This window comes from Coloeus monedula, assembly GCF_965178545.1.
Source record: "Coloeus monedula genome assembly, chromosome: 2".
Taxonomy (NCBI): domain Eukaryota; kingdom Metazoa; phylum Chordata; class Aves; order Passeriformes; family Corvidae; genus Coloeus; species Coloeus monedula.
In genome coordinates, this window is record NC_138782.1 from 73,571,117 (window position 1) to 73,859,474 (window position 288,358).

Here is a 288,358-nt window from a genome sequence, read left to right on the forward strand (position 1 = left end):
CCGTCAGGAAAGCTGGAAGTAGCAGTGAAGAAACTGAGGCCCCTTGAAGACAAAAAATATATCAGTCTCATGCAAACTTCTGAGAAGTGTGGGAACGTATTTTCTGCTCATTCAATATTGGCTATTAGAAATTTGTAAAAATACACAGTAGTGATTTAAAACTATTTAAGTGAAACATTCTCAGCAAAGCACCTTCACAGTGAAATTACCTACTTTTGTAGTGAGAAAAGCCTGTTCCTAAAGCATTTTTTTCAGTTTAATTGTTACTGTTGTTATGTTGACTAGATCTACAAAGAACAAGAATCTCCTCATACTCAACAGTTTTGCTCTAAGTGTTGCATAATCATTTGGTTATTTTGTTTAATTAGGTGACAAGATGCTTCTCTTTCTTCAATAAGCAGTAATATTCTTCAGTGACATTGGTAGTGAGGAATAATTATGGCTAGGTAAACTTGCAGCCTTCATTAGGAATGACTGTATGACTACAGGGACTGGACAATTACTTTAATCCTTTTTATTTATGGATAAGGTTGTCCAAATATTTATACAATGATATTTAATGGTGTAACTGTAAACTCTTGTACAAAATTGCTGTTTGTTACTTTTTTCATCCTTTTCTCTTATATTAGCAAAATATTATCCCTGTGGTGATACCTGGTATAAACTGGGTATTGCAAGAAGGTACTTTGGACTTGTGAAGTAGCTTAAATTGTAAAACAGAGGAGGTGTCTACTTTCTGTTGGTTTTGTTTGTTTAGGGTTTTTTTTGTTAGTTTCTTTCTGATTAGTTCTTTAGAGGAAAGTGGATTCAGTGTATGATCAAGATAAAAATTTTGAAACCTCCTTTCTTGTTGCACTAATACTCAGATTACTGTGCTGCTCCCTCCCCCTGGCTCATGTACATTGGAATGGATCATCTCAACACTCACAGAATAACTCCAAGCACATAGGAGTTGCCATGCAAGATAAATCTTAGTTCCTCTAAACATGTACATGGCAATGATCATCTGAGATCTAATAGAACTCCAAGCATGTAGGAGTTGCCATGTGAGTTAAATATAAATTATCAACGCTGGTAATTTTGTTAGCATTTTTAGTCCGGGTTCAGCAATGAGTTCTGGTAGTATTTTTTACCACAGGAGAATCTAGCCCCTTGGGAAGACTACCAATGACTACCAATGACGTTATGGATTATACAAACAGATAAAGTTGCTGTGGTTTTTCAGAAATGTGCAGAAATTGTATTATACCAATCCAAGTTAGGTTTTCTTTTTTAAATCTTGTCTTTGGGACCTTTTATTGTATCTATATATAATATAAAAACGTGTTCTCTTAGTGAATAAACATCAGTATCAGTTTTGTCACCAGTGTGGTATTCTCTCTTGCTTACTGATGCAGAGCATCTCCAGACTATTAGTAGGAACTCGTTATCTACTCTATTATGTGCATAGCCATGTTTCTTGTACTATTGATCTGCAAGTAATATAAATGACATTTGGTGGCTGCTTTAGCTTTTACTTGTTGCATTCAGAAGAATTATTTCAGATTGCATTAAAGGTAGGGGTTTTTTTGAGCAAGCTTTTTACTTTCCTACTTGGTTATTTTCCGGTCTTTTGATAAAGGTTTTGATTGAAGATCTTGCAGAATAACCAAGAATAACCAAGCAGGCTATTATTATTTGAGTGCATCTGTCATTGTGCTATATAGGGTAAGGCAAGGATTTTATTTACGACTTTTGTCTATTATATTTATTGGGGAAAATAGAAATTTAGCTTTTCTTTATTATTTCAAATTTGTTGCTTAGAATTTTAGTGGTATAAAAATATTCTATACTATCATTGAAATCAAGATTTTACTACAGAGAAATATTATTTTTATTAATTTTGCTAGTTTAACTTTTAAAAAGACTATCTGAATTTGTTGTATGAATATTCCCATGAAGTTTTGTATGAATCATAGAATCATTCTGATGGAAAATACCTTTAAGACCATGTAGTCCAATCAATAGCCTTATGCTGCCAAGGCCATCACTAAACCATGTCCCCAGGTGCCACATCTACATGTCTTTTGATCCTCCAAGCCTACATCCTCTTCCCATACACTAAGTGGCTCAGGTATTCTGTGCCATATAACAGCCCATCCTTATGCTGAATCCCATGTTAAATTCCATATCCACTCTTTTTCTTGGATGTCCTCAGATTATATGGGTTCCTGACTGGTGTTTCAATGTACTAATTCCAGACTCCTGGACAGTCTTCTCATCTGTAAGTTAATAAAATAACCGAATCAGTATCCGAAGAGCACCTGACTTGAAACCAAGTCCACAGGTTAATTGAAGTATTCTGAACTTCCTTGACTACACAACTTGTACTTCCCTTGGAAAAGCATACTGTTTCCTGGTTTTAATGATCTTAAATTCAGCTATAATATGTTTTAGTTATGTAAAGCAGGAAAGATAATAAAGCATAAAAGTAGAGTTGGAGAGACAGAATTTTTTAAGGGAAATGGTCAGTGAAGAACACTTCTAAAATGGGAAAAAATTAATATTAATTATTAATATAGAATGGAATTGGCATATTGTCTCTTGTCATCTAAGGAGTGAATTGTACTTAATTTAATGTTAGGGCCAAGGTTGTAAGTAGATTTAAAGTGGAGCTTGATTAGTTTAGCTCAGTTGTACAGCACTGTCTTTTGCATTACATAGGTTTAGATTAATGGTTTAAGCATGACATATCCTACCCAAAATATATACATCACAGATAGTAAAATCTGTTTATTTTCCAAGACTGCTTAATGCTATGTTTATAAATACATTAAGCTCCTCCCTGCCTAATTGAGACATTTAACTTAAGTCACCCACATATGCTTAGAGGTGCTTAATTTGTCTAGGTGTGTGGATAGCCTCCTGAATTCTCTATTATTCCCAGGAGAAGCTTGAAAAGGTGAGCTGGGGATTAGATCTATGACCAATTCCATCTCATCTGAGAGTGGTCATTACTGTCCCTGACTGATCGAACATTTGGTTGGTTATGCCATATTAGACTGTGGGGTATGCCCAGCCCCTGCGAGCTTCTGGCCGCGCGCGAGCGAGGGCAGCACAGGCGCGCAGCCGTGGATGACCAGGACGTGTCCAGCCCTCGCAGTGAACCATGGCCTATCAGCTGTGTAGGAACACCACGCTGGGGAACAACCTTCAGGAGAGTCTGGATGAGCTCATACAGTCACAGCAAATCACACCTCAGTTGGCCCTTCAGGTGCTACTTCAGTTTGATAAAGCTATAAATTCAGCACTGGCACAGCGAGTCAGGAACAGAGTCAGTTTCACAACGTATGGACATTTGTACTGAATGATGTCGAATTTAGGGAGGTCACTGAACTTCTGAAATTGGATAAAGTGAAAATTGTAGCATGTGACGGAAAAAACACTGGTTCCAATACTGCAGAGTGAATAGACCTGTGGTTTGTCTGCAATATTTTCTGTTAATATGCAGCACTTTCTGGAGAGAAGCATGGAAAGGGACTGATCAGACTCAATTCTTGTGATGCAGATGTGAGTTAATCCATACTAGAAAGCATCACAGAATGACAGCAGAAGAAATACCTGTAGCGTTTCTTCAGTTCACCTTATAGGGCATGAATACAATGTTACCTTTTTTTTTAAATTACAAGAGATACTGTTGTCTTTTTTTTTCAAAATAATTTCTGTAATAAACTTTTATTTTAAAACTTAAAAAAAAAAAAACAGAACAAAGCAAACCCAAAATTACTTTGTGTGCAAGAAAGGGGAGGAGAGCCCCAAGTTTAAACTTACAAATCCCGTTTTCTGGTGAGGCTGGCTCCTAGAAAGGTCTGCTGGGGGGATGGTCCAGCAGTTCGATCCTCAGGGACTTCAGTCCTAGGTGGGAGGCGAGGGTCTCGAACTGTCCCCGTCCAAAAGGCCTGCGAAAACGTAGGTCTATCTTCAGAGGAGCAGCACACGAACGGCTGGTTCTGTCTTGGTGATCAAGACGCAGCTCAGGCCAGGTCCGGGGTCCAGGGTCCAAGGCTGTTCGGGCGCCAGTTATTACAGCTGGTAGTGGGGTCCGTGGCTGCGACCCAGGAAGAGGTGACCGGTCCGGGGAGATGGTCCCGAAAGGAATCGCCTTCCCAAGGCCCAGTGTCTTCCCTCAGCTGCTGGCAGGAGGGCCCTTGCAGAGGCTGTCAGCTCTTTAGTGCTTCTCAGCTCGTGATTCCAGCTCAGCTCTGCAGGACAGCCTCCAGGCCAAACCAGACGTGGCTGGTTCCACACGAAGGTAGCTTTATTGTTGGTCCCCTCTGGCGAAGGGGAGAGCCAGGGACGAGAGCTCTCTCTCTGAGTCCCACAGGGGCAGAGGCCTTAGCTTTTATAGGGATACAGGGGATGGGTGAAGGCCAATGGGTTCCAAAGGATCTGCATAGGGTCTCCTAAAGGATTGTGGGTCTGTCTTTTCTCACCTTGACCAAAGAAGTGGTTGCCTTTCCACAGAGTCCTGCTGGGCGATTGCGAAATCTCTTATCTCAGCAGAGATCCCTCCAGGGCAGGGGCTGGGCATACCCCACATTAGACCACTGAAAAATATGGGTACAGCACTCAAGACAGGTGATTTAAACCTATGTCTTCCCCTTTCTAGGGGAGAAAGAGCTAAGTAATAGAGGAAAAAATGCCTTTCAAGCGACCAGGACGTTAAACTTTAAGGACACATATCTAATTTTCTAATCAATAATTCTGAAAATGGTTTTATCTAATGACTACACACACACACATATATATATTTATTTTTAAGTGCATAATTGTTTTCTGAGATTAAGATCTGGGAACTTAGTTCTGCCACTTTCAGCTAATATCCCAGTTTCTGGATAAGATTTGACTTCCTTGTTTGCTTGCTTGGTTTCAAGTGCCTTCACACAAAAGTGTTCTGTGGCTTAACGCTTTTGATTACTGCAGTATGGGAGGCATGAATTCATTCCTCTTAATCTTGTGTCCATCTTTTAATCAGTCTTTCCACTTCTTGAGTGAGTTCTTCAGACATCAGGCTGTTGTTCAGGAAGCAAGAATCTTCCTGACTTTGGTTCCTGTGCTTCAAAGAGGGTAGATAGAGTTAACCTGAAGTACATGGAGGCCTTTTTGATTTCCTGTTTGTTCCAGATGTCCTTGGTTAAAAAAAAAGAAAAAAGTGAATGAAATGGATGGCTCTTTTTAGGCACCTGTGGTTTCTGGCGTTCTGTGGAATCTCCAGCATTGAGCTGGCTATGGTGATTTCCAACTGCTGTCCTCAGAGGCTGCTGAAGCAGCTATGTTGGTGTCTTCACAGACATGTCAATTTCCTATTTTTTGCTGTGCTTGAAACCAGTATTTTGGTGACAGAACCAATATTTGATAAGTAGCATTTTATACAGTTCTGTTCTAATATTGTGTCCTAAATTCTCTGAATTTCTACAGTTAGCAAATCTTAATTGCAAAAGGAATTACTGAAATGATTGAATTCTTATATTATCTACCTTTGAGGCAAACAGGTATCTTTATTACTTGATAATTATATGTACTAGTTCAAAGTCTAACAATTCCAAGCTATCTTGTCAGAGCTCCCTGTAGAGAGAGCTAATCTCATTTCTACATCCCTATGATTTCACTATCTATTCTCCACTAAATATTTGTTAAGAGACAAAGAGCCAGCTTTATTAACTTCCTTACTAGATCTGCCCTTTCTCGTGGCTGGCTGGGCTAATCTTTTTGCTGCATTGTATCAAGAATAAACAGATTTACCTTCTTTTCCTGTTTGTGGTCCCTTCACTCCCTTGAAGGAGCCAACAGAGATCTGCGTTAAGTCAGTGTTTCCGTCATCATAGAGGGTGCTATGATTGTCACACGTAATGGGTCTGAGGATGTTTTCCCTGCAGACTGAGAACACCTTCTTTTCCTGAATAAATAGATACCTGCAGGTTTTTTTGCTCACAGTGCCTTAATCCTGTTGGTGCCATAAGCTGTGTAGGTGTACCTTTACTGTCTATAATAAAGAAGTCTGATGTAAGGTGAATGCACAACTGGAAAGACTGTTCTGACCTGCTGGAGAGAAGTTCCCTGGAAAAGCTTCCAAATGGGACTAGTTTCTCTCTGCTTGAAACTGAGATGGCATCTCCAGTTTGGTGACTGTAGTTTTCATTTGCATGGATTTTGTATTTCCAAGCCCAAATCATAAAGTACAAGGATGTGTGGATTTCAAAATATTCTTCTTTCACATTTGTGCCTTCAGTTATTTAAGCTTGTAACTTTACGTAATGATTGTTTGATGCATAGCACAAAACCAACTTAAAAATTTTAAAAATCAAGTTTCCAAACCTGGAGTCAAGAAAAGAAGGTGAATGCAGTCATTTTTTGTCTGTTTGTCTGATTCCTATTTCATCTCAATATTTTTAAGTGACTGTCAGATTTAGGAGAAACTTCATAGGGAACAGATATTTGAAATGTTGTTGAACTCCTGTACATATTGTTAAAATGTATGTCTTTGCAAATGTTACGGGCAATGGAAAGGTGACAGTGTTAGTTTACATGTAAATAGCTATAGGAAACCAGAGAGGGAAGGAGTTCTGCAGATATCCCAGTTAAGGGAACAGCTTTAGTTAAAGCTCACAATCAACCATGACATGAAAGCCTTGAGAGGACTAGCTTTAATTAGTTCTAATCTTCACAAAAAAAATTAGTTTTCTCGCCAATACTTATTCATTTCCTGGCAAGAATACTTCTCAAACTCGGGCATGGACAGTGGAAGTAAATGCTGGCTATAATTAACTTGAGTGTTTAAACTTAGGGAAAAATACTTATGTAAATATGAGTACTTTAAATCTGCTTACAAAATTACGGAGAAATCTAATTTTGTCTGGAAAATAAGTTTTTCCTTATGAGATATTTTAAGGTGTTTAAATTATGGCTTGCAGAAACTACAGAATATTAAAATTAATTTATTAAAATATAGCACATTTAAAAACCTTCATGCATGTAATCCCTACTTGCTACATAAATTTGCTAAATGAATGCTGATTCTTTTATACAATTTTTCATCAGTGTTATGACAGAAGGGCAAATAGCTCACATTTCTTCTCAATAAATATTGGCATGACTAGTTTCCTTGATTTTCTGTAAAAATTTATTTATTCTTTGGAAGTCATATAAATCAGGCTAATAGAAAAAAACTTCCTATTGCAAGTTCTAAATGTGGTCCTGTAAAGAATCTCATTTCATTTCAGAATAGCTACTTAAAAGACTAGGAGTTTGAGAGTCTGGAGCTCAGACCTCAGCCTTCAAAGGACATCCAAACAAGAAACTTAATTGGGGAAAAAAAATTTGCAAAATTGAAGTTATGCAGGTGCAAATTTAGAGTAGATGGTAGCAACTAATGATGTCATAACTAAGAGCATTCACTGAAACAGAAGATTATTTGTACTGGAGAGGACCTCTAAAGATATTCTAGTTCCACACCTTCCCCTAGACCATGTTTCTCAGAGCTGCATCCAGCTTGCTCTTGAACACTTCCAGGAAAGGGGCATCCACAGCTTCTCTGGGCAACCTGTCCCAGTGCCTTATCACCGTCACAGTGAAGGGTATCTTCCTAGTGTCTAATCTAAACATTAAATATCCCTTTAACTATAACTCTTTCAGTTTAAAGCCATTCTCCCTTCTCCTATCACCACATGCCCTTGTAAAAAGGCCCTCTCCAGCGCTCTTGCAGCCACCTTTAGGTACTGGAAGGTGCTGTGAGGTCTCCCCACAGCTGTCTCTTCTCCAGAGTGAACAACCCCAACTCTCAGCCTGTCTCCATAGGAGAGGGGCTCCAGCCCTCTGATCCACCTCTGTCGTCCTTATCTGGACCCCTCATTTTTTTTTTCCTGCTAAATAAGAGCAGAAATTTATAACTTAGTAAAATTGCTAGCACAGGAAGCATGTGGCATCTATAAATACCTGAATGTTACAAACAATGAGAAATAAGAACTAATATATGTAATCTGAAAGTATAGGGGAACAAAGCTCAGAGGGAAAGAGGGAGAATTGACACATTTTTATGTGTGTGAGATGTAGTTGGTTGTAGAAGAGTTTACGCAAGAAATTACTGGAAATACCCTACTTAAAATGATGATATTTGAATGGAAAAATTATTGTCCCAAATAACACTTCACTGTGTAGAAAACGGGCACCTCTGAGTCCTCCAGTCTTTCCTTAGCAAGTCTTTAACTCACTTCAGTGGGGAGTTTTGTTGTTACACAGAGTGAAGGATGAAATTGCCTCTTTCTAGCCTGCCACAGTATAAATCATTATTAAAATAATATTTATTTTTGTATTTTATATATTATAATAATAGAAATCATTATTAAATCATCATCAGTGTTTCTGGACTGTGGAATATTTAATAACATTTCAGTTCAAAAGTAAACAACTTCTCTGTAAATGCTAATACCTTTTTCCTCCAGCACGGCTCTTCAAACATGTTAAGTAATATAAATGGCGGTAGACAGGGAAAAATGTTGTTTCTGTGCACTGGTATTTTTTGCAACAAATCCTCTTCTCAGGAATTTCATTGTTCACAAGGGGGGGAAAATTCATCTACAAAGAAGCTCATCTAGTAATAATAAGATGATTATTACACATCTATATATCCCACTTGGTAGTTGGTATATCTTAGTTCTTTCTTTAAAACTGTGAAAAAGAAAGTCAAACCCAATAATCTGTGTGTTGTAATGCTAGGTTTAGTTTAGTAGGCTGCAGCTTTCCTGAGAGCTCAGTGGGGCTGCTTAGGGCAGTATGACCATGGTCACCCTCCCGTAGTCCATTTCGGATGGCCCCGCGGTTTTGCTCTGGCAGCTGTCAGCCCTACAACCAGTGATGGCAAAGGAGGCGAGAAGGGTCTCTCCATGAGGGTTTGAGAGGACTTTTAATAGTTACACCTTGTCTCAGCAACCCTCAGAGGCAGAGACCTTGTGATCCGGGTACAGGAGCCAATAGGGAGAGCCCGAGGGAATGGCCAGGGCTAGGGGCAAGGAACAGGGCGGGAACAATGTGGGATAGGAAAAGCAATGGGTAAACAGATCACCACAGTCTGTCATTTGTGTGTTTGGTATCCAAGCATAAAATGCATTTAGGCACTTGGTGTCATAGCATACAGTGCAGGGAAGATTTCATTCTTAAATACATGACTCATCCGTGGCTCTTGCACTTTAACATCACTTCTTCAAATCTCTAATAATGTTTTGAGGCACGAAAAGCTGTTGATAGTAATTGTTAACACCTGTTACCTAGTTTAGTAAGGGAGTACTAGTTAATACAGTGTGTATCACTGCTGAATTAATGTACAGGAACTGCATAAGTAGCTCCTGCATTGTGTGATGTTTCTTAGTCACAGCCCTCTGTACATTGGTCTGATTACTACTGTAGATTCCCAACATCATTTATTATTTGATTAATATGCAATTTCCTTCTTAGATTCATTGATGAGATCAACACAACGCCCAGACTCTTGTATTCCCCTTCCTTTCTTTCCTCACCAATGCACAGCAACTCATTTCTTTCATTTTTGGTACAACCTAATTTAATATTTACCCGTTGTAGCTTGGTACCAAAGGAATAATTATTTCCTAATCACTTTGCCTTCAGGGGGTTCTCCACTTGTGTCTGGGGAAGAAGGGCAGTTTGGTCACCAGGAGGGAGCGTGTCTGTGTTTCCTTTGTAAGGACAGCCCTGTTGTTAGGGCAGGGCACTGTGTGTTGAATTCTAATGCCTTGGTGCAAGAGCCAGCCTGTTTGGAAGGGCCGGCGTGGGAGGTGTTGGCTGCGATCAGCAGAGCCCCAGCCCGGGGGCTCCCTCGGAGTGCGGAGCCCTGGAAGTTGTCGGGGATGGGAAACGCAGCCATTCAGTGCAGTAGCCAGGGTGAAACACCTCATCCCCCCAGTACCTACCAGGCTGCTTTTCTTAGCAGCCGGGAAGTTCAGGTACCTTTTCTTTAAATATTTATAATTTGCTGCCACGAAATATTGTTCATTCAAAAGCAGGTTGTTGTATCTGTGCAACAGAAGTATATTGGCATTGATTTTTATGTGCATGTGGTAGATTCTGTAAGATTGTTATAAAATTCACGTGTGCTTGTAATAGGTCTTATCCTGGATTGGCAAAGGACTATGTAGCAAAGGTAACTGTTAATGCATGGAATATTTATTTTCAAGGAAAATGGTAGAAAATTTTCAAAGGCAGCTTGTTATGATAAGATATACTTAAACCACAGAAACTGTACCTTTAGTTCTGGTACTAAGGTTTTGATTTTAAATTAACACTGGATTAGTTATCTGTCTCTGTCAAGACTATAATAAAGAGCTTTTGTTGCAATCCATCATAGGGCTTTTGTGTTATACACTATACATAGAAACTGTTAACAGGAAGACTAGATTAATGCAGAGAGAAAAAATGTCATCAGATAAAACATAGGTCTCAAAAAGCAATTTCAAGTTCCATACTATGTTATGCATTAATACATTTTTAGCCTTTGGGGTAAAGAGGAAAACTTGTAATCAAAAATTAATTTGAGCATTCTTGGCTGTACCTAAATTAGAACCCAGGATACTTCCAAAATTGTTATTAATCAAATGACCTGACAGGAGCTCTCTAGGAGAAAATTAATGAGTACAGGCTATTCTGAATAATATTTAGTAATGCTGCTAAGAAATTTTGCTGTTCTTTTTCTAATTGTACATGTAATAATTTAAAATATTTCTATTTTGAGGTAGCCATATGTGTCTGTACATATATGTTATGCAAATATATTGTACATATGCTTTATATTTTTTAAATTAACTTCTTCAGGAAGCTTAATAGAAATACAAGTGCAAGAAGTCACTATTTTTTCTTGATTACTATCTTAACAATGAAGTAAGATGTGATTCCATATGACTTAAATATTTCTCCATTAATATATGGATACATTTGTTTAATTTCATTAATTTTTTTAAAAAACTTTTTTAGTAAACTATCATTGCAACTTGTGCCTGTTTGGGTATAATGATTTTCATCTTTTCTGTGAACTATTTACAAGACTGATTTTGTAAGTCTTCACTGTAATTTAGTGCTGTATTGGAAGAAAAGAAATTGGTGATTAGTATTTTGTGCCTTTAGGATTTGGATTTGAGAAATGCAATTCTATTCTCTTCTGATTCTGATTATTTACTGTTTTGTAAATTTAAAATATGACAGGTCATGAAGGGATTGGGTCATCATACATGTAATAAAAGTTTTAGTTTCAAGATACTAAGAAGTAGAATTATAAGGAAAACCAAGCCTAAATACCAATTAATTTGCATCTAACATCTGGAAATCCTTAGTGTTGTTATTTTATTTTTTAATAGACCTAGGAGAGTTTCTTTAATCAGAAATTTTAGTATATGTATGTTCTGTTTTTTTATATTACATGTATTTCAGAAGTAAACTATTGTACAAAAAAAGATCATTATAATTTTCTTATTTCTATTTTTGCTTAACATACTTAATGTGAAGGAAAGTTGTAAGTCTAAATGTTTCTTGCTGTAGACATGCTAAACAGTGTCACGTGTAGCTTTGTTCATTGAATTTTGTCTATAAGCCAGAAGTGTAACTGGCTTAGTGCCTTATTGCCCCCAGCAGTCCTGCTGTTCAGGGAAGGTAGTGTTGAACCTGATTTGTTTCTAATGTTTTTGGTTTTTTTTCCAAGAGCAATTTGATTTAAATAGCTGCTTTATTAAGATGAACAGAGATATTTTTACAGTTATTAGCAAGACAAATAACTGCAGTAATGATGGCTGGATTTTTTTTTCTTTTTGCTTTTGCTGCAAATTTGTTAAATTTGACATGAATGACTTTAAAAGACACCATAGTAAGATGGAAGCTGTTGGAAAGGTAGTGGGAAATGAAGGAAGTACCATCTGATGCTTAAGAAATTGACAAATCAGTAGGTACTTGTTTATATTCTGGAAAATCATAGGCAAAACCATAGGAAAACAAAGGGAAAACTTCATTTATGTGAAATCAAGCTGAGTTTAACCTTGTAAAAAGAACCTATCTTAAAAAGCCAGTTAGTAAGCTGCTTCACTCTGAATTGTTTATGTTTGAATTCCATTTCATTAGTAGGAATTCTGCTTAATAATATGGATGAGATTTGCAAAATCCACGTGCTGTTTATTTAACCCTGTTGCATTTTGCACTTGTATTGATAAAAAGAAACTAATATTGACCTGAATATTCTCCCCTTGTATTTAGGATATCTTATGTTTTTGCTCTGTGCGTGTAATTGGAGTGAAAGGAGAGGGGAGAGGAGAGGGTGACAGCCTCTCTCACCTGTATACTGGGACAAGAGGGGCCAGAGGCAGCCTGAACAAAACACAGGTGGGAGGAATTCCAGACAAGTGGGGACACTGAGGAAAGCCCAAAGTTAAAGAGCAGGTTGTAGCCAGAGTTGGACGGTAAATGATTCTCCCCAGCAGAATGGGAAATGGTGTGGAAGCCCTAAGGGCTGGGCTCTCAGGGTGGAGAGTGGTTGCTGCATGCTATGATGCTGTATTTTGTTACACAGAGCTCATTGACTTGACCCAGACTGCAGTTTCACTCTGAAAATACACTGGTGTTTCCTCTCAAATTTGAGGTAGCCCTATAGTTATGAACTGATATGTTGACTTTCTCCCCTGATATGTTGCTGCTGTTTCTGTCAGTGAGGTTGTACTTCTTCCATTGCTGCTGAGGAGTCGTATTTTGCACTGTTGCCCATACTGAGAACTCTGCTCTCACTGCCATCACCAGAGTTATCTCAGTGACAGTAGCTATTTAAAATTTATTTGAAAAGCTAATTTATCACAGATAAAGCTCTTAAAAGTCAGCATACAAATTATTAATCACTCAATTTCTTCCCACCCATAGCTTGCCAAAATTGCCTTCACTTTTACGATAGTAATTCATGATAGTCACAAGCTACATAGGGCTTAAAAGACAGCTTTTTCTTTTCCAATGTAAAAAATTATTGCCCTTTTTTTTCCATTTGTTTAGCTGAATAAATATTAAACTTATAAATTTTGACAAAGAAGTAGAAATGGCTGTGGTTCGTGTCTGTAATCAAATCCAAATTGATTTTCAAATATTTTTTCATGTGCTTTAAAGATGAGTGTGTGGGTTTGTGTGCAGGTGTGCATACAGGTGTGGGGGGGGGAGACTGTAGTCTTGTGATACACATCTGAGAGAAAATTGGCTGGATGGTAGCAGCTGAAAAAAAATTTTTTAACACTGTCTGTAATTATGCCTTAGAGATTGAGTAGAACTCAAGTCCTACCCATATTTGTGACTGTGCTGTCTTTTCTGCTTATCTGATGTGACAGATGTGCTGAAATGATTACAGATTGTTCTACAGGAGGAAAATACTAATTGCCACAGACAATTTAAACAATACAGAAGTCAGTCAATATTAAATACAGAATAAATATTACAAATTAATTTTAAATCTATTTTATAGTTATATGAGGGATATTGGTTTTCACAATCTGTTAATTACTGTCTTGCTAATCAAATGCTTTCCTATACAAAGTTATTGAGATAGAGCCTTCAGTGACCCATTGACATATTAATCTATCCCTGAATAATCTTACCTTCAGTTCAGCAACAGCATATTTAGAAAATGTTTTGAGAGACTGTTGTTGGTATTACTTGGGGAACAGTATTTTTGTATTTGTGACTACAAATAAAATATGAAGTATTTTAGTAGTGACTCTGTGGTTTAATTAAGAAATAAATTATCAACTTCCTTTCTATGCCCTATATAGGAATTGCTCCTTAGGTTGATCAAACTCTTGTGACCAGTGACAGGACTCGAGGAAACAGCATGAAGCTGAGTCAGGGAAGGTTTAGATGGGATATTAGGAAAAGGTTCTTCACCCAGAGCATGGTTGGGTGCTGGAACAGGCTCCCTGGGGAAATGGTTATGTCACCAGCTTGATTTCAAGAAGTGTTTGGACAACACCTTCAGGCGCATGGTGTGATCCTTGGGCTGTCTTGTGCAGGGCCTGGAGTTGGACTCAATCATCCTGATGGATTTCTTCCAGCTCAGGATATTCTAGGATTCTGTAACTGTTTAACAACTTTTTGGAACAGACAGTCTAGTATAGGAGGTCTTAAGATGCAAACGATTCATTTTGCACTCGTTCATAAAGAGCAGTGATGTCAACATCATGTTCTAGTAATATATTCGGCATTTATTTTCTTGCACATTTTTTTAGTTACAATAAAGTCTTTTCCTAGTTAGTTGCAGTTAGAAAAAATTTTTGAAAGCAAGTTGCAGAAGACTGAGATTTGAGGGAAATGTTCCAAGGAGAAGGTTTTCCATTCTGTGACATGGTTCACAACAGAAAGGATTTCAAAACTGTAATTTTAACACATTTCTGTTGAATTGCCAATTTAAGATGTCAGTTGTCATCTTGTCAGTTCTAAGATGTATCCTTTAAGGGATGTTAATTGCCTTTAGAGTTTTAAAATCGTTATGTTGACTCAGCAGTAGGTGGTTGTGGCCTAATTTGTTGAAGGACACCACACTGTAGGTGTCTGTTCCTTCTTAAGCTTATACCTGATCTTGATCTTGCAGTGAGAGCTGCAGAAAAACAAGGAAGATGAATTCTTTGCACATTTGCCTTTCATAGTAGAGGTGGACATTATAAGAACTTCATGTTTGGATTTTTTGCAACTGATATGATTTATAATGTCTTGTAATATAATTAAAAGAAAATTTGCCAGGTGAATGAGCTTGGTTTTTTAACTTATGCAATTCTGATTTTACCAGATTTGTTAACACATTTAAGGGTTTTTTTTATTAGCTTGTGTATAGCGTAGGTGCAGTTAGTACACGATTACGTAAGCAAATATAAAACTTATTATATATTCTATTTGTATTTCTAAGGGTGGGTGGGGGAAGTGTTAAATTGATTGTTGCATTTGAAACTGTGGTCTGTTCTGCCAGCAGCTGGAACGTGATCAATTAAATGGGGCATATGAAAGGCATTGCTGTTGCACATTGTTAAAGGAAAATTACAAGTAGTATTGTAATACTGAAGTCTAAAGATATACTCTAGAAATGGCCGGTTAATTTAATTCCATCAAAGCAAGAGCATTCAGTCCTGCGTTATTGGCATGTTATAGAATATCTTTTGTTAATGCTACGAAAATAATGACAATTTTAGTAAGGGTGAAATGTAACCTAATCAGAAGTAAACTTTCATTAATAAAACCATGTGATTGTGAAATTTTATTAGTCTCCTGAAAATGAAACTGTAGTTTAATTTCTAGTTAAACTGTTGGGCAGGTGAGTTCATTTTCCCCACCTTATTGTTGTGCTTTCATTCCTACCTGTCTTACTGTACTCGTTAGAAAATCTGAATCATTACTGTGACTACTGACATTTCAGATTTTTCACAAGCTTCTTGTAAGTCATGTAACATTTCTCCACACATCTTGCAATTCTGAAATTTTTCTACAGGAGGGTGTTGAAGGGGAAGTGGTAGCTTGTTTCCTACCCCAGTGCTCCCCAGGACCTTCTCTGAGCACCAGCAGCGGGGAACATTGTCCTGCTCAGAGCCAGGGGCTGTGGGCGTGAGGGGCAGGTGCCCTGAGAAGGTTTCTCAGCTGCTGCCAGCAGTGCTTGAGAAGTATGAGACAAAGAGTTTCACTCACCCCCTAAGACCCCTAAGAGCTGAAGAGGACTGCAACACACTCAACAACTTGCTTTTTTGAAAAGAAGTGCGGTCGAATCTCATTAAGGCTGTTCTTCTGAAAACATTTTAATTAGCTCTCATTAGTGCCGTTGTTTTGCTGGTTTTTTTAAGTAATAGGAATTAATTGAAAAGCAACTTGAGCATTTTACCTAATTCCTGAAAAATCACATATGGAAACATGGTAGCTTAACAAAAACATTAGGCAGGCATTATGTACACACAGTCGTATTCTGTACTCATACTTGAAGCATATGTGAGGGGGATGAGTTTGTGCCAGCCATTGTGCAACTGAAGTAGTAAAGGGTTTTGCGAAGAAGATTAGAGTTGGCTTCTCAAGTGGATTCAGAGTGCTTCAAAGGATGTATAGGAAGTGGGGCAGAAGAGTTTTCAATAGTAGCTCTACAAAAGGCATCCACATCTCTTTGTAGAGAGAAGTTTCATTTTAAGATCACTGTGGAGTAAAGTACTTGCAGTTAACTGAGTGTAAACTAGTGCCGCTTCATTTCAGAAGAACTGCCTCAAAAGATTTGCATGGAATTGCAGGGAGGAGGAGGTAGTTGTGTTTCAGGATTGCCTTGCCTTCCTGAGTTTTGAGCCAGGAAGCAGCAGAGCTGAGGGGAGGGAGACCTGTGTGACAGGAGGAAAGCTGTAAACCTCTGAGGAGGTGTCATGTAACCTCTCAGCCGAGGGATCCTCTTATGCACTGACAAGCTGCTTCTCTCTTCTGCCTGGCTGGGGTTATGAACACTTTCCAGGGCTTACTTTGGAGTGACATGGTAACAGGATTTCATGATGTAGGAATGAATTTTTCCTTTTCTGCCCCAGTGGCTTGGGTAATGCATGGTTTGGGAGCTGGGGAGAGGGGGTGTGTATATATTTTTTTGCGTTTTGCCTAAAGGATATAATAGATCGTAACAATTCCTTTTTTGTTTTTTTCCTCTTTCACAGCTCTAAAGCTACATAATAAACATAGCGGTCTCAGATTTTTTCAGCTTTCTTGTTATGAACTACGTTAGGAAAAACGTCTTTTATAGGAGTGAAGAAATTGTGTGGGTACAGTAAAGTTCCATTTGCTGTTGCACACCTGTTGCTCCCTGTGTTGGGATCACTAGTTACAATCGGGGAGGAATCATCAAGACCTTCTAGTCATTGCAACAAACTGCTAAGAATATGAGGTCTATAGTGGACAAATTACCAGCAGGTACTTTTGTTGTATAGAGCATTCTGTGGCAGTTAGTTCCCGAACTTATTAAACATTATGTGAAATGCCTTTTCCCTTGTTTTAAGCATGTTTAAGTGATATTTTCCTTTGTTGCCTCCCTTGTTTTGTTTCTGTGGGAATCTGGTAAATATCCTCTGTTCAGGTTTTGCATAGTTTTCAAATATGAGGCATGATTTTGAAGGTGTCAATTATATCTTCTGTCTTTTGTTTCCCTTCCAAGTTTATTATTTGAAAACTACACCTTTTAGCATACTTACTGTTCCTACTGCTACCTTTTCTTGTTATACGATGTGTTTGTGTAGGACAGCCACAACAGCATTATTCAGATATTAGAAAATGTTGAAAGTGTGAAATTTTTCTGTGAAAATGTTTTTTTACATACTTGTTTGGACCATCTTTAAAAGAGTTGTCTGCTTGATGTTTATACAACACTGTCATTAAAGCAGTAATCAAGAAAGGGCTCAACTTTGGAATTAATATTTAATTGCTTCTGTAGAACATTGCTCACATATCATTTGTTCTGTTTCTTTGACAGTGACAGAATGGTTTCCTTATTTTCTGTTGGGGACCCATGATAACAAACCTGTAGTTAAGGGTTTATAGACTCTTTTTCATTGTTTCTATCTGAGACAGTGTTCAGATTTGCACTTTTTATTTTATTTAGTTTGTGTGTAAAGGCTAGCTTTTCAGTACTTAGGGGCTGGAAAGATTTGGGATATTTTGAGAAAATAAAAGCAAATAAAAAGCATAGAGTATTTCTGATTGTTCAGTCAAGAAAATAAGGGTGGTAGACATGATGTTAAAATGCAATGAATGAGATGCAATCAGATCCTGGAAACACGGAGATGTTTCTCAGGTCCTTGTAAGGATCCCATCTGGGTCCTTCAGCTATGAGCCCTGGCTTCAGTGAAAGAATATACTCCCAGGAAACATGGCAAGGAGAAATCTAAGCAGCCTGAGAGGTGAAAGTACTCCTTTACAGTCACCTTTGCCTCTTCTAATTCACTGTGCCATTCTAGATCAGCGAAATTTCAGCTCTACCTTATGCTATTATGCAAAAACACCTTCTCTTGGTTTTGACCAAGTAAGGTTAACAGTGGCTAAATATATACTGTAGGGAAAGTGCATTCTGTGGCACAACACAAAGCCCTGACTGCATCCCAAGAACATTTTGGGGTAAAACTTTTGAGCAGAGGACAAATGAAGCAGGCAGGCTGGATGGTTGAAGAACTAGGACTGCGTATGGGTTGCATTGGAAAACCTGTTTGCCTTTCAGTCTGGATAAAGTGTAACCTCTTCTGCAGTGGAAAAGGAGACTAAGTTATACCAATATTAAATGTATCCATTCTCTGTGTATCAAGTGTGAATTTTGCATTGGTCATTCAGAGTGTTACATGACAAATGGTGGAAAAAATACATAATTTTAGGGAATCAGTTTTTCATGAAGAAAAATTTTAGTAGACTGATCTTAATAAGAAGCACTGATAAGATGAGGGATGTAACTTGCCCTTTGGGAAACTCCTTCCAATCAGTGTCATGGGTGCAGAAAATTACAAACCTGGGATTCACAGCCTGAGATGATTCTTATGCTGCCTGTAGAACTAGTAAAGACTCTTGCTGTATTTATCATTTGAATTTGGAAAAGTGTGAAGGGGTAGGATTTCTGAGTCCTGGAGGATATTGTACAACAAGTTTACTGTGGAGATTTTCATATTTGGAAGATGCATTGTTGGCTGAATTTATTGTCAGTAACAGTGTAGGGGGAAGGGCAACATCTTCTCTTTTCTTACCATAACTGGGTACGATTTAGAAGTGATGTTCAGATTAGAAGGGTGACTCCTGCTGGTGACATGAGATAATGAATGAATCATATCTACCTTTCGAGTGTAATAGATGACTAGTTTGACTTTGACCTCATAATAAAAATAATTTTTTGTTGGACTTTGCTTGCCCCAAATAAGGAAGTAGTCCATCAAGAACACAATTTTTCTCTAATGGTTTTGTACTGCAAAGATTTTCCTGTCTTTTTTGGGGGGGGTGGGAGGTTTAGATAAAAACAAGAACTGTAAAAAATTATTTGTCACTTCACTGGAATCTGAATCAGGTAAAAATTTAAAGAGAGAGAATGAAATAATCTTTCTTTGGTTAAAGAAGAAAATATTTAGGTACTCACAGAGCAATGAATTCCATCAGTACTATGGAGCTATTTTTATCTGTTAGGATTAGTCGATTTAACTTCAGACATAACCTGAATTTAAAATATTTACAATTAAACTTATAACAGTACTGTGTCTATTTTCTTTGCAGGTTTGCTGGTCCTCTGGTACATTTCAGGATGCCGCTGGTAAAAAGGAACATAGACCCCAGGCACTTGTGCCACACAGCTCTTCCCCGAGGTATCAAGAATGAATTGGAATGTGTCACCAATATCTCCTTGGCGAATATAATCAGACAACTGAGTAGCCTAAGTAAGTACATGGTCTTAATAGCTGTATTTAGAACTGATATATTTTACAGTTACAGTGTTTGAAGTATGAACACCTTTTCAAATTCTCAGTAGAAAATTGTCACTGGGTCTGGAATGTGCTGCTTTTGTGGATAGTGTCTAGCATGGACTTCTGTGAAAGAAAGCTAGGAATTTTTCTAGCAGCATGTCTTAAAACACTTAATCCATGTATTTCTGTTACCAGTGGAACGTGACAGGAAAAGATAGCTGGTAGTTAATGAAGTCAGTAATTGCTAACCTTAGAGCAATTCTTGAGAGGGAGTATGACTTAATGAGAAATATATCACTGGTTGCTTAATTCTCTCAACTTAAACTCTTGGTCATTCAGAAAAAAAGAGGAGTTACCTTTTGAAGTAATAAACCCAGAAATGTGATTATTATGTGGTATTTAAAATAGGTAAAGATTTTTCTTCCTACTTCTCGCTCTGTCAACAATTGTACCCTTGGTGCACTTGAGAGGAGTGAATACTTCTCGAGCTCTGGAACTCTGAAGGAGTTTTGCTGAAAAGGCTGATATCTGGCTTATTTTTTCTTTAAGTTACAGCAACTCAGTAAGTTGTCAGGTGAACCAGCATGATAACATTGTGGATTTCCAATACTACAAGTGTTTTTTAACCACTAGGACATTAGTAAAACTACCAACACATTAAATATTTAAATGTGCATGTATATACATCTACAATGTGAAAAGTCAGCTCCATAATTTTCTTAGTCATAGGTGAAGTAGCCTAATTTGTTGATTTAATTATTGGTTTGATGATATGCTGTATGGTGAGTGTGTTGTGGCAGCCTATCAAAGCTGTTAGACTGCCATTAGGTGGAAGACTTAATTGAGGACACTGAATTATGCAATTGAGACAGGAATGCTTTACAGCACATAAATATGAACATTATTGATATAGCTGCAGCAGCAAAGGAAAGTAACTATTTGAGTACTTTCAGTGAACCAAGAGCATATCGTATTAGGATGCAGTGTATGATCACCATCTGTGGTTTTGCTTCATTCTGCCAAAAGCCCTTCCCAGACTAGCTGCTTATGTACTTCTCATGTACTGCTCATGAAGCCTCCACTTCCAAGTCCAACTTATTAATATTGTATTATTTTAGTTTAGTTTGCTTGCATTTACTTTTGTAGGTAGCATGCCAAATTTATATTTGGCGTTTTCATTTGGAAGCATTATTTGACCTTAAAAAACCCAACAGTAACTTCTAACTCAACATCATGGTCTCAGATTGACCTGTTGAGATTCAGCTGCCTTTGCTATGTTTTCTTGGTATACAGAGCTTAAATCTAACATTGCTTGTACTGCTGCTTAGGAGGAGGTCAGGATGAAGCAATACTAGAACAGAAAGAAGTCAATTAAGGAAGAAAAAAGAAATTAAGAATATCCACTGAATGCTCCCACATTTTTTACATGGTTTGCTGAGGATATAGCACAGAGAAACACTTGCAAGGGAATGTAACCGTAACTGTGTGTAACTCGTTTTTGGAAAAGCAATGTGGTTCTTCCCTGAAACATGCATACATGTGTTTATACCAAGTTTTTATCTGATACTGTGTATGTTTTCAACAAAAAAAAACCCAACAAACTTTTTTTCCTACAATTAAAATAGAATGTTTTACAAAATAGTACTTATTTCTCAGTACTGCTAAAGACTGTTCTTTAAAAATAGGGATCGTGTTACAAAGGTTTGAGTACTTGTGAAAGTATTTTGTTCCAGAATTCTTTTAGCTTTTCTGCCTGCTTATGCTAGGAGTAATACAGATTAAAAAATATTTGGGAGTTCTGGAATAGGAATTTTGTGTCTCATGCTTAAACCCGAATAACCAGACTTCACTTGGTGTGTCACTGTTAGGGGTGTACAGTGAGGTCTGCTGGCATGCAGATAAATTTTAGTAGTTGCCTGTGAGTCACAGCCAGCAGGCATGGTTTCACAGCAGTCCCCTGGCAACCAGCTTCTCTGCACTCCGTCCCTTTTTGTTTTCTGTGAATAACGTATATGTTTGAGAATCAGCCTTTAAGCTGTAGACAAAATGAGGCTTTACTCTGACAGTTGAAACTGAGAGTTCTGGTAGGGTTTCGTTTCCTTTAAACTAAAGCTGCTTTTGCTTTTGCTGGTAAAGTTATGCAAATCTAAATGATTAGCAATCAGTTATCTCTGCCTCTAAGATTTTTCATTTACTGGCCCTCAAATAGAGGATCAATCTTCTGCCATTATGGTTGTGATTTTCATGACCAGCCAGTTTTAACCTTTCTTTTGACGTGATATGGAGAAAGAGTGCTGTTATGGAATTGGAGCCTCCAGTACTTTAAATGATAAGGTCATTTGTGAGGAAAAATAAGCATAGAGTTTTGTCATGTAGGTCATTAGATCTCCATTCTTGGATATATTAACAGCTCACCAGGATTAGTCAAGCAGCTGTATCTAACTGGATCTGCTTTGCACAGGGTGTTGGACTGGGTCACTTCTGGAGGTCTTTTCAACCTGAACAGGATTGTGTTTCTACGATCTTGGATACAACCTTTAAATAGGATATACATGCAGCAACAATATCTATGAAATGACAGGAATTCTGTTTTCCTGTGTTTCAGTATAAAATTAAAAGGGCTTTACATCATTATGTCAGTGGTATCTACTATGTGTCTCCATACAAATTATCAATCCTTTCATAGCTTACTTGATGTGCTCTTTTAATTGTTCAGTTTGAGAAATTTTCTGACCTTTAAAAGTAGAGATGAAAGGATGAAATACTTATTTCTGCTTTGAGTGATAGTCCTTGCCTTTATCCCTGGAGCATGAAAACACATCAGTCTGTCTTGATACAACATAGAGAATTGCCAGTAAGTAATTTTTTCCCCCTGTCTATTCCCAGTCTTCTCTTACTTCATAAAAGGATCTGTTTTCTAACAGCTTTTCTTAGCGTTGTGGCAGAACAGAAACTCTCTGGACAACAGCAACAGCTGTCTTAGTTTCCTAGCCATTCTTCCCTGTATTTCTTGCTTTCTAACAGCATCTGCTTTGAGGAAGTGCTTACCTAATTTTTTCAGCAATATTGCACATACATTAGTGCTCCAATTCTCTATACGTTGGTGTAAGTCAGGCCATAACATTCTCGCATACATGAAACACAACTGATAGCATTGTGCAGCTGTGCCATTGTTAGAAGGCGAATAAATAGCTGTCTTGTGTGAATGTAGCCTCCTCATTTTATTCACAGCTACTGACCAATCTTGTTTTTCCTTTTATTCAGCTGTTCTGGACACAGAATCTCGGTACGACATAACAAACCCAACTGTCGGGGTTCGTTCTCAGCCCTGGTCTCTGACACCTCCATCTAGGGAGGAGAACATTTCTTCTTTTGAGTATGTGCCTTTAATAAATATTTGTATTGCAGGCATTCAGACTAGACCTTTTATTCAGTCATAACAAGATGCATTTTTTCTTTTACCTCTGCATAACCAAAGAGAATGCTGCCTAATTCTGCTAAGCTGGAGTCCCTTTTATGTTAGTGGAAACAATTTTCACTTAACATTGAACCTTTTGTTGCCTTTTCCCTGTTTCTAGCTTTTCTATGTACTGTATCTATTTTTACCATGTTCCTCTAATTCTTTCTTTTCCTTGCCCCTTATTTGTTAGTTTTCAGGAATGAAAGCCTGACTTTGGAGCAAATTATTTCTCCCCCTTATTTTTTCTTCTCAGACATGCTTAGCTTTTCTTTCTTATTTTTTGCTTACCATGCCCTCCCCGAGAGGGTTCATCTTGTGAGAAACACTTTTCTCTCATCTTGTGAGAAACACTTTTTCAGCTCAGGAAAATCTTCAGTTTGTCTTGGCTTAAGTAATTCAGTAAGTGGGAAATGTTTCTCCAGAAATACTTACCAGTGAGGTGTCAGCACTGCAACTAATCTTTAGAACCAGGCCTCTTGAGCTCAAAGATCAGCCTCTCTCTTCACCCTGTGTGGACAACATCTTCAGCACATGGTAAGGTTCCTGCATGCTGCATGGTTGGAAGTAAGTCTCTGCAGATGTGCAGCTAGAGCTTCAGTCAGTATTCCAGAAACAGGAGAACCCCTGTGGCACATCCTGCACTGCCCATCCTCCTTCTCAGTGTATTCAAGAGGACATTCAGTATTTGTTGTGAATTTTCTTCATTAGTCACTCCTCTTAATTTATTATTACTACAATTGCCTGGGAACACAAGAGAAAGTGTTCTTGTGCATATGGAGTAAGCAAACTGATGGACTTGAAAACTAAAGGCTAACTCAGCTTGAGAGAACCCCATCCTCTCAAAATCTTCCGTCTGATTTCTTGATGTTGTCTTTGCAGCAGTGGCGATGTGACGCTGTTTTGTGTCCATCCGGAATGGTAATGAGAGGATAAGCAAAGGGTCAATAAAGTTTCATTGGAAGCAATTATGTGTTAGCAGAAAAAAGTCCCACCTGCCATTAATTCCTTGCCTACATAAAGCAGTGAATTGAGGTTGTGTTAGAAGTAAAAGGAAGAGCAAGACTTCCCTTTGAAATGATCATTAGCACTGCTACTTTCAACATAAAGTTCAGCTCCCAGCAGTCTCTTTCACAGATTTCTGAATACATAGTGGTAATCTCAGCTAGTTTACTTGACAGTGTCCTCAGTGGGAGGTAACAATGATATCTCAAGACTTCCATGGCTGAAGATTTTTGAAGGCTGACGACTTCTTTTTGGGTGTCAACAAGAAGCGTCAGACCTGCTCTAATAAGGTCTTTAACAAAGTTTATTTGATACTTTCGATGCCCTGGTCAGGTTGTCTGATAAATGTCTGGTTCAGTTTTCCTGGCTGAAGGAATCAAGTTCTCTCTTCAGTACTCTGATACTCCTATTATAATCCTTAAGTCCAGTCCTTGTGGACTGCCCTCACACTTTCATAATGAAAGTTCCTAATTAGCACCCGTGCTATGTATTTAGTACATCATTTTTCAGAGCTTGCTTAGCCATAACCAATGAAGTTCTCAAGGATCTGCCAAGGTTCTTATCTCCAAGTTCAGTCTCCTAGCTTTTAGTCTGTTTCCTAGTCACTGAGCTGTGAGATTTAAATGATCCTGGTGAGAAATAAACCCAGACTTTCAAACTCAGATATATCTCTTTTTTTTCTAAAAATTAATTTATGTAGTGAAGATCTGAAGCTGAATCAACAGGCAATGGATAGGTTAAATTATATGTCAGAAATAATGGAGGAGGAAAAATGTATTAGTAGACTTAGTATATCTTTCTTGTTTTGCTTTATAAAGGAACCTTGGTTATATATTGTTAGTGGCTTATGTAGTAACTAATTATCCTGAGAGAATATTTTCTAATAAATACACTATATTGTGTAGAAAGGAACTATTCAGTAGTGGATAATGTAATCTTGCATAGTGTAAGTATATTGGGAAGGGATTGTGCAGTGGGACATGACAGGTTTTACAGTTGCTCTTGTTCTGTGCCTTTATTTTTTAGAAAATGCAGTGGACAAAAATACTGTATAGTGTGTGAACAGGAATGAAATAATAGAAATCAAGGAATGATAGTGTATACGTGGGTCACAGACTTGAATGCTAAGCTTATTCTTTCAGATGTTTTATCAATTTCTACATATTTCTTTTAAATTGCCAAACTCATATTTTTAAACTAATATTATTTTGGGGTTTGTGTAGTTCAATATATCAACATATTTACTATTTTAATATCAAATAGTATTTATTAATATTAATTTTAGTGACATAACCCTTCACTATACTGTGCACTTAATAATGTCACCACATATTTAATATATTATGTATTTTTATAATTTAATTCAGTGATAAATGTCTTGGATTAGATTTTGGGTTTGTAAATGTTAAAACATGCTCACACACACCACTGAGCCCCAGGAGTCTGGCAGATTACTTAAGGCTAAATTAATTAAGATTAATACTTCTGGCAAGATTGAACAATTGTCTTATTTTGATTGTCCTACTTGCTGCATCTTACATTGGCCTGAGTTTTACTAGTCATCCTCTTGAATTTCAAAAAATGATGCTGGTTTATGGCACTGAGCACTGTGTGTGGTCAATGTGTTTATCCAGGTAGCTACGTCAAATTCAGACCATGTTTCACAAAGGCTGCCAGTGCCATAACTGATCTGCAGGATGCTGCTTCAGGTTGGGATGCAGTTGAGCAGTTTGGAACTCTTTTTCTTTAACAGTGCAGAAGGGTAGTAAAGAAGTGACTTCTTCCACAAGTCCTGGTTCAGGACTCATGTCCCACTCCATGTCTGAGAGCCTGTAACTAAATCTGTTGGTAACTGATCTAGTATAGCAAAATGATTAATTTAAATGGCCTTTCCTTAGGGTTTGCCAACAGATACAGCATTGAGAATGCTGGAGTTCAGGTGGGTTTAAGGACTGGAGTTTTGAGGGGACTGCTAATGTATGCCCTGATCCCTAGTGTGGTTGTAAGAATTTGTACAACACAATATGAAATCTTTGAAGACATCTCGTTGTCACACTTTATTTAATTAGCCTGAAGTACTGTCCAGAACCCGATGTGGTGGTCGTGGTTGACTTCATCTGATACACACCCAGTTCCCCAGAACAAGACAAAAAACCCCGATTTCTTTTACCTTAGTATGTCTTCATTTTAGTCTGTTGGATTGTTAGCAGTTACTCATTTGTGGATAGAAGCCAGGGAGGCTGGATAAAAGCTTAAGAAATTATGGAGGGAGATTAGGAGATAAAACAAATTAGAAGGAACATTTAGTGAAAGCAAAGCACTATAAAATATACAAAAAGTACTGATCAGTATTTTTTGACATTTTATAAACCATTGTACACTTATTGCCATGGTAATGAATGGAAATGGAGTGGATAATAAATGTTTTGGTGGTTTTAGTTTTAAAAAAATGAGGAAGGCAGTAAGCAGTATAATTTTTATTCTATTTTCAATTAGTAGCTCCTAGCTACGGTTTTGTTTTCAGCTCGTAGGTCTGTTTTAAAAGTCAGAAAAATAATTGTTCAAAATGCCATCAAAGTACCTGTATGTTATTGAGGGGAGGAAGGACAGAACATTGTTTCCAAGACATTTTATTTGTCTGTCACAAAAAAGGATACTGACTGACATCAGAGAGAGCTGCATTCCTGTATCCCTTTCTAACTGAAGGTTTAATTGTGATCAGAGCCCTTTGATACACAAGGAAAAGTTATGAAAAGAATAAGAAGGTGAATAATGAATTCCTTAATTAAAACTAAATAATAATGTATCCTCTTATTTAATTTTTTTTAAGTTCTCTGTGAATAAAAATAAATGCCAAGCAGGTTTTTCAAATACAGTAAAATAAGCTTTTCACAGACATTGAATTAATTTAATTGCAGTAGTCTCTATTGTCATTTAATTTAGTAGGCAAACAAGACCAGTGATCTTTCTGATCTGGTATTACGTATCCAACTGTGAGCAGGATCCTAAGGTGTTAATATTTTAATGGTCATAGTGAACTGTAATTCTCTTTATTGTACTGCCTGAAACAAGAGTAGAGCTTTTCAGCAGGCCCATAATATTGTAAATTTTCTGAAGTGTTAATGGTACTTTGGAATATTTGGATAATTTGGATAATTTTGCATTCTTACTCTTCTGACATATTACCTATAAATTATGTGGAATGAGATCAGCTTTGTTTATTAATGTGTTTTATTCTCACACTTTCTTTCACTTACTTGAGTTTGTGACACTTCGTTCAGTATTATCACCTGTGATTGTGTCCTTTGTAATCCATTCAAAATTGAAGATACATTCCTATAGAATACACACAGAGATGGCAACTCGAATACCGGATTACATGTGTTATGTACTTATTTATGCATTCACGTACAGTATTCTTTGGAATGGTAGTTGTACCTTTCACAAAAAGCAAACATTTTGCTTTGCTAGAGGAAGCATTTGGTTAAATATACCTCTGGCTAAATAAAGAGACCACCAACAGACAGGTAGGTGGAGACATTATGGTTGGCATACCACTTCAAAGACAACAGGTTGTTTGTAATGTATTTCCCATCTGAGGATTAATGTTCATGAGCATGGGCAAATTATTCCTCGCTGTATGTTTGTGGTTGTATGCAACATAATGAAAAGATTTCCAAGACAGATTATTTGCAGTTGGAGCTCATTAATGAGGTAGATGAATTGTAAGCCTGATGAAATGATACAGATAAAAATTTAGCCTTAAAATACACCTATGAAAGGGAAGTTACTGGATTTTGAAGCCCTGCCTGTATATTAATTTTTTATTCTATACATGAAAATTTGTATATTATTTTAATTTTAGTTTGTATGTCTCTGAATATTATGTGAGTTATCTAATGAAAATTAATATTTGTGAATATATTATCTGAAATACATTACATTTTTAGTATCTGTGTATTTAAACTTTAACAATCTTGTTCTTAGTGGATCACATTTTTAAGTAATTTCTCTTGCTTCAGGTACGTGTTAAAGAACATAAACTTTTCAGAGTTTCAAGACATATATTAGGTCTTATGTTAGGTGAGTTGCCAGCTGAGAAGACTTTTACTAACTTTCCACCTATATTTTTCTGTGGACTTGTGCTACAAGACAAAGGTTCTTCGAATGGGAGTGCCTTTGGTCTGCTTCTCACTGGGGCTATTAGCAGTTGCTCCAAGAATGAGAGCAAGACAGCATGTAGGATATTCCTACTAACCTCCCTGCTTCCAGCCCTTTTCAGCCTGGAAGCCTCTCCAACTAGCTGAGGTTTGTCTGTATTTCCTAATGCTCAGTGTGTTTCTTTTTCATGACTTTGTATCATTGGCAAACTTTATTGTCATTTTTTTTCAAGTAATTTACACATATCTTAAATAGCATGGATCCCAGCATAGAAATGTAGTAAAACTCACCTTTCTCGACTGTGAAGACTGGTGATTTACTCCTATGTCCTGTTTTCTACCTTTTGAGGAATTGTTTACCTGTGTCATTTCTTTTGTATGCCCCATCTGTTAAGTTTTCCCCAAACCGTTTGATTAAGGACTTTCTAAACTCTCTTGGAAATCTCAGTAGATCATAGCTCTCTATCCATGTGCTTCTAAACCATTCAGAGATTTCACTTTACAAAAGCTGTGTTGCCTCTTCTGTCACGAGTCATCCAGATGTCTGCTAATTCAGTTCTTCATAATGACCTATACCAATTTGTATGGATGTCAGGCTTATGGGTCTGTAGCTCTCAAGATGTTCCATGAAAAAATTTTTGAACCTTACTGTAGTGTGTTTCAGTGTGTGTAAGGAGATTTACAATTGTTCCTAATATTTGCTGATCATTTTGTTGATTTAGTTTTGTAATTTTTATATAGTTCCTTCAGTTTCTTTGAGCCTCCCACAGTGCATTCTCGCATCAGGGTCTCTCCAGTTCCCTTCACTGAACACCAGTAGAAAGTGTTAAATTAGCTTGTCCACAGGGGTCTTGTCTTCTCTGTATTCCTTTATATTTTCATTGCCAGTCAGCTCTGCAGACTCCCTGGCAGGCTTTCTTATTCCTCATGTCTTTGAAGGAATATTTATTGTTAGTTTGCTAGTTGTTCCTCTTCTATTTTCTTATTCTGCACATTTCTTCTGATTTCCTCTTATATTCCGTTGTTTATAGTCATGCTGCTTTTCTATTGCAGTTACCTAAGTCTTAATAAATGGTATGTGCTGGCCTTGTGCGTACTACACAGCATCTTTAAGTAGTTTCCACAGTACCTGCAGGGATTTAATTTTTGTTCTTTTGATGTGTTTATATAAAAATGTCCTCGTTTTTATGTATACTTCCAGATGTACTGCTCACCAAAGGCAGAATTTCCACAGCTATCCTTTCCTTTTATACCTGTCACAACTTGAGTGCAAAGCAGGTAGTTAGAAATTTATGAGATTTATACTTCCAAAACCAACGTAAGAGCACAAACAGTACATGAATTACATATGCACAGGATCATTGAAGGTTTTGAAAGCTATCACATTGTATTTCAGAAGTGTGGCTACACATTTTGCTGGGTAGTCTGGTGGGGTTTTTTCAGTGACATTGGCAGACTACTCAAATGGAGTTTTGAGAGCATTAGAAGCAGTATGTGGAGTACTCTGTAGAAGAAAAACTCATTACTGATCCTTTTCTCATAATATTTGAATGCCCTGCTCTTTTGTGCAAAACGTATGATGTACACTGATGAGAACAAAGGAGTTTTGTTGATTGGTTGGGGTTTTTTTACTTCAGTGTAAACGGGTCAGTTACTAGAATTTTGATCCTTCGAAGAAGAATTTATTATTTTAGTGTGTATTTTTGAATAGGCTTGTTCTAATTCACCTTGATGTGAATATCTGATCTTCCTTTTTGAAGCTATGCTTCATTTTGAGAAAACTGTTGAGGTAAATTTAAAGATAAGTTATCACTCAGACAGGAGCAGCTTCAGATGCTGGAAGTTGTCCTTTTAGACATATCCAAGAAACTGTGCAGTCTAGTTCCATGCGTATCAGCATAGTGAAATAATTTTATAGCAGCTGAATATCTGTCCTGTAATGTATTAAATAATTTAATTTCTGATAAATTAAGTTGCATATTATGTATTTAACTTCGACTTGCTTTTCTTAAGGATTCTTAACGGGCTCAGTAAGTATAGGTTGTTATGAGTGATACTCATGCATCTTAGAATTACTTAATTAAAATAGTAAGAAATAATTTGCCTGTTTCGTGGTATGCTTGAATTTTATTTTTTTTTCCCATGTTTCAGGTAAATATGCTGAAGATATATTTGGTGAACTTTTCAATGAAGCACACAGTTTCTCATTTAGAGTCAACTCCTTACAAGAACGTGTAGATCGCTTATCTGTCAGTGTTACACAACTCGATCCAAAGGAAGAGGAATGTAAGTTACCTCCTGCATGGAGGATTTCTTATTTTGTCACTCAGACAGCACTGACAGGTGAAATGGAAATAATACTTTAATAGTTTAAATCATAAGAACACAGAGCAAAGCATCATACGAAAGGTCCATTTCTGTTTCTGCTACAGGTTTCTTTTGTAGCCTTGAGCAGCTTTCTGAACTCAGTGTTTTCATGGTTACTGAATGATACTGTTACTAATGAATTTACTTAAAAATGGCTACAGGAGTATCTGTCACTTCCGTAGTGTTATGTATTAGGAATATTAATAATACTATGTAATGTTATGTGAACGCTTGGAGATAAATCTATACACCTTTTTAAACCTTTCTACTAATTCTCATGGAATGTAAACATTTGTTCAAGTAGGATTTTTGCATTTAACTTGTACCATCTTAATTTCTGTATGACGTTATAGTTGTATAGCTTCATTTGTTGATGCTGTATAACCTCTTGGATTCTTCCTAAATAGCTTTAAGTATTATAAATATTGGTTAGCACTGAGAAAACAAGTACTCTCAAAAGTCATCAGCTCATGCCCATAAGACAAAATCTGTATGGAATTTTAAAAGGTGCCTAGGCTTTGTGATGAGTACAGAAACATTGACCACCTAATGTGTAAATGCCGTGAAGCTCTTTTGCTTTCCTCAATATCTGTTGGATGCAGGTGGAACTGTGAAAAATCTTGTAACCCCAAACATTTTAGGGTATTCTAAACTATGTGCTTAAGACCTAGAAAGTAGAGGAACATCCCATCATGAAAAATAACTTCAGATTGCTTGTGGTATCCAATTTTAAACTATAGAAAGCTGTTTCAGTTCTGAATGTCTAGATATAATAATTGTGTATTATTACATTGTGGGACCATAATTGTGTACACAGAAAAAATGAAGTGTCAAACCAGGAGCGTGGTCTTCAGGCTGTCTTTGGTTATAGATGTCAAAATTTCACTAGTAGCAAATTTAAGCTAAGGGAAGTTTTGATTCTGTATTTCGCGTGACATTAATTTTAGAACAGGTTTTGAAAGACAGCTGTTCACAGCTAGTAGCAGATTTTCCACAAAATCATGACTTGCCTAGGGGAATTCTTACATTAATGGGATTTTCCAAGTCTCTTGATAACTGAGCATAAATCACACCCATACACCACTTTTTCCAATTGTTGTGGTTTAACCTGGCAGGCAGTTAAACACTACACATCCCCTTGCTTACCCCTGCTCCACAGTGGGAGGAGGGAGATAATTGGGGGGGGGGGGAAAAAAAAGGTAAAATCTGTGGGTTGAGATAAAGTCAGTTTAATAGGACAGAAAAGGAAGGGAAAACATCAATAATATTAGAATATACAGAACAAGTGATGCACAATGCAATTGCTCACCACCTGCTGACTGATGCCCAGCCAGTTCCTGAGCAGCAGCCCATCCCCCAGACACCTTTTCCCCTGGGTTTATATACTGAGCATGACACCATATGGTGTGGAAGGTCTCTTTGGCCAGTTTGGGTCACCTGTCCTGGCTGTGTCTCTTCCCAGGTTCTTGTGCCCCTCCCTCCCCCCCCATCCTGCTCGCTGATAAGGTGGGGTTAGAAGCTGAGAGTCCTTGACCACTGCTCAGCAACAACTAAAACATCAGTGTGTTATCAGTATTATTCTCATCCTGAATCCCAAATGCAGCACTATACCAGATACTAGGAAAAAATGAAATCTCTCCCTGCCCAAACCAGGATCGGATTTCCTATGATCGGATAATGATAAAAAGTCCTTTTCATGTACCATAATAAATTGTCAGCAGTTGTAATCTTGAAAGAACTGTAACACTCCACTGTTAATGGCATTTCCTCATTTACTCTTGACAGCCTAGTTTTGGTTTAAATCAGAGGGACATGTATGTTGATACATCATATCTAGTATGTTAATCATTCACATTTCCAGAAAATGGAGAGACCGTTTTAAGCCACTGAGTTAAAGCATCCAGGGATGTTACAGGATAGCAAGATGGAAAATTGTATTATCCTGTGTAAAAGGCCTTTGACAAGTTTGGCTCTAGGTTTCAGGACCAAAAATCCATAACTCTTTGATATTAGAGAATTGCTAGAAGTATTTTTAAATAGTGTGTAGTCCCCAATGCACCATACCAACACATTTTCACAGAACTGTGCATGCTGTAGTGTTTGCTAAACTGTATAGCTAAAGAAAGGTACAGACACTGCAGTTAAAGGAAACAGGGCTGGGAATAGGTCTACCCAATGAAGTCCAGCATGGCTCAGTGTGACTCGAACCTGGTCCCCTGAATTTGTGTCTCACACCATAGAATAGCAGTGGCTGCTAGTACTTCAGAGGGACACGTGCAGTCCTCAGTGTCAGGAGCTGTTAAATGACTGCTTTTTTTAACCTAAGAATATCCAGTCCCTGAGCTGTACCCAGTGCTCCTTATTCACAAGTGTCTGCCTGGAATGAGTCACCACATGAGGACAAAGGAGATGGGAAGACATTTGATATTACTTAAAAGTTAGGGGTTGGGAAACTTTTTTCCTTCAGTATACTGTTTTGGGCTTGACTTTAGAAATTGATCACAAATAGTTTAGTCCTAGTGTGGACTAGAAATGCTAAAGGATGTTAATGCATGAAGGGGAGGGCAGGGGAGAATATTTGAATTTATCTTTTTTAACCCTCTATTCAAGAATTAAGCAACTTTCAGTACTTCTACTCAGCTAACAGCATGAGTAAAATGGGATGTACTTGTGAAATGAGTCTCATCTGCTCTTTGCCAGGAGGCAGTAATAGAAGATTTAATGGGTTCCTTTGGGCCCATGCTATTACACAAGAGAAAGAAATTAAGATTCATTTAAAGCTAAGTGGCACGAACGAAAACAGCCCAAGTCAGCTTCACTAAACAAGATGCAGATACTTGACAAGATGTTTCTGATAGAGTCAGAGTAATGAAAGTGTTTGAACAGTCTGTGTGTTTTCTCATTTTGAATTATTACAGTATCTCTGTGAAAGAATAAAGCCAAGGTTAAGATTGTATCTTTAAGAGCCATAATCCTTGTGCACAATTTTTCTGTCATAGAAGAGTTGCTATGAACTTGGTTTGGTTTGAATTATTACACATTTTCAAATTCTTGATTTCTCAGTGTTGTTAATTTCATATTTTAATAGATTTTTAAAAATACTTTATTCTTTTCATATGCATGTGGATTTTTTCCCCTCAGAAGATACCCAACTTGTATGCAGACAAAAAGAAATCCTCTGCTTTCCATCAGTAAACTCAACTTTATTTCAATTGTATGGGAAACAAGCCCATACGTATCCAAGCGTAATAATATCTGGGGTCCTTTTAGGACTGAGAAAACACATTCTTGCTATAAAGCTGAACTAAGGTTGACAGCATCACTAGCCCTGCAATATAAGGTGTCCTCATAGGTGAGAAAATAAATCCTGAGTATAGTTTCTTTGCAACCATTTTTACCTTCAGTATTTACTTTATAGGTAACATTACTAACTGTCCATATATATGCAAATTGTATAAGTAAAATAATATTTTTCTTAATTGATCACATTTTTGTGAATTTAACTGTGCCTTTTAAGTGTGAAGTACTGCTAAAGTGAATAATGTCATACTTACAGAAATCTGACAGTTTTGAAAAGAATATTCATTTTAGCACTTATGTGGTTCTTTTTTGAAATGCTGATACATGGTACAGCGCTGATGTACAGTGTCATGAGGTATTGGAAAATAGTTTTGTATCACTCAGAAATAAATAACATCAGGCCAGAATGAAAATTCATAAACTCAAAGTTTATCAGAATATTTTGGTATTAATTTAGTGGATCTTTCAATGTGTGCTGCCTAATTATATTTAAATCTCAAACCAGAGTGGATCTCAAAGGCATTGTATCAAATTCTTGATTTCTATAGCTTATCTGTTACAACAAGCAACTTAAATAAACCTAATGACAGAAGTGCTGTGGGTGAGCAGCCTGACACACTTCAGGAAAGGAATCAAACAGTGTTGTGGATTTGTTTCAGTGGACTTCTGGCTTTGAATACATGTGCTTATTGTTTTTCTAAACATTCTATAAATATTGCCCTGTCATTAAAACAATAGTAGTTCAGAAGTTTGGCTGAACTAATGCCAAAAAGAGATTTGATGTTTTGCTGTGGGGAAAAAAAGGTGGAATTTGGTGGGGAGAAATGTAAAAATCATGACAGATAATTGTGGTCTGTATACTTCTGAAAATGGGAAACTTGGTCAACTTTAAAGTCTGGATAGTCAGCCCCTTGTGAGACTTAGAAGGAAGGGGTAGTAAATCCCAGTTTAAGGGGCCACTCGCTGTCTCTAGCCTCTGAAGAGGATTTTCCTGAGTATAAAAGTGTATAAATGTAATCAAAATTAAGAACAGAGAGCACGTGAAAATTGGGTTATGGTCTCCGCATGTACTATGTTAAGTGGTGAATAACTCTTTTGTCATTTCATTCTTTAGAAATTTTACCTTCAAAGGCAAATAAAGGCTGTTAAATTATATAGTAGGTCACTTTTTCTTGCACATTTCTACTTAAAGAAAGTTGGATTTGAGTGTGTCTCCCTCTCAAGATTCTGAGCAGGTAGGCTGGGCTCCAACTGCTCTCCAGGTTTTTTCTCCAATTTTCTTAGGCCCTTGATTAAATTTATGGGTTATTTAGTAAGTAAATCAGTTTTAAATTAGTGTGTCCAAGGCTTAATAGTTCCATGGTAAGACCATGATATTGCATATTTTCTGTGTAAAAAGAGGGATCTGGACAAAATACGGTTTTCTAAACAATGTGGTGGTTTTGTTGAGACTCACCAGCAGATTCAGTGCTCGATGCCCTTGGGTAATTTACATCTTAATGGGGCTTCCTGGTTCTACACGCTTCATTTAAAGCAGCTTCTGAGTCCTCTTAAAATGATTGCTCTAACATTTACATCTTCTTTTTGTTTACCCATAGTAGTTAAGCTACATACATTTCAAAGAGTTCTTGAGCTTTCAGAAAATTTCTATTTCTTGTGTGGGGGACAAGCCCAAAAGAGAGTAATATCTGATCTACAGAAGTAATCTCTCTCCTTAGCAACTATCCAACCCACAGTCAGAGTATGCTGATGGCTGAGAAACCTAATGTGTGTGCATTCTGGTAATTGTTTAAGTGGATAATCATTACAAATATAAAATAAATAAGGTAGAAATCAGACTTTAAAATTGCAGTGTCTCGAGGAACTGAGTCACACAAATCTTTACCTTAAGAGAATTTTCAACAGCACGACTCCCTACCAGTTAATTACCTTTAATGGGAAATTTACGACTAAGTTATTTATTCGTGAGTGTCGTTCTTTCCTCTCTGCACTTTTCAAATTGCTGGGTGAGATTTTGAACAGGAAAAGGGAATTGTGGGCAACTGAGGCCATTGATTTTTATAAAATTTCTCCATGTCATTTAGTTCTACAGGAGGTCACAGTTGTGGCATTCAAGAGTTTCCAGTCTTGAAAGTTGTCAGGATGAAATTCTGCAGAAAGTGTTAAGAGAGTGAGCTTTTGAAAGGAATATATGTGGTGTATTTATTTACTGTCTTTAGGAGAATGGTATTTTTTGGCCTAGAACTTAATCATAAATTGTGTATTTGAATGAGTGTGAAAGAATAAAAATAAATCTAATAACTTTTTTCTCTTCTGATGAAGTACAATGTAGTATTTAATGTATTTGAAAAGTTAAAAGTAGCTACTTTCTGTCAGTACACTGGTGTGCTCTATACCTGACTTTTAATACAAATTGGGGATTGCAGTTTAATGAGACACTTGCCAAGAGATAAAACATTGTTTAGTATGCAGATTACAGATGTGCTTTTATTTAATTTGTACTTCACCTCAAAAGAAACACAGTTATTGTATCTCATCAGGGGCAATTTAAATACCCTTCCCCCCCCCCCCCCCCCCCCAGTTTGTTGTTGATTACAAGTAAAAATGGACTGGCACCTCTTTTTCAAAACCAAATGTACGAAAGGTTGGCTGTTTAGCTTTCTGACAGACAATTTTTACTTCTGTGGAAAATATTGTTGTGTGCAGAGGGTTAGATTGGCTAATATAATACATCTTTTCATACAATCCAAGCAACAGACACAATAAAGACAAACAGGCATTTGTTTAGGTTGTTGAACAAATCTTCAAATTAACTTGTGAATATCTCAACATTTAAGGAAATTATTTAAGACCCCATTTTTTGTTAATTGCAGTGAACACAAGTGGTGTAGTAGGTGGACTTTCAGAAAAATATACCGATATAAAATTTAGGATCTTGGGCTATACAAAAAGTTCTGGTGTTAGTTAGGAATTAAGCAACTGAAAGCATAAATTTAACAGCATCAAGTCAAATGCCTGCAGCTGTTCCAACTCCTCCTTCAGCCACTCTCTCTTCTCACACCTGAATTCATACGTCCAATTTGTCTGACCTGTCCCCTTGCTGTGCCAGTTTGTCAATCAGCCAAAGCCAAGTGGCTGTGGGACCAGCCAGGTTTTCACGTGTTCCCCCCGCTGAGGCTGTAAACCACGCAGGGCTTTTGTCTCTTGGCCAGCTGGCAAGCTGAACAAGTGGCTTTGTACGCCAAGCCATGCACAGCCCAGGATTACGCTGGCTGTGTGACGTAGGATTTACCTGATCCTCTGTGTAGGCGAGTTATATCCATGGCATGGTTCTCTGTATTTTGTGTGCCACATCCCTTCGTTTCCTGAGTAATGTTGTCCTGATATTGTTGTTTGGAATAATGGTGTGCTTTTCAGGGAGTGCCTCTTACTGGGTATCAGCATAGGAAATGCTGCTTGAAATTGTACAGTGTATGTTTTTCCATGAAGACCTCTGCTGTGTATCTCAGGTTTAGAGAGAAAACAATTACACTTATTGCTGGGGATTGATTGATTGATTTTCCTCAGGTGTGTTATCCCCCTGTATATGTGTACAAAAAGTGGAGTTTTAAGCAAGAAAAGGGAAGTTATGAATTAGACTAATTATTAGACATAATTAGAATTATGAATTAGTTATGAATTATTTGCTCATTGAAGAGATGGAATGCTAATAAGTTTATAGAACAGTGTCAATAATATGGTGTCACATACTCTGTGAGCATTTTAATATTAAACCAAAGTACTGTGTTTATTTATTAGAATAAATTGACTTAGTTCATTGTCTTTAGAATGTACACAGGTTCAAAGAGAAGTATACTGAGTTTTACTTTTGTTGGAAATGTCTCAAATAAATGACAGACAGAAATCTTGCAGGATTGCCAAGCAACTCTGAACAAGTACATTGGGTGTTATTTGTATAACCAACAATCCAAAGGAAAAGCAGCTGAAGTATAAAAAGATCTAAGACTTAAGTTTTTAGATGAGGTAAACCTCAGTTATTCTAACTGAACTTTTGCCAGCTGTACTTCATGACAGGTACAAAATATATAGGGTTATTTATGACTGCAAAAATACCTACAGAAATTGAGACTCCTAGCTGACATTCAGACATTATAATACTTCATTCACATACTTAAAAAGGCTTCTGAGGAGCTAATTAAAGGTATTAAAAAGAATAAAAGACACTGTGATGAATTAGAACCTAAGGGTAAAAAGAAGGAAACTTCTCCAGGAGAACACAACCTTGCCAAGTGTAATAAACTTCAAAAGCCAAGCTGAAAATCAAATAAATCCCATCTTTAGCCTCACAAAGGATGTTGCCAATATGCTTAGGTAAGAAGACAGAACATTCCAGGAACTGCAAGCCTTCTGGAAAAAATCCCACCTTCCACCCCTTTGTGATCACACAGTAGAAATCCAGCTTGGTGTATGTACATGTGTATGTGTACACTTGTATGTGTTACAGGAACCCAAGTGAAAATACAGTTTTCAGCTTAAACAGGTTTTTCTTTAAATTGATGCCAAAGGCCCTAGTGATAGGGGGACACGAGTAGAGTTGTCCTCTCATCTTGCATAAAGGGGCATTACTATCAACCTGTTTCTATAAAATAGATATAATTATTTATAGATAAAATGCATGTGCTGAGAATACTCTCTTTGCTACTATGTCTGAAGACTGGTTTCAGTATTGGTTTGTGATTTTAGGAAAAGAGCCCAAACTAACGAAAAAATTTGCTGCTTTATCTAATGGAAGTCTAATGCTGGTTGCAGAGATAGCCTTGAGAGACACCTGGACTTCACAGGTGCCGTAACTGAAGATCAGGGAGGGAGAGAAATATGAGACTAAATAAGTATACTGTTTCCAGAATTAAAAGTGCAAAGCTTATCAGTTGTGGTCACTTTACCATTAATCTTTATCTATATTTTAATGAAATAGAAAAAACTCTTTGGAAATCGAGAAAGATAAGGCTTTACCAGGAGTGGGTAAAAATAGTTGAAATCACTGTTTAATGTGTTGTGTTCATGTAGTACTGTTTTCATTTGGATCTTACATAAAGGTAATTGATTATTCCTAACTACTGTGCTTAAAAGTCAAGGTGGCTCTAAATTAGACAGAGAAGGCTCATGTTGATTAAACAGATTAAAAAGCATTTGACTAGTTTCATGTGTTGGAACATAGAATCACCTCCCATCCAAGCCCATTGATCTCAGTAGCATAAGCTTAAGCGATTTGCTGGTTTGGCATGTCAGTGGGCCTTCAGTGGAACTGCTGCCTTACATGCAAGGAATGCAAAGTTTGGCTTGCTCATGCCATAAAGGTAAAATCTATACCTCAAGACAGAGAGTAGATTTTAGTAGCAAAAGGATTGTGTAATGGAGCTGGTAGATGTTATTAGGTATTTCTGAACTACTGAATGATATTTTACAGCTACAGTAAGCAATTTGTTGAACTGCTTAGGACAGACAGAGTTCTGATATCTATCTAGGTGAGAAAAATTTCCTGTGAAGCTAAATAGAGGATAATGTGCTAGAACATTACAGACATGATTTTCACATAGTCTGACAATATCTTGCCATGGCAATAGTGCTAGATGAATCTGTATTTGCTGTAGAATGCCTAAGATGCAAGCAGTGGTGCTTTATATTTTAACCAACATTAGGTAATTCCAGACTAATCCAAATAAAATTTATTTGGTGAGGTTTTTAAAATGGCAATATTCCCTTTCAGTGTCACTGCAGGACATTACAATGAGAAAAGCTTTCCGGAGTTCCACAATTCAAGACCAACAGCTGTTTGACCGCAAAACTCTGCCAATTCCTTTGCAAGAAACTTACGACATTTGTGAACAGCCTCCTCCACTTAACATTCTCACCCCTTACAGGTTAGTAAAATAAAATTAATCAAGAACAATTTCTAGCTTATTTTGTGTAATAGAGAGGATATATCCAGGCACCTTGCTCATGTTGAGTAGCTCTTGAATATTTAAGGAGCCAGACTAGAAAACTGTGAAGCTGCTGGAGGAATAAAAGCAGCAGAAGACATTATAAGCATTAAAACTTTACTCCATTGTACTGAAATTTTAACTCCGTGTAAAATGGTAGGAAAAAGTAATTTTTATTATCTGTATTTATTAAACCATATAATGTACTTGAATGTGAAGAAATTAAACAGGTAAGTGTGTAGAAAGAAGGATCTTCAATGGAAATGAATTGAAATGTTTGCTGTCCCAGAGTCAGTTTGAATCAGTAGCTGAACATGAGCAGCCACACAAATTTGCTCAATGTTTTAACAGCAAGATTGGAGTTATTGGAGTGGGAGTTCTCTGATTTATGACACTCCTTTTTTGTCTGGAGCTTGTGTTAAAGTTATCTTTCTAAAATTAGGACCTTGAATGCCAGGAAAGACAGTAAAAACTGATGATGCAGGAGGTCAATGATCATCTCTTTTATGTTCCTCAGTAAAACATTTCAGAGTCTGAGATACCCTGTGTTTCTTAATATGCCCTTCCTTTGTCTTAATGTTTGGATTCATGTCTTGTCAAATAAATAGTATGCCCTGTTTGTGTCACTGTATTTCAGGGATGATGGAAAAGAGGGTTTGAAGTTCTATACCAATCCTTCATATTTCTTTGATCTGTGGAAGGAAAAAATGTTGCAGGACACTGAGGACAAAAGAAAAGAAAAGAGGAAGCAGAAGGTACATATGTTAACTCTATATAGCTTCTCCTTGTTTTTTCCTAGAAAGGGTTTGCAAATATGCTACTTTAATAGCAATCCAAACTTGACAGAGTCATCTTTATTCAACTAAAACTACTTGTATTCATTCAGGTCCATCAACTTTAACAATTAAATAATAATAATAGTAGTAGTAAAATGATATAGAAGGACCTAAAGCTTTCATGCTGTCTTAATGTAACCAACATCAGATTTGCCAAAATTTTTGAGTATTCTAGCAATGACTTGGAAAGGAGGAATACAGCAGGAATAAAGAATTTAACTTGAACACTTACTTGTAAGACAAACTTTTGACAATCTTACAGGTGGGAAAGCTTGAATGACATTCTAATAGATAGAGTTAAACTAGAAAGAAATTAGTAGGAATATAAAACTTTGCTTGTATGTTCTTAAAATTAAACAAGCACTTTTGCAAAAGGTAATGCTTTTTTTGTTTGACCATTATTCTGTATATTTCATACATAGTAGAGAGAGTAAATATGAGTGTCAGATTCATAATTTGATTTCAGACTTAGAATAAAAAGCTACTTAAACAGCTACTTTTCTCTGTACTATTCAGCTACTTATCCACTAAAGTTTCTGGCTCTTACAAGTCTTTCTGGTTTACATAGTATGTTTAGCCTGAAAGTAAATTTTTCTTGCATTTGAAATGGGATTGTTTTTCATAATTTTGTGGCTGATGTTTACATGCAACTAATTAAAATCACTGTCTCAGCTGTCAGTTTTGTTTGCACAACTCTCCTACAGCAGAAAAATCTAGATCGCCCTCATGAACCAGAGAAAGTGCCAAGGGCGCCTCATGACAGACGGAGAGAGTGGCAGAAGTTAGCCCAAGGTCCAGAGCTCGCAGAAGATGATGCTAACCTCTTACATAAGCACATTGAAGTTGCTAATGGCCCAGCTTCACATTTTGAATCAAGGTTCCTTTATGTTTTTTCTATCCTTTATTGAGTGTATTTGTACTGCGTAGTGAACACGCATGAGAAATGGTTGATGACAAGAGGCTACTGCTCCCCTTGAAATGCACTGGAAATCACTGATTTAGCTTAATCAAAACTCAGTTTTAAAATAGTGTGTCCTTGAAGGAGTAGTTACTATGTTGCTATTTTTAAGGGTAGTGTGTATTCTCATTGTATCCTTATTGTATCCTTAAGGATGTTGTTGTCCTCTACAGCTTGATGAAGGTGTAGTGTCACTGCTGCAAGCTCGCACCCAGGTGTGCCACTACATTCCAGTCCTGACCTACAAAATCCCTATTATTCCAGCCTCTTGATTTTTCTTAAGCAGACACTGCCAAGACTATATGGTGTGTGTGATGTGAATGAACGTCCACTTGGAACTCAGATGAGAATGCTGAGCTGCTCTTTACTCTTGAACAAATCCCTGATTTGATTGACATTTCTGGTTATAGCCTATTACAAAATCCAACCTGTTGAATTCTCATTTCACAGCACGTGTTTGCTGGTGGCTAAAAGTAGCATTTCACACGGTAAACACCTGCTGTGCTTATGCTTCTGGTCTTTGTGCAAGATCAAGTGCATTTAACCAGCCAAGAAACATCTGATAGCAAAGAGGGCTGACAAGTAATTTTAGGACATTTGGGGGTATATTTTTGGTTTGTGGGTTTTAGGTGTTTTGTTTTGTTGGGGTTTTTTTTAATTAAAAAGCATTCATTGTCTTTCCAAAAAATAGTTAATTTTTTCCCCGTCTTTGTGTGGTCAAAAACACACCATAAGAGAGTATTTTGTTTAGCTTTGTAAGGCCTTCAAACAAGCTCAGTAGTGATGGTGAGTAATTATGACAGCTGTAGGAGAGAGTGTTTGCTGCCTGAAAAATAGAAAAACCTGCTTATGGAAAACTTAGCTCAATTCAGAATGTGAAAATGCTCTCAGTGCATTTCACTCAGTGGGGTACAAGTTAAGTTACGGTGATTAGCATTTTTCTAGGAACAGCTTTGTAGTACCTCTGTAAACTGCTGTATCAAGTCATTGGCAGAAACATCTGCTTTCCTGCTGTCGTTTTGTTGTGTTGTACGTTGGGTTCCGCTTTAGACGTGCTTGTTGCAGGTATCCTTTTATATCCAGGACCCTGGCCTAAACCTTGATTATCTCAGTACTAGTAATGCAATTATTAGTAATGCTGAAGTGCTTGGGAGCACTGCATGTGCAGAGCACATTGTTCGGATACAGAACAGCACCATGCTTTGGAATAAACGAAGATTTTTGCCCCTGACAAATTTAATAGGTTTAGATACTACAGTGGTGGCAGTATGTGGAAATGTAGTGTTGCTTTACTTGTTGGGAAGTGTTCTACAAACACTTTTGCTCTGAATTTAATACAGCTTTTTAAAAATAAAAATCTGTATTGAATAGTTAATTAAAATTTACTAACTGATCAGGTCCTTGAGGTGTGTCTGAAGTTGTCATGAACAAGTAAGCTGAATCGTCTTTATTTAGTGCTACTACTCAATAATAGATATTTATCAAGTCCTGTGTCTGTCTATTAAAGTAGCAAGTTCTCTGTATATATTGGAATAAAGATCCTCTGACAGAAATTCAGCTAAATTATTCGGTTGTAAATTCTACCATTCTAACATCGATGGATGTTTCATGAATGATATAAAAGAAGAGTAGTCTGATTTTATTGCTATGTTTACTTAACTCAAAATAATGTGACTAATAAACACTAAGGTCACACACATACTGTAGAAACTATCAGATATACCTGTCAAAATCAAACCCTTGAGCTGCTAGAAGTAATAACAGGGAAAGTGGGATAAATTACTGAAAAGCCACACTGTCTAATATGCAGCACTAGTGAAGATACTTGTATTCAGAAGTCAGACTGAAGCATAGAACAGTAGCTGAGGGCACTAATACTTACTCCTACTAAAGGCGAAGTTGGATCATTTCTCCCTGTTTTTCTACAGATCTCAAGCATACGTGGACCACATCGATGGATCGTATTCCCTCTCTGCGTTACCCTATAGCCAGATGTCTGAGCTCCTGAACAGAGCTGAGGAGCGCGTGCTGGTCAGGCCCCATGAGCCGCCGCCGCCGCCTCCGATGCACGGAGCCACCGAAGTGAAACCTGTGCCTCCCTGTGTTAGGTACGAGCCAGAAAAGCCACGTGCAGATCTGTTGGGGTGGTTTGCTACCACCCCACCAATAGCTGTTAGCATTATTTCCATGCTGCCCAGGCAGTACAGGCATCCCAGGGGCTGTGGCAGCCTAAGGCCCCAGCGTGCCTGCAGGAACAGGGCTGCCAGGAACTGGTCAGGAAGGCCGGTGTCTAAATCCCGTAGAGTGCTCTGGTGGAGACCCACCTCACCTTGCCATTAATACTGCAACCATGCTGCCTTCTGAGTTAAATGGCAAGACAAATAACTGTATGGAAAATGTTTCTCTGAAATATGTTGGAATTTCAGGATGTAGCTTTGGAGTTTTGGAAATTAGTACAACTGAGCTGTGTTTCAGCCCACATGAAAGGAAGAATTTATCACAGTAAGACAGTTGTCAAAACTATGTATTCATCGCATTTGCTAAATTGCAAGTGCTTCCCTCTCCCAAATGCTTTTATTTTCTATTTCTTTGTATGTTTTCAGAAGTGGATACATACATAGAATGTTCTCTAGAGGTGAAAATTTTGTTGTCACTCCCCTATTTTTTTATACCAAAAGTCTTCCTTTATGGTTTGGTATATACAACTTAGAATAGAGGACAGTTCATTCGGATGGGGTTGTTACATCAGCAAGATGGTAGTCTCTCGAAAAGAGTGATTTTTTTACTGCTTAGGGGATCATACGCAAAAATGCATAACTCTTTAGATTAATTTTCCACAACAGCTAAAGAAATCCTCTAGTGGTCTTTCAGGAAAATAAGTTTACTCTTCTCTCTTGTTTTCTTCAATTCACCTATTCATTGCCCTATAATGAGTATCTAGCATATAACTATACCTCTCTGTACATAGCATTGATGACCTTTGATATTAGTCTCACTCATTTTGTCATCACACCTGAAATACGTGTTTCAAATTAACTTGCCCTCATTGTTTGCATTGTTTTGTTTTGGTTTTAAAGTTCTGTGAATCAAAGCAGCTAATCAACTGCTAGTTCCCTTACTTCAGAAAAATAATTTGGATTTACTTAGGGACAACAGGGAAGAATTATACTAGTATAGGAAGCCTTTGATAGAGATGCAGGTACATTGTATAAGAACATAAATTTGGTTAGTAGCTGAATTTGAGCAGAAAAATTGGAAACCTGATCCATGCTCCATACTGAAAATTAGATTTCCTTGTTTATGAGGTGTGAACAAACACCCTGAAATCATCATAGTACATAATGATCTCTAATGCCCAGGTTTCAATGTTCTTAAGTTGCAGAAGGGAATCTATTACTATTTTTTCCACTCTCTAGCTCTAATAACTTTGTTCTGTTATTGGATATTGCAGTTCTACTCCTGGCTTGGTAGAAAATCGTCCTCAGTCACCAGCAACAGGCAGAACACCGGTGTTTGTGAGCCCCACTCCTCCTCCACCACCACCACCACCTCTTCCGTCTGCTTTGTCGACTTCATCATTAAGAGCTGCAATGACTTCCACCCCTCCACCCCCAGTCCCACCCCCACCACCCCCTCCCACAGCTGCTCTGCAGGCCCCAGCTGTGCCACCTCCACCAGCTCCTCTCCAGATAGCTCCTGGAGTTCTTCATCCAGCTCCACCTCCAGTTGCTCCTCCCCTAGCACAACCCTCTCCCCCTGTCACTAGAGCCGCCCAGGTGTGCGAAGCTGTACCTGTTCACCCAGTTCCTCCACAAGCTGAAGTACAGGGACTTCCTCCACCACCCCCACCTCCTCCCCTGCCACCTCCTGGCATTCGACCCTCCTCCCCTGTCACAGTTGCAAACCTTTCCCACCCTGCTCCTGTTCTGCACCCTCCTCCCACAACCATTGTCCCCAGCCCTCATGCACCCATAATGCCTCCATCTCCACCATCCCAAGTGATTCCTGCTCCAGAGCCCAAACGCCATCCTTCAACTCTTCCTGTCATCAGTGATGCTAGAAGCGTTCTGCTGGAAGCAATACGGAAAGGTAATATTGGCTATTAAGCAGCAAAAAGAATAATCTCAGAAACCTGCTAAACACACGTGACCTTTGAGAGAGGGAATATTTCACATGTGTAAGAAGTTAGAGGAATGCATCTTAAGTCTGCTTCTGTTTTCTATCCTCTACAGTGTATGCATTGCCAAGTAGACAGGTTTTTTTCAATTTGTAATTGCACTTATCAGGTGTTTAGTTTGGATGGCAAAACTGGTTCTCTGTGGAAGTTAGATTACAGAAGAAAGTACATGTGTTTGTAGATGATCTGTGGAGATTATCTTTCCACTTCTAGTTACCTGCAAATGTAGCTATTTCTGATAATCTACAGATTGTGTAGAAAACAAAAACATTGGTTTTCACAGACTATTAGATAAAAGCAAAACAGATCAATTGGTATTGGTATTTTGATCATCTCTCACTGTATTACAACAAGATATAAGTGACGTCCAGAAATCATTGCTGAAGACTTCAAGCTGTAAAGTACCTGATCTGGGCACATCTCAGCACAGTAGTGGAGCACCCTTTGCATTGCAAGGTGCCCATGGCAGAGTGCAAGGGAAGGGCAGAGCTGCAGGACAGTGTTTTCCTGATGATCTCACAAGGAGCTGTGTGCAAGCTGTACCTTTCAGCTTATTGTGCCCATGGCCAGGAAAATCCCCGCTGCGCTGTGCACGCTGCTGTTTGACGGTGGGGTATCTTTCAGTAGTGAAGCTCTCTCAAATGTTTCAAGTCCTACGTTCTTCTACTCTTCCCCTGCACAGCAGCACAGCACAGAATTTGTATGGTACTGTAATATCAGCAGATAGGCTATAGCAATAATTCAAAATATTTTTGCACATCTACGTGCACATGAATTGATAACATCATTGAGTCTAAAGAAATGTTGACAAGAGTTGAGTACCAGAGAGGTGCATGAACATGCATAGAGAATGTCAGCACAAATAAGGAAGTAGAGCCTGCTGGTATAATCTAGGTGATTGCTGAAAACACTTTTGACCAAGTCATGCCCAAGAAACAAAGGCTCGAGTTACCACAGCTTAAATTCTGCCTAAGGTCCTGTGCTTGGGTTGCCTGTCAGCTGACAGCGAAGAATATTAAGTACAAGATGTAGGTCATTCTTAGTCTGTGTCGGTCTGGGATATCGTGAGTATAAAACCAAAATATATAATCTCTGTCATGTTTTTAACTAAGTTGCTGGATTTAACTTTTTCATACCTTTGGTATGTGTTATTTCTCCTTTGTATTTGATCTCCAAGTAATACTTTATCCCAAACCAGATCATTATATGATAAAAAACAGGGTTACAAGAGGTCCTGTCTTGTTAGGATACTCAAATAGCTATAAACTTCCATTAAAATCATGAATAGTGAATATGGAAAATGTCTGGAAATGCAAATAGCAAAATGGCTTTTAATCACTCACGGTGGTACTAAAAATGTATTTTTAATGGGAAATTAGAACCAGGATGTTACAGTAGAAGGACTCATGATCTAGTCTGCCACTGCAGTTCTGACATTCCTCTCTTTAAAAACGTGACAAAAAAATTTCTACCTGAGCAGGACAGCATCCTCTGTCTTCACTTTTGCTTGCGAAGCATTTCGTGAATCGTGGGCTAGATACATTTACAGTGGGGAAGGAGGAGAGTGACGTGTTTGTGGTCTGATGTTCTCCAGGTATTCAGCTCCGCAAAGTTGAAGAGCAGCGGGAACAAGAAGCTAAACACGAGCGCATTGAGAATGATGTTGCCACTATCCTGTCCCGTCGCATTGCTGTGGAATACAGTGATTCAGAAGATGATTCAGAATTTGATGAAGTAGATTGGCTAGAGTAAAATTACTACATTGCTGTACACTGCAAAATCGAATGCTAATGTCCATTGTGGTGCTTGTTCTTTGAAAGTTTGATGGTCATTTCTAGTGTTTTTTGTATTCTTTTCTTAACATAATTAATCCATGTTTTTCTACTTTTCAGTTTACAAAGAGCTCCTAGTGCATCTTCAAAACTAAATGTTTTACAGTGGCTTTTCTTACACATCTCTTTTGAAAGAACATACTTTGTTCCAATAGACCACTAAGTATTAAGCATGGGCAGCTGTTGGTAGAGTAGCAGTTTCAATTTTTTGGCATATCTTAACTGTGCACTTTGTGAATTTTAAGTTGATGAAGGCAACTGAGATTGACATTCCAAGGGCAGCTGTATGTACTAATGAGCCTTATTCTACTTCTGATAGTGTTTTAAAACATTAAACCTAGCTGTCAAAATATCACTGCCTCGATTACACCTGTACACTAAAAGTACATATAGTTAGCAGCACTGAACACACTGAAAAGCAAATGGATCTTCGGGGGGGTTATTATTGTTTTATTGTTGTTTTTAAATAATTATGGCCTTATTTGAATGTTTAGAGATTCCCCTTCCCTTCTTCCCTCCCAGGTACATATTGTGTGGTACTATTTTTGCCTGCATAATAGAAGTTTAAAGTTTTTTTTTTCCTTGTGAAATCTTTTGACTTAAACATGCTGTGTAACTTATGTAACTGTTAAAATAACAGTTTGATTTAATAAATGGTTCATTTTAAATGTTCCTGGGTGTTGCTTTTTCAATGAAGCCTGCTTTTCACTGGTATATCTGAGAGATCCTTGGATTTCAAGTATTTAATCTGTGGTAAATATTCTGTACCTGATCTAATGAGAAACTATCATTAAATGATATCTATATGCATATCTACTGAGAAAAAAAAAACCAGCTGAAATCTTATCGTGACCTTAGTTTAAAAAAAAATACACAGAATTTGGAGCTTGTAGCTAATTGGCTTTAGGGTTGTTTTGGTTTTTTTTAAAAAAAAACCACTTTACCATCAGTGTGTCTTGAGGAGAAGCCGCAGTTAAAATCATGGTTGATGAGAGATGACTTTTTAAGTGCTGTCTAGCAGCATAGTGCATGTTTTACACAGTTTTTGTGGTTTTCTTCCCTGGAATAACTCCTTCAAGTCAAAAGCCTGTTGAGAAGGGAAGCATGAGAGAGAGTGCAAGAGCTCTCTTACCCTGTGATCTCATTCCTGGAAGAAAGGATTGTATAGTAGAGGGAAATAAGTCTTGAAAGTCAGAATGAGATTTCTGAAGGGGGTACATTAAATGTTGTGTGTGTTATGGACCAGTTTGCAGGGACGTGGTTGTTAGCCTTGTCTTGCAGCTGGGCAAAACTCCCAAGGTATAGGCTGGGGTAGGAATAGTGTACAGCAACCCTTCCAACTCCACTGTGACCATCTCAGCCTCCACTGTAATTTTGCACATGGCCTACTGTACTCAAGACTTTTTCAACTTCAACAGTAATGCCTCTGTTGGTTTTGCAGAAGAAAAATTATTGTCACAATTTGTGAATCTCCATCCTTGTAACTACGGCTGCAGATCTCTGCACTGCTCTCTTTGATCGTTTCTTCACAGTATATCACCATCTGGTTTGTTCTGCCGTTCTCAGCCAGCTTCCAAAGTGCATGTCCTTCTTAATCCCTCATTGTAATGGTAAAGAAAGGATGTCAGAGGCACTGCTGCATGAATATTTGATACTGTTTCCTTGGATCTCAGTAATCCTAACTCAGCAAACCTAAGTAACTCACCCAGTAACTAAATGTAAGAGATCCTATTTATTCAGCTGTAAAGATTTGAGATCTTTAAGCAAAGTGCATTGTATGCAGCTGCAGCTCCCCTTTGACCAGGGACCCAGATCTGCACTCCAGACAGCTGAAAGAAGAGCTTGTCCCTAAATTCTGCATGTAGGTAGTTCTGCCATTCACGAAATTGCATTTCAACTGATGTTTATACCTGTTCCTTGCTCAAGTCTCTATAAAATCCTGATTTTTCTAGTGGATATTATGGAGAGCAGCCTACATTGTCACTTAAATGGAGCAGCAGCATTTCTGTGCCCAGGCTGTAACTGTTCAAATTAGAGCATCTCACTATCGTGCCCGCATTTGTAGATGTGCTCTGAGTGTGTCCAGGAGCTGTGACCTGGGTACAACTTAGCTAAAGTGAAGAAATCAAAGCAAAAAAAGGCCTGCAGGTATCACATAGCAGACTTGAAGTTATAAAAAATGATTGTTATTGACCTGCTTTGCTGTCCTGCTGATTAAGAGTATCCCTTCCAAGCTGGTACCCAGGGCAGACAAAGCACTCATTTAATATGACACAGTCACACAAAGTAATGAACCTTGTCTGAGAAAAGTCAAGAGTTAAATTCAGTTAACATTTCAAAGGCAGGATTCTTGGCCTTCTGCCACTGCTACAGCTTTCTGCCATAGCAACTCGTCTCCAGATAGCAATAGCATGATTCACTAGTTGCAAGAGGTGATTGTTGAATTTGAATATTTGTGTTTGTAGATCGACTCCAAGCCATGCATTTGCAATCTCAGTGATTTGTGTCCCTCTTACCGTGGTCTCCATCCGCCTTTCTCGTTTGGTGGAATGCTGTGCAGAGGGCTGCTGGGCTCTTCATGCCTGTGATTAGATGTGTAATAGATTATTGATTGCTTTGTCTTGTAAGGTACTAAATCAAGTCTTCTGTATTGAACTGTTTACAGAGTCTGTTGTTTACCTCTGTACATTTGCAGCAGCTGGTTAAAACCAAGGCTCGAAGTCTGGCACAAACTAATGTGTCAGTAATCTTTCATATAAATGAAGGGAAACCTTTGTTCGTCTTCACCCTTTTCTCAAACTGTAATCTGGGACAGTTAAAAATTAGCTACCTCTCCTACTGAGAATTGGGGGAGGGGGGGGAACAGAACAATATAAAAAGCATAGAAAGAAGAAACAAAAGCTACTTGGCAGAAGACTAGGGAGGTGCAGAATTTGTCACTCAGGGGTTTTATCAAAAGATAAAACAGTAACGATGCAGCCATCATGGACAAACCAAAAACAAATCAGTAAATGGAAGAGAACAAGGACTGAACGAACAAGAACTAAAAAGAGACATAAATCTGGGGGGATTTTTAGTGGTGTGATATGAACAGTAACCATTAAATACCAGATATTATTGAGGGAGTATGTTATCTTTCAGTAAATTGGGATTTAAAAAGCAGGAGGCATATTAAAAGACCTTTAGTTGATAAAATTATTCTTTTCTGCATGTTGCACAGGGGTGCACTCCTCAGCATCTAGGTGGACACTGACACACCATTGCCCAACTAATGTTCCTCAAAATGTGCCAAGGGACCCGAGTGTGCCAACAGGTACCCACAGTCCCCGAGGCATTGCAACAGACTCTTCAGGATGATGGGGCCGTCTCGGCTTGGATGCAGCTGCCACCCCGGCAGTGCACCCGCACGTGATTTACCTGGAGGCTGTGAGCCTTTGTCTGCCTGGAGGATGCAGATGGAACAGCCTCTGCCGTGGGCTGCCACATCTCAGTCTCCCCAGCCCGTGCATCCCCACGGGGAGGGGGCTCAGGGCATGGTGCAGAAGCCCCTGCTTGACAGGCAGTGCAGGGTTATGGCAGCAGCCAGAGCCCCGAAACTCAGCATTTCCACAAACCGCAGCAGTTCCAAGAGGAGACTCGAAGGCAGAGCCTCAGCACAGGCTCTGCCACCCAGGGCTGCATCAGCAAAGGATCTGACAGAAATTCGACTCGAGCTCCATCAAGTGTCCACTCTGTCTCCTCAGCTACAGGCCAGAATGAGTTTTACTCTCCCCGACTCTTTTGCAAGTGGGGACATTAAACACCAGGAGAGGAATCACAACCAGAGACCACGGGCAGCAACAGTGATCTCCCTTTTTGGACCCTCTGCCAATTCTCCTCTCTCCTTTCCCCTCCTGGCTACTTTTCACACTTGAACGATTCTCGGGGGTGGTAGTCTGCCCACTGGAGACTTTTCACGCGCTATTTGTGGCTGCAGCTGGGAGAGACCTCCCTGATTCCCAAACTGCTTCTTGAGTACATCACCAGCCCTCGGTAGACATGAGTTCCCTCCGTCTGTCCTTTGAGCTGCTTGGGACAGCTCTCCCTTGCCTTGTTCAACCCTAATGAGCTGGGTCGGGTTTAAGTGCTTAAAAAGCAGGTTCCTGGAAACTCGGGGACGTTCTTTTTGCCAGCATGTGTGCAGAGAGTGCTCCCACGAGCGAGTGACTTGGCTGTCAGCTCTGAGGGTTTAATGAATGCCTGGCAGCACACCACCAGGCAGCTGCAGAGGAGCAGGCAGGGGATGGGGACCTCATCCCCATCCCTGCTGCTGCTAGAAGAGGACACATGGACAAACCTCAGGAAATGGGCACTGGGGTACAGGGCAGATGCGGTGAGGCTGGAGCTGTTCGCCCCATTCTGTTGCCATGGGACTGATAGATCTGATACTGCACAGCCTGTGCTTTTTCTTTGATCTCTGCCCTCTGCAAGCAGACATCTTTCCCCCCTGCTAATTCCTGTTCCTGGAGAATGGGTTCTGCCACATTAGTCATCGCTCATGCTCCTCAACTGCCAGCAACCCTTGACAGCAGCATCAGTAACAGCCTCTAAAGAAAATTGCATCCATCCCATTTCTTCTAAATTCTTATTTTTGCCACATTTGCAGGCTTGAGCAATTGCTCCAGCTACGTTCCTTTTGGCAACTGGAACTGTCTGGATACAAATCAGAGAAGTCATCAAGCATCTCTCACCAAACTGGGCAGATTATTCCCCTTTTTATGTTTCTTTATCCGATGGTTCGATAACTTCACTTTCAGATGCAAGAGAGCTGAGGGCCCCCTACAGACAGGTCATTTTCTTTTTCCACCTCCCCCAGTTTAATGCCTTTAATGTCGGAGTGTTATTTATTGCAAAACTTGTGACATTTTCTCACAGCTTCATGGCAGTATCAGTCCAAGAAAAGCTTAAAAATATACGTCCCTTTCATGAGATCTTACACCGTGTTTTAGCCACTTCTACTCCTCTGCAAGGCACTTCCTTCACCACAATTTTAAAACCTCAGAGCAGGTCTCCTTCCCAACCCACCCCAGTGCCTGCTGTGGAGCAGCATCCACACTCAGTGACATATTATCACAGCTTGATTTTGCACTTCAGTACCAGCCAGAAATATCTCCAGAAACTGCCCAAGACTTCTAACCTTGTGAGAAAGCAGTTCACAACCCAGGTCTTGGCATGCTGGTGTAGTTTAGAAATTCCCCTTCATGCCAAGCAAATGCTGGAGGCTGGATTTTTCCCAGTTGCATTTTGGCAAAGCCAAACCAGCTTGTAAGCATCACCAGCAGGACACAGAACCAACACAACCCCGTGCAGGAATGTAGGAGGCCATCAAGTGGCCTGGGCTGGGGGCTGCTCCCCCACACTGCACCCCAGAGAGGGCTGCATCTTCTGGATTTTAAAAGTACAAAGAAGTTAGCAATGCTCCCAAACAGGACAGGTGTTCCCCACAGGCCAGCATTGTTTGCAGGTCAGTAGGAATCCTGGCAGAAATTCAGCTGTGGTTAGTGAGAGGAAAACATTAGGATAACTCCTTTGCTTCTGTAGACTTTGCACGATGGCTGTGGACCAGCACCTGCCAGGAGAAGTTTCAGTGCCAATGATTACCTTTGGATGAATCAGAGGTAGAAAGCAGCAACTCAGTCCCTGCTCCCACAGCAGAGAGAGCCCAGCTCTAGGAGCAGCCAAGTATATCAGGGCTTCCCAGACAGCTCCTGCAACTCACTCTCTGTAGATCTCTCTAATGGAGACCTCTAAGGTCACGTGGAAAAGTTACCATCCTAAATCCCAGAAATTTTAAGGCCAGGCTTTGATGCCTCCTTGGATTTTGAAACTTTCCACTGACTTGCCACATCTCTGCAGCTTGCAAAATCCCAGGATGTGAGGTTCTCCTGAAGAACCTGCAGTTGGGGGTGTAGCCAGCCCTACCCCCACAATGTCCCCACAATGATGATTTCACATCCCTTGAAAGCAGGAGGCATTTTTGGAAACATGTGGGCTGAAGCTCTGCCCCAGCAGTGGCCCCTATGGCCTCTGCCACAAGGCCTGAGAAGATCCCACAAGGGCAAGGCAAAGGGGCTCTCATGGCTGCAGCCCCATGTGACCATCACCCTGCATTCAGACTACCCAAGTTCCTGCTGGAGCACCCTGCTGTCAGCCACAGCAGCTCCCAGTGTTGGCTAGTCAGTGACACCTGTAAAAAGTGTTTAGCAGAGGTCTGCTGGCAAAATGTCATCCCCTCCCAACACACATGGGAGCAATTACTTTTTCAGGTTTTTAGTCTGTTTTTTATGAGTAGTCCTCATATTCTCCATAAATTTCATTAGCTGGATTTATGTGGTCACTAAACTGCATGATAAAGTATTATAGGCACAGCAGGAAATTATTTGCTATTCTGGTGAAAACGAGTATTTCCTAGTTTTGTCAGTGAAGGGAATTAAATTATCAGGGAAATAATAACCAGCTGAACTGAAGGAGGGTTTGATTCATGGTAATTACTGATTATATGCAGATTACTTTATGGCTTTAATTCTTTGGTCTCCCACTGTTTGCTTGCTAAACCTCTAAAAAAAAAAAAAAGGGAGTGGGTAGATGAGAGTCTTGTTTGTAAGGCAAATTACAGAACCTAATTTGTTGATTACATGAAAGGAAGCAGAGCTCTGCACAGACCAGGACAGCGGTGGGAAGGAGCCAGCAGAGAGCTGTGCTTGCATCCATCCTTGGCTGCAGCCACTACTGTGCTGCTCTTCAGCACCCAGTTCACGTTCCCAAGATTGCCACTCTAACCTGTGCTTGTAGCTGCTTTTACTGGGGCCACAGCAGGGCTGAAGGTGGTCTGTGCCCTTTGTCTTTCAAGCTGTTCATCAGGTGGAGATAAGAGGATGTATCAATCCACTTGTGCTCAATATGCACCTAAAAACATTTCTTCCAATTCAGTGCAACAACCAGGCCCTTGCAAACCTGCAGTTTTAACTAGAACTATGCTTTAAGGCATCAGAAGCTGGTTAGCAAACTACAGGCTGCTTTTGACAGAAAGCTATCCAAAAATAGAGCAAAGCATCACCACTGCTTCTCAGACACTCCTCCCTTTCCAAAACAGCTTTTCCCTTACTTCCTACAGCAAACCTTCAGCAGACTTGCAATCCCCAGGGATGAAACTAGCCTTTTGATCTCGTACATTATTCTTAACATTGCTGGAGCAAAATTTCAGACCATGTTCTCTCTGCAAGGGAGAGATGAGCGAGACCCTGCTCCTACTGCCTCTGGCTACCTCCCTGACTGGGAAGCGTCTTCACTCCCATTGTGCCTAGGGCAGCATGCTGATTGCATACAGCATTTATTCTTAAAATACATAGCTACACCCTCTTAAGTAAAAAGCAAGTGCTGGGGTTTGCATCAAAAAGTATCACCCTGTGCCAAAACAGGCTCAGAAGCACGGTCGGGTGCTCCATAGAGTCTGGGTGTGTTGTCTGCAGCCGCTTCGGCACACGTGCCAGCTGGGATCTTTCAGCTGCCAGCACTTTATCTAATAGATGAAAGGGAGAAAGATGGAAAGCACTGTAATTGCCAGCCCAAAAGAAAGCCCCCTGTCAGGCATGCCTGCCTGCACCCCTGGGGGTGTCAGTGCAGAGGAGCAGGGGTGAGTAGCACCTGCTGAATCCATCAAGATTGGATAGCACTTGCAGTCCATGTGAGCTCTGTTCTCATCATGACATGGTGCAGGATCAAATCCAGGCTCTGGGATGAAAGGTTGGCACCACCAGCATCGCCTTGGGAGCCTCCAGAAAAGCACCCTGTCCCCTTGATTGGTACCAGCCATGATGGCTCCCCTCGCCCAAATAGGGGGCAATGCTGTTCCTTCATAGAATGATAGAACAAGAGTGGTTAGGGTTGGAAGGAACCTTAAAGTTCATCTAGTTCCAGTGCCCCTGTCACGGGCAGGGACAGCTTCCACTAGACCAGATTGCTCAAGGTCCCATCCAACCTGACCTTGAACGCTGCCAGAGATGGGGCATCTGCAGCTCCTCTGGGCAACCTGTTCCAGTGTCTCATCACCCCCACAGTGGAGAATTTCTTCTTTATATCTAGTCTATACCTACCCTCTTTCACTTTAAAGCCATTAACCTTTGTCCTAAGTCCACATTACCATTGTCCCCGAGTCTACATTATTCCCTTTGCTAGTAAAGAGTCCCTTCTGGATGCAAAATTGTATCCTTGGCTGTTCCTAAGTGTCCCAGCAGATGAAGCATCCTGACTCTGTGCCCCACACGCTGCAATGCAGAACCCCACTGAAGGGACAGTGTCTTCAGAAGTGGTCATCATTCCTGCCATAATGTCCACAGGCGTGTTTTAGCCTTTCTGTTTTGGGCAGGTGGATCCACCAGCAGACTTTTATCTGCCTGTGCAGGATGGCCACCCTTAGGAATTCTGAACCTTCCGTTCTGCCTTTGCAGGTCATATGTCTTTGGAAGAAAGATACATGCCACTTTATGCTGACCAGTAAGAGCTATTCATCACCACATTTCTCCTCGCATTTTTCTTATTTCAGTGCAAGAATAATAGTTAAATGGTAATTATAATGAAAGAGATACAATTTAAAGTGAAATATTTTCCTTTTGGTTGTTTGCTGTGGAAAGGCTGCTTCTTCCTCTGCTGTTTCACTAACACCCACGATCAGATAACATTTGATGAACCACCACAAATTAGGATGCAGCTGACGTCTCGTTTCTGTGCTGTTTGTGCCTGGAGGCGGTGTGTGCGGTTTTGCTCTATCATCGAGCTGGCTGCCCCCGGGGCTAACCACAAACCACTTCAGGCCGTGCCGAAAACAGCCCAAGTGTCGGCGTTTCACGCGCACCCGACAAGCCCCCTGCTTCCTGCCGGGAGGAGCCGGCTCCGGGGCCTCGCCAGGGATGCGCATCGGGAGGTGGCAGCATTTCACCGCTGCGCCGAGCCCGGCCCGGGGGGAGAACAGCCCCTTGCCCGGCCACGGTGCTCTGCTCGAGAGAAAATCAGCAGACTTTAATCCTTTTGCTTTCAAGGCTTAAGTCTGCCATACTTTACATTTGCTGCTTATTCCTTTTGCAGATCTCCCCTTCTACCTTTACTCCACTCCCCCCCCCTTTTTTTTTTCCTTTATTTCTTTGTTTTAAGAGAGGCAAGGAGTTAAAAGAGGCAGCAAAAGGCAGCAAACCACCTGCAGCACCGGGAGCAACACTCGAGGGTCCTGAGCGTTGCTGGTCACCCCAGTCCTAGCGAGGATGGGCATCAAAGGAAAGCACTCCCAGGTTACCCGTGTCACCCATGGGAAGCTTGCTGCACGACCAGGGCCTCTACCTGCTCAGAGGAATGGGGATTGTGGTGGGGGCGCCCCCAGCCTCCTGCTTACTGGGAAAAAGTCCCACAGAAGCCTCCCGAGTGATTGAGAAAACCTTCTCCTCTGGTCACCTCGGGAAGAGAGATGGCACTGCTATGGCTCTGAAAGCAGCTCTGCACCACGTGAGGCACGGAGCCCAGGGGACCCCCCTGAGGAGGGACCTGCAGCGGGCTCAGCACATCAACCTGACTCGCACCGGCCCCTCCGTGCCCCCAGAGGGCAGAGGCAGGGGTCACAGCTCCACCATCCTCATCTCCTCAACCACTGGGAACGCCATAAACCACAGGAAAACAGCAAAAACAGGTATCTGGCCTGGTTGCTGTAGCAAGAGATCTGCAACACCTTCCTTTACAGCAGGCAGCCCGACACAGGAGCAATGCCTGTCTGCTCCTCCCTGATGCAGAGCTATTTCTCCTCTGGGTGATTTGACCAACCAGCCCATGTCTTATCAGCTGCACAAAGTTCTCCTAAACCCCAAAGCATTTCCTTGCCTCGATGTGCCAGGTTCAGCCTCCTGCAGACCACAGATCAATTCAAATCCAAGGGAGTTCGAGAGCTCTCTAATAAAAAAGCACCCAGATGACTTTGGATAAACCCTGAGTTCTCTTTTCCAAAAGAATCCACAGTGCTTCAGAGCCCAGGCGGTCACTTGGAAGTGCGTGTGTCAGTTCTGCCAGTGGGACAGAGCTGGTTCCAGAATATATCCCCTTGTTTGCAGAAAGTTCCTGCAACACCTTCCTTTAGAGCAGGCAGCCCGATGCAGGAGCATCGCTGGGCTGCCACAACTGTCTCCCAAAGCACACCCAGGTCTGGGGAGGAGCAATGTGCACAGAGTGGCCCTTTCTACCCCTGGGAAGGAGAGGAGGAAGGCAGGGACAACACTAAGAGCTCTCTGTCTCATGTTCCCAGCGCAAGTCTCAACTTCCATCCAAGGAAAGCTGCTTGCCTGTGGAGAATGGCTCACAGAGGCGCTTCTCCACAGGGAGCAGGCAGAACAAGCATTTCACAAAAAGAAACCAGTGAACATGTATAAATTCAGAGCCTGCTGCCTCACAAGAGCACCCATGTGTGCCTGGGGTGGTGTTGCTCCCTGGTTTGTGCCTGTCTTGCTCCTTTCAGTGACCCTGGACAAGTGGAGCAGGGCTGAGCTGCGGGACAAGCCAGCATGGCTTCAGCCAAGGGGCCAGACTGCTCAGAAATAAATGTGGTTGGCAAGGCAAACAGCCCCCTGAGTCACTTTAAATTAAGTAACTGATCCCCCTCTCATAAAGGTTTTTGTGCAAACAGTGTGGCTGCACCTTTATTAGTGACCGGATATTGAGGTATCAGTGCCCGTGACTTCGGCAGATCTTGTTTAAGAGCAGATTTTCCTTTTACAGACTGCATTAAATAAGGCTGATGATGCTGGCTAAACTATTAGTTTTCCTTTGGCTGGTTATGTGCAGATTAGACTTTCCCTCTTGCTGATATCCACACCTATTGCTGTGTCACATACCTTTCTAACAGGAAGATTTTTTAATAGTAGAGAAAGAAAATGCTGTAATGTCTCCTCTTCTCCTCAAGGCAAAACTGACATGAAGAACCACCTAAAATACAATATTAACTCTTACTGCAGTCACGTGGCTGTGCTAAATGTCTGTATTCACCTGATGTTCACACAAAAGTAAGTGCTCTGAGAGGATATCAACAAGGGTAACGTTTTATTTGGCAGTGGATCCCACATGTCTCCTATGTGTTTTGCTATGACCATTTTAAAGGTGGTTACCAGCAGCCTTGGGTGTACTCAGCAGAGAGAATACAGAGACAGTGTTACAGGTGTGTGCTGCCAAAAATGAAAGACCAATGAGCAGTGAGCTTGCTCTGTAACACAGATTTTCAAAGTCATATAAAGGTTTTCTGGCAACAAGTGCTAAGGGTAGTGAGTGAGTAGGTTTCTGCACAGGGTGATCAGTACAGTTTTTTGGGTGTTGGATAGCATCTGGCCCCTGATCCTTATTCTGTCCTGTCAGCATCCCTGAGTGAGTCCAGAAAACTGGATTCTTGTCTTTTTCTTTTTTTTTAAATCTAACAAAGTTTGACTAATTCAAACTCAGCAGCATTATTGCCTGAACAGATTACCTCCCCCAGGTTTTATACAAGATTCTTTGTAGAAAGTTACTGTAATTTAGATAAATGTTGGCTGTCATCACCGAGCCTGTTGGGGCCTTCCCCCTGCCATGTAGCCCTGGGAGAGTTTCCCTGTCCCTGCTCAGCCTCATTCCCCACTGGTTGTTTTGTGTTCCCCTGCGCGGGCAAGGACCCTCGGGTCCCGTGATTGAGCAGTTCCTCGGCAGAGCTCCGGCCGTGCAGCTGGAGAAATAAACATCTCTGAAAATATCTACCAAGAATTGGTCCATATTTATTTCTTTCCGTGGGCCTCGTTGTCTGATACATCGTGTTGCAGTACCTGCACTGTAACACAAGCCTATAACTTTGACAAAGGCAGCTATTGATTTTGTCTGATGTGATCTGTCCCATATGAACACATGCAGCTTCTCACGCATCATCTTATCTGCTATATTACTACTTATTGATTCCCTTATTTGCTTTTATTTACCTGCTGTAGAAGGTGGTGCAGTTGTTTGGCAATTATGGGGACTGATTTTCAAGAAGATGCTTTGCTTTGCTTCAACTTTCTCAGCAAAACTTGACCAAAGTTTGTCAGAGGGATGGCATTATTTTCTGCTACTTTCCATAGGTTCCCTGAATGGCCTGAGCAGGACAGAAACCAGGTGATCCCTTAGGATGCCTCCTATCCTGACCTTTCTGTCAAAGCCATAAGGTCTATCCTCTGAGGTTGCATATGCACGTGAGCACCTACCTTCGTTCTGCTGTCAGACACCATTAATTCTGTCAGTTACCATTAATTATAATTAATGTCTGTGTCCTAATGACATGGACTAGGATTTAGCCCCATTTGCTTGTCCACATTGTTATGATTTAGTTTCCAGTCTCTGTAGTGCTACAGAGCACATACAGCAGACATGAGCATCTGCAGGAGATTTTCTTCCACCCCCTGATATTTCAGGTAGCACCAGCCCCTGCTCACTGGGGGCCCTTCACTCTGCCCAGCGAGCAGTTGCTCATACATTAAAATGAGGAGGGCTCAGGTCTGGGGCTGGCAGTCTGGTAATAGGAGCTTGCAGTGATTCAATAACCCTTCCCTCACATTGTTTGTCGGTAACCTGGAATAAAGAACATTTCCATAGAAAACACATTACCTGAGACATTTTTCCTAAACTGTTATTTTTTTGCCATTTCCAAACCCAGCTTTAGTTAAAGAGGAAAGTTTATTTACTCCATAATATTTTTGCATGGTATCTCAATGAAATAGAATGCTTTGACTGGTACCTGCAGGTACAGAAGTCCTCAGACTCCAGTCATTTCTCTTTAAAAACCTGGAGGTCAGCTGGGTGCAGTAATTATAGAAAGCGTACAAAAGCACCTCCAGTGGTGAGGGATGATTTGTAGCACTCTCTCCTGGCAATGGGCTTGCACAAAAGGAAGTCCAACAAAAGAAAAGCTGATTTAAAAAGATGTATATATACATACACACAGGCAACCCTGAGGTTCAATGCTTGATTAAGAAGATGCTGATGCTCTGCAGGAAATATTTTGGGGGGAAAGCCTGCCATATTTATTCATAATCAATTCTGCTTCCATGGGTTCCATTCTGGTGTCTAGACATTGTATGAATTGGAAAGCAATAACAAAGTCTGGACTAAAGAGAAGGCAGAGAACTGTGGCATTTGTAACACCTGACTACCCACTACTCAAACTGCAAATTAAAGAGGTATATGTGACTGTAAGAGTGACAAACCAAAACAGCTCGGGTAGAGACTGCACAAGTTTATTCAACCTGTTACTCTCTCTGGAGACAGGATCATTCTCTCTGTGCTGTTTCAGGTGGATCTTTGCAACTTGCTTTGAGAGATTTCCAGTGATGAAATCTCCATAACCTCCCTACACAGATTGTTCCAGTGCTCCTTTGTTTCTGGCAGTTTTCCAGTGTCAAGCCTGACTCTTCCTTGCTGCCATTAAAGCTCATCATTCATTGTTCTACAAACCATGGATTTTAGATGCACAAGATTTCTTCTCTTTTGTACATCAGCTTTCACATACTGGAGTTCCCCTGAGCCTTCACAAATGGTGAGGAGAAGCTGCTGACCAAGCTCAGCTCATGATACTCTTCTGTGTGTTTGCTACGTGGCTGTTCACACCCCATCTGGATTTCCACTGCTGATTTTCCCACTGAGTTGCTGTGCTTGCCTCTAACAAAATGTCTTTCGTTTTTTTTCCAGAAACTTTTTCAGACTTGATAAGATCATGTTGAATACCAAGTCAATCCTCTGAGGTAACTGCAGCCCCTCCCCAATGTCTGACAGATGCCCACTGAATAAGTATTGTCCCTGCTCCATCACCTAAGCAATTTATGAAAAAACTGAATCACACTTTGGGTGAGACAGACACCTGTGACTCAGTACATCCTCCTGCTCTGACAGCACACCCCCAGTGAGCACTCTCACAGGGGGCTTTACACAGAAATTTCACCCAAATGAAGCTCTCCTCCCTTGCTTTTGAGAGGTTACACAGAAGAAGTGGGGGTTGTGTCAGGCTTTCTTCCTTCACTGTAGCTGTGAAAGATATTTTCACAAAGCAGCTGTCATATTTGCAGAAAGAAAAATAAACACAAACAAGGCACAAAATAAAATAAAAAAGGAATAATAAGGCTCCCAGGCTCTGTAGATTCCTCAGTCATGCCGCTTCTATTAGCTTCAGGTAAGACCTTAGCAATTAAAGCCAGAAAAATAAGAAATAATAATGAATAATACAAACCATAGAGGGTTTTCCTCCCTCTACAAAGACACTATTTCAAAAGTTAGAAACCTTCACCTTTGGGTCATGGCATAAAGGAGCTTGCAGAAAGACAACAACTGTGACAGATGGAGTGTGCAAGCAGCTCTTGGGAAATACAGCTTGATGGCAAACGGAGCAGAGCAATAGCTCTTCTCTCGCCTCTGCTGGGGTGAAGCGGGGCTATGGACCTGGCAAACCACAGCACAGCGAGCACATCACAGCCAATCGATAGCCCCAAGTGCTGGAACAGCCGAGAAATTGTTGCTATGGATTTATATAGGGTTATGCATTTTAAAGGGAGGCCACCTGAGAGTAATCTTAAGAAGCAGGAACAGCCTCTGTGTGGAAGCAAAGAGAGGTGATACCAGGACAGACAAAGTTATAAACATCATATTAAGGCATTTGGGAGTTGAGCAAAGGCAAGATGATGTAAAAGCTGCCTTAGGTTGTTTAAAAGATATTTTTATTGCCTGTGGATGATATGCTCAAGAACATAAATGTGTATTTCTCAGCCTCAGTTTGTGACTAAAAATGCCAGCTGACTCCAGACCCTGACTGGAGCCTCTCTGAGAGGCAGGAAAGCAGACTGGGGAGGAAGGTTTCCGAGCAGCACAGCACCACCCTCTGCCCCAGACTTGCGGTTTGTGTGTCCCAGCTAGGAGAGAAAAGACACCCTCTTCCCTGAGGGAGTCACAGAGGGGCTTGTGGTGGAGCTGACAGCTGCAGATCCCCTGAGCTTGGTTGCCCTCCCCATCTTGCCCATTTTGATCCCTCCCCTCTGCTTCCTGCTTGCAGGGCAGCCAGGCTTGTGCGTCCATATCAAACGGGAGCCACCACTAGAAGCCAGACAAGGCCACTTGCTGCAGGGTGAGAGCGTTTACCTCCACCAAAGGGTCTGGTTGACCTCTCTGATATGTGTAAAAGCAGCTGTGGGGTGTCTTTAGACCAACCTGAGTGTACCTGCATATTGGCTGTGCTCTGTCAGTGGGACTACACTGCTATACCCACATTTACCTGTTCTGCTCCTACCCTGGTGCGTGGAATAAATGAACCACAGGGCATTGCACTGCTTATTTCACCCCAAAGGCTGGTCTTGAAGATGTCCTTCAGGTAGCCCAATAGCATGAGAGGCCCTTCAGAATTATCCTGGCCATAAAACAGCACATAGTGGTGAGGTAGTCTAAGCCTTCAGTGCTCACTCTGAAGCCCTTAGGACTGTAATACACTGGATCTCCTGAAAAATACCACTCCTGTTGTGTCTTTTCACCTCTGGTGGTAGGTGACTTTCAAAAAGCAGGGAATAAACTCCACCAGTCACTTACAGGTGCTTCTAAGGAGCACTGTGAGAGCTTGCAAGCGAGTTGCAGGTCTGATAGATGCAGTCATTTTTGCTTGCCTCTCTGCCAGACCAGCCCACAGACCTTTCTTTTTTTTTATTTTCCCAGATGTAGCAAGAGCAAAAGTGGCACAGAAGTAACACTGTTCCCCTTGGAGCAGTCCTCTCTGAGGGAGGAGCCTTGTAGAAAGAAAAGCAAAATCCACCGAACTCCTCACATGCTAAACCACTCTGACGGAAGCAGCAGTGATGCCATCTGAAAAGAAAGGGTAACGGAGACATGGTTGAGGAAAGGCAGTTCATGCCACTAGCAGGAAACATACCATTGTCACAGGGCCTTGAGGGAACACAGAAGAAAAAGCCACCTTTGGGGAAGAAAGGGACACAAAAGGAGTGTCAGGGTAAGAGACAGATAAATAGGAATAACAGAAGCAGATAGATGTTGCCAAAATGGGAACAGAAGGCAGGCATCCTATCTGTGCTTTGCATGCAGATACCTTTTTCCAGGAGGAAAAAGACTTTTCTGATGTTCTTTGATAGCTCTCAGGCAACTTTCACTGCTACCTCATCTTCCCATATCATAATTTTCTGCCCTGCAGAAGAGGAGAATCACAAAGCACTGGTTTCCACACAGGCATCCAGCTCTCTCTCACCTATTACTACACAGAGCAATATCAGACAACTTGCATGCCTTGCACTGTCCAGCGGTGTGCTGTACTCATGAGAAGTGAGGAGCCCCCTCAGCACTGAGCGCTACCAACACACTCCTTGTTTTGTGGCAGGGATAAAATGGGGAGGGGGTGTCAGGGGGCTCATGCCCTGCTCAGCGCTGGCTGAGGCCTAGGGGAATCACTGGAGAGGTGGGAACAGCCACGTAGCTTGGCAGACAAATGGGATAATCAAATGGTTGGGCAATAAACCTGTTCTGCTGTCTGCATTAAAGAGGAGCTTGACTGACATTGCCAGGTCAAGTATCAGACACATTCAACATGTTTCTGTCTGCTCAGACGAAGTAACAACTGCTCATTTCAGACAAACATGGCAGGATGGGAGGGTATTAATAGGAAGATTTTGTGGGTCTGACCAACGCTGTGAACACTATGGCCAGGCAAAAGGTCCCAGTTTTAATGACAATGAAGGCAGAGACAGAGCCTTTTCCAATTTCTAAAAATGTCTTATGAAAGACAAAAATGTTCTGGTTGACACAATAAGAGCTGCATGCTGCTAACACTGCTGTGGGTTTCAGCAGACGAGACAGCAGCAGGGTATTTACCTCAGCATGACTGGGAGAGTTGTGGGGCTCCGCAGAGCCTTTATTTCCCACAAACACATCTCATGTGGAACTAACGCCGTGACAGCAAATACAGCAAAGTGTTCTAATCTTCCCAATTTCATTCAAAATGAAAATAATGCAATTAGCTGTTCTTGTTCATGAATAGGCAGTATCTGATTACTCTTAGAGCTCACTATTCCAGTGTTACAAGTGAGGCCTCATACAATGGGTTGCTCTGCAAATGCCTGTCTCCCATGTGACGGCCTTTGACTGCCACGGGGCAGCTGAGATTCCCTGGGATGAAGGAGTCCATCATTAGCCATGTCCAAGTAGGGGAGCCACTCAAAGTCTTGGGGTTATGTTTGGTGCACAGATCACACCCCATACCCAAACTCTCCATGCAAAAGGTCTTCTGATTAATTTATTTCAGCAGTATAATTCAATACAATTAATTATTTTCTTTGAGACATTTATAGAACAGCAAGAACAAAAAGAGGGAAGCCTTAACTCATTTATCTCCCATTTTCCTTATTTGCCACTGGACGATGAAGTTTAAAACAAAATACACCCCTGCTTGGGAAAATCAGATAAACTCTAGGAAAATCCAGCTTCCTATTTACTAACAAAAATTTGCCACACCAAAAGTCAGACTGATATTGGAATGCAGCATGGTCCCCATATTTACTGGCACATTTATTTTCCATCAGAAGAGATTTCTTTTGACAGCATCTTAATACTATCTAGATGTACTTCTTTCTATAAAAAGCAGCAACAACTAGAAGTGACAAATTATATCTGCCTGCAGGTATACAATCACATTATCTCTCTGTGATGCAAAGGTGCTGATTAAAAAAAAAATAACTCAGTCATTCAAAGAGTGTCATAGATCTAATTACATTTTATAGGAGAGTAAACCTTTATTTAAACTATCTACCTCTAGGAGAATATTTCCAGAACCACTCTTTCTGCCTTGGTTTTAAATATAATTATTAATATGTATACCATCTTCTTGGTGGTGATAAAATGAGTGCTGATCCACACAAAATATGCCTTAGCTCAAAAAAGACAGAAGGTTCAAGCTAATTTTCAAGCTAATTTTCAAAACCTTTTCCAATTCTTTCCTGAAAAATCTCAGTCTTTCAATTAAGATACAAAGTGAAACAACTGCACAACAAGCAGCTTGCTGGGAGAAAACCTTCCCTGGCAAAACAACATTGTTTTAAACCAACCAGGAGCTAGACAGTGAGTAGCATGGAAAAAGAGAACCAAAACTTTAAAATACTCCCCCAGTCCAGAATTTTTTTCCTTCCCCAGCAGTCAATTTGCCTTCTCCTGATCCCATCCATTTCCTCTGCCTGAAGCATAGCAAGCCGTTTGTCCCTGCTAGAGAAACAATTGTTCCCAACAGCGCTGATAAACCTCCACTGCATAAAAACACCCCCATCTGCCAATGTCCTGGGCTCAGTCCCTTTCCCTGCTGGAGTGACTTAAGTGCATGGAAGTGTTGGACAGCACAGAGACAAAAAACCTGGATAGTTTTCATCCTATGTGGTATTCGCATGCTCTCCTACCAAATGAAGCCATGCAGAAAACACAGATGTACAGACACCTCAATCCCCACCCAGTGTAGTGGGAAAAGGCAGCTTCCAGGCTGCTTGTGTTGCTTGGGCAAAGCACTCTGTGCACGTGCTGCTGTCTGGCTATAAGGGCATGGAGGACACAGGCAGCTGACTGATTTGGTACTCACATGTCCTGTCAGCAAGCAAGATTGCTGAGAGGCCCACCTTGAGGACTATGGTTGCTTAAATCCTTTTCCTAATTCTGATCCTAAGCATCTAATTCTTACTTTAAAGTGCCGACAAATCCTTAAAAATGTGTCATTGTAAGGATCTAACTCCAGTCTTGCACAGGTGGAGAGAGAGCCTGTGCCACAGAGGAAAGTGCAAGGGACAGTGCAAAGATGTTCTACCCCAGCACCTTGTGTCAGGGGCACAGACAGCAGCAGGGGATGGAAAATATGGTGTCTTGTAGGTGATTGCCAAATCTGAGTTTGCAGCTAGAAGTTTGATTGTGTCCAAAAGCAGGACAAAAGCTGGACTACACTTCTCCCTTCACTGGCTGAATGGTAGGTTGGGCAGCTCTAGAGATCTGCCTGCACTTGCAGTTTTCAGCTCAGGAGGTCTAGGATTGAGGATAACTCAAACAATGCTGCAGTGAAGAAATATTTTTGGTCTTTTGTCTTGTGTGTGCCCCCCAACCCATTGCTGGAAGGGAACACCGCAGCCAGCTGATGTATCCGAGGTACCTGCTGGAGAAGCTGTTCCCACACCATGAGTCATACTGTGAACCACTGCACTCTTTCCCTAACCAGATATGAGCACATTCTTCTTTTCTCTTGCTCTTTCTCTCCCGCCACTTGTATTGTGATGCTAGCAAAGTAAATTCATTAGAAAAATGGATGGGAATCTGCTGGAAAATGCCCTTTACTGCAAGACTTTGCTGCAACATGTGGAGCCTTCACAGAGATCTGACCATTGCTTCACCTCCCGCTGCCTTCTGTCACTTCTTTGCAGCAGACAGAGCTGACACGAGCAGACCTGCCTCCGCTGAACCGGCTGCCACCTCTACTGTCAGCACTGAGTCAGCGCTTACCGTTCTCCAGCTGCCCCAGTAGCAGCTGGGTTATTTCCAGGACACTGGAGTTACTGCCCTCAATAAATGGAACTGCCACTGGGGGAATGTAGTCAGAGGAAACAGCTTAAACATCAAGAGGGCAGGGAAAGGTGTAGTGGTTTTCTACCCAGGGGATCTTTGTCAGGCACTCCTGAGCAAAATGCATCAGCCCCGGAGCTGCCTGCTGTGAGCTTTCAAGGGAGGAGCTCACTCGAGGAGGACCAGGTGATGTGGAGACACCTCACAACACAGACTGTCCCCCAAACAAGCAAATCCAGCCGGTGTTAAGGTGAGATCCAGATGTGCTCCTTCTCCAAGCAGAGCTGAATCTCACCTGCTTGGTCACTCCTTCCAAGTCACACGTCTCCATCATAAAGCAGTAAGAAGAGAAAACATTTTGTTTATTTCCCTTTGTCTTTTTTTCTTTTTAATAATGACTGCTACAACAGCTAGCTGAAATGCTGAGGAGCAGCTGCAATATCAGAAATTATTTTCACCTCATTATAAAAATTTATCCTTTTTAGAGTGAGAGAGGCAGAATGGAGATTAGAGTTTCTAGTGCTTTGTCAGATGTTACTTAGTACCTGTGGATCATTACATTGATAAAAATATGTACAGAGTCACTTTTCAGGTTTAAAAGTGTTTTGTCCTTTTGTTTGCTTAGCTAAATAAAGAGGTTTTGTTTGACCTGTGATTTTGAATCCAGCTGGCTTTTTAATATCAGTGACTCATACAAAGCAGCCTGCAGAGTCAGTCTCTTTTCCACTGTTCTACTGCTGATTTAGGCAGAAGCCCCACAGAAAATCAAGCAGTGTGTGGGGCTTTCTGCCCCGACTGGCTCCCAACCAGGTCTTCCTCACCAGAGCTGTGCTCTTGTTCTGTAATTGCTCCTGCTGAAACAAGGGAGCTCATCACAGCGAGAGGTACTCCAAGCAAGCCAAATTACTGCAAGTCCTGTAAGATTTTCAAGGTTGGTAATAAACCATTAGTTTCCAATGAAAATTGGAGCTGAGGACAAGGACTGACTCCCTCAAAATGGTAACTTTTTTGTCATGAGATACTGACATTTTCTTGGCTGAAGTGCAATAGAGCATCACTGGTTTCAGTTGGAACAGGCCGGGAGTCCTTTAGACCAAGCCTGACATCATTTTACCTACATTAGAATAAGGCAAAGATTTTTAAGAGTGGTAAAGCAGGAAATCTCATTTCCATTTCCAGCAAAGGCTACAAAGAATACACCATTACCAAACACTGCACCTTATCCTTGCACCTCACTCAGTGTATGTTTTCTCCCCTCCCAGACTGCACCATTGACATGAGCACATAAAAACCATTGAGCCCATGGGCCTGCAGGGACAAGGAAATAGTAATGGCAATTGCTATTGCAGTTGTGGTCTCTGTGCAGGCAAAGTTGCCCATGGACTTTTGGAAACAGAAGATCAGACACAGTCCCCCTTGAGCAGACACGTGATTGTCCCCTGGGCTGGCTTCCTGTTGGGGCTGCATGAGGGCCACAGCCCTGCCCTGCCCAGTGACTGGAAATGGGGCTCCAGGAATTTTTGTCTCCCCAAATAATTTCATGATCAAGGTAAAAGTGCCATTATCTGATAACAGGAGGAGTCTGTGAGTCCAGGTACTGCAAATATAACACCATTTTCTCAAATAAATGTTCGCTGAGAAAAAACTCAGAAAGGAAAATACATGTGTAATGCTATACACAAGTCCTGGACTTCGTCCATCATCTAAAATGAGATGTTATTTGGGGAGAGTAGAAATTAGGTAGCCTCCTTTATGTTATTCCACTCAGGTATTCCTGCTGATCTGGATTCATTTTGAAAATTAAAGGCTGTATTTTACTGCAGTGGGTAGATGTCAACTCCACTGTCAGGGCTAACCAAAACCTATCAAAATACTCTCTTCTCTTTTACCTTGGGTTTTCCTAGAAATTATGAGTCAGCATATCTTTCTAACTGTGGCATGTAGAAAAAACTCTTGCATTTATTTTGTCCCAGGAAAATGAATGGCTAAGATCACTGTAACCAGAATTTTCTTCCTGGAAGAGAAGAATGCTTGGGGAAACACTTTTAAAGTGTCACATTTTAACAGGAGGGATCCAGATTTATTTTTTAGATAAAGTGAATCATAGGGGGTAACTGAAAATGTGATAATATAACAAAAAAGAAACAAAGTTTCATTTAAAGCAACATGGACAAGAATTGGAAGAGTAACTCACCTAAATCCTTTGCACTTCTCAGTTAACTGGTTTATTACTGAAGTAGGATTCTATTCAGCTAAGTTCTTTATCTAATTTTTATACAGGTTGTCAGTGTGCAATGAATTCATGGCGAGAATCCTCTGATGCCAGACAGGGTTAAAGAAGGGAGGTTGCATTAGAGGTGATCAGTGGCAGATTCTGCCCCCCTGAGGACTAAGAGTAAGGATAAGAAGTTTCTCCTAGGGGTTCAGAGCCCGTATAGGGCTTCCAGAAGTCTGCTCAGGTCCTACTCAACATCTCTGGGTGCAGAGTCAAGGCCAGAGTGTGAGGATCTGCACTCAGCAACCCTCTCCCGTGGTTTTATTGCAGTCAACTCAGGAATGACAAGGTTTATGAGACTAAAGCCTAGCAGATGGCATGTCTTCTAGTTTTACCAGCAAGTTTTGCCATGTTTCACCTGTCTGAGGCACTCACTGGTCTTTTCTCTGAGCAGTTACTGTTGCAGGCGTTGCGGCACCTTTGGCAGAGTCTCTGAAGGTCACTAGAACACAGTGAGGATGCTTCAGCCAGTGGTTTAGTCCTTGGCTTTGCAAGGGGAAGGGAGCTTAAGCATGGCCTGTGCCACCCAGCCACAGGGCTAGAGGGAAGGCCCGCTTTTATTTGCTGGATTAGATATAGTATATGAGATGTGGGCTTAAAAAGAGGGCAAAAAAATCTTTTTTACCAGCAACTTGAGAGTTCTTAATTTGAGCAGTATGTTATATATACATAATAAAATCTGGTTTTAATTGTATTTGTAGCACCACTGCAACAGTTCTCTGATGAACTGCATGCCTGAAGGTAGTCATCAATTACAATGTCACATTTGTGATTATTAGAATTGATAAAAATAGTGGAACTAACAAAGTCTGGAATACCGATTTTCTTTTAAATGAAATCTCTTTGTATTATCAATGAAATGATGCTGGGTTCCATAATGCTTGCACATAATACAGTGTTAGTGATTCACAGCCTCTCTGAGGTTTGTTGGATCCTTGTGGACCCAACTGCTTTAGCAGGCAAATGTTTGATCCATTGCCCAGCCATAAACTGGGAAAAGTACTAGTCCAAACTTTTTATATGGCACCATGCATATAAAAGCAATCGGTTTCAGCCCTTAAATACAAATAGAAATGGTAGTGATTAACATAACCAAGATGTAAATGTAGCATTACTACAACAGCAACATGGCTTCTGAAATCTGCTGAATGTGCTATTGTTCTGAATAAATCAGTTGCTGGTGGTTTCGAACCTGAGTGAAGGAGTGTTCCAAACTCTGAACAACATTGACCCCTGATGGACTCTTTGAAGCCACTAAGCCATGGGATTGTCAGAAGACTGTATACTGCCCTGAGACAGGCAGACAGCAAAGATGCACTTAAATTATTTTTCTACAGCATACAGTCCAAAAACAAGGAAGCAGAGAAACAATTCAGATTCCCCTCAGAACTGGGGATGATAAGGAAAGTCTGCATATTGTGGCATTTTACAGGCCTTTAGGAAAGAATACTGTGCCTCTTTTTTTCCTTTTTGCTTTTTTCCCTTTTGCCATTAGACTAAAACAGGAAAAAAGAGCCCAGCTTAGAGAATGACTTTCCCCCCCAGATAATTTTTAAATGGGTCATTACTGTAAAGGGCTCATTTATAACTTGAAAATTAAAGCTACTGGGAACCTGTTGAATAACTGTAATAAGCAGCCTATTTGACCAGGCTATTTGTTTCTTTGGTTTCTAGAGGTAAAAAAAAAAAAAAAAAAAAAAAAAAAAAAAAAAAAGGAGCTTGTGCTCTTCGTTACTCTTTGCCAGACTAAAGAAGAGAACAAACAAACAAGCAGGAAGGTACCTTTCTTGGTCCAGTATTTCATCTCCATAGTAAATGATGATCTCTTTAGGCAGAATTACATGGGGAGCCTTCAAAAGTAAACAAGGGACTTTGCTCAACTGGCAAATTTACCAACACTCTTCTTTCTAAAAGCATCTAAACGCACAAACTTATATCATATTTTATATGTTTTTATTTGTATACAAAATGTTATAATTTATCAGTGTTGTGCAGCAAAGTACAGACAGACACATAGACCACATACATACACCCCAACCCCCTTCCCTCCCCCAACACACACACTTACAAATACAACAAGAACACAACTTCCTTTCTCTCTGCCCTTCAGGAAGGCAACACTGTTTTGGCAGGTCAGCAGCTAGAAATAAGGTGCTATAGTTAAGCGGTACCGGAATGTCTTCACTTCACAAATGTGATGTGCAAATTTATATACAAACACATTGTTATTTTTTTTTCAGGGAACCCGAAACTCCACACCCTGAACCACTCTCCGAGATACAAATATGTATAAAGTGCTAATACTTAAGCATGTTTCCAATGACTTCACAAAGTAGTTTGAAGTTTAGAACAGGCACTGTAATAGTTCACTGGGTAGATTGTCACTCGGTGCAGTTTGACAGAGAAGTCACTCAGACATCGCTGGGGGACCGGGAGCGAAAGGACACTTTAGCCTGAAAGCAGCCACAGAAGAGCACCCACATGGACCTCTGGATTTCCTGGTTTCTGTAGGCATAAATGATGGGGTTGATCATGGAGTTGTAGGTAGCAGGTAAGAGCGTGGCATACGTGTACACAGAAGGGTAGTCAGGATCCCCCACCACACAGTAGATGGCAAAAGGCAGCCAGCTGGCTCCGAAAGTCCCAAGGATGATAGCCAGGGTAGAGACTCCTTTTTTGGTGGTGACATAGTGTGAAGCAGTCAGAAAGTGCTGCTGGAGAGCTATCTGGTGGGCATGCCTGCAGACGATCTTGCAGATCTCGATATAGAGATGGAGCATGATGAGGAAAATGAGAAAGAAAGAGGCAGACAGCAGCGTCACGTTACTCTTGGTCAAGGGTCTGACGACGCTGCAGGCGGTGCGGTCGTGAAGGCAGTTCCAGCCCAGGACGGGCAGCAGCCCCAGGCACAGGGAGACCCCCCAGGCACCCGCCAGCATGGTGTGAATGCAGAGCACCGTCCTCTCCGAGTAGTAGGTGAGGGCATTGTAGAGGGAGAGGTAGCGATCGACCGTGATGGCCAGCAAGCTACTCACGGAGGCGGCGAAGGAGGCGACGAGGAAGCCCACCGTCAGCAGGCTGACCGTCTCCGAGCGGATCACGTACTGGAAAACGAAGTTGAGGATGAGGCCGAGGCCGGCCAGAAGGTCAGCCGTGGCCAGGCTGCCCACCAGCACGAACATGGGGGTGCGCAGGGCAGGCGAGTAGCAGATGATGGCAACCACCAGGGCGTTCTCGCAGGCGATGGCGGTGCCGGACACGCAGAGCATCACATCCCAGGGGTTGAGGGCGGCGGGCGCGGGGGGCCGCGACGAGAGCTCCAGCGAGGCGTTGCCGCCGCCGGCCGGCAGCCGCGGGGCCGCCGCTCCGCTCTCGTTCAGGGCTGCCTCCATCGCCGCCCGGGCGTCCGGGGCTGTGCGGGGACCGCGGCGGTGCGGCGGTGGGCAGATGGGGCGGCGATGGGGAGGCGATGGGGCGGCGATGGAGCAGCAATGGGGCGGCGGTCGGGCGGCGGTGGGGCGGCGGGGCGCGCATGCCGGGCGGCAGCACCGCGCCCGCCCTGTCTGTGGTGCTGAACCCGCAGAAGTTTCCCGCCGGCCCGGCCGCCCCCGCGCCCCGCCCCGCGCACACGTCAGGGGCGGGCCGGGCAGGGGCGGGGGCGCGGGGTGGGCTCCGCGGTGCCGCGGCAGCAGGGTCAGCACCGGCCCGCTCTCCCCGCCCGACTCCGGGCCCGGGAGGGTTTGGTCGGGGGCACCGGGCAGCGAAGTGGGCGCACACACACAAGGAGCCACTTCTCCCACGGCTGCTTTCCCCCAGCTCCGCAGCCGGTTCTCCCGCGGTGGGTGCCGTCCGTGCTGCGCTTGCTGTAAGCGCTCAGAGCCCAGAGGGAGCTCCGTGCTCCGCCGGATGGAAATGTGTCCGAATAGCGCTCGAAACAGCTGTGAAAAAGCCTGTTCCACAGTTACCCTGTCTGAACAATATATACTCTGGGGTTAGCAGTCTGTTCACCGCCAAAAGCATCCGCACTGTTTTCTGAGGTCTCCAAACTAGTAAGGTCAAATCGTAGAAGACTCAGTCTCACGGGCATAAAAGATATCAACTCTCTCCTTGTCTCACCTTTTGTGTCTCACAGTGAAGCAGCAGCCAGCACGTTTCCGCTCTAAAGCATGAATAGATGAAACAGAATCACAGAATCAGGAAGGCTGGAAGGGATCTCTGGAGATCATGCAGTCCAACCCCCCTGCCAAGGCAGGGTCAGTCTAGAGGCCGTGACACAGGAACACGTCCAGGTGTGTTAGAATGTCTTCAGAGAGGGAGACTCCACAACCTCCATGGGCAGCCTATTCCAGTGGTCTGCCACCCTCCATGTAAATAAGTTCTTCCTCAGGTTGAGGTAGAATTTCTTGCATTTTAGTTTACAGCCACTGCTCCTCATCCTGCCACTGGGCACTACCAAAAAGAGCCTAGCACAATACTCTTGACACCTGCCTTTAAGATATTTATATGTACTGATACAGTCAAAGGATAACATTCTCATGCCCATTGCTGGCAAAACCAGTATCAAACAAACGTGGGCAGTGGGTAGGTTCCCTCTGCAGCAACACAGTTTTCCTAGGGGACAAGCCAAAATGTGCCCCCACTCCAGTGTGGGAGACAGTGTTTGTTTTGTGACTGATGATCAAAAGAATGTGGAAATAAAATAACCTCTTAGCTATGGGAACATCATGCAAACCATCAAGACACAATTTTGAAAAATACATTAGAAGAAAATGTGTTTACTGTCTTGAGCAGTCCAAATGAAGAAAGCATGCAGGCTGTGCAACAGTAAAAGGTGGGCACATTCAAAGAGAATTAGTGTCAGCACTCATTACATCCACCCCCATCAATGTCCTCCTGCAGGCTAAACACTATCATCAAGACAAGCTGTGGACACTCTGTACCTCTGTAAACAACTGAAGACATCGCTGCCCAGGAATTCTGAAACACAGATCTCAAAATAGTTTAATTTGGAAGGGACCAGTGGAGGTCAGGTCTGGCGCATCTCTCCTGTCTCATCACCTGCTCAGGGCAGGGACAGCACTAACTGTGCAAAAGTTTTCCTCAGGGTTTCATTCAATCAAGTCCGAATATCCCCAGGAAGAAGATTGTACAGCCTCTCTGGGCAACCTGCGGCTCTGCTTCACCCTCAACTGTAAAGATTTTTCCTTTTTATTTAGTAATCACCTTCACTGCAACCTGTGTCCACAGCCCCTGTGTGGTGTCCTGCTGTCTATATAATTTTCCCTTGCTTATCCAGGTGTTACAGCACCATTAGTAACTGCAGCAAAATCAGTTTCAAGCAGTTTAGAAGTCTCCACAACTCAAGCACTTGGTCAAGTACCCCTACCGTAGTTCAGAACACAGCAGTTACCCTGTTCTCTTTGCCAACTGGAGAACAGGTATGGCCAATGTAAACTTGGATTAAGATTAATACTGAAATCACAAGAATCCCAGTGCAGAAAGAGCTGCTACAGAGCAAGGCAACAGAAAGCAAGGTAAAATCTGAGGTAAAGTTAAATTTTGGATTTGCCCAGAGGAAATCCTCCAATCTACCCCTCAAACAGAGGTGATTAGTTTCAACATTAATTAAAATTACTGTGGCAGAATAAATTATTCCAAACATCCTTCAAAATTGATTAAAAATGCTGCCATTCAAACTTAGCTAGTCAGGTTTGCAAACATGAACCAGCTGGGGTCCACTGAAGCTGTAAGATTTGCAGTATTTTTATGGCATCTATGAAGCAGAGAGAGAAATGTAATTTATCTGGTTTTCAGTAGTGAGATGTGGTGTGAAAAGTCTTGGTTGTGGGTGATTTGTCACATCTTTGACCAACCTGTTACTGCTGGGAAACAAGTGTGCAGCAAGTCTTGGCTACAATAGTATGTATATCATAGGGCAGTGTCTGCTTTTTATATAATGGATTTTAAACACTTTTCCTTAACTGAAAACATTAAGAGCCCATGCTGCCAAGACAGAAGTCATTTAATGTGTGCTGAAACCTTGTGAGAGTGTTAGGATCTAAGAGTGAGATGTAGGAAGAGTTTTTTAGCCTGAGAGCAGGCTAGTCTCACACCCCTTGCCTGTGGTCACATATTTGACTCTGAGAAAGAATTGCTCAACCACCGTAGTGTGTCTCAGAAAGGGAGATGCACGTGTCCATCTTGTCTTTGCTCCTTCCATTGGGTTTTCTTCAGAGTTCTTCTGGCTCTTTACTTCCCTCATTTCCCTAGACTTTTACCCTTTCAAGAGGAGGATGTCCTTACAGTCCTTGTCAGGTTCTTACAGAGCCCAGAAAGCGGTGCTGTGCATCTTCCTCATCTCCCTCACATTGCCAGCTATTGATTGGCAGGGTTACGGACCAGCTCCACGCTTATTAAAATGGTTGCACCTCCTTGGGAACTGTTTATATTTCCAGAGCTGTCATTAAAGGCCTTTTATCTTCTTAGTACAGCTTCTTGCATCAGTCATTCCAACAAAAGGTGAGCCATCTGGATTGCTCTTAATTTTAACTGGTTGTGGGGACAAAGAGGATTCAAAGGGTAGATATAAAGCTGGTGCCTAAGAGCCACCACATTTCCCACAGCACCATAAGGAGCAGCAGAGAGAGAAGTCTGGTCAGACCTCTTGCACTGTCATCAAGATGTTTTCATCTTGCCCTCCTAGCTGAGGCTGGATCCTCAGATCTCACTGGAGAATATAAATATAAAAAGCTATGTTCCAGCAGTGCGTACCTAAGCATAGCATGTGATATAACTCAGTAATTATCTTAGTGAGTTTCTGAAAATTAAGCAGCAACAAAATTAAAAAGTTGCTGAAACAAATGATTTAAAAACCTCACTGCTTGACTTCTCCATCTGTTCTGAGAGCTGAGCCGTATTGTTGTGTAATTTTAATATGTGCTTTCTTAATTTCAGTTAACTATGGATTATTTTGCTAGCTGGTATTCTTTAATGATTAATAAGCAGGCTGAGTAAATGTTAAGTATTTTTAAATGTGCTTTACATAGCAAGAGTTGGAACCAACAAAAATTTCACTTCAAAATTTATCTTTCCAATAACATGCTGAAAATATTGAAGAGTCATTTATCTTCTGGCAACACAAAGAAGCCTTAAAATAAAGACAGGAGGAGGGGAAGAGAGGGGGGGATAACACAGATGGTGAGCTAACCAGCGCTGGCATTTCAGAGATGTCTATGCAGCTGGTGTGAAAAGATGTTTTAAGCCCTTAGCAATCCATTTAGGCACTTCTTCAAGTTCGTAATTTTCCTGACTTGGTGAACTCAGCTGAGTTGCCTGGTGACACCAATTACTAGGTCTTTACTAATGATACCCTCTGCTTGATCCTTCAGATTTGGACAGGAGTCCACATGCAAACATGCCATCTTGCAAAACCTGCTGGTGACAGAAACCTCAGAGGGGTTCAGACACCATTTAGAGTTTCAATCTCATCCTCCACAGTCCTGTTTCTCCACCACAAATCATGTTTCCCTCATGTCCTTGACTGTGCTTCTTGATGGACTACTCACAGTGCCACCACTCCTTTTTGATAAGTTTCCAGCTGCTTGGCTGCTCTGCCCCTCATAAAACTCCATTCCAGAAAACATGTCTGTAAAATCTGTTTCACTTGCACAGTAAGGCTACATGGGGCTGCATAAACACAAGAAAACAACTATCACACTTTTTCTAGCACATACTTGGGCTGAAAATCCTGGTTTACTCTGTTGCATTCATAAAGGTGCATTTCTCCAATGGATTTTATGGCTGCTTTGGGAAATGGTACTGTGTCTTATGTGGTCTCTGAATCACTAGCAAAAAGTACAGAGACAAACTTCACATAAGCAGGTGAAAATCTGCTTTCAGTAGTGTAACAAACTATTGTTTGATGTACCAGTCATCAGGAATGGATTCAGGCTGAACCTTAGGTTGAATTTCTGGTTTTGGGATAGAGTTTCCACCCAACCTCCCCATGTCCTACCCCACTCACAGTTTCAGCAGCTGCTGGTTCTGCCCTTGGCTGACAGTGGCAAGGTTCCAGGCTTTGATCCCTCCTCCTCCTACCACTCCCACTTCAGACAGGATGAGTTTTGGGTGCAGCTTTGGCCTCTTAAGCTTAGTCAGACAGAGATGCCTTTTCTGAGTGTTCACCACCCAGAGAGGTTTATTTTTTTTTAGTGCTTGAGCTTTCATATCATCGTTTAGAAAGGGCTCAGATACTATGAGAGCTATCAACACATGTGTTTAGCAATCTCCACATCTGTCAGCCCCCTGCCACCAGCCAGCCAGGCTAAGCCAGAGGAGCTGGCTTACCTTCCAAAGGAGTAACTTACACCATCAACTCCTGGATGTGGAAAGAGCTGCACATGGGTTTGTATGGTCATTGCTTACCCTTATTGGAAAAGTTAGCCTCTGATCCACTCTGTTTATTTCTAGAGATTAGTGATAAATATAGTGAAGCTAAATACACATATTTTGCAACCTTTCCTTCCTTGCCCTGCTTGTTCTGTTGATGGAAAGAAAGCAGCAGCAACAAAGGTCATTCATCACTAGATGTGTCGTCAAGTGCAGTGGAACAAGGTCTTTTATTGTTCTTATTCTTTTAAACTTTTTCAAAACCTTTTTGATCAAGTTTTTAAAAGGCTTCAAACTAGCCTTTAAATTGTTCCAGAGCTTTTCTGCACATCTAAGAGAGCGAGTCCAGAGTTCACCTAACAAATGTAATTTTGCAGCTTTGTAAAAAGAAACTGCAAATTTATTTCACTAAAATAAGTAAAAACACTGGCACTGGTTTCTGTTGTTTCATGTGATCCTATAAGCTGATGAACAGTAGCTACACAGTAGGGTGTAGATAGATTTTTTTCATTTAAGATAATAGTGAATTTGAGAGCAATTTTTCCAGATACTAGAATGCAAGCTAAAAATAAATTTCATTGTGGAAAAGCACTATGCCCATCTTCCTCTCTGAAACTGCTTTCTTAGAAATTGCAAGGAGACAGCCCCATCATCACCCATGAGTAATTTCCCTGCCTGCAGCACAGAACTGGCTCTGTGGGCCAGTCCCTATAAAGGGCTTGGGGAAAAACAGTAAGGTATGTGCTTCCCCAAAATGGGAAAAAATCCATTTCTAAGCCAGGAATCCCAATGCTGAGATTCCATTGAGCAGGTAGAGCTCAGGATAGGATCCAAATGGAAAATGGAAGAAGCTCAGCCTTGATCTTCGTGGAGCTGGCCAGAGGGATGTGCTGAGATAGCAGATCTGCACCAAGATCTGCCCAACAAGGATCTACCCTAGAACCCTTTCCCAAAAGTTGGTACTCATGTCTTTGTTTTTAGAGACCTGAGCAGAACTTACTCACTCATTTTTTAAAATCTAGGAGGGAACGTTTTCCCAGACACAGCCCTTTAGGTACTCACATACTGACTGAACAAGTCCCTTTGGAAATGGTGAAGGAGGTCTGATTCTCTGCCCCACATCTCTCACAGGAATGAATTAACTATATCCCCTACCAAAAATTTGGGCCAACAACCATATTAAGGAGCCACTGCATGTAATACAGAAATATCCAGTTTGAGACAGGACCAAATCTCCATCTTTTCTCACCTTGTAAGCCTGTACTCAGGCTTTCTTTCCTGTGATTGCTCTGGTACATCTCCATGCAGCGTCAGTACAAAATGAACTGTACTGAAGCTATCCCCTGTAGCTGGTTTTCCAATTTGCCCTTTAAAAAACCCCTTAAAATTGCCCTTAAAATTTCAGTGATTGAGTTGGTCTGATCTCCATAGGCAATTTCTCCTAGTGCTCAACTAATGTCCCTGATTACAAGGTGGAAGCCAAGAAACACTGGGTGGCCTTGAGTCACTAAATTGTAAGAAATCCCAGACATTTGAGAAGATTGCATCCTAAAAAGACATAGTAGAACAGGTGGGATGCTTTCTGTTAATGGCAGGAAAGTGGACAAAGAGCTACTGCTCTCTTCTTCAGAGAGGAAGGCTGTGCCTTCAGCAGTGGGGCACATTAAGGGGAAAAAGCAAGGTCCCTGCCCACCAGTGGGAATGTTGTCCTGGCGTGCTTGGCTTGGGAGTTTGACATGATAGGCACAAATCCATACATCCCAGCCAAATATATTATATGTCAAATAAGCTATTACAGAGACACTAATAACTCAGGTGTAAACCAATAGCGTCTATGTATATATATACCCTTGTTATTAAAAGTTTAGTACTTAACATATTTTGTATGAGTCTTCCAGATACAAATATAGTTTCATATTTCTTTACATGTCAGCTTGGCAAGCCTTAGAGAAGATATTTCCTCTAAGAGAACAAATTAAAGCAACTCTAAAACAAGCCAGTTACTGCTCAACAGCCTGGGTGCCTGCCAGCAAGAAACAAATTGATGAATATTTAGCTGTGTCAGTAACAGAGAATTGCAAATTCTCAGAAAACTTTTTGTTTGTTTGTTTGCTTGTTTTTTTTCCCCTGGTGATGTCAGCTTTACAATAGTAAAACCAAAGGTAGAGCTGGCAAGGCTGAAGTTATTAGAATTGCAGGGTGCTTACAGGGCAGAGCATAGGGGCTGGGATGATTACATCTCCCAAGGCAGCAGGAAAGGCTGGGAAAAATCCACAGACAAAGCAACACATCCAACCTGCATCTCTCCTCCTCATCCCACAGGTGAACCCATGCTCAGCTTGGCATCACCAAATGCAGGGACCCAGTGGTGTAATCTCCATAGCCCTGGAGTCCTCCAAAAAAATGCTCATGCTGATGTAGATCGCAAATGAGTAATTTTCCAGGCAGAAGGATGATTGTTTCACCTCTGTAATCCCTGCAGAAGGGCCTGCTTCTTGACATGAGCACTAGAAGGACCTTCTATGTCAAGTTTTCACTGTTATTTCCAAAAAGCCTTATGAGGTAGAAATACTGGTTTGAAATACAGTGCTAGCATATGGAGAGCTTTAAACTCAAAATTATGAGTTGGGTCACTAGTTAGAAGTTAACAAAAAAATGAGGGATTTTGAAGAGCTGAAGGTAGCAATGTGCTCTATGTAGGGAGGGAAAGAGCAAAACCCAAGTTAAGCATCAATACTTCACTGTTGATATATGTGCTAATTGGTAGCATCCACTTTTTATCTAATCAAGGAAGTGTGTATATGTGCCATAGAAAATAAAAATTGACTGCTCCCTTCTGTGGCCACAAACACTGTGGCACTGCGTGCAGTGGTTGAGCTCAGCCTTCAGTTCCTCTTCTTGGGAATACTGGAGTAGGGGGTCACTGTCCCGAAGAGAAGGCTTCTCTCATGAACATCCATGTTTTGACAAGGAGAAAATGCAGCAAACATCACTTGCCACCATTAATAAAGGCTCTCAGTGTCTTAAAATAGCAAGAAGACCTTTTTTAATCCATAAAGTGCTATATTCAGCTGGAGATAATTTGATGGTAAAGTACACTCTGACAAAGAAGAGTTAATCACTGACCTCAAAATTAGCTGTTGCCTTGGTACTGCTGCTCAGGCTGTGTTGACATTTATGTTGTACAAACAGAATGCGATACCAATCACTCAGATGTATATTTAGGACTTTAAAAGTGGCCAGTTTTCCAAAGTGTAATGTGGTGCCTGGGACTGTGATTTTAATGGTGGAAATGTTGATGCCAACTGGTTATAATTCAGATCATTCTATGGGAGCTCCTGCATGTGGTTCCAGAAATGCTGTAAAAAGATCCACAAAAACCCCCAACAAACAACTAAACCAAAAACCCAAAACCAAAAATAAAACCCCCTCCACAACATGTTTTGTTGAGGATAAGCCATCCTGGTTAAAAAAAAGATGTGCAGATAGCTTTAGCAGCTAAGAATCATACACTGGAAACCTAAGTAATGTTGTTAGCATGGCTTCTCAGAAGACAAACCACTCTAGGTAACTTTTCTTTCCCTCTGTTGTGGGATCAGACATGTCTCTGGGATGGGACCAACACCTCTGTGCAGAAAAATGCACTTGGATTTCTCCAAAGTGTGTGATTTGGTACTGTGGGACACCAGGGATTTTTGTGATGTGGTGTTAACAAGGTGTACGGGGTCAAAAACTGACTGGCTGCCAGATCACAGCAAGTGGCTGTAGGGGGGAATCAAAACTCATGCCTTCACTGATGTATCCTAACTATTATTATTATTGTTGTTGTTGTTGTCGTTGTTGTTGTTGCCATTTTCTAATAACCTGGCAGGCAGTGGTGGTGGTCAAAGCAGAGGGTTCCTCACCACCAGACCTTTCATACCATGACACCTTCAAAATCGTGCCCGTTGGTTGTGTGCCCCTTTGCCATCCAGCGAAGGGACTCTGATTTGAAAGCACGGACAGTTCAGGAGCAAACCCTGCCTGGCATTGGGGAGCATTATCTTGGGATCCTTAGCTGCCCTGCAAGCCTTTGCTCCTTGGGTGGGTCTGGGGGCCTGGGATTTTTCTCCCTCAGGCCAATGGATCACTGGGAGGTGTTGAAGGAACGATGCTCAGCACTGCCTGCTCCTTCCACCCTGTCAGCCCACTGCTCATCTCCTTGGGAACCAGCCCCAGGCACAGGCTGATGTGCCAGATGGGGCTTGCTAATATTAGGTGTGAAGATTGGTTCATTTGCAAGCTGGGAAAAGATCGACAATTCCTGATTCACACTTCCCAGCCTCAGGAGCTCCAGCTGAATATTTTTGCAGTCTACTTTGGAAAAAAACCCCCAAAGTTTTAGAAGATAAACCCAAAGGTCTGCTCTGATATTGTCCACAGCACATACCTTTGCTGCACATGCTTGAGGCAAGAGTGTGTGTTCCCATAGCAACAGGAAGAATTAATTTAAAGGCATTATTAGGCTTTATTTACATGCATGCACACACACTCACACACCTGCATGCTGTGCACACACAGAAAAGGAGAATGAGTGAGCCCTACTCTTCAGGAATATCCCCATGAGAAATCAGTCCAGTAGTTGAGGTTCACAGTGACTGCAAGATCCTGGTTTTCACTTTCCAGGCACAAACCCAAAAGCTGACTGACCAGCCAAAACAAATTCAGCAGCACAGCCCCAAAACAATGGGGTCCAACCTCATGGCAGTGATACAGCTGGGAGTGAGGACACCATCAGTGGAGGCTGGAAGACCCCCGTCTCATTGCCCACCCCTCAGTGCCACCCCTCACCAGGCAGGTGGTGCCAGAAAGGATGCAGAGCCCCTCTCCATGTGTGCTCCCTGCAGAGGAGTGGATTAGTAGCAACATTTCTGTCCCATCCACATTTCCTTTGCACTGTGGGAGGATGCTACACACCAAACTTCACTGTGTTTTGCCTGCTTCATCCTAGACCTGGTGGCTTTTGGACAACTTCTGCATCATCAAATATGAGTCAGCGATTTCCATAAGCCCTGAAGCTCTTCTTGTTTATTGACCTTCTGCTATTTGCAGTTACACATTAGCCAAATAAACTTCAGATAGAACCTCGCCTCTCTTTGCATTTTAAAACACTGGCACTTTACATTAATGTATCTCACAAAAATATGTTAATTGAGGGAAAGGACAACACCACAGATACCATTCTCTGAGCAAATTGTTTGGTTACTTTGGTATTTAAACTAAATATTTCAGAAAACCTTGTTGTGAATTCCTTGTGGGAGTCAAAAGATGTAAAAACCCAGTTACTTTGTAAGAGATCTTCAAAAATGATGCTTCCCTATCTTTTTGACATTTAAAATGCTAATTTGTCTTTTGCTTGTGTTTATTATCTTGAGGCGTAGAAATATTTATTTTTAAATGCTCAAAGGGTTAATCTCTTGTTAAAGAAATTTTGTAGATCATCAAGATCAGACAGCTTTCTAAACTATTTTGGATTCTCAAGGTGAAAAAAAAATTAATCTTAATTTATCTGGAAGTACCCAGTACAACTTTAGAGATAAGCCAGTCCTGCATTCCCACACATCCCCATGGCATGACCAGCTGCTGCCCTGCTCTGTGAGCAGGGGAAGATTTCAGGTCTGTCTTGAAAAAGACAGAAAGCTGATTTTCAGAGAAGCATCACCAGTTAGTGTATTTGTAATCATGTCCTTTTTGCTGGTTTTGAGTTCATGTGCAGTGTCAAAAGCAAGCACAAGCCTTTTTTCGTGCACAGATAGGCTTCTAATGGTGTTTCCTTGGTTGGCTCTGTCTCACCTTCCTCTAACAATAGTCACAGTTTTTTTACTCTAACCATAAGTGATCGAATCGATCTAATCTGTAATAGTGAGGATACACACCTCTGGTATGCACCTGAACATTATCAGAGTTGCCAGTCCAATGATGCTCTACTGGGTTGCTTTAGATGCCTCCATTTCTAACCACACAACTTCATTTTTATTCCTTTCCTGGGCAGCACCGTGGTCTTTTAAAAAAGCCTGGAAGTGAACAGCTGAGTGACTGTAGAGGAAAATACAGTTGATAAGCAAGGGGAAGAACGTGATGCAGAGGTGACTGGCATAGAAACACCTTCTGTTTCCTTGGGCACATGGCTTTTTACCCTATTGGACCTCTCCAAATTCAGGAGCTGCTTCTTGACAGCCTGTTGTGAATGGATAACCAGTGCACCCCTGTGCAGGGATTTAATCCTTCCCTCATAACCCACTGCTCTTGTTCTTACCAGAGGAGAGAAAGAGTGACAGGAGCCACTGGCTCTTCCCCACCACTCTCACTGTGGTGAGAGGGGAGCCTGTGCTGTGCTGCCCCTGCGTTTCCAAGGCATTGCCTGAAATTCCAGTATTGGGATAACTTGATTCCCATCTGGGCAGCAGATGCCAAGAGACAGCAAATCTCCATACATGCTCTTCTAGGGACTGCTCCCAGACCTCACATGGCTCCTTTGTGCCACCAAGTTCCCAAAGATCCCACCTCAGCCTTTTGCAAAGCTCTGCAGAAAATCAAGATCTGAAAGCTTTACTACTTAAGAAATCAAAATTATTTCTGATCATACTGTGGGGAAGGAAGCAGAGATGTGGAATTTGTTTGAGCAAGGGACTTGATCAAGGGACTTCATAAAATAACTCTGCTGTACCAGTAGGCCCCACAAAGGTACCATCGCCTTAATCACACTGTGGAGGTGTGGACTCCCAACCTCTAAATCACTTAGGGTTTTAAAACTTCAAGCCCCAGATTGCAAACCCAGAAGCATTAATAAACTCTTTGTTTGTTCTGGGTGAGTGAAAATAATGGCCTTCTATATATTTTTAGACACAGAAATAGACACAGGCTCATCAGTCTTGCAGGTCTGCACCATGGCTGCCACCTATCCAAGCAGCTACACAGAGGTATGTGGAACAGAGATTTTGGGTCATAGCTATCCCAGGACAGGGTTTTCAGCGGGTTTTAGTCTTGTTGCATGACATGGTCACTGAGTAGGGCAGCACTGGCTGCACCAGGAGGGGAACTGCAAATCCTCACTCAAGAGCACATGAGAAAAACCAGCTTGTCCCAGCCATGGCTGCAACACCCTCATCTCCTGAGGGCAGCGAGTCAAGATACTGAGGCAGAAAAGAAGGAACCCTCTTCATCAGAGCAGCAGATATAAATTTGCCTTTATTTTGGTCACCTCCATAACCTGCTGTTATGTTTTGTCCTGTCTAAACTGAGATTTCGTACTTAGAATTCATCCATGCTCCAAAAATATCCAGATACAAAGCAAAAGGCACTGGGTGAGTCACGAAAGATCCAAGCTAAAGAATTTAGGAATGCATTTTAATTACAGTTAGCGTTAATTTAATGCTAACTACAATGCCTTTCATTACACAGTCATTTATTTTTAGCACCAAAACACACAAAATACTCTTTTGGAGTACTTGACTGCTAGCATTTCAAAATTCAAAAGGAAGACTCAACTGTAACCATCATGGTGTAGTTTATGATACTATCAATTCCTAAATATGTTCGAGTGTCACAAAGTCACAGGTGGGGCACCTGAAAAACCTAGAAAATTAATTTGCTGGACATCAGAATTGAGGACTTCAGTGCTCAGAAATGAACTCAGTTCCTGGTGAATATGAGGCAGCGTATTGTGAAAAGGCAAAGCTGCTGAGTTTTAAAGAGCTGTTTGCAGGTCACTTTTAAAAAACAGCCCTGGTCATGCCTATTTCCAAAAAATCTACTTTTGAACTTGATGGCTTAGCAAATAATAATCTCATATCAAATATCCCTTTCAAAGCCCTAATGCTGGAACATGCAGTGCTGATATGGCTCAATATAAGCACTTAAATAAAGGTTATTATTTCCGAGTCTAAGGTATAAACCAATTGCATCAATAGGGCAGCTGAGTTCAAAAGATGCTGAATAAACTTATTAGATGCTGATTCTGGTAATCTTTTCCCTTCTATTAGATTGCTGCAAGCCTGTTAATCCCTCCCTGCTGTAACACTGCTGACAGCACCTTCCTCAACAGCCCTTCAGGGGTAACCATGCCTCATTTCCAGGGATGCCAGTGCACCCCCTTCTCTTACAATGCAAGGGCAGTGCTTTAAGAACCGGGTTTCAAAATCCATTCACACAGTTGCCTGGAAAAATCAGTTGTTTGTGGTCTAGCACATCACTCCAATGCAGGTGAAATTTTGATCAGTTGCTTGATCCCCTGTTAAGAAATAAAAAATTAAGGAGTATCCTTGGGATATTGTCCTTTCATGTATTTGCTGCAGTCAGCAGCAGCTGCAGAGGTTTTCTTTGATGCTTCCATCCTTTGAAGCTCTCATTGCACACTGTGCATTGCATTAAGTGCCTTTGAGGTCTGCACCTGGGAGTGCTCCTGCCTCTTTATCTGGAAAATCACCCCCAGAAGTACATGCATGGTGTTCGGGGGACCCAAGCCATGCCAAATGCAGCCTCTGTGTGGCCTGGACATTTCTTCTAAAGGTCGAAATAGTCAAATTCCCTTCTTCCATTTGAAAAGGATTCAAAGCAGGGTATGAAGAAAATGATACACTCACTGGCCTGGCCATCAGGACCATGGTGTAGATCTTTGGAGTTCAGGTGGATTTTGGCCTTCTCTGTAGTCATCTTCAAGTTACTTCCAGTCAGTTTGTGAGCATGTACACTGATTTCAGTCATGGCTGCAGTCTGCTGAATTTAGGTCAAAGAGCAGCCTATGCCATTGAAATCAGTGTAACTGCTAGGACATAAAGGTGGTCAGAGGAGGGTAACGGAGATAGAAGTCCCCCTTTAAGGTATTCCCATTGCTGGTTTGGTTTCATTCTCTCCCCTCCCTTGAATTTTTAAAAATAGTTATGACTGAAGGACATAGCTGAGTTCTTTCCCTCCCAGCACTGTGCCTTGCAGGGAGGAGAGGGAGAGGGCTCAGCCCAGGAGGCTGCCAAGTGCTCTGGCTCTCCATCAACAAAGCACTTAAGGGGTGCTTGTTTATAGGTATTTAGGCAGCACCATTGACAGAAATACCCATAGTACAGAGCCCTCAGGATCCAAATCAAGGCTAAATGACACGTGTGAAATCTTAAAATGCCTTTTTTTTCTTTTCCAGCAATGATGCAGGACTCGCCCAAATGAACAAACAGAGCTCTCCTATTGAAAGACTGCCCATCTGGCTCCTCTCCTAGGAGTGCTAGGGCAAACCACACAGCTTATCTAGTTTGGGTTATAATTATATAAACACATTTAAAAACATATTATATTGCAGAATACTGCAGGACAGTGTACAGCATAAATATAATATCTAGTATGTATATTATATCATGCATCTAATACATATATAAAGGGTGGACCCTGTCTTCCTCATTGCAGACAGTAACATACACTGAAGCAACAACATGAAAACAACAGCAACTCTTGAATTTCTTGCTGTCCTGCCATAAAAAAATTCAGCCCAAAGAGAGAAATTCAGCAAAGGCGTAGCAACCAAAATCAGGATTCTGGAAATGGGCAGGGAAGCATAATGGATGTCACTGCCACCTACGCTACTGCTGAGAAGACAGCTGGAAACACAACCACAGTCTGAGATGCATGTGCCTCTGAGTGTTTCATAAATCTGCACAATCCTGGGATATGTTTCAGAGGAAGATGCACAGGGACTGTGACAGGTTGTATGCTCTGGAAATTATAATGGCTGTGTGCACAGTGTACAGTGGATGATGGATAGTGTGTCATAGATTCTGCAGGATAAACACTCTAAAATAAGTACATTTTCAGCTCAAAATAAGTGAAAGATAAGCCAAACCACTCAAAATTCAAACCAAATGCAGGTCAATATTTTCCTGTTGTGTAATCTTAAAAATAGATGCCATTTCTGTCATTAACTCTTGATGATTCATCCTTAACCTGGACTATTTCCTCCTGGGCTCTACTGACATTTTCCACAGTGGTGGGTTGACCCTGTCTGGACACCAGTTGCCCACCAAAGCCACTCTATCACCCCCCTCCTCAGGTGGACAGGGGAGAGAGAATATACCAAAGAGCTCATGAGTTGAGATAAGGACAGGGATAGATCACTCACCAGTTACTATGAAGGGCAAGAAAGACTTGATTTGGGGAAGATTAATTTGTTACCAAACAAATCAGAGTAAGATAATGAGAAATAAAAGAACAAATCTCAAACACCTTTTCCCCCCTTCCCCCTCTTCTTTCCAGACTCCATTACTTCTCAATTTCTCTACCTCCTCCCCCACAGCAATATAGGGGGACAGGGAATGGGGTCTGTGGTCAGTTCATCCCACATTGTCCCTGCTGCTGCTTTCTCCTCAGGGAACAGACTCCTCACACTCTTGCCCTGTTCTTGTGTGGCCTCCCTCCCACAGGAGACAGTCCTCCATGAACTCCAGCGTGAGTCCTTCCCACAGGCTGCAGTTCTTCAGGAGCTGCTCCAGCATGGATCCCTTCCATTTCTCTTGCAAACCCATCCAGGAGTCTCCATCAATCCACAAGCCTTCAGCAATATTCATCTAAATCTAAACCACATAACTACAAGCCAGAGACCACTGGTGTCCTCTCCCTATGGCCTCTTTCAGAGCCCAGATACATCAGTGCAGCATACCCCAGGGACACATGGGGCCAGCACTGCTTGACAGGGAGATAGAGAACAGCAGGGAGATATTAGGACAAAAGAGTATAAATATGTGAGTGAAAGCAAATGAGTTTTAATACCAGGCAGATGAGAAGAAGCCATGGTGAAAAAAGGAAGGGGAGAACAATTATACCACATTCCTGCTGGAATCTGAACCCCCCACGCCCCTCTTCCAGAACTGGTGCCCCTGTGTCAGAGGATGTCGGGGAAACATGTATTTCACACTCTCCTTGTGTTAGGTGGTGCAGAAGGTCACATCCTGCAGCACTGTTGGTTGCTGTGTGGTCTGAAGCCATAAAGAGCAGGGCCATGGATCCACTGACAGTATTGGCCATGGACCACCTGAGCAGTCTCTAAAAAATTACAGTTTGAAAGCCAACAAAACTGTCAATTGTCAGTTGAAGGAGAACATGAGGCTTCCTTTCACCCTGCTGTGAAAGGCAGTGCCTGCAGACACAGCACCAGGACTCTGGGCAATTGCTTTTGCTTCCTTCTGGCTCCCACATGGGCTTCCTTCCCTGCCTACATCCCCACCTAGGAATGGTGGCTTTGGTATCTAGCCACTGTGCTCTGCCCAGGTGAGCACAGAAAAGAAATCATTTTCAGATGGCAAGGTAGGCAGAGAAGAACAAGGTGAGAAAGCAAAGTACAGAGAAAGCAATGACTGGAAAGCTGTGAGTCTGGTCAGGGAAGAGGCCACTTCTTCTAAAAATACCTTTCTGATGGAGACTGATTTTATTGGTTGCATTTCCTAGGAAACTAAGTAAATGAAAGATAGGTTTTGCAATGTATTCTTTCAGTTATTCTTGCCTAATATAGGTTGAAAACAACACTTTTACTGCCAGCAAAAGACATCTATAGTCCACAGAATCTTCAGAGTGTCACTGTAATGATTCCCCTGGTTAAACTGTAACCTTGCTGCTGTTAAACTGTAACCTCGCTGCTGGACAATGTGAGGAAAATACTGCGCCTATACAGTATGGCATAATTCTACCCATGTATCACAGGTTGTAGGAAATTTTTATGCTCACATTTTAAGCCTGATGCTATTCCCACCACTCAAAGCAATATTCCCACAAAGCTCCATGTGAGAAAGACTTGGCACTAGATATCAATGTCCTTACAAGTGAGTTGTTCTTGATGAGGCAAAGTGATGGGTGCACTTTCCTTCTGCCATCAGGTTTCCAGAGTTAAAAACTCCACCATAGCCTTTGTAGCTGCAACCTCCCTTTGTGTTGGTGTCATTTGAAATGATGAAATGTTCTGCCCAGACTGAAGTGAGAGCAACAGTTTTTAGGCACATTAAAGCAAGTAGCAAGTCTCCAAACCCCTCTTGAGGTTATTGGAAGACTATCTGAAAGGGAGACCATGGAGTGTAGCATGCCAGCATGAACAAACTACAAAGCAGAGGAGGGAAAAGGGAATAGGGAGCAAAGAAGGGAGCGTGAGTGTGAGGAAGCTTAACAGCCGTATTGGCAAAAAGCAGACTGTCAGCAAAGAGGATGTTTACAGTCTTGAAGTCAGGATTCAAAGAGCAAGTAGCTGGCATGAATCTGCACTACAGCCCCTTGAATTGGGTAAGGCTGAAAATACAGAAGACCAGGACCAGTTCTCAGCATAGATGAGAACTGGAGACCTCCTGCTTGTGCTCCTGCTCATGCAATTGTTGAGTTACAAACAGGACAATGTGCAAAATGTCCCTAAGCTGAGTGCAAATATGTTCTAAATACTTTCTAAATATGTTCTAAAATTACAGCACTGAAAAGCATTGGCAAATATTTCTTCTTTTTTTCTTTATCAGTAACAAAAAAAAGGAACTAAGAAATAGAGAAATATTCATTAAATACAAATATCAAAGCTCATTAATTTCTTTATAGGGGTGTTGTGATTGCTCCATAATTAGAAGCTGAAAAACATCTAATGCTTATGAGGAATGCATGGATATCCTTCGCAGAGTCACAGCACTTACACTGAGGATAAACATTTTCCAGGGGATTTACAGACTAAGCTAATAATCAGCTCAAGGTAAACAGTTCCTTTGAAAAAATTCTTTCTGTACCAAACACTTTGTAATACTGACAGGGCTTTAATGATACTTTTATTTTTCACTGGAAAACTTATGCTCTAACAGAAAATAAAACAGTTCAGGGAATTCTATGGGAAAAGTGATGCTCTTTCAAAATGCCTCCCACCTCCTGCTGTGACCAAACACAAGGTGGCCCATCCCTGCTGCCTGTCCCTGTGTGCTGATGTGCAGCTGTGCAGAGATGCTCAGCCTGGAACACGCTCATATCATTGGGTGTGGGAATGTTTTCCATCATCTGCAGGACAGGACAAGCTGGCTCCCTGCATGTGCACAGGGGTGAAGAGCTGTCAGAGGTTTCAGGGGACAATAGGAGAGAGCTGACACAATTGTGAGAGACAAGCCTTTGATAAAGCTCAAGGGAAAAAGAGACACTTTGTGTTTATGTCTCCTCAGTGTTTTTCTGAAGAGCCTTTCCTCTTATAAGGAAGTGATGAAGTGGCCCTAGAAGGGTATTTTGGGACCACACCCTCAGCACTTGGACCTTGCTGCAAGTTCAGTCAGTGACAACCTGAAAGCATGGAAAAGATTTTAGCTGCCTTTATGAACTGCAACCTCTATTTCTACAAGCACAGCTAATAGCCAAATCACTGAAAAAGAAAAAAAAAAAATAAGGAAAATATCAGGGGATATAATCAGAGACATCTAGTTCCAAATGTGCAGTCCAGAAATAACAATGAAGGAACAAATTAATGCCTACAAGAAGAATTAGCAAGAAACACATCCTTGACTAAACTTTTCAGCTTCACATTTGCAAGAAGCTGGAAGGTGAAGGGACGTTTTGTGATTGATCAGAGCAGGAACTGTGACCCTGTGCTCAGACTCATGATACTGAAGATGTGCAAAAAGATTGATAAAATCAACAATGGCAATGATATGCAGAATGAAAGCAGGCAAAAATCCTTGTCCATAAGTTATAAGAAAAGAAATTTAAAGGGGCCATCAATGCAGTATTTGTGCCATCACTGTACGCTCTGCCTTTAATAGATGGGAGTATAATAATTCACCAACATCTAATAAATGGGAGCATGGAGGAGTTGAGTGGTGATGATTAAAACAAACCAGTAGATTCAGTGATCTTGGGACACTCAGTACTGAACACCCAAAAGTAGGATACATGAGATAGATGAGGGTGAGATAGTATTCATGTGGCAGATAAGTGAAGATTCTTAATTGTGACCAATTACTTCTGATCAAAGAGGCAGGTAACTCATCTTCAGGTTGTGGACACTTTCCCATGCTTTGGGCAGAGTGAAGGTCTCCCAGGAACTTCCCCATGACACTTTTCCTCAGCAGGCTGCAGTGCAAACACTCTCCAAAACCAGCATTTGAGGGGAAAGCATTTATTGAGTGGGAAGTGGATAATTCTGTGGACTCTCTAATGGTATAAATGTTACTGGAGAAGCCATTCCATAACATAACATTCATCAGAGATTCAAGCCAAGGCAGCAGATGGAGAACATGCTGCCATCAGGCAGAGGAGAAACAGAGCTAAGCTTTGTGAGTCCCAGGGGAGCCAGGGAGAGCTGGTCCCTGCATGAGGCTCCTGACATGGGTAGAGAGGTCACCATGACCCATCAGCAATGGAGACACAGACAAAATCCTGTTTTGTTCAAAATGAGTGATGATTGACAAGGTCCTCTAACCCTGAGCAGCCCGTTCTCTGCCCCGGCTGATGATAGAAGTCCCATCTACCCCTGACAACACAGGGTAGCCCTGAGGTGGCACATGCCCTTATTTTAGAGAAGCACTGTACCAGAAGTGTAGCTGGCTGTGTCTGGAGTAGATGAGACAGAGGTTAAAGCCATAAAATCCTTTTGTAAAGGACCCTATAGTGTAGCTGTTTATTTATTTCTCACAGCTCTGCCAAGTTTTATAAAGGCTATCAAGGGACTCATCTAATTTTATTTTTTTAAGTGCAGGTGTTTTGGCTAAGTTATTTGTGTGTGTTCCTCTGAGGAGGCACAATGGGGAGAAATAAGCTCCTGCAGATGGGTAACACTTTCCCCCCTGAGAATGGTGATCTGACTCACCTCTGGAAGCCCTCTTCTCTGTTCATAGCCTACCTGGCTTTGATGCCACTGCCATCAGGTAAGGTGGAACTCAGGTGGTGCTACAAACCAGCCTACACTTCCAGAAAGCTGCTCTATAGGTTTCATGCAACACTTATCAGGACATGCCTGCTAGGTCAAAATCTGATCCCCTACATAGTGTGTCCAGGACACAGGCTCCAGGCCCCTCTCCTACAACACCCCGTAAATGGAGAGCAGCGAGATGAGCCCAAAGCCTTGGGGGAAGCCCTGTGTGCATGACTTGGTTACAACAGCATGTCTTGAGGACATCGCACAGGGCCAGCTGGAGACACTTGTTAATGAGAATTCTGGTACATAGAGAATGACAAATGTGACCTTTGGAAATTCAAATCAGGCTTGGCACATGTGTCTTCCAAATGACTGCTGTGACTCCCGTCAGGGCTCATGTGGATACAGGATAAGTCTCAATGGCAGGCTTGCTGCTTGTTTTCCACGTGCTGTGACCCAGCCTCCTCCCAGCCACAGCAGCATGAGCCCTTTGCTCCACGTGTCCCTGAGCGTGTTGGGCCATGCTCACACACTGAGCTGGGCTCTGTGACTCCGTGAGCGGCGGCTCCGCACCCTCAACCTGCCCACCTGGCCGACAATGTGAGAGCGAGCGCCGTGCGTGTGCCCAGGCGCATGATGAGCTCTTCGGCAGTTCCTAGCAACTAAATTGCAGCCTCCCTGCCAATCTACTCTTCCCTGTACATCAGCTTGCTTATTCAAATACACCTCACTGGCGTCCAACCCTCTCCTTTCACCCAGACGGCTCCAGCTCTTCCCTTTATTTGCCCTTTTCCTTTGCCTCTAGATGCCTGAGATGCATCTCAGCTCTTGCTCACCCCTGGTATTAAGCCCACTGTAAAGGACCATGATTTATGCGGAAAGAAGGGAGACCAGAAGGAAAAATACCTAAAAATCTCCTTTAGGACTTACAATAGAAAGGTTATGAGAGCATCTGGGGAAAAGGATTTTCTACTAGGTAACAGGTCTAACTCTTCCTTAAAATCCTGCCTCTCTTGCTTCTCTTAGGAAAGGTTTTACTGAGCAGTCTCTCTAAGAAGTGAATTCATGAGCCTACAAAATACCCTTGCAAGCTGTGGAAGAGAAAAATAAAAGATGCCTCAAAATATAGTGTAGAACCTTAAACCCAGCATCAGATTTCATAGCTTGGACTTGTGATCATCTGAGTCAATTATCCAATAGTCTGATCTGTGGAAAACCCAGGAAGAGGGTGGCACAGAGTATTTAATTTTATTATGGGAGAAGTTATTATGGGATTTCCAGCCTGTGGAGAATGTCTGCATGCAAGGTTTAAGCTTGACTGAGAGTCAAAATCTTACCAGTTTCTTTAGTTTCTCCATTTATTTTCTCCTCCTTACATAATCCACATGGTATTTCCAGGGAAAAGTTAAACTGTCTTATTGATGGAAACATGGAATACATAAGTAATAAAACAAGCAAGACAGTGTATTAGAACTACAGAGTTTTGCTTCAAGAAGTGAAGACTCCAAAAGGAGGAGATGGATGTAGTGGGAAAACTACAACTTGTGGCACAGTTACATGTGAGAAAACGGATTCTGAACAACAGATGCTGAAAAAATCAAACACATGACCAAAAAATCAGAAGAAAAAGAAGGGAAATAAACAAAAGATAACCCCTATGAAAAAAGAAAGAGTACCTGAGGTGTCAGGGAATACAAAACAACAAACCTATTTTAGGGTCACACCTGAATCTCTCTGGAAAATGAGAGGTGGCTATTGGAATGAGTGAAAACCACACTGGGCTTTAGTGCTGGCAGCACAACTCACCTAGGATGGGGAGATGCAAATGGAGCATCAGAGATGGTTCATATCATGCTGTTGCCTATCTTGATTACACTATCTTTCTATTCTACAAAGATGAATATATTAAAAAAAAAGGAATATGAATGTTCTAGTCAAACCTTGGGTCATGCAAAGTGCATGTCTTTCTGGAGGAGAAATACGTAACACTAAACATTGTTTTTCATGCCTTTTCTCAGCACTCTCTTGCTTGGTTCCAGTGGACAGATCAGCTGCAATGGTAGTCTTTGCAGCAGGTAGATTTCAGAACTGCTGAAGGGAACTGGTTATTGATATCTGCAAGGGATGTAATTTCAATGCATGATTTTTTAATTAATATTTTGCAACTTACTGCACTAGTTCCACATTACTTTTAAATCACCACCAAAAATGACAACTTTAATTAGATTTTTAAATATATACAAGACAGAGGGAGGCATTTGGAAGCCAAGCACATTGTATTCTTCCCCATCAGCCTCTAGGCAATCACTTGGATTGAAACTATGCCAGCAAATGGAACACTCCTGTGTACATACCTCAGTTTTATCCTTGGTGAACTGGCCTTGTCCGTATAATTACTGATAGGGTGAAACCCCCATGGAGAATTAAATGATTTCCTGAGTGAAGATGGTATTTCCTCTGACTGTAAAACATGACTATTCAACAGGGCATGTGCTTTGGAGTTTATACAAGTGAAGGCTAGCCTGAGTCTCTGAAAGCCAAGGGAACCTTCCTGGATGATGCAGAAGGATCTCAAAGAGTCAGTAACAAAAGAAAGACCTGCCACAAGTGTCACCCCAGAGTTATACACAGCTCTTTTGCTTCGCCCCCTGGTAGCTGGCAGCTGTGTGAGCATTGAAAGGGTCCAATTTCAGGACCACAGCTGAGTCCCTCTGAAAATGAGAGGAAGAGAACAAAAAAGTAGTGGGCTTTGCAAGTGGACACAAGACTCACAAGGAGGGGAAACTACTAATGAAAATAGTGGAAAAGAACTGCTCCTGCAATCACAGCACAAAGCTTAAGATGTTGGATTGGCATCAAAATCCATTGGCACACTAATGGCACAGAAATGACCAAATCAGTCCTATTCCAGTATTTGTGCTTCATGATTTGACAGGAAAAGAACCCAAAGTAATTATTTTCCAGGTGTCCATTTTGTGATTGTATTGCAATGTTAACCTTCAAATACACTGAAACAAACTAAACATATTTTGGAGAAAAATGAAGATATTTCTCAAATATTTCTTTTGTCCATATAGTTTAAAGTTACAGGTATTTATTAGCACTTTAAAGTGAAAAAGAGCACCACGTTACCCTTCAGAGCCAACACAGCCCACTCTTTTTGTGTTTATTCTTATTTTATGCACTTTTTCCTCAGCTTCTGACGGGGAAATAAATGCATCTATCAAGGACTTCTAACACTCTTGAGAACTGAACCTTATTATCACAAGAATAGGATAGAGTAGGTGGATGCAGAGGTAGTACCTTGGGAGTCCTTCATCTGACTGAACTTGTTAGATGGGTGATTGAGTGTATTTCTTTTTTAAATAACCATTTACATGCATTACGCAGCAGGTCCACTTAGACTGTTGAGTTCACTCAGGGTAAAGCTGGGAGTCTTGCTTCGTGCATTGGCCTTTTTTTCTTTTTTTTAAACAAATCTACTGAAAGTTGACATTGGCATCCTGAAGTATTCTGAACAGCTGCTAAGAGTATGCTGATGGTAGATCACACAAGCCATCACTGAGATGTCATTCAGCTCTCTGAACTGTAAACCAATCTCCTTTAATCCCCTTCTTCAAGGAGTGTCTGAATTGCTGAGGGCTGAACATATTTTCTCCTAGAGCTGTAAAATTATTACAGTCCCTAAATTTTGCAACAACACTGCACACTGGTTGTTGAAAAAAGGAGTTTCATCTTTTGAGTTATCTGTGGGTAAGTGGTAGGCTGTCAAGGCTAACTTTTATGAACTACCAGTATCTGTGAACAACAGCAGTAGGGTCTGTGATAGTCTAGAAAACATTCCTTGCAATGGTTTAAGAACAATAAGGAAAGTGTGCATTTGTCTCATTAAGACACAAACTCCAGCTTTACAATTTTTTCAAAGCAAGCATTTATTCCTTCTAATTATTTTCATATTGGGCAAAATAATTCAGTATAGGTTTATTTTTCCAGAGGAAAAAAACACTGACAGTTGCAATGAAGTATTATCTAAAGTGACAATTCATTCTTGCATCTCCTAAAATACAACCATTTGGCTCAAAACAATTAACAAAAGAGAATGGACACCAAAGTGCTTTGGTAGCTCAAGGTGCCATGTTCTCACTCTGATGCATGCAAGTCCTTCCCTGAGACACACAAACTTCTATCACAAGAAACCTTTTTTTTCCTTTACCCACCACATCTTTTCTTATATTGAGTTACTGACAGACGTGCAACTTACTGCATAAAATATTCAAAGATATGCAAACATGTTTGCAGTGAGCAGCCACGAATCTGCAGTAGCTGCCTGAAAAGCAATTTACTGTGAACACAAACATGTTCTCCACATCTGTTACATGCAGTTGGCTACATCCCTAAAACAGTTATTCTGCTATTCCAGAAAATTCTGAAACATGATCTGTTCAAGCTTGTGGAACAAAATGTTTTGTCAAGGATGCTGGTGATACTGTCAGTATTCTTCAAGGCAAAGGGCTACAAAGTGTTGGGAATTTTAGCCTGCAATTGCAAATAGTAGGCTTCCTCCCCTCCTTTTTTTTTTTTTTCCCTAAATTTGAGAAATGTTTGACTTAAAACCCCAAAAGAACCTATTTAGACACCTGCTGCTTCTTCACTTCTTACCCAGCACAGGATGTGATATTCAGTCTTGCCTAACCCAACTACTGCTTCCTCTTGCATGATCACCCCAGCTGGTCTGGTCACTTACTGACACCCCTTGCCGGGGAGGCTCTAGGCTTGGACCTGAAGGTATCTCACAGGAGCAAATTTACAGGGATGGGAAGAGTATGCTTCAACAAAAGTAATGCCTGTCATACAGAAAAATGACAGGATGGTTTGGCACTCTCTAGGTGTCCAAACACAGTAACATGAAGAGCATTCCCTCATTTGCAGATGAAGTCATTATGGGGTTCTCCTCAGACTCCTACTAGAAGCCTGTGATAATTAGTCACAAGCCATCTTCACCCCGCAGTATGTGGCACAGATTCTGCAGCTACCAGCACCAGTGAGATTAGTTTTGATGCATATTAGGGTTACAAAGTTTATTAGTGTTGATGCAAATTTTGATTTTGACATAAGCCACATATTTTTCACTTTTGCTTAAGAAAGCAGCAAATTGCAAGCAGTCATTCTAGCACTCACTTGGCTAAAAACCTCAAGAAATATCAGAAAATAATCTGCTGTAAAAAAAAGATTGTTTTCTGTCATGGAACAAAGAGGAAGAAAACTCTTCTCTTCTGATTCTTTTGTACAAATCACTTCAGTTTTATTAGCAAAGATAACAATGTAAGAAATTAATATAAAAAACTAAAGATGCCATATTTTCTTTGCCATAAATTGCTACATACTCTCTAGTGACTCTGGGTGCTCTGATTATTCACTTAGTCTCTTAAGATACTTTCAGCTAAAAAGATATTAAATAACCTTTTAAATCAGATATTAAATCACCTTTTTCCCTAAAGCACAATACAACAAATGGATAACAGTAAAGAATAATAAATAGAAAAGTTAGTAATAAATTCATTACTGCAAAAAAACATAACTAGATTTCCTTTCTAAAATTATTTTTATGACTTATCAGTACAGTAGATTTTGCAGGAGAATCCAGCTTGGATTTACATGTATCTGTTTCGAATGTACTCTCTGTACATGAGGAAGTCATCTTTTCCCAGGGGCTGCATGTTCCCTCTTCCAGCCTGAATGTGTGCATGGAAAATCTCTATCGATTTCCTATCAGCTCTTGGAGGCTGGACTTCGTAAATATTGTCTTGAGAAAAGGAGGAGATGGGTATTCTGGAAAAAAAAAACAAACATGCAGAATACTTGGAGCTTTAGGTAAAAATTTTCCACAGAGAGAGGAGTACTTCTTTTCCTTGAAATATACCCGAGAGTCAATGAGAGGGCAAGTTCCTAGTAGATAATTCCTTTACCTAGATTTTTAATCACTAATGCAGACCTGATAAGAGCCAGTTTTCCAAGTAGGGTAATTAGGTAAGTTGTCATTAATCCCATTACAGAACACCTTCTCACTTCCTTTTGCCCTGCCCTCATTTCTTCATCCTTCCTCAGATCTGCCATGGTCAGTAAGTTCCCCAGCTAAAGTAGATCTGTGCCATGCACTACAGCAGATAAAAGAAAAACTTCATTGAGCTATCCACTTAGTAGCAATTATAACAAGTGATTATACTCTGAGCCAACAGAGTATAAAAGATTAATTAGGTAAGAAATTTCCATCTAATTATCAGGAAACAGACAATTTATTATCAGCAACAGCACTCAGATATTTTATGGAAATATTTTTTTAATCATCTTCATACAACAAATACCACATTTAAATCCTAATATACATATCTTCTCAGGTAAGAAAGTAAAGTGGAAACTTACTGTCAGAGCTCACTATTTCGTAAAGCCAACATCAAACTGCCCAAATGCAATGAAGATTCAGATATTAGCATTATTGCCATATTCTACAGAAGCCACAGTCGTGACTCACTATCTGGGTGCTTTTCAAGAGACAAGAAGTTATTTTTATGTGTAGAATCTCCTCTTTTAAAGGTAAAAAAAAGTAAGAACTGGAACACTTAGGCAAAGGGAAAGTCCTTCTATAAATAAAATCCCCTAATGAACTTCTAGCTGCATTACAGGCACAAACTAATGTTTGACACTGTTTCTAAATGAGGATCTCCATTAAAACTGCCCAAACCCCACCCCTTTCTCCCTCATTTTGCAGCCTTTTATTTTAGTAAAATATATTGTATTTTGGATGTTTCATCATATGACAGTTCATTAGTCTTAAAAAATTACTGCAGCATGTCATGTAGGATACACTGTGCCTAATATTCCACTACAACTGAATATGGTATATAAACCAGAAAGGTTTCCAGATTAAAGTAATACTTTTCAATTTCATATTTCAACTCTGCATAGCCATACTTTCATTTGATTATACTTTGTCTGCAATAACAGAATTACTAATACAAGTATACTGCTGAACTTGAGACAATAAAATCACCAGTCACCCACAGAGTTTGGCCGCATACTCTAAAACTTAATATTTTTTTTCTCAACAATGTCATAGTTTCTTCTCATTATCATTTCTGGTTTATTTAAGGTGGGTGTTTTCAGAACTGGCAAAAAGAATTAGTCTATCTAACTTTATATCCAGATGCCTTAAAAGTAGATTGCTTTTCAAAGCATCCATAGCTTCTGCAGATACTTATTTAACCAGAGTAAAGCATCCAAGATGCGACTCTAGCAATGGCATGACACTAGCACACTGTACTAACTTAACAATGTCACTGTCTAACAACAAAAGATGTCACTTACTCAAATATAACTTGTCTGTCGGATCCACTAGCAAGTGGACAATTAAGTAAAAGAGCAAAACAGAGCCATAACACTAAATTGACGCCTTCTTTATTGATTGGTTTCTAAAGACATGACATTTCTGAAGCACTAACGACACAAAAATCCTTTCCTTAGGCACAATGGAAGCTGGGCAGCAAACTGCATTTCATTTTGAGCATTTAAAAACTAAATCTCAATTTTCCACCTACTTGCATCAACATGATAAAAATATATTGAAAGAACCACATGTTCATGCATGCCAACTTTGATTAATAACCCTGTATTAAGCTGTAACTATTTGTAGAGTGCTTGTATTATCCAGTCATTTAATTAAAAGTCATTTCTCTAACATATTCATGTAAAAATCTATTCTACTTAATAAGTTTAATATCTTACAATAGTCATGAAGGAGAGCACGTTATTTATGACTTGGCTATCAGATTGCCCTAGAGACATGTACTTTTATGGCCTCCCAGTGAAAATTACATAGATAGGAATATAAACATTATGTCATGAAGAACAGCACCCTTGACATGCAATTTTCAATTGTTTTCATCCCACTTGTGAGTAGGCTTTCTGGTGTTATGGTTTCACCAAGAGTATCATTGTCTCTACAGTAAAGATACAGTTAAAACCTTCAGTTACAATGAGGATGTTCCATACTTCCACGGAGAAGTGCATGGTGATGTGGATGAGCTCTCAGACACACAGCAGTCACCAGAAAGCCACTGCATTTTTTCCAACACTGATTAGCTCTCCTCAAGTCTCTAATGTATATCTAAAAAGGAAACAAAATGCACTCTTTTGCCTTGTTTGAATCCTAAGCAAATACCCATGAAGATGATCAGAGGGCTGGAGCACCTCTTCTATGAAGACAGCCTGACAGAGCTGGGGTTATTCAGCCTGGACAAGAGAAGGCTCTGGGGAGACCTTACAGCACCTTCCAGTACCTAAAGCAGGCTGCAAGAGAGCTGGAGAGAGACTTTTTGCAAGGGCATGAAGTGATGGGACAAGGGGAGTGGCTTTAAGCTGAAAAGAAGGCAGGTTTAATTTAGGCAGTAGGAGAAAATCCTTTACTGTGAGGGCAGTGAGGCACTGGAACAGGTCACCAAAGCTGTGTTTGCCCCATCCCCGGGAGTGTTCAAGGCCAGGCTGGATGGGGCTTTGAGCAATCTGGTCTAGTGGAAAGTGTCCCTGCCCATGGCAGGGGGTTGGAACCAGATGGTCTTTGAAAGTCCTTCCAAGCCAAAACATTCTATGTTTTATGTTCATATTTATGACCTGAAGCACAGGCACTGAAGACAGCTTGGACCCTGAGGTATGCACCAGCCATGCTTTGGTATAAGGATGTTGGAGTGTGTCCACACTCTTCTTTCGTGCTACAGTGAATCAAAACACGCAATTCCCTTTTCAGGAGGGAATAAAATTTCTTGTACTCCTAGATAAATGTATGAAGTACATTTGAAAAGGTTTTGGGAGTATATTTTTACAACAGTATTATTTATATCATACCAAAATGAATACCAGGGAATTAGGGAATTAGGAACAGGTGCACTGTGTCAGCCAACAGTAATTACACTACAGTACTTAAAGTCTCTCTTCATATACATTATAATAGATTGTGCTAAAAGTAGTTCAGTTCTGTTTAGCTCTATTTAGCTCTAAGTAAAATTCTATCATTTTTTCCTTCATGGAATTTCTAAGAACAAAAAGAAGAATTTCAATATCCTTCCACATCCTCCACTCAACTTCAGTATTATTTTACTGCATCACTTCGGTCCCTGTTCAAGTCTCCATTTTTTTTTCTAGTCTATACTTAGAATTTCTAAATTTAAGCCAGAACCTTCTCTTCAGTATCTATACAATTCATATTTGAATCACTGCAGTGGCATTATAAAAATAAGAAATATTTCTTCTTTTGTAGTGGCTTCATGTATTTGATTAAAATGGTCAAGTGTTTTAAAGTTGTGAGATGTGGAGTTATTAAAAGAGATTTTCTTGAAAAGTGTGGAAAGACAGTAACTAACCTAAGCCTAAATTATATCTCACTGCTGATAAGAAACCAAAATTTTGGACTGAGTATATAATTTTACTATGAAAAGAGCTAGGGTTTAATTGCATTTGTATCATATATGAAGGAACTACTGGAGAATTAAATTTGTCAGATTTTTTTTCAATTTAAAATGCATCTAACATCCAATTAATATGAGCTAGTATAATTTTTCAATTTCTTCAAGAGCTCCTCGAGAAACAAGTGCAAGCTGTGCCTCAGCTGCTGTTACTGAAAACCCTCCATCTCTTCCTAATCTTGAATACACTTATGTTCACTCTATTTTATCTCTAAAAAGTTAGTATTCTCCAAGGAAATTCCTGATTCAGAGCAGCAATTCAAATGCAGTAAGAGAAGGCTTCCTTGTTTCAGAATTGAACAACATGCCTTTAAAGAATGGCTACATTTATGACTTTAACGGACAGAACAATCTGTCACCATCCAAACAGTATTTAAAAATTTAAAAAAAGTTACAGAACAAAGCACAAAGAAAATTTTTAAGCTGTCTAGGGATATACTGTCATAAAAAAGAAATTACCAACTCTAAGATAACCTATTTCCTCTCTGATCTGCAGACAGGAGCATGTTTGGAAGAACTGGCAGGGAGAGATGACTTCATGACTTCAAGAGGAGGAGTGACAGGAGGCACAGATTTGTGTGCCCTATGACTTTTACACTTCTACTATTCAGAAACACACAGAAATTACACCTGGGAAAAGGGAAAAATTAACATCTGACTACCCCAAAGCCACCGAAGTTCTGTGTATAGACTCTCTTTAATGTGTTCATTTTACAGCAGCTGAGCATTGGGAAAAAAATTTACTCTACATTTCAAGGGGTAAGAAAGGTATTAATAAATGCCCTAGGGTATATCACCGTGTCATGCAGCTGTAGGGAGAAGGAGAGAAGATCCAGCAGGCAGGAATTGTGCAGCAAGATTGATTTATTTAATTATTTTACAAACTCTTTTATAGACTTTTTCTTCATAGTTTAATCGGACAAGGATCAGCCACCCCTTGGGGTGATTGGCTAAAATCCTAAGACATCCATTGTGAAAATATTTTTCTACTGTACCATAAACAAGACTTTTCAAGGCTGCAGGTGTTTGGTTGTTTACATAACTCTGTTACCTCTTCTGTGAGAGAGAAAAGTCTCTCATGGACTTAGAAAATAGCAAGAAAATCCTTGCTAGCAGCATTTTGTATCCACAGAAAGGAATGATTGTCTCCTACACTGTCTTATATGCTGGAAGATTTTGCAATTACCAGAAAGAAATTGCCTTCATTCATAGCAAAAATATTCTTTTGCTTACAAAATATTTTCTTAATAAACATGTCCATTTAAAACATTCAGGCACTTGTTCCCTCATACTGAAAAACAGTTTTAGTTTGCCAATCTAATTTACTACTTTAATACCCATTAGACATGATTTATAATAAAACTATAGGCTCATTTACCTACAAATGTGGCATCATCATTTTAAATGTAGCTAATACCAAGCGACTAAACACTGCTATTAGACAGTAGTGTCTCACACTGCATTACATCTGTTTCATGTCATTCTACTCTCAGCCCAGCTGAGACTCACCCAGTCTCTCTCCCTACTTAGGTATAAATGCTAATGTTCAAGGTTCCCTCACTTCATCAGCACAGAGGGGTGGACAAGAGGCACTGCAGGAAAAAAAGTTGAGGTTTCTGCAAAACAATGGATTGCAGTAAAGCTCTTGCAGCTCTAAGAAGTGGCCACGCTGTTGGTTAAAGGATCATGTACCCCAGAGACAGAAGTACATAAAAATCTGCCTTGCCTTGGTGAAAGCTGTCTACAGTACAGGAAGATGTCAACTGGGAAAGTAATACTTGATCATCTAAATTCTAAGACCTGGTTCAATATTACTATGACATTTGGATAATAGCATGACTCCTTTTTTACACTAGTACAAAGAAGATTCATATGCAACTTTGAATGCTTTTTAACGAAGAATATGCAAGTCAACCGATCTTTCAAACTGCCTCTTTCAAAAGTAATCACAGCAAGAAGAAATTGCCCTTTGAACTTGGTGGATTCAGCACTTTGTTATTTCAGGATTGCTAAGACTTTTGAATACAAACCCCTTGATACTACAAAAACTAAAAAATGGAACAAAAAACCAACACCCCCCAAAAGAACACAAACAAAACCCAAACCCCCCAAACCCCAAAACCCCAGTTCTTCATGCAGTGCATTGAATCTCTATGCAGTAAAAGAATGGAAGTGTGACTCTCAAGCAATTTAACATCAAATTTACCTGATGCTTTTTCACATCTAATGACAAAAGCAAAATCAGGCTAAAAGGAAAAAGAAAAAGAATACTTACAAATTTATAACCTTATCCAATGGGTGTTTTGAACAAAATTGCTGGCTCCCCTTGTCTTGTTTATGCTGACTCTGTCCCAGCTGAACAAACCTGTGAAAAGCAGTTGGTTGGAGAATAAATAAAAAAAATAAAAGAACTATCCCCCAAAAATCATCAAGCAAAAGAAAATGACATTAAGAAATGAGATTTTGAGTCATGCTATGTAAGTCACTGATCATGATGTACCTCTCTGGTGAACAAGAGAGATTCTTAAAAGTTCAAAGAGGGTGCATGCACGAACTCAGAACCTCCTTTGAAAAAAGATTCACTTATCAATTGGTGTCACCTAGTATGTCATGGGAGAGAAACAGACCTCCCCTAAGAAACAGGCAGCCCTCTACAGTCAACTTCCTATGTCTTTTTCAAAGCAATCAGTCAGAGGAATAGCCTCTGGAAAAATCAGCAAAAGACACAAAGTCTCTCAAGTTTCAGATTTAAGTTAGTCCTCTGCTGAATTCAATCTAGTTTATTCATCTGAAACACTGTGAGTCCAGATCACTTATTTACAAGCACAACCTTTTGGGACAATTTCGCCATCTCCAAATATTTGGTGGAAGACACTGCCAATGGAAAATACTGTCATGGTTTTTTTTTTTCTTGGCAATGAATTGGAACAAATTCTTTTGAAAAGTAGTTTATCACTAATCTTAGTAAATCAGAATAGAAGGAAAAGTCAGACAGTTTCAAATGTAAATACATGCAGCTATCTTGCACTCAATTTGTTCACTCTCCAACTGAAAAGACACTGAAAAGACAAGTAAATGGTAGTTGTGATTTACTAGTTTAATTTTCTGAGGCAGAGGGTTTTTCTTAACAGTGAGCTTCCATTTAGCTTAAGAAGTCTTACTGGTCTACTTCAGGAATATTTACTATGTTTTAACAAGCAACTATTACCAGTGCAAAACCAATTGCATGAAAGAGTGTACAGAAGTCAAATGTCCAACGTGTTCCTAAACAAGTTATTGCAGCTTTTCCTTCTGCTCCATGCAGATCCTATACTGTAGGAACAAAAGCCTCAGAGACATAACTTCGGACGTTAAAAGGAATAAATACTTACAATTTCTAAATAAGAGAATTTTAAGTGGAAATCAAAATAATTAAGATCTCCCAGTGCAGGAGCTTGCTATTGAAACCAACTTAAAAAAACCAAAGGCAAAGTAATTGCTTAAGTATATTAATTTACTTCTTCAAATTATTCAATATTTTGAAAGTAACAAGACCTAAATGCACACAAGCAAGGTACCCCGTGTCAGTAAGATACCATGCACAGTTGATCTGCAGCACACATCTTCAAATTACTTGAGGGACCTCGTGTCCCTTCCACCCTCAGCCAATCTGTGCTTCTGTGATTTCTGTTTTGACGAGAATTATCTCAGCCATCAGTGAAAATGGTCTGATAGATTCAAATTACTTTTAATTTGCATTTGCAAATAGGCTTAATATAGATCAGTTGATGTAAAGTAACTTAACCTGAAGTACTTTGAGTCTGCAACACCCTAATCCTCCTAACAATGAAAAAACATGTAACATGTCCAGCAATGTCACGTGAAGTCAGGATCTTACATCCCCATCTCCCTTATTCCAATAATAGAAAAAGGCTTGATGTGAGAACTGTAAGCATACTGTGAAAGAAATTGCTGCTATTCTCAAGTGATGTACATTTTGGAAAGTATAGATTTTACTGACATCCTTTATTACATAAATCAGCACACCAGACCAGAAATAGCACTACGTCTTGTTAGCTAAAAGAGATAAAGAATTTGTAATTTATTCTATTTTTAAAACCTGCATTGCTTGAAGGAAATGAAATAAATGCAAGGTTTGTTTTTTTTTTCTTAAAAAGGATATGAATAGGGAGCTTCAAAGCCTCCAAGGGGTTTACAGTTTTACATGAACAATAGTTTGAATGTTAGTCCAGCCTGAAGAAATTATAAAATTGGAAATAGCTGCAATTCTGGATGTTAACACAGAGTTGTTCATCTGAACAGAGAGACTCACAGTAGACACCAGCTCACATGGGACCATTTGCAGAACTACAATAACTACCTGCTATATCAAAGGATAGTTGTCAAATTTGCATCGATTTTCTAGTGGTTAAAATTAAAAATAAACAAAGGTAGAGGCATAGAGAAAGTTTAAAATTTCAGAGACAATGAGAAACATCCTCCTTAACACTATTCAAGTGTAGTATCTTCAAATGACTCCACATGCAGGAAATAGGGAGAAATGGGAATTTTAGAGAACAAAAGAGTAGTAGCTAAGTGGCTAAGAGCAGTAGCCAGAGAAGTAGCTAAACCTAAAGTAACAGAAAAAGATTTTTAAATAAAAAGAAAAAATGCTTTGAGTGTATTAATGAACTAAGTCAGGATGCAATACCACATATCACCAAATTAGAAGAGATCACAGTGAATTAAAATTTCCCTTAAAAATTGAGAAGGTTTCAAATATAACAAGGTAGTTACTGCTATTACACATTAGAAAATGAAAACAAATGCACACAAGGCCATTTCAATGCATGTCTCACCAGTACTCACTTCAATATACACACAGTGCTTTTCTGAGATGAGGTGTAGATTTCTTACACCCTTTTTCTCAAACATCATTAATTCTGCATTCTAAACAGATGTTTGAAACATTGGTTTCCTAAGAAAATCTCATAGATTTGCACTCCCAATATCTTGCATGAGAAGGTCTCTTGGCAACAGCATTTAAAGACTTTTGGAACTAGGAGGGTCTTCAATTTGGACCTAAATTTCTCCAACTGATTCCCAGTAATTAGTTGCCATGATTCTGACTAGTTTTCGAGGAAAAATACTGCAGTTCAGGAAAGAACCTCCTCCACCAGGGAATTAAATGAGTAACTTTTTGGTTAAGCTCTAGTTCATCTATAACTGAAATTATTCTATTCACTTCTGGTTCAAGTTAAACAGAAAAAAACCTCAAAATGTTCAAAATAATTTCTGGTTTAAGAAATAAAGGAAAATTTGAACCAGTTTTTCTTTGGCATCAGCATTGTTCTGTGATATTGAAGAGAGAACTTGAGAACAATAGCATAACTACACATTTTTTTAACAAGAACAACATGTAACCAGTGCTGTGTAAGGGGTTACGGGAATTCCGAACAGCGTTCCTGATTGCTTTTGGGGGGAAGACAGTTCGTGGCTCCTGCAGGAATGGTGACACCTGTCTTCTAGAGGATAACAGTCCAAGCTACCCTCAAATAAAAGAAGAAACTTTTCTTTAATTGGTGACCCCTTGGTGCTTGCCCACCAATGCAAGTGGGAACTTGCTGGACCACCTAAGGAGCTGAATTTTGTCTTGGACTACACTGTGTCTTACTCATCTCCTGTATGTATGGTTTGAATCCATAAAACCCTTCATTAAGAACAAGTGGCAGTAAGATGCTGATCCAAATGCAGTGTGCAAGGGAACATTATTACACACACTGTGCTCAGGGATATACACATGCACATGAACCCACAGACTACATATACTTGCATGCCACTGTTTCATGGAACTCCAACAATGGCAAGGGCCAAGCTGATTTCTCCCTCTTCTAAACTGACCCGACAAATATCTGTCACTTAGATATCTGTGCTTCTACAGTGTGAGTTGTTCTGACAGCTTTCCTCAACTCTTCTCACAGTCTATACCAGATTTAGTAACGGTCTCAAGGTCTCCCTGTAATATCCACAAGCTTTTATTTCAAGCTCAAAAGACCAGGATGTTTCAAAAAAAAAGGAGGAATATGAATCAGAAATTTCCTTCTAAAGTCATGCAGTGTTTCCTTCAAAAAGTCACACAACTATTTCAATTTGAGTAAAAGTTAACTGTTAACACATATCTCTATATAATATTATGTTAAAAAAGAAGACAATTTCTATTACTTTATGTGAGTTTTTACAGAATGAGTTATTTCATTATGATTGACTGGAGTAATTGGAGTAATTCAACACTTGAAAAATGCAAACACCACAGATTACAAAGCTTACAATCATGGAACCATTCCTGTGGAATTTACTTATCAATGGAACATGGACTTCCTTTGAATTTACTTCTAAATTTCTAGGACTATATTAAGTGACATGTATTTCTTTTAAAGCATCTTTCATTTGATTTAAGCTCCAAGTTTTGCTTTCAGAGACATCTGTATAGCTTCCACTGAAATTAGAGTTGACACAGACAGCTGAAAACAGTTTGATTTGGAAAAAGAGATAGCATATATAGGCAAATTTCTTTAAAACTTATCATTTAAATAAGTTTAATCAAAGGAAGCACTTTGACAAAGTGCACTTAACTAGCTCGAATTATCTTTTATTGACTACCACTGGAAATTCATCTCACCTTGCATATATTGCAAGATCATCTTCTGAAGGGATATCTGAAAGATTGACCCCATACACATCTTTTGTTGATTGCACTACATTCTGGAACATAAGAAAGATTCAGACTAAGAATACCATAACAACATCCAAAGAAAGTTTGCTCTTAAGAAAGAACTTCTTTAAAAACTAAAATATAATTTCAAAAGTGCAGACAGAAACAAACAGGTCTCTCACATCCACAGCAATATTAGCTTACACATATTTTTAAAAAAAAATAATTTATTAAAAATATTAACACATTTATTCAACAAGTAAAGAATTCTTGAAAGATAACATCAGATAAAACAACATATTAGGAGAATAAATTATATTAATAGACCATAATGGTGTAGTTATTAAATTCTGTTCTGTGTTGAAACTTAATACAGAATAAATCATATTCGTTCAGAACATGCTCCCACATTTGCTTTCACATTTCCTGCTGCCAATTCTGCAATAATTACAAACATCAGGTTGAACAAAACTATTTTTATTTTATACATTATGCAATCATGTCAGTCAACTATAACAAGGAATCAATGCACATGCAATAGTTCACTAACTGTGCCTAGTGATTCAGTGCTAAACTGAGGGGGGCTTTCTGACACGACACATATGACTGTGAGTCAAATATAAACATAGTTTCTTTTAGTTCAAAAAGATTCAAAGTCAAAGAACTTCAGAAAGGTATGTCCTGACCAGAAGTATAAATGCATTTTTTACTAACTTCTCAGAGATGTGAACAGAAAGGAACTAGCTTTTTTGGTTCCCCCAATAATAAGGACTGCCATGAATGAACAAGGCAAATTATGACTAAAATTCGATGTAGGAAAAGGTGCTAATTAATTGGAATATATTTCTTCATATCATTACTAAAAAGTCAGAATAGCTCACCCAATTTTAAGCCATTGAAATTCAAAAATGTTTCAAATCATACTTTGTGTTTACATGCATCTTTCATTTAAGCATCTTAAAAATATAAAAAAGGTATTTTAGATCTGAGTGCTGAAGTGTGCTCAAAACAGAGGGAAAATCTGATGTGAGACAAATTATGCAATAGTATGAATTAAGAATAACATTTCAACTTGGATTTTTGTTTAAAAAATCTAGAAACAATCTGATTTGCTGGAGAACAGGTACTCTGTTATTCAGAGATAATGGAAAACTTTCAGATAAAATATCTTGCATAAACACAAATAAATAAATGTGCTTGTACTGACTTAGGAAGAAGACACGATTGTACTATTGAAGGCTGAAAATCCATTATTTGAGAACACAGAACCCTAGGCTAAAGACTGGATAGAATCAAAATCTGAATTGTGGCAAAGAAAAAAAAAAAGGCAGTTTAATTGTTTGTTGCCTATCAGGCACTACATTTTATGCTAAGGTCATAAATACTCCATTTTCTTTGGAAGTGATAATATGCACAATACTGTAACAATTTAAATTAGCTGTGACTTTAAAAAAAAAAAAAATCAACCCCCCCCAGACAACGTAAGTATTTTCCAAATATCTATCATTTCCATTAGCATAACCTTTTGCTAAGACATTTTCAATGGTATCTAAAATGGATATCTACAAGAAAGAATTTGAAGAACTATTACATGAACTAATAAAATAGATACTTCCATAGCTCTTTATACAACTCATTATTTTCATTAAATAAACACCCAAGGGATTAAAAAAAACGGGAGTTATGCTAGCAAAAAAGATTAATAACCCACAACTGAAAATATACATTCTTTCCACCTGACTGGGCAAATGCAATTTAGTTCACTCTTTTATTCACTGCCATTATCTTCAACCTTAGTAGCACTAACAGCACAGGACCTATGCGATAACATTATCATGCACATTTTTGAAGTTGGTTAATTTTTTTTTTAAATGCCAGACCATATAATTATGGAACAGCAATTTAAAAGTGTTCACATAAACCACGTTAAAACTTAGACAGAATGAACATTAATTTACAGTTAATCAACCTAAGCAAGCAGCATCGTCCAAAAGGGATTGCTTTGTAATTCCAAGAGGTGGTTCTCAGGACCTCAGGTTCATAGTATGTGTCTTCCAGGGGCTTTGCTCCAGATTAACTCCCATGGACTAAATGTTAAGTAGGTAGATCAGGTACATTCCTGGAGAAAAGGAATCTCATTTGCATGCTCGAAGGCCACCTCATGATGTCTGCCAGAGCATGGTAAGGGACAATAATCAGAAGTGCACTACTGCTCTGAATTAACACACTAATATAGGTGCATTTTACATTATGTAATGACCCAAATACCTTTCAAATACCATAGTTTTCTGACAGTATTTTTTTAATGCTATTTTCCTTTGTGTTTCACTATTACATGACAAGAAGAACAGAAAAGGTTTACCAGAGGTTGTACTGCAGTTATGCTAATATCTACATTAAAAAAATTACACGGGAGACCATTTCCACTAAATTTCTCAGTGCTTTACTTCTGACTGTTCTAGAACATTTTTTTAAGGGAATGTGAATTTTAAGCCTTCTTGCCTAACACAGTAATTTCTTACCTCTGTAATTTTTGTATTGTCTCCTGTATCAGTCACCTTTACTGGAGTTGAACGTTGAGAGACAGCACCTTCATCTTCTTTATCTGTCCCAGAATCATCTTCAGAACTACTCGACACTGCTTCCTCGCTTGGGGGTGGAGGAGCACTAGCAGCTGTTTTGCGCTGCAGCACAGCTTCTTCTCTATTATTTTTGTTCCTATTAGGAAAGGCAGTGTGTATTTATGAAATCAGCAAGATATTAGCAATGAATATTTAAAACTCTTAATCTTGGTTACAATCGTTCTGGCGAAATAAGTTTTAACCTCTGGGGAAACTTTTTGCTCATCTTCACAATCCCCGTTGATTCCTCTTCTTCAATCTCTTCTTATTCCACAGCATTTAAAGACAGCCCAAAGGATTCTGTCAGTTTTTCTTCACTGATTCTCTGATTCTTTACTTAAATCCCTCCCCACAACTGAATAAATAAAAAGGAATAAAAATTACTTGAGACATAACATCTTTGGTTTTGATCTTGGAAAAAAGTTTCACTTTCTGATTAATAACAGTATCCACTCCTATAGCTTTCTTAATCTTGGCTCCAAATCTTAATGGTAATGTCACTTTTTTTTCTTTACTTTCCATACCTCTCCCCTCAATTCAGTTCTTTAATCAGCAACATTTCTTTATCCAGTATGTATTTCTCACTCAAGAAATTCTGGTCAATATAAAGAGGTGCCTTATTTGTAAGATACAGCATTTCTGTGTAAGCAGGCTAACACTGGATTTAACTGTATGCACTCTGAAAGGTGCACATTACTTCACCCATCAGGAATTATACCAGCCTTATGTCCTCTGAATCCTGTCCTGCTGGCCACAGAAGGGTATTTAGTTGCAATTTCCTCTCAGACACTGTCACAATCTTTCAGGGAAGGCAGTTAATGAATAGACATTAACTAATGAATACACAGTTTATCGACAAATCCCTGGAAATAGGGAAGGAACATCTCTTCCTTGCTGCAGTGACTGTCCCATGTATCACTGACACTGTGTGTGACTCACTCTAAAGAAAGACAGCAGCATGCTAAGAGGCTGTGAAAACAGCACATAGATTGATGCAAATGCTATTTGGAGATGCAGGTCTAGTGCTCTCATCAGCATCACTCGAGCCCTAGTGGAGCACATCATGACTCCTTATAGAGTGCTGCCTCTTCAAGTCAAACTCACACAGCAGTTTATCCCTGTACGGAATTAGCTACACTTTATATGCTCAAGGAACATGTACAAACAAGCAGGGAAGTCCTTCCAAAGGCTCTGATCTGAGAGCATACCCCACCCCTGAGGATATTATCGTATCAGAAGAAATCTTAGAGCTGGAACAAAATGCCTTGGGAAAAATAACACCATGGGTAAGTTTGATTTCTGCCTCAGCAGAACCTGACATTTCCTTGGACTGAAATTTACAGAAAGTTATGAAGACATAAGCAATCTTTTCAGGGAAAATTAAGGGTTTTTTTCCCTACTTTTCTAAATGAGGTGAAGGTCACAAGAAAAGCAGTCCTTTCTGAAAGCTGAGGAGCTGAGCAAGTAGCCAAACACTAGTAAAAGTGTTATCCTCACCTCACTCCCAACATGTACTCAGCCAAGATCTAAGTGTCCTTGGGACCCAAACACTTACAGAAAAAAAGAGATCACCAAACCCTTCAGAAATGTCTTTGATCAAAATGTGATGACAAATGTGCAAGGCAAAGGTACCACCTTTTGCAAGGCTAAATAGGGTTGAGGTGCAAGAGTGAAGCCACGTTTTACCCTACAACACAGCCAACGAAGCGGAAGCCTTATAAGTGATACACAGGGAGTCCTGGAAAGCAGCTTTGATGGAGCTGATTCTCTGTCTCACATCAACCCCTAAAAATCACAGTGAAGAGCTTGAATAAAAGTGCCTGAGGAAACTATATAATGGTCAAGAATTTAATGGAGTATCTGGAGACAAATTAGTTAGTCCAAAATCTGACATTATATCAAAGTAGAAGAATAAAGCTTATCCTCAAAATACTCATAAACTCACAATTCTTAGCAGAGATAAACTGTGTAACAGTTGAACAGCCTTCCTGTTTATTCCCAGTAGGATGAAATGAGATTCTATTGGTGATAAGCATAGTCTGCTCTCAACATTTATTGACAATGAGACCCTGAGGATCAGAGCACATGAGACAGTCGAATGTTCTAGTGTTTAACAGAAGGGCGAGTTTTCAGAGGAATTGATAATGTTGTGACAGCGCAGTAACTACTGACAAAATGTTTCCTTAATATGAGGTATCAAAGAGAGACTGAATTCAGGAAGATTCTGCATAGCCCTTCTGTGACACAGCAATCAAGACAGCAGTGGAATAAATAGGGTAACAAAGCAGGTCCAGGATGCAAAAGCAGCTAAATGAAGCATTCATTTGTCCCAGTAACTGCTGCTGATTGTTTTATAAAATTTTATCAATAAATATTTTAGTAACTTTTTTTATCAAAGACTATGCTGAAATTGGCATTTATTTCTGTTTCAGAATATGTACTGTTTATGAAAAATTTATCATTTTTTTAAAGACAACAAGAAAATATGCACTGCTGTCAACTCCAATAGAGAGTAGAGTTGCCACTAGGATGAAGAGATGATCAAATTTTAATAACTTCTGTATATTATAGATAAAATCTTCTCATGAGTTTCACTTTGAGGAATAAGAGAAAACAAGTTGGAATTAAGAATTCCTAGTGTCAAATAAAAATCTCAAATCAGATGTGATTTTGAAAGTGTACAATGAATTTTTTATTTCCCATAACATAGAATATGCTTCACAGACACACATGTAAGAGTTTATATATTTTCATTACAATTTCATTACTATTAAACTAGAACAAAATTTCTGATTTCAGACTTACCCCAACACAGATTTTCCAGTTTCATCAGGTTTACGAACAGTAAATGGACTTGGATCAATTCCCACATTCTTAGGCATAAAATCTCTGCCAAAACAGAAAGGAAAAAGTGTTCATTAACACAGTTCAACACATAAAATTTTTAAATTTTCTGGAAGAACCACCTCTAACATCTATCTGTGAATTAAAAAAAAAAAATCATCATAAAAAGAGATATCAAGTTGTAACTTTATCATTACAAGTTGATGTATATATAACCTAGGTACTTAAAAAGCTTTAAGTTGCATTATTTAGTCCCACAAAACAGCTCCAAGTATCACCACTTGCCAAAGATGCTAAAACATTGTGCTCCATTCCTGTGCTAAAGAAACCCTGTAACTCAGGGTTTTGTACATTGTTTTCAAAATGCTGCCAACACTCAAATTGTGTCAAACAGCTACATGAAACATAATCTGCCTGGAAATCTTTAGCCAAACCATGATTCAGATTATACTCAGAATATCCAGCTCATTGCTGCCAACAAAAAAAAAGACCCAAAAATATCTGGCCAGCTGTGAGAACTGGATGAACTGAAGAAAACAACTGCAAAACAAGAGCAGAACAACAAGAAAACAATTGTGTTGAAAGCAGCCTCTGTGATCTGAGTCAACAGAGAAAAGTTCATCTCTCTGCCATCAAGTGCCCAGACATTAGGCACTCCATAATAAAAAATAACTGGAAATCTAATTGCTATTTTAACAGACTTTTTTTAGAGTAACATTTCCATGTAACATTGTGATTTAGTTTCAAGAACTTCGCTAAATTTGAAATTACACATATTTAACAAATAAATCAAATGCATATTTAATTCACACTAAATCAACTCCCAGTCGAGGATTTAGAGCCACAAAACATCCCAATATACCGTGTAGAATTGGTCATTGCCAAGCAGAAAGTCTCATCAAAACTGCTCAACTCATATGGCCTAAAAAACTCATTGTGGATATCAATTTCCTCTTCGTATTTGTGGAATTTCTTCACTGTCAACTTGCGTCTGTTTTCAGCACATGTCACTGAGGGGGGAGAAAAAAAAAAATCTTTTACTAGCAATTACTGACTCCTGCAAAAATCTAATCAAACAGTAGCCTGCTCACCTAGCCACCATACCAGGCAATTTTTCCTACAGTCATATCCCCTCTGAGACAAGGAAATATGACATGAAGAAGATGCATTGCACATCTTTAATAAATATGTATTATCAACCACTATAATTTGATTTCATTTCACGATGAAAATTCCTAATAAAACATGCTCCACAGTACCCCAGAGAAATAAGACACACTAGCTATATTGTATCTTCTGCAACAGGAATAGAACCACCAGCACAGATTATAAATATATGCTAACAGACAAGAAAAAAAGAAAAAATAATTAAGTGTGCCCTGGCTCATAAACATATGAAGGTCAAGTTTTAGCCACTTAGGTAGCTCTTGCAACCTGCAACTGAAAAATCGTATCTCCTTGGTGGGGGTGGGGAGGGGACAGGGAAGTATTTAGAAACCATTATGGAAACGCTTTTTTTTCAGATTTGGGATCTAAAACAGTCAAAAAGCATTTGTAAATAAAATGTCTTTTTCAAGATACTCTGCAAGGCAAGGAGCAAATATGGGTCCTACCTTCATCAAAAGGAAGAGGTAAATGCTTTAGCACACCTGTGGTCCACCAGTAAGTATAGCTGTACAGGAAAAACAGAACTGCAATCAATACAGGAGATGGGATCTTGTATTCAGCCTATGCAGTCTGCACGTAACATTCACCCATCCATACAGTATCACTTCAGCATTGTTGAATTGGCTGGTGGAGTTCAACAGGCCCCTTTCCAACTACTTTGCTCTCAAATCAGAAAATTTAAACAAATGAAGCTCAATACCAATAGTTATGGACAGAAGAGTGGCTTTGTTCCATTAAAAAAACGTGTTTCAGGTGCCTACCTCTACAGCACTGAAAATTAAAGTCTTAGTACATATCAAAAGTATTGATGTATTTCTCTTGTTCTGGTCGTTGGAGGAGTGGGGGGAAGGCATCCCCTCCCACATGTTATTCAGATCCCAAAATTTAGGAAAAAGGTATGAAGAAATGAAGGTCAATGATAATAAAATCGGATGATTGTCAAAGCAGCTGACTTCTACACAAAGAAATACATTTTGATGTAACAGGTGTCATAAGCCTGAGAACTGTTGGCATAACTAACAGCAAAATTTAAGCCCTGCTGGAAGCTTATTCAGGATTTCTGTAAAACAACAAAGGAAGTCAAGCAACATTCATAAAACAAAGCATGTTTTATCTTTCATTCATGTTTACACAGCTTTACTCTTCTCAAATATACTTTAATTTCTTTTCTTCTTTTTTCTGATATTTCTTCTATTTCATTACATGGAATGAAAACACAGTTGTCTTCATTGATTTTTATTTCCAATACACGTGTATTCACAATACTGTGAGGGCTGTAATCAGAGTATTTATGTGATTGTCTCCTACTCCTGTCAATGTAGCCATCTGGAGCAGACACAGTGGGTATATTCCCACAGCCAGGGATAGACTTATTAGTGGGATTTAGGAGATGGTACAGAACAGGCAGGAAAACACACTTCAGTTCCAAGAACTGTGTATATCCTAGACAGTAAGGAATGAGTTATGCCTGATGGTCCTGCCTCTTCTCAAAGTCCTGTATCAGGCCATGCTAGTAAGCTACTTTCTCCAGTGCCTTCAGAAACTATGCAGATATACCCAGTTTTGTTGCCTGCATAAATGATAAGTAACATGGCAACACAAAGTCTCCTTTTCCATATTCACCATCCTTTCACGTGAATCATAAATTATATAGAAGTAAGATATGAACATTATTAAATATCTTCCTCCTGATGAGGAGGCAATTACAATATAGGAAAAGCACAGATAGTCAAAAGAAGTTTCAATGACAGGAAACATCATCTTCTATCTCCTGTATCCTTGATTTCATTATGAGTGTCATTATTTCTTTGTTGTTGTGCCCAAGGAATCCAAAAGAGACACTACACACACAGGCAGGAAAAAGTTACACAAAGAACTTCTCCAACTGTTTGGTAGAACCAAAAAATTACTTAAAGGAGTTTTTTTTCATGTATTTATTTCACCTAGTTATTACATGAAGGTGTCATTTTGTTCACATAATAAACATCTTGACTGTATATTATAACTACTCAGAAGAAATTCTGGTTAGAATGAAAGGTAAAACTAATTAACAAGTAAATGAAGAGTACCAACATTTCTTTTTAATATTCCACCTCATTTGAGAACAGTATCTGTGACGAATAAGAGATAGCTGTTTTAACAGAGTAACAGATGAAAGGGAGACTAGAACATTTGCATATTTGCAATATATCAGCTGAATTAATTTTAGACATACAATGATGTTCAGAACGAGTAGTCAAGAAAATTAATATTGCATGTTTAATGTATGCCTGAAGTAGCATTTGGTTGTATGGCTCATATAAGCTACCTTTTAGAAACGCCTCAGGAGACAATACAAGAGGACTGAAATTTAGAAAGAGCTGTATCATGTGCCAGCTGCTGTGACAGGTTAACAGAATAAGCAGCCAACAGGGACTGATCACACTGTTGAAACACTTGCAGTTTTCCCCAACCAAAAATCTAAATGCAGATATTCAGATCTACCATTTGTACTAAAGAGCTTTAAGGCTCACAGAATGATCAAAGATAAAACCAGCCAAAATCCTAAGAGATTATTTAGTTGACAAGTTGAGTACTGTCCTTTTTGTTAAAAGGGATTTTTTTTTTATGCACAATATTCATATTCTTCAACAAAATCATTTCCCTCTGTGAAGCAATCAAATTACTTTAAAATTTTTATACTTTACTACTTCCGTACATTACCATGCAACTACAGTGGAATGCAAATGAAGAAAAATAGTCTTCAAAAAAGGCTAGACATAGACTGAAAGGAATATAGAAAATCATGGATTTCTTGGTATGCACAGCTGCAGACTAAGTGCAGTACACAGGAAAATAAATGCTATCCTCATAAAATAATCTCAAACTCAACCATTAATAAATCTGACAATCAAGAATGCACCTGTATATTGCTTAGTGGAATGTTACTACATTCATACATAACTGTACTGCAGTAAAATGGTGAAATATTTTACACAGAAAGATAGAATTTCATATGAAATTAGACTTCTTTTTAAGTACAACAGGAAAATAACATACTAAAGAATATCCTTTGAAACACCAAGGCTCAGCATTTTTTGGTAATCTCTTGAAGGTGTTTTTTTTAAGCTTTTGTATAAACATAAAAAACAGTAAGCAAGTTTTTGACAGGCTGACCTGATTATTTGATTAGCAACGTGTATGTATTAAAATTTATTAGAGCAATACCAAACAAAATAAAAAACAGAACAGCAAAATACCTTTGCCTGGTCTGTGACAGACCAAGGGTGTTCTTGTGATGCAAATAAAAATCAGTGGGAAGCTCCCAGAGATGTGGCTTTCCTTCTGCAGGCTTGAATACTCCCAGAAAAAGATTGATAGAATCTTGCCTGTCCGCATCTGTTAGACAAGAGGCACACTCAACACCAGGAGCACTGCACAGCTCAAGCCCACTCAGACACTGCTTCTCTCTGCTCCTCAGAGTGTCCTACGACTGCTGCAGGGCCCTCTGGGCTTCAAGCAGCACAATGGAACCTCATTTAGAGCAACCTTCTGTCACACTGCAGGGCACAGGGGCTGGTACCAATGCTGCCTCTTCCCTTGGCTTCTCCTTCAGGAGCCCAGGCTTGGCAGAAGTCAGACCTCCCGCGGCAGCTCTGTCTCCCACCGCTGCCTATTCGTGTGTGCATGAAGCACATGCACGGATTTAGGCAAGTTTCAGGAAATCTGACACACCTTAGTGAATTTACTGCAGCCTAAATAACTGAAGAATGATTTAATGAAATTAAACAATATCCATACAACACACGTTTCCAACAAAACATACAAATGATGAATTCTTTGGGATTTTCTTACCAAAACATAGTAAAATGATTACATTTCACAAACACCTTTTAATAATTTGGACTTGTTTCCTGTGGTTTAAATCATCAGTTTAGCTTGTCATATTCTAAGCTCCACCAAATTATTACTTGATGTGTCTTACTTTTTCTCACCCGTACAGCTTAATTAATAGTAATTATCCTAAGAGCTTTGAGGTCAACAGATGAAAATATTTTCTTATAAGAGTAGATTATTTTTAGATTCATGTATTTTTAATGACAGACAAACAGTACATGTGTAGCTAAGAGATTTATTTAGGAGGCAGTGATAGCACGCCTCTTGTAATCCTGCTCTGAATCTTATATACTGTATGACTTCAAGCAAATCACTAAAATTTTCTGAGTCTGTTTAATTCAAGCACATAAAATACATAAGCATTAAAAAAAAGTTTCTCGTTTCAGAAACAAAAAGAAATACTGATTCATGAACTGGCTAGCCCTCAGATTTTTATTTGCATTTTAAAGGACATATTATGGATAGTAATAATAATAATTACTATTATTATTATTATTATGGATAGTAATAATAATAATAATTATTATTATAAATGCAGTACAGAAAATCAGAATCTTGTTCTAAAACTGTTTCCTTTTTCTCTGCTTTCTTAGAAAACTTAAAGAACAAAATGATCTCTCTCAATGTGCCACATTAACAAGCTAGCTGTTGCCAACTGAACAGGCAGCGTTGGACAGTGTAAACCTTTAAATTTCATTGAAACAAATATTTTAAAACTCCAAAATAAACATGAAACAAAGTAAATATGACATTGAATGCCACATTGCAACAATGTCATCTTCAAGCACAAAAAATGCCTAAAGCGTCAAAAATAATTGCCTCAAATGGGATCAAATACCAAAATTATAAGTAAATTGAGGAAAGTGTGCAGCACCCTTTAAGAAAACTTCATTCAAAGACAGTATTGACTTCAGTAAAGACTAGTGTCTGTTTGTGTACTTTGCTGCAAGTTCATTCAGATGACCCGATGGACGTTTTTATTTCTACAGTTTTCTTTTTTTTGTAACATCTTTTTTACAACAAATTCTTTTATTACTAGAAGACATGCATATCATGACTATCCTTGCAAACAGACCACAACTCCAAATGTGGACCTAGAACTCTGCTCAGGCTTCCACCTAACCATTTCAGTGGCTGGCATAAAAGTGAACAGCTCAGAGATTCGTTCCATCTTCTACATCACAGTACAGGGGACACTGCAAGGGTGCTACCTTTGGCTCATAAGAATTGATGAAGCCAGACCTTATTGCCAGTGCAAATAATAAGAGACCATATGACTGAAATAAACAAGTTCTCTGTTTCCCATTTAATTTGGGCAAATATGATACACGAATTACATGATTTACATTCAGAAAAGTTACTCTGAATTGTGTGCTCTCAACATTGTTATACACACAGAAGCAATAATTTTAGCCAAAGAAGTCAGAGATTACTGAAGTATTTCTAGCCATTGCCCAACTCACTGTTTCAAAGTTCACACAGTCTATAAATAATTGCGGTCTACTACAAAGAAGAAAAAATATAGGTACTTCTACGCCTGCCTGTGCAAGTCTTGTGAAAAAGAGTAATAGAGGACTGACACAATATTTATAACATGGTAACACGGTTTGGCCTTCTGACATGTCTTAGACTGCCCTTTGATCATTCTTTCAGGTCTTTTTCAAGACTTCTAAACACCCAACACTTTTTTTTGTTATTTTGCAAAAGATAAGGCTCAGCATTTTTCAAAGAGGTTTTCCCTTAGCAATGTTGCCCAGAAGAAAGTAGAACACTCAGTGTTCTACCAGTGAGTGATATGAGCTAGTAAAGGAGTAAGTTAACATTTTACAGTTTATTTAATGAAAAAAAATAGCTCATTTACTTGAGTTTTGAATTTAATTTTGTCTTTTCTACCACAGATTTAACCATTTGTAGCTCCTATTCACACAAAACAATTATATGCACTACAGCTTGCTTTGTTTTGAGCTCTCAGAAACATCACTAGAAATACTCCACATGAAGCTTTCTACTCATGTTTAGATTTACCGGTTTCCTTATATTTGCTGAAGACATTCTGTCCAACATTTTAACACTCTGTAACACCTATCTGCTTCTCTATTGATCTACAAATGTCACTGACAGATGCAGTGCTACATGTATGCATTTTCTAAATAAAGGTCTGCATGCTACAACATAGGATAAATCACTGTCTCATCAAATCAGAATACCTATTTGAGAATTACCTATTTGAGAAATACCTATTACTGAATTACCTGGAAATTATAGTATAGAGGAACTCTGTCACAAGATCATAGTGCAGATTACTGAAACATCATGAGTAAGATGCTTTGTAAACAATAGCTTAAATGAAAGCACTTAAATTTACCTGAGAAAGCATTACTGTAATATCTTGAGAGTGTTTGCATAATATCTTTGGAATGCTGGGTCCATGGAGCAATCTTTCTATAAGTTTTCACTCTGTGCACAAGCTGAGAGCCTCCATACTGCAGAGAAAGCGTGTCTCCATGATCTTCATATAATTCTTCAAATAATCTGAAGGAAAAGCAAAATGTGTCATCTATCAAACTTCTGAATAGAATTTTTAAAGAGAAAATATAATAAAGTCTTTCTGCATATTTTCTGCATATGCAATACAGTTTCTTCTCCTTTATTCAGATAAATATGTGGAAATTTTATTCAGACATAATAATTACTAAGAAGATTTAGACTTTGAGATTTTCATTACTTTTTAATATAACAGAAGAGGTTCACACAAACAGAGCAAGCAGTTGTATAGATTCAGGAAGAAGATTAACATGTCGTACTACTTAATGGGGAGAAAACAAACAATATATCTTCACTAACCAAGGCATGTTTCATACACTAGAAGGGACAGAACATATCAATATCTCAAGGCTACATTTTCTGTTAAGTACACCAGGAATGAAGTTAGCATAACCTTCCAGAAAGCTCCCTAGTTACAATAATGATGGCTCAAAGGTACAAAATGAATAAACATGACTTGTAAGAGAAGTGTATGGCAGTCAGGTAACATTTGCTGGAGCTGGAAAACCTTGGTGTAAGCAGAAGGCAAAAAGAATTGGTTAAGAATTGACTTGAACAAGGAGAGCTGGCAAAAAAGTGAAGAAGTCCTCTGGCATCAAGAAGGTGACAGCATTCAAACTGGGAGCAGTCCAAAGAGCAAAAATTAAACAAGCTTTTTATCAATGACAAAAACAAGACAACAGTCTCAGAAAAAGAGGCTATCTTAAGGAGATGGCACTCAGTCTAAAAGATAACATTCAAAAGTGCTTCTCAGAAATGCCTTGCTTGAGCAAGACAATGACAAGGATGATATTTTGCTAAAAGAGACTAGAAGTTTAGTTGAGAGACAAAACCCCCAAAACAGAACAAAACAAACCCCAGCCTCCCCAAAACTAAAAAGCAAACCCAACCACTAAACCTGTGGGAACATGTTTCACATCAGTATAGGAAGACAAAGTAACTCGGGCATCTACATGTAATACCTGTAGAAGAAAGAAGTCCTTCAGGACTGAAAAGGAAGACAGAAACAAACAACAAAACAAAATTAAAACCAAAATGCACCAAAACAAGACAACAAAAGCATTCCCCTAAGAAAGTTTCCAACAAAGACACAGTATTGCATAGGTAACCTAGCAACCATCTGACCAAAGCTCTCCTCAAAGGGATCTGGATGAAGAACACTTATCTGAGCATCAAATCAATTTCTGTAGAAACTAAAGAGCTGTCCATCAAATCTTCTGTACAAGGTCAAGTACAGTAAGATCAATTAGGAGGAAACATCTGCTAAGTAACTTTAAATAAACAAAAGAAAAACCCCAAAACAACAGACAAAAAACCCCCCAAAGAAATAACTCAAACCCCACTTGCCTACACACCAATCATTCAGAGTTCATGACACCGTGTATTAGAATCTCATTTACTTCTTTGGGTTTGTTTTTGTTTGACCAGTAGCCCCAGGAGGCTGCACAGCAACTGGTATTGGCAGCAGAAATTATTTGTTCCCAGAGGTAAACATACAGCTCCCAGCAGCTGGGACATGGTGGATGAGAGGCACTGCTAGCACACCCAGGAAGCCACCAGTGGGTGCTCTCCGTGGCCACCAGGCAGAGGCCAGGAGCCACCACTTGCACAGTGAACCAACGTGCTGCAGGTGAGGCTGTTTCTGCAGCACATACCGGCTCCAGGCCCCAGGCAAGCACAGGAAACTAACAGAAAAAAAGAGGAGGAGCTGAAGGTATGTCCCAAGTAAAGGGGAGGGAAGCCCAACTACTTGTGTTTTCTGAATACAAGTTAGGTCTCCGTGCTCTAAAGCTATCAAACCACTAGTTAAAATCATCAATGAAGCCGTAAGTTTCAGTGACGACAACAGTTTAAAGGAATAAAACCACAGCACCTTAAAGACTCCTACATTAATTTCTGAAGCATATTTACAAGTAGCTTAGTTTACCCTGACCCCCAAAACATTTCAATACAAATGCAGGGTTTTCATGAAGTGTTTGAGGATGCTTGTATAAGTACCATTGACACTTCATATGCAAGAAGAATTTTGCTGGAAAGCTTTTCTTCAATAAATCAAAACCCATGAAATTTTTCCAAAGAAAAAGGAGGGAAGAGCAAGGTAAGATGTACTTCTATACAGTCTGGCATTCTCCATGAAAGTATGTATTTATTTCAGTTTTCACCTTCAGTCAGCATTTTGCCTCAAGCAATTGAAACAAGTGTAAAAGGCTGGGGTGGAGGTTTTCTTAAATTTATTTCAAAGGAAAACACTTCTCTTTAAGTTTAGGCATATAAAAAGAATAAAGACAAGGTATTATCTCATAAGAAGACTGATTAACATACTTTTCCAGAAGATCAAACTTTCAGCATGACTGGATTTTCTCAAGATTTCAAGTATGGAAGATTTTTTAATCTTGGGATGAATAAACATTAAATCATTCCAGTAGCAATAACTGTATGCTTCTTCTGCATGGACATAATTCTCCATAATCTCTTGACTCAAAAATTAAAACTACGACACACTCGATTAATCTATCTTACCTTACAGCATCTGTATCAAATTGTAAATTTGGTTTATCAATCAATCCCAATGAATACAGCTGGTAGGCCAAAGCACATTTCCCCACCATAAACTGGGCTGTGTTAGTGCGGTCTAAACAGTCCACACAATTCGTTCGGAGAACTCCAGTCTGGTAAAGCAATCCAAATAAAAGATTTATCTTAATCAACAAATTACAACACTCATGATTATTACTTTTTTACTACTAGCTAAGTCTTATCAAATCATGTCTTCATGATTTGATGTCTTATCAAATTATGTCTTCACAAAAATTTGAGGAAAGGCATTTCTAATAAAAGTTAAAAACCAATTAATCTCGAGCAAGCTACGTCAGACTGCTGTCATGCCTACTTTCAAAATATTCTTGCTTTTATCATCACACCTACTGCATGTTCCCTCAACTCACAAACAGCCTTGAAGAAGTCACAATTTGGATGTCACTCACAAGATGTCTAGTCAGCGACGCACTGTGATCTGAATGCTTACATGTAAGTCACTGGTGACTCTCAAATCATTAAAGATAAAATAATCACTTTCCTACTACAGGTAAACCTGTTAAGGCTAACATAAAAAAAACTAACTAGGGTTGATTTTTTTTTAAGGGATCAAATTCTATCTGCTCTGCTGTTTATCTGCCCTCAACAAACACATCCCAGTGATCAGCTAGTACAGAATGGTCACATGCTCTCTAACTTACAGGAAGTACAAAATTATGAATGGCAAGTCAAAGCAACTAATGCTTCTTAAGAATATGCACTGTGTTCAGAGTATAAAAGCATAACATTCAGGTATATATTTGATACTGTATGGTTTGCATTTCAGTCAGTACTTTTCTGACCTTAAAGGAAGATGTGTTTCTAGTTTTATTTTCTTTTAGTGATGGAAACTGTAACAATGTACAGAAAAATTCAGCACTGGTGAAAATGTCAGTAACCCATGTTCACGCGTGTCAGTATGTTATCAGGGTTAAGTATGCTTATTCCTCACTTCTTCTGTATAGCATTTTATGAGATGTAGTTTGCTAAAATGCTGCTGATTTAACTTTCACTGCACTGGTAACATTACAGACTAAACTGTAATGGAAACTAGTTTAAAATACAAGCATTTCTCAGACTAAGTCCAGCAAAGATACAGTTCCAATACCATAAGGTTTTGGGGTACCATGCAAGAACTTTAGGCCCTAATTCCCAATTAAATTTCTGGGAAGGACAGCAGTAATAATGTGTACTATAAATACTGATTTAAGAGCAGTCTGTGAGTCACCAATCAGGTATTTAAGGGAAATTGTTCACTGTTCTTTGGGAGTGTTGATCTACATCACTATAATTATGAACTAATAAAGCATATTTTAGTACCTGCAAACGACCAGTGGAAACAACACAACCTCCCAGTTCGTTCCACCTGGAAGACAAACAAAACAGAATGACTTTCAAATAAGTTTATAAAATAACAGATCATATCAGTGACAAATAGTTACTTCTGGATTTGCAGGAACTCGAGAGACTTCATCTGCAGAAGTCTAAACAAATACAGTTTCTATATTTAAAAAACATTTTAAACTTTTTACTTTTAATACCATAAAATCCACTGATCAACAACAGACTCAGTAACATTTAGATGGCAATTATCTTATTGGTATGCCTCAAAAGAAGTCATTCAGTGATTTCCAAATTAGTAAGTCTTAAAATAAGAAGTATCTTAATAAACAGCTTTCTAAGGAATAAGTGCTATTCATTATGCATCAAATAAATTAGAGGTACTTTTCATCTGGACGCAAGATACTGCAGTAGGAATCAGGTCGATTTACAAAAAATCCAGTCTTCTTTACTACACTTTCTGCAATCACATTCAGTCTGTCAAGGACATTGCAAAGTTTGCTGAGGAGAAGGGGAAAAAAAAACAAAACAAGAGACAGTCAAGATACATTAATACTAAAAAAAATTTCACTACTTGAAAAGTGTTTCCATAACAAAAATGATTTAAAAACAGGCCCATATCACAGCTTTATTCATCCAACAGTAATTATGTCTATATTTTTCTTAGATTTTACAGGAAAGAGAGACTGACTGTATCTGAGCAATTTTACTTCTTTTTGATAAAAATGTTACATAAACTAGAAGCAGAAGACATAAAAAACCTAAAACTCCTTGATATTTACATCACACTAATTTTTCTCTACCAAACTTTCTGTGATTCAAAAATATGAATGAGGCAGAAAAGGATGTATGATCACAAAAGGAATGTATGATTACAGAAAAGGATGTAAGCTGAATCACAGTCCCTTGTTTTGTTTGCAAGGTGCTGTTTTGTTCAGTAACATTTGCTTCCATCTGTGCATGGCAGCTACAAGCACTGGTACAGAAAGGATTTTTTCTACCTTTTAGTGTACTTGGCCATATCCCAGGGTATATATATAATTGCATGTTCTGGGGGTAAGAACTGGTTGAGATATGTCACAGCAGCAACAAGTTCTTCACTGAGAATCCTTTCATGCTTTCTTTTTTCACGTTCCTTCAGCAAAAAGAAAAGGAATTTAACATCACAATTTTCATTAACAAATGCATATAACCCATACACAGGCACACATACATGCATGTATACATACTGGAAATCGAAAGTGGAAGCTGTAACAACAGCAGGCAGTTCTTCATAAATAGTACAATTAAATTAAGAACAGAAAAGATAGAAAAATCTGAACATTTTAGGTTTTTGACAATTTATCTGTATTTGTAATAAAAGTGACCTGTTTCAACTGTGCATAATCATTGGCTAGAAAATGGAATGCTGTAAGAGCAAAGAACACACAGAAACAAAAGTGGCAATGTAGATGAAATGAAGAATGACAAAAGAGAAGCAAAATGACAGGCAGAAAGAGAAACATCACATTCAGTTCTGAGTACAAGAGGACAAAGAGAAATTCTTCTCCATTAGAGGCAGGAGATGGGGAACAACAGCTCCCATCTCCCAGTCTTGCAATAATTTCTAAAAATTAGAATTCTGTTGCCATTGCCTGAATACAACATATGTTTTCATAGAACCATAGAATGGTTTGGGTTAGGAGAGACCACAAGATCATCTAGTTTCAACCCTCTATCATAGTCAGGGATGCCTCTCACTACTTCATGTTGCTCAGGGCAACATCAAACCTCGCCTTGAAGCAGGCACTCTATATTAGTATGGTTTGCCTCTCACTCCACCCAAACTAAACCCTATCCTGAACCTAAGCTATAAAAACTGCTTTATCTATGTTAACAGCAGTCTTAGACAAACCCTAGGGAAGCCTAATAAATTAATTACTAATTAACAAGCTTCTAGATTAGACAGATACAAGAGGACATAAACCTCATCAACATTTAAGAAATCAAGTGCTTGAGAGAGAAGCCCTCAGCACTAGTGTAAAAGCAACAGATACATCCAAAAAAAAAAGGTGTTCAGGTTAGAGGCCTTAGCCCTCCTTGCCCTTTTTTTTTTTTAATGTTTTCAAGGTACACAGAGTAATAAATGAAAATGAATTCTACCATCTTAATATTTAACATCTACAGAGAGGGAAAGAAGGGGAGGCAATGTCAGTCACTGCATCAAAAGCCTTGTGACTCAAAGCATTTAATTATTCACATGTCAAGGTCACGTGAGCCCAGATTCACACAATCACCATGGCTCTTAAAAGCTATGGATGCAAGAGACATTTTCTTGTCAACAAACGCTATTCTACGTTGATCCTACAGGCTCCTGGACAGTCTTAAAAGCACTCCTACACAAAGCAGAGTCATGGAAGCAAACAACAGAAGGTAAGTCTTGGCCATAATATTTTCAAATATTTCAAACTCTACTACCTGCCAAGAAGCCTACAAACCTCACTTTGCATGGAACCATACTATTTTAGTAGTTTTGAGTGCTAAATTAAATTCAGTGGTTAACTTATTCGGACTTACAGCTAAAGGGTAATAGCAAAAACCTGAAAAGAACAGTGAAAGGTTACTGTAAGAAGTCTCTAAACATGGGAATTTTTTTTTTTTTGAAGAGCTGTAGTGGAAGCAGAGTTATGTACTATACCCTGTAGGATGAGATTTATGAAGAAAATATTCTACTTATAAGCTAATACTAGTTTAGAACATAACCAAGATTACACAGAGACTCTACAGAAAGAAGCATAATATTAAACATTTAACACATAGAACATATTAAAAATATTGTACCTTCACAAGGTTCAATATAATAATGGGAGAGCCAAATCTTTGAAGCATTTGGTCAAAGTGAAGAGCAGCAACATGTGCATAAGGATCTGCTTGGTCCACTGAAACAAACATATATTCAAGATGATAATAAGTGAGCTGTAGAATTTTCCCTTAATAGTACTCTTCACAAAAGACGTATTAATTCTCTGGTAGTAATGACATCATGCAAAAGCTGTTAAAAAAATATTCCCTTTGCCAAATTGCAGGCAACTTCTTAAATTTTCATGAAATGCTTATGAGGAATCATTATTCTGGCCCCATTAATTTCAACCCAGACATTTTCCACCATTTTCAACAGGTTTAATATTTTACCCACAATACTAAGAGAAATGCAGCTAACTTCATACACAAAGTAAGTACAAAGAAAGTTTTTCAAACAGAAACTCTTGCTATTTAATTTCTGAATGTGAAGTCTAAGATGGAAGTTTTTTTCTCAATTTTTTAACCTTAAATGATGGCTTCCCAGAGCACAAGTGCCTAGACAACTTGGTTTTTTTTGCAAATTCAGTTTTCACTTATTCTCTCAGATGTTCCTTTAGGATACAGCACTAACCATAATCTATCACAAAAAATAATTTGTACACACGTGTTATGGGTGGCTTAGGCATCATAGTTGAAATATCTTGAGACCAGTACAGAGGGACAGACCCTCGAACCTGAACATAGGAAGAATAACTCCCCGCAGAAAATGACATAACTGAAGCATCATAAAGTATTTGTTCAGTTTCCACTTCATTAGCAACATCTCCCTAAACCAAACAAAAATACACAAGTGATGTAGATATGACATTCAAAGTCGCATACAGTACAGAGTATTGATCATTACAAACAGAGCACAAAGAAACTGTGAGACATTGAACCACAGCAGTGAGAACAACACTGAAGGTTATATTCCCACTTGTCCCTAATGTATATTACCATATTTTTATTTTTTTCCCCTCAGTTTGGGAAATAACAGCATCTCTAAGTGTAAAAAACCAAAACAAGTGCCAATTTAGAACTATTAAATTTATTATTTTAAGAACAACTTTATTATGCCAATGAAAAATGCAATGATACATGTGATAAAATTATCTAATAGCATAATATATAGCCAAAACCGTAAACTCCTCTAAACCAGCTCTTCAGTCAGTCAAGTTCAAGCTTTCATACTGGGGAGGGGCAGGAGGAAAGAACCCCTAAAATCGTATTTTATTTACCTCACAGTTTGATCCTCGTTTCAGAAAACGTGTTCCAGCAAATTTGCTTGATCTTCTGGCTATCAGAGTGACATATATAGGGCGACCATATATTAACAGCTCTTGAAAGGAAAGTTAAGGTATACACGTCACATGCAATTTTTTGTTCACTTACCTTATGCACACCAAAATAAGTTCTAACAAAGGTGTATGAAACTGAAATAATCTGATTTACTAAAATCACCTTAACAGTGATGAGCATCACTTCCAAACTTATTTTGCAGCTGGAAGAGAACATTGCCCTTTCCAACAATCGGTTTTAAGAACTTTGAAAAGAGACTCTACATTGCAATACATCACCCACTTTTCAGAACATACAGAAGAGAAGCAACATTTCTATTTTATGAAATGACAGTGGAGGTGAAATAGATACAAGATATACCTAGCATTGCAAATGCTGCTTTTGTGAATACTGGAATTAAAACTTGGGAGCTTCATTTTCAGATGAAGTATATTCGTCACCCTGTAATTATTGGTTTAGAAAAATAGATCAATTTGCAACTACTTAAGCAACAACAACTGAAAGCCAGAGGCAAACAGGCTACAGTCTTTATATTTTACTAAAAATAAGCTGATAGTCACACTAGGCATCTGATTCTATCACTGTTTCCTCAGTGTGAGGGAGACACAAGAAAGAGGAAAGAAGACATTTGCTCACACACTAAGCAGCTGCAGGCATAATGTTGGTGGTCAGATCCAGCTTTGATCAAGTAAGACCACAAATGAAACAGTGGTATGTGAAAACAGATCGAGCTTTTTGTCTGGGGACTAAGCCAATGACCAACAGTCTTACAATTGTAAAAAAGCAAAATTAAATTTTGCAGACACCACTAACCTTAACTTCATAATTGTATTTGCTTCCCCAGAAATTTTGAACTAACATGATACTGTTGAGGAATAAATTACAGTGTCTTCATAACACACTAAATTCTTATCACATAACACAACATTTCTTTGGACTGTGGTATGCATTTGGACTTTTGCTCCTCCTGCTACAGTGTACATAGACCCATTTAACTATTTAAAACAGTATATAGTCAAGAAAAGAGACTTTAACATGTACCTCTTCACACAGCAGGGCTGAAGTTCTATCATCGTCTTCAACAGAAGGACAGTAAATACAAGAATTTCTGCAAATCTCAGTTATTAAAAAATGTTTTAGAGAAGATTAGTAAGAGAGCATTTCTCTGTCAGTGTCATGGTTTAAACGCAGCTGAAACCAGATCAGTCAGCAATTCAGTTCTGCTTAGCTTCTCTCCCTTTCCTCAAACATCTATGAAAAAATGCAGCTGAGCCTAAAAATCCTCTCAAGTTCTTTACTACTAAACCCCATGCTTATAAAAGACCCTTAATGAAAATGCAGTCTACCTGTGTTAGGGCCCTCTTACAATAACTATATTTCTTATTTAGCATAATACCTAGAAAAGTAAAGAAAACGAAAGCCAAACAATAATTATAAAATTGAATGGTATTTATATGACAAAGAAATAATTCAATGTTCAAACTCGTTTTTTTTTTTTTTTTAATTGATAAATCGAAATTCATTACAACAGTAGAAGGATACTTGATTGCCCACAGAATCCATGAATAATATACAGCAGCCAGTCACGATGAACAGCAGTTCTTACTGCTTCCAGAAGCTTGGCATTCCACACATACTTTTCGTAAGGTTTACTGCAAATCCCAAATACACCTAGGAAGTTGTTACAATGAAAATGCATTAGCAATTAAGAAACAAGCTCACCTGCATTGGACTGCTTTAAAATCCAGGACACTGGATTTTCATTTTGATTTTCCCTTGACTGCAATTCAGTGTATCATTTACTCACATCCTCGAGGCTGGCAATCACATATAATTCCAGGCACATGCTGAAGTCCAGCATTTATGAGGATCTGCAGTTTTTTATAGCTGCCAGTCACTGTTGTGATTGAGTGCCTTCATGCAGAAGTTACTGATATACTTCAGTACTGAAAAGAGATCTCTGCATAGTAGCACCAAGAGATTTGATAACAAGGGAAAACAAGCTGTGAATTCCAGTTAAGGCAAAAATGCTCTTACAGGAGAACTTTATAAGCTTCTCAGTTCTGGGTCACCTCTAATTACCTGCTAGGTTATGGAAGATCATGCACATCAATCCTTTTTCACAGAATTCAACACAGTTTCCCTAATTTGCACTAACACCGAGAAGCACACCTATTGTAGACCTGCAAATTAAAATTCTGTTTCTAATATATCTGGAATCTGAGTCTTTGTTTGTTCCAAATACAAGGACCAAGATGACAACTGCCACTGAAAAGTGGTAGAGGGAATTGAATGAATCTGAAACTTAAAACAGAAGAAAGAGGACAAGAATACTATTTCCTATAGTTTTGCACACTTTTTTCAAATGAAGTTTCTGACAGGACAAATTATATCGTAGCAGTATGAATGCCAATTATAGCAGAGAACTGCAGCAGTCAAATGTTCTGCTGGAGGGAAAAGATGAGTTCTCCTTACAGACAACAGGTGAAAATGCAGCTGTTGAAAAAACTATTGGTACCTAGACCCAAATTACTGTAAACCCAGGGAAAATTCATGTAACCAAAGTATTTTTGCGAGTTTACACACTCAGCAGAAGCTGGTCACAAGCACTTAGCCAGCAATTTTTCCCTTTTTCTTACTCCTAGCAGCATTTCTTTGGTGACAATTTATTCTTAAATGACAGGTGGCTATTTGTTACACATATTCTATGAATATATATGTGACTAGCACACACTGCTGATGGAGTCAAGGTTAGGGCATCTTCATTTCCTATTGTTTTTACAAAGACATAAGAGAGACAGTGCCTTTGTAAGGATTCCTGAGGGACGTTGCAGATATGAGTCTTTCCAGAAGAGGAATTATTGCTCTCTTTACTCCTTACAGTCCTTTCTGATATTGTAGCATTTAAGAACCAGTTTCTGGTATCTTGATATATATGATCATGTTACTAATATCTTTTTCTTGGGGGGATGGGAGTTTCATTCAATAGAATAAAATCCAACATTAAGAATTTCAGGGGAAAGTTTCTCTGTACATGTGTGTGTGGGGGCATGCAAAGTAAATGGGAGAGAAAACAGTTTTTCTGTCTGGCTGCTCATCTTTATACTCTTATGAGTATGTTAGACCCAAACTAAAGGCTGAAGTTTTGAACTGAAATGAGTAATTTTTCTTAGACTTCTTGACAGGGGTTGCTACAGCAAGATGACACTAACTTTGTACAGTTCCTCTGTTGTCAGTATTCTCCAATCTAAAACGAAGAAATGTATTGGTACTTAATCGGTTACTGCTTCCCACTCTCTTTATAACTCACTCCTGTTAGGAGACTCAGAAGTCAGTTGAGTAATCAATTGCTGAAAAATGTCAGCATGCTCAGTCATCTCCCTGAGTTGCAATGTAATTTAAAACAATGACTACACACCTCTAGAAATCGCACTGTTCAAATTGAAATGTCTGTAAGTGACACTTTACAAAACCTTTTATTAACTCACAACTGTTAGGAGACTACTGAACAACAACAGAAGGCCTGAATGTTTCTCAAAAGTAAACCTAAGTGGAACAAATTTAAAATACACTCAATGCACTTAAAATGACCAACAACATCAGTTCAATTAGATGTGCTTTCTTACCGCTTCCCCCTTGTGTTGAAAGTCCTTCATCTTCAAATATATCAAAGCTCTCTTGTCGGGTCTGGGTTGTTTCAGTTTTTAATGTCTCAAGTGGCATTCTCAGGACAGTAAGATTATACTGAAGGGAGTGAGATAGATCATAGCTGTAACTGATAGACAGTTAAGATTTATTAGTAATTGTAGATGCAGAAGAATTTTCTGAAAGCCCTTACTCTCCATCTGTACTTATATTTAACACACTACTATTTTTTCCAATAGAAAAGACTTCTGAACAAGATATACAGATTTTGATTCTGTAATGGCAAATCATACAAATAATTTCCAAAAGAAACTTTGCAAACATAGAAACTGTTCACAGTTTACAAAGGCTGAAAATGTGTTTATGTTCTTCTTTTAACTGAAAATTAAACATGCCTTTTGAATGAAGCATATCAAGAAGCTTAATTCACTATGAAGCATTCCAGAAGTTTTAAGATAGCTATTCCACCAGAAATATCCATATACATTGACAACCTCTTTTTCTGAGATTTAAGCGCTGCTACTTTCTAATTGCTACCTGAACTCAAAACAGCCAAAAGCCTGGTCCAAAAAAATTGTATTTGTCCCCAAATTTATGATTGCAGCACAGATGCATCTTAAGACAGTGGCTGCTGAATAAAGAAAAGGGTTTTTTTTATTAGTTCCATAAGAGTTACAAATTTTCCATCTCATGTCTCTTTTAATAACACTCCATACTAATTGCTAAATTTTTAAAGCAACTAGGCTTCTTCCCAAAGAGAAACCAAATGCACACTACACTTACATCACAAATACTCATAGATTTCCATTTTAATCTAAGACAGCATCAATGATTACTGGTCCTCATGTAAGTTCTGGATATTCATTAAAGATCTAAAAAGTTATTTAAACATTAGACATTTAGATTTATCACTAATGATAATAAAGTGTAACCCATGCATCCACCATACTTCCATAACAATGTCCTAACCCATCTGTTTGGGAAAAAAAGGTCTGTAACATGCTCTGTTTGCATATAACAGAATCTTTAAATAGTGTCCCAGGAAGAGACATGTAAAGGCTGTTTCCCCCACTCTCCAAATGTTTTCTTATAACTGATTTCTAACTTTCCTCAGCATTTATATGAAAATCATGCAGAAAAATGTGTTAGGCTTTCAGCAAAGAACAATTTCAATGAAGCTGATCAATTTAAAAGATTCTAAACAATAAGAAAGAATACTAGTAACATCCTATGTTTCTCCTTTTGAAAGTGAAAATCAAGCTAAATATGCAGTTAAAACACAGAGCACAAAAACATTTTATGATAACAATTCTTGTAATGAAAAATAAAACATAATCAGTAAATTATCTGCCAGTAGGAAAGTTTTCATTTATGCCACACAGGATTTGTGCCAAAAACATACTTTTGTATAAGTCACCTACTCGTTTTTTTTTCTGTACAAGAAATTTGAAATATGTAGTTTATCTTAATTCTCCAGTTTCAGCTTGGAGAAGTCTTCAGTAAGACCTCACTATGGCCTTCCAGTAATTAAAGCAGGCTTATAAAAAGGAGGGAGAGCAACTCTTTACATGGGTAGATGGTGATTAGACAAGGGGGAATGGTTTCAAACTAAAACTGGAGAGATTTAAGAGGAAATTCTGTACTGTGACACTGGAACAGGTTGCCCTGAGAAGCTGTGGATTCCACATCCCTGGAAGTCTTCCAAACCATTCTGGATGGGGCTTTGAGCCACCTGGTCTAGAGGGAGATGTCTCTATCCATTGCAGCAGGGTTGGAACTGGATGATCTGTAAGGTCCCTTCCAGCCCAAACCATTCTGTGATTCATTTTATGATAAATGTGTTTACTAAAGTCATGTAAGAATCTTCTCCTTCCCCTTCTATGTACAACCATAGAAACAGTACAAATTTGTCATCTCCAAGCAAAGGTGGTAGGAGTGGGGGAAGTTGTATAGTATTAGGGCTGGGAGACAAAGCATGGAAGAAAAACTCAGGTTTTATACTGCAAAAAATCTTTCACATGCAAAAACATGAAACACACATAAAACTTGGGTAGGTTTTATCTTCACAGATCCAGCTGTGACAGAAAGTCTTCATTCTCCAAGAGGAAGCATCTTCTAGACTAATATACCTTTTGGTAATTGCAAGAGGGATTATTTTACCTTTTTTTTTTTTTTTTTTTTTTTTAAGTCATCCAGTCTTCTAACTATTACTGCCAGGTTTATCACCACATTTCTCCCATTTTTGTGCTGTCCCGAAAATTTCACATAATAGTAGCTGGGACACAGAAAATTGTCTTAGGTATGGCATTTATGAAACAATAAGCAAGAGAACTGCAATGCCTAGAAGGCCCTATGAAAGACATACCCCATAGAGGGTGTATCTTAAATCAGGACCTATTTCTCTACCTTTGCTCCTGAATCAAGGCAAAGTTTTATTTATGGAAAATGAGACCAATAAAGAGAAAATAACAAGACAAGCAACCCCCCCAAAATATAATACTTTTCCAAAGAGAGAACTTCAGCATAATCTGACAAGGCTGAAGAGTCAGTGGAAACAGTAGCTTCAGTGCCTGTTTTTTTCCATGCCATTAACAGTTTTATATTTTTTAACCTAATGGAGACTAAGTTCCTAACCAATTGGTTGAAGGAGAAAGCAGGTTCAAAATACACAGATGAAAATGGACCAGCAGCATGATCATGCGTCTTAGTTCTGCAGAATATCAACCTAAAAGTCTTGGGTATCAAAAACAAAACCTATAATCTTGTACCAAGTGTAAGTGCACATTTTTTTTAAAGGAATAGTAACTAATACCTACCTAAAATAGAAGTTGCTAGAAAGGTCCACATTTTGAAAGATTCTCAGATACCTGGCAAAATAATTCAAGTTGTAGAAAAAATTATTATTTTAACCAGACAGACCATAAGAAGTCACTCAGAGGATCAAAGAAAAGAAACTACACATAAATATTGATTCTTGCCCTATGTTCCCCTCCTATCTTACTGTAATTGTTTTGACAGGTAATTACACTAGAATGCCAGCATATGGATTAAATAAATCAAATAGCCTTTTTTAAAAAAAAGCCCAACTAGTGTCTACTCATATACATACTCTGTTTCTTTAGGCAGCTGTAAAGTTGTGGTTCTATTTTCCACATATGCACATCAAAATTTTCAGGATTTAAACAACCAAACTCTCAAAAATACTATAAAAGAAATAAAATTTTTCAGTTACTCTCAAATAAATGAACAAGAAAAGAAATATCTCGTACAATCTGTCATAGCCTTAGCAAATTCCCAAAAGAAACTGTAACACTGTCTATGAATGATAAAATGGCTGACACCATAAATATGTAGGTTAGATACCATGATCTGCTGCACACTAAGAGGAGAGACTGATGTCTATGATCAATCCCACCTTAAAGTGGAAGCTTTTTAAATATTTACCATTGGCTTGGTTCATTACCTGACATCAGTTTATCATAAACCATTGCTTTTTGACTATTCACACACAATACAGACTGAAAAGCAGTTTATCAATACCAGTTGCCTGCTATTTCATAGAAGCAAAGTAACCCTACCCTGATAAAAACATAAAGGCTCAAATTTCTGTCTTCATAAAAAAGTTCCCAAAAAGAAAGAAGCAGTTAAACTTACCAGTGAATCATTTCACCACCCTTTACAACTGCAACATTCACAAGATTCTGATAGCACAGAATCATTTAATAATCTATTCAGCACTTTGAAGGGCACAAAAGATCTCTTCTAGTGAGATTAACATCATGAAAGAGCTACTAAAAAAAGATCAGTGCTCCAAACAGTACATACCAGTATTAGCATTACTTTGCCCTTGTAGGAACAATGTTTATATTTCATACTTCTTGGTGCAGATTTGCTCAACTTAACTGTGACATGGAGATGTGGACAATAAACTCTAGAAGACTATGACAGTTGAATTTACTCTCCAGGTTAGAGGCCACGTAACTTGTAGCCTATTTTGCATCCAATGAGATAAAATGGCTTGAATGACATACTAATACAAAAGAATCCATGACTGAAATTTCTAGTAGCAGTCCAACATTGCTTAGAAAATATTCAAAAAGTACAGACTGATTACCAGCATTATTTACCTGGCCTCATCAGGATGACTGACTCTTACAGAGTCATTTGGAATGTAGATCATATTTGTATCTTCTATTTTATATATTGCATGACCACCAATATCTGCCATTTTTCTTCTTTTTGTTATTAACACAATGTAGTAGCCTTCTAAGAACCTGACAAAACCTTTTAAAAAAAGCATTAAAGTGCTTTTAGTTGCATGTTTGTGTCTATTTGATAAAACACATTTAGCAAAACAGTATCAGAATCATTTCAAGACTTCGAAGAATTTTTGTTTGTTCTTAATATTATATGCATATATATATATATATATACACACACACACAGTCTTAAAATTCACTCCCATTGACCAATGAAATACCTAGGCTACTTATTTCCCCTCCCACTGTGGGTATTTTTAACACTAGGCAGCAGAGTTAGGACACTGAAAATTTGGAGTATGTTTCTGTCTACCAATATACTTGTATTTGCTTTCTATAGGACTCTCATTGTTCAGAGTGAGGCATACTCTATTTACTTCAAATACCAAAAGGTTAATTTTCCAGGGCAAGGAAGAATCCCAGTCTCCAATTTTCTTTTCAGGTTCATGTATTCTCTGCTGAGGAGGGACACAAAACAGCAAAAGGAGTTGTGGGTACAACAACACTTTTGTGTCCCCTCTCCTTAACAGCAGAGAACTGAATTCCTTGACTAAAGCAGCATCTATCTCCCCCACATCAGCCATTCAGAGTATCAGGGGTACTCCTTTTTTTTCCTGTTTTCTCTCTCAGATATCAACATTTGACCCATTTGACCCTGCTGAAGAGCAGAAGGCTAAGAAGGTAGAACAGGCAGTATCTGTCTTTACTGCCTATAAAAAGATGGCTTCTGAAGCCTCCACCCACATTCCTTGCAGGGCATAGCCATGCTTCTTCATGGAGTGCCCTCTTTGGATACCTCTATTATATATGATTAGGGAAAAGTGTAACAAACCTTTAAATACAACACAAATGTAGAAATTCAAATGAAAAATAGAAATACATAACCAGCTCTGAACTCAAATGTGTAAATATAGTATAGTACAGCAATAATATGCTTTAATAAGTAATAAATTATATTAATTAGCTTTTGGAGGTAGCTGCTTTGATAGGTGGCTGAGAGCTTGAAACTCACTCACTATTGCACTCTCAAAAAATTAATTTGGAAATGGAGGTGATGATGATGATGACATGATACAAACAGACCCTCACAATTCATATTTTCACTTGTATTTATATTCAGTTCTTTCAGCTTTGCATTACAAAGTAAAGAAGAAGGATGAGGAGAGAACACATCTTCCTCCCTGTCACTGCTGGAGGCTGCAACGTGATCGAATGAACAGCAATCATTTCTTCCACCTTATTAGCCCCCCTTGGAAAAATGCTCTCACCTGCACAAAGACAGGAGGCCCTGCTGACAATAAGAAACAAACCCTCCATTTGAAGCAGTCAGACTATTGAATTTCAGTTGTTAAATAGTAGTCACAGCTCTTCCTGTATCCTCCAGGTATTGAAATCACTTATGTGAACAGCCTCCATCCTTTGAATTTCACCAAACATTATACCAAAGTCTGATAAACAATGGAGCCTTTCTCCTTGGCCTGGTTCTCTCCCTTTAAAAGTAATTTCTACTTTTAAACACTACACAGTAACTCAGCCTATCAGCACCCCATTCTGAGTGCACTGAATGCGCAGCATCTGGTTAATGAAATAACTAGAGGACAGAACAAAGCTGTTCTTTGCAATTTTACAAAAAATAGCCTTGTTCTTATGACCTGAGTCAGGAGGCAAAAATAAACAACCAGATGCATTTCCTCAAATTACATGTTTATACAGATATAGCCTAAATCATATAATTTGGAAGTATATAATCTGATAGAGAGTCTGTTACTTCTAAAAGTCATCTAGAAATAAATATACTGTATCTGTTAACCAATACATTTGTGCAGCTACAGAATAGAAACTCTCCTGTGAGGAACAGTTCATATAAACAGTCATACAATTGGGATGCAAAATTTTAATTGATCACAACCACTTTCCAACCTAACGTATTATCACATAATTAGATAATGAGCACTTGTGGCTTGTGCAAAAAAAACCAAACCAAATGATGCAAGGCTGTTAGAAGCTCCTTTAGGTTTACCCATATTATGAATACTCTTAATCCAGTAAGGAACATAAACACCATCTGATGAATTTTCAAAAAGCTGGATGCATTGATAAGTTCCAAAATGCTTCACAGGCAAAAAGAATGAAGAAGAAAGTCTGCTTAATTTGCCACTTTAGATTAGAATAGAATTGTATTATGTTTTGATTGTTACCCAAAATTCAGGGGCATTCTTTAAAGTAATTGCATTCTCCACTTTCTCTGCAGCTTTGGCTTTAGATGTCCAGGTGTATATTGACTCTAATAAACCACAAGGTATTCTTGGGAGCTGTCACAGCACACATTAACATTTACTTCAGAGACATCAGCCATCAATACACTGACCTCAGTATCAGACAATAGGCAGGAAAGTAGTGACTTTCAGATGAAGTTAGAAGCTATTAAATCCCTGAAGCAGTGCTTGAGGATTATGGACAGCTGAGCAGCATTTTAAAATTCAGCTGACATACCAGTCAGTTATACTTGTTCAAACACAAAAAAGAAATCTTTAAATATGTCACTGCAAAAAGTTAACCAAAAAGAAAAGTCATCTTTCTGAATAGTGTGTGATAAAGAAATACAGCCTAATAAAGAATGTCAACTTTCATTTTCTTTTTAAAAAGCATTCTGTGAGCTCTGGAATTCAGGAGCCAGGTTCCACATGATTTGTATTCAGAGATCAGCTGAGTTTGGTGAGATCTTCAACCAGTTTCTAGAGTTTGGCTATTTCCTAGATCTGTTCCTTAGTGACAAAGAAAAGATTGGTTACAGCACAACTTTCACCCCTGTACTGGCCACTTGTTTTCACAAAATACACAGAAACTTACTTATTTTTGAGCATGAAAAATTTCTCAATCCTCTTTAGTTTTTTAAATAAATAAAATCAGGGGGAGACAGAAAGATATACAGCATGACAAAATAAGCCTAATCTCCTAAGAAAACAAAAGATTTTATAAAATCCATCAAAACACTTACCTACTATACCAAAAGCAGAGACAGCTCGAGATAACCCAGAAGAGCCCTTCTGCCCCATCTTTGTTCTGTTTCCCAGATCTAAACGGCCAAGTAGTTCCCTCACCTCTTGTTGTGTATAAACATGCTTCAAAATAAAAAGTCACAGAAGTTACTGTTTTGGTTGTTAAATGTTATTTCATGTCAGAGAATAGAAGAATTTGCTTAATCTGTGAAATATACAATAAACCAAAGGCCTGCTCTACATTCTTTGTTTCCCATTTCAGTGCTACCAACAAGTAGCCAGTATTATTTGGAACAAGTGAGAAAAAAGCCCAGCAACTCAATATAGAGGCACTTACCTTATCATCAATAATAACCAAGTCCTTTGGTTCAGTGCGATCTATTTTCAAAACACGGTATTTGGTTTCTGCAGGATTACTTCCAACTAGAAAATACCGCTACATAAAAGAAAACCAACAAAACAAATCAGAATATTACACAAGATAAAGGAACCAAAGCAATGCCATTTACATATTGTCTAGACTAGCTCCATTCCTACTAACATCAAATATGCAATATTCCATATGGACTGTTAATAAACTGTTTTAGACACCAGTATCTTAGGTAGGTATATTTGTATGCAATCAACCTTTACAACTTGAAAGACCTCTTTCTCTCCTTTGTACAAGGAGGAAAAAAAAATTAAAATCAAAGGTTAAAACCTGTTTAGAGAAGATAAACTTAACTTACACCATGAACTGTCCAACCACACCCTGCCCCAGCCATTACCATCTTCCCATTTACTTTGTAAAATTTAGCAGAAGCTTATACATGAGTTTTTAACTTCTCATGATCTAAAACTTCTGCTGCTATATTGTACTCCTTTGCTATTTATGTCAACTAATCTTTCCTGATCCATACTAAACACTGAAAAATTGTAACTACTTCAGTACTGCAAGTTTTCTTCTATTTTTATTTATATTTGCTATGATAGTCTTCTCAACAATGTTGTTCCACAGTACCAAAATTTTCTGATTAACAATACTACTGTTTAAGAAAATAAGCACTTTATTTTATTTCACATTTAAAATATGAAAGAATGACCACAGATAAACATACAGTATATCTATTTTTCATGTAAGGAGATCAAACTATAAATTAATTTCTACATTTAGAGGAATTAACAATAAGCACAGGTTGCAGAACTGACTTGCTAAAAGTAGCTCTCATTTTTCTAATTCATTTAACCAGTGTGGTGCTAGCACAGCAAGGTAGAACTCATTAATAATGCTCAGCCTAGTAGGAAAGCATGGCAAATTCATGTGGATCCATGCAGACAGCTCCTAACTTTAAGAGTCACATGGATTTAAGATGTGGGAAAGGAAATCAATAATAGTATTCATACAAACCTCACAATTCCACAATTTATACCAATTAGTTGTTAAGCAACATCTTTACTCTCAAAATATTTAAGGTGAAAGAAGAACTTCAAGCCCTCTCCAGCTTCCTTGAATTCACAAACCATCTAGTCAGTAAGCTCTAAATAGGAAAATAAAATACTTAACTTTAAAAGCCATAAAAAGAAACACCACCAACTTCTGGCTCCACCTTGTACACTAACATTATAGTGCTAACTGAGTGGTAAGTTTGGCTGTTTACTCCCAAATGACAGTAAGAAGGCCCTTCAAAGCCATATGCCATCACAACACTTGCTCACTGAAGTCTTTGAGGCAGCATTTTGGCACAAGAAAGTGTTTCCTACAGTTTTTTTCCAGCAGTGCTGCTGTGCACGGCCCAAGCTCCCCAGCCCGCCCTCCTCAGAGCAGCCTCTGCAGGAGATCCCTTAGTGCCAAGCTCTTGCTTCCCAGGAGGGAAATCGTAAGGACAGTGCCTGGCACCGAATGGTACAGCTCTTCTGCTGGTATCACCCACTACCAGCAAGAAACACCAAACAACCAAGACAGACACTTGCTTTGACCATGCCATTATACCACCTTTTTCTTCATGCAGCAGAAAGTGAATGGGCAGAGGGACACATATTCATTTTTAATACACAGATGATAAGTTAGTATGCATTTCAAGAGTGCAGCTTCTTCATTTGCAGAAAACTGTTAGTTAATTAAAGCTAAACAATTTTAAGTATTCCATAATACTCCAATACAGCTCAGTGATGTCCCACTATGTCCAGCCTGCTAAATGAGTGCATTTTTTTCCCAAAGTGACACCTATGGTTACCAACAAATAACACTGAATAAAAATATAAGAGCACCACTCTAAGATGCTTGTCCTAATGGCAGTTTGGACCGAAGAACACATTTAAAATTGGAACGCACATGACACACAGGGAGAAAGAGAGAGAGATGGATAGAGTTGCAAATGCTATTACTAAGGAAGTTCAGCTGGATACTTCCCCATTTCCATTTTAATTAACCAATAAAACATAAAGAAGTGCTATGAGGAATGCATCACTCCCATCACCCTGGCAGCTGCAACAGAGGGCTATGCACAGCTACAGGGCCAGCTTTAGGTGCTGCTGCTGCTGCTTAGAACAGCAACAGAGTTAGATTAGATGAGGAGTAATTGTACCTGCAGACCATGGAAGCAACCACCATAATGAATGGTACTTAACAGGCTCTCTGAACTCATTTAAAGACTAATTTACGGGGTTTAAGCTAGAGACCCAGACTGTATAATGTATTAAGGAAGGTCACTTGAGAGCAGCATCAAAACTGAGCATCAATGGACTTAAAATAAGGCAGGCAACGAGAAATCTCTCTTTAGCAAATGGAAATTTTAACCACTGCATGTCAGAGGATATTCTGGTGGAAGTAATAAAGGAAATATCTGCAAAAACTTTTGAATTTGGGTTAGTGTTCAAAACTAGGAACCCAAAATTAGACTTCCACTTGTTAAGTTTTCAGGACTGGCTAACAACCCCAGAATTACTTGAAAAACAGCATGACATGCCAACTCATATTCAACCTTCAAGATCTGAAAGAAAAACAAAGATTGTATGAAAACTAACAATACAAAAAAATACACAAAAAAGACACTTCAGCATTAGCTGTTTCTGCTACCTAATTTATGCATCTAATGAATAAATAAGTCTGTCTTTCTGGATGACACAGAGCACAAATAAAACCATATCAGTGACATGTGCTGCAATTATATTCCCCATCACATGAATGCTAAGAAATTATAAAGAAAAATACCAAATCAACACAACACTGAGCATGTAACAGCTAATAAATTTCTATGGTTGTAATATAATTGTAAAATTAATCAAAGCTAAAACGTGTTGTACTGTTTACAACTCTTTTGATTAACAGAAATTATTACAGTAAAAAAAAAAGAAAAAGCTACGGAAACCTTTCTGGGAGTACTTATCCTTATCACCTCATTCTGTTTATTACTAAGTTGAACTGAATAAATTGAAGCATTTCCCAAGTGTCTCGAACAATTCCACTCCACAGCACAGCCAGTGCATTTAGATAAACAGGTAACCTTGACCAACAAAGTACTTTTTCCAGAGAACAGTATTCCAGAAGAAACTGTGCAGGCTCCCCCACCCTGCTTGGGCCAGAGACCCTCCAACCATACCTGAGATGACCCATGCTGCTTCCAGGTTTACTCTGCCCCTGGCCTTTGCTGAAATTTGTTAACAAGCACACTTTACCAACCATGGCATCACACCAGGCAGCTACAAGAGCTGGACTGAAGCTTAATTTATTGCACAGTTATCACTAAGCAACCACAAGATTGGAACAGTCATTAGTCACTTCCACCTGGGACTGAATTTTAACCAAAGCAATCTAATTGAAAGGCTTTGCACTATCTTTTATCAATCTTTTGATTCGGCCAAACCAAACAAAATGGCTTCTTCTAAAAGGAGTCTAAACAAAATAAAAAACTTCTTACTGCCATTTGTTGTTTTTTAATGGCAGGATAATAGTTCTGAAATCAAACATTCTGCTCACTTCTTTTTTTTTTCCTTTTCTTTAAGATTACTTCTTAGAACTCCTGGTCTAAAACTATGATTTGCTTCTTTTTATAGACTAATTATCATTAAGAAATGTTAGCACAGCAAAAAACTTTTTCAATCCTCAGTTAAAAAGCTACAAACAGCTTAATCAGCAGGAGAAAAAAAAAGCAAAAATATACTAGTAGTTGAAAAATAGGCAGTACACTAATACCGACAATTTTGAAATCTGCAAAAAGCATAAAGAAAACACTTATGATCTTAGACAAAAAGCTTGCAAACAATACCTGTTAAGACCATGGATATGTCTAAAAACACAAAGCCCTGAAGAAGTGGCTTCACCTTGACCATCTGCCGGACCTGTACCCAGCCGCTCTCTCACTCCCCCTCTTCAACAGGACAGGCACAGAAAATAAGATGGAAAAGTAGATCAAGTTTCTCTACTTTGTACCCAAATATCTGGCAGTATATTAAGACAGCTAAGGCAGAAACAGTGTTTTCTTGAGCTGCACAAAACTCCTCCTCTCGTCCCAATTCCATCCTCTGCTCCACGACATCACCACCACTCCTAGAATGCCAATACACAGGGAACAGGACAGTCAGCTGAAAGGAGCTGTCTTCTGCTAATGAAACTATTCCAGAGACCACATTTCACAGCCACTTCTAGCTAGAAAATTATGATAGCTAATGGTTGCCCAGTAGGCTGTTCACTACTTTCAACATTTTTAAACGTGTCAGATATCGATCCATATAAATCAGTGTGCTTCATAATTCAGTAAATATTCTATAGCTTTTTCTGTGAAATCATATTCTATTGAATATAATCATTAAAGTTTCTCCAATTTGACCACAGATTAACTTCAACATTAAATATGCAACCTTGGAGTTTTTTAATATAAAAATGTTTACATTTTTATTATTAGAAAAAAACACATTTAAAATACAACAACCAGTTTTCCCTGGTGAATAAAGGGCAGAAGTAGCTACAGGTAATTATGCCAGTCACATTACTTAATAAGCTTGTGTGAGTCATTTGGATACTGTGGAGATAGAGGCTGTAAAAGAACCTGATTAGAATAAAATACTATTAATTAAGCCTCATCATATCCTGAAAGATAGGCAAGTGATATGCCTTTATAGAGACAACATAAATTGTCTTGTTCAATGTCACGTTGCCTCAGGGGAATGACAATTTCCAGTGAACTAACATACAGCTTTCAGGTGGGCATCATCAGGGGGAAACACAAAAGTTCCATCTTCTCCTGGAGAGGAAAATATCTTTTGTCTTTTATTACTCATAGTGCTCGAATATCTTTAGTGCCCTCTGGTGTACACTTCAGTAATCAATATATGCATAAAACAAAAGATAATCGGCATTGATCTGAATAAAACCTTCAGTTCATCTTTCTGACTACTTCTAAACAAGCTTTCAACTCTGTCATACATAAAATCCCTATTTGTGCTTGGTCTTTGCATATTAAGTGCTTTAAGTAATTAATTTTGAGTTAATTATTTTAAATTGAATGTTACAATTAACCCATCAGCCCAGGTACAAAAATCCAGTTCCATTATCAGTGTTTCCATTTGTTTAAAGTTTATTAATAGAGTTGCACCCTTCCCAGTTAAAATTTTCCTAGTTAAAAATCACAAACTTGCCCCTTCTCAAACTTCAAACCACCTATACACCATAAGAGTTACCTTTCCTGTGTTTACTGTATACTTTTACAAGTGTTTTGAGGTGTGTTGGATGTATTTTAATACTTTTTGTAGGTGTTTCACTTGCATTTTGATTCCAAGGCCAAAACCCCCACCCAGTCTTAATAGCCAGCAGCTATTTTTAGCCACGGCCATTACTCTGCAGGCAAGTTCCATGGCAACCTGAATACCTGAATTTTAATGAAGGTATTGTTTTCCCTTATCTCTAACTGATACCACCCCCCTTGACAACGATGAGCCATTGGTGGACAGAGATGATCCATCAAAGGGAAAGCACCAATCGCCTTGGACCGAAGGGGCGGGCTGGGGGCGGACTGGGGGCGGAGCAAAAACTATAAAAAGGACGACGCTGAGAGGCGGGCTCTCTTCTCTCTTCCCCTCTTGCTTTCTCCAGAGCAGCTGTGGGAGACGTCGGTACTGGGGCATTCAAAGCCTTACCCCTTTTAAGGGGCTTTTAGTAATTTTTTTAAGTCAACCCAGCACTGCAAGTTCTTTTTCTCTACCTGAGGTCTAGTGCTGTCTGAGCCAGAAGATCTCAAATCCCTGCGCTCCTGGGGCATACCATCTACCAAGCCATAGGATCCCAAATTTTTATATTTTTCTGATTTCTGTAATTTTTCAATTTTTCTGTTTTCAATAAATTAATCTTTTTAAGAGTTGTCTCATTTCTCACAAACTCCTAGGACAAGGAGGAGATACAGTAAACATCTCCATGCATTTATTGACCCAAAGCATCATTGAAAAGATAGGTTTCAGCAACTACTCTAAATATAAGCATTAATAGAAAATATAATTTTTGCTCTCTGTTAATTCAATTGACACCATGAATTCAGTTCTCCTCACCTCTTGCAGTCTCTCATTTGACTCTAATAACACTACCAGAACCTACCCTCTTTGACTTGAATAATATTACTGTATTTTTATCTAAAAAGAAATCCAAACAAAGAAACCCTCTGTATACCATTTCCACTTTTTCCACTTTCTCAACCATTTCATCTCTTCCTGCTTTAACACAGACGGGCTTGACAGGAATAAGCTATATGACCAGTGTAAACGTCACTGTTTCTCTCACTGCTGACAACTCAAATCATCCCTTCTTGCACCAGCAATCTTAGGACACAGTCTCATGTTAGCCTGTATCTGATACAACTCCAAATCCCACATGCTGGATCTAGCAAGCCTATGGCCTTAGGGAAACCCAAAGAGCAACCTGAACCAGGAGAAAGCTGTTCATTTTTATTTTTGGGTGATGCTTATGCTGTACCAGTGACTGTCACAGCTGGCAACTGCATGATTGTGAGACCTTATGCAAAGGAGACACCTCCAGGAAAAGCTGTTTGTCAGCAGCACAACATGACACTGAATGAGCTGTAACAGAGACTGATCAAACCAGAAGTCCACAATTTTGAGCTCCCCAGTATAAGATAGACACTGATATACCAGAGTGATTCCAGCAGAGAGTTAACCAGATGATCCACAGGACAGAGCACATGATGCACTGGGAGAGGCTGAGAGAACTGGGTTTAGGTTTTTTCAGCCTTCAGAAAGCTTTGGCAGCATCTTGCTGCTGTCTAAAACCATGTATCAGGAAGGTGTAGATAAGAGAGACAAACTCTTTCAAGTGGTCTGCGGAGGTTGTAAAATCTATGTACTTGAAGGTATTCAAAACTCAGCTGCACACAGCCCTGAGCAATATGCTCTTGTTGAAGCTGCTTTGAGCAGGGGGCTAGACTTGGTGATCTCCAGAAGTCCCTTCTAACATCCCTTAGTCTATGCATTTATTAAGTGCATCAAGTCTTTTCAAATAATCATACCAACATGATTCCTATTGAATTTTTTCTTTTGAAAAAAATTACTAGAATTTGAATATCAAACCACAAAGCGCTTCAACATGTACTTTTTTAAAGCAAAAACAAAACCTTACTCAGGGAAAAAATTCCATTTTCATCACTCACAAGAAGTGACTGAAGTAAAAGCTTTGAGATGCCCTTGCTCAGCTGAGGCATTTCAAACTGCACACGCTCATCCGTGAACCACTGCCTTTCACAGCTGATGAAAACCATCTTACCCCCTGGAGTGATCAGGATTACTGGACCTGCCCCTAACCAAATGCTGAACAAAGCACAGCATGGACAAACCCAGCCATTCAGGCAGGTACTGCCAGCTACCACTGGCCAGATGTAAAAGACTGTGGTTACTGAAATAACAAGATCAACTGGAGAGGCCTAGAGAATGGCAGATAGCCGACAGAACTCCAAAGCACAACACTGGCTCTGCACACAGCATGTTGTCTCTCAGCAACTGAGCCTCACAGCTCAGAGAGAAGTAGGCCAGGTATCCACACATGCCTGTCACAAAAGGCCAAATCTCAGCTGAGAAGTAGCATGAGTTGTGAGCCAAGAACAACTAAACTGAGTAATACAAGACCTGATTCAGAACTCACATTACCCCGGACCCCTATGCACATGTAACAATAATTTAGCTGAAAATAGAACAAAAAATAGCCTTTACCAGCAACAGTGAGAAAGATAAATAAGGTAGCCTTCAAAACTCATTTAGGCATAGGTAAAAAAGTTAACACTTTGGAAAGACTTTCTGGAATGTAACCTTAATTTTTAAAATTTACTTGTAACAATAACTCTGCATTAATTAATCCTTCTCTGTTTCATAGGCTGTTCAGTGGGGAATTATCACAAAAGCACAAACCTGCTTCTGACAGAAAAAAAGCTGGAAGTCAGATTCCTATTTATACTGAGATCATTCTTGCATCTGTGACATTTTGGGAAGTTTCCAAGGGGCTTCAGTGTATATATTATCTTTTTGTTATCAGTACAGGTAACATCTGAACTTGGAACTAGACCCAACTGTTGCATTTGAAGCCGAGGTACCTAACCCTATCCAAAACTACCTCAAATGAAGAAAATCAACATACTATGAAACAAGGGGAAACCAGCACACTATGAAACATGAAGAAATTTGATTGGGAGCTAAGAAATGGTAAACACAGTGGTATTTACACCAAGAATTAGTGTCTAACTCACACGGTGCTCATCACATGACTAAAGCAGCAATTACCACTCCAACCTCCAATCCCCTTTGTCCATGACAAAAAATTACTCTGAGTAACACATGCCTACAATTTCTACACCAGGGCATAAGGAATGCTGAAAATCTTCAAGAGCTTACTTCCAGAGGTCAGAATGAAAACTCTGGAAGCTCTTTCGCCAGCCATTTAGACAATGAGGACTGAAATGTGTCATAAGCAGCAAACACGTCGGTGCGGGTGGTAACCACTTGAGCCATTCTTAATTCAAATATTCATTTTGGACACATTCAGCTGTCCAGTTTTAACTCTCCCTGGAACGGGGGAGCACTGTTCTCCGGGCTGCATGACAGCAGCCACACGACAGAACAAGCAGGGGCCCAACCTTCATTCCCACCCTGGCAGCACCCAGACCGGAGGGTCCTGCGCTGACCTGCCTGCCAGAGGCCATTCCTTCGCTTAAGCCACGAGGCCGACACACAGTGAAAACAAGAACTTTAAAAACTTTTTTTTTTTTTAAGTTGTTGAGCTGTTTTGAATGTGTGACCAAAAAGAACCAGATCCCAACACGCGAAAAGAAAGGTAAGGCGTAGTTTTTGACAAGCTGCAGGAAGCAGCCGAGGCAGCAGCTGCGGGCAGGGCCGAGCCAACACGCCGGGGGGGGCAGGGACACACCCCCGCGCTGTGCGGCGGCCACAGCCCCGGGACCTGCGACGGCGGCGGGAGGGACGCTACTTACAGCCCTGGTCTCGTACAGCACCAGCTTCTGCACGGAGCTGATCAGGGGGGCGGCGGCCGCCACCGGCATGGCAGCCCCGAGGCGCGGCGGGGGCTGCCCGGGAGCAGCCCAGGAGCAGCCCGGGAGCAGCGGGAGCCGGGGGAAGAACACGGCGCGGCTGAGCGGAGAACCACGGCCGGCACCGAGGGAACCCGGAAGTGCCGTGCACCAACGCGCAGGCGCGCCCACGGGAGGCCGCGAGAGCGCGCCTGCGTCGCGGAGCGCGTCAGGCGCCGCCCCTCGGCAACGGCGGCTCCGGGCGCGGCGGCAGCAGCGGGGCACCGGGGGGGGCGGGGCGGGGCGGGGCGGGGCGGGGCGGCGGCACCGCATCCGCATTGGCTTTCACTTTCCCTGCTCCCGCCGGGAACCGCTCCCCGCGAGGTGAGCACGGTCAGCACCAAGAACAGCTCCGCAGCCCCGCCCACGCCCCGCCGCCCCTCCTGAGCGGGGCGGGGCCAAGAGCAGGGGGCAGGGCTCGGCCGTTGCCGGGGCGGCGAAGGCGCGCAAGGCCGTGGCGGCAGCGGCGGCGCGCACGACGGGTCTCCCACCGGGAGGGGGGTTCCCACCGGGTGTGTGTGGAGGGGTGTGTGTTCATGGTTTAATTCTTTGCTTTGGTTGTGGTGGGTTTTGTGAATTACGAAATTGACCCTTGGGAGGGTTTGGGGAGGAGTGAGACTGCTGGGAGCGGCAGGTAAAGCTCAGCCGGTGAGTTTTCTGTCGGGGCAGTGGGCGGTTGGTTCGCATGTGGAGGCTTTTTTCTTTTTTTAATATTAAAGTGCTTACTGCAAAAGTGCCTGAACATTTGGATTTGATGTTTCAAGACCAACGTTTTCAGATTCTCATCCTGAAGTAGATTCTTTTAGTTGAAGTTTTTATTTTAGTTTAAAACTGACTGGGAGTTGTGGGGCTGTGCTGGGTTGAGTGGTTGCATGTGGGTTTTGCTGGGACTGTGAGATTGAAGTGGCCCTCTGAAGACAGCGAGGTTTTGTTTCCGCTTTTCCAAACAAACTTCAGCGAACTCGTCACGTTTGGCCTCCATTTTGTTTGAAAGCTCCACGCAAATTTTCCTCCAACTTACCTTAGTTAGAAACTTCTTTCGGTTTTAATTTGTTGTGTAGCACTGGACTTGCAACCACCCGCATTCCTGGAAGAGCTGGGATATGTGAGAGGATGACAGAAGAGATCACGAACTGTGGTTTAATTCTGTTATTCGTGTGCCTGCCTGTGTGGACAAAGAGAGTAGTTCCATTGACCACGATGGGGCCGTTCTGTGTCTGAAGCACAAAACCAAAGGTCTTGACAGGCCCATGGTCCATTTCAGAGACCAGAGGGAAGTTACAATCGTGTGGTAATTGGAGCAGGAAGGAAAAATCATCAAAACAACTAAAAAAGAGCAACAAGCAATATGAGAGTAAAGAAAAAGTCATATCAGCAGTCGGTGATCAGGGATTGTTCTGACAGTCCTTTGTTTTTCAGAAGTGGGGTTTCTGTCTTTGATGGTTGCATTGTGTATGTTCTCTAAATGCTCTTTCTTCTTCTAAAAGCTGCCTTTTTTACAAATCCATTCACCTTGTAATTCAATTCCATTTTAAGGTCATTTTACACACATGTAACTACTGTACTTTATAACAAACTCTTTTTTTCCTTCTAGCCTTAGCAAACACATGGCTTCACAAGAGGGAAAACAAGCTGAGCCCTTTACGGACATCTTTGATGAAGATGAAGCTGAACAATCCTTTCTGTTGTCCAAGCCCACTTGCTTTATTGTCTTTGGAAAGCCAGTAAGATGTCTGATAGAAGTTTTTTCTTCAGATATTCTGCTAACAATTTTACTTTTCTTTTCAAAACATTAGTTTAACAGGGCTACCAAAAGGGTCAAATACCTACTTTTTTACCTTTGCCTCTCTTCAAATCCTGCAGAGGATGGTAAAAATTCTGGTCTCATTTAATGAGACTAATTTTTGCCTTCAGTGACCAGTCAATTGCAATTAAAAATGTTATTATTGTACTAAAAGTTACATGTTGCTCAAAACGTTTCTTCTCTTTTGGCATTGACATCTGGATTGTTTATATTTTTGTGGTGGTTTAACCCCAGCCAGCAAGCAAACCCCATGCAGCCTCGTGCTTACTCACCCTGGTGGGGTGAGACAGAGAATCAGAAGGGTAAAGATGACAAAATGCATGGGTTGACAAAAGCCATGCGCACGAGCAAAGCAAAACAAGGAATTCATTCACCTCTTCCTATGGGCAGGCAGATGTTCAGCCATCCCCAGGAAAGCAGGGCTCCATCGCACTTAATGGTGACTTGGGAAGACAAACACCATCACTCCAAAAATACTTCCCTTTCCTCCTTCTTCCCCAGCTTCCTATACTGAACATGACACCATATGCTCTGGAATATCTGTGTGTGTCAGTCAGTGTTCCCTCCCAGCTGTGTTCCCTCCCAGTTCCCCATCCACCCTCACTCTCCTCGCCAGTGTGGCAGTATGGAAATCAGGAAATGCCTTGGCTCTGTGTAAGCCCTGCTCAGCAGTAACAGAAGCATCTCTGTATTATCAACACTTTTTTTTCAGCAGAAATCCAAGACACAGCCCCACACTAGCTACTGTGAAGAAAATTAACTCTACCCCAGCCAAAACCAGAACAATGCTATTAAAATATTTTAATTTTTAATGAACTTGACAGGTTAAAGATAAATTGGTGTAAAAGAATGTTCAGGTTAATGTAATGACTTACAGACGTGCAATGAGATATTACAGATCTTTGTATTTGGAAACATTCAAAATCCACCAAGTCTTGATAAAAGGATCTGCACTACATTTTAACTGTAATTCAAGGTCTCTCTTTTTCTAAAATAATTTGTGGCCTCCTTAACTTAGAAAACTTTGATGGTTTTTAATCCTAAACTTTTCAGATTGTTTTTTTTTCCAGATGTGGGGTTGCATTAGTGCCTCAGTTTACTGAAGGGAGTTCTTTTTTTTTGGTACAAGTTTGTCTTATAACATGTCTTATGGTTATATGCACTTGTTAAAGTGCCCTCAGCTCAGTAGAAAACTACAGTGAACTAACTCATCTAGTTTTAAATGAACATCAAATTTTTAACCTTACATGAAAAAGGTAACTTTATGTTTTATAGACCAAACCACCATAAAATTCTCACCGAAAGACATTACAAAAAAATTCTCATATTCTCAACCATTGCCTTCAGTAGACGTTTGACATTAATATATAATAAAGGGTTGAAATCGTACAGGCTTTGCCAGGAAAGCAGGGAATTAAATAGTTTATTTTTATGATAATATTTTTTATATATATGACTGATGTGCAGAGCACCTATCCTATTTGAGATAGTGCCATTAAAGCAAAGCCAAATACATTCTCCTCATATCTGTAGGATATAAGGTCTGAGTAGGCTGGAGTGTTTGTTGATACACTCCTAACTGAGAATGTAATTTATTTGTGGGGTTTTGCTATTTTTTCTCACAAAATTTATCAAGGACAAACAAACTGTCAAAACGGGTCTTCTTATATGCCCTTCTGAAAAAAGGGCACAATCCTAAGGGTGGAAGATGGTGAGTTCTGCAAAATCCCATTCAGATAATCACTCTTGGAGGCCTCAGCTCTCAGTTATGTTGGTTCCTCTGGATTCATGTAAATGATAAAGATTTTGTCAGTATCAAACCAGATATGTGGACTAACAAGGACAGTTTTTAAGCGTTTGTTGTTTTAGTGAAAAAATATTGTTCCTATGTATCCCACTCAGGGTTGAGCAGGTTTGCATCATAATTTGCTTTGAGGCTAAAGATAATAAATTTTAGTCCTAAGGAATTTCTCATAGGAATTTGTGGTCAAATCATAGCTGAGTTTTAGATAGAGTTACTCTGAAACAAACAGTCTAATTACTTTGGAGATAATTAGCTACAAGAGGCAGTAGCAGTATATTAGCAATGCTGGGTAATACAAAGTAGAGGATGGTATTAAGAAGAGTGTTTTGTGTTTGGCCAGTGCATAACTCTGAGGCCCTAATCCCAATTGTAGATTTCCATTGTTTTTATCATGTGAAAATATGTTCTTTGCGTTATGTGTTTGGTTTTGTTCTGTCTGTTTTTCTTTTAAAAGTGTATTTTTCATTTTAAGGGTTCTGGAAAGAAAACATTAGCTGGAAAACTAGCACAGAGATGGAACTGCATTTTCATAGAAGGTAAATGCTATATTTGGAACATTGCTTTGGCTTCACAATAGCTTTTGGTTTAGAATACCCTCACTGTTCCCTGTAATTCAAAGGGCATGTTTCTGATTGCAGCAAACACTTCTGATAAGGACTAAGTAACCATTTTACCACGAATAAAATTGCTGATAGTGGCCTTTTAGTTATTGAAAGGCTTAGAAAAATCACTGTGGGTTTTTTTTCATCATAATCAAATTCTATTCCCAATCACGTAAGGGGATCCATGTGATATGGGGGCAACTCATTCAACTTCAAAGAGCACAGATATTTTCCAGTGCAGACCATGAAAAAATAGGAGGGTCTTTCCATTCTGTTTGTGCAGTGTCCAGTACAAGGGAATGTACTCCAGGAAGCAGAGTTATTTATCAAATGAAATATCTTTATCTTCTTTTGAAGATTTGGAATTGTAACATGGTAAAATTCACTTTTAATAAAGTTCTTTTTTGACTTAGGTACGTGTAGAATTTTTAATTCATAGTATTGTATAACAAGGAAAAAAACTAATACCTGGTCCAAAAAATAGATCATACCAAAATCAGAAAGGACCTTAGGAATGTACTTAAGCCAATCCACTCTGTTTGAATGTATTTAATCCAGTACTGACAAATGTTCATCAAATTTGTTTTAAAAAATTTCTAGGCGGTCTATCTCTGTAACACACTCTTTGCCATTAGAAAGCTTTTCTTAGCAACTGATCTAAATCTTGATTACTGCATTTGTAAGCCTTGTTTCTAGTACATTCAGGGAATTACTCTATTCTTATTTTGTTCATGGTGCTTCTTTTAATCTTCTTTTAGCTAATGAACCCACACGTGTGTACACACTCATTGTTTCAACTTATGCTACTAAATTTTTTTCATCAGAAAAGAAAGAAACAAAGAAATTCAACATACATAAACATGAACAATTTAGTTCAGAAAGGACCTCCAGAGGTGACGGAGTCCAACATTCCTGTCAAAGCAGAGTCAACTAGAGGGCTGCTTAGTTCAGTCTGGAATATCTCCAAGGACAGAGACTCCACCTCTTCTCAGAGAAACACTTTGCAATGTTTGACTACCTTCTTGATGAAAAATTGCTTCCTAATTACCCCATTCGAATTTCTCATGTTCCTATTCATGTCTGTTGCCTCCTGTCCTAACTGCACTTTTGTGCAGACTGTGGTTCTGTCTTTGTGACCTCCTAGTAAATAGTTTTAGATAGCAGTAAGAGCTGTCTGGTTTTTGCCAGGGTGAACAAGGCCAGTTCTTTTGGCCTCTCCTCTTCTTTAGGCTGTTCAACTCTTCTGATGGTTTTGGTGTCGTCCACTGAACTTGCTCCAGCGTATCAACATCTGTCCTGTGCTGTGTTAAAAATAAACCAAGACAGAAAATTATTCTCAATGTTTTAAATGTTCTCAATCTTTTAAATGATGAAATACTTTCTATTAATTTATCCGATGAATGGGTCAATACTCATAAGTAAAACAGGGCCAGTGTGCACACAGATTGCTGAATTTCAGTTGCCTATATTGTTTATTAGTACATTCCCTGTCTCTGTTTTGGCCCATGGCAAATATTGTTCTCCCAAACACCTATCCATAGTATGAAAGGTAAGATGTGCAACAGTCATCATTCCTAGTAGTTGGAAAACAGCCACTGTGTTTTGAGAAGAAAGATTATGGCTGTATAGGCATGAGTCACCTGGCTTAAGGACCTTTCCCTGGCCTGGTTTATTAGTAATATAAATGTAGCCTTAAGAATCATTCTTTAAAACTTTTGTTAAATGTCTGATTATTTAATTCATACAGTAGTGTGAACAACTTCCAGGGTCGTTCTAGTATGATGTCACTGTCCATAGAGACATAGGGCAGTCTTTGAATTTGATGGATGTCACTTTTCTAAAAGGAGATGATTTTGTGTGATTTTGTGTGTCTAAACAGTTTTTCTAAATCTTGGTTTTTAATTTAAAAAGTGATTGAGCTCAAATACTCATCTCTGAATTGCAAGATAGTAATGCTGATTTAATTTATATCAGTCGTTCAGATAATCTTGCAGAGCTGCTGTTGTGCATTTTTGTGTAGTATATACAGGGTTAAATTATAGGGAGAAACTCCTACCGAGACCTTGCCATAAGGCAGCAGGTTCTGGATGGGCGAACTATAATAACGGCCCTAAATATAATGGCTGTTCATTCAGAAATAGTCTGGTTGCTTGGAGCACACATATATCTTCCTCTGTGTGGATGTGGATGTAAGTATGTATCTGCATGTACAGGTCTGTTTGGAAAATATTTTGTATAAATTAATTTAATTTTCTTATGTTTGATATGCTTCCTTAGCTTCAGAAGTAATTCAAATGAATATTCAACAAGAAACAGAATATGGACTTAAGGTAAAGATCTAATCTTGTAAGTTTTGTCACATTTTTAACAAACACATGCTATATAAGACTATGTTCTGCATTTTATCCTAGTGTCAAGAATTGCTTTGTCAAGGTCAAAGTATTCCTGAGGAATGGGTTACAGAAATGATTCTGCAAAAGATTGAGTCGCCAGAAGTTGCTCATTTTGGTAAGTATATTTATAGCCTAAATTTCTTAGAATGTGCTAGCTATAATTTTACATCCATTTTCCATCCATTGGTGCTCAAATATAATTCTAGCCTTTTCTTGTGCTCTTCAGGTTGTGGAATATCAATAAACTGAAAGTGTGTTTAGGGATTAACTTGCCAGTATGGGAGATCAGAAAGTGTCATGCTGGTCCTATGTTGTGTTAATTTTGAGAAAATGATTTTCCCAAAATTTTAAGTGTGGATATGACTCTTATTTGACAATATTATCTGTCTAGAAGAATTTTAGGATTTAAAACACAGACATTTTATTCTTCAATACTTCTAAAACAACAACATAACAAAAACCCATCAGCAAAAACATTTTAAACATTTTAAATAATGAAAAATAAGGAAAACAGATTATTGAAAATGCAAAGTTATACAGCTTTTTTTCCTCTTACAGTGTTATTTATTCCCTTTGCATTTTGTGACACAGAGTAAGATGGATGAGAATAGTAATGATAGTGGCTACAATTCTTCTATTTGAGGAAAGATTATGTTAATTGAGGCTGTCAAGACAAGTGCTGCAAATCTTGCTAGTGTCTGAACCTGCTTCCCTGATGAGAAAACAAATATACTGCTAAGAGGAAAGGAAGTAAAAAAGGAAATGTAGTTTCTTTTTCTTGTTTTGACTTTTATTTGAAATTTCCATTGTAGGAGAGAGACAGGTGTAGTGCCAAGAAAATGTTAGTTTCTATTGCTCTAAAAATTAGCCTGCTTTTTTTAAGCTTTCAGTTGCAATGGGTTTTATTCCTTCTCTAGTACAAGACTCAACAGTTTTGCAAAATATGCAGCCTTACCTGGTGAAACCAGGCTTTTAAAACAGTATAAAAAAGACAGAGAGATAGGGAAGAAATTAAAAAAAAAAAAAAGGGACACAAGAAACTGCTGGAAGAGGTAGCAGCAGAAATGCCAGTCTCTTAATCCTTATGTTAGGACTTCGGTAAAGGCATGAAGAGGCTTCTCTGTTACTGGAGTTCCCCTCCTTGAGTCAATCTGAAGATGTGTGTATCACAGAGGAGCACAGAGGTCCTGGAGACTGTAAACATGACTGTAAAGTTTGGTTCTTTTAGCCAAGACACCTTCTGCATTACAGATGCCCCAAGGCAGGAAAGAACAGAATAACCAACATCTTCACTATTTTTCCTACCAACTAGAACTGACCTCCAAAACCAATTTTTGTTTAGTATTTTCTAGTTCTAATAACTTTTTGTTTATCAACTACTATCTTAATGAATCCTTGGGAACCTTAAGTAGGTTTTCAGCAGGAACTAATCAGTTAATTCACTGTAAATTATTCATTAAAGGTTTTAGAAACTGTATGAAAGGTTGGGTTTTTTACTTTTAGTGTTTGTAAAATACAAGTTTATAAACAGTGCACACAATAAACAATAAACGTCTCGAAAGCTTCTTGCTAATCCCCTGGTTACTTTTTGATCGAGTTGATAGTTGCCTTAGGTATGATTTTTAGTCTCCCCACATACTGATTTGGGGGCAAGCACTCTCTCAGAGAGTGGTTTCCCACGTTACACTCCCATTCCCCCCACATCAGCTGTTGTTATCTGGGATGTATTGATAAGCAGAGGCTGTGCACCATCTTCACACCTCAGTACCAGTTAGAATTCTCTAAAAGTATCAACAATTTAGAATCCAGGATTTTACTTTCCTAGAGGAATGACTATATATTATGCTCTCCCTTGTTTATCCTCTTCTTCTTTTGCACCTATGGGTAGTAGCTTCCCAAAGAAGTAAGAGTCTTCACTCCTAACACCTCTTGCAAACACTGCTGCTACCTTTTTGTGCTGCTCAGACTTGCATTTAAATGTTATTACATAAAATTCTAAGCATGTACTGTTCCTTTAAGGGAATATTCTTATTATTTGGCTAAAACCATCCACCTGATTTTTGTTTAGTCTCTCATTCTGACCTTATGAATATTGATTCTGTTGCTATTCAGTAGTTCTTACTGCATGCATGCAGCCATCAGTATAGTACTGTCCTAGGAACTTGAAGCCACAAGTTCATCTGTGAGGCTGAGCACTGTAATACTAGGAAAAAGATGTTATTACTGCTCTGCTTGTCATATCTAGCCAACGTTTTTTTGCCAGACAGGTCTCAGCATTGGGAGTCCTGAGTGAACAAATGCTTACCAAATTATCCATGTGCATATAGAGTGCATAGTGTCTCCTTTTGAAAGGCAGGAGAGTGGTTCAGACTTTCTTCATTGTCCATGGAAGCCAGAACATTTAAAGGATGTATAAAAAGCTTAGACTCCTAGTTTAAATGCTTTAAATCAAAGAGTGGCTATTTTTTGCACTGCCTTTTATTAAGTCTTAGTGGCAAAAATGGTCACTGAAAGCTTGTTACTTTTTAGGCACTGCAGTGTCTGAGCTAGGCACTTAAAGCAGGTGGTCTGAGTATGATCTTTCATATCTACATGTTTTTTATTGAGTTAACAAATGTTGAGAGGACTCTATAAAGCTGGAAACAACACACTTTTTTGTCTGTATTTCATCTGCAGCAGACATGGGTGCACAGGTTTTTTAGCAGTTTTATGTCATGTACATGGTTTAAAATTGTACCACTACATGTATTGTTTGAAGGAGATGAGTATAACTAGCTCTGTAATTGACAAACCCTCTAAAAATATGTTCAATAAAATGTATTTGGCAGGTTATGTTCTCACTGGATTTCCTTCTCTCTCGGAGGAATACATGACTGTTCCACAGCAAATAGAGAAAATAATGAATCTAAAATTAAAACCGGATGTCCTGATTAACATTAAGGTAATGTCATCTTCAGTAACTTCCTAGTATTTTTTGTAATTATTAGTTGACTCATATGCTATGTATGCCAAATATATTATTTTTCTCTGTATACTTGAGTATAGAATTTATTGAGGAATGATAAATTCTTCTCTTTTATATTGGAATAGAATTTCACTGGTTTGTTCCATTATAAGCGTTGCTCAAGTAAAATAGTGAACATGTCCTAAAACTTCAGCAGCAGTTGCAGTCTTTGCACCTCTACCAATTAGAAGATACAGGTTTTCAAGAAAAGGAAACTTTGAATTACATGATTATTATGGGATTTTGGACACATGTACATCTGCCACTTGTGTAATGCAGGAAGAAACTTCTCACATATGGAAGTTAAAAAGCAAATAGTTTTATTTTTCTGTCACTAATTGTGAAACTGCTTCATTTTTAATTCATCTTGTTCACAAATCTCAATTTCTTCATGAGCAGTGATATGTCATGCCAGATATTTTACAAAGGTGACTCTGGTATAACCAGAGAAAAAAAAAAATCATTGTTAGTGTGGGATTTAGAGGACTTTCTCAATGTAACTTAAAAGAATGGACTTGCTTGCTATGTCCACATTATAAACAAAACAAGGCAAGAGGGACTCTGCAGACATCAGGCCAACTGCTTTGGCCAAACACTGCTAAGCTGTCTTGTTAGTCAGAATGGGGTGGCAGTGCCCAAACTGCCCACAGGGAAAGGCCCGAGCCCTGTGCCGTTCTCCAGATTGTGCCCAGCTATTCACTGGGGAGGGTTCTGGCTGGCCCACACTGAACTGCGCCAGACTCCGTGCAGACAAAATAACCGTACCTATGGTCACGAACACGCTTTCAGGCCCTTCCTCTAGCAGTGTTTTATTTATAATCAACTAGATCATTTTTGTCTTCTTTGAATGTGCAGAGTGAGCTGCTGAGACAGCTCTGAATAGTCAGCGTCTGGTGATGTGCTACATTCTCATTGGGATTTTGATTCTAGTTGGCATCTCTGTGTGTTTTGTCAGATGCTAAGCCTCAGGGTATGGACCTACTCTATCACTTTTCAGATTTAACTCAGTGTTTGTTTTAATCCCATACTTTTAAGACTGAATTTGCTTGAACATGCATAATGAAAATTGGTGAATGCCTACTTCAAACCTTTTTTCTGTGGTCTCAGAGAGATCCTAAAACATCAAAGAAACATATTTTTGTGCTGCTTTTCAGGCAAATTTGATTTTTTCAGAAAGTCAATCTTTGTTTTAATACTAGGTAGTGAGCAATCCCTGTTGTTGAGAGTATTCATGAGTAACAATACAAATAGAAGAGTGATACTAACTACACTAGAAAGAAAAATGAAATTCTTGATTTCATGTAGTAACATGATCTCCTCCAAGAAAAGGACTGAGACTAAATGTACATTAAAATCCTTGCCCCAAAGTCAAAGAAATAAGTTTGCCTTTGGTTTCAATGGATTGAAGCTGTTTTCACAGATATGTCAGAGTTGTAACTATTTTCATTAGGTCAAAAAGAAAGGAAGAAGGAAGATTGTAGATAACTGTGGCAATAATGAAATACTGTTATTAGTAGACCAATTTAGAGAAATTTTGTCTCTCCAAGAAAAAGATGTTATAGCAGTACAATAAGCACATGATTTCCTTTTAATTTTTCCTTGCTAGTGTCCAGATTATGATTTATGCCGAAGAATATCAGGACTAAGGCAAAATCCTGATTCAGGGGAGATATATCAGAGGAGCCAGTGGGATCCTAAAGTTACTGACAAGCATAAGAAAGAGAAAGATCAGGATGAAGAAGAGGATGAAGAAGAAGATGAGGAGCAGGAAGAAGACAGAGAAGAAGAGGTAAACATTGCTAATTTCTAAGCAGTGCAAAATACTACAATGTACTTTAGACAAAGCAGAAGAAATCCTGATCTTCTAAAATATCACCATACTATGTTACGAATTTATTTTGCTCAAATTTATTCTTAATTCCATTTCTTTCCTACTTTAAGAGATGTGGGATAACACATGAGCAGTAGGTTTAAATGACAGCAAATGTTAATCATTGCATAGCGTAACCTGGACTCAGTCTTTGACTCAAAAGTCACTGATCTGTTTCTTGCCATAAGTTAAAAGTGTGTATCAGGAGGAGAAGGGTGGCTCTACACTGCCTGTTTCTTGATCTAGATAAATAAAGGAGTTCTTAATTTTTGTTTATTGTAGCAACTTCTTACTAGTATTTTCAGGACACTAGCTTATTTTCTAGTTTTGGTGTTACAGTACTACAAATGGATTTTCTTTTTTGTTTTTTTTCTTCATGAAGGTATTACTTTTCAATTCAGGTCAAATTTTTATAATAGGGGCCAGAGACTTATCAATGTAAGTTCTAGGCACATTGCTCTCAGTTCATAGAAACTACACTTCATCAGGATAGGATCATGGTCAGCAATCACTGGACTAATACTCATCGCAATACTCTCCAAAGCTACTTTATTTAAATTTGAGTGAAGACAAAAATTACTTTAATACTTTATTTCTGTATTTTGAAATTTTGTTTTGCAGACTGCAGAAGATCCACGAAAGAAATTAGCATCCTTTAATCAATTAGTGCAGAGGCCTGAAGATTTTCTTGAGAATGCAGAGAAAAGAATTGGAATATACAAGGATATAATGCATCAACCTTTAGAAGTAAGAAAAAGCCAAGTAGTATGATTATGCATAACAAACGATTCTTAAAATATCTTACACTGTTTTTATTGGGGTTTTTTGTTTGAGATTTGTTGTATTGAGGTGTGGTCATGCTTCAACATATCCCCAAATTCTGAAATTTATTCTGAAATCAGTGATACAAAGTTGTCATCTGTAGGTGTTGTTTACACTCTGCAGTCAAGATAAAGTAATCCACTTTGACTTTTTAAAGTGAAACCATACCTGCCACCACAGATGCTTTCTAAATCTAGTAAGTGAAATATTTGAAGACTCCAGTGTTTCATCACCATTACCAGAGTCCACTCCAGAATGCAATCCCATAAGTAATCTGCATCCATTGTCTTCCATTCCAATAGATTCCCTTCCTTACCTGCTTCATTGCCTGCAGATTTATATACACAGTAATTAGCCCATTAGTTTGTTTTACCACTTTAGTTTCTGCTGCAATTACGTTTTCTTTCCCTGTTGTGTTCAGGAAGGTGGATTTACTGTATGCCTCTTCTCTCTTCCCCTCTTTCCCACCCCCCCCAAAAAAAAAAAAAAAGCCAGAGGTCCAAAGGAATAGTCTGGTTTTTTTTTTTTTTTTTTGGGGGGGGGGGGGGTGGGTGGTGGTGTTGTTTTGGTGGTTTTGTTTTTAATCTCTTGGTTCAAGCAACTGCAAATCCTCATTTTTGATGCCTGCTTGACAGTTACAGTTTATACCTTTCAATTTCTCTATGGATTAGTTAAACCTATAGATAAAATTGTGTAGAAGTGCTATAATGTTCTTTGCTAGAGTAACAAACTTGTTACTGCTGTGAAGGGGAAAGACAAGTGGTACCTTTGATCATTACACAATAACACACGGATTTCTTATAAGTGAACTAATGGAAAGTTGTTTAGATTAAATTACTTTACCATTTTAAGGTAAATGGTCTTTACCTTAAAAGAACACAGGGTTTTATCATTGCCCCAGGCAGAATTTGAGATGATGAAATTGAAATGGAAACAAAAATATTGTAAGATGTGCAGTTTGCACTGATAGGGAGAGAGGTGGAATGAACTTTGGAGAATGCACTTTGATTTCTTGATAAATTGTTGGGATTAAGTGGACTAGAAATAAATGTGAAATACTACAGTGAGGAAGGAAACCTAATGAACAACAACGTGAAAAAATTGGCTAGACTTCAGTACTTCAGACAGTCTGCAATCTGTGGGGATTTAGTCAAAACTGAGTCAATAAATGAGATGCTATTGTTTGAACTCAAATATTATGGATGTACTAATAAGACTGTAAGACCATTGTATATAAGAGAAAGTACAAACTATTATCCTCTCTTTAGAAGAGTATTAGAAAGAAATAGTTATTATCTATTTCTACCACAGATAGGGCAGATGATTTAATTTACATTATAGAAGACAGACTAGATGAAGTAAGCCAGGAAATGAGCTCTGACCATAAATGTAGCGAAGAACTGGAATTGATTACCTTCAAAGTTGTAAAGTCACCTTCAATAGGCATTTTTAGGCCTGAGGTGAGACCAGCATTTGTCAGGAATGGAATGAGTGTTCTCAGTCCTCAGAGAGAGGCATTAACAACTGACATGGGATGTTTATTTTAGTCTAAGACCTTATGTTCTAGCATGAAAATTTAAAATAAGAAAAATAAAATACATGGTCCAAATTTTAAAGGAATTGGGATTCAGGACCAAAATTAAAACATTGGTTTCATGATTGGCATTTCCAAGAAATGTATTAATTGACATTGTCATCATTTTCCAGCAAAGAATTAAGGTGGAATTAGACAATTAAAAGTTGAATTCATACACAAAATGTTACTGTATCTTGATATCTTTTAGCTCTCTTGCATCTGAACTAAGACATCTAAGTTATCTTCTGAACCCATTGTAACCCCAACTTTGGAATTATCACTATATTTATCTGTCATCAAATCAAAGTTCCTCTCCAGAAGATTTTATAAGCCATTAATGCAATGAATTTTGATTTTGCTGAAGCCCCCAGGAGTCCAGCCTTTGATATGTGTAGGAACAGAATGAGTTTCAGTGTCATTATCTGGTTAACCATACTCAGTTGACAGTTATGTCTTTGTTCTTAAACAGGAATTCTTGACTGACCAGGATTGTCGATATCTTATTGAAGTGGATGGAAGTCAGCAACCAGATCGTGTCTTTGTGGTAAATAAACTATGCACCAGCTAAGTTAACCTCCACTAGAAAATAATTTCTCAATTCTGTGGATTGTTTTCCTGTTGGCAAAATTTTAAGTCGTGTTTAAAACGCATTCATTTACTATTAGAAAACATGACTTTTGAAATACTTGCTTTCCTTCCTCTATTAGTTGTAGGATTCACTGCTCTGTCCCCAGGCTTACATATATGTTGCATGAGAATATTTTCAGGCAGGCTACAAACTTTTGTATTATCTCCATCAGGTTTCAGTGCTTTTTCTGATCTGTATTAATGTAAAATATAATGAGAAATTAAAACATTTTCAGTATGATATATTTACAATACTGTTTTATTTGATGCTTGTATCTAAAACTAGATATATATTATATAATGGATTATAATTTTTATTAATTTTGCTATTTTTTGCAAGGTAATAGAAGACTCCTGATTCTTGTAAGAATTCTGCTGAGTGCTTGTGTCTAGATTTTTAGCTTGTGACAGAGCAACTTGTTCTCTCTGTTAAAAAACCTACAATGGTAAATTTTACAATGGTAAATTTTGAAGATAAATAATCTTATCCTCTGCCTCACAACTAAAAGTTCCTCCAAATCAGAACCTAGAATATGGGGTTGAGAATGAAGTAGGAGATTGTCTTTGACAAGGTAGGAAGTGAGCTTCTCCTGCATTTTCTCCTCTGTTTGAAACAAATTGTATTGTAATTCTGTAAGTTAATTATTTCATTTTATACTTAATGTTACTACTAAGAGTGGTCCTATGGGAAAAAATCCAGTAATTTTGCAGTGTTAGAACATATGATTTCCTCATTTATGATCTGTTTGTGAACATTACAACACAAAATTTATAGTAAATGCAATCAAGTTATGTTATGATTCCAACTATTTTACCTACAAGTTAGGCAAAGACCTATTATAAAACTAGACCAAACATGACACAGTTTGCTTTTTCATTTCAAGAATAATTGCATTCAATCAAAATTACATTCAGGAAATACTTGAAATAAATTTAATATCATCTGATTCTCATTGGTAGACATTTGGCTTAAATACCATTTAAAATAAACTACTCAAAGTTGTATTGCTTCTGAATGTGTGTAATCTGATTTCCCAAAGAGATTTGCCTCTTTTTCAGATTGGAGCTCATCAGAGTATTTGCACTGCCTTGGGGGAAACCTTCACAGTCTAGTCCTTTAGTAGGCTTGGGATTCACAGCATACTGAGATAGAAAGGCTGTGATTTGGCATTTTGCACTTCCTGTATCTACCGAATAGCTTGTTAAAACCCAACTCAATAACTAGCATGAGTCTGAGGTAGAAACTGGGCCTTAGTGTTTATGTAGCCATTATATAAACAATAAGTTACAGTTTTAAATACACTTCAGGGGCCCTTCAGATGACAAAAGCAGTGATTGGTACTGAATCCAGACTTATTTTCTCTTCAGGCGGTGGTAGGCCGGCTTCAGTCTACGGACATTCAAAATGCAGCTCCTATAACCAGACTTAAAAGTGAACAGGAAGAAGAAACGCTGGAGGGAAAGCAAAATGTAAGTGTGCTTTTCTAAAGTGTGATTGACTGTAATAACTAGAATTATTTTTCTTTTCTGCTGTAAGCTTATACTAGAGCATCTTTGTTTCACAACAACCAGGTTTTTTTACCATGCAATAAGGGCATTTTTTAAGCATTGACCTTTCAGAAATGAGAATTTAAGGTAATTCTGGGGCTGAAATCCACTTAAAAAGTATGAAAATAAAAAAAATTTGTCATTTCCCAAAAAAAGGGTAATGATTATAATAAAGCTTTGAAAAAAATGTTTGTTTTAGCAATAGAGGAAAACTTAATTCCTTCCAAGGAAATAAAGAAACTTTCGCCAAAGGATAACAATCTCAGCAACTGACTCTTAGCTCAGTCTACTCTTTTCCTGAATAAGAAACAAGATGCTAATCCAAATCTAGCAGCATTCTCCATAACTGAGATCACATTCATTCTATTTTCCTGTAATTAATTAGAAACATGACAAATGAGTGCTGAATTTTGTTGAATCATAGCAACTATAATTTGTGTCCCTTCTAAATAAAACTGAAAACCAGAAGTCTTTGCATGAATGTTGTTGCCTTTATTCAGTTGCAATCATCTTTCCTATTTTTTAAACAAAACTTTGAATATATGAACAGAACTGTAATGAGGAGACCCCACATTTTCAGAGAAATACCCCTCCCTTCACTTTTCTGTATTCTCAGTTCTTAACAAATTCACAAGTGAAAGACTTTCTGTGTCAGAGGTCATCAGTATTTATTAGTTAGTTAGTTAGTGTGTCTGTTTTAGTTTGTGTGTAAGGTTTTAGTAACCACAGTATTCAGGGCAAAGAGTTCTGCATCTTAACTGAACTTTAGGTACAGAATTGCTTCCCTTTGTGTTGAACTTGCAATGTCCTCCAGTTTATATGCAGAAGTCACTGCATCGTTTGGTTCTCTACATCTACCCTCTAATAACTCATGATTTCAGACTTCTGTCCTGCTCTTATGTAGCTATACGGAAGAATTCCCATCTGTATAATTTTATTCCTTCTTACATGACAATCTTTTTGTGGAATTGATCAGTTATATTACCTTTTTTCTGAAACTTACCCAGTTTTACTGTGTACTTTCTGAGATTAGAGCAGCAGGAGGCACATTGCAGTAAAGATGAGGGCAATATTTAAACAATTAAAACATAAACCTTTATCATTTATTCTCTCCTTGCTCAACATTCCTAACATTCAAGTTGGTTTTCTGACTGCTCTTGGGCATTGACAACATGTTTTCACAGAGGGATCTATTTTTGAGTAGTGACAGTCAGTGAAAATCCGTGATTTTCTGTGTAGAACTGCTATTTTAATGCCTGGCTTTGTAGGTTCTGAAAGTTCTTCTGCAGTTCTTCACAGCCAGCACTTGTCTGTACTATTCCGAATTTAGAGTCACCATGACTTTAGGATTCACTCACTGTAAAAAGGCTATTAAACTTATTCCTATCATATGATATTTCTGCATGCCTAAAATAGATATTTTAACATTGCTATTCCCTGACACAGATCATGGTCCTTTTTTTGTACCCTTTAGAATAAATCTTAGCCTTTTTCTGTTGTCTTCAATAAGTGGCTCTTTATAATTTTAAACTTCTAAAAATGGTAAGTAAAGCCTACAGGAGCTATTTAAAATACTATTTCTTTTAAATAAATCTGAAAAATGAAGTAATTTCTCTTTAAAATTGTCCTACAATTCTGAAATATCTAAAAAAATAGTTCTAAAAAGCATAGTGTGGTTTTCTTTTTAAGTTTGCTTATTTTCCATCAAAAGGTTTCAAAAAAGTCTAATAAAGAGGCATATGTAACTTCAGAGAAAAATTACATTTGCTGTTATTGCTATTTTAATAAACAGGATGAACTTTTCCGAGCTCTGTCATCTTACAAGCTGATAGCACCCAGATACCGATGGCGTAGGAGCCGGTGGGGACAAGTGTGTCCCGTGGCTCTAAAGGAAGGGGACATTGTAATGGGAAACCCAGAGTTTGCTGTCAGGTTAGTGGAATTTGACACTCTTAATTTTCATATCTGTTTTATGAGATAACTGTCTATATCTGTTAGCTTCTCTTCTGTTTTAAGTTTTCTAGGTAAAATTTATGTACTGTCATCCCAAGAGGCATTGAAAAAATTTATGTTGAATCCACGGCCTTACCTCTTACCTCCAATGCCAGTTTCTCCTTGTAAAGTATTTGTATTTGGTCCTCCATTCTCTGGAAGAACGACTATTTGTAATGTAATTGCACACAATTATAAAGGAAAGGTAGGTTCATAAATATCTTAGGTAGCAAAGTATCAGCTGGGGTTTGGGAATCAGTTAAGCACATTCTTGTTGTGTTATTCACATTACAAATATAGGGATTACAGAGGAAACAGGATTTTAGTGAAATTCATTTTTATAAAAGTAGCTACAGATCAAAAATACTTTTATATACCTGCTTACATTGCAGTTATTTGTCTTAGCATTAGAATATTATGAATAACTTTTGTATCTAGGATAATTAAATAGAAATGCAAATTTAAAATAATTTCTTTTTCAAAAAAAAACCCCAGCCCTGCACTTGAATTAGATGTATTATTTTCTGAAATTTGCAGAGCTTTTCCAAAATAATTTCATTTTATAGAAATTGGATCAGATGCTATATTTGTCATCTGTGATATTTGCATTTTTTCAAATAATTTCACTAGGTTCTTGATATGGACAAACTCATGAAAAAATATAAAGAATCAAGAGAAAAAAACATTGAGGAATTGCGAAAGGATGCAGTAGAAAAGGCTATAGCAGCAGTGAAAAATAGATTGGAGTCAGAAGAACAATCAGAAGAATCAGGTGAATAAACTGTTCCATGGTCTTTGAAGCTGTCTTATTTGCATTATGTTATTTAACTGAAGCAGTTGCTGTCACTTTGACTTAGAAAAAGTTGCAGAAGTTGTTATGATTGCTGTGCATTAAATATGAACTAAAATAACATGGCAGTGAAAGGAATAGCTTAGTAAAATTCAGTATTTTTTACATATATATATATATATATATATAAATCCTTTGAATTTGAGGACCATGTAAAAAAGAGTTTTCTAAACTCTGAGCTGAAAGAAGAAATTGGTTCTGACTGATAATGGTTAAAAACATTCCATTTTAATGACTTTCTGACAAGTTAAATCTCTGCAAAAATGAAATACTCCTCAAGAAAGCAGCTTGTCAGCTGGACTGATATGAATCCACAATCAAGAAATTTTTCACTTTGGAGCAGCCTTCCAAGTATGCTGTCACAGATGGCACGTTTGTAAGTCGCTCCAGCTCTGGTCACATTTTGACTTCTTAAGCTGCCTAGGTTTCTGCAGCTTGAAGAATTCAATAAATATTTTGAAAAGGTCGAAATAATATGTTGTTTTAGTATCTTTTAAACAAAGTCTGATTTTTTACCAAGGAATTTTAATGGAGGCTTTTCAAAATAATTTCTTTTGAAATGAAAACACTCCATTGAATTAGATTTGCCTTTTTATAGTTAGCTCTAGTTATGGTTCCAATGGACAATCAGACCATTTTGCCTTATTCACCTAAGAAAGGAATCATGTTTGACTTTCTCATGGGTAGATACATCTAACAAGAGGTTGGTGTATTCTTCTAGTGCTGCAAAACAGGTGCTGACAGTGATGAAAAATCATTGGCATTGCAGTAAGAATAATAGTGAGCTATAAGAATAATAGTGAGCTATGAGACCAAAATTGAAACAGTTAAACAGTGTTTAAACAGTTAAACAGCCAGATTCCTGGCTATGTAAATACTTTTGAGGACAGGGGTATGAAATCCTATTAGGATTAATGAGAAATTAATCCTAATTAAAAACTTTGGAGAGCTCAAGCAATTTTATTGCAAAACTGAACTGCAAACAGAGGATGTATTTTCCCTTACATATCTTTTTATAGCATAAGATTGTTTCAGAATTTTTTAATAGATAAGGAGATGTTTGGGTTTGGGCTGCATTGATGTTTTTTGCAGAATGGAAGTTATTAAGATGCTACCCCTTTTCCAGGGACCCTGTAACTTGGCAAAAGTAACCTGATAAATGTGTACATTTGTGCATGCTAAAAGTATCAATACAATCATTGAAAAATCTTCACATAATTACAAAAAGTAAATGTGGCATTTTTTCTAAATTATACTGATACTGCAGTTGGCTAAAACAGTTCTTCACCAAATTTTATCAAATTAGCATGTTAACTGTGAGTGTTTCTTAAAATCTTTTAAGTAATTACAGTTGTTTTGCCAGCAATTAATAATAAAATGTGGATCCATTATGAATGTTTTGAGCCTCACAGGGAATGCAGGCTTCTTGTTTGTTAAAAATACACTGCCTTGATCTAAGATTTGTATTGATTTAAAAATTAGTCTGGTCAGCCTTTTGATTTAGGAATCAAAGAGAAATCAAATCAAATCAAAGGAAATTCTTGCATGTTGCAAGTGCCTGATTGTTCTAGTACATAAATGTCATTCTGTTCATACTGAAACAATATTTAACTTAGAGGTAGAAAATACTGTACAGTTAAAAAGGTTGAGTTTTTTATACTGAGAGAGCAAACCAAGATCTTAGAACTTATGTTTATGAAACACTCTCTAGACCTGCATTCAGAACTGGTGTTTTTTTCTTTCTCAGTGCAATTGTGTAGTATTGCTTAAAATGACTGCTGTGCTGGAGTTATGCTTTAATGCTTTATTTGTTTCCCAATTTCTAATTTCTTTGTGAAGTGCTTTTAAAAACTCTATATTGTTAGGAATACCAGAGATAACTGCTGACCACCCAGAAGTTCAAGCTATGGTAGAAGAAGCCATGAAAAGTGCATCAGTCTCTGAAGTTACAATGTCATCTCAAATACATGCTGAAGTACTGGAGGGAGCTATTGCAGAGGTGAGACTGCAAGTACTATGAAGGAAAGTACTTTTTTTCCTAAGAGCAACTTGTAACAGTTTATATATTATCCATATATGTTCTTAATTTTTCCATTTGAGAGATCAGTTTAGTTTAAGTAACATAGCCTGAACGCTTACATAGGATTGAGGCGAAACTGAGGAAGATCATGAAAGGCAAATCTATTGAGGACTACCTTATAGTCCCCTATATATAATAAATATATATATGTGTGTGTGTGTTTGTGTGTATATATGTATTCACACACATATACAGAAATTATTTCTGTCTTGCAAATTACCTGAGCTACAAATTGTTAAAGGCTGGGAGAATTATCTGAAGGATCATTGTATGCTTACTCTGGTCTTATATTCTTAGTCACTATTAAAGAGGTGAACACCAGATGGAAGAGTTTGAAAATAATTGTTTGAAGGTTTATCCAAGAATCTTGAATTGTTTTAAATTTGTTCAATGGGATGTAGCTATTGAAACTGGAGTGTAAATTCTTTATTGGCAAGCTTAAAAATCACTATCATATTAGTCTCTTTTTGTTTAAAATGTTTTTAATTTCATTCAGACATATAAAGTTATAAATATCATACTTTTTATTGACCTGAAATGACAATAAGGAACAATCATAACATCTAGAAAGTAATTTTGTATTGTGCAGTCTTTTTTTGTACAGCTGATAGACTTCAGTCTTTTTATATTCCTGAATGTGACATTTTATAATAGCTTATGAAGACGAACAAAGACAGGTTTCCTGGTGCTTCAGAAAAAGGAGGGTGGGTAGTGGAAAACTACCCTCTGTCAGCAGATCACTGGTCAGCTTTATCAGAGAAAGGACTTCTGCCTGACACTGTTGTCTGTCTGAAGGATACACAAAAAGATGGTTAGTAAATGCACACTAATGCAACTTAATATTTTCTTCTTTTTTTCTGTGTTGATATCTGTATATAAAACAATACTTATGAGAAGAACTAGTAGTTATGTCCCATTTATAAAGCTTCAAGGGTCTAGAGAAGAAATAATCCAGTCAATCAACAAGAGTACCACAATTTCTTACAATTTGGAGTAAGGGAATTACACAGAACTGAAAACAGGAATCCTTTGCTATAACAGTAAAGGAAATTCCTCCTCTATTTTTAATCAGTTTTCAATTTTCTCCTATTTACAACCAGCAGCAAATACCAGTGGACTCTAGCTTCAGATTTTTGCATTCTTTGGCTGGCTGGCCACCACCTTGCAATGTGGCTGTCGGTCAAATTTCTCTGCCTTGGTTTTTCCATTTGCAAAATCAGGTTAGAGGTATGAAATTTCTCAGCTTGAGAGAAAAGGCAGGGGGAGAAATACTTGTATGCAGGTGTATCGTGTTCTGCATTCTGGGATCAAAAAAAATAGTAACTTCCTACCCAGATTGATACAATAGCATAGTATCCATGAATTCATAGTAAGGGATTTTTACTTTATTTCAAGCCGGAAGGAAGGTTGGCACCAGGCATGAATAACTGAACAGATTCATATATTGTTAAGTTTGTCTGTCAAATCATATCTTCATGAATTATATCTGTTTGATTCATTCCACACCACAAGTTTAATTGACCTTTGGCAATTTTTGATCATTACGTGTTCAACCCAGTCCATTATCAAAAGGTCTTTCAGTGGCAGAAACTTCCATTCAAGAAAGGCAGGATGAGTCTGTTCTGAAAGAAAGCTCAGTAGATGCCCAGCATTGGAATCAGTCCAGAGAACTTTTCAAACCCTTGTCCCTGAATATAAAAATCAGCCTGAGAAAATCAAGGTTGCACAGTTTACTCAGAACAGATTTCTTATTAAAAAAACCCCAAACTTTTGAGAGGTATGTCAGCTTATCAGCAAATCATCCTCAAAACTCGGGTATAGTACCTAAACTACTTAGTCACATAGCTTTGTGAAATTTTGTAATTAAAAGAGTTTCACTGTGGCCAGAGCTCATACACAGACTAAATACTGGCTGAACATTTCTATGAGAAAGTTCTAGATCCAGTGTTTGTCAGAAAATCATATTTGCAGAACCTGTTGTTCAAGGCTTCATCTCAGATGCTTTCGGAAAAAACCTAGGGGCAAATTGCATTTCCATGCCTTATCTTTGTTTCCCAGACATTCCAAGCTTATTGAAATGTTCATGAATCTAGTTTCTGGGACACAGTGCAGTGTCCTTTCATACAACCACAAAAAGCATCCTCTTCATGGCATATGGTAATGAAATGTCAATACTGTGTACTAAATAGCAAACATCAGGAGTCTACCTCTAGCCTGTACTGCAGGGAGAGCACTGAGGTGGGAGAGGTGCTTTCAGAATTATATTAAATTTCTCTTCACTTCTCAGAATTTAACAAATTAGTGAATTAATTGGATAGAAGAAAAGGTTGTCTTATCATCCCTGAAAGGTTTTAATCTAGATCAGACATTTTGGAAACAGATAATTCTTCATGACAACCATGTTGAAAACTGATCAGTAACTGCTCCTTTTTTTTTTTTTTTAATTTTGTGAAGGGAAGAATTTAGGAATTTGTAGCAGAGGCTTTCAAATTAAGGCCTCTCTAGAGCCTTCTAATTATGTTTTTCCTTCCTGCAATATACACCACTCTGCCATTTCCACTAGTTCTCAAAACCTAGGTCTCAATTGCTTGCTCTAATCTGAAGAATTTATTTTATACTCTTGGTAGTATAAAAATTTGGCTAAAAAAAATGTAGCTTTTTTGCTTATGGATACATTTCCTTGAATTTAGCTATTTTGTTTCACTTTATTCTTTTTATTTGCACACTTGTGTTTGCTCTTTACTTCATTCCCACTCATTTCCGTCATGTATATAATGTATATGTAGTCGTGGAGTTTACATTTTCACAGCATTTGAGTCACTATTTTGTAAGCTGTTCCCTGACCTAGTCTAAACTCTCATAAGTCCACTGATGAAAATGGGTTTAAGCCACACAGCCATATATATATATATATGTATATATACATATATATAATATATATATATATTATATATATATATGTATATATATATATACATATATATATACATATATATAAAAATATATTTGTCAAAGTAAATAAGTCAGTAGAGTTCCTATTAGGAACAGCACATTCTTCATTTCTGTCAACCAGCTGTAGTAGTAGAGGTATGCACATTATTTATATTTTTATTTGAATGTTTTTAATTTGTTTCTTCATAGCTTTCTTTGTACACTTGCAAATAAAATAAATGCCAGAGTAACACATGACATATGAAAGTATAAGATAAATCCCTTCAGTTCTGTCTCCCTTTATAGCCTTCATAATCTTCCAATATCCCAGATTCAGTTTATTATATTCTTTAAATTGAAAAAAAAAGCTCTCAACCTGTAGAAATCAACAGTATAATAACATTTCAGTGGTGTTATATATGCTTTTTGTTGACTTCAAAAAAGTTGTCAATAATTTATTAAATGGTATTCCTAACCCAATAACTTTAGTTTTATACAGATGCATTAAAGTCATTACTGTCATGTAATTGTACTGCAGGAGCCTGTATACTACGCAGAGCATACCTAGCAAGCAGGAATGAAAATAATTCCGAGATTTTGGAAAGACCAACAGATGAAGCATTAGAAAAGAAAGAAGATGATGCAAGGTAAAATACTCCAATTATCTGAACGTGTAAAATGAGCACAAGAAAATTCTAGCCTAACTTTGTGTTAAAGGTATCAGTGGATTTATCACACAAATTAACTAAAGCAGTACTCTAAGACTAGTTGTGATATATAGGAAATAGTCCAGTATCTGTTATCTTTGAGGAATATTACATTTATATCAGTACATATGGTGGCAGAAAAATCTCTTTCTAAATGCTTTTTCATTAGCTTTTTTTGTTAGTCCAACCTTCTAATGCAATGAGAAAATAACATTTTAGATAATAAAACATATATTATTTTTATTTTTTACAACCCAAATTATATTTCCACATCATTACTTTTAATAAATCTGCAACTTTCTTTGGTTATATCTATAAAGGTCTTAAGATAAATGAACTTTTATTTACAGAGAAGAAATGGAAGAAACACTGACATCAGAGGAAGATCAGTCTCCAGCTTCTGCTGAGGAGAATGGTGAAAGTGTGTATCATTTGACTTCTATTTTATCTAATTATGTGTTTCAATCATTTAGTGATTTGGTATTTATGCAGATTTTCCAGTTTTGATTTCCTTTTTACATTCACCATCTAGAAAAATGACTTTTTGTTACTATCTTCACTGATTCAGGCACTCATTTCTGTGTGTCGTTCCTCATGTATGTGACAGAATAGCGATAGTTCTCATTAAATCAGCCACCACTATTGCAGTTTTCAATAAATCCAAAGGATGGGACTCTGTCTTCTCTAGTAACTTTTCTGAGTGGTTTGTTAACTATCTTGAAACTACTAATCAAAAAATCTGTACCTCTTTAAAAGTTACAAAACATTGCTGGAACTTAGTCAATAGTTAATGAGAAAATCACAAAACTGTCTGATTTTCTGGTCTTCCTCCAGTAAGCTCAGCCTGAAGTAATTAAAAGGATGGAAATCAGTTCAGGAATGGCTCTCTTAACATGCATTAAGGGTTGCTCAATCTGATAGCAACACAGATGAATTGCTGAATCCACAAGCCCAGTAGAGGTGAGGCTGCTGCAGCTCCATGTCCCCAGGACCATGCAATGAGTCTGAGCATATATTCCCATTTCCCCTTTCATCCTCTTCGTACTCTGTTATCCATGCTAGTTCCTCTCCAATCCACTTTGATCCTTCCTTCTCCTTGCCTTTGGTCCTTCTCAGAAAAGCTTCCTCATCTTATAAATCTCCCACAATCCCAAAGTGCTTTTCCCTAGGCGTCCCCTAATGAATCTCACGCCCTCTAGGCAGTAATACACCTCAGCCAGAGAGAGCTTCTTGGGGTGACCCATATCAATAGATTTAACACCCAGACTGCTTTCATCATCATCTTCTAATGGCCCTGAGGGGTGTCAAGTCAAGGTTATATTTGGTCTGATTAAGTTTTGGGAGATTCACCCATCTGTCATTGTTGCTCCTCTCTTTTGTGCTTATGGAGATTGGTCTTTAACAACAGAAACTAACACCATAAAAAAAAAATGGAATTCTGTGTATTACATGAGGTCTCCCTTCTGATAACAATATTAATAAAACATTTTGGGTAAAGATGTTCTTACTTTATTGCTTTCTCTATTGACAGAACTGCATATTTTCTTGTTTCCTTTAAAGATCCTACTGTTACATCAGAACTGTGTTATACTTAGTTTCCAGCAGAGAAAATGTAATTGTCCTGGGTAGAAGTGAATAATCCGTGAGGAGTGAGATTTTGGCAGCAGGCCAGCTGTCACAAATAGGCTGGATTTTTGCACCTCACATTCTGAGAGTTGGATTGAGGTTTAGAATTATTCCCAGTTGGTTTCAGTGGTTTGAACCTCAGTAGTCCAAAAAGCTGCAGGGTTTTAACTTCCCTTTTACCTTCTTTAACCACTGCCTAGTTTCTTAGAAGAATGTTTCTGTCTTAGTTGGATCTGCTGTCAAGAGGAATTACCATGCACAAATATCTGTCTCTATGCTAGGAACTAGGTTGGGGACTTTGGAGTATTTTCTTTCTCTACTATTCAGTCTCAAGATTTCCCATTCATAGCCTAAATTATTACCCAAGGCCTGGAGATGAAATTAAAAATTGAAGTGCATTAATTCCCAGTTTTGTGGGCTTTTTCCCTCATCAAGGGCCTAGCCTGCTATTACTGTCTTTCTTTCAAACATAACATACTGGTTTCTGTACAAGATTACTGTGGCCAAGCTTAAATTCTGTTCTGCCAGTATATGTCACATACATTTTCATTCATGACCTAGTCTGGCATTTATTTTACATTTATATAACAAGGCCTAAGTTGTAAAGACAGACTGAATAAAATAACATGTTTTTAATTTTTAATGAGGTAACTTTTCACCTACTCTGTGAAAAAAATACTCTAGCTTTCTAGGGTTCTTTAAATTACATGTATGCTTTTTAAAAAATCCACATTATAACTTTTTATAGTTTCTAATAAAATACACAGCTCTTCTCCAAAGTGAACAAATCCTATAATATTAAATATAAAGGCTTCTACAAAGATACTCTGTCATCTGCGTCTCAAACAACAAAGTTCATCTTAGTTTTGAATATCTAACTAATTTTGATCTGAGTACATCAAAACAACATTTATTAATGATAGCAGTAATAATGTCATGTATACACTTGTTCTCTTAAGATGTGTTAAGTCCTTGTTCAAAGAAAATCATGTTTTCCTACACCTACATTTTATTTCAATAATCAAATACTGACTCAACCAAAACACTTCAGTCATGCTGCTCTTAGCCTGACATCATTTTATTTCACATGTAGTGCCATCAGTACATTGACTTCAGCTTTTCTCCCATGTGACATGTCTTTACAACAATGTAAATGAATAATATATTTTATCATATATATATTTTTTTATAATATATAACAGTTGTAATATAAAAATGATAGCTCAGAAAAATACTCCAGAGCCCAAATCATACTGTTTCGGTCTCTCATATATGGTATCCTATAGGAATGGCTCAAAGCTGCACCAGGAGAGGCTTAGACTGGACATTGGGAAGTGTTTCTTTACCGAGAAGGTGGTCAAACACCAGAACAGGATTCATGGAGAGGTGATTGGTGTCCCAAACCTGTCAGCATTTAAGAAGCATTTAGGAAATGCCATTAATAAAATACTCTAACTTTTGATCAGGCCTGAATTGCTCAGACAGTTGATGAGCAGTAGATGATCGTTGTAGGTCCCTTCCAACTGAAACAGTTCTGTTCTATTCTGTTCTATATAAACAGATGCACATTTTAATAATCACAATTTTTGTAACCTCAGTGGAATCTGGGATTGCTTCAGCACTGAACATATTCAAGTTTATAATATTGTCTGTGTTTAAAAGGCAAAAATGGTTCCAGTAATGAACAAGGTACTTAAACGTGTCGTAATGAGAGTAAAAGTAACTGGAGAAGGAGACTTCATGTAAATCTAACAAATGTATTTAAGTGAGTTAAGAAGCTAAGTTCAATGCTGAAATGTCTGCTAAAGATGTAGAAATCAATTTATGTGGTAACTCTTGCTTGTAATGTCTAGCTGAAAATTATAGCCTCACATATTTTTTTCATGTCCTTTGACACAATTACTCGGAGGGGTTTTTTCCAGGAGTTTCTTACTTTATTTAAGCATTTTTGCAGAAGCTTTGCATGAGTATGACTTTATTTATACTAGGAGACAGCTATATCAATTCATGAGAATATCTTTCAGGTGTTGTAGAAGAGTTATCAGCTTCAAGCAGATCTGTGGGTTCACTCCAATCTTCCTGAAGTAATACTTGGCATATTCTTTTCCTGCCACATTTCTGCCAGAGATTACTTCCTTTCTACAGCAAACTCAACTGGAGCACACATGCTTATGCCTGAGTAGCTCAAGCTGGTGTGTTTGTACAACCCCATCTTCACTGATGTCTCTTCTGCTGCTCTTGCTATTTGGGTAGAAGTTCTTGGCACAAATAAATTGGTAGCTGGGCTGATAGTTCCAGCTGTCACCTCTCATGCTTGTGCTTCACAGCTGTTAAGATCAGTATTAGTTATAAACTCTTTAATATTGAATCCCAACTCTTTAATATTGATCTCCTTTCTCATTAGAGATGGTGGAGGGTTGAATCAACACCCATCTCTTATTTTATTTTTGATATCTTTTATTCTATGTTCTTGCTTTTTTATTTTTATCATCATGTTAAATTCAGTAAGATATTTGAAACAACAACAGCAAAAAATAATTAAACCTGCTCATGTTAGTACATTTCCTATTTAGTCTTTGAAGATAAATACTTTTTGGAATCTATTGTAATTATAACATTTACAAGGCAGATGATGTGTGGTCAGTCCTACAGCCTCTACATATATTTCCTTTGTTTTTCTTGACTGGCTTGCATCCTGATTTGTACTTTCCCCTACCTTTAACTGGAGGCTTTCCAGTGAGAGAGTTTGGACAAGGACAGTTTATTGAACTTCAGATGAGAGATTGCAAATTACTTGTACTGCAAACTTCAAAGCAAGCTCTAGTGATATTACCTTCACCGTCTGTTCGGTCTTTGAGCAAACCTGCATGATCTTCAAAGCCACTTTCTGCTGTCCTTCATATGTCAGATGTGATAATTGCATTTTAATACCTGTAATCTGAGCACTTTAGGCAGAGAAATTTCAAAATTTGAAACAGAAAGTTTAAGAACAGGTTCCTCAATTAAATCCAAAATACCTTCAGTTCTTAAATTCTTTTAGTCTCTCATTCAGAGAAATAAAGACTAAGGAATATTGGTGGAGTACAACTGTGTGATGTTTTGCAGAAGAAAAAAGAACAAAAGCCTATGATTAGAGCTTTCAGTCTTTCTGAAAGCTCTTGTCACTTTCTGAACATAATAAGAAAAAGGACATCCTCTTAATTTACTTTGCTTAATGTCTGTCCATATGTCCTCATTGACCCTATCCAGTAGCAGTCTTGTAAATGAAATAGAGCCATGAGCTAATGAAAAGATACATGAAATCCTTTAACAGCTTTCTCTCAAAAAACACTTTGAAGGCAATTCATCTTTAATGGAGATGGTCTGCTTTTGTTTTTAAAATATACAGTTTAGCTTTTATCTCCTAGAAGTTTTAGACTATTTTAAAGAACAAACCAGAAATAAATCAAATATAAACCATTTTAATTTAATAGGAAGTTGTTAAATATACACATTTTTATGCATTAGAAAGGATCAACTTAATCTGTAAATCAAAGTTGTTTTTCCAAATAAAAAAATTGGTACATACAATATAAGTTTGTCTAGTGAGTACATTTCCCTGAAACATGCTGAAGATTATCTGGCAGTATATATTTATAAGTAAGAAATGAACATTCTGTATAAACAAACTACAGTCTGTTTCAAAAAGACAACTGAAAATACATTCATAATGAAATACAGATCAGCTCCAAGAAATTGAAATCCAAGGAAGTGTCATTGTTATCGTATATTTTGCCTTTCTGTTTATTTTGATAGTTAAGCTCTAATGAAGAAGACATGCTGGCTTCTGGTGTGTCTCTGTCAGCTTTGGCAGTGTTTCAATGGGGAGGAAAGAAGGACTTTTTAATCTTTTTTATTGCTGAATGTGGACTGAGGGAAGAAAAAGTCAGAGATACTAAGATATTAAAGGCTCTCCTTCCCCAACAATTCATTTAGAGAATGTGGGGGTAGAAAGCCCTTGAGCATTGTTTGTCTCTATGGTAACTATGCTCAGTAAAAGCAAAAAAGATGCAGAGCAAAAGAATATGAGAGATTGGCATATAGGCAATCCCTGCCAAAGGCCAAGATTTAAGGCTGGGGAAGATTGTTTCCTATCACTGCTGTGACAAGTAAATTAAATTAAGAACAGCACTATTAGGTAGAAGGCCACCTCCTCAGAAAGAAAGTTGTTTTCATTTTTATATAATTTATTTTTAAAACATTGTGTCTTTTCATGTATTTTTCTTGACTATGTTTTTAATTTTTTAAAAAATGTCTTCTCACCATAAATAACCTCTCCAAGCAGAGTTATTATAATTTGTATCTAATGGTAAAAGTTCAGCTGCCTTACTTGGTCCTTGAGAGTAAGTCTGAAACAAACTAAATGCCAGGTAGGCAACATTTTTGTCACAGTAAAATTCAAATAACCGAACCAAAACCAAATGAGGTTTGGGTTGTCTGATTTTTGGGCTGTCTCTTTTCACTAGGAGTGTACACCTTTTTTCTTTTGTTACTTCTCCCCTCTTTCCAGGGGAAAGTTTCTTCAATACACTTAGACCTGGGTAATCTATTTAAAAATTCTGTAAGTATGCAATAATTGCTGCTGGATATGTTTCCTTAAGCAACAAAACCTTCTGGATGGAGGTATTCTGTTGGAATTATGTCCCTAGAGCTGGAACACATGCTGGTCCACCATTGGCTAAATACAGCTTATCAGGAGAGGTAACATGAATTGTAAGTGCATCTGAGATAAAGGGGATGGGAATGACTCTATTAAGTGGATTCATTGACATGTTCAATACTCTGTCTCAGATTATTCCAAATATTCATTTGAATCTCTTGTTCTGCCTGTATATTTCCAAAGTGTCATGACCTGCTCAGAACTGAGAGGTTTTTAAAGGGCTGGACTATAAGATGATCTTTTGAAAGCCAGATCCAGCCAGCCCTCATCCCCTCTTCCATGTGTTCCTGCTGTGAGTAGGGCTGTGGTTCACAAGGCAGCACATGTGATTTCTGCAGTGGGACTGTGCCGGGGATAACACGTGCAAGCAGCAGTTAGAGTAACCTAGTTAGTAATGTATCCTTTCCTTCTGTTCTTAAAATCTGTGTTCCTAAGCGAGTCATCATTACATATTGCATTATGAGCTGCCCAAATTTAAGCAGGTTTTACCTGGCTGAATCTCTGTCTCATTTGGAATGTATCACTGCAGAACGCAACATAATTAAGGGTACCATTTGCACAACATCTTTTAATGTACATAAAAAGGTATTTTTATGTTCTTATTTAGAAGCATGGCAAGAGGCAAAAGTGTAATTGCAGGGAATAAGTAATGTAATGCCATATATAGAATGAATGTCTAGTTTACTAAAATGCAGATGTTTGTAAACATTTTCAAGAGAAAACATATTTCTAATTCAAGATAAAACTATCTGAAATCTGCAACGTGTTTCTGCTTAATGATATGCCCTTTTGCACTTTGATTTAGGTTTAGACTAGTAATCAGATAAGAGGAAGGTTAGCCACTGAGGTGTCAGTCTAATAGTTGCATTGTTCAAAACTGTAAAAAAACCAGGGGGAAGTGTATTAAGTATTGGTTGTTATCAAAGATCACAAAAATACTTGTCAAAATGCTTATCTGTTGATAGTTTTGCAGTTCACCTTGGCTCTGCAACAGTATTGCTGGAGCAGGGGCTGACAGCCCTGAGGGCTGACATGGGGTCCTGGGCTGTGAGCAGGTGGGGGGAGCCCCAGGGGCTGGCTGGGGACAGCCAGGCCCAGGGGTGCCCTCAAGTCCCTGAGCCAGCACCTGAATTGCTGTAGAGAGCCCAACTTGCTCCAAATGTCAGTTAATCATGTATATAGTTGAGAGAAATAGTGGTATTGAGAGAATAAAAGTTTCAGCCTCAAAAGTAGAAGAATAAAATTATTAAAAGCACCTAAATATTTAGAAATTTAGTGTATTTCTAGAGGTATACACATTGTGACACAGACCCCTAAGAAGATGTAGACATTGCAGTACCCCAAACTCCCATACTACCTTTAAAGTGCCTGACTTCATGTGTGGACTAAAGGGTTGTAGAAATAAGCACAAGCAGCAAACTAGCAAGGGACCAACGTTAGTGGGCCATGAAGGAATTTCAAAGGAAGGTGTGTTAGATGTGTTCTTTGTTCTGCAGGCACTCACATGTCCCAGCTGATATTGACACTTCGAGGTGATGCTTTAGTTGGTAGAATATTAGACAAAAATTAGGCAGCATCTCTACTCTGACTGTTACGTTTCGATCTGTTTCCTGCCAAATCTTCCTGGTACCTAATCACGGAAATTCAGCTACATTATACACTTTTTGCCTTTTGGCTCTATTTTGGAAAATTAAATGTGTAATTTGCAAATTTCTTTGACAGTCCATATGAGGAGATTGAGAAATGCTTGGTTCTGGAGGAAATATGTTTTCTTAATGAAGAAAACTGTAACAGGGCAATCTAACCTTTCAAAAAAATTGTTTGGATTTTTCAGATTGCGACAAACTCAAAATGAATGTTACAGTGCTGCAATTTGACATAGGGAGCACTGGCCAAAAAGCATTGGGGTTTTCATGTTTCGAGGTTTTGTATTTTTGAGAAAGTAGTCAAAGCTTTTTACATACAAGGCATTACATAAGACTTTCATTTTTAGTAATACCTCTCTTTTGTACATGTAGGAAGTTACATAAGGAAGAACAGTAGTAATGGTCCTTTTTATGTAAAAATTCAGTAGAAGTTCATTGGAATAGGCAGAGCATGTTGTTACTTGTGTCAAAATTTCTTCTTGCTCTTTCAAACTAAATACAAGACAGGAACAACAAGAGAAGGGGAAAATTTTAGTGAAGTAGAAAATCATTCCATTCACTGATAACTTTTTTTTCTTGCATCTTCATTTCTGGCCAGAAAAAGCCACAACATGTGCTCTAAGTCCAAGCAAACTTATAGTAATATCAGACCATTTAAGTCACTGCTCTCAACTGCTTTTCTGTCTGTTAGCTGATGTCACTTATTAACAGAACACAAAAGAAAAATTGTAAGAAAGAAAAGAAAATCAGAGTTGAAAATTACATGAGTGCAGGGAATGGGAACAACAGCAACAACACCACATTGCTGCTGCCAGTGACAAGGTCTTTATGGTGCTATATAGGCACTTGGGTATTATCTTCTAGCTGAGATAGAACTTTGTCTTAGGACTTTCAGGGTCTAACAATGTATGAATGGATAGTAATTGCAGCCCTATCTAGCTCCTAATTAGAACCTTTTTTAATGTGTCAATATGAAGTTTTTAATTCAATATCAGCTTTCAATATCAAGTTCTTAATTCCATCTGGCTTCTTCAGCAAGATGTTGTGGTGCAAGAAAGTAACCCTTTGTTTATTTGCTCACAGAGTATGACAACAGATTTGGTATGGTTTTGTCATGTTTACAATGTGTAGTACCTGTGACTTTCTTATTTATATTAATGCATCCTTTCAGTCTCTAACTTCTGCCTGCTTTCTGTGAGACAGTGTTAGCAAACAGGCTTGGACTGATCTTAAACAACAGACACTACAAATTTCTGCACATTTCTTAGGAGATTAAAGTATTCTCTCTCTCTCTTAATTACTAAACAAGTGGTTATATGCAGACATGGCTTTATTAAAGCCAGAATTTCCTGTGAGAGTTTCCCGGTTCCAGTATTTACAGAGGGAAGTCATGATAAGACTTTTTTACTTTATTTTCATTTATTTATTCATTCAAAGTTTTCCTGTACTGGCATGAGACATGACCATATGGCTATTCTGTCAAAAGCTGTTCATCATTAAATCATAGTTTTTAGATTAATGTATTCTATATTATATTTCTTTGCAGAAAAGGGTAATATTTATTTTGAGTGCTGATTTAAATAACCATATGCAAATATAGTTCAGCAATTTGACCTCATTTATTTTCCTGGAGAAGCCTCAATATATACAGTATCAACATAATTAAACTGGGAATTTACAAACTGTCTTTGTAAACTACTAATATAATAATTCATAATTATGAGGAGGAAGAAGCATTAAAAATATGCCACCATACTTGAGCAATATAAAAATAGTCCTAAAGCATAATGATAGCTTTTAAACGTAAAAAATTTTAGAGGAGCATTGCCTATTATACATGATTTTATTTTCAGAAATCATGCAACCCGAGTTTGCAGAGCATGGTTTTCCAGATACAAAAGAAATGAAAACAATTAAAAAGAAGATTGACCTTTTCAGGAATGATTGGAAAACACTGGAATCAGCAATCAAGAAGTCATCTCAAGTTCAGGTTGTTGTTTTAGAGATTGCTGAGCAAACACCAGAAAGTCTGCTAAATCAAATCCTGCTGGTTATGGAAAGTAAGTAACACTGTTTATGTGATTGGCACTTAAACTATCAAGAGGGATTTTGGATAGCTTATGTGATGAGCATATTGGGGAGTAGGTTATACTCAGTTTGATATTACTAATATGAAGAGGGTCACATTGTGTTCTCTGGGTCTGCTGAAAAGCACAATAGCAGCCTTTAAGACATCGAAGAGTGGGAAATATATATGTATTTGAAATATATATATATAATATGGCTATGCAGATAGGTGCATAATAGCTCCCTAAACATTCTGAAAGCACATTTCCTCAGTTACTTGTCCTATCTATGCATGCCAGGATACTGGTTTGAGAAGTGGACAGATAGTGAAGGTTCACTAATGTACAATACTCATTGGGTTAATGAGGCTTTCAGGGTGTGTAATAATCTAAGCTAACCACCTGCAGAGACTGTATTTCAAAACTGAATTTTACATTCATTTTCCTACATTGCTACCTTTTGACAAATTACATTTCTTCCTTTGTGTGGTCTCCTAGAATTTTGAGCACTGGATAAATAATACTACATTTTTCCTATCATTACTACAAATCAAGTGTTTTATTAACCAAAACACCTATTGTGCTGGCTCTATAATAAAATAAAATTTGAGTGATGATTCTTCCCAATGAGTAACAAGAAAAAAATCCTGGTGCAAACAGTAATGGTACTTTCTGCATGTGTTTGTATAATACTTTTGTAATACAAGTTCCCATTGAAAATACCAATTCACTTCAACCAAAAACGACCTGTAGAATTTCAATTTTTGGAGGAGACAATGTACTAATTTCTACATCTGAGGAGAACATTTTGTTCTGTGAGTAGAAGAAATGCAGGATACAGCTGGCATTATTTTCTCCCACATATGCACTTACTTTTATGGACAAAGAGAATATATTCTATAACTATTGAAACACCAAAAAAAAAAAAATCTAACCTTTTCAGGACCTTTTCAATATTATGGTTGGAAATTATCTGATGAAGATTTAGAGGAGGAAGCACAAGATCTGGCTGCTGAAGGGGAAAATGAGCAAGAGGAAGAGGAAGATGAAGAAGAGGAAGTTGAAGAAGAGGAAGAAGAGGAAGAAGTAAGCATGCCAGTTTTATCCATTTATGCTTTTACTTTAATTCCTTTATTTTCGGTTTGAACATAACCTCAGAGAAGGCAGATTTTGCTTGATCCTGATTTTGTTTGAACCAGCTGAAGCCTTCTTACAGAATAAATATTAGCATATACTTCAGGAACACTCACTATACTTCTGTGTTTTGGACAACAGTAGTTGTACTACAGCAAGAGGCTCAAATACCCCCATGCTAACAGAGAGACTCACCTTACCTAGTTTTGCCAGGTGGCAAAGAGGGGTTTTATTAAAGAAACAAATGTGAACTTTGATTTCTGTCAGCTAACAATGATTCTGTGAGCCATCATGTAAACATCAGAAGATGCAGAGTTGTAATGGGAAATCCTCTGTTCCATCTCAGCTATTGATAATTTTCGCATGCCCACTTTAATGAAATTAGAGGTCTAGCTTTGCCTTTCTATTTTCATCCTATATTGGAAGATTCCCATCCCCAAATTTATCAGTATAGAATATCCATAGACCGTACTAGAGCAGTATTGAATTGATTTTTTAGAAATTAACTTTACTGGATAAGTAATCTGACTTCATAACACCAGCTCTCGTTGTATTTTCTGAAGAGGTCTACATTTAAACAGAAAATCAGTTTCAAGAACACAGTAGGAAAAGATTTTATCATAGATACTTCTACCCTAATTTTGGTTCTCAATGGCTAACTACAATATTCATGATATTTCAAATTTAATTCTTTTCTCAGTAATTCTCTTGGACAGTTTGTTTTCTGACTCAGAATCTAAAAAGTGTGTATTTTCATAGACATATTTTCAGCTTACAAAATGTTTTGAGAATACCATCCTCATTCAATCCTCAGTTAATGTATTTGGCATTATTTAATCTGATCTACTTAATCTAAGTAAACTCCTGAATTCTAAGAGTTTTTAAAAATTTTCATATTTCAAGGATGAAGAAACAACTAAGCAAAAGAAAAGGCACATGGGAGACACAAAACACTTTTGTCCAGTCAGTCTGAAAGAGAACTTTGTCCTCTACCCTGGACTCCAGGAACATGCAGCTAAATATAAAGAAAAGATTTATTACTTTTCAACTGCTGAGTACAGAGATAAATTTTTGAAGAACCCTGATGAGTATGTGGCTCACAAGGAACCACTACAAGTGAGAATCTTAAAAATTACTTAAAGCAGATAATACAGATTAAAATAACTATTTTCCATTCCCATTTAGATTTGTTTATATTTGCTGGTTTTTTTCTAGGTAACAATATATTAGGCAAGTCCTTGAAGCAAATAAAACACATGGCTTCCCTAGTGATTTTTTAATGTAAATTTAAATTAGCACATTGACTTACTGATGCAAATACAGCAGAAAAGAGAGGAAGATTGTAAAGGCTTACAATAATCTTAAAATGTGTTTAACAAATGACCATATTGGGGTTTTTGTGGGTTTTTTGTAAGTGGAAAAAGGGTAAAAGAACTGAAGACTTATCCGAATTGTCTAATGAAGTTTCATTTTTACCTGCTGATAGTAGGGTAGTAGATTTGTTTGGTGTTTCCAGGGAGCAGGTAGTTTAGTTAGAACAGCAATAGAAAGTCCGTAAAAATTAAAATACAAAATTATGTGACTGTTTTTTATAGAATTTTTATAATGATATTTTTGAAGTGAAAAACAGTAGGGGGTGCACTGTACACTTCAAAATGTTACAGAATATTCCTTTTTTTTTTCCTATAGGCTCCTCCTTTACGGGTGTGTTTACTTGGGATTCATGGAGCAGGTAAAAGTACTTGTGCACGACAGATAGCAGACAAATTAGGCATTTTCCATATTCAGTTTGAAGAATATCTACAGGAATTGATTTTACCCAAAACTAAAAAGAAAGTTGGGCCCTCTTTTGATGAAGATCGCGAAGATGACAATAAAATACCAGAGGAACTGGAAGATTTCTCTCGGACCATGACTAAAACTGAAAAAACCAAACAGGTAATAATAATCTTTTTTACATCCATACACAAAATAATCATTTTCAGGCCAGAATAGGAATTTCCTATAAAATTGTAAAAATTATAAAATTATGTTAAATTAAATACTTGATGAAATTTGGAAATAATAGTTCTTGACAATGTTTTCTTACAAATATCACAAACATTCTTCAAAACATTTTCAAGATTTATATACAGTTTTTTTCTAAATAGTAGAGACAGATGCTAAGTGGCCAATGGAAGACCAGCTGAGGGGCAAAAAAATGGTTAAGGTCAGAATAATAATGGGAAGGTATGGTTTCCTTTGAGTGTTTACAATATGCAGGTTCAGTCAAGTGCATGTGTTCCAATTGCACAGGACTTTAAAAATGTTCACTAGCTGTGCTCTTTGCATTCTCTTGGGGCAAAAGGATAGAATGCCTCTACCAGCCCTTAGGTCTGATCATCCCTCAGAAAAAACCACAAATATTCAGCATTAATAACAGGGTAAGCTAGTATTTTTTTAATGCAATAGGTTTCATAACCTGGATTTTAGTGTTTCTTTGCCTATTGGCAGCAGTTTCAAACCAGAAAAATAAAACAATTCTTGAGTAGCATAAAATATGCCTTGTAGCTTAGCTAAAAAACTGTTTCAAATAGCTGTATATTCATGATACTTGTAGAATAATTAATGAATGATAACTTCCGGAAAATCAGTTCTTTTTCTTAATCAGATTGACTACTGGTTTGAAATCCTTACAAATACACATTCTAGATCCTATTTCTTACAGGATGCAATTTCTTGGAAGAAGAAACTTTTACATAAATGTTTATTGGGGAGAGTATTTTCTGTTTTCTTTTATTCGGCAGTGACATGTTGGGAGAAAAAAAAATCCACAAGGTTTTAATGCAAATGAATTCTTTAGATAGCAATGGATATGCTAAAATCCTTCATTGTGTGGAGAAGTCTCAACACAGGTACACAGCATATGAATCTTTCAAAAATACGTAGTACAAAGAAACCGAAAATCTACCTCTTGCACAATAGAAATAAGGATTTATCCAATACTCAAAGGTTCAGGAAGAAATAAGTTTCTGCATCATATTTTAAGAGCCTTTTTTTTAGTGTGTGCTCCTGATACCTGCCAAGTTCCTTCAAGTTACTAGTCATCAAAGATCTTCAAGCACTTCCTACTACAGGATTTAAGGAAGCATGCAGGAGAGGCAGCAGGCTGCAGAGCAGGAGGCATACAGAAACAACACTCAGGCACAGCATTAGGAAGATGAGCACTCAACAGAGGTGGAAACTAGTGAGGGATCTGAAGGGTTGCAAGAAGAATTTATGCAGTGCAACAGCAGCAAAAGATCTAGAAAATATGAGTCTGACCCTGAAACATGGTCTTTGCAAGTACAGTCTAATCTGTGGCCTAGAGGGCTCTGTGTCTAATAGGAAAGCCTGGGTAAAAAATGGTACTACTCAAAACAGGATCAAATTTGAGATCATTTATGTAAACTGGACACATATATGCCAATGGGGTGCACTTGCAGGAGCTGATGAAGCTGCCAAAGGTGCATTCAAGGCCACTCTACTCTCTTGAGAAGTGGAACAGGTCCCTGATAACTGGAAGGTAGTGTTCTGATGAAATAATACAAGAGCAGGTAATACTGGAAGCAAATGCTTCAACACAGATGGAGTACAGATCAAAATCATGGATGTCAGAACAAAAATCCAGGTTTTCATCAAAATCAAAGAGGGGGTTATTTTGGCTGGTCAAACAATGTGGTCATCACAACCAAAAATATGGCAAGTGTTTCTGGCACTGATGGCTATGGCTGGCTCTCACTCAATTTTTTTTTTTTTTTTTTGCATCAATACATGTCTTACACCAAAGCATTTCTGTTAGTATTTTTTCTTTGTCATCTTTATATCTGCTGGGAAACAATCTTCTACTTAGTATTTTTTTTCTCATATTTCTTATAAAGTACTTTATCTGATGGCATGACCTAAGCACAGCTTACAATTTCAGTTCAGTTTAGAAACCCATTCACTGGTCCACGCACAAAACTCTAGAGGATAATTTCCAAGGTTGTAGACCTAGAAATTCAGGCATTTCTCTGAATATGACTACCACTGGACTGTCTGATTATCCTGTTTTTCACTGACCCACCACCTCTCCAAAATTTCATTAAATTCCGTTTGTATAATTTTCTTTCACTTTGGCACAAGACAGTAGAAGTGTATCTATCAGAGCTTAAGGTCAGCTATAATGTTCAAAGCAAAACCACTAAAGGCAAACAAAAACATACCATGCAGTCTGGGAAGTTCAGCAAAAAGATACCATCCTGGTTGTTTTAGTGTCAGCCAAGGCCTTCACATCATTGGCAGGTCTGGGGAGCAGCCTTTTCCTTGAAATCACTGCTTTGTGGGGTGTTCTCTTTTCTCTACCTGGAATATACATCTCATGCTTCTTTTCTTTTATCAGATACAAATGTCATTCCTACATCTCTTTGGCAGTGGTAATGTCAGTGACACACTTTTATATGTGTTTTACTGTTTTCTCCCACTTCACACATTTCTTTCAAGATGCTTCTGTGTTACAAATCTGGCTACCACTTTGTCTACTTAGGTATCTTCTGTCATACAAACATCTTTTAATATATATACTGTGTCAGGCACTAGAGAAAATATTACACACTACATTAGACCTGTGACTTCCAGCATATTCTCAAGTTATTTTGGCTACATTATCAGAATAGATGGCAGGCATAGAAATTCTTATTCAGACACGGCCTTTGGATATCAGACATGTTCTGATTTTTGATATATGAATTATGTAAACCAATTCAGAGCCACCAATGTATATCGTCTTTTCATTATTTTTTACCACAGTCTGTGTCAAGAAGCCATTCTATGAGAAGTGCATCCTCAACCATATCAGTCTTACAGAATTATATATTCTGGAAAAAAGCCCAACAGTTTTCCACAAGAATTTAGTAGTTTGATTTGGTATTTGAATACTCTGCATTTGACTAATCATTAATACTGCTTGATTGTTCTTTAGAACAATCCTCTATGTCTGGTATCTGTTCTTATGCCTATACCAAATAACCTTACATATCCTTTTTTAACTTTTTTTTTTTTTATTCCATCCAAATATAATAGTTGCTTTTAAAAAATGAAAAAACATTCTGATGTAGTACAGGTAATCTTCCAGCATGGGAACAGGTATAGCCAAGGGGAAAACTGCTTGTAGGCAATTAGGAGAAACTCTGCTCATTTCAGTTTCTATTCCTCTGAATTGAGCATATGTATAATTAAATACTTAACAGTTGTGCTTGATTTTAGGTTTCATTAAAAATCATACAGCAGCAGTTGCCCTAAGTTTAGGGAACTACCTAAAATATATAATGTATTATGATGCAATATGGTGGCAAATGAGTTTGTTTCTGCTGGTTTAAGTCAAATGAAGATGGTACCTTAGCTAAAAAAACAATAGATGTGTCAAGTAGATACTTCTTTCTGGTTTTGGTTGGTTGGTTTGTTTTGTTTTTTGGTTGGATTTTTTTTCATTTTTGGTGGATTTTCTTTACATAAAGGAAGTGGAATTAACTGATGAGGAAGAGGCAATCAAAGCAAATCTAATGGATAACATGGAACTGCCTCGAAAAGTTCTTGATAAGATTGTTCCTGACTGGTGGAAGAAAGAGCCATTCCGGTAACTGTAATTAGATTCTCTCTCTCTTTAATTAATCTCAGGAAGTATATCATCCATTGTGTCCGCAATTGTAAACAACTATTGCAGAGATTATTTCAATGCTCATGTACTTTTTATGAGTAATGACCTACCTGTCAGTCTTGGTTTTGTTGTACTATTTTGATTGATAATTTGACAGTAATATCATGTTTCATATGCTGCACACAGGATTGGACAAAAGTACTTGGCACACCTGAATAGAATTAAATCTTTTAAACAGCTGGGTAGTTTTCACGGTCTTACAGGATAGATACGTAAACAAACTTTTCTGGTTTTATGTAATTTCTGTCCTGACTACAGATAGGGGACAATGGTTCTCTACACAGTGTGAAAACAGCTCCCTGTTTTAGGAAAAAAAGAATGCACCAAAATTTCCCAGCATTACACATGATGTTGTAATATATTGTATTATATTATATCACATTACAATACATTACACTACTAAACTATACTATGTTACACTCTTCTTCCCCACAGCCTCCAGGGCTATCTGTTCTTCCCTCCACTCCCACTTCTTGCAGCTTCTTTGGTTTTCTGCAATTTTACAATGTATCCTATTAAAGTCTAAAGTAATAGAAATAAATATTAACTTCTTATCAACACAACACTCAGCCTAACATAACTACTCACCTTATTTGAAACTGTAAGAGCTCTAATAAGCCAGAGAGCTTACCAGGTATAACTGACTTGTTTTTAACATCTGCAGGAAGAAAAATATAAGTCATGCTGAGTGGCAAATTTCTCAACCTATAATAGAGAAGAAACATAAGTTTTCAGACACAAGCTTTCTTTGGCAGTCATTACCAGAAAAGTGTTTGGGACACCTTCTATTTTTTGAGAGCAGTGCTTAAGAAGTATTGTTTTTAGAGTCACACAAACAAGTCTGAGGACATGATTTATTTTGGGTTTTTTAAGTTCTTTTAAAATATTTAAGCATTGCACATTAAAACCTCAGAAGAAATTAATTTGTAAGTACACTAATAAAAATACATCGTGAAATATCAGTTTTGCAATGTTAAAAGATACCAGCTGAAAGAATATTTTTTAATTTTACTCCTAACATGCATTTAATATGGGAGGGTTTGTGGGTTTTTTTCCAAATAATTACATGTTCACTGTGTTGCACTTTAAACTACACTGTGTAATGATAAATGTCTTATTTTCCAATTAGGTCCACAGGCTTTATACTGGATGGCTTCCCTCGTACTTCAGATGAAGCCAGATATTTGGCAGAACGAGGACTCTGTCCTGATGTTGCAGTTTATATTCAAGTAGAAGAAGATGACATTCTTGACCGTCTTTTGCCTCTACGTCTGAAAAAATGGAAAGACAGACGGCGTAAAAAAAAGGAATATAAAAAGAAGCTGAAGCAACTAAAAGCAAAAAAAAGGGTAAGTTTTCAGCCCTTCATAGGTTTTTTTGTTGTTTCTACAGGAGAGGTATAAACACAGATTCTGAAACTCCCAAAGCTGTGAAGAGCACACAGAGTAACAGATATCTGAGCCAGGAGCCACAGTCCTATGCATTCACAGCATTCCTAGGCTTACCAGAGGAACCAAAATAATTTAGGGCTCCTTTCCTCTTGTAGGCAATTAATTTATGCAGGAGTTTGGGCATCTCGCAGCCCAAGATAAGCAGCTGTGCTGCCAGAGAAGTGGCAGTCTGACAGAATCTGGGAAGTCCAGGAAAAAGGCAGCTAGATGGAGGGAGTGAATATGGTGATAAAAAAGTCCAATAGACAGTTCATGCACTGTAATGTTGTTGCATCCCAGATTCCCTGAGCATGTGCTGTTGAGTTGATCAGCATCTCCCGTAGGCTGACTTCACTACTGTACGGGGGGTGTGTCTGTGTTCCCAACTCTGGTACTCTGCGCAGGAATGTCGGAACTCTAAGCCACATTCTCAGTGCTGTTGCAGCTGCTCTGTATCCCATTCAAATGAAGCTGTGCCTACTACTGAACAGGTTACAAATTGGTTGAGGTAACCCGAAGCCTCTATGCAGACGTTTGCAATTGGCACATGTAATATATTCAAGGCTCCTAACTTTCTGTAAAAGTGAGATAAAGTACTTCACATGTAAGATCAGAAAAGGTCTGAGCATAATTACTACAGAGCAGCTGACACACAGGAATTTAGGACAGCAGAATTTGGGCCAGGACTCATACAATACCATTAATATCCTTAAACAGTCAAAGGGAACACCACACATTTGCTACCATACTCAGTCACCCCTTTGCTAAATGGCAAAAAAATCACCTATAAATTTAGAAACTCTGTAGTTTACCAATAAACCTATTACTTTATTTTCAGTGTGGTAAGAATCAGTCTTTCTTTTTCCTCTAATCTCAATGTCAGAATCTGCAAAATTACCTTTACTAAAGTATACTTACATGTTTGCCTAGTAGAGACATATATCTGGTCAGCAACATTTCAAACTCTAGGTAGTATTTTTTAACATTAGAACCAACTGGAAACAGAATTTTAAGGTGGAAAGAACAGTGTTAATTATAGGTTACGTTACCAATTTTCAGAGCGGAGCTTTTATTAGGAAGTATCATCAGTCTTCTTACATCTTTTTTTTATTAACAGAATGAGAAGATTGCCAGAAGAAGGGAAGAACTTTTAGCAGAGCGACAAAAAAAGAAGCAAGAGGTAAGAAAATAACCTAATAAGAAAGTTTTAAAATTGAAGTGTTTGCATTCATACCATAGAAATTTCTAGAGCTTTTAGTCACAGACTTCAGGACAATTTAGAACAGTAAAATTATGATAGACTGTGAGAAACTTCTACTTTCAAAAATAATTTTATATTATGTTTGAATTGCTTTAGAAACTATCGATTCATGAAGACTAAAAATGATTTTAAAAGAATTCTCAATATGTGCTTCAATTCAGGAAAATACTTATGAATGTGTTTAATGTATCTAATTTGTAAGCATAAGGGTAGCCCCACTAACTGAAATTAGGCATGTGCCTTTAAGTATACTGTCAAATCCATGGTTAATCCAGAATAGGACTGTACCAGGATTTCTGCCCAAAGTCAATTACATAATATATTTATAAATGCATTCAGGTACTACTTGACTGCTCATGATATCCTGTCAGCTGCACTTTCATCAAACATGACAAAGTCCTGTCCAACTACAATACTGTGTATGAAAAAACCCTCCTCTTAGCAAAGCTGCAGTGTAGCTCCTCAGGCTTTTAAAGTATTCTTGGAACTGATAACAATGGTTCATTGTATGCACTATGCAATACTTCTGTATTTTCTTCTGAAATAAGATTCTAGTATTTACTAGATTTTTGCTTATGATAAAGGATATCCCAAAATGAGGTTTTGTTGAATTAATGGCTTTTCTAATTAAAAAAGAGACAAGAATACCATATGTTCCATATGTTCTGTTTCATAGACATGAAACAACAAAATATTTTGTCTTTATAGGCTTTAGCAAATAAGGAGAATGATGAAGCTACTGAGGAGGAGGAGGAGAATGAAGATATTGAAGCTATACTTGCAGAAGAGTTTGAAGAAGAAGATGATGAAGAGGAAGAACCAGAAGAAGAAGAAAATGAAGAAGATGCTGTTGAGCGCATGCAAAATGAAATTTCAGAAAAGTTTGAATCAGAAGTAGAGATATTACAAAGTGTGCAGGTACTGATACCACTGCTTGTTTTGTTAAATTATATGATCACATGAAGAATTTCCATATTTATTGGTCACATTTAAAAATTATAGTGCTTAAATAACCGTGCTGCTTTATTCATTATCTAAGTATGTGAACAAGATGAAGACTGTACTGAGAAGGTATAGACTTTAAAGAGTATATAATTTGTATGACTAATATGGTAGAGAAAAAAAAAAGGAAGCTTTTGGGTAGACCTGTCCAGTCTTGGTGTCATTTTGTTTTTGATAAGTCAGTTGACACAGGCAACCAAACTAGAGAGTTGTTAAATGTATGAACAGTATCTAAAAATAATTTTTGAGGCAAAATTCTTACTAGATGGCTCTATTTTTTTAATTCAGTTCCTAGTTGTTGGTGATGAAACCAAATGTAAAGAAAAAAATCCAAATCTAATCTTGGTTAAGATGCCAGGTGTTTGGCACCGTTCCCACACCTAGTAACAATTTTCTTGAAATCAGTGCAGTTGCCTATGGCGAGGTAACCTCATCTAACACTAGATATCTGCTATGCTAATGCCACATCTAAGGCAGTAGGTAGATTGGTGGCATTTGTTTATTATCTACTAAGTATCTCACTTCAGAAATACACTAATAATGATTTAGAAGAAGCTCTATCCACTGACCAGAGAGAAGGTTTACAAAACCAGATAATAATATAAAATTGTAGCAGTGTGACACTTAATATAGAAGTTTAAACTTCAGTGAGCAGGAAGAACAATTCCCATCTCAAACCAAATTTTGCTGATTTATTTTGACTGAGAACATGCTTAGGAAATCCTTGATAGTTCACAGAAAATCTTGCCATCAGTCTTTATTAAAAATCTGATTGCATTTATGATTCTAATATTTCATTATGTTTTCATAACCAGGAAGAACTTGAGAAGTTATTAATACCACCAGTTGAGATCAATGGAGGACGGAAGCCTCACGTTGTGTGCTACCAAATATACAGGAAGCTGAAATCTCTAGTGGAAAACCGCAGAAGCATTTTTGAGAAATGTTACCCAATAAGTTTGCCACTTGCACAGAAGATGCTAGTTTTCTCATATAAATTACTAAGTTCTTTTGGTCAGTGGGATCCAGTCAAGGTAATGTTCTTAAATGGCTCAAGAATGTTTTCAAGAGTTGGGACTTTTTAAAAATGTATTTCACATTAAAAAGATGTTACCAAACAGTAGCCACTAATACCAGAAATATTTGATGAAAATTACATTACTGAATCAAAATGACACCACGGAATATACACAAATGACAGCAAGCATTGGCAATAAAAGGTGTTGATCTTTTCAGTGTTGCAGCTAATTTAAGGCTGAGAGGCATTTAGTGAAATTTGTTAGGCTTTCATTGGTGACATGATTAAAGGTGGCATTGAATCAGAAAGAAATGCCTAACTCTTAATGATACACAGGACAACAGAGAAGGTCTTAAAGCCTTCTAGTAGTAATGAGAACAAACTGAAAGGATTTGGAGTATGAATTTTTAAGAAGCCCCACACACAAGGGGCCACCAAACCTAGTAGTGGCAAAAAAATGTTAGATGTATGTAATTCATCAGCAATAATTCTTGTCAAAATTTACAAATCTTGAAGAGCAACAAATCTATTTCCATGGTATTTTACTAGACATCTGGAAAGTTGAGATCAGAAAGTACTCACCTCTATCCCCAAAAGTGGGCTGATACAATCTTTCAGGTAGGAAGTTAAATGTTCACAGGTAATTCTTTTGGTTTAAAGCTAGAAATAAAAGCATATTGGCTTGTGAATAAATAAAAAATAAAAAGGAGGATTCATTAACAAAAAGTCCAGTGAACAACAACAGAAAGCAGGAAGGCCCTGAAAGAAACATACTTTGGCCTTCATTTTACTATGCCAATTAATCAAACTATTTTATTCCATTTTGTATAGCATTATGTTGGGTCTTCACCTGTTCTAGATCACATTTGTCTCTGTTTAACCTTAGGATCAAAATCTTCATTCTTTTCCATGGCTGCATCAATTGCATCTAATAATCTAGGGACATACTAATAGAAGTACCTATGTCTACACTTAAGTCATTTCCAACTACTGAACCACAGTTTATATGCTTAATTGCAATTAGTCTCTACACTCGAGTCCTTGCACTTTGTTCTGTCAGATTTCACTACATTTTTGTATTCTATTTCTCCAATCCACTCCTTTATTCTATACAGTGGTTTTTACCAATCAAAAAGTACAATTCAGTTAGAAGAAAGAAATTATAGGAAGCTACTGGATAGAAGAGTGGTGTGCCAACAGTGAAAATGTACAAGATGATAAAAATGGAAGGGAAATAGGATAATTTTGAGGGCATTTTAGGATAATAATAGAAATTATAAAATTGATTACAGACTGGAAGTTTTGGGGTAGAAAAGCAGATTGAATATATGAGAGTTACTTTCAGATTAAATTTGGGGGTGGAGGGGAAGTAGTTGTGCAACTGATTAGATAATCAGAGAATAAACATTATGAGCTGTGGGAGGAATGGAAGCAGATATGCAGTAGAACAGACTCATGAAATCCCATAAATTGTGGGCAAGCACCCTGAAATGACTTGATGTCAGAATAGGAACCTAAGGATGTGATAAGAATCTGGCAGGACAATGCCACACAGTAGAACAGTCCCATCTCTAGCTGTAATAACCAGACCAAACTTACTGACTCTTTTGAAGAGTACTAATAGATTTTTGAGTATGGTTTTCCTTGACAAGAAGCTGAGTTGGCTCTTCCCCATTATTTGATACATATGCATTAAACTACTGGGGTTTTTTCCTTAATATATTTCAGTGTGCTTAATACAGAGTCAGATTTACTGGACTATTTTTGCCAGGTTCTACCCTGGAGGAAAAATCTTTTTAAAAAATGGTAATTTTCTCCACCTTCCCTTTTTTTGTTGAAGGAAGGCCAATATTACACATTACTCAGTAAGAATTACACTTCTGAGTCCCTTCAGAACAGCAAGGTGAATGCCATCTGGTCTGGACAATTTTTTCTACGTATGTTGATATTTTGTTTTAAAGCATCTTTTATTGGCACTTTAAGGCAGTTCTTCCAAGAAGGGCTGCAAGAGGGACATGACTAAGTTCTTCCTTAGAGAAGAGTGGTGCAAGGAATTAATATGGCATGACTCCAGTGACTATTTCTGCCAATTGCATCTCTTGTATGCCAATGATCCATCAACACTGCAGAGTTCTTAGTGGGCTGTCTGATGTGTTTGAAAAGATTTCATCAGCAGTGCATGTATTTTTCCATTAGCTTTTTTGGCTTACCTTGTTGTGGTTTTTCACTCGACCATAATGTAAGTATTGATATTCTTTTACTTTTATTGATATTCTTCTTCATTTGTACATGACTTCTGGTGAATACAAAATTCTCAGTGTATTTTCTACTGTCAGGCAGGTAGGTGGGTTTAATTCAGTGAGAAATAAAATTATTCTCTTTATTCTTTGAAAATTCATAAAAGTACTATGGTAAACTTCTCTGACTATACTATCTAGACAGACATAAAGTGTTATGGTACCACCTACTGGAAATAACGAGTATTCTTTCTGTCTTCAATGTTTATTTCATCTTTTTGAACAAAAGTGCAGGTATGGAAGTTTCTCAGACTTGAACAAAATATTATATCCATATGTATAAATTTCAGAATGCTTTGATGGTTTGTCTCATATGGTTGGTACTCCTCTACCTGCCTGTAAAGCCACTTCTCTTGGATGGAGGAAGAAGAAGCTTTGTCAAACCTAATTAACTGATTCTCATTTTGTATATTCTACAGCTTAGCAAAGGAGATGTGATCAAGCCACAACAAAGGCATGGAAATGCAGTCTTTCCAGTAATCCATCGGCAATATATTTATTTCTTGTCAAGTAAAGAAAATAAAGAAACATTTATGGCAAATCCAGTCAGGTATATTTGTCAGCCGAAACCTAAGCAATCTGTGCCAGTAAAAATTGCAATTGTGGGACCTCCAAAATCTGGAAAGACTACAGGTATGTGCAGTTATCTATAAAGCAAAACATTATTTAATGACTGAAGGTGTATCTGTCCTTACTGTTATTAAAAAAATCATAAACCATTAATACTGCTGCTTTTTTTGCTGAACACAGATTCTTTTAGTTACATTCTCTAGTGTCTCATTTGACAGTCTGATACTTATGCACTGTCCATCTGAATTTTATCCCAGGTCCTTAAGATGTTAGTGACCTGGACTTGCACTTGGAAAAACTGGACTTAACACTATTTATACCCCTTGTAATATTTATTATTATTTTCTAATTGTTTTTTATTTTTTTCAGTCAATATGAGCTAATGTAGAAAGGAGAAATACTCCTAGGATCAAGGACGAAGACCCCAAACTCCCCACTCCCCAGTCTGTTTCCAAATTTCTAGATTAAAAAAACTCCCTAGATTTCCATCCTTCTCCCCTCCCCTTCCTCCTCCATGACTCTGTCAATCCACATGTATCTGCCTTTTACTGGAGGAGGAAATTAATTTTAAACCATAGTTTAATGATTAAAATAGGATGTTAGGAAGAAAAGAGACAGGTTCAAATTATCTCATATTTAGGATGAAATTTTGCCGTATTTCCCATTTCCTGGATAAATGATGTCACTGATGGGCTGTTCTGTAAAAGGAGCAGCAGTGGAAGCATTTTTTCTAACACACTGTAATAATATTGACTGTATCTGCTGAGGTTTGTGCTAAACTGAATAGTGTTGGTGCACTGGACATGCCCTGTGCATATGCCAGATTGTGATGTTGCTAACCTTAAAAGTTGTGACTTGAAATCAAAATATTTTGCAGTTGCCCAGAAACTTGTGAGTGTTTATGGATTCCTGCGCCTGTCCTTAGGAGATGCCATCCGGTTTGTGATAAACAACCAGCCAGAGAGCGAGCTGGCTCTTAAGGTAAAGTCCCACCTTCTCCAAGGACTCACCGTACCTGATGAATTGGCTATCCAGGCTCTAGATGTGGCTCTGCTAAATCACATGGACAATGCTAGTGGGTAAGAATCTTCTTGGGGTTTGGGGGTTTTCTGCAAGACATGCCAGTCCCTTCACAGGCATGGATTCCCATGTTATTGCTGTAAAACAATTTCACTAAAACACACCAGTGGTTTCTGCATTAAGAAAATAATCTGTACAAAAGGAGATTTTTTACTCTTGCTCTGGGAAATGAGACTGAAGCATAATTTGCTGCAATTTTCAAGTAACCATATTCCAGTAAATCCAAGTAATATACTTTATGACAGTTACTTTTATTTCAGTCAATAAGCCAGTATCTTCTACTATCCTTTGAGAACCACCATTTGGTCTCTTTCTCACCAACTCCAGAACCAACCTGGACACACCTGATTCTCTCTGATCATGGAAGCTGGTTCAAGTTTTTTCTGGTTTTGTTAACAACTGAAGTTATTAAGGAGGAATTGAAACCAGTGGGTCTTTCCACCTCATTCATATGTGATCCTAGGCTCTTTCTCCACCACTCAAACACCTTTGAAACTGGGCAGACTTACAAAGCTTTATCATCAGTATTTCAGGACATTCAACTCCTCTCCCCAAAAAGGAGAATTGTTACAGAGAATGGCAATTCTGCAATAATATCTGAAAATTATTTGTGCTTGAGATCAGAATTCTTTCATCTTCTCTTTCATGTTAAATCCTGGAATATTGTTTCCGTATATTTTGTTCCAGTATTGCCTAATATGTGAAAAGCATTTCTTCTTCAATATGATTTTAAAAACTCTTCAAATACTGTAGTAAATCATTTTACTTACCACTTTAAAAAATGCTCCTCCCAATCTACATGGAGACTTCTCAAAGTAAAAATGATATTTCTGAATGATTGATGTGTCAGAATTTTAAAGTACACCCTTTGTTTAAGTCACAGCCATCAACTTATCTTTTGCCCTTTGTGCATTTCCTTTTCTCATTACTATTTCTTATTCTACCTACTTGATTTTTTAAAATTTGGTTCTAAATTCTTAGAAGTGAAGACTGTGCCTATCATGTGAGAGCAGTGATAACTTCATGGCATGGGTGTAGACTTTTGTCTCCGTGGAAAATGTACTAGAAATATACTTACTGGTTGATTGGAAACTCACTTCTTAGGAAAACTTTTTTTCTGTTTCTGTTTGTGTGCAGAGTTGTAATTGATGGATATCCTCTAACAAGACAACACGTAAATCTCTTGGAATCAACCAAGATAATCCCACTGAAAATCTTTGAATTAGACATGGATGCAAAGGCAGTGTTCAGAAGAGCACTGCTGGATAAGGAAAGCACAAACCGGTAGTGATACTCCCTGACAGAATTTGGTTGCTTCTACACGATACTGTAATATCTCTATTTGTGTGCCTCAGTGCTATACCCAGCTGTCTCTGAACTCCACATATGACAGACATGGGAACCAGTCCCTCTCCTTTCTAATGCTTTGATTTCCGTAGACCAGAAACAGGGATGTAAGGTGTTTGTGGCATGCTCTGGCCAGATCCCTCAATTGTATGACTGAGATCACAAATGTGCAATGCTGTGCATCCACTGCTTAGTTTAACTGCTTTAATGAAACTGTACATCACAAATGTTGCCAGTTCTCTCTGCTGCTGAAATTTATTTTCCATCAATTCAATTATTATCATAAAAGAAATTGATACTTCATCTAATAAGCTCTCTTTTAAGACTTAGACTTCTTTTAAAAATATGGAAATAATCCATATTTAGTAATGTACAGAATTCAGGAGTTCTAAGCCTTTAAATTCAGTTCATTCCCTTCTTTGTTTTTCTGAGAAGATAAATATTCTGTTTAAAGAGCTGTGGGTTGTTTCTGAGGAAGAACAGTAAGTAGTTTATAAGCAGACAGAGAATGAAAAAGAACAGAACATTCACCTTAAAATTAAATTGTGTAAGAACCTGGTTCTCATTAAAGGAAGTGTTTCTAAGAAGTTCCAGATAGCTTGGAGTATTATTGCATGCCTCTTTCATTTTGTCCTTTTCTTTTTGTCTCTTTTCTTTTTATCAAGTAATCAGTACAATGTTAAATTGTTTACTGAAAGACTAAAGACAATTTGCATTGCAAAAAATTAAATCAATGATGTGTTTTTGAAAGTATTTACTTTAAACTTCCTTTTAAATACCAAACTAATTATATTTCATAGGCTTGAGTACAAATCAAATGTGCAATATCAGGGTACCATTTAATGGTGTATTTGTAGTGTGTGTTAGGTAATCTGTGCTGATACATCTAAATCCTTTGCAAAATAATTATTGAGTTGTATTTGGCACATAAACAGAAAAAGGTTTGTTCTTTGTTTTTGAACAGAACTGATCGTAAGTACACTGCTTTTCACATGTAGCTGGTAATATTCTCAATAAGAAATTTGTATTTCTCAAATATGTTCTACAGTGTCAAATAAGCAGAATTTTGTAAAAAGAATTTATAGTGCTCTAGAACTTAGACCTGAAATTAAATGAAATTATCTAATCTTGAGATTTAACTCAGTTATTTTTCATTGTCTTTAGACCTCCCTATCCTGAACATGACAGCTCACAGATTCTAGCTATTAAAAATTCCTGCTATAAACAGGACATTGATGATATTAGAACTTACTATATGAAGGAACATCAGAACTGGTGTGTGATTGACGCTGAACATAGCAAGTGGAAGGTCTGGAACAAAGTTCAGCAGGAAGTTCAAGTGGTTGTTAAACAAATCCAGATATACCTGGAAAGAATAAGAGAAGGTAAAAGAAAAACAAAGTTTCCCAGAATATTTGTTTCTTTAAAAAGCAGGGTACTATGTGCATGACAACTTCACCTTTCTTTGGATGAGGCTAATTCTTGGGCACATACCTACCCTTAAATTCTTCAGTCTCATCTGCAGAGATCTTGAAGAGATCTCTTGAAAAGAGTGAAGACAAAGCCAACTGCAGGGCAGTCTGAGGCCATCCTCCAGAGAACAGGGTAACAGAAATCTGCCAAAGGAAGTCAGAGTCCTTGGTCCATGGTAGATTTGGCAACACGGGGTGGTAAATCACAAAGAGTACCCCAAAGTATACAAGGGCAACTCTAACTTGCAACTTCACTTTAGTGTTAGTGAAGGAAGAGGAAGGAAGAGGGAAGATGTTAATTTAAAATCCAGAAATAAGCTTAATTATGCCATCTGAGTTAATTTCTGTGCTTTGGGAAGAAAACCACTTTATTCTAAAATGGCACAGTTCCCACTTGACCTTTTGTGTGTCAGCATTGGTCAGGATTAAATATACTTTTTAAACATATCTGTACTATTTAACTAGAATTCCTCTGAAGGGCAAACAAACTTCCTTATCTTATATCCACCTTTTGGATTTAACTTTTACAGCTCTGTGGCTGCACCCATCTTAAAAATCGGAGTCATAATCAAAAATAATAAAATACATTTAACTTTTTCACATCAAGCTTGAAAAGCATGCTTTTTAAGTAATTCAGGTTTGAGATGACATTTTATTCAAGATTTTGAATATATTTCCTCCAGATAGACTGTAGCATTTGCAAAATATGGATAAATAAAGGGGAGGCTTTCAACACACCTTGTACTCTTTTTCACCAATGAAAAGAAATAAAATAATAGCTGAAATGTTCCTTAGTAACACAAAGGAGTGAAACAGTAAATCATAAATAAGAAGAACATAGACTAATAAGCTGAGCATGCAGAGTATCCCACATCATTATTAATTATTATATTTCTTAAATGCTACAAAAATGTTATTAGAATTAATTAGTAAAATGACTTGCAACTTCATTTTATTATCAAATTGCTGTTTTAGTTCTCATTATCTCATATAATTTTCCAAGTATGAATTACCTTCTAAACTGTAGCATTCCTGAGTAGAATTGTTTGATGTTTCTATGTCTCTCATAAATAAAACATTATCATTAATTGCTCTCATTAACAGGAAAAGCAGCCAACATTGCTGACTTATGCATCACTCCCAAGGAGCTGCAGGATCGGCTGGGGGAGTGTGGACAGTACTGTCCCGTCAGCCTTGCAGAGAAAGGTGAACTGGTTGACTGCTCTGTGAGTTCCTCGCTGGAGTTTGCTGCAGAATTTCAAGGGCACTATTACAAAATGGCTTCACAGGAAGAACTGGAAGTAGGTGTTAAAAAGCAGGTCAAAAAGGACGGGATTATAGGAAGAGGGCACATTGTTGCTTAGATTCTTTGATTCCATACAGAAATAGGTAATATGCAACTTGAATTAGACCACTGTTGTTAGCATTCAAGCTTTTGTTCTGCAAACTTCTGCTGTCAAACATCTCGGCAGACAAAATGCAGCACAGACACCATTAAACTAAAGCTCATCTTACCAATTGTCACAGATCAAACATTAGTTTGAAAACAATAACTTTCTCCTTTCTCCATCTGTTTTGGGGGACTGGGTTAGAAAGTGGCTTATGACAGCAGTGGATAGTGATGGATGGTGGGTGGATAGTGACTATTTCAACTGAGAGTAGGTTGAAAAAGAAATTACCCAAGAGCAGCAGCAGTGCCAACACATTGTTGCATTGTACAAAAACCAGGTCTCTAAATTGTGTGAACCAGTCCTCTGGAGTCTGACTAACAGTCCTACAGTGCTTCTTTCATGATAAAAATATCTCTTTTTCTACAGAAATTCTTGAGCAGACCAGAGGTTTATGTGTCATCACTAGCATCTCACCCTCTCCCACCCCCACATATGCTACCAAAGAAACTGACTGTGGCAGAAGTGAAGGCCTTATTCCCTGTAAAGGCTGAAATGCAGGGATACTGTCCAGTCACTTACCTAGATGGAAAACAGAGGTATGTCACTAGTTTTCATAATCTGAATTACAGACTATGTGTCCTATATTAATACATTAATGAGGAAACATTTTCGAAGTACTTTTTAGTAGTGTTTAGTGTTTGGACAGGAAAAGCAATTACAGTTCTCTGTATTGTGCCTGTGGCTTTGGAAATCAATATAAAATCACCTTTTAATACTTCCATGGCTACAGGTTCTACAAGGATCTGTGTTAGCTTGGTGTCTTTCATGATGAATATGGACAGATATAGTTTGAATTCTCTATCATAAGACTTTAAAGGTTCAAAGAAATCTCATAAATCCCTAGTAGCTGCAAAACTAGCTATTATGATTTTTGTAGAAGATCCATAAAGCTCCACCATAAAGTCATACAGATTTCCTCAGTGTGCAAGAATTTCTCATCAGAGGAGAACCATAATAGCTAATTCTATGTTATCCCTTCTTAATCTCCTGAACAACTATGATTGGCATTTTAAAAGGAGGTCTAAAGAAGCACTGTAGAAGTTCCTTAATAAGCAGATTTTGAGGCAGAGATTCTATCAGATTTTGAACCTTGTACTGTCAATCATGTAGTGGAAACTTGGATGATCCAATTGCTGTTTTTTTGTAGTTGCCACACTTGTTAAATTACCAGAAGCCTGCCAGTATCTCATGAATTTACACCACACAAACTATGTTTTACGTTTTCTGTGAATGAATAATTCTTGCTCCATCTCTTCAGATATGAAGCTTTGGTGCCTGGCAACATTGAGTATGCAGCAAAATACCAAAATAAGGTATATATTTTTGAAAGTGAAGAAAAACTTCAGAAGTTTATGAGGTGACTACACTAACTGCATTTTAATCTTTAATCATGTCACTGTTTCTACATCTTAAAAGTGCTTACTGCTTACTTTTTATCTGGTTAGATTACCAGAGAAGTACTGGAACCTGAAGCTTCCCCATAAACTTCCTCCAAAACAAGAGCCAATGCTACTAACTACACTTCCTTTAGCTGGATACCTTGAACAGGCCAGTTTTTGCTTTTCTATTTTAAAATATGATTTTGTGACATATAGCATATCCCACTCAGCTTTTTAAATTTTTAATGCATTTGAGTCTTATGTTTATTAATGGAATTATATTAAATTGAAAATTTTGTAGTTACAATTGAGAGAAATTTTTTAAAAGCCTTAAAATAATAGATATTTGTAGCTTTAATGGAAAAAATACAAGACTGTAAGGGGGGATAATAAGCTGCATTATTATATGATAGATTTTCTGACTTAGTTGTTTATCATATCTTGTAAGAGTACATTTGGGTTGGATTTTTAACACCAGCAGAGACACAAGCTTACCTGGAAAAATTTAGGAGTAGTTTGTAACACTTTGACACATGAATAAATAAAAAAATTATTCATGGTCACAGCCCTCCTATTTTATGCTAATTTGTTATCTTCTACTATTCACCAGCTTAGGGTATCATCCTGTATTGTTAGATCTTCGTTACAACAGGATAAGGCATTGTTCCAGATTTCTGTAATGGTCTTTTAAACCTGTTTTATTTCTTTAGGGAGTAGCAACTTCTCTAATAAAAGCTCTCCATGAAGTCGGCAGCCTTAAGCCAAAGTATCCATTCCTAAGTGTGAAAGAAACTGCTCTGCTTTTTGTCTCCTTCCACTTAAAAGGTAATGTATAAAATAGCATGCTTTAAAAATAACTACAGAAATGATGTAAGTCCTCTGATACAATATAGATAGCCAACTGGTGTTCATCTTTGCTATTTCTTAGAATTTCTGTTTGAGTTTTTTTCAGCTGGAGATATCAATTGCAGATAATAGCCTTTAATAGTTTGCAATCAGTTTAACTAGTGCCAGCTTTCTCAATTTCAATATCCTTGTTTGCAGCTTTGCTATAGCTTTGGGCTGGTTTCCAGTACTGCTGGAGATTTCGGGAGCAAGACTGCCATTTCTTTCAACCCTCCAGTTTTGTCTTTTATAAACCAACCTCTTCACTTGGTGAATTTCACCTGGCCTTTCATATTTTACATTTTTACTTATTCTTTTAGATAATACCAATCTTAATTGCTTTTTTTTAAGTTCTTCACATCCTGTGTTTCCTCATGTAATTTCCAGAGCTCTTCAGAATTTTCTTGAACTACCACAGATTTTTTTGCAAGCATAGCTTTGTTAAGGAAGACTATTGAACAGGGCAGGCACATAGTAAGCCCCTGTATAAATGTACAGTTCCTAAGCCACCAAACTGCTTTTATACTGTAGTTTGCTTCATTCACAAAGGCTGTTTCATTCTCTTGTTAGCACAGCTTTGCTAACATAAGGATGCCCATGCTAAGAGTGTATTGCTCATATATTGCAACATTAAATCACTATTAGCAGTGGATGATGAACCAGAAAGGTTATGCAAGTGAAGAAATCTCTTCTCCTCATGCAGCCCCAAACAGTTCGACCATAGGAATCCAGGAAAACAAGTTATCTTCTTCTAGCACTGGGTAGGACTGCTTCCAGCTTTAAGATACAGCATTCCTGTACACTGACAAATCACTTGAACATGAGGAAGAACTCTTTTCATGTGACCAAGCACTGGAACACATTGCCCAGAGAAGTTGTGCAGTCTTCATCACTGGAAATATTCTGGACACAATCCTGTGCCCTGTGCTCTGGGATGACCCTGCTTGAGCAGGGAGGTTGGACCAGACGATCCACTGTGGTCCCCTACCAGCCTGACCCATCCTGTGATTCTGTGATTTGCTGCAAATACAGCATTATTTATTACTGTGCATCTCTTCAGAGTAGTCACGCTATTCTTGATCAAAAAATTTGATCAAAGTGCTTCATGTTGTAATCCCGTGGAAATTTATTTAATCCTATTTCTATGTGAAGTTAAACCTTCTCATCTTCAATTTACATCATTCTCTAATCTCATAAATAGGGGAGAAGAAGCAGTGGTTTAGTTCCTCCTTCAGCTTTTCTCACAACACTGGATTGCTTTCAGTATCTGAGAAGATACAGGTGATCAAGCATAAATGCAGAGGGGTTTGTTCCTAGAGTGACTGAGTGTCCTTCACGCTAGACTCCTGTAAGAGCTCTGTATACCACTATGCTTGAAAAATCTCTCAGAACTGTTAAATGTAACTGTCTACAGTTTAAAGCTAGTGGGCTGAAGTGTCTCATAGCATAGTTCTTCATGCTGTCCAGTTTTTTTTAATGAGATATAAAATACTGTCCATAGGGGGAAAAAAAAGGTTATGATTTGGCTCAGTCCTTCCCCTTTGCCTCAGGGTAGGAATTAAAATAATAAACTGTACTCTGAGGACTCGCACTCAATACTTATGTATGCCAAAATAGGGCTTAGGGCAGAGAGAAACCAACCTTCCTCCTCCGAACTACTGGTCAGCTCTTCACAGAATCATGGAATCACAGAATAAGCTGTGTTGGAAGGGACCCACAAGGATCATTGAGTCCAATTCCTGGCCCTGCACAGGACCATCCCCAGGAGTCACCATGTCCTGGAGGGCATTTGTCCAAACGCTTCTTGAACTCTGTCAGGCTTGGTGCTGTGACCACTTCCCTGGGGGGCCTGTGCCAGTACCCAGTACTGTGGGCACTCAGCGCAGTGAAGAACCTTTTCCTGATATCCAACCTAACCCTCCCCTGACACAACTTCAGGTCATTGCCTCACGTCCTGTCACTGGTCTCCACAGGGAAGAGATCAGTGCCTGCCCCTCTTCTTCCCCTGAGGAGGGCATTGAAGACTGCAGTGAGGTCTCATCTCAGTTTCTTACAGGCTGAACAGACCAAGTGCCCTCAGCTGCTCCTCGTACGGCTTCCCCTCAAGGCCCTTCACCTTTGGACACTCTCCAATAGCTTAATGTCTTTCTTACATTGTGGCACCCCAAACTGCCCCCAGCACTGGAAGTGAGGCCGCCCCAGTGCAGAGCAGAGCGGGACAATCCCCTCCCTTGCCTGGCTGGTGATGCTGTGCCTGATGCCCCCCAGGACATTGTTGGCCCTCCTGGCTGCCAGGGCACTGCTGACTCATGTTCAACTTGCCATTGACCAGGAGCCCCAGGTCCCTTTCCACAGCACTGCTTTCCAGCCTCTCATTCCCCAGTCTGTCCATACATCCAGCATTGTCCCATCCTGGATGCAGAATCCAGCACTTTCCCTTGTTGAATCTGACATGGTTGGTGATTGCCCAGTCCTCTAACTTGCCAAGGTCTCTCTGCAGGGCCTCCCAGCCCTCAAGGGAGTCCACAGCTCCTCCCAGTTTTGTATCATCTGTGGCCTTGCTTAGTTTCCCTTCCAGTCCTACATCCAAGTCATTTATGAAGATGTTCAAGAGCACAGGACTGAGAATGGAGTCCTGTGGGAACCCCATCAGTAACAGGTCACCAGTCTGATGTCACCACATTCCCTGTAAGCCTTTGTGTCTGACTGGTGAGCCAGTTGCTCTCCCATGTGTTTATCCAGCTCTGTGCCTGACATTTTGTCCAGAAGGATCCTGTGAAAGAGTTTGAAAGCTTTACTGAAATTCAAAAAGATTACATCAGCTCACTTCCCTTGGTCAACTAGGTGGGTTATTTCCTTGTCATACAAGGAAGTCAGGTTTGATAAGCAGGACTTTTCCTCTCATGAAGCCATGTTGGTCACAGTCCTGCTTATCAAACCTGACTTCCTTGTATGACATATGCCCTTGTATGGGCAAAGCATTTAGGTTATGGAACAGCTGTGCCAAGGACACAGCAGCCCAGCGCCAGTCATGCCAGGCCTGGGCTATCCTCAGGCTGTGCCACTTCAGGTTGTGTGCCACACTGCCTAAATTTGTCACTGCCTGGAGTTTCACCAGCATCTCACAGTCTGAGAAATGGGAAGTTGACAGCAGCTGAGTATGTTGTTGTGTCTTCTTTTACAAAAGCCCGATCTTTCTGATTATGACTCCTCTGGAGTCAGAAAGTTTCTGAAATACCAGACTTTATCTTTTTGGCTTGGCACCAACAGGTAAGGTGTTTATCTGTACCACGGGTAATGCTAACAGGGGTAGACTTGGTCCCTTTGAAAATTTCTGTAATGTAATTCCACAAAGTTTACAGGAGACACTAACATGCTGCTTAACTTCTTGCAGCACACAACCCCCGGAGCTCGGAGCCAGTGCGGCAGATGTACAGAAAGAAGCTGTTGCAGTTCATGGAGCACTGCCAACTCATCCCTTACCTGGGGGCTGCCATGATGGGCCCCTATAAGGACCCAAGAGATCGGCCTCTTGGCCTTGATGACAGACTGCAGGTTTTTCTTTCCCTGAAAGGCACCCGCCCCACTTTTGTATGAACCCTGTATTTCCACTGATTAACACGTGGAGTGTTGCCGTCAGGCACCAGCATAGCTGCAATGTGGCCCGTGAACATCACACTTTCTCAGGCCAGTTTTTTAACCATGAAATCTTAGAAATAAAATATTTTGTCTGAATTTGAGAGATACAAAGCTACTAGAGAGCGTCCAAAGGAAGGCTGTGATGAGAGTGAAGGGCCTTGAGGGAAAGCTGTGTAAGGAGCAGCTAAGGTCACTTGGTCTGTTCAGCCTGGAAGAAACTGAGAGGAAACCTCATTGCAGTCTTCAATTCCTCGTGAGGGGAAGAGGAGGGGCAGGCACTGATCTCTTCCATGTGGAGACCAGTGAGAGGACCCAAGGGAATGCCTTAAGTTGTGTCAGGGGAGGATTAGTTTAGGTATTAGGAAAAGGTTCCTCACCCAGAGGGTGGTTGGGCACTAGAACAGGCTCTCCAGGGAAGTGGTCACAGCACCAGCCTGAGAGAGTTAAGAGAAGCGTTTGGCAACATGGTGTGATTTTGGGAGCTGTCCTGGGGTGGGCCGGGAGCTAGAAAGGGATCCCTTCCAGCCCAGGACGTTCTATGATTCCGTGGCTCCAAGTCCCGCCCGTGTGGCGCTCATTGCGGCAGCGCAGGCGCGGCGCGAGCCCCCGCCCGGAAGTGCAGCGGCGGCGTAGCGGGGCCGGCGGTGAGCGGTGAGTGCTGGGGCAGGGCGGGCGGCAGCCAGGCCGGGGCACCCGGGCCCGCGGCTCTCGTGGGGCAGCGCCCCCTCCCTGCCCCGCGAGAGACGAGCGGCCTTCCCCGAGGGGCGGCCCGAACCGAGCTCGGGGCTCACACGGTGCGCGGGGGGCGGCGACCCGCGCGGTGCCCTTGGCCGTGCCCGTGTCGCGGCCCAGCCCCGGGCCGTGCGCTGCCCCCCTCGGCAGCTCCTGAGCCCTTCCACGGCTGGACCGGAGTGTGTATCCGAACGCACGGCCGGCAGCGTGGGGCCTCCTGCTTGAGTACTGCCTCGCTCTATAATGGTGAGGTTTTTTTAGGGAAGGCGGCTGTTGTGGATTTTGCAGTCAAAATAGTTATGCTGTGAGCTCCTGGTTAAACACCGAAGTCCTTTCTATGATCAGAGCTCACAAAATACCCACTGTCTTGTCCTTAACACGTGTGGATCCTAGGGGATGCCTGCAGGCAGAGTTGACAGCAGCTTTTCAGGAATTCTTGTAATGCACGATAAGGCAGATTGGATCACACCTGCAGCTGTGCTTTAAGGTGCTGCAGCAACAAACATCAGGCTCACATGCTCCCGAAATTAAAGCTCCCAAATAAAACAATTTGTCCCTGTCGTGAACTATTTGGTAGATGATGAGGGCTAAAGAATCCCTTTTTCACCACCTCAGTAGCATTTAGGTGTCATCTGTAGGTAGTATCTGTTGTTTCATGGAACATTTGTTCAGGTGATTGAAGCTGTTGCAGTAACTAAATACAAACATGCTAATTTATATGTGTTTAGTATGACACTTGTATAAAATAGGATAACAGGTAGCTAATCTGTTTTATCTTTGGCTCAGTTGTAAATGGGACATTTTGGACATTTCACTTCCATAATATTTGGTGGATTCTTCTGAAATTGCTGGATTTTTTTTCTGTTTGTTATTAATTTTTCCAAATTTACTATTGAAGAAGCTTAGCAAGTCAAATTGATCATTAATAGATACCTTAATGAACCCTATATTAGACAGAACCCTTCAAAACACTGCTGTTTTTCTGTTTGTATTGCCTACCTTCTTAGGCTGAAGGTTAGTAAGGTAAAATGTTACAAAAGAGACATTTTCAGAAGGATAGATGGTGATAAAAGAAGTCATGAAGTCCTGCCACATTGATATCAGTGAAGTTTTGTCATTTATTACAAAATTTCCTAGCCTTGTCCCTGAATAATCTGCACTGATCAAACTGCAGTTGACCTTTTTGTTTCCAGTGTGGTGGGTTGATGCTGGCTGGACACCAGGTGCCCACCAGAGCCACTCCATCACTCCCTTCCTCAGGTGGACAGGGGACAGAGAATATAGTAAAAGCTCATGGGTTGAGATAAGGACAGAGAGAGATCATTCAGCAGTTTCCAGCCGAGGCAAAACAGACTTGACTTGAGGAAATTACTTTTTACCCATGAGATAACTGTTGGATAGTGAGAAATAAACCTGAATCTTCAAACAGCTCACCCCACCTCTCCCTGCTTTCCAGGCTCAGCTTTAGTCCCAGTTTTCTCTACCTCCTCCTCCCAGCAGTGCAGGATGGAGAATGGGGGCTGCAGTCAGTTCATGGCACATTGTCTTGGATGCTTCTTTGATTCCTGTCACTCTTCACCTGCTCCAGTGTGGGGTCACTTCCACAGGAGACAGTCCTTCCTCCATGAACTCCTGTAGCCTGAGCCCTTCCCATGGGCTGCAGTTCTTCACAAAATGTTCCAGCTTGGATCCCTTCTACAGGTGCAGTCCTTCAGGACCAGTCTGCTCCAGTGTGGGTCCTCCCTGGGGTCACAAGTCCTGCCAGCAGACCCATTTCAGTGTGGGCTCCTTTCTCCATGAGGCCATAGGTCCTGCCAGGAGCCTGCCCCAGCACAGGCTTCCCACAGGCTCCCAGCCTCTTTTGGGCATCATCCACCTGCTCTGGTGTGGGGTCCTCCAGGGCTGCAGGTGCATCTGTGCTCCACCGTGGGCCTCCGTGGGCTCCAGGGGCACAGCTGCCTCACCATGGTCTGCACCAGGAGCTGCAGGGGAGTCTCTGCTCTGGCACCTGGAGCACCTCCTCCCCTCCTTCTCCACTGACCTTGGTGTCTGCAGGGCTGCTGTTCCCATGTATTCTCACTCCTCTCTCCAGGTGCAGTTGTGCAGGTTTCTTTTCCCCTTCTTAAATCTGTTATCCCAGCGGTACTACCACCATTGGCTGATGGGCTCAGCCTTGGCCAGTGGTGGGTCTGTCTTGGAGCCGGCTGGTGTCAGCTCTGTAGGACATGGGGGCAGCTTCTGGCAGCTTCTCACAGAAGCCACCCCTGTAGCTGCCCCACTACCAAAACCTTGCCATGCAAATCCACTGCTGTACTGGAGCTGTGAATAAGGAGTTCTTTTTGTCTGATTGTTTTAGTTTCAGAAGACAGGGTAGCAATTTTTTTAGATAATGCAGAGTTCACAGTACATCAGAGATGAAAAAAGGGTAGACAGTTATTCTGATCTAAGAAATTATCTGTAACCATTTCATAGGCTTTAAAAATACTTCTTGAAGAAATTCTCTGTCAGCAGTAGTGTTGATTTTTCAGAAGTTCGGAGGATTCAGAATTGCTTCAGAAACTCTTGAACTCTGTTACTGGTATAACAAATGATACATGGTGTCTTATAATGCTGACTGTTAAAATAATTCTTTACTAAAGCTATTCTGTTTTTCTAGGCACCTCCTTTAATATTCATCATTAAAATGGAAAGAACAACTGATCCTTCTGAGAAACTGGTCATCATCCACTCCAAAGCTCACAAAGATACCATTTTGGCTAATTTTGAGGAACAAAGGAAAAAGGATTTTCTTTGTGACATTACTCTGATAGTGGAGAATGTGCAATTCAGAGCCCATAAAGCTTTGCTGGCTGCTAGCAGCGAATACTTCTCAATGATGTTTGTAAATGAGGGTGAAATAGGGCAGTCAATCTACATGTTGGAGGGAATGGTTGCAGACACCTTTGGAGTTCTGCTAGAATTTATCTACACTGGTTGTCTCTGTGCCAGTGAGAAAAGCACAGAACAAATCCTGGCTACTGCACAGCTGCTGAAAGTGACTGACTTGGTATGGGCCTGCACAGACTACCTGGAAAGCCGCAGCCCAGGTAGTGCATTGCCAGCTCCAGCTGACAGTGGAGCCTCTGTTGCAAGTGACAGGAAAAACAATGATCCACCGAAGCGAAAACGGGGGCGACCAAGGAAAATCAAGGTCGTCCAAGAAGAAGAAGAATCAGGAGCAAATTCTGCCGAAGATGGGCAGCTGAGAGAGAACAACTCCGTGCAAAATAAGCAAAATTTTATGAAAAAAGACACTGAATTAGAAGAAACAGTTGCCAGTGAACAGGCTTCAGTGAGAAAAGATGGAGAAGAAACTGAACCTGCTTGTGGCTCTGAGGCTGCTGTTGATCTGTCAGCTGAGAAAGATGAAAATTATGATCCCAAATCTGAAGGAATACAGGGCACTCAGAGCCGTTACAGCAAACGTAGAATAAGGAGATCAATCAAACTAAAAGATTATAAACTTCTTGGGGATGAGGATGAGAAAGGACTGGCAAAGAGAACTGATGGAAAAAGAAAACGTGCAGGTTCTGAAGCTCGCTGTAAAGACTGTGGCAAAGTATTTAAGTATAATCACTTCTTGGCTATTCACCAGCGAAGTCATACAGGTAGGCCTTCAGAGGCTGCTGCTTTTGGGTTAGGGTTTAGTGATGTTGCCAAATGCAAGTGACTGTTGAATTGGTGGTTGTTGACTACAGCAAGAATATCCAAAATAGCATGCTGATCCAAATTACAGTGTGTCTTCTGTGCTTGCTGTTTTATTCTTGTCAGCAGATCTCAGAACTTCTATGTCTCACCTTGATTTCAGTAATTAATAATTTCACTGTTTAAGCACTGAATTATATAGAAAATAGTTATATAGTAACAGTAGCTAAAGAATTATTTTATTCCTGTGTGAAGCTTGTCTCTTTACCACTAATCAAGAGTAACTTTTTCAGTAGCTACAACACTGCAGTGCATCTCACTATCAGCTTAGAATATCTAGTGAGAAATGATGCATTTATGCCTAAAAATGCCATCTTTTGCTTTCAGGGGAGCGCCCTTTTAAGTGCAGTGAGTGTGGCAAAGGCTTTTCCCAGAAGCATTCTCTTCAAGTCCATGAGCGGATGCACACTGGGGAACGGCCGTACACGTGCACTGTCTGCAGTAAGGCTCTGACAACAAAGCATTCCCTTCTGGAGCACATGAGCCTACATTCAGGTAAATACTTCAAGGCAAATGTAGCACTCTGCTCCAAGAATTTGCCTTTCTGAGAAAAAGGTACTTCTGCTCTGTCTGGTGTGGGCTGGCTTGTGTATTTTATTTATTTCCTTACACTTGTTTTGGACGTGGCTTATGTTTTAATAAGTGATTTTCTCTACAGGGCAGAAGGCTTTTACGTGTGATCAGTGTGGGAAGTACTTCAGCCAAAAGAGACAGCTCAAGAGCCACTATCGAGTACACACAGGTATAAGAAGTTTGGGTTGAGGACCTGGCTTACAGTCCATGCTGATTTGCCTTCCTAAAGATTGACTTAGGCTGGAAGTTCTTCCTCAGTGATGTATTTAGTCTCTGCTACCTTGATGTGTCCTATCTTGATGTAACAGTGGATAGGGTGAAAAAAACAACATGGTGTATAGTAAATGGAATATGTAGAAAAATATTTAATTGAGAAGAGCTCTTATGATGATTAAAAATTAGTTACACTGTATTTGACATACAACGTGATTATTTTAGCCCTGCTGTCAATGCTACATAGAAGCTGGGAATTGTATAAATGGTTGTGTCTGCTGCCTGGTGTGCAAATTGCATTGTAGTTGTCTACTAGTTTGGACTAGTAATGGCAAACAAGCTTTAGGAAGTGTCCTCCTCACTTCTGGAACAGGATGGAGCTACAGACAGAGGACGTGGTGGAGAAAATCGGAATTTACAAAGCTTTAAGAGAAGGTGTTTTTGGGCAGGAGCAGGTGTCAGTCCCCTCTTTTCCTGTGGTAATACTAAATTGAGAGATAGGAGTGTGACAGTTAAGATAGTGAGGAGGCAGTGAATCACCTTTTGTTTTATCTCTATATTATATCAAAGTGGTTATTTTACAGGAAAGTGCTTTAACAAAGATCACTGAAGAGATAGAGGGGATCACTTATGCACTGACACTTTTTTTGTTATTGCGACAAGGCCGTTCACTGCCGGAGTGTAACCAGTGTCGTCGCAAATTCATGGATGCAGCTCAGCTAAAGAAACATCTAAGAACACATACAGGTAATGTTGTACTTTGGGTTTTGTGGGCTTTGTGGTTTGTTTTTTCTTGAAGTTACATGGACAAAACAATGTTAGGCAAATTACATTTGTCTCTGTGGAATGAAGTTCTGCTCTACTTGTATGTAATGATGCCTGTGTTGGTAACGAAGAGATTTGACATCAAGAATGCAGGAGCACAAAAGAGCTTGTGTTACAGCAGCACATAAGCAGTGCCTGTTACAGGAAGAGGGCTTTTTTCCCCAGTTTTATAAAACCTGCTCAGAAAATGCCAGTTAGCTTTCCTGTGATAGAATCCTGGACTGGGAATTCAGGAATGTCGGGAGAGCTGTATCCAGCACGTATCTGGCTCGCAGTGAGCTGACAAGTAACAGAAAGTGTGTCTCCTAAATGAGTTGGACACCTCTGTGAGGGATGGGTGCTTATGAAAAGTGCTGTGACCAGAAAAATAATTATTTCCATTTATCTTTTTATTGTGCAGTCATAAACCAGATGTTGAGAGGAGATGGGCTGAGAGGGATGACTTAATGCAAGTGTGTCAGAGAGTGTTTTAAGAGATTTAGAGGGCAAGCTGGTAATGAATCACTGGATAACAGAGATAAAAATGTTGATCTATCCTCTCATAATAACAAGGCATAAACTTTGTAAAATACTTTCCTTTGAAGGGTAAGTTCATAAGGTGACATGTGAATAATTTTGTCTTTGACTGTAACTAGAAACATTGTTTCCTCATAAAATTGTTTCCTCACAAAATTGAATTATTCTTAAACATGTTGCTTGCAATTGTAATACATTACTCAGTCTCGAGTATACTTTATATTGTTCATTCCCTCTTCTCAGTGAAAATAACACAGCTTTAAATTTTCTGGGATATGCTAAGGTCAAAACTTGTGCTTCTGGGAGTTTTTGGTTATCCAGAATCGTGTTAGCTTGTAATACTTACATGGTTTTGTATTGAGGAGAACACAGTGTTGACACACACGAGTTTTGTATCTGAAGCTGATACAGCTCTCTAAATGTAGTGGGAAAGAGTTTGGTTTGGGAAATGAGAAGAGGAAACTTACTAAGAAGGTAAGTTGCAAAAATATATGAGCTAAGCTGAGTTTAGCAGAAACTGGCTTGCAATATATTTTACTTCTAGAAAAGACAGGCAAGATACCAATATTAATTATGTAGAAATAATAATTGATCTGTCCCATCTCAAAAGCAAAGTAAAATTCCAAGGCATGTGGGGGACAGGTGTTAACATGGATAAAACTGTTCTCCTTTGGCAGCAGCAGCAGTTTGGTAACACTGTGTAATAAAAATACAGTCTACTTGGTAAGTTACTCCTGTTTTCAGTAGCAGGCTGGGACTGGATGATCAGAGGTCCCTTCTGACAAATGTTTCTTGTTCTCTCATCCTTTATCCATGCCCTCCAAAGCCACACGAAGGCTGGTAAGCATTGCAGTTCTATGCTAAATGTGAAGCTTCCTTGGAAACTGGCTGCTGCCCAATCCCTGGGTTTGATGTGCTTTGATGGTGTGAATTACCACAGTGGCGATCTGAATTCTTGTGTCTGGTGTCTTAAAGAACCTCAATGCAACAAGGATTTGTTATGGTGTGAATTAGGATTTGCTTTGGTTGGGTAGTATCTGCTTCTTGTCAACCTTCTTATCATTTAATTTGGCCTCTCTGCTTCTACTCAATTAGACATCAAAATTCCAAATGCACTAAAAAAAATCCCCAACAAATAAACAAAAAATCCCCAAACAAACTTACATTTTATTTTTCTAACTGGTGTTCCCAGAATATGATAGGCCTAGTGTCATGGAGCTTTGTAGAAAGCCAGGCAAGTTGTTAAGACAATGGATTCATTTTCCAGCTTTGGAAGTTTGGGCTTACTCATCTGCATGGTGCTGCACGTGAACCTGGCATTAATGCCAGGGTTCAGGGACAGCCTTTTTCAAAGCATTTCTGTTCCATGTGGAACACCCACATCTGTGCCATAGGTACAGCTTTTTGTTGCTTTGGGGGCTTGGATCACCTAATTCTTCATCTTCAAAGGGGAGAAATGCTAGAGGTGTACATTTAAAATGTTATACCCTCATTTTGACTAGTGAGTTCATTCCGTTTTGGATATCTGTGCTGACCCATGGCAGAAGCGTGAGGAGCCAACAGTGCACACTTGATACTGTGTATGGTAAAACACAAAATGTTTTTAATGTATTGATGAAAAGTGCTATTTAAAAAGTGAAGTCCCATTTCTTCTTGATAGGTGAGAAGCCCTTCACTTGTGAGATTTGTGGCAAATCATTTACAGCTAAAAGTTCACTTCAAACCCACATTAGAATTCACAGGTAAAGTATGTCTTATTTTCATTACATTCTTTAAAAATGTAACTTCTAATTTTATAACCTGCATGTAGTGCTTGTTCAATTATAGAATGGTCAGGACTTGTTTGCAGTTTGAATGATAGTTAAAAACTTAACATTTTTGCTTAATCTATGTAAGCAAAAAGTTGGTAGTGGAAAGGACTGAAATGCTAAATACTCATGTGCCAAGATATTGTAAGAGTCTTCTTTGGAGTTTTGTGTCTGTTCACTGACAATGTACTTACTGCTGCATTATTTTTGTGAAAATTTTACTGTAAGTTTGAGAGCAGAACAGTAGCCATGGTGTATCAGGGTCATCAGAGCAGTGTCCTGTTACCCTGTGAGCCATCCTGTCTCTGTAATAGCATTAGTTGTCTTTTACCCCTGTCAGTGCAATGCATTGTGTAAAGACATGTTAGATTTTACATCACTGGAAAACTGTTGTCTAAGAAAACATTTCCAGTAACGCTTCTTGTCCTTTTGATGCAGGCAGCAAGTTAGGATTTGGACACTTCTTTTTGTTTTAAAGCCCGCACTGTTAATAAATGTTCTTAAAATGGTCAGTGCTTAGAATTATGCAGAGTTGTTGCATTCTTGTCAAGGCCTAGCAGCACGGAGCTTGTACCTCTGGTTTTATGAGAGGAAGGCAGTTATCTCTGTAGCTCTGGACTATATACTAATTGTACTGTTTGTGAAGTCAAATAGAAATAATCAGGAGGTCAAATAGAGGATGTTTTTAATGCCACTACATTTTAAGTACTTAAATTTAGAAAAACAAAGTAATCATTTAAGTATTTTATTAAAGAGTAAGTTTCAGAAAGCAGCATTGTCAAAGTGAATATTTTAACGAGATCAAATTCTTTCCTTTTGCAGAGGAGAAAAGCCATACTCTTGTGGTATATGTGGAAAATCCTTCTCTGATTCCAGTGCTAAGAGAAGACACTGTATCTTACACACAGGCAAAAAGCCTTTCTCCTGCCCAGAATGTAGTTTGCAGTTTGCCCGTCTGGACAACCTGAAGTCTCATTTGAAAATTCACAGCAAGGAAAAGCAGTTTCAGGAAGCCAGTGCTGCCCCGAGCACCAACGCTCATCCGGAAGAACTGAGAAACATTCTCCAGCTGCAGCAGTACCAACTTGCCACCTCCGGAGGGCAGGAAATTCAGCTGCTGGTTACGGATGCAGTTCACAACATCAACTTCATGCCCAGCCACAATCAAGGCATCAGTATTGTGACTGCAGAAAATGCCCCCAGCATGACGACAGAGCAGGCTGCGAACCTCGCGCTGCTCGCGCAGCCACCACAGCAGCTGCAAAACTTGTTGCTTTCAGCTCAGCAGGAGCAGACAGAACAAATCCAAAGTATCAATATGATTGCAAACCAAATAGAGGCTGCCCAACCTGAACAAATGCATGTCATCACTCTTTCCAAGGAAGCACTAGAACATCTCCATGCTCATCAGGGACAAAATGAACAAATCCACTTAGCGGGATCTTCACATCCAGCTCAGCACGTGCAGCTGGCTCAGGAATCAAGTCAGCAATCTCACGCCAGCCAAGATACAGTTCCTTCCCATCAAGTCAGGGAAGAACAGAATCAAAGTGTACCTGTTTCTGAATCCCATCAGCAGCCTCTATCAGTAAATGAGTCATCTCATGAGCATCCTATCCAAGGACAGGCTTTCTGAAATGCTTGTCAGCAGAGGGCTAGGCCAGAGAATGCTTCTCATCCAAGCAGGGATTACATTGCATCACACTTCTTTTTTGCAACATAAGCTATCCAAAGATGCATTTCTTGGTGATTTTAGACGAGTGACTCAGTTTTCTTAACCATATTTATTTTAGACTATTTTGTTTTTCCGGATTGGTATTTCTTTACCACTTAGTCCATACCTCACGAGCAGTTAATGTGGGTGTTTGTGCCTCATACACATCTCTGCCTACTGAGGAGATATTTAGCCCTTATTTGCATTTCTGTGTGACTCTCCAGAAAAGTTCACCTTGCTGGTAGGAGAACAAAGTTTAGGACATCTGCTGAACAGGAAGTAACCACTTCTCTGACAAACTTAACATACTTGAGCTACTGTCAAGCTTAAGACAACCAATACTTTTTGCAAAGCTAACACCATATGTCTTACATTTAATGAGCTTTCTCTCTGCAGGTTAATGTATCATTCTCTATGTAATCATTCCCTGAAGTGCATTATGAGTTACTGACTACCAAATTCCTTTGGTTTGGGTTGAAACTGTCGCAGCCTTTAACCGCCCTGAATCTTCCCTTCTGTTTACTGTGTGCTGTACAAGTTTTGCTCCTCATAAATGTTTAAGCGATTGCACTTGAATAGTGGCAATGAGATGTGATGGTTACACTGGAGAACTGAAACCCCCGAATTCTGCTCTGTTAGTTCTACCACTCACTTTCTGTGTGACTGTGGGCGAGGTAGTTGACCTCTGTGCCTTTTTTCATCATCTAGTAAGTGGGGATAGTGTTCACACACTCTGCCAAGCACTTTGAAGAGCTCTTGTTGTTGAAGGCACTGTCTATTGAAGTGCAAAACTCTCTTCCTGACAGGATTCTGTCTAAGCTTAGGAGCCACTGTATATTTAAAGTGTTATTTTTTGTACTTTTGAGAGAAGAACATAATCTTACTTTAATATATGTTAAAACTGGTAATTGTTTATGTGAGGATTTAAACAATGACAAGCATCAGTTCAGAGCAAAATGAGTTACACAAATGGGGCACATCGCTTAAAGCTGTACAACTATTTTTGTTGACTAAATTAGATGTGTACAGATTGTTTTCAATGACAGACTGCTAACAAAAAAGATTTGACATCATAATAAAATGCCTTGCCAAAATACATGCTTAGTATTTTCAGGTTTGATTACTGGTAACACTTTGCATGGTTAGACTGGTGTGTTAAAATCCAGATAAAATGCCACTGTTACTTAAAAGAATGTTCTCAGTTGTCACTTCAGCTTTAAAATGTCATACTTGTGATTTACATTGATGTTTTATGTTATAACAAATGAAAAATCTAGAAAATGCGGCGAATTTAAAAGCAGAATTATCCACATTTTTTTATAATATCCCTTGTTCCAAGTCCGGACTACTTGTCCTGCTCCTGACTGCATGCTGCAGAAGTTTGGCTAAGTATCTCCATGCCTTCAAAGTACTGGATCACTTTTATATAAATGCATTGTGATAAGGGTAGACAGTGGGAATAAATCAATGCAAAAAAGACCAAATCCAAAAAGCAACAAGCCATCCCACAGCAAAGCTGTTTAGGCTTTTCACCTTTCCTCTCAGAATGGAGAAATAAAATTTGCATACTTTCTGCCACAAAAGTAAACCAGCGTATTCTGCAGTTCTGCCTGAGAAGCTTGAAGTCTTGATGCTGTAAGAGCAGATAAATAAATACAGTAAAGCCTGTTACAACACTTAGACAATCTTGCTGAATAATTGTATAAGCTTAGAGTAAATATTCTGGCAGTTTCATCCTAGAACTTCTGCTGTTATCTAAAACACTCTACAGTGCAGCCAGACCGCACTGGTCATAAGTTTGGAGGAACTTGCACTGAATTTATTCTCTGCCATATATTTACAAATTCTGAAATGCTTCAAAATGGGTTACAAGCTAAATTCTGAGGCTATCAGTAAAGTAACTATTCAATACTTTCCTTCTTTTTTGAACTTTGTTTTGTTCATTATGCAGCATTGAGTTCCTTGCTGCAGTTTCGCACAAGACACTATCACATAGTGATTTCTCAGTGCTTTCTTAAAACTAAAAAATCTGAAGTTTTGTGTTTGGAATTCTGTTGTGCTTTTCTGCAAACTGCCAGTGAGGAAGCGAGCTGCTGTGAATAGCGTGGCAATGACTAATCCTGCACCCTGTGTTGCTTAAGCTGTCAGCACATACTGTAGCTTGCACGGAAGAAGCTGGCGTGGCTTCTCGTATCACAAATGTTGCTTTTTGGACACAATTTACTTCCTTTCTAGTGAATGCATTTCTGCTAAAAGATGAATCCTTTTTCTGTGTGTGCATTTTTAAGGCTACAGCTGAAGTCTAGGATTGCTTTGAATTTGAAAGGAAACCCCTTCAGCTTTGTTTTTGAGTTCAGATGCCACTAAGAACTATTCAGGAAAAAAATGCATCCCTTAGAAACTGCATTTCAGAACAGCTCTCTAAGTATCTTTACTCCTTAGCCAGTAAACACCTTAACTTCTCTTTTTCTCACATAGACTAATCCTAGCAAATCTGTCTCACTGCTTACTATGTTCAAATGAGATTAAGGTTTTAGACATAAATGCAGGGCAATAAGAGGACTACAGAAAGATCCGGTTTTGTGAGCATTTAACACCATTGTGTGTTTCCTCTGCTCCATTTGTAAGTTACCCAGTGCAGCTGAACTCTAATAGGATTTCACTTTTTTTTTTTTCCAAATGCAAGTTTATCAGATTTTGGCTTTTTCTGAAAATTTTGGTTGGTTCTCCAGGTGCAAGTTGAAACAAATCCCCAGGAGGTAGAGCAAACACACTCCGAAGCCTGTATTTACCTGTTGTGTATTTCCCCTGCTTGGCCTTCCAGTCCAGCATCTTGGGTTTTGATAGATGAATATCAGAGTATTTATTTCATATGGGCTGTGAAAGCAAATTATCCTGCCAATATGAAAATATTCATCCCAACAGGTGTAACTTTTCAAGGGGTTTTTTTTAATACTTGGTTTATGCTCTCTCTCCTGCTCGGGGGAACTAAGAAAAGAAGCACTACCAGGGGTTGTACAGCAATTGCCTCAGCACCTAAGAGGAAAAGGAGATGACTGTACCTCATCACAAACTCTTTCCAACTGAATGCCTATTCACAGGTTAAAAGGAAGGATATTGAGCCTGGCATTGATCTTGCCAGTTGTTGAGGAAAGAGTTTCGCTTGCATTTCCTTGTTTGTGAAAGAGTTGTTTCACTGTAGTAGCTGGTTAGTCATGCTGATGAAGGTCATGGTTGGTGTTTGGTAATACCTATCCTGGTGTGCTTGCATGTGGGTTTTTTCAGTCTTTTCCTGCTTCACCTTAACTGAAAACTAGTATGGGATTTATTCCTAATCACCAACCTAATGCCTATGTGAGCACAGCAGCCTGGAGTGTTTCCCATCTCCCCATGTCTTCCAACTCTGCAGCAGACTGTGTCCCTGCCAATATCCTGTGTAAGTGTCCTTATCCAGGAGAAAAGCTGAGTCTGAGCTGGGAGTGGCTGGGAGGAGGCCAGTTTGCACAGCAGGCGTGCCCCCAAGTGCGGGAGCAGCCAGCGGTGCTTCCTGGGTCTGCTTATCCTCACACGGTCAGAAGTCCATCTGCACTGCAGGTTCTCACCAAGAGCGGAGAAGGAAGAGGTAATGCCACACTCTCCAGAGCTGATTTCAGGACCTCTTTTATCTATTCGTTAGAGACTAATTAAAGAGTCTGGTGCTTGCAGAGTTGCAGTTCCGTGAGCTGCAACAGCTCTCTATGTTCCATCCCTTTTCAGATCCTCTGTAAAACATGGTGAACAATAAATGGTTTTCCACAACAGAGGGACTACTGATCATATCTGTCCCAAGCAATTCTTCCAAATGGAAATGCCCATCCAGGCATATTCTCAGCATCTCACTGTAGTATGCTTACTGCTCATTTCTGGCTAATATTTTAATCCTACCTAATTGAAAGTATCTTTGGAATAGCAGGAAGCAGATTTTTGCTTTAGTTAGCAAACTTTCTACCCTGTCCTGCAAATTTTTCTGACATGAGGAAGAACTTCTTTACTGTGTGAGTGACTGAGTGTACTGGAACACATTGCCCAGAGAAGTTGTGGAGTCTCCCTCACTGGAGATACTCAAGAACTGCCTGGACACAAAATCCTGTGCCCTGTGCTCTGGGAGGACCCTGCTTGAGCAGGGAGGTTGGACCAGATGATCCACTGTGGTCCCTTCCAACCTGACCCGTTCTGTGATTCTGTGACTTTACTTGCCCTTTACCAAGATGTCTCTGGCTGACCTCTAGCAGCTCTCCTTTAGTACAGTCACGTGGGGGTCTCTCTCAAACATATATGTATATTTATGTATATGTGTGTGTGTGTATAATTTTTTAAAATTAGTTTTGTCTGCTTTCTCTTCTGTTTCTCAGTACCTTTCAGAGGCTATTTTGGACTGAAAGGAACTGAAACAGCTGCAGCTGCACCAGGTGAAGAGGTTTGGAGCAAGAAAACCCTCTGAGAATCACATAGAAGCAAAACTCTCGTGTCTTGTGTCAGGGTGCATGCGCACTCTTCAAAGGACTTTAAGTTGCCAAGAGCATTGCTGCCCGACCTTTGAAAGGCTTTCAGTATCATTGTTTAAAGGTACTGCACAACCTCGTATGCTTTCCATATTTTCCTTCGTGGTAATTGTTTTCCTCCCCAAACTGAATGCAGCACAGCACATGTGCCACAGCTGGCAAGGAGAACAGCACCCACTAATTCACATCTAACTCTTGTCACCCACAAAACATTTATCCTCATCTGAGTACTACAAACAGGCTTGCAGAACAGTATCATGTTGTCATAAACAGGTAATAGAGTCTGAAATCAATATTAGTCACCCAGTTCAGGATTTTAATATATATAATTTTCATAATTGGCAACCTGTTGAATAAAATTTAATGTACCTGAATTACCAAGTGATAAGAAAAGAAGTGGAGAAATAAAAACCAGAGCAGATTAGACAATGAGTAATTGGTGGTTCTTGGCATGCTCTTTTTATAAAAAAACACCAAAAATAAATTTTCAGAAAACAGTCCTGTTGAGCAAACAAGTTACGCTTGTTAAGCTAATCATTTCTTTTCTTTTTGACTTTGACTGTCAATTGACTATTACCAGCATGTTTATAGTTAATTCCCTTTCTTGGCCACAATGACAGTAAGAATGCCTAGAAATTATCAGTAAAAAAGAAAGTAATTTTTTTTCAAAGAAAAAGGATTAATGGGAGCCAGTCCTATGTAGGTACAAAATTAAATTTCAAGAACAGAATTTCTTGTGCGTAAATTTAAGCACATTTACAAAATGCAGATGTCAATCTCAGGATTTTAAAAAAATTATAGGTAGTGGATTGCTCTGGGTTTAATCCTTAAATGTTGTGGTGCAAAAAGGAGAAAAGAGATGTTTCAGAAAGCCCAATTAAATTTCAGTTGCATTAATCTGTATCGAGCTAAAAATATGGATGTAGGGGAAAATAGGTAGCCAAGACAGTATTTTCGGAAGCTGATTTTATATTTGACTTTGGATACGCTGCTTCTCCTCTGGACTTTAAATAAGACTTTTTTTGGCTGTAGCAGAAGCCGTATGGCCTGGCTACCAAAATTAGATTCTGCTTAGCTTACAGCCTACAGAGGCTCCAGCAGCCGTGCTGCCGACCTTTGGGAGGAGGAAGGAAAGGGCTTTCCTTTGCATCACGCAGTCACAGCCCACAAAGCATGCCTGCATTTGGATGTGCTGCTTGCAGTTACCTACTGTCACACCTCAGCTCATCTGCTGCTGCCCAGGACCTGGCTGAGAATAAAAACTGCCTTGTCTTACCATTTTAACATCTCTCCTTGTTCAAACTGTTTTGTCTGCCTTATTTTTCTGCATTTTTTCAGCAGGAGGACATCATCACATGAAATAACACCTTGTGCATGGATCTTTCAGGCAAGGGAGCAGCTGTGGTAGACGAGAATCTGATTGTCTTCACAGCCCCTGATATTGTGAGGATGGAGCTCTTCAAAACCAGCACTGCTGCAAATCCCAACAAACCTCTTAAAAAAGCATTGCCCTAATGAATCACTGTAGGAAACTACCACTGAGCCAGACCAGAGAGACTTCAGGGCTACCTGGAAGAGGCCCATCTGCAACCTGTGATTTCTTGCTCAGTCTGGGTTTTTTATAGACATGTGTAATTTAGCAACATTTACCCAGGAGGCTTTTTGGTTCTGACTCTGTGGTTCTGTAAATACGTATCACTTTATAAAGCCAGTGGGATATCCAGTTGGAGAAAAAAAAATGCACATTGTTATTAAGATAAGAAATCAACTGGTTTGGGGTTTTTTTAATTTAACATAGGTTTTTTCTGCAAGAAAATCTCAGCTGTTTCACCTGCAATAGGATTTTGACACATGAAAGATGTATTTTTCCTGGGGATGTGACAATTGTTCTGTTGTTCCCTGAAAAGTTACACAATTTTTTTTACACAACACACGGTTTTGTCACTTCTAACACCAGTGGCTCCTAAAGTTCACTGTGCTCAGAGATGAAAAGTGACCTGACCCAGCCATGCTGACAGATGCCCGAGCTGAACCTACAGCTGTCCCACAAAGCAGCTTTTGCACGTGCTGCATGAGCCAAAAGAGCAAAGCTGCCGCGGTGGCACAAAGCTTTGCTGTGGGAGCCGCGACCCCTCTGGAACTGCTCTGTCCATGCGCTGCCAGCAGGAATGATGTCTCAGCAGTGCCCAGCAAATACAGCTGTGGGTAGGAGTTTTTGCGTCAAAAGGAGACACACATTTTACACAGGGTGTAATTAAGCTGTAAATCTCATTGCCACAGAAATTTGTGGATGCCAGACTTTCACATTTGCCTGAAAAGCAAAGAATTTCAAATGAAAAAGAGCTCCCGGGGGGAATTAAACGCAGAGATACCAGGAAATCCTTGAGCAGAGGCTCGCTGGAGGCTGGGAGTGTTGTGAGGAAGCAGTGCTCTCATGTTTGCTTTTACTTACCACTTTTTGCTGGGCATTTGCTTTTAGCAAGAGGCTCTTCACTCTTTCTTTTAAGTGCTACTGACAGCATCCATCAAAAGTTCTGGAAAGAGCTGGCTTCAGTCCTCTGCTCTGCCACATGCTTTCTGTGTAACCCGGTTTTCCTTCCTTCAGGGGAAAACAGGTATTGGAGCCTTTTCTGACCTCCAACAGAAAACTGCTTACATTAGGCTTGGGAAGTGCTTAGAAATGCAGGGTAAGGGTGTGGGCTGGTGTCTGGTGTTCCCATGGAGCTGGGCCCTGTTGACAGACTCAAACTCATGGTGGCCAGACTGCCACGGGCAGGTGGGTGCCTGTGGCAGTGATGGTGGTGGGGCTGCTCCAGCACCTGTTTTTCCATGTGGCCAGGTTTATGGCAGAGGTAGCCCCTGGGCTTCAGCCCCAGCACCAGTTTGGAAGGAGCTGGGAGTGGTGTGGGCTTGAAGCAAATAAACAGAGAAATGCCTGCACCTGGCATCAGCTCTTGGGAAGAAAATATTCCAAACTTCATGTTTCTGCTTTTCTTTGCTGCTGCCAGGTGCAGGCACCAGCACTGAGGCTTTACGGACTTTCGGCTTGGTGCTGCTCAGGGCAGGGGTCTGCACTGCATCATCCTCACCTCCTTGTTCCTACACCTCCAAGAAATGTTACAGCTGTGCAGTGTTGTACGAGATGTCACACACATCACAGCTCAGCATCTTACAGCAAATCCCTTAATGCAGCTCTGGCAGTGCAAGTGAGAAAGCAAGAAGCTGCAAACCTCATGGGGTTTTGCAGGCTTTCCCTGGAAGCTCAGCTGTGTGGCAGAGGCACAACACACAGCCCACCTCAGGGTGCACAATGCTGACCTTTCTGCCCTCCCAGCCTGTAGGGGTTTGTCTGCCAGGCTCGTTCCCGGGCATTATTTACAGTTGACAAAGCTCTGCCATCTATCAGCAGCCCTAAGGGCAAGCCAGGCTGATAGCTGCAGGGGTGTGTGCCTCTTGGCTTTTTTCCTTTTTATTCCAGCCACCATCCCAACCATAGCAACAGGAACCATGAGATGAACAGTCACTTCTTTGCTTTATGTTAAGGCCAGCCCAGCTGGCTTTAGGCCACAGCTTGTGGTGCTTGTGTGCCATAGCCCATGTGGAGGTGAGGCTAAGCTGATGGACAGGAATGTCCCATATCTAAATAGCAGCTCACTTCTGAGGCAACGGTACAAGCAACAAGGACTGGAAATGTTCACCTTGCAGCCTTCACCAAGCACTCACCTGCCCCAAGGCCCTGCACCCAATCTCCTGGACATGCAAAAGTGCAGTTGGTGATGCTCAGCAACATCTTTGAATATCTCCCCGCTTACATCTCTCTCACATGGCAGGGAGGGGTGAGGGGAGTACCAGTGTAATTGAATAATATTTGTGAAGCAGTTTTTCAGAGAAAAACCAGACACCCACTACCTCTAAATCCCTGCAAACAGGGATTTAGAGCCCTTTGCATGCACTTATGCAAGTGTCGGGAATTACGCCGGAGGCATGAGGTGTGCAGGGCAATAACTGGGTTAGAAGGTGAGTTAGGTTGCAGTTTGTAAGGGAAGTACAAGCTGTGATAGGACAGGGTACGGGAAGGTATTAAACTACATGTAGGCCCATTTTTTTTCCTTACCTGGAAAATACAGTTTCTGAAGCTGAAGTTTCCAAGCAAGTTTGCAGATCCTGTAATACAGCCTTTAGTAGAATCTGCATGGCATGACTATTTATAGGAGAAAAAGAAGGTAACTCCTGCATTGTCAGGTTGTTTGTGTCCTCTCCCCAGGGCTGCAGCCTCTCCCAGCTGTGAGTGCCACCTGCAGATTTTGCAAGTGAGCTTTTCCACCCCAATATATTTCATGTTCTCAGACTCTCAAGGCAGGATGGAGCTCTCCAGGTGCTTTCCCTGTTCAGTCCAAGCTATCCGCCAAATGACACCCAGATGACTTTTAGCATGATAATTTCCCAAGCAGCAGGATCCAAACCTTCAGGACACGCCTTGCTGAAAGCTACTGAGCAGTCTGTTCCAGTTGGCGGGATTTGCGGTTTAAGTAGCAAAGGCATAAAAATACCACAGGCCACTTCACCTGTGGTGGATATTATGATTGTTTCTTCACTAAGTATGTAATTAATCCCTGGAGGCCTTGCTGTCCCTCTGAAATGCAGGAACTGAGAGTTGAGGTGTGTCCATATACCTCCTTGGTGATGTGCCTCATTGATGGCCAAGTGCTGGGGGATGAGAAGGAGCTGCTCAAGCGGCCTTACCACGAGTGGGACTATTGAGACTTTAGGCCCAAGGCACTTTATCAAGCAATTGCTTATTTCTGCCCAGAATGCAGTAAAACACCCTCTTTTTTTAAAATTATTTTTTTATTTAAACAAAACCATAGAGATTCTGTTGTGCCTTGACAATCCTGCAGGCTTTTTCTGAGACCACTTGTACTAGTTTGAAAACAAACCAGTGGGAGGCACCAAGTCAGAATAACAATTTAATGGGGAAATTAGAGTAAAGGAAAAAAATAAAAGAAAACACTGGTTCAAGCTGAGAGTCAGGATAAAACCTGACACCCTGTTAGTCAGGGTGGTGGTAGCAGTCCTCTGAAGCGGTGATCCTGTAGAAAAAGGGTCTGCTCTTCCTCAGAAGGTCCAGTGGTGGCTGCATAGCTCCTTCCCCCTGGAAATCCAGTGGGAAAGGTTGTCAGTGGTGTTCAGAATCTCAGATTATATCCACAATGGGATGCTTGGTTCCTCCCTCTGGGTGGAGCATCTCACAATGGGGTAATGAGTCACGAGGCCAGGTGTTGATTGGGCTCATTAACAGAAGATAGTCCGGAGGGAGTTATCTCTGAGTCATGCATCAGGACAATGATGGGCCATTAACAGAAAGATAGTCTGGGGGGAGGAGGCAAGGGAACACTGCCCCACCTGGTTTCAACAGCTCATGAGGATGGTAATGGAATACACTGCAACCCAGGACACCATTCCCACTGGCCTGCCTTAGAGAGGGAGTGCAGCACAGAGAGTTGGCCTTTCCCTCACTGCATTTGTTTTTCTGCTTTAAACAGTGTTTGTGTACATAGAGATGGCCATTGAGGAGGCTGCTCTTCGAGGTAAACTACAGAAGAGAAAAGCAAAAGTGAGGAATCTGGCCAGTGGACTTCAGCTAGGAATTTCACATGTTGTCAGCTAGGAATTTCACACGTGTTTTCCTCTTCTCACTTTTGCAGGTCTTTTCAGATGCATGTCCCAGAACCTGTGAGAATTTCCAGGTTCTGTGCTCCAGTGGAGCAAACTCTCTCTGTGATGCCTAGTGAAAAACAAGTAGGTCCAAGGGGGAGGTGGGTTTCCTGCGTAAAACAGAGTTACAGCACAAGACAAGGGGGTGGGGTGGTGTTGTGATCCGCATGAATAGCAGTCTTCATCTATGGAAACATACCTGAACTCCAGGACAATGCTAATCTCTTAATTCATACATATATATGTGTGTATGTGTGTATGTATGTGTATGTACATATGTATATATGCATATATAGATATATAAAACCAGAAAACATTTTCTCTTTTCACATCTTGTTTTCTAAACATAGGAAAAGTCTGAGTAATTTATTCTTTTGATTATCCAGGACCCTTTCAAAAGAATTTAGGAAAACTAACTGAAAACATTAAAACTATTTTCCATTAGGTTGATTGGTAAGCAATTATGAAACTAATTGGAAATATGAGAAAACTAAAATTATCCATAGGGAAGTATATTATTTGTTTTTTAAAGAGGTTAATTTACAAAGGCATTTAGTCAAGTGCCAGAGCCCTTGCAAGCGTGCTGGTGAGCACTGGGAATTCCAGTGCTATGCTTTGAGCATGGCCCCAAGGAAAAAGGCACCACGAGTAATGGGTCACACAGCCTGCCCACCTAGCATCCCCAGGGAGGTCAAGATAGCAAGGCATATCAGAAGGCAATTCCTTTGTTACTCCCTTTTTTTCTATCACACATCTTACCTACCCATACTTCTTGCCTTGCTCCAAATGTGTGTAAATACATTTCAGGTTTATACTATGAATATGCTTTTCATGAATAACTATGCAGAAATCTATGTAGTCCATAAAAGCATTCTAAAATTACGAGCTTGCTACTGTAGAGGACTAATGATAACCTGATAATGTCTAAACAATGTAGCAAAACCAGACTTACTAAAAAAAAAAAAAAAAAAAGATACATCAGGTTTCCTTAGTGCCTCACTCATTCAGCTGAATAGGAATTTCACTCTTATCAATTCTCCTTTCTTAGACAAGTTAGTGGCCTTACCTTACCATAAAATCACAGCTGCATTTTCATCTTTCTTTCTTCTAACCCTAATCCCTCTGACAGTCGTCTTTCTTCGGGGCATTCCTTCCTTGGCTCAGCGCTGCCATTGCCATAGCTCTCCCAGCAGGAGATGCTGGCCCTTCTCAGAGCAGCAGCAATTAAACACACTGCATGAAATAGCTCCTAGAGACACTGTCTCCTGGAATGGAAGAAGGGCTCTTCCCAAAGTTCTGTCAAAATTCCAGTAGTGAAACAGAGATGGAAGCAGTTGTTCCCCCAGGCTGATGTGCAACCCATGTCTCTGACCTCAGCTGAGCAGCTCACTGACAACCCGGTGATAAATGCCTGTGATAACCATGGTCTCTGATGATTACTTTTATCAACCCTGCAGATACCATAACTGGAAAAGGAAATGAAGGAGAGTCAATTTATGGTCCTACCTTTGAAGGTATGTCTCCCCAGCTATCTGACTGTGCAAATGGTGAATTTCCACAAAAATCAAGTTGTTGATCTGATCTTATTCACATAATAAGCTGGGAACTGCTTTTCATCTCCCTAAAGCAAAAAGGTTTGGTTTTCAGTCAGAATCTGCTTGCATTAGCACAAGCAGACTGCTTTAGTGAGAAAACTTTCTGATCTGTAAGCTTGTCCCCTTCCTCTTATGTCCCCTGCCTGAAGCTCAGCTCCACCAGCCCCTTGTCCTTGCCTAAATGAGGGCTGATGGTCACCCACTGCCTACTTCAAATTTCAAATACTCCCCTTTGGGGACAGGACCCTAGAAATGCAGAAGTGGATTAGCTACACGTCTCCAGGCACACCTACCACCTGTTTAAATGCATTGAAAGTAATAGAAATAAGTCAGCTTTAACTCTAGAATTCCTGGACCTCAGGCAGCTTTTCAGGCTTGGGCACACGACAGGCATTGCTGCCAGCAGTCTCAACTCTGTGGGTGGGAGCTCTGAATCTCATATAAAACCCTGAAAGGTGAAAAATGACAAATATGACCTAAGTTTAACCAAGAATGTTCCCTTGTACTTGTATAAAGTAATAAAATGTAAACAAAGAAGAACATTCTAACTTTTAATATTTAAGAAAAACAACCCATATAATTGACATAGGCATTTGGGATTTTTGGTTTAGACTAAATTCTAGACTAAGACACTTTATGACAGGTAAAGCACTTTTGAAGATTATTTATGTTCCCTTATATAAAAACTTTCCCACTGTCAATGGTGCAAACCATTTGAGCAGGCTGGGCAGCAGCCAACACTGAAATCAGAAATGCTTAGTGCAGCTGAAAAGTTAATTTCCCAAGATGCTGAAGAGCCTGCCTGTGAGGAGAAGCTGCTCTCACCTCAACGTCCCAGGTTGGATGGAGCAAAATGTAGTAGCACTGGTGAGCAGGAAAGCTGCTGGAGGTGGAAGCCTGGTGTATGGGATTTAAGGCACTAAATGCTGTGAGCTTTCTGGAGTGGATAGGAAAAGGCAAAAGTCACTTCTTTGATGCTGGAGCTCCTGGAACAGCAGCAAGCCCAGGCTCTCAGGGCACACACATCTCTGAGAGAACATAAGCTGGTATTGGAAAAAAATAGGACTGGCTGTTAAATTGTTTGCAAGGTGGGTGTCACCAAGCATTTAAAATTTTGTGAATACTCTTTTCCAGCAATGTTATCCAGTGGATTTGTGCTAGTGCCCATCTTGTACCTTTTGCACCTTCTTTTTGGGTAGAAATTGTCATTTTTTATGACCCGTAGATTTACTTAATTTACGTGTCAGGTAGAAACAAGTTTGCATGTACACAGGCACCTCTGCACACAGGGGAGCTGTGGCAGCTTGCATGCACCATTTTACTCCAGCTCCATCATCCTCCTCCAGGCTGAGCTTGTGCTTTCCCACCTAAGGAAAGAAGCTGCCATGTCATGTGGGAAGGGGACAATATAACAAAAATTGCTTCAGTAATTTTAAGTTGGATTTAATTCGGAATCAGTCAACCTTGAATGTGTCCCTGCAAGAGTTTTGTATCCATATTGCACATACTCCATGTGTTGATGCATTGAAGGAGGAGATTGCTACTTCTTGCCTTCCCCCTCTTTAATTAAAAGTTCCTTTCCACCCTTGAGAAAGGTGTTCCCTTGGGTATGCCTTTCTATTTTAAGGCTTAGATTGCTTTCCCGATACTTCCCACAAAACTACTTTACACTGAGGGCAGAGGACAAACATCTTCGATACCTGAAAAGGGTGAGAGATGCCTCTGTCAGCTGGTAATGTTCTGGGAGACTCTGTGCTTGGCATGTGTCTGGGCACTGCAACCAGTGCCTGCTGGAATTAATGGGACACAACCTCATTTTACTGTAATGAGATGAAAGGACTGAGGCAATTACACAGAATCGCTTGTACTGGAGCATTGTGTCAAAGGACAAAGCATCCCACTCCAAAATTAGTCTGCTGAAGTAATTTTGCAAGCCACAGGGCAGCAGTCAGGGAGTAATTGTTCAGCTAAAATTTAACTACCATTTTTATGAATCAGTTTCTGAGGAAGGCTCTCACACAAGGTAACAAGAATTAAAAAAAAAAAAATCAGAGAAAAATAAAACCTAAATATTTTTTCATTTTCCTTAAAGCTTGTTGAAAGCTTGATGGGGCTCTTGACTGCTCAGTGTGATCAGGTCAGATGGTGATGGAGGATGACAGGATCAGTGGACCCTCCTGCCCACCTCAAAGCCAGGTTCCCTCCTCTCCAGAGAAAAGGAGTCAAGTCCTTGCCATATTTTCCCAAACCAAAGCATACCTAATGCTTGCTTCTCCCCAGTTGTCACTCTTGAGAGTGATTTCTTCTCTCATGAGTTCTTTCTCAGCCAGCATGGAGGATCCTCTTCACCTCCTCACAGCTCTCATTCCTATCGCCTGCCTCCTCTCCTCACCCTGGAAAAACAACTTCTACTCTGGGAGCACCCTGGCTTCCTTAACTCAGTATCTGCTCTCCATTTATTCAGCTCTGTCATTTTATTTAGATAAAGAAGTATTCTGTTTGCCCTCCTGTGCAAGTTGCCAAGGCCTGGGAGCAGCTGGGTATCCCAGCCCAGCCAGCCATGTCCTGCCCTCACAGCCCTGACTGTGCTCATGGGAATCTTGTCCTCTGCCACTGGCAGCGGCATGAGGGGAGGCAGAGCAGAGGCCATGCTTGGAGCATCCTCTCTGCCTCCTACCTTCCTCATCCATACAATGGGAATAATCACAAGCAGGCATGGGGAACTGCCATGATAAGAATTTTGAACTAATCTGGCAAGAGTCATTACAGACCAAAAACAGGGATCCAGAGTGCTTTTTTTTATTGGTATTTTTTCATTAGCTTCTTTACTGGCTTAAGCACTTGACAGTAGCAGGAAGCTTTTTCCAGAAAATACATGGATTTAAACCAGACTTTGCTGATAAGACTCAATGAAACCTTTGAGGTAAAGGAAAAAGGTGGGTGTGAAAGGAGGAAAGGGAGCTTGAAGGAGCTGGTAAAAGGGATTTTTATTGTGAATAGCAGCAAACGGAGCAACAGAACTGCAGCCCTTCATCCCCCAACTCTTTCCCTGGATGAAAGCTTCTCCATCCATCACAAAGGAAGAGGAATCCTAGGGATTCCTAGCTTGCAGTTCCACATCACCTTCCAGACAGCTCCCCACTTGGACAAGAAATATATTGCTCAAGCTAGAAAACCATATGGCAAAACTAAGGAAGCTGCCAGGGCATCTCCAGGACCAAAAGTTACAAACTCATGGCTGCAGAGCTCAGTGTCAGCTGAAGGTGGGCCCTGACAGACAGGGAGGCATCTCACAAAACCTACAGGCTCTGCTCTGTCCTCACTAGCTGAAAAACACTATTTTAGCAAATGCATACTAGAAGTTTGTTCTCAGTAGGTTAACATATAGGACTAGCCTGTTAAAATTTTTAGATTTTCAGGAATGTAATAAACAAGAATATTGCTTTCAGCAGTTTGCTTGATGGAAGAGAACAAAATAAGTGTAAAAAGTGTAAGTAGTAAGTAAGTGGTAATATGTAAGTATTACCACAGAGAGAAAAATTCACAGTGTAGTTTCCATGTTACCACACCACGCAGAAAGACAGCATCTTTAACAGTAGCAAAAAGCATAACTTTCAAACCTACAGAGAACAAACCAAAAGCTGGATATATTTATAACTAGCAACATCCACTTCAAGTTGCTGCCTTGCCACTGGCTCTCTGCAATCTGAAAGGTGTAGGATCCGTTACCTTATAGCCAGACCCTCCCAAATCTGAGTGGGAGTTTAACCCTGAGGAAACAAAAAGAAGCCACAGTGTACAACAGGGACAGCCAGGTCCTTTCCAAGCTCTGCTCTGTTCAGATTTTCTGATGTCCCTGCTTGGACAAGAGATGCCTGCAGTGTCCTCCTTGTTTGGTGCCACTCTGCTGGATGGGATGGGGTGGGCTGAGATGGGATACAGCACAAAGCTTTATGGAGCTCTGCTGGCATCCATCACTGTGCCGGCACCTGCAGGAGGCACAGCTTGTCCTCCCACAGTGTGGGAGAAGGACAGGCTGAAAATCATAGAGATCGCAAAATGCTGGACTGTTTTCAGGATTCAGATTAGTGCTGTGAAGGAAGGAAATGAAAGATATTTCACAGGGAGTCACTCCTAACACTGTCACTTCTGACAGTGTGTCTCCTGACTTCATTCATCTCAAAAGTACTGGCCATTTGTAGCTGGGGCACATGGAACAACACTTGCTTCTTTAAATAAATGTAGCTGCATAAAGCCATAGTATTTTTATCCCTCCTAAAATGCCAGCTAGAGGCTACTTAATCAAGAACTGACAGCATTCATTGTGAAGAATAACTTTTTAAAGAGCATGGTGAGTGTAGCCTGTCAGTAGGAAACAGGTGCCTGTGTTTGTAATGGCCCCACACAAAACAGAGGCTGCAGAGCTTGGCTTTGGATGGAGATGGATCCCATGTGCACTTTCTCAAGTGATCAAGGGCATGGACATCCTCCAAACACTGGAAGTCGTACCTACATATAACAAAAGGCCTACAGTAGCCTGCAAGATAATTAACTGTGGGACCTTCAATCCATGATTCCCATGTGGTTTTCCGGCCTGCTGTAAGGTAGAGCCCTATTTCCCACTCAGCTTTTTACAAACCACAGTGACTTTCACTTACAGCAAAAATAAAACCATGTCATCTTGCACATGTGAATGGCTTGGAAACATTTTTTTGGCTTAAAAAAACATGTTCATAAGGTGTTAAAAAGTATTTTTACAGGAGATGAGAAAAAGACCTGTGAACATATTTCAGTGCACCTACAATTTATGGGAAATAGTGTTAATATGATTATAGAGTTACAAGCACTGATACAGTAAAATGACATCCCAGACAAAAAGAAGAAAAAATATGTTCATAGGACTGTGGCCTCAGTGAAGGCCAAACATTTGATCCTGCATTGACTACTATAAACTAAAAATAATGTCCTTGGAATCAGGTTGGGCTGCATCAGGCTAAAACCAGGAAATGCTAGACCAGGCAGAGGATTTAAGTAATTATTTATAGCAGATGGTCTCAATTTAAAAAAAGTGACTACTGCCATTGAAACAGAGAAAAATACTGTTTATAAAGTTACTGCAGTATGGTTAAGGTTATGTGTGGATGTAAATATATAATCCACAATGAGTGCCAGTGTCAGTGATTTCTTACATGCAAGATCTCTCTGACACACAGTGCAGAGCTGGAGCATGGATGGCTCCAGCAGGTGAGCACTAAAAGAAGAGAAGGTGTGTGTAAGACCAAAATGCAGGCTGGAAAGAGAGGCCATAACCAAGTGCACTGGAGGATCAGAGGAAAGAGCACTCATTCATGGAGCCTGGCTGCAGACACGAGGCTAAACCAGCCCTGCTGTGCCAGGGCAACCCGCACACGGTCAGAGTGCAGCTCTCCCACCCCTGTTCCCAGTGCTGCCAAGAGCGCTGTGCTGAGTGACCTTTGCTCCTGGGCTCATGGTATGAGCTGCTAAACCTCCCAGAGGAGTGCCAGGGTAAGATGGGGAAGGCTGAATTAAGGAAGCATTTGGAGAAACCTGATTTTGTCCAAGCTTAAGTCCATGGATTTCATGAAAAGGAACGATTTTAAGTTTATTTGTTAAATGGGAATGAATTTAACAAATCAGCAAATGTTTATGCCTGAAGAGGGCATAGACCCAGAGTGATCTCCACAGGCTCTGAGTATGGAGACCTTGTTAATTTTAGCAAGGGAGTTTAGGTTTTTCTTTACTTATGCTACAAAACAAAAAGATTATTTAACCTAAAATACCTTTGTATATCTGCAGCTAGCTAAGAAGCCTGTAACACATTTCATTCTTCCATTTTCTAAAGCATTCTGCAATCTATACACAGACTATAGGAATTAAATATTCTGTAGGAATATTTCAAATCAATCTGCCTAGAGAATAATTTTTTTCGCTTCATAGTTCTGTGTCAAAGATTACAATAGACTGTGATATTTTCTTCATAAAACCCCACATTTCCTGACAAATTACTTTTTGTAAGTAACAGAAACTATTGCTATGAAAAGATATGGTTTTGCATACTCAGACAGAGGTTAGTGGCTCTTATTTCTTGCAAGGATTTTAAATTATATTCAGATGTTTAAAGTCAGGAAAGCAATTTTAGTTCTGCAGGCTATAGAGGGCAATGTTAGAAGACCAGTTAATTGACTTTTTATTTGTTGTTGGTTTGGTCACCCATGGCAGGTCTGCTCCGTGGCTGCCACCCCAGTGTCTCCAGTGTTTCCACAAGGGATCAAAGCAGAACACAGTGTGTGATTTGAGTCCAAATGACCTGATCTGAGCAGATATCAGAGCCCAGAAACTCATGCTCTGGCAGTGGGCAATGTTCACAGACTCTGAGGGCAGGCAAATGCCTCATCACATCAAGTATCAGAAAGCTGATCCTGTGCCAAAAGTCATAGACCTGGTGATGACCAGGATGATGGCTGGATGTACAGCTGGATGTCATACACTCAGGATCTTGGAGAACAACACATGGGAACTGGGCGGGGGACAACTGGCTGAAGTTACACCACATGAAAGAAGTTATAACGAGAAGAGGAGAGTACAACCAGGAAGTATTTTGAATTTCAGGCATAACAATTCTTCAGGCAAGCCATAATTACTGTATTTGCATTGGTCATGACAGGACACTCTGCCAGAAAAAAACATGGTAAAATCTTTCATCCAGTATTAAGAGGTCACCTAAAAGAAAGAACAGTGTGTCTTTCAAGCCTGGTTTCCCAGTGCCTGCAAGTTGGAGTCCAAGGCTATGAACAATGAAACAGAAATGGAATATTCATCTTAATCCAAAATGATGTTTTGTGACATATTTTCTACTATAGCTTACATCTCTGATCAAATCACTAGGAATACAGTGCTCCCTCTCAGAGTGCCAGACCAGAGAAATAGCATGCACAAGCATCCAGAGGACATGCAAGTCCAGAGGCAAGCCATAGGGTCTCCACAAAGCTGGGAAATTCAGGGCCAGTCTGCAAATGGGGAGGTGAAGACTTTCATTGTCAGCTGCTGGGTTTGGAGAAGTTCCCTTCCCAGCAACCATATAAAAAAACTCCCTTCTATAAAGAACAGCTGGCAGCAACATGCATTCTGAGAAAACTATTATCTTACTGGATTACACAGTGTTTTATTTATGTAATGTGTCACCACTGTAAGAAAAACTGGTGTCTTTCAAGTTTTGCTTTATTGGAGTTTTCTGCTGAGCTTCGTACTCCAGCAAAACACTCTCTTAGATACTGCTTTAAATGAAAAGTGATGAAAGAAGCCCTCAGACTACACACCAGTTTTCTTTGTGCAGGCATACGTGTTAAAAGCACAAGGGCACTGCGTTAATAAAGCACAGACAGTAGGCTCCAATCACCCCCCCGCACCTATTCAAGCACTGATGAGACAAAAGCTGGAGGCCAAAATCATTATCTACAAGGTCGTTTACCTAATCTGAGGTCAGAGGGTTTCAGAATCTGATCCAGCAAGGCTGCTAAAGCCAGCAGAAATTGTTAGTGTGGCTCCTCAGCTGGGTAGGTACTCCACAAGGATCTGGGGAAGCCCTGGGATCTCTGAAGTATACGTCTATTTTCATGGTATCAGACAGACCTTTGACAACATATTTCACCTTCCTACAGACCTGCCTCACTTTCTTTTTTAGAATCTCATGGCTACAGCTCTCTGCTATTGCCCTTCATATACTTTATTGCTTGGGATACCCTTCACTAATTCACTGTTGACCCCCAGCTGCAAGTCAGACAAAAAATTCTTGCCACCAATTCCAGGGAGGGAAAAAAAGGTACTCCGAGGGATTGGTTTTGAAAAAACTTTACTGATAATATCAACTATGCAGCGTATCAAATGGATCAGAATGATGTAACAGAGCTATTGCACAAAGAAAATGGGTAAGTGGAATGATTTTACAAACCTCATAGAAAAATTCCTGATACTGTAATTCTGATAAGGTTTAGGATGTTAGGAGGCAGTAATGGGTGGCCAAATCAACAGAGCTCAGCTGTGCCTGTACCTCAGTTGCTGTGAGGGAAGAAGCACTGGTCCAGGCCATCAGGGCACAAGCAAGAGCAGATGCCAGGTCAGTGGGACCCAAGGCCAGGCACAGGCAGCTCACAGGAGTTACATCTCAGGCAGGGGCCAGATGAAAGAGCCTCAGAACAAAAACATCTACTGAGAAAAAGTTGTGGAGACCCCCTTGAAGTTCCTTCACTTGAAAAACTTCCAGGTTGACCAAGGCATTTTTATCAGCCAGCCAGCCAGCTTTGAGGACACAGCTAAACTCCTAGGGAATATGCTCCTGCCCTGACACAGGCCAAAGCCCACCACTGTATTACACCATCCCCAACAAAAAAATGCATCTTAAAAATACAGTGAATGGATGTACTGTTGCAAGGACTCCCTCTAAATATTTGCCTTATTTTCCTTTGGTCACCTAAACCAGCCTGACCTGATTCTCTGGTTGGATGCAGCTGCACAGGTGAAAGGTTTATTCCTTCCACTCCATTTTACCTCTACCTGTTGCCTTCCATTCTTCTCCTCAAGACATGTCTCTGGCTTGCGTTAGGCTAAAAGCATCAGCCAGTATCACTGTCTCTAAGAGAGTTAAGAAAATATTTTTAACATTACTATATCATCACTAACCACTCTACATTATTTTATTTTTCCTTATGTTAAAAGCAGCCTTTCCACCCCACCTGGTGGGGCTGAGCGAGTGCCTGTAACACAGAATTCGTGCGTACCAAACACAGCTCCACCTTGCCCGCCGCAGGCAAGCAGCTTGCACAGTACAGGTGCCAATGTCCTCACCCAGAATTCCTGCTGGGGACAGACACACGGGCACCTTAAATGCACACCCTGATGTCACACGGCACGGCGTGCACCACCCTGGATGTGCCTTGGGGCAGTATCCAGCCCCGGCTGGACACGCCCCCACAGCGGGATTTACTGCCATACCTGTCTCACGACGCAAGGACGAACAAAGATTACAAAGCTCCGGGCGCAGGAGTCAATGCATTATTTCTGAACAATTCTGCTGAATGGCACCAGGACACAATAATGCATCATTATGTAATGGTAACAAACACCCCAAAACCTCCTTAGATGCTGTATTTTCCCTGCTAAAACACCCACCACGTATTTACACTTCACATGCACTTTTCTTTCCATGCACTTGAAATGACAATATGGAAATGAGAACCAGTGTTTACAAAATGAAGCAAATATATATTCCCTTCAGTTTACCTACTAAATTTTGTTTTTCATTTACTGCTGTCATCCCAAACTGCTGTATGCTCCTGTGGAATCTCTTCAACCCATTATCACATCTTGCCAAGCACCAATTGATTCAACACAATCTGCTCCAAATCCTGGGCACTTGCTACGTTTCAAATGTGCTTCTCCAAAATGGGCATCTGCAGACTCTTAGGGTTCACCCATTTTGTCAAGGATTTTACATAATTTTTCAGTAATGCAGTGCTTGGAATTCCTTATAGATTCAAAACAGAGGCAAATGCCTTACTAACCACTAAGTATATAACAGTGCAATGAGAACTGAATCCAGTGATGAATGTGGTGCTTTAAATCCAACAATAACAACCCAGTCTGCCGTGATCCTACTGACTGTATGCTACAGCAGAGTTCCAAGATGCTGACTATAAGAAAAAACACACAAACCACATTTATCATTTCTCTGGATTCCCCCCAGCCCCCAGAATGATAGACATGTTTTCACTTGCTTGTGATGTTCTTGCCCTTGCTGGTAGTCTTAGTTCTATTTTAGTACATACTTCAATTTCTCCCACTTTTTTCCATATACATGAACGCTGATTAGAGTCTTGTCTTTTATCTTACTTAACTGTCCTATTTCTTTCTCAAAAGAAGAGATTTTCAGTATGCTCTCCTGATGAAATGCAGATTGCAGCAACCATTACACTTCATGTGTCCAGCACATCAACAGAACTGCCACTGCAATCCCTCATAAAACACTAATAACTGCTGAAGATACATTTAACATTATAACCCACAAGAGCTGCAAAAGAGAAAACCTTAGTTCAAATAATACCACATGTCTAGTAAAATCACAAGAGACCCTGTGAATCAAGCCCTGATCCAAGTAGAAGACCCTTATCCCAGAAGGACATAAAAATCTCCGCAGGTATGGGCAGGAGGGATGAGTAGAATCCATAGAAAACTCCCTTATTCCATGCTCCCTGCAGTTTTGGTTACACTGCAATTTTTATTTATGCTGCTCCTCATGCTGCTTATTCAAAGGCAGAACAGAAATATAGTATTTTAATAATGAATGTGAAAAGTATTTCTTATTAAAAGGCCAGAAACTTTTGTCACACTGTAGAAATAAATAATTTACACTAAAACTCCAGAAAAAAGCAGAATGAGAGATAACGAAAGTCAGTGTGTAACTTCAGTTCCCTTATCACTTTTCAGAACTAAATTCTGATGTTACTGACATTTACATACAACAGAACATGTTTGGTCATTTTAGTGCAGCTGTTACAAAGTTCCAGTTCGTGCCACAAAATTGATTCTCTGTTGTTTTCTTTACAGACCTTTCTTTTATGTTTAAACTCTGAGACTTCTTTGCAGGAAGGCAAAGCATTAGCCATCCTGCCTGCTAGCAGAAAGCACCACAATATAGGACAGTACAGAACCTTGTCATCAAGCTCTATACCCAAATTATGTATTATCAGCAGCCCTACAGGCCCTTCCATAGCTCACACAATAATCATGATAGGTGGCTTGCCTTAAAGTTTCTGCATTTGTATTGCTCTCTTGGCTCTTGACAATGTAACACCTCCAGGAAAGAAAGTACAACGGAAGACTAACCTAGGGATTTATTTGGCAGTTTCCTCTTTATTGCCCAAGTTCAGCTCACGCGCAGAAGAACCGAGGGGGAAATCTCCCGATTATAACTCATCTCTTCCATTTGTCCTTTGACCCAGACCACAATAAAATTTGCTTTATAGCTCTAGCTTAGCTCTCCTTGGATACAAGCACGCATGAATGTTTGCCTTGGTTTCCCGACATTCACCTGTGTTGGCACCGCACAAAATGCTGAGGCAGATTTACACAAACAAACTTTTATTTGCAGAGGGTCTACTGATAATGATATATAAAGGCTCAAGCTACCTTAGGGAGAAACAAAGGACAGAGAAAATGTGATAGGCATAGGGGGAACTCTACCCAGTGGTCAGGGGGGAATCACTGATTCTTAGAACCACTTAGGTTGGAGAAGCCCTTTCATCAAGTCCAACTGCTAACCTAACGCTGCCAATTCCACGAAAAGGGGTGGCGTGATGTCCAAGGAGCCTTCTCCTGGTGCTCTCTACAGTGCAGCTGTAAAGATACAGGTTGCAATCTGTACCATGCTTCCCTTCCACTATTGCAGCCATTTCATCCTGGACCTACACCAACTCCCAGTGTACAGCTTCCACCTGCGATGGCACTAGTGCTGCCGGGAGCACAGCTGGACAACACTATTCAAGAGCTGCACGCAGATTGCTAAGGTTCATGTGCGATTCATTTAAACTCCTATGAAGTACGAATCGCTGTTTTGTCACGATAGAAATGGGGTAGGGGAGCAGGAAGAGGGCAGCCGCCGTGGCCGGAGGCCGTCCCTCCCCGAGCAGCCGGTGTGGGCCGGCTGCGAGGATCTCTCTCCACACCGCCCGCGCAGCGCGGCTCCGGGCGAGCAGCACCGACCACGTGCTCGCCGCCCGCGGGAAATGCGAGCCCGCGCGCCCCGGCCCCGCCCCCCGCCTCTCCCCCAGCCAATGAGCGGACCCAGTGGGGAGGGGGCGGCACCTCCGTGGTGACGTAAAGCGCTCGGGCAGCGCGTGACGCGCGGGAAAAGCCCCTTCCTGGGGGAGCGCCGGGTTCACGTGGGGGAGTAGCGCCGCGCCGGCGTGCTGCGGACCGTTCCATTAACCGCCGGATAGGGGGGAATAGGAAGCTGGGCGGGACCACCGCGCCGCTCCAGGAGGGGGGCGGGGCCAGCTCGGGGCGCTCCCGTGACGCGGCGCGGGGTGGGGCGGCGGCAGCGAGAGCGGTGCGGGCGGAGGGAGGCAAGGAAGCGCCGAGCGGGAGCCGCAGTCCTCTAGTTTCACCGCATCGCCACCATGGGTCGGACACTTGCGTTCCCCCTTGCCGTCGTTTCTCTCGCGTGCTGCCTCTGCGGGCTGGCCGTGATCGCAGGGACGAACGACGACAACGCGGTCGTCGGTGAGTGATTCGCGCCCTTCCCCCTCCTTTCCTCCGAGAGCTGCTGACGGGGCAGCCCCGCCCCGTGCCCGGCGCTGTGGGGAGCGGGGCGGGCTCCGCGCACTGAGCCCCGCCGGGGCCGGCCGTCCGTGCGCGCCTGGTGCCGGACCCTCCGCGGGCGGCGGGCCGGGAGCGCCGCGGAGCCGCCGGGACCCGCCCGGACCCGCCCTGCGCTCCCCCGCGGCTCGCTCGGCCCCCGCCGCTTCCTGGGCGCCGCGGCCGCAGCCCGCTGAGCTTTTGGGCCGCTGTCCCGCTTGTGCCGGTCTGGGACCCGTTATCCCGTGTGGGTACGGCCTGCGGTGCTCCCTTGGAGGGGCCGGTGCCAGGGAATTGTGCGCGGCTGCTTCTTGCACTCTTGAAACGGGTCTGGGAGCGGGGGGGGGGGGGGGAGCTTGATTCAGCCGTGTCGTTCTGTTCCTGCTGTCCCCTGTTCCTTATCCCGGTGTGAACCCCGTTACTCGTCCTGGGGATTTGTCCCCAGCTGTCCACAGCTCGGGCTCTGTGGGCTGTTTGCCAAAGTGTTTGCGGGGCCGAGAGCCGCGAAATGCGCCCGGAGCCCCAAAACGCGGAGACAACAACAAAAAAGACGAAACAAAAAGTTGTTTGGAAGTGCTTCAGCGTTCCCTGGCCGCGTTCCGTAGTGGCGCTGGGTGCAGCCGAGGGTGACGCTGCCCGGTCACCGCTGCTGCAGCCCTTATGGATTTCGTCTCCAGCCCTGCCCCGCCGGCGGGGTGCAGGCCGGCGTGGGACGCCCTGCGGGAGCCGTGGGCTGCTCCGGGACTGCTCAGCCGCGGGTTAACACGCCTCTCCGCTGCGACGGGAGAGGGCACTGTTGGGCCAGCGGAACAGACCCCTCTAGTGTTTCCTGGTTTCCTCCTCGAGTGTAAGGGGAGTATCCGAATTTAGCCTGTGCGAGAGCCAGTACAGCGGGTTTATCTTAAGAGCAACCGTCAGCTTGCCTAGGCTGAAAAGCTGAGTTCGTGGTATCAGAGTCTTCTTTTTTTTTAGTGAAGAGCAGGCGTCTGCTGATGGGGAGAGCTGGGGAACTTGCTGTTAGCCCATGTAAAAGACCCCAGGAGAGCCTTTGACAGCAGGAGGTAGCACTGGAACAACGTCTGAGACCTTGCCACAGGTTCTGAAGTTAACAGCTCATTGATGAAAACTCCTGATCCTTTACTCTGGCAAATCTGGTCCTCCGCTGTTAGTCTGGGAAAGCTGGTTTTGAAACTAAATTAGAAGTCCTAGTGTACCTGGTATAAGCTGGCTCTGTCTACTGTCTTCCTGTCTTAACAGATGTACTGTGCTAAATTTTCCACATGCCAGTGGGGAATCTACTAAAGTGAAGGTTATTCATTTGTCAGAGGCCGTTGAGTAGGCTGTGATCATTCCTCAGATGTATACCCACAATAATTGGCTGACTTTTTTTCCTCTGATTTTTTTTTTCTCCTGAAATCAGTTATGAGAAACAGTCATGTAGCTCTTGAAGTGCCTTTAGTGCTACCTTCCTGAAGGCAATCCTCACCCATGCAAACCCCCAAAGGGCTTTTCATATCTTCTTATGTGGAAGGGAAGAAATAGTGCCAGCCTTTCTGAGCTGGTCCTACCATAACCGAGAAAAGCGCTGGATAGATTCAGTCTTAAGTCGGATTGTCAGAATACTGAAGTTAGTTAATATGTTTGTAGTTGTTACTTGAGAGGTAAATGAGTGTGCCAAAGACCTGTGGATAGCAGCGTTCCTTTCTTGGAGAAAAGTGGAAGGTCACCCCAAGGTGCCTGGAGTGGGTGGGTATGATGTACAATGTGTTGGAGAGCATGCAACAGAAGGAGTTGTGGGTTGTATGTGGGTTTTCCGAGTATGATGGCTGTATGAGTAAGTCTTAATTAAAACTAATGTGGTAAAACTGTAGATTGGTAGAAGATCTTACTTGATCCAGTTAGAGGATGTGTTGTCATTGTGGTTTTAAGGTAACAATGTTTGTCTGAGATTGTTGTACAAAAGCAGCTGGACTGGTTAGATTGCTGGCTTCTGCTGTGAGCAAAATACAAATAGATTGGCCTTTTTTTTCTGCTCTCTTTTTGTGCATGTGTACATTAATTTCTCCAGGTTCTTGTCTTTATTTCCCCTACTTTGATTGCTTTCTACTGTAGGATTATTTATAGCTGCCTGTATTACCTAAAGGAAAAATGTAATCAAAAGGAAACAAGCACTTACCATCTGAGGCTTCAATGAACTGCAAAATTAATTTAGTGGACTTTGGTATCTTCACTAGTGTGGTGTATGCTCTATTACCTGAGTTTACTGTAATTAGAGGTTGCAGGGGCAAAATCGTGGTATGAATATGGGATCTGGTTTCAGAGTATCTGTAGTATCTGGAGGGAAATGTATTTATTTCTTGTCAAAAACATTCATAAGTTGTAGCTTTCAGTTGTAGTTTGTTCAGTGAAGAAGATTGTGCCTTAACCTGGGAGATGTACATATGGAAGGGTACAGATCTACTATTTGTTTCTGTGGGCAGAGTTGCTCTCTTGATAGTGTTCTAATCAATGGGGTTTTTTTTTCCGTTTTAGACATCTGTGGAAACTTTTCTGACTGCAACTCCTGTATTATTAAGACAAATGCAGAAGGCTGCCGGTGGATCAAATGTAATGGTAAGGAGGGCTGTGCAGTACAGATCCTTACTCTGCCAAGGTTAAGGAAACTTCCCTGTCTGACCCTTCAGGAGACTCTGGCAGTCAAACTCGCATCACCAGAGACTTTCACTGCCAGGACCAAGGCCCGTTTGCAGTGGGTGGCTCCAGTGACCTGACAGGTGCCTGGCTTGGCTCCCTTCACACCCCCTCACACCCAGTCAGACCAGGTTTCTTTACCAGTTCAGCCCCAGGTTTCCCCTTGCAGAGTCTCAGATGTCTTGTTCTATAAAACAATTTATTCACAGTGCAATAACCAGCTCAAGCTGGTGCATCCGAGGACGACTCCCCAACAGAGGAATCCATGGGCTTTTATACCCTCACAGTCTGTGGGCTAAAGTCTGGGATCGTCAGCCCCTGCCATGTCTCTGTCCAGTCACCTGGCTGGGCCACAGGTCCTCGTGTTCTTTGTTATGTAAATGGTCTGCAGATCCCAGCCTTGTGCCTCTCCTGCCCTCCAGAGCTCAACCTGCAGCTCTCACTGCCACTGCTCACTAAGCTACCTGCACTGAATGGGTTCCTTAACACCATGCAGAACCTTACACTTCACCTACACTGATGTTGTTTACAACCTAATGAAGCATTAACATGAGTCCTACCTGTCTTCACCTGAGAACTTGAAATATGTAACATGTTCAAAATATTCCCAGATTTTTAAGGCTTCTGATTTAAATCTGTGCTTTTGATAAGCTTATGTTTTCCAGGTGGTTCAGAATGTTTTTAGGACAAACAAGTCACTTGTGTTTGCTGTTAGGGAGTCTCAGGTGGATCCTGAGATGCAGGCACAGCTCTGTGCTTCAGTCCTTTTTGAGGTTTTGTCATGGGCCTGCTGGTTGCAACCGCTACTCCTGAACTGAAGTGCAATAAGCAAGAGGAATTCATTAAATAAGAGTGGTTAACAGCAGTGTTCATAAAACTGAGAATTGCACCCCACTGAAGGGAGCATAACAGAGCCAAAGAACCATTAGATGGTCTCAGTTAGAGCCTTGTTTTTCCCATTGCAGGTGAATTGGATGTAACTACATTTAGGTGACCTCTGGTACTCAGTCCTGGAAGACAGGAAGTTGCTGTTGACAAAATCAGACAGATTACATAAGCACTCCTCATGTGGATTATTAGTACTTCTTACATGAGGTAGAAACAGAATGGTTTAACTGTTGTAGTGTTTTTTGTACCACTTGATTGTAGATGACCAAGAAATGTTATATGTGAAGGCTAGGATGCATTGGAACTAATGAAATCAATTTTGGGTGGAGCTTGCCCTTCAAGAAGCTATTTCTCTAGTTCTGCATGTGGTGTTGAACCACCAGGCACATCCTGCAAAAACCCAACAGATCTGTGCAACTTTTTTTAAGGGAGAAGGATATGCAGGCAGAGAATAAGAAACTGACATCTTCAACAATTTCAAGGTCAAGGACCTGTTTGAAAAGCTGGAACAAAGTTTTGCTTGGATGTAGAATTTTTTAAGACAGTAGGATATTTTTTTAATGATGCTGCCATAGACATGCAAAATGTTTAACTTGGAAAATGCCACAAAATAGTAGAAACACTGTTTGATTTTATCAGCTATGAAGAAAAAACATCAAACAGTAGTGGTACAGCAAAATGGTGCATAATTGTGTGTTGTAAATATTGCCTAAGTGTTCAGTGGGGGAGTAACTGTAGTGAAAGAAAACACTAAAACTTCTTTTATTAGTAGTATAATACTGAAGTCCTGTATATTAAAGTGTCTTTAATGTTATCTTGGCTAGCAGATGGTGTTTAGTTTGTCCTACGAACAGCTTATCAGTATTTAGGAACAGTGTCTCAAGCACCTTAGACTTCATCTACTGTAAAATATCTTATCTCTTCTTTTCTGACAGGAAACGAAAGCAATATGTGTGTCAGTGAAACAGCAAAACTGACAGAGTATGGACAATGTAAAGTTGAAACACAGTGTTCATGTAAGTGTTTAGATACTCAGATTTCATGTGGTTTAATGTGAAGCAGTTGTGTTTAGAACTCCTTTGTCTGTTGTCCTTTTGTTGATATGCCTTCTACAATTTACATAAGCCTGTACAAGTATGTAAATAAGCCCTTTGCTTCCTGTTTAAAGGTATGATATGTGATACTAAAATACACAATTCCATTGTGCCTTCAGTTAACTGCTTACTGTTGCTGTTTTGGGAAGCCTGACACTCGTCTGGCTACCACCTTGGTTTCTTAGATTAAAATAGGTGTTTCTTGTTAGATACAGCATATCTTAAGGAATTTGTCAGTGTCTTCAAGGCAGTAAGCTGCATATTGAACAAAAAATGTCACCTGCTAAGTCATCTGAGATGCAGTAAATAGGAAAAGCTTACGAACCTTCCAGTTTTAATTGTTAACTAGCACAAGTCTTCATGCAGTTCTGAAATAAAGAGTCTGGGATATAGAACTGCGTAAGATAAGTCCTTCATGCCAGGAGTGTGCTCAGTTACATATCTGCTTCGGACTTTTGTGCTTCCTGTGCAAAGCAGTTTTGCAGGATATGAATAATTTAGATAAGGTCTTGAATTTCACTTATGTGAAAGCCCCCAAATTTTAGTTTTTCTGAATGCTGATAAGAAATAGACTTTAAAATAGGATTTTCTGGTTTTAAAATCTAGAACAGCAAATGAAAACTCTGAATAATCTTGTCTAGATGAATTCAACAGTTCTGCTAAAGAGGCTGGCTCCACCAACAGAGTTGAAGCTTCCACGCTGCTTTGGGCTGTCTTGTGGCGGTGACAGCCAGTCAGAAATAATTCCTTTTGACTTGCACTTGTGTGTTGTTTCTAAAATTGTAACAATCACCTCTTAATCAGGAGTGCTGAAAGAACCGTTTTTTAGTGCTTTCCAAAGAGAGCATGCTGTTAAACTGCCTTATTGTGTACCTAAGAAGTGTTTCTACAATCTGTTCCTGTTAAACTTTTGGTGACATTATCAGGTTGTTGTGTTTAACTTCTGCAAATTCAGGGAAGCAAATCGTCACCCTTAGTAGGGGGTCTTTGTAGGTGTGAGAGAAATCTGTATACCTTACTAATTCTCAATTGTTTTGGCTCAACACTGCCTCAAGGGAGTCACATGGGAAGAAGGTGGCCTTAAACTACAGAGATGCAAGTGGTAGCCAAGAGAATGTAGATTCTGATATATCCAACCTATCTCTGTAGAAACAGTCAGCTCTGATTTCCTACCATGCTGAATTATGTTCAAGATGTAAATGACCACACTTGAATGAGCCTGAGCATTAAAGGCTTCTGGAGATCCTGCTTTTTCAGCAGGAGGCTTGCTGATGTATCAGTTTAGATAAGCTGTCTATGTGTGATTAACTGATAGCACAGTAAGTTGCAGGAGGCTTCACAGTTCTGTGTCCTTGCAGGTTGTGAGGGGTTTTTTTTCCTGAAGCTGACAGCACCTACATCCAACAACAACTCTCAGAACAGGAACTGCAGCTAAACTTTCAAACTGTTTATTGGTTTTCCCTCCATTCTGATTCAATTGTCTAACAAACTCTGATTTGTAGTTGAACTTGATAGCTCAGGTTCAGTCTCAGTTGCAGTGAGGTTGGGAAGCGGTACTCTATACCTAGTGTTCTCCTGTGTAAAGCATGCACAGTTCCTGCTTGGACAGGAGGGTTCTTCTCACTCAGGTTTGCTTTGAGGAATCTTGAGTTGCCAGTTGAACACTGGCTTTATTGGGCTGCCTGTGACAAGACTTTTCATGTATTCACTCATGCAACTTTTGATGTTAGTATGGTGGATTCAAAAGCTTTGTAATTTCAAACTAAAACTACAGTAGAACTCAGTGCTGTATGAAATTCCTAAAGCTGTGCCTGCTGATGTTGTTTTGTTGGATTGGTTTTTAGTTAAATACCATCGTTAATCTCTCTAATGTAACTCTTTATTTTTTCATAGCTCCTGCAGTTTCTTCTCCTAAGAGTGTTTCTTCTACCACTGTACCACCTGCCACTGCCACTGTACCACCTACCAATGCAACCACAGCATCTTCCAATGCAACCACAGCATCTTCCAATGTAACCACGGCATCTTCCAATGTGACTTCCAATGCCACCACAACCAGTTCTGCCACCACAGCTCATACTCCTATAGGTATGTAGTGGGTTCAGTTTGTAACTGGGCAGAAACACCAATTAGAGTGTAGTGGTTAGGTCCAAAATACTCATTACGTACTTATTTACCTTCTGTGAGATAAGATTTAGGAGAAAGCAAAGCAGGCACAAAACTTAAAAAGAATATAAAGAAGTTTATTAACAGATCTAAAAGGAAGAAAAAAAAAACAGACCACACTTTCAGAACTCTTCTCCTCCCCCCACCTTTCTCCGTTCACCCACTGACAATGTAAAAAGACAAACCTTGAGATTTTCAGTCAGTTTACCACTTCTATAATAACCTTTTTCAGTTCACTTAGGGAGAGGAGTCTCTCTTGCTCATGCTGTGGAGACATCTCCACAAGAAGTTCTCTCATGGCTTCAGTATCATGAGACAGCCGCCCGGGTTGGTTCTCTGCTCGCATGTGAGTCCCTGCCCCTGACTTGCAGCTTTCCCCACAACTGCTTTCGAGGGTCCAATCTTGAGCTACTGGGGTACCATTTTAAGGTTGAGCTGTTCAAAAACAAAGGTTCTCTTCACCCATCTGTGGGAGCATCTTTATCTCTAGGAATAGAGGCCCTCCCTCTTCCCTGGGAGAAAAAGGGTCCTCATCATCTTCATCTCTAGGACTATCTCTGGGAGCATCTCTAGGAACTTAGGTCTTCTCCTTCCAATTTGGAGCAGGAGTCCTCATTGCTTCCATCTCTCCCTGTTCAAACTTCTCATGAAATTACAGCTGCTTCAGCATTTGCTTATTCCAGCACAGGTGCTTTTGCTCACAAGTACAAGTTGAATGCTCCACCCCTCATGCTTTCATGAAATTACAACAGGTACTCTGATATATCACAGTACATCACCACCATAGCTTTACAACAGAATTTCAGCTTTAAGCATCTCCTCTTTCTCCTTCCTCAGGTTTTCAGCTCTTCATAGCACTAAAAGGGTTAATCTCACTCGGGCCTTTCAGCTGGAATTTTGCTTATCGCTGTTGGTCACATGATCTTTGCCGGGGCAGCTTCAGCTGAATCTTGGCCGCACTGGAGAGGGGAGGGGCCACTCTGTCTGCACGTAGCAGGGCAGGGGGCTGTGGGTGGAACAGGGCCCATCGGCTCCAGGATGGCTGTGGCCCGGCCCAGCCCCACTGGGCTGCATGGGTTGAGCCCAGTTACCTGTCCCAAGGCAGGAGGCAAGAGAGAGCTTCCCCGGGGTTTGTCCATTCTTAAATGTGGACCACAGAGGCAGTCAAAATTTAAGTGGCTTAAAAAATTGTCCATATTCAAACTGGCCAGCTGATAGATTCTGTCAGGTCATAGAGGAAGCTGTAAGCACCCCTTTGCAAGAACATCACTTCTGCAGCTATGCTTACCCATGACAAGGTAATACAGTAGCACTGAACTCAGAAGGGCAGCAAACTAGGAACTGGTGAATGAAATGAAAGACAGGGGCTTCTTCCACAGTTCATTGTAGTAGCTTGACTACTAAACATCTGATGTGCAGAATGCATAAATGGTTCCAAGGTCTGGAAGAAGTGGATTTTAGAAAACTCATAATTATGTTGGCAGGAAGCATTTTCTCTGTTAAAAATTGACTCAGTTGTAATTGAATTGATAATTTCTGCTAATCATGAATTCTTAGAAGTTTGGGGGTTTATTGTTCAAAAATTTCTATGCCATCTCTACAATGAAATTCTTAAAAATCATCTAATTTTTAAATCTTGCTGATCAAGGGAGCTGGGAGATGACAAGTTGGTACTTGATTAGGCTCAGAACAGCCTAATGTACAGCAGCTTTGAGTAAACCCACAAATGTTGACACTTGTCCCAGGCACATAGTGAAATACTGATTAATTTTAAGTAATACTAATCTTTAGGGAAGTGGGGAGAGGTCAGACACCCAGCTTGTGTGGTTTGATAATGAAAGTTCTTAGGAGACAGTTTTGGTTTAGGTGAGTGGTTTTATTCCAGTGATGGCATTCACAGTTAGTGTTTTGAGGACAAGAGAAGAAAGAGTGTGTATCTCCTGTCTAGAGGTATTACATTAAGTACTTTCTTAGTACAATTAATACTAACTGATTGTAATGGCTGCTTAATTAAAGTCCTTTGCCTTGATGCAGATTCTTGATTGTCTTGAAGCAGATCTCTTGATTCTTGTTCAAGTACCAGCATTTATATGAGCGCTTGAAAGAAAAGTCCTTTTGTCTGAGCAAAGAATCACTGATCTGTGGAGAAACTTGAAATATTTGGATACCAATAGTATGCAAGTTTGAAAATAATCCTTATTGCAGAAACTTGGCTTAGCGCAGTTCAGCACCTAAATTTTGTGGGATACAGTCTGAGGGCAAAGCTTGTCCTTGTTAAAGCAAAACAGGAAAAATCAATTGTGTAGGAACTTTAGTGCTTGTGAACTTTGCTATTGAAGTTTATGGTGTGTACATACTGTCTTTTCTCAAACAGCCAATGTCACCAATGCAACTACTCATGCTCCTGTGCCTAAAACTACCATGACTTCAGCTACCACAACACCCACAACTGCAGGTAACTGTTACTACTACCATAATTAAAGCATAGAATACTTAGAAGTCAGTGTCACTTTAAAAGTGTTACCTTGAAAGACTCACCAAGTGACAACATGAAAGTAGCATTGGTGTATCTGGTGCTGTCACTTCTAACATTATGACAAGTCTAATTTTGTTAAGGTCATGTATGCGAGTAGCAAGGTTGTATAGCCTGAGAAATAGAGCTAATTGGTGAGATATAAAAAGTCAGAAACATGTTGGTCAAATGAGATCAGCTGGATGATTTTCATAGTGTGGTTGGCAGTCACTTGTTAACTCCCCTGTCTTTGGGAGGTGGTATTTTGTTTTTGCAGCATAATAATGAGATGCTTTTTTTTTTTTGTTAAGTGAAACTTGGCTGCAGTGATGGGAATAAGCTGAAATATTTTATTTCCAAGTCAGTCCTAAACATGCCATTTAATGAAAAGCTCTCGAAAAGTAAAGCTCTTTAAAACTACCCATCAATAGATGGCTGTTACTTCCAGACTTGTGTTTGTTGTGACTTCAGCTGTTTTTTTAAGCCTAACTCTTGGGGTAAAGTACAGTAGATGGAAGACAACAATTTATTTTAAATTTAAGGGGGGGAAAAAAAAAAACAACAACAAACTAGAGCAAGGAGTAGAAACTGGAAAACGTGTCTTGAATGTGAGCATATCAATAATATATTCTATGTAAAGGAGGAAGGCTTTGGCTTTTTCAAGTACAAATAAAGTCCAGCTGGTTATTGCTCAGTATTGAAGTCCAGAGCAGTTTGTCTATAAATAGCTCTAGCCTTTAACAAACAGCATTTAATCAGAATTTCAATACCACTAATCTAAATGCCGATGCTGGCTTTACTTTGATTATTTTTTGTTTTCTTATTGGTGTTTTGATGCTTTGAGTAATCCTAATACAAAGAATACAGCACTAAAATTTGTAAAACTGTTGTGAGCATTGTGCACTTAAAATTTCTATTTTGGTGTTCAGCAGGTTCAAGTACTACTGTGGCTCCTGTACCTGTTCCACGCAAATCTACGTTTGATGCTGCAAGTTTCATAGGTGGAATTGTGCTTGTTCTGGGTCTGCAGGCTGTTATTTTCTTTCTGTACAAATTCTGCAGATCTAAAGACCGAAATTACCACACACTTTAGGACCTGCCCCGTGGTAATGGACTAGTAGCCCAACACCTGTAGTTCACTGAACCAAAATATTTTCTGTTGCTCATGGAAGACAGCAGTTCATAATATCCTTTAAATCTCTAAAAGAAGACTTTAAATGAATATTTTTGCAACATTATACTTGGCAAGAAGTGATATGAATCTCTTCAACAGGATTACTTGCAATATGCTGCATGGGTTCTAATGGCTGTTTTATTTTCCTTTAGTGGCTGCTGATGTGGGACTTTTCTTGATATGCCAAATGTAGAATGTTCCGAGATTCTTATTCAGTGGCAACACTGTCCAGTAGACAATCTTAAAATGACTTATTCTGAAGGCTAATTTAAACAACATCTGATACAGTATCCCTTCAGTTTTATCAAGATGTGAATTATTGGTGACTGATTTCAGGGAGTGAAATACCATTTATAGTAGCTTTTGGCTCTTACAGTGTGTTGCTAGACAGATGGATAAAATGTAGAATTAGATAATGTCTTAACAGAATAACATAACCCTTTTTTTTTTTTTCCCCCAAGAATAAAAGTATAAAAGTTGCCTCATAAAATACTTCATTCCCAACAGAATTCCTATGCCATTTCCAGTTAATGTTGAGGGTGGATGTAGGAATAATCCTTCTAATGGGGAAATAAATATTAGTGCCTTAAAAGACTAAATTTCAGTAGGCTGTGTGTCCCAGCTATCTCAAAGATAAATAAAACTTTTAATATTAGCTTTATGTAGGAATATAGAATACATGTGACTTGAGCATTCCAGTTAAAAAAAAAAAAATCCCTGGAATAACTGTCCCTTAGTGATTTTGGTTTAGAGTGAGGAGTATGGTACAGCGATGTTCAGTTACAAACAGAAGCTTTGACTCGTTTAGCTTTTGTTCTGGCCTGCAAAGACCAACCATAAAACTAGTGATATAATTCAGTTCACTCCCTGTCCAAAAAGGCAACAACTCACATTTATACTTGAAATACTGATGTTTGGGAAATCCTGATGTTTTTGTCATTCAAACAGTTTTTAAACTCGTTGCAATTAATTTCAAGAGTTTGGGTTGTTGTTTTTTTCTTTATTACCCTCCTGTATGTCTGCTTACTGAAGGAGCAATTAAGGGTCACTCAGAGGATCTGCTGATTTGATACTAGTCAGGATTGCTGTAACCCTGGGACTGCAGGCTACACCTTTTTTCTTTCCCCTCCCCACCTCCTGGCTTCAGGTTTGTGTCACCCTGCAGTGAACTGCTTGAGGACAAATAGTTTAGGGTTCTTTTTTTCCGTTGGCTGGATCAGCCATGTGATCTGAGTGTCAAAGGTACGTCATCTCCAACACAGACTGACTTGAGCACCTGTGAAAATAAACCCACAGGAAAAATGGAAATAGAGATAAAATCAAGTGGTGAAGGTAGCACATAATGATATCCCTCAATTATCAGTTTTGGGATAATCTGTAGTACTGTCTTACTGTTCTGACTTGACTGGATTTGGCACCCAATACAAAAATAGCATTGATAGCAGATAATAGTCATGGCAGTGGAACTTGAATTACGAAGCAAATTAAGTGCACTTCAGTTGGACTCCTCAAGCGTATAGTGTTGCTTCTTTGTGTTCATCTAGTTTGAATGACATTGTTTCTATTGTGCTGCATAGAAAACTCAAATTGCTACAAAATGCAGAGGTTACTCACCAGTACTGTACATTTAAGTTCATTAGCTTTTGGTTTTCTAAACAAAACTAAGACAATCAGCTCAGGTTTATGAAAACAGCAGTGAGCAGCCAGTTTTCAGCAACAGTATGTGTGTGAGTTAGATGGTATATCCTTGGCCTTATTGTGAAATCACTTAAATCAGTCTTTTCCCTATCTAATAACTATTTTACTACATTTATTTCTTCAAAATAAATGCATGAGCTTGTATCCTGTGCTTTGAAGTGAACAAAATACTCTTTTGAAATATGACAGTTTGCCTTTAGCTCAGCGAAGCAAACTATACCTAGTATACAATTTTTGGCCTCAAAGGGCTATTTTGGGACACTTGCAGAAAAGTCCTATAGAACACTTCATAGCATGGAAAACATTGCCACAAAAAAGTTGCTCTGTAAAACGTTGCTGAAATGCTTATTCATGAGCTTTGCTAATCCTGATTTAGGTTGCTGATAAAGTATGCTGGTAAAGCAAACTGAAAGTAATGTTTAAAGTGCCTTAAAATTGCTTACTTGTTTGCCTCAAATTTTGTTTAAAAGGGTAGAAGGATACCTTGCCTTAGTTACTAAATTTGTTGTGGTGCCAGCAATTGCTATTTTCCAAAACTTTAAGAAACCCAGGATCTCTGGCATGTACAAATGCCTATCTGAAAAACTCAAGCTTTATCAATTTAATCACGTTCCAGAAGGCCTGCACTACACACCACTTGCTCATTAGCCTTGCCAGCAAGGTGTAATTCCACAGTTCAGAGTTGTGGCTTGGCTTGTTTCCCTTTTAGTTGTTTGGTGGGAGGGGAGGCTGGGTTATACATCTTCACCATGTGCTTGGCTGCCTCACTGTCGAAAGTAGTTACTCCTTCGTGAAATGGCAGTATCAACTGATCTGTGCTGTGTACTAGCAAAAAACCTGAAGTAACAACTTGCAGTTTTTCTTGGCCTTGTGTTTTGAAGTGGAAGGTAGCTCATAGATCTGTAGTTGTACTTGCCCCTAAATCAGTTTTAGGCACTGAATTGTAGTGACTCTTCAAGTTATCTGGCTTTTTCTTGGAGCCAACTTGTGCAAGTATCAAGGTGTTACCTTATGAATGTTCTCTGCAAGTGTTGCTGTAAAAGTTTGTATTTTGTCTTCAGTGGAAGAAAACTGAAGCAGTTGTAATTGCAGAACCAAATTGATAAATAAAATCTGTTGAATGGAATTTTACTTGTGAACTTTCTTTAATGTGCGCAATCCCCAAGAGGAGTGTCTGCTTGCTGACTTGGAGATGAGCTGTTTCCCATGGGAATTGAGAAATACTAAGGGAAAGAGGAAGAATGCCAGGTTTGAAGACTTAGCTCCCCTAAATACAGTATTAACTTTGCATTTAACAATACTGATTCAGATTTAGAATTACCTCAAAAAGAATTTTCGTTCAGCTCATCTTTTTCCATGTTAGCCTAACTCTTGTTTTCCACTTAAAGCCAAAGAGGAGCAAAGTCTGCATTAAGCATTACACTTGTAACAACCTGTGAGGCTTAATCCTCTGCTTTCTAACAGCAAAGTTTCTAATACTGGATGTCAGGTGGAAGAGGGGCTGCTGTCTGTGCTTGCACAGAGGCTGGTAGAACTTCCATGAAAAAGGTATTGCTCTGAGCCTTATTTCTTTTCTAATTGCATAGAGCCATGGGGTGGTTGCGATTGACAGGGACTTTAAGGATCATCTAGTTTCAACTCCTCTGTCCTGGGCAGGGACATCTTCCACTAGACCAGGTTGCTCCAAGGCCAGGTTGGATGGAGCTTTAACATTTCCAGGGATGGGGTATCCACAGCTGCTCTGGGCAACCTCTAGTCTTGCTCCAACAGGTCTGATGGGTGCAGTACTCCAGGTGGGTTCTCACAAGAGTGGAGTGGAGAGCAAAAATCACCTTCCATGACCTGCTGATCACACTTTGCTTGATGCAGCCCCAGTTGTTCTGGGCTGTGAGTGCACATTGCCAGCTCATGTTGGGCTTCTCATTGACCAAAACCTCCAGGTTCTTCTCAGTGCTGCTGTTGGTCCATTCACTCCCCAGCCTCTATTTCTGTTTGGGATTGCACTGACCCAGGTGCAGGACCTTGCACTTGGCCCTGTTGAGTTTCATGAGGTTTGCACAGTCCCACCTCTCAAACCTGCCCGAGTCCCTCTGGATGACATCCCTGCCCTCCAGCGTGTCCACTGCACCCCTCAGCTTGGTGTCATTGGCAAACTTGCTGAGGGTGTCCTTGGTCCCACTGTCCGTGTCACCAACAAAGAAATTGAACAGCGCTGGTCCCAGTACTGAGCCCTGAGGTCACCACTCGTCACTGGTCTCCCCTTGGATGCTGAGCCATTGACTGCAACTCTGAGTGTGGCCATCCAGCCACTTCCTTATCCACCAAGTGGTCTGTCTGTCAAATCCATGTCTCTCCAGTTCAGAGACAAGGATGTCATGCAGGACAATGTCAAGTACTTTGCACAGGTCAAGGTAGATGATGTCTGTCACTCTTCCTTCATCCACCAATGCTGTAACCCCGTTGTGGAAAGCCACCAGATTGATCAGGCATGATTTGTCCATAGTGAGGCTATGTTGGCTGTCACCAATTGCCTCTTTATTTTCTGTGTGCTTCAGCAGAGATTCCAGGTGGATCTGCTCCATCTTCTTGCCAGGCACCAAGGTGGCACTGACTGGCCTAGAGTTCCTTGGGTCTTCCCTTTTATTTTTTGTTTTCAAAAGTGGGGTTACATTTCCCCTTTTTCAGTCAGTGGAAACTAATCTGGACTACCATGACTTCTCAAATATGATGCATTGCAGCTTCATCTTCCAGTTCCCTCAGTCCCCACATGCCAGAGAATTTGTCAGTATGCTTGAGCAAGAGAACAGAGGGTGTGCAGTTCTGTGGTTGCTGACTGACTAAAATGATAACCAGCTCTGGGGGAAGAAACCTCAGTTTTTCATCATGACCTTGATGCTTATCTGGGTAGTGTATCAAGTATGAATGTGTATTGACATAACTCAGTCTCATATGATGAGAAATTGCAAAAAATTTAGTCATAGTTTTGGAAAGGCTGTATGGGAATGAAGGAAACCTAGAGCTTCCTGATGTTATTAAAATTGCTATGCCTTCCAGAAAATCATCCATCTGCTGCACGCATTTAAGGACTGAATTCAGTTTTCATTACAATGCACCACTGAAAGTCTGCGCACAATGGTTTATCCCTATAGTACCAGTCATGTGTTACTGCTCTTCTTTGAAGACAATCTCCTGTAGGTATATTTTTTCTAAAACAGTCTTTGAATTTTGCTATATTCAGTAATTCTTCAGGTGTTTTAACAAGAAGCTGTGATTACTGGAGACAGCCCTTCCTTTTTTGCTACTGCAATGGCATGTAAGTGCTTCAAACTGATGTTATTGCTCTACTTCCAAACTGGCGTTTGGTTTCTGGAGTGTGCTAAAATCCCATTGGATGGCTTCTCTAGTGACAACTGACCTTGGATAGTTGTCACTCACCTTGTCCTTCATTTATTGCATACCTTAAAAAGAACTCATGTTATTTGACACCTGAATCCACAGCATTTTGAGAATAAAGTGACTTGTTTTGATGTAGCAGCAAGCGTGCATGAATTAAAACTTGCTTCAGTAATGGTGAAGGATGTCAGTCCTATTCTAGGAATCCTGTATCCTGCAGCATTTCTAACACAACTGTGCTCTTTTAATCAGTGTTTAACCAATGCAATGCTGGTAAGTTTTGCCTGAATTTAATTCTAGGTCTTAGTTATTTATAAAAATAGTGCTTAAGTGTTTGATTATTTGTGTTCACAAGCATCCAGGCATGGGGATGATGCCAAAAGGCACATAGGTTAGTATTGTCACTGATCAAAAGCTGCAATACAATTTGATGCATCTCTGAAAGATACTTTGAGTCCTTTATTGGCTAGGCTATAAAAAGAAGATTTTTCCATGCAAGAGAAATGCAGATAAACGTATGAACATTTTTCTGTTTTCTTCTAGCTAGTGTAGCATTGTGGAAGGAGCTGCACTTCTTCCCCTTTCTTGGTGGAGGGCTGTCTTGTGGTGACTTTATGATGTGTATCCCCTATCACTGCTCTATGCCCAGAAATTAATTTTGTGCCTTTCTGTGCCTTTAAACTCAGCCCGAGAGGAGGAAGAGAAAAAAACCGAGCGAACTTTCCAAAGCAGTTGTTTCAAGGACACAGATATACACACACTCCTCTGCTTCTGCAGCAGCAAGAGCAGAGGAAGCACCCTGCTTGCTTTTCAGCCAGCTTTTGGCTCCTTTTCTCTGGAGGGAGACGGAGGGTTGAACTTTGTTTTCCTGGGACTTTGGGTTTTTTCCCTTCTTCTCTTCTGGACTGTTTCAACAACAGAACACATCGGGAGAATTTTCCACCGAAGCCCTGGAGGTGGGCCCACAACCCAGCTCCGAGGAGGAGGAGAAGGAGAGAGACCACATTTACAGGAGGACTCTGAAATCTTCCCAGGTTTCTCTCCACAGCAAGAGGTTTTATCATTTAGCATTATTATCCTTTTCCTGTGTCTTTGTTAAATAAATAGTTTTTATCTCTTTCACTTTCCTCCGAGGAAAATTTCTTTTTTTTTTCCCCAAACCTGGTGGGGGAGGGATGGTTGTAACCTGCCTTCTATCAGAGGATATTTTTCCTCCAAATTTGTCCAAACTGGCACAAGGGCAGAGAAGGTGCTAGGGAAGGTCAAGACAACGCTTTTGATGAGTCGTCTTTAAACAGAGATTAAAGGTTTAGTGTACAGGCAGCAGCCTCTGGGGGTGAGAGCACTGCACTGGGCAGGATGTGGTAGGCAAGGGTTGCAATACAAAAGCAGTTAAAAAAAAACCAAAACACCAGACACCAACGTTTTTCTCTAAGCACTTAGCTGTGTTTTGCACCACCATGTTCCAAGGTTACCACAATCAAAGGAAGCCTTTTAGTTTTAACTGATGTTCTTGCCTTTCTGTACTGTGCTGCACTGTCTATGAAGGGAGGACATGAAGTGCTGCTCTTGCTCAGGAGGAGGATCTGCATCAGCCAGTACCTAAAATGGATTAGCAGATTGAATGACTGGAGCTGGAACTGAGCACTGCATCCAGATGCATTGAAGTACATGTGCACAGCACTGGAGTCTTACTGCCTCTCTTTGATTTATGTATGAGTTATTCTTCTCTTACTTCAAGGTTGCCAATTCAGTGGCATTTTCTAAAATGACCTGGAATGATTATAAAATACATTTAGGTTTACTTCTGGACCAGTCTTTGTTGCTGCAGCTATGTGAAGACAGTAGGAAGAGACTTTTCATTTAGGTGTAGTAATATCCTATTTGCTGTTCTCTCCTTCCATCTGCTAGGCACCTGGAAGCATAAGTAACATGTAAGAAGTGTCATTAATCATGGTATGGTACTCAAAAAAATTATTTCTTAGACCATTTCTAACTAAATACCTCCTTCTGGCTCCCTTTCCTTAGTCAATTTTTAGAACTTGTTTTCCCCATTTACTAATAATGCATACTGCCACCTTGCTTTTAAAGGTACATCTTTGAAGGGACTTGACATACTGTCCACATGAAACCTACCTGGGTCTATACAGAAATCACAGCTTGCAGACAAGCAAAAAATTTGCTCATTCTGCAACCATATCACCTTATTATCAATGCCATCATTACTTACTGAATTTGGTCTTAAAGTGTTTCCTCCTCTGTCATTGCTGCTTCTTGGGTCAAAATTCAAAGGATCATGCTAGTAATGCTGACAGCTTGTTACCCTGGACCTGAGCTGCAGAACCTGAAGAGTTACTAACACAGAGTTAAAGCAGAACTCAAGTAAATGCAAAAGCTGTTATTTCTGACCTCTAAGAAAAGTGTTAGGGTAAAAGAAAAATAAATGAACCCCAAGTTGTGAACATTCAGTATAGTTGAATAATATATTGGTTAGTCTGCAAAAACCAATTCATGGATGATCTCGACAGAAGGTAGGACAAAACCTTTTTGCAAATAGGTGCAACTACTCACAAAACTTGACATTTTCTGCAATTTTTGCAGCTCACCCCATGCCCTTTCAATTCATAGTAATGAGTGTATCGGCATTCATTCCTGCAGCAGGAGACATCTCTGTGAAGCAGAGGATTTCTGCTGTCCCAAATCTGCTTTATGTGACTATTTTCTCCACAGCCGTGTCTTTTCTGGTCCTGTCGAAAGCCAAGATTAAAAGCTGTGGAGAGGTGTTAAAAGGTGAAGATCTGTTCCAAGAGACACCAAATTCCATAGTGAATTCCAGTCTTTGATTTAATTTCTGAAAAAAAAGAGATGCAGCCAATTAATGCCAGCCCTTCAACTACCAAGAAAAATCTCCACTGAATCAAAGGCTTTGCTTGCTATCAGGTTTGATGCGATTTAGCCCTGATTAGTATCTGTGTGCAATGTGATGTGATTGTACCACTTCTTCACCCTGTATTAGCACCTCCTGCTAACTTTAGCTAAAAATATGAGGGTGTTTTTGCTGCCTATCTGTAATCCTGTGCTTAATATGTTAATTGAGGCACTTCTCAGGTATGATCCAAGATGTTAGCTGTGGTTAGCTGTTTCTGGCATTATTTCAGGGTGCATGCCCAAGGGACTCTGGCCTTCTGCAGAAGCAGTGGGGGAGAGCTGGCAGCTGGCCAGAGTGCACAACTACCCGGTCTGGCCAGATGCATCAGGTGTCCACACAATCTGTAGCAGGGCTTTGAGAGGGCTGCCTACACAAACACCACCTGAACCCAGAAAGAAGAGCAGCAACTGTTCTACACTGCTGAGACAGGCCAGGACCTCGTGCATTGGAGAGGGAGGAAGAGGAGGATGTGAAAGTGAAAGGAAAAGGACTGGAGAAAATACCTAGATTAGCTCAGACTGCTAATCTGTAGATTATTCTTACAAACTGGCTAAAGTCTTAGTCTCCCTGGGCAATTCCTGAAGTTGACATGATCTGTTTCAAAAACACCTTTGCCTTTACAGTCACAACACAGCTATTGCAAATAGGAGTTGCCACTCCTATATAGATAGATCTGGCCAAGTACTATAGGTCTGAAGTCAGGTCAGGGGCACAGTGCAATCAATTTAACAGAAAAGACAAATCTTTACACGATGCAAGCCTGGATTGCCTTATCAGAAGTACTAGAGTTAATGCTTTAAAAAATAGCCATTTAATATTGACTTATTATCTGAAAAATTACTTCTTATACTGTTTGTACTGTGGGACAACAGCTGTGCAAACTTCCTTCTACCTTTTTGAAATGGAAAAAAAATCAAAACTTCACAGTATCCATTAATTAGAAGTAGGAATAAAAACATCAGAGGTGAAAAGGTAGCTACAATACATTGCAGGGTTTTAACACATTTCAGACTATGTGTCTATTGTTTGATGGAGCTCCTGTGTTGAGCACAGAGAAATCCAAGCTCCTCAGACAATTTTTCCAGCTCTGCATCATCTTTAACAATAGTAACTCACTCACTGCAGGAGAAAAAAAAATTTCCTCTCACAGCTGCTCTCCTTGTGTTCAGTGGCACCAATGTGACTTACAATTTTTGCACCATCTTTTCTCTGGAACTTGACTGGCTTAAAGCCAGAGAAGCCAAGTATTTTGTGTGCTTTAATTAAAGATATCTCCCATTTCTTTATTTTTCCATATTTGCTTTGTGTCTTGTCTTCAGCAGTGCGCTAACGAGCATTTCTGTTTCCTGTAGCAGGAACAGCTAACATTTTTCTGCAGAAGGAAACTGTAATTAAATTTGTAGTACTTTATATTCTTCATAGCATAGAAATGGACCTTGAAAGATCATTGAAGTTTTTTCCTGTTTACTTAACTTACTAGAAATTTAGGTATTGCCCATCATTTTTTCTGCATGTGTTTGTCAGACTGACAGTAAGATTTTAATAGCACAGAAAAAAAGAAGAAACTTCAGACAAGTAGGAGTAGAAATCCCTAATCAAGCTTTTAAAACTACATGAATTACATAAGCATTACCTTTAGAAGTTACATAACAAACAGCTGAGAAGAAGGAATTCTGTTAAAAGGTTTAAGTTCCAGGTTAATTCAGTTAAGGGCTAGAAAGCTCTCACTGCTGTCTTGAAAGCCTCTAAAAAAATCCTGCAATCATAGGCATATATCTAACTGAATTACAAAGATACAGCCTTGTTTGACTGCCCCACATGGTTTCTAAGTAAGCTGTTCCAAGAACAGAACCACTACTGAAGCCTGGTTTCCTACCACTTGGGATCCTTTGTCTCCCAACTGCCTCCGCCCTAAATGCAGCTCCCCTTTTATTTCCCATGATATCCCTACAAAGCAAAAGACAACACAAATTATGGTTGAAAGGTATTAACTGGGTGTGTTGTGCTGCTTCAGCAGCTGTCATGTCAGAAAGCATAGATAGACCAAAAACAACTTTCAGGAAAAGTCAGACAACTCAAAAGCCCTTTCTCCTCTACCTAAATGCTTTCATTACAGAGCAGGTCTTCTTCTCTTTTATATTTGGCTTAAGTTGCCTGTCCCTTCAAAGGTTAAAGAGGGATTCAGAGACATGGACACATAACTCACAACCTGTCTTTACCTGCAGTCACATTCCTCTGGGAAACTGCAGCTTCCAGATCATAAACTTGACACTGCAGTTCATCAACCTGTCTCCCAATCTAAACTGCACTCTTGGGTTAACTGACTTTGTATCTAAAAGATGGTAAAAGAATTAATGCTAGCAACAAAACTTCATCATCCAAATGCTCTGCCGCAAAGCAGGGGCCTTGATTTAAAGGAAAAGATGTCCTTGTGCACTCATGTGAATGAGTGGCTATCAGTTCTCTCTGGTTGAAATAATCCATAATTACGGTTTTGCGAAACATACCTATAATCCCTCTGAATGCAAAGTACAGCACGAGTAGTGCAAATTGACATTCTCATTATTGTTTAATAGGAATCTGGATTTCGGGCATTGCTGGAGGGAGATAAAAACAATAAAGAGGCCTTTTCCTCACTGTTCTCTGCAGGTAACCCTAATTAGGCAAGGCCCTACATCCATTTTCAGGGCAGAGGTGTGTGGAAGAAAAGAGCAGCTCTTCCCTCACCTCTCACACAGACTGTAATTTGCTAACTGAATTTATATTTGAGGTTTGTTAGTGTTAATGACCACATAGGTGCTAGCTGCAGCTGAGACTGTTGTGTGGCAATAAAAGCATGTGCACTGTAGTTACTCTTTCTTGTTCTGCTCTCCTCAAAGATTGATACAGCTGTTGACAGCTCTGATCTCTTGAAGGGTTATTTTTTAAACAAAGCAAGACAGTTCAGAGTCTCATCAAAGATAGACACCTATGAACTCAGTGGCCTCATGTGTCTGCACCAACTGCTGTGGCTGTGTAAAAGTCTCTCATATGATTTTGTTTAGAAAACATGCCAGAAGCCTGAGCAATTATTTCCGGCATAATGGCATTTGCCATCCTGACTCTGGAAAATCAACAGCTTATGCTTTCACCTTGATGCTTGAAAAGATTGAAGACAGAATATATTTTGCTTGATTTGGAGGAGAGACATTCAGATATGCTTAGAAAGCTTTTTTCTCAGTAGACCAAGAAAGCAAGGGTAAGGAGGCTTTTGAGGCAGCAAAATTGTCAGTAGATGGATTAATCTAGTTAAGGTCCAATCAAGTGGTTTCCAAACAGTACTTTTTTTTCTGCAGGTTATACTACAAAAGAAGCACTGCACATTTCACAGCCAAGAGCCTACTCTACCAATTGTGCTAAACACAGAGATTGTATTTACTTGACCAAAAAGGTCAACAGCACCTTTTACCTGGAGACAATCTTAAGAGTGAACCTGATTTCAGTTACACTAAATCAATGATTACAAATGTGCACTAAGATTTAGACTCAATGCATCAGTTCAGTACAATGGCATCAGTTTAGTGAAAATGAATGCCATTTTTGTGGTCTGACTGGATTAAAGCAGTTCCCTTCCCAGTACAGTCATTTGCTAGTCCAGAGTTTGGGGAACAGTGTTGTAATGTGTGACAATGTGAAACAATGTGTGAGAGTAAGGGCAGAGAGTTCATGTCCAGTGCAGAGCAGATAAAGCAAAAGGACAGCAGTTTGTCAGCTCTGCAGTGCTGGTGTCAAAGCCCTGCCTGGAAAATGTCACAGACACTGCAGACCTGGGAACATGGCTCCAGCAGGGAGGCAGTGTCCAAGTGAGGCTCCGAAGTTCCTTGTATAGCCTGGTGATGAGAATGGCCATTATGGCAGAGGCCTGGGGCACATCCAAATCCCCCAGAGCCACCAAACCCAGCCAGCTGCTGCTTTAGCTGCACCACCCTCAGTCTCCCCAGGGCTGCCAGCATGTTCTGTCTGACATTGCACACCCGTTCCCTCTGCACCAGCACCTTACGCAAATTCTTTGGCAGTTTACCTCTAAAGCATGGAGAATACTGCTCACTTTCTAGAGCAAAGATACTGACCCAGGCTCAACAGGATGGTCCTGAGAAGTATCAGAAAGACAATCACAGATTCATAAAATATGCAGAGTTGGAAGGGACCCATCAGTATCCTCAAGTCCAACTCCTGGCCCTGCGCAGGACCATCCCCAAGAGTCACACCACGGGCTTCAGAGTGTTGTCCAAACACTTCTTGAACTCTGTCAGTGTTGTGACCACTTCCCTGGGGAGCCTGTTCCAGTGCCCAACCACCCTCTGGGTGAAAAACCTTTTCCAGATACCCAACCTAAACCTCCCTGGCACAACTTCAGGCCATTCCCTTGGGTCCTGTCACTGGTCACCAGAAAGAAGATAGATCAGTACCTGCCCCTTCGCTTCCTCTCATGAGGAAGGGGTTGACTGCAATGAGGTCTCCCCTCAGTCTCTTCTTCTCCAGGCTGAACAGACCAAGTGCCCTCAGCTGCTCCTCGTACGGCTTCCCCTCAAGGGCCTTCACCTTCTTTGTAGCCTCCTTTGGATACTCTCTAATAGTTTAATGCCTTTCTTATATTGTGGCACCCAAAACTGCCCCCATCACTTGAGGTGAGGCCGCCTCAGTGCAGAGCAGAGCAGGACAATCCCCTCCCTTGCCTGGCTGGCAATGCTTTGCTTGATGCACAAGATGCCACCAAAAAGTGGACCATGACCCTAAAGCCCCCAGCAGGCAGGGCCCAGCACAGTGCCAAGGTTCCTGTGGCAAGACATATCCAGCACACTTGGATGGCTACAGAGAAGCCCTGAAGTTCAGACACTTGAAGGGACACACTCAGATATGTGGTCAGACAGTGTTAAAACTTGAGACATCTCCTCAGAAATGCAAATACTTCCTTTTTTCAACTCTGCATTATGAGTATATTTACTGCATTTCTTTCTTGTCCCCTTTTTTGTTGAAGATAGTATGGTTTAGAAGGTTTTTCAGCTTCCCTCAGAGGCATTTCAATCTCTGCTCTTTTTCTTCTTTCTCTTCAAGCAGCTTGTCCATGTTTTTAGCTTTCATTGCACAGATTACTTGTCTCTTGGCAGTTCTTGGCTGTTTGTACCTTCCTCTATACTACTTCCAACAGCTTTTGTTTCTAAAACAAGCAATTATAAACACTTCAGAGTTAGATTGCTTTACCCCACTTCCCATACACACCTTTTTGATTTCCTTTTAAACCCTGATGATCAGTCCTCAGATGTCATGCCCAGCTGAGTTGAATGAAGAGAGACCCAGTCCCACATTGTCTCCATTGGTACTGAAGATAATGAAATGTTGGTAAACAAACCTGAATTATCCTAGTATCTAAAAAGCCAGTCAGACCTAAACCCAAAATAAAATCTGGGTTGTGAAAATGGGGAGCACAAGGGAAGGGTAGGGTGAGTTGGGAACAGAATGCTGTATTTATATCACTGCTCGTTAGAGGGAGAAGCCTCAAAACAACATTCATGTGGAGAACTCATTCAATTGCAAATAAAAAGTTCAGTTGCTTCCAATTTCCTCATTCTGTTGTAACTTACTTTCTGCAACCAGCCTCTGTTCTGCATATGAAACTTGTTTTTAAAACAACATATAAAAAAGGAAAGGGGGAAAATCAGCACAGCTTTTTGAAACATTGCTGTTTATGCAGTTTGTAGAGACAGTACAGCTACGTGTTAGAATCTCTTTGTCAATCAAATGCAATGGTATTGCAAGCCACCCATATCAGGACAAAACCTCCTGTACAGCCAAGGGTTGTGAAATGAAGCTTGCTGTTGGTAAATACCATCATCATAATGGTAAGAAAGGAATTAGGAAGAAAATAAAGAACTGGAAGCTGATGTTAGAAACCAAAAGAAAACAAAACCAACAGAAGCTGCTGCTAGAAAGATGATAAATGCAGTGGGTCTTCTGGAAGTAAACTGACAGCTTGTCAATGAAGAAAACCAATTTATTACCCAAAGGCAATTCCACTCTGCTGAAAAATCTGAGCACACAGAATTTAAAGCAGTCATGGCCCAAACATTTTTCACTGGGGAGCTCTCTAAGCCTTACTAAGGTTGGAGTTTCATAGCCTGATAAGCTCAGAATGGTGCAATCGATCTACCAGATGTGATTTTTTGATATCACCTTTACCTTCATTACCCTTGCACTGGAATGAGTAAGTTGGTTTGGCCTAATCCATGTTTCCCAAAAAGGCACTTGTTTTTGTTGATACTCCATTAGCCACATTGTCATTGCTTAATCACATTTTGAAGACACTGTTTCTCATTTCCACTTTTTCAATTTTTCTGGCCTCAACTTTGAAGCTTGACCTTTCCCTAAGTACCTTTTAATGTCTGATCTTCTCTCCCAACATAATTATCCATAGACTGTAGGCATGTCACTCTTCTTTCAGATAGGCTAACCAGATTGAGCCCTCTGCTAGAAAGCATTTCTTGTAGCCCTCGAATAATTTTTGGAACTCTTCTCTGTACTCCCTGATTTTTTTCTCATGTGTTTTATGTAGTGCACTCTGGAACCAGCAGTACTTCTGTGTTTTACATAGAGCTACAAACTCTTTTTTACTATATCTGCACTGCCATCCTTTTTATAAACTAAAAGATTGCCGCATCGATCTTTTCCAGTACCACACTACACAGCTGGTCATCTGTGTGTTAAATTCGCTGTCCTGTCCAGGGATGCAGCCACCCAGTTCTGCACAAGCCCTGCCTTCTTCTCGTTCTTCGTCTAAGCAGGCACTGAAATACTTCTCAGAGGGATAACCCAGTTACTGAGTTACCTGTGTGATTCTGTATTCCTGCTCTGCCCACATTGTTATTCACTGTATGTGCCTTATCAAATTCACTAACATTCCTCCCCAAATATGTCATTGGTTATTTTTATAATCTATAATTTTATATTTATGTCCAAGCCACTGACAAAAATGTATACTGATAGCTCTGCTACCAACCCTTGTAGAAACCCATCAGAAACCCATCAGAAACCAACTAAATTTAATGAAAATGATGCATTTTTTTATGTCAGAAAAAATCTAGCTCTCAATCCATTTAGCATTTTTATTGATATGGTGTAATACTGAAATTTAAAATACAAAATTTATGCGCTGCTAACCCACACGGCCCTTCCAAATATATATTACATCTCTAGCATAATGTTTAACTTGTAATTTTATCAGCGGAATGAAATGAGGTTGGCTTGACAAGACTTATTTTCCATACATTAATGTTGCCTGGCATTAAGTATATTGCAAGTGAAGGGTGTGCTTTTCAGTCTGCTTTGCAGAATGGGGCATTTCAGCATGTGCAGCCATGTGTAGAAGTGAAAGGCAGCTTGCTGGCTTGGTGATATATCTACGAAGGTGTTCACACAGACTGCAACAAAAAAACAACCAAAAAAACATGTAATGAATTTCTTCTGGTTTCAATGACAACACCTCTGAATGTTTCCTTGAAATTTAATGATTGGGTAGAAGACTAATGACCTCAAGATCTGTAATTTAATTTTTCTTAAAATCTGTGGAATAGAATATTAGTAGTGTCTTTTGCACTACGAAACAATACATCCAGCACTGTTGATGACATATGCAAATGTAGTGCCTGTAGGTGTCATTTTGGTATGCGACTCGAACTTCTTCCAAGATGCTACAGTTTTTTTTCCCTAGTTCTCTCTGCCTGGGATGGTGAGAACACTCAGACAAACACATTGTTTCAATGCCATAAAATGCACATCCAACTTCAGTAACTATCACGTAGCTAGCTTTTAATCCATTTCTCTCCTTGAGTAGCGGCGGGCAAATTCCTCGTTAAAGTGAGATGGAGAGGAGAATTCAGGAACTGTTGAATTCAGATATCAGTTTATGTAGCCATTTCTTTAGCTTGACAGTGTCTGCTTGAGGTTTTGCAGGAGCTTTCCTTACAGACATGAGCTGCCTCTGAAACAAAGCAGCATTCAGACAGTCTTTTTTGTTTTGAAGACCTTCCTGTAAATAGAAAGCACATCACAGAAACAATATGAGAGCAGTCACTTTCTCTCTTTTATAGAGAAGTGGGTTTCTGGAAGGGTAAGTCTCTCAGAGAGTTTTGAGTAAATTTGGATTGAATTGTTCCTATCTTCTAAGAAAAGTTGGATCTTTTTTAAAGCAGAGTGGGGAAGAGGATGGACAAGAGGGGTCCTCTAAAGGGGAAAACATAAGATGATCTTTCCTATGGGTACAACTGCACATCTGTAATTATATTTACATGTCAGCAATTCAAGTTCTTGTGTGCTCAGAGCAATGCAAAACTTGATCTTTCTTATGCCGTAGAAATTCTTGTCCATCTACTAATCTGTTTATCCCTTCATTGTCTCTAAAGCAAAAACGTGTGTGATGAAGCTTGTTTTCCTTCCAGGCAGGGTCTTTTTGTTTCTTTTAAACACGAACATAAATGTGTGTGTATATATACATCTTACTATGTTAGATACAGATCCAGCAGCCCTCTCTCCTTTCCCAGCCATTTGAACTGGAAAAAGCAGGGCCCAGGATCCTCTGCACTTGGAGTGGGGGACAGTGAAATATAAATTCTTAGATCTTTGGGATCATTCCAAAGTCAAACACAAGAAAGTTCTGCCAGAGTGAGATGAGCTAGTTTCGAATTTTAAAAAACCAAATTCTCCCAATATTTTTTCTCAGTTTCAGACTTTTCTTTTAAATCCTGTGAAGAAAGCTCCCATTTCTTATTTAAATCCACAAATTTGCAATAATTCAATCAATTTTTGACTGAGCTATTCAGTAAAATATTCTGATGATTTAGCATCTCCCTGGTACAGTTGAACTAATTGTATGCACATCCATTTTATTAGGGTTTAAAATTAACAAGCACACGAAGCCCATTTTGTTTTCACCCTTTTTAAATTAACAAATATGATCCATTCTGCTTTCCTTTGTTTGACATGTGCAGCTAATTAGCCTCTATAACAATCAATAGCCTGTTTGTTCAATCCTAATCAGCTTCATTTAAAGCAGTGAGGCACTTTTCTTTCCATCCATCTTCACTTTAATTTAGTAATTTTTGTCCTTAACCTTTTATTTCTTTAATTAAATTTATAAACCTCATTCTGTGTTCTGCTTCATTTAAGCAGACACCAATTGAAAAAAAGAAAAAAAACGCCACCACTTCCCAAACAACAATCTAGTTCATTTTCACCTCATGTCTGCCTGTCTTCTCTTTCATACCTTCTGATCAGTTATGAAATAGTAAATTTTGATGCAATGTCATAATTCATTTTCTGGGTCAATGACAGAATTAGGAATACTATAGGCTACGCATACTTCCTAAACTCTTGCTTCAAGCAAGCATCAGAGATTTGTTTCACATTCTTCCCATCTGAAGACTGCCATTATACACACAGTACAGTGGGGAAAAAATATAGAATTTTTGCCTAAAATCTGAAGTTACCAGGAACTCCTATAGGCTCACCATTATTCCATAAGCCTCGCCAATCTGATCATGAGTTTTACAAAAAATTAGACAAAACAAGAGATGAAGTGGTAAGGAAATACCATCTTCTCAGCATCTCTGAGCTTAGCAGAGAGCAGTGCCTTCTGAGTGTTTTGCTTCCAACAGTTCAGAGCCTTTAGCTTACACATCAGCTTGCTAAGCCTGATATTGTCATCCTGCATCAGCTGCAGCTGTTCCTGTTAAAGAAGACATTGGTAAGAGTAGACCCACAAGGATAATTTCCCCAGGAAGCAATGTGGTTTGGAAGTAAATACAATTGTAAAAGCATGCAACTATTTATGTCTCATTTTAACTTTCGAACGCTCAAACTTTGCAGTATAAAGCAGTGCAGCCTTTGGCAATAAATTTCTATTACTGTGTCTCTGGGGAAACAGGAAATGTGAATGGGAAAAAATTGGAGAAATTTAATCCAAAAAAGCAAGCAGTGAACCCCTCCAAAATGAAGCCCTCTTAATGGTAATGAACACATTATTATGCCAAATGGGGATTCTGTTTCGCACTATATACATATACTTGGTTCACCCTAATTACAGTGTCCTTAATAGAAACAAAATTAGTGGATTCATGAAAAGTATAGTCATCAGGTTTTCTTCTTCATTGCTCCAAATAGCAGACTTTCCCAGAGAAGCTGGGGATGCCCCATCCCTGGCAGTGCTCAAGGCTGTTACAGTGTGGATACTGCAACACTGCAGCACTGTAACACAAGGCCAGGTTGGATTGAGCAACCTGGTCTAGTGGAGGGTGTCCCATCCCATGGCAGGGGACATTGGGACTAGATGGTGTTTAAGGTCCCTTCTAACCCCTTAACATTCTATGATTCTATGACTTCCTGCTGAAAACTGTTACAGAGGTTCCAAAGGACTGCTGGAGGTCCTGGCCCTTCTGGCAGAAGTGTCTCTGCAGAGAAGCTCTACCATTCAGTGTCCACTTAGCTTCTTAGCTTTTGTGCCCCATATTAATTTTATTTGTAGCTGGGCTTTGGCCTTCCTAATTTCACCACTATGGGTCTGAACTCCAATACTCCACCTCTGTGGCCTGCCCATGTTTCTACTATTTGCAATCTTCCTTTTTCTATTTCAGTTCCTCAAGAAGCTCCTTGCTAAGGCAATCAAGGCCAAGTTTCTGCTAAACTCCCTGGTCTTCTTGCATAACAGGGTAGCTGGTTATGAAATCTCCTCAGTTTTATTTAAAAATCAATCAGTTTTTGTAGGAACCCAGAGTTTTCCTCTGCACTTTTCCTCTCTTGGCAGTTTTTCAGGGATTCTGCCTATCAATTCCCTAAATAAATCACAGTCCACTCTCCTGAAGTCCCAAGTCCTAACTCTGCAGCATAATTTTGCAACCTTTCTCCTGATCCTGAAATCATTTTATTTCAGGAGTCAATACAGCCTCAGATGGTTTTCCCTGTTTGTGAGCAGCAGAAGTAGGGATTTACCACAGTTGGCTCCTCTAGCACTTGCTTTTAAGATATTATCACTAATGCTACCTAGGAACTGCCTCAGCTTTTACAGTGCTTTTTTTCCCTTCCAGTAGATTTCCAGATGAACACCAAGACCTCAAATCAAAATCACTTTTCCTATCCCTCTATAGACAGATCCATCCAATTTGTTCTCTTGACCAGGCAGACTGTCACAGATTCCCCACCACAGTCATTAATCTTCACTAACATTCCTGCCTCCTCTGACGTTGACTCACAGGCCGTCAGTAGTGCATCTCCACACTCACAAGCTTTGTGCAGGGAATGAACTCCTTACACAGAATGCAATCCTTGCTCCCTGCTGGTCCTTCTTCAGTACCCTGCAAGCACCCCTGACCATGGTGTGCAGCAGCCCACGAAGTTCCCATGGCTCTGCTCAACCACAGCCCTCTGACTGCACGTGAGCTCCACACTCTTTGTGTTCACTGCATCTACACACCGTCCCTTCCAAGAAGGGACACAGAGGTCTCCCTGCAGCCTTCTCACACATTGACCTCTTCCATTTCCACCGGTTCCTCGCTTACTTCTGGGTTGTCCCCACCTCCCAGGTACATTTGGGGTGTTGAAAGCCCTTCTCACTATGATGGCATTGCATTTCACCCTGCTTCACAAGCTTCTCTGCTTGAGAGAGCTGCAGACATATTTTCTTTAGACAGAAGTACATAGCCATTATCAATTTGATCTCATCTGTATTCACTGGCTGACTACATAATTTCAGCACAAATTGAACTTTGCTGAGGCGGAATATGTTTGACTATAAAAGGAATTGATTTGGAAGTTGCAGCTTGGAAATAACTTTTCAGGCATTAGTTTATAATTCCCGGAAGATCAGTTTTGGAGCTCTTTTTCAAAACATTAAGCTGAATATATTTTTATTCTAAATGACCACTAGTGTGAAAAAGGATTCTGCTCCCATTCTTTTATGTGACCAGCCTGCACAACAAGAAGAAAAAATTCCCATCAACAGATTTATCGGGGCCACTGAAACACCACAGTCTCTTTCCCCTGCCCAGAAAAGGGACAATGGCAGTACCTGAAAGTGTTGACATTATGACTGAACATGTGTTCCCATTTATACTTCCTCACATTCAAGTTCAACCTCTCTGATGCTCTCAAGCATGGTGTTGGTTTCATTCAGAAGAGTCTGAAAGCAGAGTTTTAAGGTTTAGAACCAAATTCAGTTCAAATACATGTAGTTATTCAGGTTCTAAGGGCACAACATTTTTGCACTTGGAGCATAAGCACACAAAGATTCGTGACAGGAAGTCACAAATTAAGAGTCTAGTGATGGATCACCACCAGCTCTTCACCAACCCATGTCCCAGGCAGAATGCAGTAAGAGAAGCTATCTTCAGTGAGTTCAACCAGCATATTATCCTTGTCTTTGTTTACTGACACACATGTATTTCCTTGTTTTGGAAAAATGTTCTTTCAAGTTACCATTATTTTCAGTGGAGCCAACCTTTTCCTTCAGATCAATCATACTGTTGGCTCGTCCCTTCTCACTTCACTCGTTGATTTCATACACTCATTGCTCAGTGCTAAGGCAATAGACATCCGACTTTCTCTGCAATTACAAACAGAACCTGTAAGAGACAGAGTGTACACATAAGGGAAAGCGACATTCAGAAGATTTCAAAAGTCTCTCAACTACAACCAAATGGTCTTTCTTTTTTACTATTTTCCTAGAATCAATGTATCAGGAAGACAGAGCAATATTCTTCTTGCCTCCAGGCACTAAAAAAAGTGGAATTTCAATTGTGTCATTTGCAGGTGATCTATTGGCAGTCCTGGGATGTATGTATTTAATGGAAGTAGCAGCACCATGGTGAAAAATCAGGTTCTCTGGTGAAAACTGGATTCACTCTTAGGACTGCAAAAATAATCACAATATTCCTCAAGTCACTATTGACATTAATGGGCTCATGTACCATCAAATCAAAACTCTGAGGATCTGAGGCATGTACTTGCTCTCTGGTCCCAATCAGGTCAGTTTTTATAGACTACATTGGAATGTCTTATTTTTGTAAAGTAATGAGATATCATTAGATCAAAGATATCAGTGGGCTACTTGAAAACAAAGGCATTGTTAGAGTGAGCAATACAATTATGCAGCAGACATAACGTTTCCAAGAAAAATAATGCAGGATATTACAAGCTGAGGTATATCCAAAATATTCCCTCTGCTGTAACTAAAAAGAGCTTCCATCACTCTCTAATGTGGTACCTGTTCCATCGAGAATACATCTCTCTTGGAGAAGGTACATTATTTTTCCACCAGACGTTTTTACAAGATGCTTCTAGCAGCAGGAGACAAATGATTCACATATTCATCCACCTGGAACACTGCAGCAATTTATTCCTTTGAGTGCTACACTTGTGGTGAGTTATACAGCAGCACAGAAACACTGATGGAGTACCCCCTTTTATTTTTACTTTTAGATGGACACAAGTCACAAAAACGTTCTGCACTAGTGATTCATATTCATCCCGTGCTTTTCTAACCTGCTCTCTGAGACCAAGATTTTCTTCCTCTAAATCACTGAGCTGGGCTCTGAGAGCAGTTATTTCCATAATCATCCCATGGCACAGCTCCACAATCTATTGCAGCAGAGAAACTGAATGAGGAAAGCTAGAGATGAGCAAATACCACAGCCTAAGAGTAAACGATCCAGAGCTCTGAATATGCTGCATGATACCTATTTAATTAGAGTGAGAATATTTTCCTAACTGAGTGGCTTGGTGAAAATAATCCATTGATGATATGGAATAATCCGTTTTGTTAATCTCTGTTTGTTAGATAGAAACACTTATTCCCTGGAAGCAGTAGGAAGTTCATCACCAATACTTGAAGGTGGCAACTGCTTGAGCAGGGAGGTTGGACTAGATGACTCACTGTGGTCTTTTCCAACCTTACCCATTCTGTGATTCCATAATTCTGTGAAATGTGTACGTTTCATACATAATCTTAAAATGTCTGTTTCTGGTCATCAGGAAAGAAAGATTTCCTCACTAGTAGGTATGAGAATTGACAGAATGATATGTGTGCCAAAGACAGAGAAGCAGAAAGATTGGAGAGCAGGATTAGGAAATCCAATTTTAGGAGAAGATTCTGTGCCTAGTTCTGCTACATCAGTGAGCCTGGCCTCCCATAGCATAATGTCCCCTGCCTCCAGAGAGAAAGCTGGAATAACTGTGGCCAGGCTTCTTTCAGCAGGTTATGAGGTAATGCATTTACCAGAACAAATATGCTCCTTCTGATAAGCTTGTACATACAAACCATTTAATATATGATAAAAACAATTGTGTGTTCCATTTGTTGATATTTGACAATCAGCCTACCCTCAGAAAGGGCACACAGATTAGCACAAATAGGAAGGTATGTGATAGAACTTAAACAGATTTAAATGAAAGTATTGAAATTTCACATAGATAGGTCATTGCTAGGTATAAATGTTTGGTCATTCTCATACCACTGAACAGCACTCTCAAGCAGATGAACACAGTGCAGGGAAGCTAGAAGTCATTCTTAGCATATTATGTTACTCAGATAAGAAAGAGGCACAACCACAGACTGCGGGCTCAGCCAACAGCACAGTCTGCTTTCAAGGCTGCCTGGCACCTCTGCATGCCAGATCTAAGCAGTAAATGCTAATAACTTCACTGGGTTCTTGCTGAAATTTTCAGGTTTTTTTTTTTTTTTTTAGGGGGGGTATCTTATAACAAACATTACTAAGCGATTTCTGAAAAATGAATGTTTGGGGGAAAATATATGTATTTTGGCCCTGCTTAAAAATTCTGGTGATCTTTATTCAGAGCAGCACTAACTTTCCTCTGATTTGGGTTTCTTTTTTCCAAAATCAGCAAAAAGTTTGTTGAATCCTAAGACTCTACTGGAGAAAACAGAATAACCCACAGGGTTCCTATATGTTCTTTAGACACTTTTTAGTTCTTCAGCTATCTGCCATCCTATTTCAGATGATCATGCCTGAATCTTTATTGTGGCTTCTAACACTTCCATGAAGCATCTGAGCTTGGTCTCAGATCTGTAGTGGCCTCTGTTAATTGCTTTAGGATAGTGAGAAGTGGAACTGGGAGGGGGACGTCTCTTCTGAGGTTGAAGCAGAGCCCAGTGACATTAGGCAGCTGGTGACCATGGGCCACTTCCTTTGAGTACAACACAGGTGACACAGGGATTTGGTGGTGGTGGGCTAGCAAAGTGGAGGGAGTGGGGGGAGACTCCACTGCCCACAGGCTACAGGAAAGTCCAAATGACTCCTCCTGTATCTTTCTATCCAGCTGAAAATTCACATGCATTTCTCATTTTCTCTCTCACTTGAGCCTTCTCAAACACATGGAACAGGACAGTGAAATCAGGCAAGAAGGGCACTGTACAGAAGAGGATATAGGAGCAAAAAAAAAAAAAAGTATAGGACCCCAGGAATGAAATCAAAAGTGCAGGTATTCTAACACTGCTGTGCAAACATCCTTTAAACCCAAGCAGTCCTGTCCCTAGTGCAGGTTTCTGTAGAAGCTGACATGCCTGTAGCAGTGGAGTTTGTGTTGATGGAGCCCTGCCTCCAAGTCAGCTAACAGATTACATGAATGTCACGATTCCACAAAATAGCATTTCTGATTTATTGGCTGAGTTTACTTCTTTTCAAAACTCCACCCACACATAGGAGCTATCCTGAAACACACAACTGAAGCTGCAAAGTCAGGGGCTCAGAACTCAAGAGGAGTTGGTTCTACAGACATAATGCAGAATACCTTGTACTGACCCTGCAGTGCTCGACCCACTTCTATGTTCTGTCTCAGTCAATGCACAGGATTGAGTTTCTCTGGGAAAATGCCTTGTGAAGGAAGAGACCTGGCAGTAGAAGTTCAAGTTAGAAGGTTACCAGTGTATCATCCATTGTGAACATGAACCACAGAGCAGCAGGCCAATACCTCTGCCTTCAAGATATCTGTTTCACCAGTCCTTCTGTCATGACTATGCAACAGCCCCAGAGCCTCCGTGCCTTCCTTCTCAAAGGCTGTCACCATGTGTCTGTACAGCGGGACTCTGTCCCAGCTGAGACCACTCAGTGCTCCCACTTGATGGAACACCTTCACCAGTCTGTGTCAGAGCTGTGTCACTTGGGCTGCCACCTTCTTCCACTGCGTGCAGCTGCGGAAGCAAAACACAAAGATGCGCTGTGACTGTGCTTGTGCAGCCCAGCTCCCCTTCAACTTCCCAGCCAGACAGCTCGGCTTTAATTTTTACTTAGCAACTGCCTCCTACCCAGAGAAATCACCTTCTCCTCTTCTCAGAGAGTAGGATCAATGCTCTGAGCATACATGTTCTTTTTGGTAAATCATGCTGCTGTGGAAGAATATTTTCATAAATCGTGGAGTGGGGCTCAAAGTTGCTGCACTCTCTGGCCATGATGTCACAGTCCAGTACAGTGAGACACTGCTGTAAGTGACTTTTTTAAAAATAACCCAGGAAAACAAAATAAGAAACCCTGTGGGTGGCCTGAGTCACAAGGGTTGCTATATACAGCATACATCAAAATGAAATATGGTCACTTTATTGTAAATAAAGTGCTTCTGCAATACCAAAATGAAGCAAAATCAAATCATTCAATGTAAAAGTTTGTGCACAACCTACAATTTCACTGAACTAATGGAAAACAGATTAGGTTTGTTTTTTTTTTTTGACTGCTTCTAGCTGCAACTGTATAATGTTGTTTTTTCCATTTGAAGGTAAAAGAGAATTTTCAGTAGAGAAATTAAATCACCAACACAGAAACTGCCTGGATTGCAGTTGGGCCCCAACATCCCTTCTTTCACTGAAAAATGTGGTTTGTGTTTTTTACCAGAAGTGGTCATATTTTCATAAATATTTTTTTCAGATTTCCCTGAAAGAAACTAGTTCTGCTTCCTAACATCATCACTGACCCCTGATTTAGCAATGACTCAGGAAGAAGAGTTCCCGCTACTGATTCTGTGAATAAAGTCCTGGAATCCTGCATTGCGGTTGCATATAAGCCTCCAGCCCTAACTCATCTTCACATTATTACAGTCCTGAGAGCTGAAATAAACCTGTCAGAAGGCAGCTGGGCACTGCCCAAGTTTGCTGCCAATGCTGCTATTTCAAACCAACATAATCTACATCTAAGCTCATAAGCTTAAGAAATGTGTTTCTCTTTTAGGTCACTGATTGACAAGAGCTTTAAGAAATAAAGCTGTAAACATGATTTAGCCGTTGCTTAGCTAGAAATGCAGAGTATGTACCTCTGTATCTGATTCTTGGTGGTTATCCATCAACCTTTGAACAACTGTTTCAACTATCTGTGGGTGTACAACTGAGAAATTTTCTTGCTTTACCCTATGTTTCCAGAACTCTGCGGGGACAGAGGTAGAAAACAAAACAATAATTAAAAAAACAGAATAAAACCACACATCAGTGGGTATCACTGTCATAAAATATTGATCCTTTAGTAATCCCTGGGATTTGACACTGGGTATGCTTTATAGCTTAGTGCTTCTCAGCTTTCCTAAAATGTTTACAGCAAAAAGTAAATGTCATTGCAAACAGATTGCAAAGCCTGCAGTATCAAATTCATTCTGGTATCAAAGCCAAAATGCAATTTCGTTACAGACCAATTCTGTCAATAATGACCTGGCCCACAGTTGTATATTGGAGCTCTCTGTAAGTATTGAGAAAAGAATATGGCTTTTGTTTGGAACTGAGCGTTTATGTACACTAATTATTGCTTCCTGCAACCACAACTAGTGGCAGTAGGGCACATTTTTCTTACCTTTTATTTCCTCTTTTCCTTTGTTTAACTATTTGTGTCTGTGAATACTCAAACTGCCCACATCCATGCAGCAATTGTACCAACATAACATACCTAAAGTACTAAAAATTTTGACGTTTAAATTGCTCTGCTAGGCCTAAAATAATAACACTCCAACACAGAGGAGTAGAGAAGCAATTTCCTAACAGTCCAATTAAGCCTGCCTGCAAACTCTAGTGGGGAGCTGAGAGCACATGTTTTCACACACAGGACAAGGCTTTGCTGCCTTTATGCATCAAGGGTACTTTCCCAACACAAGAATTGAGCTCCCATATTCCCCAGAGAGGGTATCTTAAATGTCCTTACCAGTGGGGAGAGCTACTCTTGTCCAGGTCTTTCAGATGTCAGTAGAGTAATCTCCTGATTAATTTTCTTCTGCATGTCATGGATCGTGTGGATTTTTGGGCTTTCCAGAAGCTTTTGAAGCTAGAATCAAGATTAATGCTTAGCTTTTACTATATCTCTATGCTGTTTATAAAGCAACTTGCTAGCAAAAAGTAGCAAACTAAACCAAAGCAATTCTTTTGCCATTCTTCTCTAAAATACAGAATTTTCCAATAGAAAATCAAGGTTTATATTATTTGTGGGTGACTGTATGGCTAGTGCTGTGCCACAAACACTCTGGACAGGAGCAGGTTCCACCACTGCTTTGGGCTCTCCCAGGACCCACACCTGGCTCCATACAACAGAGGTGACATTGCAGAGCCTCCGGGGTCACCCACATCTGCCAGACCTCCCCCCCCCCCCCCCCAACCCCCAGGGCCCCTGCTAAACTTAAAAACTCCTCTTCTGTGCCTGTCTGACTGTGGCTTTCATGGCGAGGCACAGCATATCTGCACTAGAATCACTGAAACGTGGATATTTCACAAATTCTCTCTCAAAATTACCATGTTTGCACTTACTGAGCTTGGACCTGAGCTTTCCTTTGTCTTCCTCTGCCCCTGTTCCCAATCCACACAGAGTGTGGTTAAGTCTCAGCTCACTGCATCAGCCCCGCTCAACCTACAAGCAGGACAGGGCTGTCTCTTCTTTGCTGGTCCTGCCTTACCACGTAGTTCAGTCTCTCCAAGTTTGTAATAATACAAAACTAAAACTAAGGCGAAGAAACCAAGGGGTCAAGCACATAAAACAGGGAGATTAGGTCACTGGTAAGAAAATGTCTACCACTGTTGATCAAATAGATCAAGAAGCTCCATCCAACTCCTATCCCTGCTTTCCTTGGTATCTGATCATGGCTTTGCTAAGTGCTTCTGAGTGCCAAGGCAGAAAATCATTGTGCTCTTGGAAGCAGACGAGCCATTAGTAAGCCATATCCCTCGTTGCAGTTTATTGCTTTAATCATGCAGCATTTTAAACACTTGGTGGCATGACACAAAGGTCAGCACAGAGCACAGAGAGGGAATTAGAGAGCTCTTATCTGTGAAAGGAGATGGGTGGGGATTTGGAGGAGGAAAACAGCAGGATTTTTGGATCCAGTACGTTTAGCAGATTGCCTGCTATGAAAGAGCATAGCGCTGCCCAAACATTGCTCCCTCCACAGATTGCTCCTCGGCACCAGCCATGTAATGGCCACCTCAGCCTCAGTAAAAGGCTGGTTTTACTGCTCCACTTGGGGTTAGGGTTATGCTTAGGGTTAGGGTTCAAGAAAACCACAAAGACTAGAGCTCCAGGGACACTGCAAGTACAAAAGGCATGCCAAGGTCAGCATGGCATTGCCCCAGCATTGCTCTCTCCACACCTTTCTCCATGGAACCACCCAGGTGGTGGGCACCTTAGCCCTACCAAAAGGCTCCAATTAGGCTTAGGATTTTAAAATCCATATAGCCTAGAGCTCCAGGGAGACTGGACCTACAAAAAGCACACCGAGGGGAGCACGGCACTGCCCCAACATTGCTCTCTTCTGTCTTGGTTTAAAAAAGAGTTGTCTGCCAAGGAAGGTGGGAACCTTCCTGAAATGGAAAATAGGACCCCCTTCCCTCCAAATTAATAGTGATGAATTTACGGGGCTTTCGGGTGAAGATATAGGAAAAGGAGTAACAGTTCTTTACTAGTATATATATGTATAACAAGCCAAACAAACAACAACAGCAGCAGCAACAACAAACAGAACCAGGAGCCCTTCTCGGCCGCAGGCGCCTTCCCGTTCGGTGCAGTTCCAGTCGCAGCCGGCAGGGGCGCTGGTGGCTCCCGGCCGGGCAGGGCCCGTGCGATGACTCCAGCAGGGGGCGCAGTGGCACGAGCTCAGCTGCCTCACGCCACGTGGTAATGGCGACTCAGCTGATACGGGAGAAAGAGAGGGTGGCTCTCTTTGCAAACTCATGGGGAGCAGCAGGTCTTAGTGCCAGGTGGTTAAATAGACTGTAGCAGGAACCTTGGAGCGGTGGCTGGAACAGCAGAGGTGAGCAGAGCCCCGGGGGCTGCGAACAGAATTGTAGCACTAACCCCGAATGGGTGGCAGAAGCAGAAGCAGTGGAGGGTCCTGGCGGACACCGGCCATCAGGCTAAAGTGTAGCAAAAACCCCAAAGCAGCGGCAGAGAACAGTGGGGCTGGATGATGGGTTGCTCCTTGGCACAGCTCACTGATGATGGCTGGTCCTGGGGTCAGGCCGCTGCGCAGAGGGAGTGGCCCAGTGGGTGAGGGGCTGCTCCTGGCTCCCGGGTCCTGGCACAGCACACACCAGCTCTAGGCTCCCATGTGGCAGAGGAGCAAAGAAGCAAGCCAGCAAGGTCTAGTCACAGTGCCAAAGGCAAAAAACAACCAGGAGCACAAAAGAAAAAAGGCAAAAACCACAGGGCAACAGGATCTCCAGTCAGATGCACTGTGCTGCATGGCAGCTGTGTTGATCACCCCCCCACGGGAAGGAAGAACAGCCCCTGGTCCCCAATCCCTGAAGGATCCCGGGCTGCCCCTCATCCATTGCAACATTCCTGGAGCTGAGGAAGGGGTGGCAGTGACCATTCTGGACTCAAAAACAAAACTAAAATTGTTATGGGATACAAGCCATCCCCAAGACACCTCTACACCTTATTCCTTGGCACCAGCCATGTGCTGGCAACCTCAGCCTCAGGAAAAGGCTGCTTTTACTACTCTGTTTAGGGTTAGGGTTACGCTTAGGGTTGAAAAAACCACAAAGCCTAGAGCTCCAGGGACACTGCCACAAAGGGCAAAGCTTTGGTCCTTTTGATTTTTAGGCAGAAATGAAAGTAAATGGAAATGAAGGGTCCTTTAGGTTAAATGTCACATGTGAGTAAACCAAAACCTAGCCACCCAAATATTTCCTATTTTCCTAATTTTTTCCAGCCCATCAGTTTGTATAGTATTGTCCCTGTCCCTGTGCACACTGAAATTTTAGGTTAGGCCCTTTTTGACCTCTTGACTTGTTTCTGCAGAATTATGTGACATAGGGAACAGGAGGGATGAGGTACCTGGTGGGCCCTGGCATTGTGGGAGCTGGGGGAAAGGACTGTGGGGGGAAGGCTGTCTGGCTGTGTCTGTCTGTTTGAGTAAATGTAAACACTGAAGAAAGAAGTTGTAAGAGACACTGGGCAAGCAGTTTCTTAACCAGAAGCTGTGACACTAGATGGAACAGTGACAGCTGGGAGTGATACCCTGAGCCTCAACAAAACCCAGTGGCTGAACTTGCTCTGGGATCCCCAGTGCCATTCCAGCAAGGTCTTACATGGTCTCTGGAAGCAGCTGTGGGCCAAGAAGCAAAAATATTTGGTACTTTGGTGGGTTTACTTAGGGACAGTCATCTGAAAGGTTTTATTTGTGCCTTTGTCTTGTCTGCAGGCTGCTCTCAGAGTTCCCCATCTAAGCCTAGAAATGGTTGATGCATTTTACCATGTGGTTTCATATATCCTGGCTTTTGCTCAACTAGGAAATTCCCTGAAATGCTTTTGTGTCTTAAATCCAGAGCCTCTGACCCCGGATGGGGGAGTGACCAGGAGGATTGATAAGTAACCTATACTGACTGCTTAAGGCAGATGGTTCCAGGTGCAAAAGAGTGTAAAACGCTGACAGTGAGAAAGGGAAAAAAAGGAGATTGATGTCAAGTGAAGAATAAAGTCAAGACGAAATTTCATCCTTTTTCTTTTCTTTTTCCTTCTGCATTTTGCTTGTGGAAGGCTGCTCTGTTTCCAGAGCATGTCCACAGCATCACAGATCTGTCATGATCTCACAGAAGAGCAATGCTCTCACCAGGCCTGGGAGGTCTGCTCCTGCAGGGAATAGAAAACACAGTCCAAAAATTGCTCTTGCACCTTTAGCAAGTGCCTGTTAAACCATCTGGTCAGCCTGTGATGACTTTCTCTTTACCAGAAGATTTAAAATGGCAGGCGGGGGTTACTCTAGTGAATCTGTCATTTCCTTTCCTTTCCAAAGGGTGAAACAGCTGAGGTGTGTGTCATCCTGCACGGAGACAGATAGTACTGGTTTCCCTAAGAGCTTTTGCTTGTTATTCAGGTCAAACTACTGCAGGACTGAGATTTGCCTGCCTTTCCTTTAGCAGCTAACATGGAGATGGTGTGTAACTACTGGCATCTCACCACTGGTTTGGTACCTCTGCTGTCACTGGACACTTTTGCTGGACACTCTTACAAAGATACCTTCAGCTAAAATGTTTTTATTTTGAGTGGGATGAAAGTCCCTTTGGAGGTGCCTAAGATTGCAGGAGCCCAATTAAACTGAGAATTAGGCAACCAGAGTTGCAGGAGATAATCCTGTCCTGAGTACTGAATGCCCCGAGTACCTGAATACTGTCCCGAGTACTGAATGCAATGCTCTTGGCATTTTGAGCAATGCTCTTGGCATTTTGCTTTTTAGCCCCTGGAGTATTCTCACAGTATAATGAGCTGGAATTTCAAAACACAGCATGTTATGCATACCACCTCCTCTGTGGGTGTGAGTGCTGCATGTCTGGACTGTTTTCCTGTCACCAGGAAATGCCCCTGTTCATATATCTGTACATTCGGTGCTGCTCATATACAACTCAGGAGTAAAAAAGTTTCCCTGCAATAGCTTTCCTTTTGTTCTGCATCTGTTAAAAAATGAAAAATTTATTACAACAATTTGATAAAAATAATAAATTCTTCAATAACTCATGAAAATATATAAAAGACCAGCTTGCTCTTTTAATGTATCCAGATTTTATCCTTTATGTATTTTTCTTCTTCTGTAAGATTTTTATTATCAGATCTGAATTTATCTTCTTGAATTTTCATTTTGGAAGGAAGAAAGGAGTCAGTGAATCATAAATACTTGTTACAGCTTTTATTTTACTATTGTGCTTATGAATGTTTGATTTTTGAAGTGGGTTTATTTTCTTTGACAAAAAGCCCTTCCTGTTCTGTGGTGTGTGCTCATTGTGCCATCAAGTGCATATCAGTAACTTCATTTGTATATGACTGAGAAAGCTCACGTAAATTAGCATGCATAATGAGCTTTGAAACAATCAGAAAGGCTGAGCTCAATGATCAGTGAGAAACCACATAACCAGATGTAGGAGGAATATTATGTGTAATGTATTTCAATTTCAGACACATCTAATGTGTGCCTAGTTACTACACCTTTAAAACAGAAAATATGGACAGTGATAGAATCCTCAGTGCTCTGCTGTCTCTGTGACACATTTTGTACAGAATTTTACTCTGTTGCTCATGACCAAGAGATCTTTTTGGTTGCTGCTGCTGAGGAGTAATTTCCCCTCTCCTCCAAATCAGACCATTTAACTTCCCTGAATGATGGCAGGCCCTTCAGTCTGACAGAGAGAACATTGGGTTTCTATAACAGGTACTTCTGAGTTAAATCACTTCTGCCAGGGCTGTCTTGGGAGGCTGTCAAGCCCTGTGCACACACTTCCTACAAGCACCAAGTAAGAGCAGGTGCTCTTGTAAGGGTAATGACTCGCAGAGACCCATTGCTTTGAGAAGTTTTTGCTAAGCTTAGAGGGAATCAGAAACTTCAGAGCCTCAGTATGAAAATATTCGCTATCTTGCAGGATTAAGCTACAATAGTATTTTATTAAAACACTGTTGGAAACGTTGTCCCTCTTATCCCTAATCAGGTAGTATCTAGTTTAGGTCTTTGGAGTAAGTAAAATGCCATCTCTGGACATGATTCTGCTTGTGTCTGACAAACCTAATCCTAATATGATAGTCAGTAGGATTTACCACCATCCTTGCTGGAATTTCATAATGATTAACTTTTTAATGGGAAAGGCTGATGAAAGAATCACTCTTTCGAGTTGCTTGCAACTTTTCATTACGATGCTTTTTCTTCCCTGACTTTACTACATCCTCATAATTCTCCACCTGCCACAATCTGTTCTTAAAGTCTGGTTTTGTAATGTTGAGCAGCTTGTAAACACATTCTTCTTTTGCATCACAGGGGAGGAGGAAAAATTGAGAAAGTCCTGAAGTACAAAACCTCTAGAAGGAAAACGAGTTTACAAAACTGACATATTTTTATATGCAGCTTCTGACACCTTACCTGAGAAACTTACTCATTTTGAGATTGCAGGGACTGAACTTCAAGACATACAGACAATTATTACAGCTTCCAGAATCCACTGGATCTCAGCAGAGTATCCCAGCTGTTAGCCATTCACAGAGAAGTGGTCTTTCTACAGTTTCATGCAGCAATCAGGTATCAATTATGGTAGAAGTTACAACTTGTTGGGGATGGGACAGACACCTTTTTTGATAAAGAGGGACTTTTTTCAGTTGTTCACAAAGAAAGAAAGAAATGTAGGAAAGATGAATTTAAATTTTTTCCATGGTCT

General features: G+C 39.7%; 7 protein-coding genes and 1 pseudogene across 9 annotated transcripts; 6 read left to right on the plus strand and 2 right to left on the minus strand.

The window, feature by feature from the left end:
• Positions 1-3,148: 3,148 nt before the first annotated feature.
• Positions 3,149-3,602, plus strand: LOC309570022 (transcription initiation factor IIA subunit 2-like; annotated as a pseudogene). Its single transcript has one exon. The product of its transcript is annotated as a transcription initiation factor IIA subunit 2-like (transcript).
• Positions 3,603-19,300: 15,698 nt separating this feature from the next.
• Positions 19,301-47,477, plus strand: WASF1 (WASP family member 1; the record flags this gene model as incomplete). The annotated part of the gene is made up of 8 exons (XM_082277144.1): positions 19,301-19,457; positions 30,258-30,392; positions 39,541-39,694; positions 40,392-40,509; positions 41,295-41,467; positions 43,477-43,656; positions 45,000-45,637; positions 47,320-47,477. The coding sequence occupies exons 1-8, from the start codon at positions 19,325-19,327 to the stop codon at positions 47,475-47,477; spliced, it is 1,689 nt and encodes a 562-aa protein (XP_082133270.1). The 5' UTR covers positions 19,301-19,324.
• A 24,392-nt stretch (positions 47,478-71,869) lies between these two features.
• On the minus strand, positions 71,870-72,850 carry GPR6 (G protein-coupled receptor 6; the record flags this gene model as incomplete). The annotated part of the gene is made up of 1 exon (XM_082302820.1): positions 71,870-72,850. One exon carries the CDS (start codon positions 72,848-72,850, stop codon positions 71,870-71,872), a length of 981 nt encoding a protein of 326 aa, XP_082158946.1.
• A 23,928-nt stretch (positions 72,851-96,778) lies between these two features.
• Positions 96,779-150,526, minus strand: FIG4 (FIG4 phosphoinositide 5-phosphatase). Its single transcript, XM_082302272.1, has 23 exons — positions 150,363-150,526; positions 141,245-141,343; positions 140,907-141,030; positions 137,777-137,933; positions 136,466-136,516; positions 133,631-133,779; positions 131,547-131,675; positions 129,944-130,044; positions 129,331-129,493; positions 128,706-128,803; positions 126,887-127,020; positions 126,270-126,386; positions 125,865-125,910; positions 124,491-124,639; positions 121,792-121,958; positions 118,790-118,928; positions 115,997-116,055; positions 115,246-115,393; positions 114,345-114,428; positions 111,441-111,636; positions 108,886-108,968; positions 104,503-104,592; positions 96,779-98,544 (listed from the first exon to the last, which is right to left on the minus strand). Exons 1-23 carry the CDS (start codon positions 150,429-150,431, stop codon positions 98,367-98,369), a joined length of 2,730 nt encoding a protein of 909 aa, XP_082158398.1. The 5' UTR covers positions 150,432-150,526; the 3' UTR covers positions 96,779-98,366.
• A 1,280-nt stretch (positions 150,527-151,806) lies between these two features.
• AK9 (adenylate kinase 9) lies at positions 151,807-210,741 on the plus strand (the record flags this gene model as incomplete). Its single annotated transcript, XM_082302261.1, is given in 38 exon segments — positions 151,807-151,827; positions 151,830-151,856; positions 151,858-151,910; positions 152,059-152,182; positions 154,539-154,602; positions 156,946-156,998; positions 157,080-157,176; positions 159,890-160,002; positions 161,672-161,854; positions 162,557-162,682; positions 164,803-164,877; positions 166,329-166,430; positions 168,301-168,440; positions 168,525-168,705; positions 169,131-169,272; positions 171,216-171,349; positions 172,085-172,241; positions 174,900-175,008; positions 175,419-175,483; positions 184,893-185,099; positions 186,049-186,191; positions 187,143-187,355; positions 187,929-188,177; positions 191,753-191,871; positions 193,082-193,301; positions 194,500-194,562; positions 195,352-195,561; positions 196,461-196,679; positions 199,380-199,593; positions 200,408-200,609; positions 201,748-201,894; positions 203,122-203,342; positions 204,534-204,730; positions 205,247-205,416; positions 206,139-206,237; positions 206,326-206,428; positions 206,970-207,084; positions 210,539-210,741. Coding segments are annotated over 38 exon segments (5,280 nt in total).
• Positions 210,742-211,344: 603 nt separating this feature from the next.
• Positions 211,345-223,162, plus strand: ZBTB24 (zinc finger and BTB domain containing 24). Its single transcript, XM_082303036.1, has 7 exons — positions 211,345-211,434; positions 214,172-215,162; positions 215,587-215,754; positions 215,918-216,001; positions 216,709-216,792; positions 219,047-219,128; positions 220,017-223,162. The coding sequence occupies exons 2-7, from the start codon at positions 214,199-214,201 to the stop codon at positions 220,828-220,830; spliced, it is 2,196 nt and encodes a 731-aa protein (XP_082159162.1). The 5' UTR covers positions 211,345-211,434; positions 214,172-214,198; the 3' UTR covers positions 220,831-223,162.
• Positions 223,163-228,244: 5,082 nt separating this feature from the next.
• PPIL6 (peptidylprolyl isomerase like 6) lies at positions 228,245-231,238 on the plus strand (the record flags this gene model as incomplete). The annotated part of the gene is given in 7 exon segments (XM_082276757.1): positions 228,245-228,301; positions 229,577-229,657; positions 229,661-229,672; positions 230,094-230,207; positions 230,211-230,265; positions 230,993-231,063; positions 231,155-231,238. Coding segments are annotated over 7 exon segments (474 nt in total).
• Positions 231,239-244,865: 13,627 nt separating this feature from the next.
• Positions 244,866-258,477, plus strand: CD164 (CD164 molecule). Of its 2 annotated transcripts, none has more exons than XM_082302180.1 (6): positions 244,866-245,053; positions 247,661-247,741; positions 249,643-249,723; positions 251,695-251,889; positions 254,342-254,422; positions 255,409-258,477. In XM_082302180.1, exons 1-6 carry the CDS (start codon positions 244,951-244,953, stop codon positions 255,570-255,572), a joined length of 705 nt encoding a protein of 234 aa, XP_082158306.1. In that variant the 5' UTR covers positions 244,866-244,950; the 3' UTR covers positions 255,573-258,477. The 2 variants fall into 2 exon arrangements, with proteins under 2 accessions (XP_082158306.1, XP_082158307.1); XM_082302181.1 differs by having other exon boundaries at positions 255,412-258,477.
• Positions 258,478-288,358: the final 29,881 nt, after the last annotated feature.

Bases quoted from the DNA above. Each gene is read 5' to 3' on its own strand.
- FIG4 (XM_082302272.1), bottom strand. From the start codon at position 150,431: ATGCCGGTGGCGGCCGCCGCCCCCCTGATCAGCTCCGTGCAGAAGCTG. The intron at 136,517-137,776 runs GTAAATAATGCT...TTATTTTGCCAG, and splicing joins AGTCATCCTGATGAGGCCAG to GTATCTGAGAATCTTTCAAA. The intron at 125,911-126,269 runs GTACCTCTAATT...TTTGTCTTCCAG, and splicing joins ATCTTGCGTCCAGATGAAAA to GTGGAACGAACTGGGAGGTT.
- CD164 (XM_082302180.1), top strand. From the start codon at position 244,951: ATGGGTCGGACACTTGCGTTCCCCCTTGCCGTCGTTTCTCTCGCGTGC. The intron at 249,724-251,694 runs GTAAGTGTTTAG...ATTTTTTCATAG, and splicing joins AGTTGAAACACAGTGTTCAT to CTCCTGCAGTTTCTTCTCCT. The intron at 251,890-254,341 runs GTATGTAGTGGG...TTTCTCAAACAG, and splicing joins CACAGCTCATACTCCTATAG to CCAATGTCACCAATGCAACT.
- ZBTB24 (XM_082303036.1), top strand. From the start codon at position 214,199: ATGGAAAGAACAACTGATCCTTCTGAGAAACTGGTCATCATCCACTCC. The intron at 215,163-215,586 runs GTAGGCCTTCAG...TTTTGCTTTCAG, and splicing joins TCACCAGCGAAGTCATACAG to GGGAGCGCCCTTTTAAGTGC. The intron at 216,002-216,708 runs GTATAAGAAGTT...TATTGCGACAAG, and splicing joins CCACTATCGAGTACACACAG to GCCGTTCACTGCCGGAGTGT.